The sequence below is a fragment of the Balaenoptera borealis genome, assembly GCF_965194805.1.
Source record: "Balaenoptera borealis genome assembly, chromosome: 6".
Lineage (NCBI taxonomy): Eukaryota > Metazoa > Chordata > Mammalia > Artiodactyla > Balaenopteridae > Balaenoptera > Balaenoptera borealis.
The window spans coordinates 14,161,471-14,449,828 of record NC_138863.1 but is presented as its reverse complement, the minus strand read 5'-3'; the positions used below and the strand labels follow the sequence as shown (position 1 = coordinate 14,449,828).

The 288,358-nt window shown below is 39.5% G+C and overlaps 2 protein-coding genes, 2 long non-coding RNA genes and 1 pseudogene across 7 annotated transcripts; 1 reads left to right on the top strand and 4 right to left on the bottom strand.

Moving 5' to 3' along the window:
• Positions 1 to 54,293: 54,293 nt before the first annotated feature.
• Positions 54,294 to 146,729, bottom strand: SCG2 (secretogranin II). Of its 2 annotated transcripts, XM_082395849.1 has the most exons (3): positions 140,186 to 146,729; positions 59,756 to 59,963; positions 54,294 to 56,581 (listed from the first exon to the last, which is right to left on the bottom strand). In XM_082395849.1, exon 3 carries the CDS (start codon positions 56,565 to 56,567, stop codon positions 54,717 to 54,719), a length of 1,851 nt encoding a protein of 616 aa, XP_082251975.1. In that variant the 5' UTR covers positions 56,568 to 56,581; positions 59,756 to 59,963; positions 140,186 to 146,729; the 3' UTR covers positions 54,294 to 54,716. The 2 variants fall into 2 exon arrangements, with proteins under 2 accessions (XP_082251975.1, XP_082251974.1); XM_082395848.1 differs by lacking the exon at positions 140,186 to 146,729 and having other exon boundaries at positions 59,756 to 62,477.
• On the top strand, positions 124,223 to 175,598 carry LOC309630536. Its single transcript, XR_014245738.1, has 3 exons — positions 124,223 to 139,143; positions 168,129 to 168,204; positions 168,754 to 175,598. It is a non-coding gene; the product is annotated as an uncharacterized lncRNA (long non-coding RNA).
• On the bottom strand, positions 153,867 to 168,760 carry LOC309630532 (proteasome subunit alpha type-2 pseudogene; annotated as a pseudogene). Its single transcript has one exon. The product of its transcript is annotated as a proteasome subunit alpha type-2 pseudogene (transcript).
• A 20,551-nt stretch (positions 175,599 to 196,149) lies between the features above and the next one.
• Positions 196,150 to 259,003, bottom strand: AP1S3 (adaptor related protein complex 1 subunit sigma 3). Of its 2 annotated transcripts, XR_014245737.1 has the most exons (6): positions 258,842 to 259,003; positions 219,913 to 220,091; positions 217,580 to 217,688; positions 209,379 to 209,516; positions 202,690 to 204,111; positions 196,150 to 197,962 (listed from the first exon to the last, which is right to left on the bottom strand). XR_014245737.1 is itself a non-coding variant. In XM_082395854.1 (5 exons), the coding sequence occupies exons 1-5, from the start codon at positions 258,842 to 258,844 to the stop codon at positions 204,076 to 204,078; spliced, it is 465 nt and encodes a 154-aa protein (XP_082251980.1). In that variant the 5' UTR covers positions 258,845 to 259,003; the 3' UTR covers positions 202,089 to 204,075. The 2 variants fall into 2 exon arrangements, 1 of the variants encoding a protein (XP_082251980.1); XM_082395854.1 differs by lacking the exon at positions 196,150 to 197,962 and having other exon boundaries at positions 202,089 to 204,111.
• LOC309630537 lies at positions 240,287 to 258,002 on the bottom strand. The gene is made up of 2 exons (XR_014245739.1): positions 257,599 to 258,002; positions 240,287 to 257,519 (listed from the first exon to the last, which is right to left on the bottom strand). It is a non-coding gene; the product is annotated as an uncharacterized lncRNA (long non-coding RNA).
• Positions 259,004 to 288,358: the final 29,355 nt, after the last annotated feature.

The window sequence follows — 288,358 nt, the reverse complement described above, 5'->3', positions numbered from 1 at the left end:
TTGAATTTTCATTCCAAATAGCTACATTGTATTTTGTGGTATGGATGTCCTATAATTCATTTAAACCCAGGATCAGAAATAAAGTCAGAAGCATGACTGAGATAACTATGATTCCCAACTTCCCTGGATACCCTACTCAAAATATAATTTGACACTTATTCATGTACACACAGGCAGGTGTATTGTGTCATAATATAATACTAGAGAAGGCTGCAGTGAACCTGGGAAACGGCAGAAATCCTAGAAGGATTAAAAAGTACACTGAGTGCTGGAAGTATTTTTCAAAACTTGCTGGAGCGTGAGTTCATTGTAAGCCACCTTAGCTGTCTTTGTCTGCCGTAACACCCACCACGGTTATTTTGCACATGATAGTGATCAAAAACTATTTGTTGACTGAAAATGAATAAAGGAGAGCAGAGCATACATGATCCTTGCCATGAGCTGGAGACTCTGAACTTAAGCCACTGCTATTTAAGTCCTCATACAACTGGGGTCAAAATATAACTCTTTGGAATAAAAGTAAAAGAGGGTGACTGGAGGTCCCAGAAATCTCTAGGAGATTCCAAAAGGAACTGTAAGATATAAAGAAAGCAAATCTTATCTCAATACTGTAAAAAAAAAAAAAAAGAAAGAAAGAAAGAAAGAAAATTCAAGAAAAGGTGAGAGCTGGCTTCACATGTATAAGCTGCAGTTAAGGATATTTATAAGGTCTTAGTACTTGAATATCACCAAGCTGCAAATTTTCAAGTGTTAATTGAGATTAGCTTCACTTTCTGTACAAAAAAATGTTATCTGGCTAGTGTATAAATGGCTTCTAGCATTGGTGGAAGGAATATATGGAACTGGCAGGGAAAGATTGCGATATCCACTTTATAGAGAAAAATAGGTAAGTACATCTGTGGCTCTGGAGAATGTCTGATGACCATAGCTGTCAGTGAAAGTGGCTGAAAACTCTTCAAGGTCCCTATGCTAGATAATGGAAAGAACCTAACCTTTGATCTGCATGATAAACCATCAAGCCAAACCAAGCCTTTCCGCATTTCTTCTCTGTAACAGCCTTTATTTCTTAACATCTAAAGTCTAACAGGAATCTCACTTTTCAAGCAATCAGTAGCAGGACTCCAGCTGGTTTTACATCATCTTTTTATTGTAAAATGTCTGCCAACCTTTCATTTTGTAAAATAGCTTCTATATATCCTTTCAGTAAATTGGAATATTCTTAAATGCACACACACTATGAATGGACTTTTTCACCACAAAAGGCCAATGGCAAAAACCCCCAAAGCCAGTCATTGCAGATCATAGCAAAGGTTCAAAATGCTGCTGAAGTTGCCAATCTGATCCCAGTACACTCATGCCTTCTGCTTGGTGAAAAGCAGATGCTCCTATGTCAAGTTCATCTGTTTAAAATATTTACTGTATGTAATCCTCACTTGGCTGGCGGGCCTTTCCCATAGAAACTGTCTTAGCAACCGAGATGGGCACCAGCAGGAAGATGAGCAAATATTTGAAAGGACAGAAGCACCTCTGCAAAACACCCCTAGTCTTGAGAGGAAAAACTTCTGTGGTGAAACACTGGGGAAACAAGTACTTGTTACATAAACAGGAGCCCACTGGGATCAAATGCTTTGCCAGCTTTTTGCCATCATCCTTGGTTTTCAGCAGAGAAAGCCAGAATAAAAATGCTCAACTCGATCTGTAAATACACACCAGCTGGAAAACAATTATTGAAGCTTGTAAGTTTTTCTGCTTAGCCTTGCCAGTTTCAGGCACAGTAACCTGCAACAAGCCAACTCAGTCCCATCCAGTTTCTGAAACAACCCATTCATTCCTTCAACAACTATTCATTGAGCACCAACCAATGTCAGGCATTTAGCTGTGGGCTGAAGATGCAGTAGCGAATGAGATAGGATCCCAATTTTCATGAAACTTGCGTGCCAGTAAGTAAAGATAGTAAATCAATCCATTCATTCATCCATGATCCATAATCCATTCATACATTTATTAGATATGAATAAATAAGTGAACAATCTCAGATACTAATAGGTGCTATGAAAAAAATCAAGCTAAATAATGTGAAAGGAGAGTAAGTGGGGGTAATTTGGGTAACTTGATTAGTGAAGGTCTATTCATGTGTGATCTAAGCAGAGGGAAGAGCTGGTGCAAAGGGACTAAGGTACAAAAATGAACAGAAGATGTAAATATACAGTTCCATAAAAAAGACACACAAATGAACATGTAAACCAGAAAAGATGCCCGATTTTGCTTATGGTAAAATAAATGCACAACACAATGCTGAGATACCATGTCTCTCCTCTCAGATTAGCAAAAAGCAAAAGCGTGAGAAACACCCTGTTGGCCAGGTTTGAGGTGACAAACAGTATTGTCATATGTTGCTGATATGTTGCTGAACTCTATATAAAATGGTACTAACCTAAGCTGGGCAGTCAGCAGTATTTTACAAAATCATGTGCATTTACCCTATGACCTAGCAATCCCAATGCTAGGAATCTACCTGAGGGCATACCTCCACAAAAGGCAACAACAAAAATAAGGTTATTCATTGAGGTATCATGTACAGTTACAAAAGATTGAAAACAATCCAAATATGCAGTAACTGGGGACCTGTTGAATTAAATATGGTACATCCACACGATGAAGTACTTTGCAGCTGCTGTTAAAAAAAAAAGAAAAAAGAGGAAGAACTTTAAGAATGGGTACAAAGTGGATTCCAATATATATTGTAAGGTTAAAAAGGCAAGATACAAAATAATGCCTATGCTACTTTTGGTTTTTTAAAATCTGTTTTATTGAGATATAATTGATATACAAAGAAGTGAACATATTTAATACATACAATTCGAAGAGTTTGGACATATGCAAACAACCTTAATACCAACACCACAATCAAACTCATTGACATATCCAACACCTCCCAAAGTTTCCGTGTGTCCATTTGTTTGTTTTGTTTTGCTTTGATAAGAACAGTTAACATGCCATCTACCCTCTTAAATTTTGAAATGCACAATACATATTGTCAACCTTAACCACTATGTTGTACAGCGGATCTCTAGAGTTTATTCATCTAGCAAACTAAAACTTCACACCCACTGAACGAAAACTCCCCGCTTCCCCCATCCCCACCCCCAGCTCCTGGCAATCACTATTGTATTCTCTGCTTCTGTGAGTTTGACTATTTTATTTTATTTTATTTTTTTGGCCACATCACACGGCTTGTGGGATCTTAGTTCCTCTACCAGGGATCGAACTCGGGTCCTCAGCAGTGAAAGCGCAGAGTCCAAACCACTGGACCACCAGGGAATTCCTGAGTTTGACTATTTAGATACCTCATATAAGTGGAATCATGCAGTATTCGTACTTCTGTGACTGACTTACTACACTTCGCATGATGTCCTCCGGGATCATCTGTGTTGTGTAAATGGCAGGGTTTCCTTCTTTCTTAAGACCTAATAATAGTCCATTGTTTATATATACCACATTTTTTTTTTTTTTTACCCATTCATCTGTTGATGGACGCTTTGTTTCCATGTTACTTTTGTGTATTATAAAACAAAAACAAAAACATTGATAAAACAAATGAACATGGTTACCTATGGGAGTGAGTGGGATAAGGGTGTGAGGGCTACGACTGAAAATGAGAATTCTATGGATATACCTTTTCAAATGCCTTTTGAATCACCTAAGTGCTTTACACATTCAAAAAATAAAAGTAAATCAAAAAGGATGAAGAGGGACTTCCCTGGTGGCGCAGTGGATAAGACTCCGTACTCCCAATGCAGGGGGTCCAGGTTTGATCCCTGGCCAGGGAACTAGAGCCCAGGTGCATGCCGCTACTAAGAGTTCACATGCCGCAACTAAGGAGCCCACCTGCCACAACTAAGACCTGGTGCCACCACATAAATAAATAAATATTTAAAGAAAAAAAAAAAAAGGATGAAGAAACCCACAAGCTACCAGCAGGCTGAATAGACCCACCTGTTTTGCCATGGGTGACCTATGCAATTACCTCAGGCTTGAGGACTTCACTGGCTTCCTAAGGTTCATTCTGAGGCTGTAAATAGAAAATATGTGCTTGGGGAAGGAAAACTGAGATTTTAAATTAGGTTAAGCTGATTGCATTCACCTTCATAAAAACTAATAGCCAGTTACTTTACAGTTAGCTGTTCAATTCAGTTACCTCACAAGGCATAGAGAGATATTAATCACAAGTTTTTCATTCTGGCTTTTTTTTCCCTAAAGTGATTTTGATCTCAGACCAAGTTCAATAATTTATTATACAGTTGCTAAGATTTCAGGAAATAAGGCCAACTTTCTCCTCATATCCATCATCTGACTCACACACCAAGCCCCTGAGGCAGCAACAGCAAACATATTGGTGTCAGCAATTATGGGCTGACTCATCCATGAATGTGCACAACTAACCCATTGAACATCTCTCCAGCAGGCATTTCATCCTCAGTAGGATCATGTGCACCACATTCACCCAGGGTAGGAGCCCAACCAACACACCGTGCGTTCCCACGCATTTCTGCTCTGAAGGCTGGCCAAAAACAGGGCATAACTCCACAGCACCGAGCTGCAGCAGCAACAGAGCTCAAACTCAAAACATCCCCTCTAAGCTGAACAGACCATTTCCAGGTTACTCTGCTGCCACGGTACTAACTCTGAAAGCACCCCAAGCCCTGGGAAAATGATTGCCTACTGTTGCAATAGTTCACATAACAGTTCACAAAATGCTGTAGGGATTACAAGTCTACCAATTTTTGTTTGACTGTACATTTAGCCATTTGGCTTGCTGAGTAGATATATAAAATCACTTAATCTCCCTAAATTTCAGTACCTTCATTTGTAAAACACCCAACTAACAGACTTTGGGTAAGAATTTGAGATACTTGGTGTACCAGGGATGCAAATAAGCATTCAGGCACCACTACTCAATGAGCTGAGAAAAGTAAGCTCTTATTTCCATAACTGATTGAAATCTTCTTCCTTAAGGATCCTCACGCCTAACCCACCATGAGTAAGGGAGGGTAAAGAAACAACTGCAACACAATAAAACACTAAACTCTGCTCTCTAAAAGATCTCAATTCTTTCCAGTTTAAGAGTCTCTTGAATAACACAGCATATTTCATGTAAACATTGTTGAATCTTCCCACCCTACTTCTCTTTTGCAAGATGGATTTCTAGGGAGACTGACATTTGCAGGGAAGATGGAGAAAATGCTTAGCTGTGGTATTCCCTGATCTCTCTCTATTGCATAGTGGTTGAGCTGGTCTTGCTCAGACTTGAGCTCTGGTGGAGGTACCAGTGATAGTGAAACCATGTAACTCAGATGGAACTTGAAACCACGTGCTGGGACTCGAACCTGGCCAAAACCCATATTGGGACTTGAACCCACGGTCTTTTAACTGAGATCACACACCTGGTCTCAGGACTTAATGAAGCTCAGGTTCTTGATGTCTCATCGAAGAAAGAATTCAGTGAGAGACAAAGTGATAGGTAAGAAGTGGATTTATTTAGAGAGAAAGACACTTCACAGACAGAGTGTGGGCCATCTCAGAAGGCGAGAGTGGCACCAGGGTATGGGGTTGTCAGTTTTTATAGGGGTGGGTCATTTCATAGGCTAATGAGTGGGAGGAGTATTCCAGCTATTTTGGGGAAGGGGTGGGGATTTCCAGAAATTGGGCCACTGCCCACTTTTTGACCTTTTATGGTCGGCCTTGGAACTGTCATGGCGCCTGTGGGTGTGTCACTTAGCGTGCTGATGTGTTACAGTGAGCATATACTGAGGCTCAAGATCTAGTGGAAATCGACTCATCTGCCATCTTGGACCTATTTGGTTCTAATCAGTTTATGTTATGTCCTAGGGCTATGTCATTCTTTTAAACGTTGTGCTTCCCCCTTCCCTCCTGTTTCATTAGGGTCCCTGGTTGGGGGCATCCTTTACTGCTGTCCACTGCGCATCTGAAACTGACACAATTGTGATCTATTTCTTTGACTCAGTCAAGACTTGCTTTGATTCCTGAGCCCTGCTTCAGTGTGCAGGTTTGCTATGACACCTGGTTGTGACTCCCATATTTTTCTGTCTCTGGCTACTCTAGAAAACTCTTAGCTCTTCTCCTTACCACCAGATAAGGGCTCCTGATTCCAAGCAGGATCCTGTGGGGCTCCTGGGCACAAAAGCCTTTCTGTGTCCCCCATTTCTTGATTACAGGAAATAGGCTTCATTCAACCTCTGTGACAGTCCCTGAGTTCCAAAGGGCAGGTTCAAACAGTTGCTAATTAGGGAAGGGAGGGGATGTGGGGGACAAAGGAGGAGGAGTCAAGAGACAACAGTGCAGCCTTGGGGCAGCGTCCTGGTTCCCCCTCAAAAGATACACATAACAATATCTTTGAGCTGTTTTGCACATACTGAAGCCCCCACCAGGTAGGAGAAGTTAACTGTATGCTGCCTGCAAACAGTAGACCCCAGACTGGCTGGAACCAGAAGGTTGATGAGGCTGACTCCCACTTACCTCACCACCAACCAGTCAGAAGAAGGTCCACGAGCTGATCGCATCCTCTCTGAACCATTACTATAAAACTTCTCACTACCCCCTCCGCATTGAGACACACAGTTTTGAGGGCATTAGCCTGCTGTGGCCCCTTTTGCCTGGCAAAGCAGTAAATTTATTCTTTTCTACTTCAAGCAAAACTCTGTCTCTGAGATTTATTTAGTGTCAGGGTACAGAGGCCGGATTCAGCTTCACTTCTAGGAACTTATGGGTCCCTTGCGTGCTCCGCTGGAGCTAAGTGCAGCTCAAGAAAGTTAGCTTGAGGGCTTCCCTGGTGGTCCAGTGGTTAAGACTCCTCACTTCCACTGCAGAGGGCATGGGTTTGATCCCTGGTTGGGGTACTAAGATTCCACATGCCACACAGCGCAGCCAGAAAAAAAAAAAGTAAGCTAGCTTGTCTGGCTAGCACTCTACTCCAATTTATGCCATCATTCCCTTGAACATATAGGGCCACTTGCATAGCAACTTCCTCCCAGGGTTTCAAAGAGAGAATGGGATCAGAGTCCTTGTTTCAAATGTATCTCAACCCATATAATACCCTTCTCACCCTTGTACTCCCTGGAACTTTGGTCCGGAGAGAGCTAGTAAAACACATGTCATCCTCCAACGATGCTCTCTTCACACGGGCTCTTTACTGCTTTTCTTTGTCTGGAAGGAACATTGCAATGTCATATCTTCCTTTTGGAAGTGGCATTCAACTTGCCCACTTCTCTGGGACCATAAAGGTAAAAGGAGATCAGGAAAAGAAATCAGTTTACTGATAAGGGAAGCTCCAAAATAGAGTTTCTTTGCTATATGTGTAAAATATTTAGCACTGTGTCTGGTACAGAACATGTACTCAGTAATGCCAGCTATTACTAATAATTCTCTATATTTGTTTACAGGAAAATACCACCAAGCTTTTTCAGAGTGGGCCAGATAATCAAAAATCTATATGCTCATAGGTCAGTTGAATATTTTATTGTTAATAAAGGTAAGCAGAAGGTCCATGTTTATCTTAGGAGTATTGGAAATGATTATTGATTCAAATGTACACAGTCTTTATCTCTATTTTCATATTGCTAGTAGCCCTATTACCCTGGTTTCATGATGCAAATGAAGAGAATTACAAGTGAAAATTTCCCTGTGGACAATATTTGCAATACATATTAATTCATTCATTTAACAAATATTTACCTATTACATGTCAAAGGATACATGAATAAAATATAGACTCTGTTCCTCCTGGACATAGTACAGAGAACTTTAACATACAAAGAGCTTTTATAAGTCAGTAAGGAAAGGTCAAACACAAAATTTGACTAAGGATATGAAAAGATAGTTCTCAAACACATGCCCACACACAGAAAAACACACACGAGACCTATCAATATTTTTAAATGTTGAATCTACTCAGAGTTAGTGAAATGCAAATTAAATTTCTAAGACACCATATACTGTATTATAATGAGATTGTTTCTGTATCAATTTTAGCTGATGCATGAAAACAGTAGATTCAAGGGAGACCACAAAGTTAAAAGTTCTAATTAAGTGATCAAGATCAGCCAACTCTTAAACCTTTTATCTGTAATAAGGAGGTGGAGGGGAAAGGTTAGAACACTGGAAATTGAGGGCGAATTTGGGAAGAATGTTTTTGAAGGCTGTTGGTTTGCTGAGTTCCACTCCTCAGAAGAGCAGGAGGAAGGGTGTCCCAGCCTCTGACCTTAGGTCTGGAGAGAAGAGCTTCAGTGGGATCCTCAGAGCCGAGTCACTTATTCAACATATTCATTGAGTTGTGCAAGTCACTGTCGTACTAAGAGGTGGAGGTACAGCAGTGAAAGAAGGCACAGGCGATGTCACCTTATAGAACCTACAGTGTCCTGTGAACAGAATCACAGTTCCGCTATTCAATTCAATTTTATATGTTGATCATTCATTCATAAGGATTAGACTGGAGGGACATACCAAGTGAATTCCAGAGAAATCTATGCAGATGAGGCACATATTAATTAACTTGCTAGAGCAACCAGATTCCAAAACTCCTGTAAAAAAAAAAGCTTCAAGTACTTGCTTTTTGTTTTGTTTTGCTACTTCTGTAAGTGATATGCATTCAACTGATCTTTTTCTTCATCTCAAGTCCTGTTTATCAGATTGCTTTTGCCATGAAAAAGAAAGCTCTTTACCGTTGGTGGATCATCTTTCATCATCTTAAAATATCAAAATAAAACTCTCAACAGAACATCAGCATTCAGCCTGGCTTCAAAGAATAATTTTTTTTTTTCCATCAAACTTTCTTTTGGAGGCTGATTTCCTCAGAAAAGCAATCTTCGAAACAATATTCAGCCTGTGCCCTACTGTCAGTATTTCCGTGGAATCTGACGGAAAGGCAGTGTGCTCAGAGCGGGATATGGCTCTGCTTCCATGGTTGTTTCCAGCTCACACCTCCACTTCAGGATGTGACAGGGGGATTGGAGGGCTAGGCTTAGCCTCAGAGAAGGGCAGCTTTGTGCATAGGGAAACTGAGCCATCATCCATTTATTTCATTTCTCTTTCATGCTAGCCCCCTACGGATGGTGTGCTTGTGTCTGTCTCCCCTTTCCAGTGGCTTGATATGGAGCAGCTGCCCAAATGAGGCCACCCAGCAACCAGTGATGGCTCTCCCCTCTTTTTTTTTTTTAATTGGAGTAAAATTGCTTTACAATGTTGTTAGTTTCTGCTGTACGATGAATTGAATCAGCCATATGTATACCTATATCCTCTCTCTCTTGGACCTCCCTCCGGCCCCCCCATCCCACCCATCTAGGTCACCACAGAGCACCGAGCTGAGCTCCTCGTGCTATACAGCAGGTTCCCACTAGCCATCTGCTTTACACATGGTAGTATATTTATGCCAAACCTAATCTCCCAATTCATCCCACCCTCCCCTTCCCACCCTGGGTCCACATGTCCGTTCTCTATGTCTACGTCTCTATTCCTGCCCTACGAATAGGTTCTTCTGTACCATTTTTCTAGATTCCACATATATGCGTTAATATACGATATTTGTTTTTCTCTTTCTGGCTTACTTCACTCTGTATGACAGACTCTAGGTCCATGGAGCTCAATAAACAAACAACCCAATTAAGAAATGGGCAGAAGACCTAAAGAAACATTTCACCAAAGAAGACATACAGATGGCCAAGAGGCACATGAAGAAATGCTCAACATCACTAATCAGAGAAATGCAAATCAAAACTACAATGAGGTATCACCCCACACCAGTCAGAATGGCCATCATCAAAAAGTCAACAAACAATAAATGCTGGAGAGGGTGTGGAGAAAAGGGAACCCTTTTGCACTGTTGGTGGGAATGTAAATTGATACCGCCACTATGGAGAACAGTATAGAGGTTCCTTAAAAGTCTTCCCTCTTTTTTACCTTTTGCATAAGACCCTCTTTTAAGATTATTCTTCACATCTAGCAACCTCTCAGGCTCTGTGGTAGACATATACAGCACATTTTGAGCGTTTTGGAAGCTGGATACCTCCATCGTCTCCCCATGCAGCTAACAGTTCACAATATATGTACTATCTTCTACCAGCAGTTTTGTCTCTGAAGAAGCTGTGGCTGGCTGCAGCACTTCATATGGAGCCATTAGCCCTCACTCTTAGTCCCATGGCTTTAAAATAAGAAGACTAAGTGAGAAAAATTGGGAATTATTCTGATACCCAGGGAACTATAATACAAAAATGACAATTAGCAGGAAAACAAGACTACATTCTTTCATTTCAGATGATTCTCATTTAATCACAGAACATATCTTTTCTTGTTTTAATTTTTTGGCCACACCACACGGCATGCAGGATCTTAGTTCTCCAACCATGGATCGAACCCGGGCCCCCTGCAGTGGAAGCACGGAGTCCTAACCACTGGACCGCCAGGGAATTCCTAGAATCTAACTTTTAATGGAGAGAAGGATTTCTGAGGTCGGGCAGAGAGTGTCAAAGAGGATTACCCTTGTTATTCCCCAGATTTTTCTGTGTTTGCCTGGTATCTTCCCAAGTAGTGACACCTAACTCCCTCCACCTCTGAAGTCTAGGACTAAGCTCCATTTTACAGTGTAACAGCTGGTTATAAATGCCAGGGGATGGTGAAGAAGAAAAGTTCTTCCAACCTAATTGATAAACTCTGGTGGTTTCCTATATATGGTGTTTAGACGATGCTTGCTTGCTGTTTTTAGTAACTTTTCATTGTGATGTAATTTCACATGTACAGAAAAGTTGCAAAAATGGCATAGAGCAGCAGTCCCCAACATTTGTGGCACCAGGGACAGGTTTCGTGAAAGACAATGTTTCCTCGGACCGCGGGGGCGGGGGGTGATGGTTCAGGCAGGAATGTGAGCGATGGGCAGCGGCAGATGAAGCTTCTCTTACTAGCCTGCCACTCACCTCCTGCTGTGCACCCCTGTTCCTAACAGGTTGGGGGACCCCTGACATAGAGAACACGTATACACCATACCCAAATTCATTAACCATTTATATTTTTGTGAATTTGGCCTGTTTGTTTGCTTACTTTCCTGGTTGCTTGTTTCTTTTTGAATAATGTGGCCTTTAACGTCACACATTCTCTAATATGGGAATTTTGGTTGTCTTCCTTAATGATCAGAATAGAGCTACAAGGGAGGCCTGGTTAACCAAGAATATGCACTTTTCAATTTGGAAGCTAGATCTTGTCACATTGTAAAGGAAGCATGATATTTGAAGAAATGGTGTGAGAATTTTGAAAGAAAGGAAAAAAACAGTCAGAGTTCTACTTCAAAAGAGTGAGGGAATGATCATTAAGAAAAGCTAAGATGACCAGGGACTACTGATAAAGAATTAAGTAGATAAGGAGCATTAAGCAAATCTCTCAATGGAGCTATCTTTTAATATATGACTCTTCTGAGAATTGTGGGAGGGGGAGGGATAAAATGAAAAGGAAAGGCAAACACTGCCTAAGGGAACAGTGTGTCTTTATTGTTAGGCATTAAACCACCGGAAAGATTGCATGGTGCCCTGCACCACGCACTGCTGTGTGATAGTTGAGAACATGTGCTCCTCCAGCCCAAATCCCATTACAGTCACAAAAGAAATATAAAAACATAGTCGTCGCAGCTCCAAAAAAGGCAGAAAAGTTGTCAGAAGATGGAACAGTTGGTAATGATCTGCAACATTTACACACCAACAAATACTAATGAGTGTGTACTGTGTGCCAAGCAGGCAGAAGTCCCTGCTCTTAAGAACCTGTTTTTTGGGGCTTCCCTGGTGGCACAGTGGTTAAGAATTCACCTGCCAATGCAGGGGACACGGGTTTGAGCCCTGGCCCGGGAAGATCCCACATGCCACGGAGCAACTAAGCCCGTGCGTCACAACTACTGAGCCTGTACTCTAGAGCTCGCGTGCTACAACTACTGAGCCCGCATGCCACAACTACTGAAGCCTGCGTGCCTAGAGCCCGTGCTCTGCAACAAGAGAAGCCACCGCAATGAGAAGCCGGCACACCGCAACAAAGAGTAGCCCCCGCTCGCGGCAACCAGAGAAAGCCCGCACACAGCAACAAAGACCCATCGCAGCCAAAAATAAAAATAAATAAATTTATTAAAAAAAAAAAAAAAAAAAGAACCTGCTTCTTGTGGGAGACAGCTCGCATTCTAAGGGAGTGGTTCACATTCGAAGGAACTCCATGCAGGCAAAAAAAGAGGTTCACCAGGAAAGGGAAGTTTTCCCAAAAGAATCACAGAATAACTAAGGTCTTAGGGACCCCATCTGCAGATACAGGTAAGACTCCTTAAGTCATAAGAGAATACTCTACACAGAGTTATGCCAAAATTTTTGAAAATATATACAAAAAGGATGATTTTCTCAGAAAGTTTATATATAAATATGCATATATTATATATGAATTAATATATATAAGTAAATATATATTTAACTCAATAAGAGGTATAGAAATCATGGATAGATGAATAGATGCTGGAGAAAATGGAAAGTTGGTCAAATGACAACTAAATTTTGTTAAAGGCATCAGACTCATAATTTCATAGCCAGATTTTCCCAAATCTTCATGGAAAACATAATACCCATATTGTATAAATTTCTATATTCTGATCCAGAATTTTAAAAATTGATAGACTATTTTCCAACTTATTCAACAAAACTACTGTAACCCTGATACAAAAACCACAAAAATAGAAAAAAAAAGGTTATGGAACAATGAATTACACTACATTCATTAACAAATTAAAGAAGATATCCATATAATCATTCTAAAAGATCTTACTAGATTCTACTCAGCATTTGACAAAATTCAACATGTTTCTATTTTTGAAATTGATATTAACAAATGAGGAATAAAAAGAAACTTATTTATTGTATAAACAATGCCTAAGAGAAATTGAGAGCAAACATTTTACCTGTTGGGAAAACATGTGAAGCATGTTCATCAAAATCAGGAAGATGATAAGGATGCCCACCATCACTATTGCTCTTTGACATTCTGTCGGCAGTGCTGGCCAATGGAAAAGATAAGAAAAAATATAAGGGTATTTATTCACTTTAGAAACAATGAATCAAAAGCTAATTATTTAGATGATATGACTGTCTACCTAGAAGACCCAAGAGAATTTAATGAGAAAAATAAATCCTATAAGAACTAATAAGAAAGTTTTAAAACTGGACAGAAGTGGGATGAATTGGGAGATTGGGATTGACATATATACACCAATAGGTATAAAATAGATAACTAATGAGAACCTGCTATATAGTACAGGGAACTCTACTCAATGCTCTGTGGTGGCCTAAATGGGAAGGAGATCCAAAAAAGAGGGGATATATGTATACATATAGCTAATTCACTTCACTGTACAGTAGAAACTAACACAACATTGTAAAACAACTATACCTCAATTAAAAAAGAAAGAACTGGACAGAATTTATTGCTTTTTATTATATTAGCAATAATCAGTTAGAAAATGTAATGGAACAAAAAGATTACAATAATAATAGTAACAAAAACTATGAAACACCCAGAAAATAATCCCAGTAAACTTGTGCATTACTTTTATGAAGAGCCTGAAAGATATCCTGAGGAGACACATTATGTTTATAAATAGGGTATAAAACTTGGTAAGCAGTTTCTCAAATTCATCTAGAAGAGAAAAATGTGCAAAAATGGACACGAAAATTTTGTCAAGGAGCAACAAATACATGTAGTCACTTGCTCTAACATATACCAAAGCAAATGATAAGGCTATGGTAATTTTTAAAATAGAGTTTTGACTCAAGTAAACTAATAGAAACAAACCCACATATGCATGGCTAATATACAAATAGCTATATTTCAAATCTCTAGGAAAAGAAAGTCTTCTATACTAAATGGTGTGGTAGCCATTAGCCATCTACTTGGAAATGTGTGTGTGTGTATACACACACACTCATATATACACACATGCAGATATAGATGAGATGTAGATATATAGAAAAAATGAGATTTCTTACATCACACTGTAAACAAAGAATTTCTAGATGAATCAAAGAACTAAAAGTAAAAAAAAAAAAGAATGAATACCATAAGAATACTAGAAGAATATATCAGAGAACACATTTAAAACTGTGGAGATAAGAAAGGCTACCAGAATAACTACCAAAAATGTCATATAAGAAAGGACTGAAAATTTTGATTATATAAAATTTTGAAAATTATTCACACACAGAAAAATGGTAAACAAATGTAACCAATTGATGACTGAAAGGAAAAACTGGCAACATTGAGGAGACACAATAATGATATCTAGGATATATATAGAGCTCCTAGTAAGAAGGTCAACAAGCTAATAGAAAATGGGCAAAACAGATGAATAAGTAATTCCCAGAAGATAAAATACAAAACCCAACTAACATGTGAAAAGACGCTTAACCTAGCAAGTAATCAGGTAAACACAAAGTAAAACAACAACAGATGCCATCAGACTGGCAAAAATAGAACAGGCTGATAATACCCAGCGTAGGCATGTATACAGGCAAATAGGCAATTGTAGATTCTGATAGAAAATATAAACTAAACATTGCTACTATAGTTTGGTGTTATATAACAAAATTAAAGTACACATTATCTTTCAACCTAAAAATTCCAATTTTAGGTATCTAACCTACAAAATTGCCCAAGACACATGCATACAGATATTTGTTTGAAGATGTCAATGTTAGTATTATTTGCAATAGAAAACTGGAAACAACCTAATAATCTATAATAGTCTAATGGTTATACAATGTGTGGTAGATCCATTCTATGGAATACTCTGCATCAGGCAAAAGAATGAGAAAGATATATAGAGAGAAAGACTGATTAAAGCATCTCCAATCATGACTATTATATGAGCTAACCAACATCCATTCTCTTCTTTTTCTTTACTGATTGAACTCCTATTTTACTTGAAATAGAAATGTACCCAGATAAAGTCTTCCTTGCAAGAGAGATAGCCAAAGCTGTATAAACAAAAGTTAAAGGGGACTGGCTCAGTCTTTTAACTTGTTTTTACATTCTTCCCATCTCTTTCTTCTTTATTCTTCTCTGCAATAGGGCTGCAATGGCTAGAGCTCCAGTAACTTTCTTAGATGATGTGGTGAACTTGAAGATAAAAGCCATATGCTAAAAAAATGTGTAACAGAAAATGGAAGGAGCTGGGGAATAATATGTATAAAATAATCTGATTTGTGTTTTTTTTTAATTATGTTTGTATGTAGTATATAATACTATATATATGCTTGTGTGCATCTATGTGTATGTGAGAGAAGCTATACAGAAAAATAATTTTAATGTTCTACCCCAACATAACTGGTACAACTGTTTTCCCATGGTGAGACGAGTCCAGTAATATGGGTTATGAGGAATTTCCTTTCTCTCTCTCTCTTTTTACTTTCAAATTGTTTTAATTTTTAAGAGCCTTTCACATGTTATTTTTGAAGTTTTAAAAATAACTAAAAATGTGTAGCCTTATATTTCAATTATAACTTTAATTCTGAATATTCATCTATATTTGATTTTTTCAAGAACTGTAACTTTGATAACTGATATTAAAGCCAAACGAAATCTTACAAATTTTTTGGTTCCACCTTTAAATTTTACAAATGAGCATCCAATGGTCTAGAAAGAAGAATAACACACCTCAAGAAATGCAGCTTCCTACAAGAGCAACCTACAAGAAGAACTAAATTAATAAAAATCTAATATGATCCAGGGGCCTTCTTATATTTTTTAACATTTATTCTTTATTTCAATCCTACAAAAGATACATGATATCTCTATTTTACAGATGAAGAAAGTAAAGTTTGGATAATATACATAATTCATTTCCCTGAGGACATACATCAGTTAAGGAAGGGGCCAGGATTTAAAATCTGACCTATCTGCTCCAGTTTCTTTCCATTTCATCATGTTGCTTCCTACACAGGCCCTTGTGCAGTGCTTTTAAACAACAGTGAATTCTGGCAGCTCCCAAGTTAATTATTCCCCCATTATTATCTGTTTGCTGAGTGTTTATACAACAGACACCAGAGAGCTTCATACCCAGGGATCCTGTCACTCTAGACTGTCCACGTGGGCTGAGTGATTTAAAGTTGATCCCCCGTTGCCAAAGGAAGAATGCCAGTTGTTCTATTAATTGAAATGACATGACATAAAATGTCAATGATGCATGGCCAAAGGCTCACAGAAAACAAGGAAACATTAATGAGATATAGGCCAGGGATTTCAAAATTTCAAGAAGCAATATCCTCCACTGAGTTTCTGCAAATCATTTGGCCATCAAGGGAAGTAACAACTCCAGGACCACAGACACACTGCTGATTTTCTCAGTAGATGTCAATCCAATGGCAATATGAAGGCTTAACAGGGCAAAGAAAAGTCCTAACAGCAGAGAAGCAACACGGGCTCTGAAAAAGGGATCTCATATAGCACAATGAGAAATTCAAGAAATTGTGAAATTTCTTGAATGCATTTTGTTTTGTTATAGATTTTTTTTCCATTTACATCTGTTTGTTTTAATATTTTTAAAAGCTTTCTTTTCCAAAATCTTCACCCAAAATTTATATCCTGGAAGATATGTCAGATTTTCCTTTTATTTTTGAGTTTCCACTACACTGTTGCACACCCAGTACTCTCTTGCTCCAGTTCAAGAAGTGGGGTTCTCACTGAGTATAAAATATAAGCTTCTGACCCCACAGCATTTTATGATATGGCTCCTTCTTACACTTATAGTCTTGGTTTCCCATCCTTTCTCCACACACTCTCCAAGAGCCAGCCTCAATGAGCCGTTTGATATTCCTGTAACATGCCATTGCTCTCATTGTTATGCACCTTTGCATATGCTGTTGTCCTGCCTGGCATGCCCTTGCACACATTCTTTATCTAGCTGTCTCCTGCTTACCTTCCAAGACAAGGCTCAGATGACACCTCTGCTCTTCCCAGTGTTCCCAGATGTGATGTAATATTCCACCAGTGTTGTCTTGGTCTAGTTTCGAAGTCATGGCTAAAAGCTCTTGACTTCTCTCCCTGGACAGTTTACCAAGGCCCCACCTCAACTGCTTCTCTCATTAGACTCTAACACCCCTGCACTGCAATACTCAGGGATACCCAACTGCCAGAAGCCCCCAGACACCTGACACCCAGAGACAGCCCCTCCTTTGGCTCTGCAGAATTATTCAAAATATCAGATCCCTAGGAAGCCCTTGTGAAACCTAGCTAACCCTACCCCACTTGCCCTAAAGAAGGCACCTCTTTCATTTGCAGTTTGCTGTTACCCTGTCCGCAGGTGCAGCCCTCTGTGTAGCAGCCTTCTCTTATTTAGAGCTGTAAGTAAAAAAAAAAAAAAAAAAGTTCTGCCTTTGAGCATCTTTTTGTTGTGTTCTGCCATCCACAGAACCTAAAATCATACCTAATATCATATAACTATGAAACACCAAATGGGTCAGGTGCTCTGTTTTCTGTGCTTCATGTGCTTGGAGATCAGACCTGTTGAATTTACAGGCCATCGGTTCCAGCTGTGACTCAACGAAGAAACTGATAATTATATTCAACACTTCCAGACTCTCTTTCTGAACAGTTTCCCTTTTTTGGTGCCCCTCTGAAATATTAGAAACAACTTTTATTTCTAGCAATACAGTACATCAAATCCCTTTTAAAATATCCCAAATGAGAGCTCTTTGAGGATAGAGGGCTGGAACAGAGACTTCTAAACATTACAGGAACCCTTCAAGGTTAGGAAAAACCCACCTACCTGCCAGTGAAATGTGTCTGTCCTGCCTAAGTTGCTAGTTAAGGAGGGAAGATTTCCTTGAGAATTTGTAACCACAAGTTGCCTTCACATTTCTTTGGTATTAAGATTTACACTCTCTGCTTGGCCTGAAAAACCCTAAGCCAAAAAAGCAATTTATGTTGGTAACCCCTCAGGACTTTAGATGCAACAAACACAATTTCTCTCTTTAAGGATATATCCCCATAGTCAGACTTGCATGATATCTGGCTCACTTACATTTCACAAGTGACAATGCCTATTGACCTTAAAATTGTAGAAATTAATTAAATCAATCCAAAATTTAAATTAAAAAAAAAAAAGGGGAAACATGATGTCACCATGTGTGAAAGTGATCAAGGAAAACAAGCAGCAGAATAACAACCTCCCCTCTCAAAGAATTTCACATTGGAATGATTACATATAGAAGAAAAAACTATGCTTCAAAGATCTAAAAAATTTAAAAAATGAACTACAAAACATGAGAAAGGGACATTATTATCCCAAAATGTCAAGCATAATTGAAAAATAAAAAATGTTTAAATTAAAAATATAATCATAATTAAAAACTCATTTAACAGTTGAAACAGCAGATGAGATATAGTTCAAGAGAGAATCAGTGAACTGGAAGATACATTTAAAGAACTTACCCATAATGAAGTCCAAAGAGTCAATAATAGAAAATACTCATGGTACTTTTTATGTTCAGGTATTGTACAAAACTCTCTAACTGTATTAACTCTTTCTCCTCTAAACAACCCTATAAGTTAGATATTGTTTTGTCCCCATTTTATAGATGGGGGAGTTAAGACAAAGAAAAATTAAATATCCTGTCCAAAGTCACACTACTAGTAAGTGGCAAAGCTGGAATTGGAACCTAGACATTAATACTCTGAAGTCTACAATTTTAACTACTGTATTAAAAGACATAAAGGGAAGAAGGAAAAATTTTAACATTTCTCTATCTATTTGGAGTTTCATACATGAAGAAAGAATAGGAGAGAAGTACATTTAAAGAAACAATGGCTGAGAATCATCCAGATTTGATGGAAAAAAATGAATTATCAGATTCAGAATAGACCAAGTTTCAAGGAGGATAAGTAAAAATAATTCCATACTGACATGACAAATATAATTCATACATATTGTTTTAGGATAATGATTCTATCAGAGATCAGAATATTTTATCTTTATGCATGAAGGAAGAAGTAGTAAATTCCAAATTCTTCTGGCTAACAAACAAAAACAGCTATTCAATGTATCTTCCAAAATTATAGGTACTAACATGTATATTGTTATCCATAACACTCAATTAACATAACACAATTGACAAGCTTGATCTAAGGAACATACATGCAGCTGCATAGCACAGGGAGATCAACTCGGTGCTTTGTAACCACCTAGAGGGGTGGGATAGGGAGGATGGGAGGGAGACGTAAGAGGGAGGAGATATGGGGTTATATGTATACATATAGCTAATTCACTTTGTTATACAGCAGAAACTAATGCAACATTGTAAAGCAATTATACTCCAATAAAGATGTTAAATAAATAAATAAATAAATAAATAAAAATAAAGAACATACATGGAACCTTGCAAAAACCACTAGAGAATAAAATTCTCAGCCACAAAATAAGTCCCAATAAACACCCAAGAAGTTCATTTTCAACACAAGGCAATAAAGTTTGAAATCTATTTTTTAAATGATAACTTTTTAAAAACGTTTAAATATTTAGAAATTTAATAACACATTTCTAAATAACATGACTCAAAGTTGCCCTAATAGAAATTTGAAAATACCACAAACTAAAGTATAAATGTCCCAAGGGTCTATGTCCCTTGCATTCATACCTCCTTTTTGGTGAGAAGTCGTTATAACTCTTTTACCCTTTGGTGTGACTCTCAGACAATAAGCTTGCTGCCCTGGGGAAATTTCCATGTAGAGTACATCAAGGTGGTGAAAGCCTAGACAATACAATGGGCTGGTCATGTGGGTTTAAATTTTGGTTCTGCCCCTTACTAGTTGTGTGTCTCAGTTGTCTCATTCATAAAATGGGAATTATCATAACCATTTAAAAGGTTGTTATGATAATTAAGTATATATATATATATATATTTATGCTGCTAGAATGCTGCCTGACATAAAGTAAGTACCATATAAGTCTTTGTTGCTCTTTTCGTTGCTAGTAGAATATCAGTGAACAGATGGATGTAGTATCTGGGGAACAGAGGGGCCTTTGCAAAAGTCCTAAAATTATGTTTGTGGGCAGCCCCTTCTCTGCCTATTTTTGAATCCATACCTATTATTTAGTTAGACCACAATTAGCAATCAGCACCTTTCTCTCCATCCCATGCTGCCACAGACTTTGTTTGGTCACGTAGGTAATGTTCCCCTTGAATTATTGTTCTTTTTTCCTTTCTGGAATTTTCACCTGCAGGCCCTCAGCAAGTCAGCCAGAGGAGACAGATTAAAACTGGAAAATGCCAGGATCATCACATTCTACAATCTTCAGCAATATATTGATGCTGCATAAGAGTCACCCATTAGAGTAAGGAATTATGTTCTATTCAAATAAAATTCAAAATCGAGTTTGATAATATCACCTTGATAATGCATATAGTATTTGTTTGTAATATACCTCCTTTGGGTAAGAGTAATAAACCTCCTGCTTAAGTGAGAGAGGGTTGGGATTGTTGCTTTTGCTTGCCATGCACGCAAGAAGAAGGAAAATCTGCAGGGTCCAGAGGAGCGGAATTGACTCCTTTATTCTCTTATTGTGGGTCATGAAGTGCTAGACCTCTCATTTTAAAGGTGATAGAGCTTCCTCTCCTCTCTCTGCAGGTTGCATCTTGGAGTGGCCATTTCCATCATCGATGTTTATTGATCACTCACTGCTTCCATGTGTGGGAGGAGGAGTGACTCACCTGATTGTTTAGAGAAAATCCAGGACAAAAGGGAGATTTTGTGTCTTTCCATCTGCCTTCTCTCTCTCTCTTTCTCCTCTCTCTCCCTCTCTCTTCCCTCCCTCCCTTCCCCCCCTCCCTCCCTCTCCTCTCCTCTTCACTTCTCTGCCCATAAACTGTTGAGTAAATCAGTCTGTCCCTGCTCCATTTGTCTGGCTGTTTTCAATTTCAGGTGGAAGGCAGAAAAGAGAATACTCCACCTTTTTTAATACAACCAGAAACCCTGCACTTTAGTGAATAAAAGAGACTCACTTGGCCATTTATAAACATTCCCACTGGGCTTTCAGTTCCTTTCAAGCATGTATTACACCTAGAACTGGGAAGGAAGGAACTGAGTTTAAGGACTCTACGCCTCCAATACATACACACTCACCTCTAATTTAGAATTAGGAATATTGAATAATTTATACAAACAATTTTGCCAATATATAATTATTTGACTTGTAATGTTGCAAAGATGAATTAATAAGCAGCCTGGCTGTAATAACCTAGAAAATTCTCCTTATGAACCCAAGCTATCATTAGAGTTTATCATTAGACTTATGTTCCAAGATTCCAGTCATTTCAGACCATTGACTAACACAAGTGAAAGAAAACTTTCCATAGATCAAGCAGGATTAGATATTGACATTTCTTAGGGAAACACGAAGAAATTGTACATGAAGGAAAAAAATATAAATGAAACAATGTGTTAATATTCAGACTGATTATAGGAAGCCTAAGTAACCAATGAAGGTAAAATGCAAACCATGGAGAATCTTTTAAATGAGACCTATGTTTCAGGTCCTCCTCAAAAATAATAGATTCAACTATGCAGTTGAATCAGGGCTTACGGGAATGTCCTCTAATGGGACAATTTTTTTTTTCAGAGTGATTGCAAAGAAGGCAATTTGGTGGTTTTTACTGAACAGCACAGAGTAATCTAAGGACATAAGAGCACACACCATCCATAAGAGATAGCCCTCTTACTGGAAGGTTGTTTCTGCATTGCACCCGTGGCTGGGGGCATTCCAGCCAGCCACTATGACTTTGATTAATTACTTTCCTTGTATTCCACTTTATTAGGTAATCACGCAGTGAGAATGAGGACTAATTTGATCAGAAAATAGCTGCTATTGAGTCAAAGGCTTAAAAATAGTATAGAAATCTGGTGAATCAGGGGAAAAACAAAACAATGGGCCATAATGAGGAACTCAACAGCTGCTTTCATAATATGGGGTCTCCTAAACCTTGTGTCCTTCACCTTGACTCTTGGGGTAAGAATTTAACCCAAATCCAATTATTTTCTATCTGTATGATCTGGACATCCCTCTATGAAAATGAAATGAAATTTAAAAAAACAAAAACAAAAAAACACATGTTTTTAACACTTCACAAAGTTCAAGCTGGTTAGGCTAGTTAGAGAAGGCAGTTTGGAGGGGCAACCATTACAAGTGGAAGGGCCAGAGCTTGTATGATGTCTTATACAGACCAAAAAAGCCGGAGGATACTAAGTTCTCTGGCTTGAAGAACAGTAAACAGTATGAACCCACACGGAAATTAATTCTCTAAATATGGGTGTCCCACCACCTCGGTCAGCCCCACTGACCTCTCCCTCTTCAATTTTCACCCACAGTGCAACTCTTGGTGGTTAGAACCACATAGTTGGCCTAGTATTTGGTTAATGTTGGAAACTGTTCACTAATTATTTTGTTTGTTTCTCCTATCACCCAAGCTAACTCAAAGGTTCTTCAGGGACCACAGAAGAGATCTTTCACGTTATTAGAATTTCCAGCAGTGCCTCGACAGTGCTGGGCACAAAAGAGGTGATCAGCACCAATATTCAGAGTGTTGCTCCCTTTTGCCCTCAGGATAAAAGTCAAACAGCTTAGCCTGCTCAAAAGGGGCCCTTCATCCTACACTGCCAGCTCTTCAGCTTCATTTCTCAACATTGCCAATACCTGCCTCACCAATACTATGCTCAAGCATACTGAATTTCTTGCAGAGTCTGAATATGCGTCATATTCTCTCCTAATTTAGGACTTTGTGCATGTTATTCCTTCTTAGAGCTACACTTTTCCTCCCCATCACCTGGATTACACCACTATCGACTTGACTTAGATATTTCTTATTATTACTTAAATATTCTTCAGGAGGCTTACCCTGAGACCCAAGACTGTGGTCCACATCACACCTGGGAACCTCTGTGATACCTTATACCCACCACTGTTGTACCACTTGCCACATTGCATTATAAAAGCCTTACAAATGCCCATTTACCTGGACTATCTGAAGGTGGGGGCTGTGCCTGGGTCACGGTTGTATCTCAGAAACAACAGTTCCTGCCATATACTCTGTATCCGTTTATATTGACTAAGTTAATCAATGAATGAATGATTGAATGGATGGCCTGGTCTTAGTGGGTGGTTCTGAATGATCCCTGCTAACAGAAATTCTCATGCTTAAAGGATTCTAAATATTTCATTTCTCACCTGAGATATTCTGCTTTACGAGGTAGGTTGTTTATTTTGACATGTTGTAGGTATCACCTGAAGATTGTCCTGGAAGCTAAAAAGTAATTCTTTATACTATTGCAGGATTCGGTGTTAAAAAAGTAATGTTGTGGGCTTCCCTGGTGGCGCAGTAGTTGAGAATCTGCCTGCCAATGCAGGGGACACGGGTTCGAGTCCAGGTCTGGGAAGATCCCACATGCCGCGAAGCAACTGGGCCCTTGAGCCACAATTACTGAGCCTGCGCGTCTGGAGCCCGTGCTCCGCAACAAGAGAGGCCGCGATAGTGAGAGGTCCACGCACCGCGATGAAGCGTTGCCCCCGGTCACCGCAAATAGAGAAAGCCCTCGCACAGAAACGAAGACCCAACACAGCCATAAATAAATTAATTAATTAAAAAAAAAAAGTTAAAAAAAAATTGTATCTAAAATTTTAAAAAAGTAATGTTGTGCCTTCTATAAAAACTGTTGTTTAAAAGGGCCTATCCATTTTCACATGGAAATCATCACAAAGCTTTTAGTGTGGTACCTTATACACCACATGTACTTAATAAATGCTGGCTGAATGAATGAAAGCACAAAATAAATCTTGCTCAGGAAAACACTTTGCTAGTAAAATTAGCATACACCCATGAAGTACTCACCCATAGGTCAAGAAAACTGAACAAATTGAGACAAACTTGTAAGTTTAGCTTGGAAGTTATCAACCAAACAGATACCCAGGGGCTTGATTTACATGACTTATTTGATTTAACAGCCAATTTAATGTAGTTTTTAAAATTATTTTTTGTGTTTGCATGTGTGTTTTATAGTAAATACATAATGCCTTAATTACAGTTTTCAATTTTTAAAAATTTTTTTCTCCTGGATGCTTTGGTGGTTAGGTAGACAGGTAAAGCATTAGGTCTATGGTCTTGCCTAGCCTGATGAATTTCTTGCCTCTTTATTTCCTTCATCACTTCAGAAGGTGGAGGGAACTATGAAATCCTGAATACCATTTCGTTCTCTCTTCTTGAGGCTATTCTGTAAACATCCCAGAATATTTGTTTTGTGAATAATATTTCCAGCCTTTCCTTGATTTTCTGAAATCCTCAAGAAAATTGGTTTAATCAAAGGTTATTGAATTTTGTTGACATTCTGAAAGCCTCCTGAGTCATGACTCAAGAATTCAAATTATGCCAAAGGGAAGGCAGTAATCCAAACAAACTCATCCTTAAGGGATTTGAATTAAATTTTCAAAGTTTGAGAGATGGATAAGGGAATGGAAAACACTTAACCCTAAACTACAAAGGTGAATATTGACATCAACATCAATAGGAGTTTTGCAAATAGGTTTCCTTTCTTATCCAGAAGGCATCAGTCTTTTGGGAGTCTTCAGGTCCAAGCTGTCTTTATTTCTCCATTACTTCATGCCACAGACTCGAATTGAAAATTTAAAAATCTGTTGAATTTAGGAGAAAGTGGCACATAGGTAACTGTGTCATGCACTACTAAAACTGAAGGAAGGAAATCATAAAGAAAAGTAAAAGTCCAAATTACAAGTTTAGCTTAAGCACTAAAAAATCTGTTTAATCCCTTGTGAAGCTCAAGAGAAATTTTCATACCTTGTCAGATGGAAGTTAAAAGTGATCTAAATCAAAGTTTTATAGAATTAATATACCCTTCAAACATCAATGTTTTAAGAAAGATTTTAGAAATTTGGATTCTCATCATGTAAATAATAACTGATAATAAATTATAATTATATAACTTTCATATTTATTAACTTTGCCCTGGTAATAAACCTGTTGAATAGTGAGGATATTTTTACTATTTCACAAATAAAGAGACTGAGAATTAGACAGGAAAGTGAAGTGAGTGGACCAGAGTTATATAAGTATTTTCCCCCTTTCCATTTCTAAGTCCAAAGAAATCTAATTTTCCTCTGGTTGGCAGTCTGGAGCAGAGCAAAACACATCACTATTTTTGCCAATGTCATTTTAATTCAGTTTGGTGATAAGTTAAAATCACTTTGGACTACAGAAGTAAGTTTCTATACAGAGAAAATAGATTGTTCCTCTTGCTCAGAGATGGGAGAGCAGTGAGGATGAAACAATAATTCCTCTACCTTGAGTTCTAATGAGCTAGTTCTCCCCTCAGGGTTCAAATATGAACCCAAAGAGCACCTCCTGCACATCCTAAGAAATCCTGGCCATGCTTCAATGCATTCTGGATTGATGTCATTTAATATTTATGTTGCTCATTCTTATGTGAGACTTTTATGCTCTTTGAAGTAAACATTTCCCAAATAGTTTTCTTTGTCTCACTTGATCAGCAATAAGCAGCAAGTGCTTCTAGTGTTTTAGTTGGAAGAGAAAAGGTATGTATTATTATTTTTAAATTATTCCGCTTAGGAAAATCTGATCCTTAGAAACACACGGAAAGCATAAATAAGTATTAGAGAGAAACTTCTCTCCCCTGTGCTCTGGTTTCCATGAGGAGGAATTTTTCTCAAGCACTTTAAGCCTCTGTCACAAAATTTTCTCTGGAAATAGATCCAGTTACTTGTTGGTGAGTAATATCTATAGGTCTTGGGTGGAGTTAATCTACCAAAAACCATAAGCATGGGGATCTGGGTCTCTTTCCCCTTCTTCTTCCATCCTAGATTGGTGTGAGGCAATGATTTCCTTACAGATCAAAATCTGCCCTTGGACAAGTAGTCCCAAAGTCTAAATTGGGTGAGCAAAGGAGATAAAAAGTTCATTTGGTTCTGTCACTAAGCTACATTCTTACCATTAAAATTACAAGTAATGAAGGTGACATGTTGTTTCTACATATGCTGGCTCTTTTGTTTGCTTTCTCAATGTGTTGAAAAAAAAAAATCGAGCAGGGAGGAAGGGTGATATCTAATGGTCTTTCCTCAAAAACCCTGCCAGGGAGAGTAAACCTTACTCAAGTATTCAAAATATAAGGAAACTGGATTTAGAATGCAAGCCTATTTTTGTAAACCAAATTTCAAAATGGCCCTCAAGGTTCCCACTCCTTGGAGTTCTCACTTTGTATAATTCCCTCCCCTTGAGTATGAGTGATGTAGTGAACAGTGTAAACTATTGCTGCTGTGATTAGGTTACTAATAAATGGGCGATAAGTTAATTAAAAGGGGGTTATCCTGGTGTGTCTAACTAATCACGTGTGCTCTCTAAAAGAAGATGAAGCTCCAAGAGATGTGCTATTACTGGCTTTGAAGAAAACAGATAGCTGTGTTGTAAATAGTCTATGGAGAGGCTACATATTTAGAAACTGAGGGAAATCTCAAGGAGCTGAGAACAACCCCCAGTCAACAGTGACCAAGAAAACTGGGACCTCAGTCCTACAACCACAAAGAATTTAATTCTAAAAACAATCTGAATGAGTGCAGAAGAGGACCTCAAGCTCCAGATGGGATGTTAGCTCTGCTGACACTTTGATTTCAGCTGGTGAGACCCTGAACAGAGAACCCAACTATGCCACGGAAAGTGTAACATAACAAACATGTCATTTTAATCTACTAAATTTGTGGTAATTTTTATGTAGCAATATAAAACTTACACAGCCATTGAATATATTTTTTTTTAATTTTTTTTTTTTTTAAAGCACCACAGACTAGGAGCATCAGATTTTCAGACATTTTTTATTTTTTATTTTTATTTTTTATTTATTTATTTATGGCTGTGTTGGGTCTTCGTTTCTGTGCGAGGGCTTTCTCTAGTTGCAGCAAGTGGGGGCCACTCTTCATCGCGGTGTGCGGGCCTCTCATTATCGCGGCCTCTCTTGTTGCGGAGCACAGGCTCCAGACGCGCAGGCTCAGTAACTGTGGCTCACGGGCCTAGTTGCTCCGCGGCATGTGGGATCTTCCCAGACCAGGTGTCGAACCCGTGTCCCCTGCATTGGTAGGCAGACTCCCAACCACTGTGCCACCAGGGAAGCCCAGCCATTGAATATTAACCACTCCATTCGGATAGTTGTGTCCAAAAAATTTCTAAGCCAGTTCCTTTGAGTGGAACAGCAGTTTCTAGAGGAGCATATTAATAACTTAAAAAAAGAGTTTGTAATGCAATATTTTGAAATGTTATTCACCAAGACTCTAAGGGAGGCATCTGAGAGTAAAGCAGGTAAAGCAGGGGACTGATCTACATGTCCCAGAGCTGTGTGTCACAAGTCTAGATCACAGACTTTGAAAGGGAAGGGAGTATGAATGCATTATCACAGAATGAATGGGCCCACCTCCATGGATGCGGGGTGCTGTGACATAGATAGAATGATCTCTCTACTCAACAACTCAAGCCACCAGTAAAAATAGCAAGGAACATGGGACACTTGGGAAGAGAATTTTGCACCAACTGATAAGAAAAGAAATGAACTGGCTTGTATGAATAAAAAAGAATAAATCAAGAGGATGGAAAACTCACCCAAGTTAACAGGATTTCAGCCAAGTTTACTCAAACCTCTAAGGAGCAAAAAAGACCCAAGTTATATTCAGAGTAGAGGAAGTTCTACAATACCATCTGTGTTCTGTACTCCTGAGTTCCACATTTGTGGAGTCAACCAACCACAGATCAAAAATAATTTTTAAAAATTCCAGAAATTTCCAAAAAGCAAAACTTGAATTGTCATGAACCAGCAACTATTTACATAACATTCACATTGTATTAGGTACTATAAGTAATCTAGAGATGATTTAAAGTATATGAGAGGATGTGCATAGGTTATATGCAAATACTACTCCATTTAATATAAGGGATTAGAGCATCTGTGGATTTTGGTATTTGTAGGGTAGTCTGAAACAATCCCACATGAATACCAAGGGATGACTATACTTCAAACACAAATACAATGACTCAAGGTTGAACCATCAAGACCTTGGATCATTAAGGGGAAAGGGAAACCTAAGAAAATTCAATGTGGCATTGCAAAGCACAGGAGAAAATATGGATTTGCCAAAGTAAAATGTTAGGATAAGTAGATCTCTACATGTAAAGGATAGTGTTAGATCCTTATCTAATATATCATTTTTAAAAATCCAGATGTGCTAAAAACCTAAATGTAAGCAACAACACTTTTACACTTTTAAGAAAAAATATAGAAATTTTAGGGAAAAATTAGGGAATTTTCATAAAAATTAGGAAATTTCATAAATAAGAAGCAAAATGTACAAACCATAAAGAAGAAAACACTAAAATTAAACTACCTTAAAAATTAAAAACCTATGCACAACATAAAACATTATAAAGAAAGTTAAAAGATGAATTAAAAGAACAAAGGTATTTTAAACATTTATAACCACCAATGATGAAAATCCATAATTTATTTTTAAAATAAAATAAAACAAACCATACAAGTCAATATGAAAAAGACAATAGTTCTATAGGAAACTGAACAAAAATATAAACAGGAATTTCTCAGAAGAGAAAATTAAGTGACCAGTAAACAATGTAAATATTTTCAAGTCACCCGTAACATTGGGGGAAAAAATCAGTAGGGTGTTGGTAGTGATGTGAGGAAAGCAGAATCATGAATTGTTGATAAGACTGTGAATTGTTCCAGCCATTTTGTAAAGCAAGCTCTAGAACTTGAAGCTGTGCATGCCTTTTGACCCAGCAGTTCATGTCTATGCTGCTGTCCAAGAGAAACTCACTCATGTGACAAAGAGACATATTCAGAGATGTGCATGTACTATTTGTGACACCAAAACAGTGAAAACAACCTTATTATCCACCAGGGGGGGAATGGAGACATTATATGCTCTGGTCTGAGCATATTATGAAATACTACCAAATGAATGAACTAAGTAGAATCAAGAAGGAAAATCATACTACATAATTATGATGGAAAAAGTTGAAAAACATATTCAGGTAGTGTATCATTTATAGAATATGTCATTTAATATAATGAATGCTAACTTTATATGTTAATTAACTACATGACTTTTAATGTATACAAGATATAACATATATCATTTATTAACATATATATGCATGTGGTAAATATATATAAACACACACATTGGTATGACAGGCATCAATTTGGTAAGCGAAGGTTACAATCAAAAATTAGACTATACATTTCACGAGGGCAGGGACTTATTTACAGGTATTCCCCATGCCTAGAAGAGTTCCTGACAAATCGTAGGTACTCAATAATTATCTTTGAATAAACAAATGAATGAATAAATTATTATATCTAGGGGAGAATGAAAAGAATTGAATGGGGGAGGCTTTTGGATATGTTTGTAACATTTCCTCTATAAAAGAGTTAAGGGGCTTCCCTGGTGGCGCAGTGGTTGAGAATCTGCCTGCCAATTCAGGGGACGCAGGTTCGAGCCCTGGTCTGGGAAGATCCCACATGCCGCGGAGCGGCTAGGCCCGTGACCCACAATTACTGAGCCTGCGCGTCTGGAGCCTGTGCTCCGCAGCAAGAGAGGCCGCGATAGTGGGAGGCCCGCGCACCGCGAAGAAGAGTGGCCCCCACTTGCCGCAACTAGAGAAAGCCCTCGCACAGAAACGAAGACGCAACACAGCCATAAGTAAATAAATAAATAAAATGTTAAAAAAAAATAAAATTAAAAAAAAAAAATAAAGCAAATAATTTTTAAAAAAAGAGTTAAGATTCACATATAACAAAATGATATCATCAGTTAAGTCTGGGTGATGAGTTTTCATTTTTTGAAATAATACATGATTTAATATTAAAATTTTAAAAACATGTTTGTAACACTTTTTTCTTATATTGGGTATAAAAGAATTACCACCTCCCTCCCACTACTATCAGAAAAAAAAATCTTTAGAGAACCCACATTTTGTTTCATAGAAGAAAACCGTCGGTGCACAAATCAAAGAACCGACCTGAATTTTAAATGCTGTAGAATAAAACTTGAACTAATAGTTGAGCTACTGTTCTACTTACAAGCAAAAGTAATAATCTCCTTTGTTGAAAAATTGCATTATCACCTTGTTTGATAAATTTTAAATGGATTTCTAGAAGCAATAATTAATTACAAGGGAGAGAGTAGGTATAATTCAAAGCAGAGTTAATTTAAATTGTCTACCCTTTGTGTAATTACATTTATTCTAATTTCATTTCTCTTGGAAGAAAACACAACAAAAATAACTGCAGGTTAGTCAACTGTATTAGAACTAGATAATCAGAAATCTAAGACATAGTTCCTGCCCTCCATGATCTCATAGTCCAGCAGGCAAGTCAGAGAAGTAACTCATTAATTGTGATACAGCATGATAACTGCTATCACAGAATTATTCAGAAGCGTACTGAGCACACAGAAGAGGGTCCTCCAAATCTGAGGGTATAAGGAAGGCTTCCTGGAAGAGATGACACATAAGCTAGATCGTGAAGGATAAGTGTTTGCCAAACAGGAAAATCATTGGGTTAAGGAGTCGTGTGTAGTGAGGAATTTTTTTTCATGCAATGGTACAGTATCTGTAAAGTCCGAATACAATAAGAAATCATAGCATATTTGGAGAGTTAGTAGGGAAATCAGCAGTAGTGTAAAGATGCGTTTTAGAGAGTGGCAGAAGAGAAGTCTGGAAACAGAGACAGGCATAAGACCATGAAGCACACTACAATGCAAAATAATTCTGGACTCTGTCTCATAGACTGTGAGGAACTATTAAAAACTTTTAAGCAGTGGAGTGACATATTCAGATTAGGTGTAATTCAGGCTAGAGACGATGGTGTGGAGCAGAGTCAAATTGGATGCAAAGAGAGCAGCAAAGAATCTGTTAAAGCAAGAGAGGATGAGGCTTCCTTAATCCATGACCGCGCCATGGGAGTGGAAAGAATATTCATTTAAGACTCATTTAGGACATAGAATCTATAATATTCGTGGGTATAACTTTCAAGAGGAGATTGTGGCAGTTTGATAAAATGGCAACAAATATTGCCTTCTCTACATATAGGTCCCTCTGCAATGTGGCTTTGCAGCTCCTTCCATCAGAAGGTGGAGCCTCTATTTCCACCCCTGGCCTCTGGGCTGGCTTCACGCTTTGGTCTTGGTCAGAGAAGGAGGCAGATGTGACACTGTGCCACTTCCCAACCTAGGACTTGTTGCTCTGGAAACTGTGCTAAACTCTGTTCCTTCCTGAAAATTCACTAAACTACAGTGAAGGAAGTGTATTTAAAGGCTTAAATACCCATGGCTTCAGGGGGGAAAAGACATCAGAAATGCCAAAATATTAGGATTAAATTAACTGTTTTCTATCAAAATACCTAATAATACTGGTATTAAACTGTAATAAATTATTTGCAAAGTCCTTCTGTTCATGAAGCCAACACATTGGCAGCAATTACCTGGAATTTAAAATGAGTTAGATTAATTTAAAAATGCAGTAACTTGATCTAAATGAAAAATCATGATATGTACCTAAATCTTCAGCTACACATATTAAGACATTGATTTGGGGCACAGTTCCCACAAAATAATTACTGATTTTTAAAATAGTTGCAGACCATGAATGGATCTAGATATTATCATACTGAGTGAAGTAAGTCACACAGAAAAGGACAAATATCATATGACATTGCTTATATGTGGAATCTAAAAAAAAATGATACAAATGAACTTATTTACAAAACAGAAATAGACTCTAAGACATAGAAAACAAACTTATGGTTACCAAAGGGGGGAAGGGAGGGAGGGATAAATTAGGAGTTTGGGATAAAAATATACACACTACTATATATGGCGTAGATAACGAATAAGGACATACTGTATAGCACAGGGAACTATATTCAATATCTTCTAATAACCTAAAATGGAAAAGAATCTAAAACCAAATTATATATATACACACATATATATATGTGTGCGTATAACTGAATCACTTTGCTGTATGCCTGAAACTAACACAACATTGTAAATCAACTATATTTCAATAAAAATTCAAAGAACAAAAAACAAAATAAAAAATAAAATAGTTGCTGATGTTATCTCAAAAGATTTGTGCCTCCTGGCTCTCTTATGGTCAGTTTTATTATGAGAGTTCCCATGGTAAATGAAAAACATGGGCAACATTTTAAGCAAATTAAAAGTTCATCATGGGCTTCCCTGGTGGCGCAGTGGTTGAGAATCTGCCTGCTAATGCAGGGGACACGGGTTCGAGCCCTGGTCTGGGAAGATCCCACATGCCGCGGAGCAACTAGGCCCGTGAACCACAACTACTGAGCCTGCGCGTCTGGAGCCTGTGCCCCGCAACGGGAGGGGCCGCGATAGTGAAAGGCCCGCGCACCGCGATGAAGAGTGGCCCCCGCTTGCCGCAACTAGAGAAAGCCCTCGCACGAACCGAAGACCCAACACAGCCAAAAATAAATAAATAAAGTAGCTATAAAAAAACACTTTCATGCATCCTTTCCATTCTGTATTCTTCATACGAAATGGGAAGAGGAGGAAATAGCATTAAATAGGAAACAAAATCACTTTGCAGCTAATGAAGTTTATACTCACTGTCTTCACTTCCTCATTTCCACTCTCCTTTCTCCCCTTAAAAAAAAAAAAAAAAGTTCATCACAACTTTCTTGAGAAATAGAAACTTAGCAGTTAATTTATTATTAAGCATGCACTCATCATTCATTAGCTCATTTCTGTTTTTAAGGCTTATTATAGAAATTTTTTAACTCATCAGAAAAAAGCAGTTGTTGACTTGCAACATAGGATAAATTATAAAACCGCCATAATATAAGAATGTTCCAATAACTTTCCAAGCACTCTATGGCAGAATAGATTAGTATCTCTTAGTATCTCTTCCTCACATATATTTCATGGTCACCTAACCTATAATTTTTGGAGTCTTTCCACTGACCCGAACCCGCACCAAATGGCAGTCTGGCAACCATCTGAATTGCACAGATCATAGCATCACTGGGTGGCACGACAAAGCTGGCAAGTGCAGCAGCTTCCAATACTTCTCCCACCACCATCTGATACTGGGAAGAGTTAGCCTCCCCTAATCTCTTGTGTTCGAATGTACTTTGTTTTATCAGGAAGCATCCTCCATTCTGTCTTTGAAAGAAAAGTGGTTGTTACACTGCATCTAGAAACGGTTGGGAAAGGAGAAACGAGTTACTTCCAATTGTCTTTCAGATTTAACCACGTGTTAAAGAACTCTGTTCTCTACACAGGAATCTCAAAACTATGTGACCGTGGCAGCAGTTGGAAGTACACAGTGGAGGGTCTACAAAACTCACCCCAGCATGTTTAAAGGTAAGTTCTAATTAGAATGCATCATTAAAAATGAAAAATTCAAGGAAATGTTTAACAGATAAGACACTAGGACAATAGGCTCAAACCTGTACTGCTCTGGGTAAACTGGGACATAGGGTCTTCTATTTTGTGCCCCTCACCCCCACCCTGATAGCTCATTCTCAGCTCTTGACCCAGTAGCAGAGACCAAGGACTCAGGGTCCAGTGGCAGGGAACAGAACTAGGCATAAATTACCATGAAAGCCACAGGGAGGAGACTCACTTGTGGCTTTCAGGCTGAGGCTTTCTGTCCCAGCAGCTACAATTTCCTTCCCTTTGAAGACTAGTGTGTTGGTTACAAAGGGTGTAAGCCCTCAACCCCAGGGTATTCCAGTTAATATTCCACTGCATATAAAATGTTTAAGGACTGAATATGGTCAAAGACACATATAAGGCACAATCATTGTCCTGGAGGCAGCTCTCAGTCTTGTGGAGGCAATATGTGTGCGACAGATGGGAAAAGTATGGGAAATATCCATCCTCCCTTATTTCCTTCTTCATGTCTCTTCGGGTTGGATAGCTCCATGTTCTTATCAACCTTCTCATCGCTGGAAGAATTCTTTGTCCCCAGTGATCACAGGAAGTTGCTCATCCCAATGAGGTAGAGAGACTGGGGACAGAGAACATATTTAACGTGCAGCATGTGTGATTGGATGAATCAATTCTGTGAACTTAATAGTAGAAGATGCTGTGCTTCCTGATTCTCAGTGACCTATTGAAGCTTTCATGAGTCACCTATTTGTTCTTTTACACTCAGTAGATATGATTCCCACAGAGTCAGGATATCATTCTAGGACCATGAATATATGCCTTCAGGACTTTTGCACTTTCACGTCCACAGCCTCCCTATCACTCTTAAGGAAAGAAGCCTGAATGATGCTATTCCTCAAAGAAACAGTAGCACCACTTCCTCGTTTCTTATTCCCATCCAAAACTACCAGCTGCACCTTTTGGAAGAAGAGACAGCTTCTATACTAAAAGTTCAGAGACATTAAGAAGGGCCTCCATCCCGCTCACCACATATTTGCTGTTAGGGGTAATCCATTATCAGGGATTTCAACCTCTCATTCTCCCATTAGAGAAAAGAGTAAATCCAGCGCAATCCTCCTGGAGAGGAATTGATACAACAGTATAAAATGACAATGGTGTCCTCAAAGGCAAGGCATTCACAGACCCATAAATATTTATGCGAAGTGGATAAGTTTATAACTTATCTGATGCCTGATTATTTTTTACAAATGAGGAAACTGGGACTGGAGCAACCTAAAAGTGGCTGACATACACAGATAATTTGATCGGGACATGGACTCAGATCTTCCAATTCCTCACCATTGTTCTTAGGGGAAGAAGATAAAGGTGTGTATAGAAGATACTAGGTACAAATAGAAGCCAGAAAGGGGACCCAGAAAGAGAAAGGGCAGAAAATAGGAAATCTCATGATGCCCAAGAAAATCCATGTATGTCTCTGTTTCCCCAGACTATTTATAGGGTCAGTATGATTCTGGGCTTGCTATTCAAACTACAGAACTCAGACCCGCCACATCAGCCCCATGGAGGAGCCTGTTAGAATGTAAAATCTCAGGCCCCACCCCAGACCTTCTGAACCAGAATCTGCATTTGTACAAGATATCCAGGTGATTTGTGTGTACATTAAATTATGATAGCACTGGACTAAGACACAGGAAGAGGTAAGGTCCACAGGCAGCAATTCAAATCCACCTTGCAGACTCTCCTCCTGCAGAAAACAGGACCAGCTTCTTGGCTAACACAACACCTTGTTATTTCAAGACCCCAATTCCCAGGATTTCTTATATTGACCCAGAATCCTCAAAGAGGATAAAGGGAGAGTCATGATGCATGAAGGCTGGGGAAGACACCAAAAAGTACCTGAGCAGTTTGGATACAAGTGACTAGGACTTTACAAGTGTGCCTATAACCTAGATCAGCTTTATTTTATTTTGTTTGATTTGATTTCATGTGTTTGTTTTGTTTTGTTTGTCCATATCAAGTTATTGTATTTACTTCATGAAGCAGACAAATTTGAAACTGTTTCACAGTCTATCCCCTAAATGTCTTATTCTTCTTGCTCTAAGGTAATTTACACATAGCTCTATTTTATAATTTTTTCCAAATAAGCACTTTCATAGGGCAGTTGCCATAACTGGATTGTGAGCCCCTCAAAGGCAAAATTGTATGTTTTATCTTTGTCATCCCAACAGTTAGTGCCCTACATTTAATAAACGAACAATAATGAATGATTTTTAAATGAATGAATTGAATGAAGCAGAAAGTAAAGTTCTCATTCTCCTGGTTTCAGCTCCAATACTCTGCTATTATTTCTCTTGCAGTTTGACCTCGTCACATGACTTCAGTTGTTGCATCCATTACAGAGAAGTCAGCCAGACTAATTGTTGCTGTGTCCTGGGATGCAGTCAGAGCACATGAGCTACAATATGTAACATGTCATCAATAAATCACTCTGACACCCTCAGGTGAGAGTTACCCTCCAACATGCTTTCACTGCAAGGACCCAGTTTTCTTTCTTACGCTCTGTTGTTGATTTACAATATATATACAAGGGAAGAAACACATTATCAGAGGAAAGGAACAAGAAGTAGCAATTTTTTCTCTTTCGCACAACACTCCCAACCAAAAAAAAAAGTTAAAACTATGTAAAATCTTAAAAATAACCATCCCCTGCAAGTACTTTGCACACACTCACAGCTAAGATGGTCTTCTCTGTAACTATTTGCTAGCACTACATTATGAATCTGACAGTAAAAATAACACTCATGATAGGGTCACAAAATTCAATTACTATTTCTTTATGATGAGAAAGAATAAAAATCTTTATTTTGCCATAACTAATTCAGTCATTCTCCTGAGCCCTCATTACTGGATTACCAGAAAAACAAATTAACCTAATATCCAATACAATAATTTGAACAGTCTCTTCAGGAAATAACCTTCCAATTGTTAAAAATACTAGGTCTGGGCTTCCCTGGTGGCGCAGTGGTTGAGAGTCTGCCTGCCAACGCAGGGGACACGGGTTCGAGCCCTGGTCTGGGAAGATCCCACATGCCGCGGAGCGACTAAGCCCGTGAGCCACAACTACTGAGCCTGCGCGTCTGGAGCCTGTGCTCCGCAACAGGAGAGGCTGCGATAGTGAGAGGCCCGCGCACCGCGATGAAGAGTGGCCCCCGCTCGCCGCAACTGGAGAAAGCCCTCGCACAGAAACGAAGACCCAACACAGCCAAAACTAAATATAAATAAATAAATAAATTTATAAAAAAAAAAAAATACTAGGTCTCTTAGATCATCTCCTATCTCATTAGATTTTCTCCTTAAAATGGTGTCTAGCTTATAGGGTCAGAGGAAGGCATATGTGTCCTAGGAGACCCTAAAACCCCAGGAAATAATTAGGATCCTCTGCAGTGTCATCATCTCCCTCTTGTTTTCAAGTGTTTCAGACACAGAGGTGCAGCTCCCAGATCTCACTGCAAGAAACAACTCTCTGCCTATTTGCAAGACATTAGCTGACAGCCTCCAGATGTTAACTCCTTCAGGGTGTCGGACTTAACTTTCAGGCTGGGGTCCTGCTTTTCTTGGGTGGCCTTGATCAATGTCTGAGTGAGGGACTGTCCTTGGAACGTACTTTCTGCCCACCATTCCCACAGTGGGAGTTTTCCAAGCATGTAATCTTGAAAGAGTATGGTACTGTTGAGCCCATCTGGACTTACTACATGACTGAGCCCAATTAAGGCTTCTATATAGACTTTTAAGATTCTGGCGGGTTGGTGTGGAGATCTACCCATCTTGCAGCTCCCGAGACAACTTTCCCTAGCTTATTAAAACTGCCACCTACCAACCTGGGGTGGTTTGCCTCTTTCTTTGGTCTTTCCTTGCCCTCTGTGTATAGGGGCCAGTTTCAGATTTCACCCGGGCAGCTCCCAAGGGCACAGACCAACACTCCCTTTTTCTTTCAGGGGTGTTACCCCTCAATAAACATTTTGTACCCTTACCTCCATCTAAGGGCCTGCTTCCTGGAGAACTTTACTGGCACCCTGGGACAATGGCCCTTCTCCAACCAAAGGCTGTTTGCCCTGCTGGTTTTCCAGGCTGATCTCACTCATAGTCTGATTTCTCTAAGTTTTGTCAGTGATTGGTAGTAGCCCCTGGTCAATTAAGTCTCACTTCAGTTTCCCCTGGACACATTCCTCTTTCTGCCATGTCTTTCATCAGCCTCAGGCCTAGGAGTCCAACAAGGCAATAGACATATGCAGGCATAAAATATTCAAAGCCCTAATAAATTCTCTCATAGCATCATATATAAATTCTTAGGGAACAACTCTGATTTGCCCAGCTTGGATCACATGCCCACCCCTAAGCCATCACTAAGAGGATGGAGTACCATGACTGAACAAACTCAGGATGCCGTGTGGTTCTGTGGTTGCAGGTGGGGAGGTACCACAGTTACCAGCCCCAACACATACATATGAAATGGGGAGAGGCAAGGTGTGGTGGTGTGACCAGAAGAAAGAAGGCGTGGGGTGCTGAGCATACAAAAACAAACAAACAAAAAATACACAGTTCCTTACTACATGTTCCCTGTTTCTAAGAAGCTCAATATTTTACCATCAAGTTACATAGAAATAGATAATTACAGTAGAATACAGTAGGTGCTGGTGAAGGAGTAGTTACTACAAAGAAAGAAAAGACTAAATCTGGGAAGACAGTGAAGGCGGGGTACACAGGGTGGGAAGTAAGACAAAGCCGTGTTGGAAAAGGCTTCACAAGGTCACATCTTAAAGAATGAACAGAAGGTTGGTAGAAAGACAAAATGGAGGACCATCCAGATGGAGGGAATGGAATATGCCAGGTCACTGAGGTATAGAACATCATGGTGGCACATCATTCCTCCCCGAAGTCCTTATTTGAGCACTTCCACAGAGGTAGTCTAATGGTCTAGACACAACACATCTCTAGCTCCAAGGCACCCTTAGTCCCAAGATACTTCCAATTCATGGCAAATAAGAATAAACTGCGCATTTAAGAAATCAGGCTGGTCTGTTGGCTTACCTATATTTTTATGGCTATTTTTCTTTAATTTTATAGTCACAGCTGCATTCACAGAAAAGGTTAGGATTTCAGCTGGGTAAAGGAGAGACAACAATTCCTTATGAGGAGAGAATAGGGAGCGTAAACTAAGTGATATTAGCAATTATTAAACTTGTTAAGACTTTAAAGAAGTAAAATAAATAAACAGTATACTTATGTATATTTGCATATGTGTACATGTAAGATTAACATATGTGGAGTTTATAGCATGAGTCTGTTCATTATGTGAAAAATGCCTTTTAAATACACATATATTACGTGCCTGTGCATAATATACATTCACATATCTTATCACATATATTATATGTGATATAAATCTATGTGATTATATCACATAGATTTACATATATTAAGAAGGCAGTTTTCACATAATGGGCAGACTCAAAAGTGAGCATTTTATATTATATTGAATGCTGTGCTCCAACCATTCCAATTATAATACAGTCACAGCGTATCTGTTGAACATACACATTTTTAAAATTAAACCTTTAGTTTAGCTCTGACTGGTAATGAATAGAAATATGGAACACAAAATTAGAAACTCTTCTCATTATGTTTTGTTGCATGTAACTTTCCTATAATAATATGAGTCTCATCAGGATCAGATCTTAAACTCAATGAATAGAAAGCACACATCGCGGCTTACTCCATCCAACACTCTGGAAAGGCCGCTAAACCACCGAAGAGGCTCAGGTTGGCACTGCAGTCTTCTTATTTTTATTTTCCTAGAGATGCAAGAAGCCTGAAGGTTAAAGCACAAAATGGCTTCCACCAGTCTCATGAATTTTGAAGCGGCTCCTGCGCTGTGCTGATTTCACATTGCAGAGCGGGTGCTGTAACCCTGACTCTCCTGCTACCATAGCAACCTGTTGGTTCAGAATGAATTGAATTGTGGGGTTATCAATAAGGGGAACGGGGAAGGGGCTTCTGCTTTATTTATTTTTTAAGTCAGCTTACTGTGCAATGCCTATGAATGGGAAGACCAAGAAGAAATAATTCTGTTGTTTCTTTTAAAATCTATGTGGCTTTTTAAACACACCGTGGTTATTAAGTATTCATGTTAAACCTCTAGGAGTTAGTTTATCATTGTGTCATGATTGGAATGTAGAGAACAAATAAAATCAGATTAAAGTCTTCGTTATCTCATTGAAAATTCATTAAAAAAAAAGATTTGGGCAGTGTGCAGAAAGGACGATATATGAAATTGGAACTTGATCTGTCAGTTTTCCCTGCCCATATTGGGGAACTTTAGCATGATTTGCAATTTTAAGCTTAAAATAAACCTGAAGTGTTCGTTCATACCACCCACAGACTTCTGAATATTCCAATTCCCGTGAAATGGCCCCAGTTAAATTGGAACTCATCACAGATGGAATCAGAACTTGTTGCTTAATCACAAATCACTTTCTCAAAATAGCCACAGCATGAGAAATAATCCTGTTTGTAAATGGAGTAAAAGTTCCTTCAGAGCATGGTCTATTTTTGCGGAAATACATTATATGTATCCTTTGTATCCCTCTCTCTACATAATGTCTAATACTAGGATTTACACATTGCAAATGGTTAATAATAGTTGTTGATTAATTGACTGGGAAATTCTACCTTATGTATTTAGCAATTACTTTGTTCTGGGCACTGCAAAGCCACTTCACACACATTGCTGATAAATCTTCACAATAACCTTGTAAGGTAAATATAATCCCTTCCTCATATCCAGCTAGATTAAGTGCCTGATCAAATAAATCACAGAGCCAGAATTTTACTCAGTTTTGTTTTGTTTTGTTTTGTTTCGTTTATTAGCTCCAAAGCCTCTTCTCCAAGTAAATGTTCCAATCTATCAGGTCAGAGGGACTTTCTGGAACTGAAGTCTGAATGCTCTTTGAGGTGTGATACAAGAATTGATATGCCAGCCAACATTAGAAAGGCTAAACTATTACGTGGTGGTCCAAACTCACCCTGTAAAACATGTGTGAAAACTTTATTGTTTAAAATAGCAAACTCGTGTTTCTAGACCTCAGGATTAGAAAACTCCCAGTTAAAAAGGGATACCAGTGTGGGGAGCTACAGTCGGGTTCAAACTCAAACTAAGGTAAATATTAAATTTGATACTCTCTGAAGTATAAGCCATGATACTATTCTGGGATTTCAGATGTTCTGAAAACACCAAGGCTAAAGAGCCCTTCAGATGACCATGTGAGATGCACAGTAGGCACTTTTTTCTTTTCTATTAAGTTGAGCTGAGGTTACAGAAGGTACATGCACAGACTCCAAAAAACACAAGACAGCAAAGAGGAAGGTATGCTAGATAACATCTTCTCATTTATTCAATACATGTAAACTGAGCAGCTCACATGAAAGAGGCATGGGTTGGGCATTGTCGAGGATATGGAGAGGGGATTCAGAGCAAGCCTCTGACTTCAGAGAGCTTATAATTTAACAGGTGAAACAGAGAGGTCAACATGACTAACCATCGCTATGTAGCAAGATCAAGAGAAAAAGAAATATTGCAACAAAGGTAAAAGAAAATCACCGTGAAAGCTAAGAAAAAGGAGCAGTCAGGGCACTCTTAATGGAGGTGGCAGCATGTACACTAAGTCTTGAAATATGAGTAAGATTTTGGAAGACTCCAGCAGGCTAAGGAAGCAAAAGCATCAAGATATAAATATGTGCTGGAGATGGGGCTTCCCTGGTGGCGCAGTGGTTGGGAGTCTGCCTGCCAATGCAGGGGACACGGGTTCGAGCCCTGGTCTGGGAAGATCCCGCATGCTGCGGAGCGACTGGGCCCGTGAGCCACAATTACTGAGCCTGCACGTCTGGAGCCTGTGCTCCGCAACGGGAGAGGCCGCAATGGTGAGGGGCCCGCGCACCGCGATGAGGAGTGGCCCCCGCTTGCCGCAACTGGAGAAAGCCCTCGCACAGAAACGAAGACCCAACGCAGCCAAAAATAAATAAATAAGTAAACTACATTCCTTAAAAAAAAAAAAAAAAAAAAAAAAATATGTGCTGGAGCAACAGGAAGTACCAATGTGGCTCTTACATCATTTTGTCTTATCATGGACCTTATAGCCCATCTTCACCAAGACCTTCCACCCTACCACCCACTGTTCCCCGATGACATTTAGAAGTCACAGCAATGATAATGATTTAATAAAAGGTCATCAAGAAAAAACAAGAATCTGATAAAATAACAAACCTCAAGACATAAACAATACATTTTTTTAACATCTTTATTGGAGTATAATTGCTTTACAATAGTGTGTCAGTTTCTGCTTTATAACAAAGTGAATCAGCTATACATATACATATATCCCCATATCTCTTCCCTCTTGCATCTCCCTCCCACCCTCCCTATCCCACCCCTCTAGGTGGTCACAAAGCACCGAGCTGATCTCCCTGTGCTATGTGGCTGCTTCCCACTAGCTATACGTTTCTCCAAAGAACATATACAGATTGCCAACAAACATATGAAAGGATGCTCAACATCACTAATCATTAGAGAAATGCAAATCAAAGCTACAATGAGGTATCACCTCACACCGGTCAGAATGGCTATCATCAAAAAATCTACAAACAATAAATGCTGGAGAGGGTATGGAGAAAAGGGAACCCTCTTGCACTGTTGGTGGGAATGTAAATTGATACAGTCACTATGGAGAACAGTATGGAGGTTCCTTAAAAAACTAAAAATAGTACTACCATACAACCCAGCAATCCCACTACTGGGCATATACCCTGAGAAAACCATAATTCAAAAAGAGTCGTGTACCACAATGTTCATTGCAGCTCTATTTACAATAGCCAGGACATGGAAGCAACCTAAGTGTCCATCGACAGAGGAATGGGTAAAGAAGATGTGGCACATATATACGATGGAATATTACTCAGCCATAAAAAGAAACAAAATTGAGTTATTTGCAGTGAGTGGATGGACTTAGAGTCTGTCATACAGAATGAAGTAAGTCAGAAAGAGAAAAACAAATACCATATGATAACACATATATATGGAATCTAAAAAAAAAAAAAAAAAATGGTTCTAAAGAACCTAGGGGCAGGACAGGAATAAAGACACAGACATAGAGACTGGACTTGAGGACACAGGGAGGGGGAAGGGTAAGGTGGGATGAAGTGAGAGAGTGGCATGGACATATATACACTACCAAAACAATACATTTTTACTTGAAAAAGTCTTGAGAATGGAAAGTGGGGTGGATGTAGCCATATGTAAATGATATGGAAGTTAACTATAAATACACATGTGGCTTTGGCCCTCCAGAAAAAGAAACTTGCTGATGATTGCTGTAATAAACCCTTTAGAAGGTAGATACTGTCTGAACACTTGCAGGCAAATTGTCATCTTTGTTTCAAGTCAAAAGGCTTAAATATGCCAGGAAAACTCCACTGGCTTTTCAGTCCCTGGTTCTTTTCACCCTTCAGAAGTTCCCTGATCAAAGCCCATGGGACTTCCTAGCCTTCCAACCATCAGGAAGAATAGTTGCAGCATAAATATTGTTAGCTGTAATAGCTACTTATTTGGGCTAGCATAACTTATATCAGCATGTGACCAATTTCCATAGCATTTATAATAGCAGTGATTTTTTTTTCTTGTATGGGGTAAAATAACTATAATTCTCACCTATATTGATAAAAATACCAAAATAACTATAATTTCATAATGGTAGAGAACTATGGCATTTTAGAGGAATGTCTAATCATGGCATCAGCCCTTCTGATAATGCATGAGTTAAACTGAAAAAAATATCTGGGTCCAGTTGTCACAAGCTGACAGCTCTTACCTATCCCCTTCCTGCGAATGCTAAGGTCCAGAGGTAATTGAGTTCCAATGCTGCTGCTACGTTTCCTTTAGGCAAAGGTGAAAGACTTGGTAAAGAAAGATATTGAAATCTGGATCAAAAAGTTTTATTTCATTAATTTTATTCTGTAAAAATTTAATTACTGGGCTTCCCTGGTGGCACAGTGGTTGAGAATCTGCCTGCCAATGCAGGGGACACGGGTTCGAGCCCTGGTCTGGGAAGATCCCACATGCCACGGAGCAACTCGGCCCGTGAGCCACGACTGCTGAGCCTGTGCGTCTGGAGCCTGTGCTCTGCAACAAGAGAGGCCGCGATAGTGAGAGGCCCGCGCACCGCGATGAGGAGTGGCCCTCGCTCGCCGCAACTAGAGAAAGCCCGCACACAGAAACGAAGACCCAACACAGCGAAAAATAAATAAACAAATAAATAATTTTTAAAAATGCCATCTCACTTTTAAAAAAAAAATTACTTTACTAATGTTATTACTTTTCATTAATTTCATTCTGAAAAATTTAAAATGAGTCTAATCAAATTTGTATTTATATAATAAAATTGATATTTCTTTATTTTTTCATCAAAGATTTACCTTGTTTCACTGTTCTAAATTTTTTTAAAGTTTCTTTTTTTTTTTATTCAAACAGAAAGTCACAAAAATTATAATCATCCTCATCAGTTCACTCAGTCCCATGTAATTAATTATTTTTCATCTTGATTTTTTCATCTTGATCTTTGTTAGCACTTTAAGGAATTCATCAGTTTTCCAATAGAGTTCTGAAAATGCTTATTCATTCAGTTCAGCAGTATAGTCAGGTACCAGAAACCTGTACTTGTCAGAGTCTTTTCCATGAATTCCTTGAAGATGAAACCCTTTTATAGGAACATTTTTGCAAAAGCATCAGAGTACACCCAGAAGTGGCTGTAAATGACAAAAGACTTAAAAATGACCACAGTTAAAGATTTCATGAGAGTTCATAATAATGCAATTGACAAGGAAATTTAGTTATTTCTGAGATATACATTTTAAAATAATAACTAGAATTATGACTTATAACATTATACCAGAACATATAAGATTTTTAGGAATTTCATGTAATGTCTGAAACAATTACATTAACATGTTTCCATACAAAAAACCCAAAGAAAGTTTAGTATTAGTTTTTTGTTTTTTGTTCTTTTTACTTTTTAAATTTTATTTTATTTATTTTTTTATACAGTGGGTTCTTATTAGTCATCAATTTTATACACATCAGTGTATACATGTCAATCCCAATCGCCCAATTCATCACACAACCATCCCCACCCCCCTGCAGCTTTCCCACCTTGGTGTCCATACGTTTGTTCTCTACATCTATGTCTCAAATTCTGCCCTGCAAACCGGTTCATCTGTACCATTTTTCTAGGTTCCACATACATGCGTCAATATATGTTATTTGTTTTTCTCTTTCTGACTTACTTCACTCTGTATGACAGTCTCTAGATCCATCCACGTCTCAACAAATGACCCAGTTTCATTCCTTTTTATGGCTGAGTAATATTCCATTGTATATATGTACCACTTCTTCCTTATCCATTCGTCTGTCGCTGGGCATTTAGGTTGCTTCCATGACCTGGCTATTGTAAAGAGTGCTGCAATTAACATTGGGGTGCATGTGTCTTTTAGAATTATGGTTTTCTCTGGGTATATGCCCAGTAGTGGGATTCCTGGATCATATGGTACTTCTATTTTTAGTTTTTTAAGGCACCTCCATACTGTTCTCCATAGTGGCTGTATCAATTCACATTCCCACCAACAGTGCAAGAGGGTTCCCTTTTCTCCACACCCTCTCCAGCATTTATTGTTTGTAGATTTTCTGATGATGCCCATTCTAACTGGTGTGAGGTGATACCTCATTGTAGTTTTGATTTGCATTTCTCTAATAATTAGTGATGTTAAGCACCTTTTCATGTGTTTCTTGGCCATCTGTATGTCTTCTTTGGAGAAATGTCTATTTAGGTCTTCTGCCCATTTTTGGATTGGGTTGTTTGTTTCTTTAATATTGAGCTGCATGAGCTGTTTATATATTATGGAGATGAACTCTTTCTCCGTTGATTCGATTGCAAATATTTTCTTCCATTCTAAGGGTTGTCTTCTTGTCTTGTTTATGGTTTCCTTTGCTGTGCAAAAGGTTTTAAGTTTCATTAGGTCCCATTTGTTTATTTTGTTTTTATTTCCATCACTCTAGGAGGTGGATCAAAAAATATCTTGCTGTGATTTATGTCAAAGAGTGTTCTTCCTATGTTTTCCTCTAAGTGTTTTATAGTGTCCAGTCTTACATTTAGGTCTTGAATCCATTTTGAGTTTATTTTTGTGTATGGTGTTAGGGAGTGTTCTAATTTCATTCTTTTACATGTAGCTGTCCAATTTTCCCAGCACCACTTATTGAAGAGACTGTCTTTTCTCCATTGTATATCCTTGCCTCCTTTGTCATAGATTAGTTGACCATAGGTGCATGGGTTTATCTCTGGGCTTTCTATCTTGTTCCATTGATTTATGTTTCTGTTTTTGTGCCAGTACCATATTGTCTTGATTACTGTAGCTTTGTAGTATAGTCTGAAGTCAGGGAGTCTGATTCCTCCAGCTCGGTTTTCTTCCCTCAAGACTGTCTTGGCTATTCGGGGTCTTTTGTGTCTCTATACAAATTTTAAGATTTTTTGTTCTAGTTCTGTAAAAAATGACATTGGTAATTTGATAGGGATTGCATTGAATCTGTAGATTGCTTTGGGTAGCATAGTCATTTTCACAATATTGATTCTTCCAATCCAAGAACATGGTATATCTCTCCATCTGTTGGTATCATCTTTAATTTCTTTCAGCAGTGTCTTATAGTTTTCTGCATACAGGTCTTTTGTCCCCATAGGTAGGTTTATTCCTAGGTATTTTATTCTTTTTGTTGCAATGGTAAATGGGAGTGTTTCCTTAATTTCTCTTTCAGATTTTTCATCGTCAGTGTATAGGAATGCAAAAGATTTCTGTGCACTAATTTTGTATCCTGCAACTTTACCAAATTCATTGATTAGCTCTAGTAGTTTTCTGGTGGCATTTTTAGGATTCTCTATGTATAGTATCATGTCATCTGCAAACAGTGACAGTTTTACTTCTTCTTTTCCAATTTGTATTCCTTTTATTTCTTTTTCTTCTCTGATTGCCGTGGCTAGGACTTCCAAATCTATGTTGAATAATAGCAGTGAGAGTGGACATCCTTGTCTTGTTCCTGATCTTAGAGGAAATGCTTTCAGTTTTTCACCATTAACAATGATGTTTGCTGTGGGTTTGTCCTATATGGCCTTTATTATGTTGAGGTAGTTTCCCTCTATGCCCACTTTCTGGAGAGTTTTTATCATAAATGGGTGTGGAATTTTGTCAAAAGCTTTTTCTGCATCTATTGAGATGATCAAATGGTTTTTATCCTTCAATTTGTTAAAATGGTGTATCACATTGATTGATTTGCTTATATTGAAGAATCCTTGCATCCCTGGAATAAATCCCACTTGATCATGGTGTATGATCCTTTTAATGTGTTGTTGGATTCTGTTTGCTAGTATTTTGTTGAGGATTTTTGCATCTATATTCATCAGTGATATTGGTCTGTAATTTTCTTTTTTTGTAGTATCTTTGTCTCGTTTTGGTATCAGGGTGATGGTGGCCTCATAGAATGAGTTTGGGAGTGTTCCTTCCTCCATAATTTTTTGGAAGGGTTTGAGAATGATGGTGTTAGCTCTTCTCTAAATGTTTGATAGAATTCACCTGTGAAGCCATCTGGTCCTGGACTTTTATTTTTTGGAAATTTTTCATCACAGTTTCAATTTCATTACTTGTGATTGCTCTGTTCATATTTTGTATTTCTTCCTGGTTCAGTCTTGGTAGGTTATACCTTTCTAAGAATTTGTCCATTTCTTCCAGGTTGTCCATTTTATTGACATAGAGTTGCTTGTAGTAGTCTCTTAGGATGCTTTGTATTTCTGCGGTGTCTGTTGTAACTTCTCCTTTTTCATTTCTAATTTTATTGATTTGAGTCCTCTCCCTCTTTTTCTTGATGAGTCTGGTTAATGGTTTATCAATTTTGTTTATCTTCTCAAAGAACCAGCTTTTAGTTTTATTGATCTTTGTTATTGTTTTCTTTGTTTCTATTTCATTTATTTCTGCTCTGATCTTTATGATTTCTTTCCTTCTGCTAACTTTGGGTTTTGTTTGTTTTTCTTTCTCTAGTTCCTTTAGGTGTAAGGTTAGATTTTTTATTTGAGATTTTTCTTGCTTCTTGAAGTAGGCTTGTAGAGCTATAAACTTCCCTCTTAGAACTGCTTTTGCTGCATCGCATAGGTTTTGGATCATCTGTTTTCATGGTCATTTGTCTCTAGGTATTTTTTGATTTCCTCTTTGATTTCTTCAGTGATCCCTTGGTTATTTAGTAACGTATTGTTTAGCCTCCATGTGTGTTTTACGTTTTGTTTCCCTGTAATTCATTTCTAATCTCATAGCATTGTGGTCAGAAAAGATGCTTGATAGGATTTCAATTTTCTTAAATTTACTGAGGCTTGATTTGTGACCCAAGACGTCATCTATCCTGGAGAATGCTCCGGGCACACTTGAATAGAAAGTATAGTCTGCTGGTTTTGGATGGAATGTCCTATAAATATCAATTAAATCTATCTGCTCTACTGTGTCATTTAAAGCTTCTGTTTCCTTATTTATTTTCATTTTGGATGATCTGTCCATTGTTGTAAGTGAGGTGTTAAAGTCCCCCACTATTATTGTGTTACTGTCAATTTCCTCTTTTATAGCTGTTTGCAGTTGCCTTATGTATTGAGGTGCTCCTCTGTTGGGTGCATATATATTTATAATTGTTATATCTTCTTCTTGGATTGATCCCTTGATCATTATGTAGTGTCCTTCCTTGTCTCTTGTAATATTCTTTATTTTAAAGTCTATTTTATCTGATATGAGTATTGCTACTCCAGCTTTCTTTTGTTTTCCATTTGCATGGAATATCTTTTTCCATCCCCTCACTTTCAGTCTGTATGTGTCCCTAGGTCTGAAGTGGGTCTCTTGTAGACAGCATATAGATGGGTCTTGTTTTTGTATCCATTCAGCAAGCCTGCGACTTTTGGTTGGAGCACTTAATCCATTCACGTTTAAGGTAATTATCGATATGTATGTTCCTGTGACCATTTTCTGAATTGTCCTGGGTTTGTTTTTGTAGGTCCTTTTCTTGTCTTGTGTTTCCCACTTAGAGAAGTTCCTTTAGCATTTGTTGTAGAGCTGGTTTGGTGGTGCTGAATTCTCTTAGCTTTTGCTTGTCTGTAAAGCTTTGGATTTCTCAATAGAATCTGAATGAGAACCTTGCTGGGTAGAGTAATCTTGGTTGTAGGTTCTTCCCTTTCATCACTTTAAGTATATCATGCCACTCCCTTCTGGCTTGTAGCGTTTCTGCTGAGAAATCAGCTGCTAACATTATGGGAGTTCCCTTGTATGTTATTTGTCATTTTTCCCTTGCTGCTTTCAATAATTATTCTTTTTCTTTAATTTTTGCTAATTTGATTACTATGTGTCTCGTCATGTTTCTCCTTGGGTTTATCCTGTATGGGACTTGCTGCACTTCCTGGACTTGGGTGGCTGTTTCTTTTCCCATGCTAGGGAAGTTTTCAACTATTATCTCTTCAAACATTTTCTCAGGTCCTTTCTCTCTCTCTTCCCTTTCTGGGACCCCTGTAATGTGAATGTTGTTGCATTTAATGTTGTCCCAGTGGTCTCTTAAGCTGTCTTCATTTCTTTTCATTCTTTTTTCTTTATTCTGTTCCACAGCAGTGAATTCCACCATTCTGTCTTCCAGGTCACTTATCCGTTCTTCTGCCTCAGTTATTCTACTATTGATTCCTTCTAGTGTAGTTTTCATTTCAGTTATTGTATTGTTCATCTCTGTTTGTTTGTTCTTTAATGCTTCTAGGTCTTTGTGAAACGTTTCTTGCATCTTCTTGATCTTTGCCTCCATCCTTTTTCTGAGGTCCTGGATCATCTTCACTATCATTATTCTGAATTCTTTTTCTGGAAGGATGCCTATCTCCACTTCATTTAGTTATGTTTCTGGGGTTTTATCTTGTTCCTTCATCTGGTACATAGCCCTCTGCCTTTTCATCTTGTCTATATTTCTGTGAATGTGGTTCTTGTTCCATGGGCTGCAGGATTGTAGTTCTTCTTGCTTCTGTTGTCTGCCCTCTAGTGGATGAGGCTATCTAAGAGGCTTGTGTAAATTTCCTAATGGGAGGGACTGGTGGTGGGTAGAGCTGACTCTTGCTCTGGTGGGCAGTGCTCAGTAAAACTTTAATCCACTTGACTGCTGATGGGTGGGGCTGGGTTCACTCCCTGTTGGTTGTTTGGCATGAGGCAACCCTACACTGGAGCCTACTTGGGCTCTTCGGTGGGGCTAATGACAGACTCTGGGAGGGCTCATGCCAAGAAGTACTTCCCAGAACTTCTGCTGCCAGTGTCCTTGTCCCCTCAGTGAGCCACAGCCACCCACCGCCTCTGCAGAAGACCCTCCAACTAACAGGTAGGTCTGTTTCAGTCTCCCCTGGGGTCACTGCTCCTTCCCCTGGGTCCCGATGTGCACACTACTTTGTGTGTGCCCTCCAAGAGTGGAGTCTCTGTTTTCTCCAGTCCTGTCAAAGTCCTGCAATCAAATCCCACTAGCCTTCAAAGTCTGATTCTCTAGGAATTCCTCTTCTCGTTGCCAGACCCCCAGGTTGGGAAGCCTGTCGTGGGGCTCAGAACCTTCACTCCAGTGGGTGGACTTCTGTGGTATAAGTGTTCTCCAGTCTGTGAGTCACCCACCCAGCAGTTATGGGATTTGATTTTACTGTGATTGCACCCCTCCTACCGTCTCATTGTGGCTTTTCCTTTGTCTTTGGATGTGGGGCATCTTTTTTTGTGAGTTCCAGTGTCTTCCTGTCAATGATTGTCCAGCAGCTAGTTGTGATTCTGGTGTTCTCACAAGAGGGAGTGAGAGCAAGTCCTTCTACTCTGCCATCTTGGTTCCTAGTCCCACTGTTCTCAATTCATTCATTTGGTCAGTATCTATTTTCTGTGCATTTTTTATATTCCAGTAACTGTTCTAGGAAGCTAGAGATACCACAATGAATAAAACAAATAATAACTACCCTCAGCAAGATTACATGCTAGTGGTGGAGGAGTAGACAATAAAGAAAATAAAAGTGAAAATTAAGAATGTTAGGTAAAAGTGCTAAGGATAAAAAATCAGGTAATGAATGGAGATAGGAAAAGTATGTAGGAATTGAAAGTTTAGAAAGAGTGGCATCAAGAAGTCAATATTTGTACAGAAAACTTGAAGGAAGTAAGAGAGAAAACCATGTAGATATTTGGGGAAATAGCACTTCTGAAGGAGGAAATAGCAAATGCAAAACTCTTCAGGCATATTCAAGGAACAGTGAGAAAGCCAGTGCAGGCAGAAAAGAGAGTAATGCAGAGAGTACTAGGAAACTCAGAGCCAGATCATACAGTTGTAGGAGAGAAGGTAAGAGTGGGTGGAGAATTGGACTTTACTAGAATTCTTGTTTAGCAAAGAAGTTACAATGAAACACAAGAGACAGAAGGGAGTTAATGTTTACAAAGGAATGACTATAATGATGAACCATGAAATTTAAACTTGACAACGTGGGTGGTGAAGAATAAAGGGGATAAGAGAGAGTGGAAAGACGGTAGGATCCATAGGTTACATTTTTGGTGGATGTTGGGGATTACTGGAATTAAGGTACTATAGGCAATACCATGGAAGTATAGAAGGTGGTTGTTAGAGTGAAATGTTTGGAATTCAGATTTAAGATAGGTTGCAGTTATTAGTAAGGAAAAGAGCAAGGGCATAACCATGCAAGTGAATAGCTGATGGAGGATGGAGCCTGGAAAATATTGGAAAGATCATCTTTATGAATATTGAAAATAACAAGTATGAACACAGTAGCAGTGCTAGAAAAAGTGACAGTGAGCAGGAACTAGATTTAATGAGTGAGGGTAAGTGACCTGGGGCAGTAGATGTCTGCAACAGTGGGGGGTGAAGGGTGGGTAGTAAGTGATGGCATGAGATTCAAAGTCAGATGTTTTTATGGAAGAGAGAAGATGTACTGTAGGCAGCAAAGAGGAGAAAGAGAGTTTCAGGGGAAACAGGAACCTCAGAGGAGAGGTACGTTTTCCTCAGAGAAAGAAGGTTAAAAAGAACATTCACAGAAGAGTTTGAGGATGCAGGGGCTTTTTCTGATGACTGACCTTGAGTATCAAAGACAAATGAAAAAAGATATAGGATATGGGACAGAGTAGGAATTGGGGTCCAAAGAAGTGATATACAAAGTTTGGAGGGGTGAGTATGGGAAATGAGGGATGACTTGGAAGTCTTTTTATAAAGGGCACCATCAGCTTAGTCCTAACTGTCCCCAAAATGGGTAGGGTCAAGAGGCTGGGAGTGTTGAGGGGAGGGAAGGGTTGGTAGGTGGTGGTCTTGCCGAAAGCATACAGAGTGCTAGGCCATCTGACTCCTGTCAAGGCATGGACTCCTACAAAGGGCTACAGTCGTAGTGCACACTTCCAGTGGTGGCCTGCAGGGGGCGTTTGTGAGGCGGGCTCAAACTACTTCCTGACTTCTGCTGAAGGAGGCTTCTGGCCAGGGAAAAGGGCAGTGCTGCCTTAATCCCAACTAGTTTGTCATCCACATCCTTGAATGATACTTAGAGCTTAATTTCTTATGCTAGTAAGCAATGTACTAAAACACTTATGAAAAAATACCTTTAGATCAGAAGTAAATAAATCTGATGACTCAATAGCTGGGTACATGGTGATGCTGCAAAAAGGCAAAGATGCTTGCTGACTAGTGTCTGAGAGAAGTCAGGTAAAGAATATATATCCCAAATTAATATATTTCCCCAACTGCCAATCCTGATGCCAGAAATGTCACTGTCAGAGAATCAGGGCATTTCAAGTGTAACTGAGACTTTGAGAAAAAGCAGCACCGTGTAGCAGAATGAGTGCAGGGTTTGCCAGCCCACTGATGTGTGTGTAAATCCCAGCCTGGGGCCTCATCAGCTGTGCTGTGTCAATTAACTTGCTCTCATTTTCTAACCTCCCGGTAGAACATTCACACATCACAGTGAAGGCAAGTTTCTGTTGGGTGGACGTGTGCCAAGGTCTCATTCTGCTTAGGGCAAGCATGGAGAGAGTCACGTGGCTGATTTAGGGTACTAGGAGCGGCTGGCTGCATGAAACAGAAAATCGAAGAGAAAATGTAATGGGCAGGTGGTGTATGTGAACATCTGCAAAGCATGGCTTATAAATATGTACTTAGACTTTAAGCTGCACAAATATCCTAGATCTCTCCATAATCTTGAATTCATAGTACTGCCCCATGAGGTATTTGAGTAAAAACCACTTATTAGAAACACTGTAGAGACAATTCCCCTCTAAGGTCTTAGATTATAGATTCCAGATTTCCATGAAAGTATATGATGATTGGACAGAAAAGAATCTGGACAAAATTACAAAGTAGGAAAACCTACATTCAGTGTTTTCCCCAAGGTGTGCAGGGCCTTCTCATTGTCTTTTAATCATTCCAGGATTGTCTCTCCTCTCCACCGCTGACACACGCACACACACACACAAACACAAGTGCCCTCCCTTGGAAATGACCCATACTGAGACTACATAAGCCTCCCACCACCCCACATCCAATGTCCCATCCCTCAGCTGAAACGGCCCTGTAGTGAGAGGCAGTGTAGTGAGAGGCAGTGTAGTGAAGTGGTTAAGAACACAGGCTTTGGCAATTTATAATACTGGGTGACTTGGGGGAAGTTATTTAAACTTTCTGAGTTTTGCTTTTTATGATGTAAAAGGGTGATAATAAGTGGCGCTTGACAGTGATACAGTACAGATTTAATGAGATAAAGTGTTTAGTATTGTGCCTGGGGCAAAATAAATATTCAGTAAATAGTAACTGTGATTTATTTCCTTGGTTTTTTATGACCACTGTTGCTTTGTTGCTCTGTATATTTTCTCGCTGCTGTTGTTGTTGATTCCCTGTTGATATATCGGGATGCTGATAGCATCTACCCCTGAAGTGACGCACATCATAACAATTATGTACTGCTTAGCCCACTCAGGATTCTCTCTAACACGTGGACAAGAGAGAGGGCAGCTGAGGTATTCCCACTGTACCTAAGCCATTCACTTACCTGACAGTCAGTTTGGGGATCCTTTGGCCCCTCTCAAACCATATAAAAGAGTAGCAGCCTTGTGTTCTAGGGACCAGGGTGACCTGAGAATAGGTAGATTGCTTCCAAGTCTGTAATTGTTTCTGACTGTCCTATACACATCTCTTCTTTTTCAGTGCTGGTTATGGAAGACTTAAATGTTTGCATTTATATAAATCAAGGGTAAAAGGTATAAATATGATACCAAAAGTCTTATTCCATAATCATAAATATGAGAAAAACTATAGGCAAGCATTAGGTAGTGGGATGCTAGAGGATGTTGCATTCTACAAATGTGTAGTATGGTCGTATGTTTAAATTCCTTATTTCTTACCTGGATAGACTGTGGAAGGTGATGATTTTCTCTTTTAGCTCCATACTGCTTGCTCCATAGTCACCGTCTCTGGTTTTCCAGAATGAATAACCCACAGTTGTCCAGAAATAACATTTATTAAACAACAACAAAACACACAATAGAAAAGGCCTTTTAAATAAAACTATATATTTATAATGCTTTATTTTTTTTTTGCTCCAATACTCCACAAAACACTACAGACAGTAACAAAATAATTCAATAAGTATTAAAAACTTTCAAGAGAATTATAGGACACTCTTTGTCATATGTGAGCATCAACAATGCCACAGTCATTAGATACACTATTAAACACTATCATAGATATCTTTCTTGAATAAGGGATATGATTAATATTTTTATTCAGAAGTCATAACATTTACATATATCCACACACAAGAGAACAGCTCAGAGTTAGTGAAGTAGACACCCCAGTGAAATGGAATCATCTGCCTGTACATCATTTAAAGGTGTAACAGTGTTAACAAGATAGAAGTCAACACACTAAAGAGAAATGTTGGTGTTTGCTTGGGGTGGGAGGGGTGAAAGTAGGGCAATTAATGAAAGCTGCTTACATATTTTCCATTGCTCTCTTAGCAATATGCTCCCTTCCCTTTTCTGCCTTTTCTTGGTTGAGGTATTCCAGCACTTTCATTAACAGATCTTCATCCAAGTACTGTCTGTTGGGGGTATCGTCACTCTTCGGGGACCCCACAGGGAGCCTTTTGCTTACCGAGGCCAGTTTGTCAGTCTCCTGAGAGCTGTGTTTATTCAAACGCTCTTTGAGGGCCTGTTCGATTTGGTTCTCTTCCTGTAGATCATCTTCAGATGAGCCTTGACTGGGAACTCGCTTCACTTGGTTTGAATTCATGATCTCAGGGTATTTAACTAGCATCTTGGCCAAGTACTCTCCTAATTCTTGATCCTTGTCATTCAGGTTTTCATATGCCATTTGTCTGTTTTCAACATCTGGCATCCAGACAGCTTTGGGAAGTTGGTTTGCTTTAGACCTTCCAGGACCATAGGGGAGTCTTGACAGAACCTTCTCTCGGTTATACTGATTGGGAAAATATGGAGGCTTTTGATTTGCTGCATTTTCCATCCCTAAAAGATTTAAAATGTCCTCAACACTCAGCCCATCTGGTAGAGCCTCTGCCACAGCACGACCAGGTGTTTTGGGGTAGCCATTCTTGGAGAGCATCTTATTTTGGAACAGATCTGGATGGTCTAAGTCAACCTCTGAGATGTCTTCAGGGTCAAAGGGAATTTCAAGCTCCTGCTCTGGTTCCACTGATACATTTGGCTTCTCTCCAGTTTTGAGCATGTCAATTAAGTCTTCAGGGGGTATTTGTAAATTCCTTGAGATTTCAATCAGCTGATAAATAGATTGAGAATCAAGTGGTTTCTCAAAAAGCCTGGTTGCTCTTTCCCCGTTTTGCCCATTCTGTGACCTCCCACTTCCCGCAGCATTCACTAACCTTTTCAGATAGGCAATTACTTTGGAGACATCATCTGAGAGTTGGTCTTTACTCTCTTTCTGGAAATCTTCATCCTGGAGGCCCAGCTGCCCTGAACGCTTCATTTCATCATTGGTTTGTTCATTTTTTTCTATATTCTCTTTGCTGTCTCTTACCTCTTCCTGGGTTTGACTCTCTATTTTTTCCTCTACTGGGTTCCAATCTTCTCCCCCAACCACGTCTTCATAGGCAATGTTATTAGCCTTGTAGATATCATCTTCATCATCTGTGTAAAGTTTTTGCTCCTCATCAACCCTCTCACGCTTCTGGTTGTTTGGTCCCGTCAGTTTCCCCAGCTCTTGGAAGACAGATTCCAATGTAGCAAGGCTTTGAGGAGTATATTGTTCCTCTACTATTTCATTTGTGCGTTTAAAGGGGTTGTCCCTGGAATTCTCTTCATATATAGGAGGGAATCTCATGTGCTTGAGCTTTCTCTCCGGCCACTGTTGAGTCTCATAATCATCAGGCATGTCCATTGGGAAGTTCTTTTCTGAATTCAAGGTATAGGGCTTGATTTCTTTTGGTGCAGACTGGGGCTCATTTTCAGCCTGTCTCAAAGCTTCAAGTATTATCTTCATCCATTCATCTTCACTCAGGGAATCCCTTGAACTTTCTGGCAAGTCACCATTTTCTTTTTGCTGAAGGGGAACAGAGACACCTTGGTAGGGATTGTAGTCTAGGCTGCTTTCTTCTTTGTGAGCTTGTTGTCGGAGCTTTTCTATGTACTCCAAAGCCCTGATCATTTCAGGACTGGGAAACCTTTGGACGTTTTCCAATTTGATATCTGGTTCCTTCTGACGCAGCTGGTTTCTCTGAAATGAAGCTGCTTCGGCCTCAGAGAGGAGGAAAATTAAAGGGATGAGAGAGAGGGCTGCTCCAAGCCAGTGAGTCTTAGCTTCTGCCATGTTTGAAAGATTTCCTTAAAGCACAGAAAACATGAGTTAACACAAATGAAACAGACTAATAGACGCTATAGCAAAAGAGGTTATTGACCATTGAGGGGGAAAAGAAACCGTAGTAGAGATTATTCCACATTAATTTAGGATGACTCTTTTTAAAATCTATAAATATTTCCTACACAATCCTCACAGGCTAACCACAGGAATCTTTAGCAAAATTGTTACCCAGTTGCATCAAATTTGTATGGCATTCTCTTGGTCAAAATAATAGCAAAAACACTGATAGGAAGTTTCTCAAATTTTATTTTTAATTTATAAAACATGTTGTTTGTTTTGTAGTATGCATTGTTTCTGTTAAATAAATACTTTCCAAGATGAGTTTTAGTTATCTTGTACAGCATTCCTTCTGAAATCACTGGCAAAAAAATTAGCTGGCTTAATTTAAAACAGGCATGTACACACACACACACACACACACACACACAGAGTTATCTCCTTATCGAAAACCATGTGATTTAGTTCCTGAATTGTCCACCTAATTTGTTGTAGAAACACAGCAGCAGTGACATTACTATATATGATGAAGTGATATACCATGTTAATGTTAATCATACTGAATTATCTTGTAGATGAGTCCCATTCACATACATTTTCAGAAATAACTTGTTCTCACTCTGCCACTAAATCATACTATTAATTTTGGAAGGTCTATACCTTAATGACCTCCAGAATATGGGTCTTCTCAAGTCCCAGCTATAGGTAAACCTAATGAAGTTTTTCTTTAAATATCCCCAAAGCAGTATTTCTTTACCCATTGAATTCCAAAATATTTAATTTAGAAGTCTGGCATTTTATAATCACTCATCTTGATTGAAATGTAATAACACACAGGGTACCGTCAGGATACACAAGCACAATAGCTAGAGTTATAAAAAATAATAAATCCATGATATCCAGTGAAGTTTATTTCAATGTAAATGTACTAAAATATAAACTGTTTTAAAATATCTGCGCTCCATATTTCTTCTAATAATTTTATTGTGACTGTCTTGTAAAATGCAATCATGGTTATATTTTTCCTCAGCCCTCAAGAGTGTATAGTAAATAATAACAGATGCTACAGAAAGAACATAAGCTTTCTTAACCAGTCTATTTCTGAACTTGTGAGTGTTCAGATTCAGCTTGACTTATGTCTGTGTCTATTTGGGTGTGGACCTATGAAATCTTAAATGACTCATACTGTTAGAAAATCTTAAAATAACCACTATGTAACTCCCAATTTAGATAAATACAGACAATGTGTTGAATTCTTCCTACTTAAAATTTTTCATTCATTTTTTTTTTCTCCAAGGCCTGATAGTCTCACATATGAATTAGCAAAAGGATTAGTTTTTACATGTTTTACATTTGGCATTGATAACATTTAAACCTAATTTAATACTTGCAATTTTTGTTACAAATAAAGTAAAGTAAAGGAATTATATAAGTTTGTTCATGATATCTTACCTGAATTATGGTTTTGTGATATATAAGCTAAGTTATGTAGGTACAATTATCTATTAGCTTAGACATCAATTGTAGAAAATATCATTGTTCACTAGATTATATTGGTATTTAAGTAATGTCCTCGGTTTTTAGAACCTAAAAAAAAGTTGTACTTACAGAAATTTCTTTAGCACAGATTTATTTATTAAAATGATTATTAAAATTAGTTAGTAAAATATACATTTATTTAAAAGATCCCCATTAACTTGACTACTTAATTTACTGAAAGGAAAATCTTTAAAAGCATGTCAGAGGAAATTTCTAAAATATTTGCTATGAATCAATGTTTACTAAAGGAAATTATATTCATAAATTCTTAGGTTTAAGTAAAAGCACATTATGCATTTTCTTTATACTATTTCAGGATTAATTTAGATTTGGAAATCAATTTTCAACATTGGTATTTAGACTAGTAGTTTTAAGAATCTTAGTAAACTTATTTTCTTTGAGACCATTATCCTGAAATATTTTTAACAGATGGGTTATGTGCTGGTCTTTAAAATCATTATCTTGTAGGTGGGCTTCGCTGTGGAGTTGGGGCAAAATATCCAATGCAGTTATTTAAACCACAGCCTAACAAGAGCTACTGTTTGGTCATATATTCAGATTCAGTTTGGATGACACAGTTATTGCCTTTGAGTAAGACTCAAGGGATTTCTTTCCCAGGTAGCAGCTCATCTAAGTAGTGAAGGTGGTTTCAACAGCTCTAATATTCTATATAGAGTTTGAACTAAAGCCTTGTAAGTTAAAATGTCTTTTCTATTGAAATTAGACTAGAGCATTAACAAATGCAGCTAGATATATCAAATTTGAGCAATTCAACTAGTTAGGATACAGAAAAAAGAAACACTTGTCCCATTCAAAATATTTAGCAAAATATTGTACAATCTCTTTCAACCAAAGCATCATAATAATAGTTTGTACAGTTATGAATGTTTTCCTCATGCATTCCAAATTATGATCTCTCTGTAATCCATGGTCATATCCAACCTATAACCCAAGATAATATTTCACCGTGAATAAATAAGGAAGCTCATTCTAATCTTACCTTCCTAGGACTAAAATTAGGAAATAATAATGTAAGCCTTTTCAGAGTATACCAATTGAGAAAATAATTGTATAGAGTTAGTTAACTTTGAGCTCTTGCAAGGTAAATGTCAAAGGGGGAAAAAAACCTAATTCCAAAATTGGTTGCTTCTATCACTAACGTGTTTAACAGCCTTTGAATCATTGGAAACCTACTGTTAAGAATATTAAGCATATAAATTATATCCTTGGCCTTGTATCTGGTTCTTAGGGGAAGAAACAATAAATTAAGGAAAGAAACAAAATATCAGTCTTGGTTAACTTTACATTAATAATGTGTATTGACACAAATATCCTGAACTTTTTCATGCTTCTTATATATGATTATCTAAATAGCACTATGGTTAGTAAACACCTAACAGCAAGTGGTATAAATCACAGATTCAATCATATATATGTACACGTATATAGTGTCCTTACATTGGCCGATGAGCAGCAGGTTACTGTTCAGCTATTCTATAGATACAAGCTTGCCAAATGGTCTTTTTCTTCTTAGCTAGGAATTAAGGAGAGAACACGCAATTTAGAACTTTCAAGTAAATCAAAGGGAAAAGCAGTCTTACCTCTTTTTTATGTGGCAGAGAACGTCCACAGCACGTTCCTCCTGGTCCGCTGCGTGAGCTGCTCGGACCGTTTCAGCACCCGGACAGCTCCTGGGCTTATAGAGAGCCGCCGCGCCTGACTCCGCACTGCCACACTGACGTCACCGGCTCAGCCACGGACCCGAGCAGAGGCGAGCTTCTTCAGAGAGAAAATAAGCACTTTATGTATCTTTAAAAAAAAAAAAGGTTGCATGCTTACGCCACCTGTCTTTTTGTGGCAAAAACTGCAGTTTCCTTTTTTTTCTTTTATCAAAATCTTTGAGGCTTGAAATAAAATGCTTTGCACAATTTCCCTTAGAAAGAAAAATCCATCAGATAGACATGGCTAATTGCAATATAATCTCGTCTGTGTTCTAATAGCTTGTGATAGGGTTTCCTATTGCTGTTGCTGTTGTAATCGTCATTATAAGAAAGTTTTACAGACAAGGACTTTTTTTTCCTTCAGTGGTCACAAAGAAATTACCATTCCTCAGTATGCTCCAAGAGGAACAGAAGACACATTATGAATATGAAATCATATTTTATATCATAACCACAAGCAGCATTGTTTTTAAAATCATATTTATTTGATTAAAAAGGTTTTCTCTTTTTTATGTGAGTTACCTTTAAGGCTCTAATGAGTTGGAATTTTGCTTTAGAGCTTCAATATAATTTTGAAGTGGGTATTTCTAAGGTCTCAGGTCTCGTAATTGATAATTTTATATGAATCTGTTGGCATCTTTTACAACATTTGATCTCAAAAAGGGAAGTTCAGAAGTTGAAAATACTTCCAATAAGAAAAAGAACATATTCACTGTTTGAGGAAAGTGTGACACATATGTAATTGTAACTCATCTGTAACTAAAAGGAAGTTATACTATGAATATTTTCCTTCTCCAGTTGAATCAGATGAATTGAATACCTTCCATAAATGTGACCAGTTTAGGGAATAATATAATACTTCCAACTCCAACCTCTCAGACTTGTAGTTCATAATCATTCCTGTGCTTTACCAGGTAACCTGATTATATATTTTAATAATTTATGTAAGTCTAAATTTTTAACTTCATTTCATTAAAGATATGATTCTCCTAAAAACAGTATATTTTGAAATATACTTTAAGTATACAAAAGAATCTTGCTGTATAAGAGACCCCTTTTGTCTCTGTTAAATGAATAATCAGCCACTGATTTATCCATTCAGTAAGTTGTAATGCCTACTAAGTGCCAGATACAAAGATGATGACATATATATTTGTATGTATATATATATACATATATATATGCTCTTTTTTTCTTTTGAGGATCCTTTGGCCTGGTGGGGATGAGCGACAAACAGATTATTTTGATTTGATATAAATTGGAAAGTACTAAGAAAGATGTCAGCCAGAACAGACAGCAGGGAGCATGATTCAATCTAGAAATTCGGTGGGGGTCCTGGGAAAAGAAGCCTGAGCTGAGATTTCTCATTACCAGATTTTACTTAATGATTTCTAACGATGCTAGGTAAACCACAATACTGTTGAACTACTCAAGGAAATAGAGATAGTTTAAAACCTTAGGAAAAAAAAAAATCTTGGGAAAAGTAGCCCTTCATTCTCTCTCTTTGATCTCCTGGTAAAGCTATTTGATTCCTAATGAGTGGTAGACCATCACTTGTGGATTGACATGGAACTCATACAGGCTTAGACTGGAGTCCTGTGGCCAATTTGTCTAATCTATTTATGTCTCATAATGGGATTTTAGAGCAAGGTTAAGCGCTAGGTTGAAGAGACCTGAGTTAACAAATCTCATTTCTCAAGCACCACCTCAATGAAATCAGCTCATTTGCAGACATTTTGGTAGCTTTACATACATGATAACATTTTTTTAAATCTTGACAAAGATAAGCCACTCTGAGTTTCACCTGATTTGCTTTCCAGTAGTTCTGTGTGGCCAGTTGAACTAACCAGTATCAACACAGCCTCAGAAAATTCCACAAGTTTACTCTTAGAGGGTAGAGTTGGTTCAGTAGAGGTCTCAACAACCCTCAAGGAAGTCACTCTTTTTTTTTTTTTTTTAAAGATGAATAGGTTCTGGGATGTAATGCACAGCATAATGACCATAATTAACAATATTGTATATTTGAAAGTGGCTAAGAGAGCAGATTTTTTTTTTGAATTTTATTTTATATTTTTTTTATACAGCAGGTTCTTATTAGTCCTCCATTTTATACACATCAGTGTATACATGTCAATCCCAATCGCCCAGTTCATCACACCCCCACCACCCAGCTTTCTCCCCTTGGTGTCCATACGTTTGTTCTCTACACCTGTGTCTCAATTTCTGCCCTGCAAACCGGTTCATCTGCACCATTTTTCTAGGTTCCACATATATGCGTTAATATACGATATTTGTTTTCTCTTTCTGACATACTTCACTCTGTATCATGGCCTCTAGATCCATCCACGTCTCTACAAATGACCCAGTTTCATTCTTTTTTATGGCTGAGTAATATTCCATTGTATATATGTACCACATCTTCTTTATCCATTCGTCTCTCGATGTGCATTTAGGTTGCTTCCATGACCTGGCTATTGTAAATAGTGCTACAATGAACATTGGGTGCATGTGTCTTTTTGAATTATGGTTTTCTCTGGGTATATGCCAAGTAGTGGGATTGTTGGATCATATGGTAATTCTATTTTTAGCTTTTTAAGGAACCTCCATAGTGGCTGTATCAATTTACATTGCCACCAACAGTACAAGAAGGTTCCCTTTTCTCCACACCCTCTCCAACATTTGTTGTTTGTAGATTTTCTGATGATGCCCATTCTACCTGGTGTGAGGTGATACTTCATTGCAGTTTTGATTTGCATTTCTCTAATAATTAGTGATTTTGAGCAGCTTTTCATGTGCTTCTTGGTCATCTTCTTTGGAGAAATGTCTATTTAGGTCTTCTGCCCATTTTTGGATTGGGTTTTTTTTTTTAATATTGAGCTGCATGAGCTGTTTATATATTTTGGAGATTAATCTTTTATCCATTGATTCATTGGCAAATATTTTCTCCCATTCTGGGGGTTGTCTTTTCATCTTATTTATGATTTCCTTTGCTGTGCAAAAGCTTTTAAGTTTCATTAGCTCCCATTTGTTTATTTTTGTTCTTATTTCTATTACTCTAAGAGGTGGATCAAAAAAGATCTTGCTGTGATTTATATCAAAGAGTGTTCTTCCTATGTTTTCCTCTAAGAGTTTTATAGTGTCCGGTCTTACATTTAGGTCTCGAATACATTTTGCATTTATTTTTGTGTATGGTTTTAGGGAGTGTTCTAATTTCATTCTTTTACATGTAGCTGTCCAGTTTTCCCAGCACCACTTATTGAAGAGACTGTCTTTTCTCCATTGTATATCCTTGCCTCCTTTGTTGTAGATTAGTTGACCATAGGTGCATGGGTTTCTCTCTGGGCTTTCTATATTGTTCCATTGATCTATATTTCTGTTTTTGTGCCAGTACCATATTGTCTTGATTACTGTAGCTTTGTAGTATAGTCTGAAGACAGGGAGTATGATTCCTCCAGCTCCACTTTTTTCCCTCAAGACTGCTTTGGCTATTCAGGGTCCTTTGTGTCTCCATACAAATTTTAAGATTTTTTGTTCTAGTTCTGTAAAAAATGCCATTAGTAATTTGATAAGGATTGCATTGAATCTGTAGATTGCTTTGGGTAGTATAGTCATTTTCACAATATTGATTCTTCCAATCCAAGAACATGGTATATCTCTCCATCTGTTGGTATCATCTTTAAGTTCTTTCATCTGTGTCTTATAGTTTTCTGCATACAGGTCTTTTGTCTCCCTAGGTAGGTCTATTCCTAGGTATTTTATTCTTTTTGTTGCAATGGTAAATGGGAGTGTTTCCTTAATTTCTCTTTCAGATTATTCATCATTAGTATTTATGAATGCAAGAGATTTCTGTGCATTAGTTTTGTATCCTGCAACTTTACCAGATTCATTGATTAGCTCTAGTAGTTTTCTGGTGGCATCTTTAGGATTATCTATGTAGAGTATCATGTCATCTGCCAGCAGTGACAGTTTTACTTCTTCTTTTCCAATTTGTATTCCTTTTATTTCTTTTTCTTCTCTGATTGCCGTGGCTAGGACTTCCAAAACTATGTTGAATAATAGTGGTGAGAGTGGACGTCCTTGTCTGGTTCCTGATCTTAGAGGAAATGCTTTCAGTTTTTCACCATTGAGAATGATGTTTGCTGTAGGTTTGTCATATATGGCCTTTATTATGTTGAGGTTGGTTCCCTCTATGCCCACTCTCTGGAGAGTTTTTATGATAAATGGGTGTGAATTTTGTCAAAAGCTTTTTCTGCAACTACTGAGATGATCACATGGTTTTCATTCTTCAATTCATTAATATGGTGTATCATATTGATTGATTTCAGTATATTGAAGAATCCTTGCATCCCTGGGATAAATCCCACTTGATCATGATGTATGATCCTTTCAATGTGTTGTTAGATTCTGTTTGCTAGTATTTTGTTGAGAATTTTTGCATCTATATTCATCAGTGATATTGGTCTGTAATATTCCTTTTATTGTAGTATCTTTGTCTCATTTTGGTATCAGGGTGATGGTGGCCTCATAGAATGAGTTTGGTTGTGTTCCTTACTCTGCAATTTTTTGGACAAGTTTGAGAAGGATGGGTGTTAGCTCTTCTCTAAATGTTTGATAGAATTCACCTGTGAAGCCATCTGGTCCTGGACTTTTGTTTGTGGGAAGATTTTTAATCACAGTTTCAATTTCATTACTTGTGATTGTTCTGTTCATATCTTCTATTTCTTCTTGGTTCAGTCTTGGAAGGTTATACCTTTCTAAGAATTTGTCCATTTCTTCCAGGTTGTCCATTTTATTTGCATAGAGTTGCTTGTAGTAGTCTCTTAGGATGCTTTGTATTTCTGAGGTGTCTGTGGTAACTTCTTCTTTTTCATTTCTAATTTTATTGATTTGAGTCCTCTCCCTCTTTTTCTTGATGAGTCTGGCTAATGGTTTATCAATTTTGTTTATCTTCTCAAAGTACCAGCTTTTAGTTTTATTGATCTTTGCTATTGTTTTCTTTGTTTCCATTTCATTTATTTCTGCTCTGATCTTTATGATTTCTTTCCTTCTGCTAACTTTGGGTTTTGTTTCTTCTTCTTTCTCTAGTTGCTTTAGATGTAAGGTTAGATGGTTTATTTGAGATTTTTCTTGTTTCTTGAGGTAAGCTTGTATAGCTATAAACTTCCCTCATAGAACTGCTTTTGCTGCATCGCATAGGTTTTGGATCATCATGTTTTCATTGTCATTTTTCTCTATGTATTTTTTGATTTCCTCTTTGATTTCTTCAGTGATCTCTTGGTTATTTAGCAACGTATTGTTTAACCTCCATGTGTTTGTGTTGTTTACGTTTTTTTCCGTGTAATTCATTTCTAATCACATAGCATTGTGGTCAGAAAAGATGCTTGATAGGATTTCAATTTTTTAAAATTTACTAAGGCTTGATTTGTGACCCAAGATATGACCTATCCTGGAGAATGTTCCATGTTCACTTGAGAAGAAAGTGTAATATGCTGTTTTTGGTTGGAAAGTCCTATAAATATCCATTAAATCTATCTGGTCTACTGTGTCATTTAAAGCTTCTCTTTCCTTATTTATTTTCATTTTGGATGATCTGTCCATTGGTGTAATTGAGGTGTTAAAGTCCCCCACTATTATTGTGTTACTGTCAATTTCCTCTTTTATAGCTGTTTGCAGTTGCCTTATGTATTGAGGTGCTCCTATGTTGGGTGCTTATATATTTATAATTGTTATATCTTCTTCTTGGATTGACCCCTTGATCATTATGTAGTGTCCTTCCTTGTCTCTTGTAACATTCTTTATTTTAAAGTCTATTTTATCTGATATGAGCATTGATACTCCAGCTTTCTTTTGATTTCCATTTGCATGGAATATCTTTTTCCATCCCCTCACTTTCAGTCTGTATGTATCCCTAGGTCTGAAGTGGGTCTCTTGTAGACAGCGTATATATGGGTCTTGTTTTTGTACCCATTCAGCAAGCCTGTGTCTTTTGGTTGGAGCATTTAATCCAGTCACGTTTAAGGTAATTATCGATATGTATGTTCCTATGACCATTTTCTGAATTGTTTTGGGTTTGTTTTTGTAGGTCCTTTTCTTGTCTTGTGTTTCCCACTTAGAGAAGTTCCTTTAGCATTTGTTGTAGAGCTGGTTTGGTGGTGCTGAATTCTCTTAGCTTTTGCTTGTCTGTAAAGCTTTTGATTTCTCCATCGAATCTGAATGAGATCCTTGCCAGGTAGAGTAATCTTGGTTGTAGTAATCTTGGTTCTTCCCTTTCATCACTTTAAGTATATCATGCCACCCTTTCTGGCTTGTAGAGTTTCTGCTGAGAAATCAGCTGTTAACCTTATGGGAGTTCCCTTGTATGTTATTTGTCGTTTTTCTCTTGCTGCTTTCAAAAATTTTTCTTTATCTTTAATTTTTGCCAATTTGATTATTATATGTCTCGGCGTGTTTCTCCTTAGGTTTTTCCTGTATGGGACTCTCTGCACTTCCTGGACTTGGGTGGCTATTTCCTTTCCCATGCTAGGGAAGTTTTCAACTATAATGTCTTCAAATATTTTCTCTGGTCCTTTCTCTCTCTCTTCTCCTTCTGGGACCCTTATAATGCGAATGTTGTTGCGTTTAATGTTGTCCCAGAGGTCTCTTAGGCTGTGTTCATTTCTTTTCATTCTTTTTTCTTTATTCTGAATTGAATAAAGCAGTGAATTCCACCATTCTGTCTACCAGGTCACTTTTCCGTTCTTCTGCCTCAGTTATTCTGCTATTGATTCCTTCTAGTGTAGTTTTCACTTCAGTTATTGTATTGTTCATCTCTGTTTGTTTGTTCTTAAATTCTTCTAGGTCTTTGTTAAACGTTTCTTGCATCCTCTCGATCTTTGCCTCCATTCTTTTTCTGAGGTCCTGGATCATCTTCACTATCATTATTCTGAATTCTTTTTCTGGAAGGATGCCTATCTCCACTTCATTTAGTTGTTTTTGTTGGGTTCTATCTTGTTCCTTCACCTGGTACATAGCTCTCTGCTTTTTCATCTTGTCTATCTTTCTGTGAATGTGGTTTTTGTTCCACAGGCTGCAGGATTGTAGTTTTTCTTGCTTCTGTTGTCTGCCCTCTGGTGGATGAGGCTATCTAAGAGGCTTGTGTAAGTTTCCTAATGGGAGGGACTGGTGGTGGGTAGAGTTGGCTCTAGTGGGCAGAGCTCAGTAAAACTTTAATCCACTTGACTGCTGATGGGTGGGGCTGGGTTCCCTCCCTGTTGGTTGTTTGGCCTGAGGCAACCCAACACTGGAGCCTACCTGGGCTCTTTGGTGGGGCTAATGGCAGACTCTGGGAGGGCTCATGTCAAGGAGTATTTCCCAGAACTTCTGCTGCCAGTGTCCTTGTCCTCATGGTGAGACACAGCTAACCCCTGCCTCTGCAGGAGACCCTCCAACACTAGCAGGCAGGTCTGGTTCAGTCTCCTAGGGGGTCACTGCTCCTTCCCCTGGGTCCCAATGTGCACACTACTTTGTGTGTGCCCTCCAAGAGTGGAGTCTATGTTTCCCCCAGTCCTGTCAGAGTCCTGCATTGAAATCCTGCTAGCCTTCAAAGTCTGATTCTCTAGGAATTCCTCCTCCCTTTGCCGGACCCCCAGGTTCGGAAGCCTGATGTGCAGCTCAGAACCTTCACTCCAATGGGTGGACTTCTGTGGTATAAGTGTTCTCCAGTCTGTGAGTCACCCACCCAGCAGTTATGGGATTTGATTTTATTGTGATTGTGCCCCTTTTACCATCTCATTGTGGCTTCTCCTTTGTCTTTGGATGTGGGGTATCTTTTTTGGTGAGTTCCAGTGTCTTCCTGTCGATGATTGTTCAGCAGTTAGTTGTGATTCTGGTGTTCTCGCAAGAGAGAGTGAGAGCACCTCCTCCTACTCTTCCATCTTTGTTCTGTAAGGATGTCACTCTTGATCAGGCTAGTGCATATATGTGGAACTAAGCTTTTTGGCAAGGACCAGAAGCTATAGTTCTTCCAAGGCCCCATAGTCAACCTCTTTCCTGAGAATGTCTTTAATCATCCAAAATCCATATAAAACCTCATTCAAAATCTCCAAGTAGAAGTGAGATATCAGGAGGCAGCCACTGGGATGGACTGGCTCCATCAGCTAAAGGAGTTGGAGAGCTATGAGCCATATGTGAGTAACTGAATTCTTGCCTACTATAGACTATGATAAACACCTATAATTTACTGAGTTCTGTTATGTTCCAGGCACTGTACTTGGAGTTTCAGCAACCTAATTTAACCCTCATGTCAACTCTAATAGATAGTTATTTTTGTCTCCATTCTGCAGTTGAAGAAACTGAAACTCAGAAATAACTAAATTGGCTACTGTTTCCTCACTCATAATTGATAGATGTAAGATTTGAACCTAGTTCTTTCCAAAGGTGTTTCCATAATAAAGACTATGATTTAGGCACTCTGCTAGGTGATAGGAATACAGAAATGACCATGGCATGGATCCAATAATTAAAGATCCAAGTCTAGAATATAGTCACTTTGACAAAATTCCTCAGGGGTTGTCCCAATTGTTTCTCCTGGTCACTGCTCAGACTCCTATCTGGGGCAGCAAAAATGGAAAACAAGAGTCTACATCAGATCACTTCCTTGATGCTATGGGGCATATTATAATGTGTTCCAAATAAGAAAGTAGTTCTTGAATTTGGAAAATTCTATTCAGTGGCCTGTGTTTTACAGATTTTTCAGTGAATTATATTTAGTATATCTCTAGAAGTCATTAATTTTTTGCCAGTACTTATTTGTTCTAAAGGGAACTATTTTCTTTAATAGAAATCTATTTGGAGAAGAAGTTAAGGTGCAATATGCATAGAGAAAGCAAACTTCATGTTGATGTGAAATCTTTTAGAGCATGTATATTAAAGATAACATAAATCTTTTTATCACTAAGCTTGAGGTAAGACCTTTTTAAACGTTCTTCACAAAATTTTAATTTTCTGGTAGGTCTAAACTGGCAATTATCTTTGCCTCCAAGAAGCAAAGCTCTATATCTTGGACATTTTCAAAGTAATTATGTCCTGTGTTATGATAATGGTTTTTACTAAATTAGCTTGCATACTCACCGTGGTGCTGTTGAGATCAAGCTAATCATTCACAACTTAAATCTAAATAATTAGAATGGACTAATTTCATTTTATGATCAGATTTTCTTAAATCTTAATCATTTTGTCCTTTGTTATTCAATTTCATATTTCATTTAGACCAGATTCTGATGTTTCTATCATTTGTACATGCAATCTTCTGCCTTAGTAATCCTTCAGTTTGAAAATATCTCTCTTCCACTCCATTACACTTCTCATTTTGTTTCAATTTATATGAAAGCAATTAAGATCCAGAAGGCCAATACATCTGCCTTCTCCTCTTTCTCTCCCCTCTTCTGACTCTAACTTCCTCCCTCAACCTTCTCTCCCTTGGAAGACAAGACTTTCATGGAGGATCCGGTCTACAGCATATGTGACCTAAGGTCCTCCAGCACTTGCCAGGGGATGGGGGTGGTCTGCTCTGGGATACTTTTCATTGCTCATTCCTCACCTGTTTTCCTCTCTTCCCTTATTTTTATTTTTCTTCTTTATACTCCTTGTTGACTCTTTACCACCCTGATGCGTTGTTTCCAAAATTTACTTAAACTCGTTTCTTTTAGAGTACAATTTTTTTATTAATAGATATTCTTTCCTAACATAGATGACTTTTTTAAAAACTCACTATCAAAGAAGAGTAAAATGTTTTTCCACTTCCCTTGCAAAAGCAGAGCCTGTCAGAGAACATATAAATCAGAAACTGGTATACTTAATACTGTAACTACCTTGTTTTCCAGACAAAATCATTAGTTTCTAAGAGGCCTTGGACAATGGCTGACCAAAAATATATTGTGTTGAATTGAGTTAACATTTTATTATTTCTACTGTCAAAGCTTCACACACTCCATTTTGGAATTTTTTAATCCTTTCAAAGTGTCCTTATGCGAATGAACTGCCTTTATTTGTTTGAGCTTCAAGCACTGCTAGCAAATTATGTTTAAAATTCTTTTAAGAAAAATTTTCTTTCATTATAGGACCACTCTATGTTTTTCTGCTCTTTCCCTTATTTTGTAAAACATTTTCTAGTACTTGAATTAAAATTTTAAATTACACATAAAGAAAAGTAAGCTACTTATAATTCTAGTATTTGTTTATTCTTTGTAATTTTTTTGCTCTTCTTATCAAGATACCACATTACTGGTGACCCTTTATGGACTAGATAACATTTAAGGCCCTTCTAACCCTTGGACCCTGTGCCTCTTTTCTTTGTGAAATGAGGATCAGCTGTGAAATTATTTTTGCATTTGTCTGCTAGGTACTAAAATATGATCTTTCTCATAAACCCTCAGTGAGAACCACTTAAACCAAATAAATTTAGGCTTTCTTCTCCATTGCCTTTGGATTCTGGAACCATCTGGTGCTTGGAGGAAGAAAAAGTAACATTCTCTTAATCTAATACCATGCATGTTTGAGCATCTGATCCTTCAGTGGGCTTTGGGAGAGCGAAGTTTGTGCACTAGAAGTTAATTACTTTGCCTAAAACAACATTGAATGTCTCAATCTTTCAAGTTCTTCTGGCATAATTGTTTTATGAATAAACACTTTCAGGATTTACATGCAAATGTTTTAATAGGGATATTTTCTGTTTGGAAACAACCCAACTACATACTCTTACCCCTCCTTTTAATAAGAAGTCCAGTAAGATGTAGGAGAGTCTTTAAGATCAAAGTTTAGCATTATTACAGTCAAGTTTAGCATTTTGTGTCCGGGGCTCCCACTGCCTTACCAGATGACTTTCACAGTTCACTTAGCCTTTGTATAGATTTTAGAGTGTTGTTTTGATAAACTGAATATATCAGTTCTAGAGATAGGGCACTTGCATATATAATATAAGGTAGAGAGCTGAAAACAGTCTCCTAAAACCTAAAGCCTTCTCCCCCAAATCCAGCCATTGTGTCTGTATTCCACATCACAGTCAATTTTTTTCTTGGATTTTTTGCTCCAGAATTTAGTGCACAAGTCAAATCATCTAACTACTTTGACACTGAAGCTGTTTGAACTATAAGTGGAGTGATGTAAAGTACATGTTAGAGCAGAGATCCTCAAAGTGTGGTCCCAGATCAGAATATCAGCATCACCTGGGAACCTCTTAGCAAAATATTCTCTCATGGACCACATATCTCTCCTGGTTAGTACTTATTACAGTTGTAATGCAACATTCGTTTGGGAAATTCTTAGATTACTCTTTTCCCAGTTGACAATAATCTCTTTGAGGACATGAAGCCAAGGATCCTTTCTTCTCTTACCCTATACCCAAAAGCCATCCAAACCAACCTTAAAAATAATAACATCTACAAATAAACATATCAAGCCAACCAAATTCTCTCCGATCTCTTATCTCCTTCTCAATGGCATCACATGATTAATTATCATCTCTGCCCCTTGGTTTCAACCATGGAATCATTATCTCCTCAGCTCATTCCTGCACTTTCTCCCTCTCCACTCCTTTGCCCCTCTCCTTTCCCCAACCATTGATAAGTCTTCCCAGTTGCTCCTTTCTTATTCATCCATCCATTTTCACATCCTCTTATATCTGGTTTTTCTAAGAATCTCTCCCCAGCAGGAGATTAGGTTTATCACTAATCTCCTTCCACACATGTCCTTTTCCTCCAGGAAATTAGGTGTTTGCATCTTAAGGAAAATAATTTCTATTTCTAATCTGAGCCAGCACTCAAGAAATACTGTTGACTGAATGACTGGAGTGTTTGATTTAAAACAAAATCAACCAGCCAATTTATATTAATTGCCTACTAAGTACAAACCATGGGGCTTAATCCTTAAAAACACAGTAGCAAATTATCTTTCAACATTTTTCTATTATGAGTCTTCCCTGCTTAACTGATACCAAATAAGTTAACTTTCCATAGTCCAAGGTTTTTCACTGATTTTTTTTCTTAATGCTCTCCCAAACCTCTCCAGTCTCACATCCTTAGGTTTTCTGTTTCAGTTGTGTAAACCTTTCTACCAGAAGATATATTTAATCTCTTCAGACCCATTTTCATTCACATCACTCTCCTTGCTCGGAAAACAGTCTATCCCTCTTCCCTACTATTTTGACTCTTTAAAAAAAAATGTTTGCAGTTACTTCATTTATTAGAGCATAGATTTTTAACTTGAGGTCCACTGAATCTCATGAAAGGGAATACAAATGTTTATATGTATATTATAGTATGTTTTTTAATCAGGCAGCTCCAGAGCCGTATACAGACGCTCAAGTGAATATGCGACATTAATTTTTTTTTTATTGTAGCTCTTAGTACTCTTCACAAAATATTTCTGATTCTTCCTTCTTCTGAGCATATGATAGAATTAAACTTCTTGAACTCTAATGATGGGGTGGCACCCTATGAAAGTTCTAGCCTGTGAGCCAGAACGGACATATTACAGAGTTCACTTTCCTTCACCACAGCAACAGGCAAAGTTTGAGATGGTGGTTGCTCACATAGCCTGGTCCCTGAGTGACAGCCAGCAATGTTCAGAGTTGCCTTCCAGACCTTTCATGGCCATGCAGTGTGAGCAAGAAATAAAGTTGTTTTATTGGTTTGGGGAGTGTTGTTTGTTACCATCTATAACTTAGCCTGTCCTGACTGATACAAATATTGAAATCAACTGGTTTGGGACATTATTGTAACTTGAATGTCTATAACCTTGCAGTCATAGACTTACTCAGAGAAGAATGATGAGATGAATTTGCAATGAGGATCTTGTCCTGCTTTTTCCTGGACTCCTGTTCTCAAAGGAGCCAATCAGATGCATCTATGTTTCCCAACGTATGGAAAGCATATCCACAGCACTATTGGAAGTGATTTTATGCCAGGTGTAGGCATAGCATCAAGTAATACTGAATGTCATAGTCTGAAATGTATTCCTTGCACAAATTTCTTGGTTATATAAAGAAGAAAATTTCAGTTGAGGGCTAGTCTGTTTTTATCACTTTTCTAATACTTGGAAATTTTCCCTTTTTGGTCTTAGGCTCAGAGTTCTCTGTAGGTTGTAGGGTCTAACAAGACATTTATTAACTTTATATTTTTATTGACTTTATGGTTTGGGTTGCCTCCTATTTATGTAGGTGATAAATTTTTCAAATTGAAGCAGTGATACCTCCTTATATTTAAGCTTAACAAAAGAAGAAATTATAGAACAAAATTTTCTATATTTTTTCTTAAATATAGAAAATATATATTAAGAAAATAATAGTACTGATAATGCTTAGAGATAAAAATAATTCTTTGACTGACAATTTTTTTGGAAATTTTGTGTTACACTATAGTTTAACCTTCAGTGAGGTTTAGTCCTCATTTTTGGGTCCAGAACTTTTGGTGATATCATCATATTGCCCTCCTCCTCTTCCCATCTCTGAGAATGCTATACTCAGTGACCAAAAAATTTGTTTTTAATTTAAAAAATATTTCAGTTCCACAGTAAAACTTGACTCAGAACAGATTCAACAGGCAGCAGTTACATATGGCAGAAGATAGACTGCTGGGCTTCTGTCTGACTGTGTGGCTTCAGGCAAATCACTCAACCTCTCTGGGCCCCGGCTTCTTCATTTGTCAAATGAGGGTACTATGACCTAGGCTGAGGGCCTCAGACAGTTGTTGCAAGAACCCAGTTACATAATAGTTGTAGAAATGCTCTGGAAAGTTTGAGGCATTCTGCAGTCAGGCTACCTAATTAGTATTCACCTCCCAATCCCTGGGAATTCACTGAAACCGAGCTTCCGATCCCTGAATTTTAAGACGGTAACCAAGCAAAGAAATCATTTCCTTTATACCAATGTGATTAGAATTGATTTTTGGACGCTGCTTCAAGGCAAGTCATTTGCTACCTCGCCTCAATTAGAACGAAGAGAAGAAACGCAAGCGTTTTCGTAAATGCTGGCGGCAAGTTCCGCTCTCCAGCCGGCGGAGGTGGAGTTTCTTCTGGGAGGCTACTGCTGGCACAGGCAGCCTTGACTTCAGCCCGGCGTGGCGTCAGACGGATGAATCGAAAGTCAAAACACACACGGCTATAGGGAGTAAGACGTGAGTCATGCTTTGCTGGGGTTGAGAGGCAGATCTGAATGAAAGCGAACACTTCTTTTCAGGCCCCGGCCGCCGCCGCCTCAGCCCCAGGTCAAGTTCACGGTTTAATCATCAGCATCTCCGCACAGCCCAGCAGGAAGGGGCACAGTGGAAGCAATTTTCACATTATGCCTTCATAGAGGCGCGGCCGTTCATTACATTCATCCCCGGGCTCTGTCCTAATGAGACTCAGGAACGAGGCTGAAAGGTCATGACACTTTGGTGCCTTTTCCTGATGGGAGAACTACAGGATGCTGATGAGGCAGCTGCGTTTCAGAGGAACCAGGGACGGCGCTCCACCCGCAAACCCCGAAATGACTGCCGTCCCGAAGGCTCCCGGCCATCTTGGTGGCCGAGGCAATTAGAGTGTTCTGAGTGAACGAGAGGCTTCAGAGTCCCTTTTGGGCTTTTATTTCCTGACCTCAACTCTGAAATCTCTAAATTGCCTGTGTTTGTCTCGCTAGTATCCATCAACCGAAGTAGGACTGGGGGGGTCTTTTGACAGCAGCAATCAAAAGGCAAGTAGATAAAATCCTGCTTTTCTCCCACCACGGTGAATTCCTTCCTTCTGAACTATGCTTCATTACTCTTCATCTTAGCCAAAAGTCAAGAATCATTCATCTGTTAAAAGGAAGGAGAGGCAGTTAATGGGCAAGTTCTGGCGCCAGACTGCCTCGGTTTGAAGCCTGCCTCTGCCGCTTACCGGCTGTAGAGGCCTGATCAGGCTATTCTCTTGTGCCTCTGCTTCCTCCTTCATAAAACAGAAATCATGATATTAGGCACCTCAGAGGGTTTTATGCAAATTCAACCAGAACAATAAGCATTTAGTAAACATAGTACTATTAGTAGTAGTAGTTACTAGTATTATTAGCAAACATTTACTGTATATTTTCTTGCTGCCAAGCATTGCATTAGGTATCGAGTATAGAACATGAATAAGATTCAGGGGCTGCCCACATGGAGTCTAGTGGGGAAAATGGCTTTTGGGGAAACATCTATACATAGCTAAATGTAATGGGCTGGGGAAAATGTACACACAAGGAGCAGTGGGTGGAGAGAGACCACAGTTATTTCTGCATAGGAGGGCTGGAGAAGATTTCGGATAGCAGGGAAATATGAACTTGTCTAAGATGGTTTGAAGCTGCCAGGAGAATAGAAGCATTTGCTTCGCCTCAGCCTCCCAAGCAGTCTGGATCTTTACACAGAGCTTTCTTCAATTGTCTAAAGAGCAGGCTGGTCCCATACTCTGCACGTGACCCACAGGGTATGTGGCCATTCTGGAGCCTCGTCTCTGGGTCCAGGGTCTCTTTCCCCACACCTGTGCTTCTCCAGAAGACAATGCATGTTCCAGGGATTACCTGTGTCTCCCAAACCCAAAGACAATAAACCCAGTACAAGAATGAGTCTATTTTAAGAATAAGAAAGGCATTGCCAGAAGCCAAGATTTCCTCTATTTATCAGAATATCCTCCTCTTTGGGCCTTGGAATTGTGGTCTCATAGTTTTTATCAAGTAGCCACAATAGAACACTGAGATAACCACTTTTCAGGTATTCTCGGATGAGAAAAGGTAAAGTACATACCACACACCAATATGGATGGCTCAGAATTTGATGGATACAGTTATTGGTTGCAAATGACATCTACTCTGGAATTCATAGAATACAGCACAAGTCTTGTTTTGTTTTTCTTCACAAATCCGATCAAATCCAATCCAATAAGTATTTATTGAATTCCTACTATATGCCAAATACTAGGGATACTGCTATAACTGTGATAAAGGGGGCAGAAAGCCATAGAAACATACACAAAAAGATAAAGCAGGAAAATGAAGGGTATGGTGTAGTGAGAATAGCTAATGTTTATTAAGTTTACTATGTGGCACACACTTGGCAATTACTGTATCTTTACAACTAACCTATAAGGTAGGGAATATTATATGTTGAACTCTCTGAAATTGTCATTTTTTCGATAAAAAATTGTTGAATATAGACAATACTATGCGATTCAAACTGATGTCGTCACTATTTTCTTGATGACGACAATGAGGCTCAGAGAGTGTCATGAAGAGACACAAGTGACCTGTGTTCAGCCTACCTGGGTTATATATCTGACTTTACCACTTAATGTTTCCTATCCTTACAAGGACGCTGGGAGGATTAAGTGGAAAACTGTAATAAATGCAAAGTGTCTGGCATATTGTGAGATCTTAATGCTTTTTTCTTCTATTACAACCAGCCCCTGCTTAAGGGAGAAAAAGATAAGAAATAGACTGACCCCATTTCCTAGGCAATCAGGGGACTGGGGTTGGATACTGGGCTTCCTGGTACCATGGGCTGAACACCAGGTCTGACCCTGCTTGCGCCAGGTCCCAGAATCTGGAAATATAGAAGCACGTCAAGGTAGCATTTCAGCACAAGGCTAGATTGGAGCCAAGAAAAATCATCCTACATCAACCATGAACACCAGGGAACTGGACGAGAGGAAGGGTTTGAGTTAGAAGTTAAAGGAGCAGACTCTGAAAGAGGGGATTCAGTGGTGAGTAGAACCTGGAGAAATCAGTGAGTTCAAGGTCAGGAAACTGGAAAGGTAGGCCTTTTGTTGAGTTTCTGGAGACTTGGGATGAGCCTGCCAGGTCTGATTAAAGTGAATGCTGAGAAGTTGACAAAAACTACTGGAATGGAGCATGAAAAGAACATAGAGAGTAAAAGAGTTAACGTGTCAAGAGCAACCCATTGGTGGTGTCACTGATGGTGATTTCCCAGAAGCCATGGAAATGGAAAAGCTCTCTAAGGATTCTCAGAAAACTTCCTCTACGACTATCTTCTGTTTGCTGCCCTGGGGCTAGCTGTAGATGAGAGCTGGCACCTGGCAATTATGCCAGACAGTGATGAGAATTCTCAACCCCCTATCAGAACTGAGATTACAGTTTTTACCCTCACAGTCTCACTATTTTATCCCACCCCAAAATGTGATTATTTAAGCGAAATAAATTTGCTTGAGAATTTGGTGACCATCTTTTAAATTAAAGCGGAATTCCCACTGAACAAATTTAAATCTAATTGGGGATTGCTGGAACCCAGTTTTGTATAACTGGATCTTACATAGCCTACATAGCGAATGTGTTCTCCCTCATCCTCCCACTTCACCCCGTGAATCTCTGATAGAAGCAATTCCCTCCTTCAAGAGCCACCATTACTCAGGGGTGCCAAATCCAGCAAGATGGATCAGATTTTCATCATGCTGTGCTTGTCCTCATTTCTCTTGTGATTACTTGTCACCATCAACACAAACCAAGGCCACAGAGCATATTTTTTTTAAGTTAAAAAGAAATGAAGTAGTACTTGTTTGGGCGCCCTATACCTTCCTTGGCCTGACACAGGCCTGTCCCTCCATGGCTACATTGCAAACCTCAGACCCTAGCTTCCCATGAGCACCAATCACTTTGAAACTTGAGTTTCTTGAACCCCTGCTCCCTGATTAAACTAATCTGTGATAATGACAGAAAGTGTCATTTGAGTAACCTTCCACTCATGCATTCATTCAGTCATTTGCTCATTCATCAAATGTTTATTGAACTGATTGAATTATTCAGGAAGGAATGAGCTGTGTTCCCTGCCCTCTTATAGCTCACAGCCTAGTGGGTGGGAGAGAGGGTGGGTGCATGAAGGTGGATGACAAAGGCACATGCATAAATCATGGTTAGAAAAAACAGAATAAAAATACATTCTCAAGAGAGTCACAAGGAAAGGGCCAAGAAGGAGTAGGAGTTATTAATTCTCCCAAAATTCAAGAAAGCCTTCACGTATATGTTGGCATTTGAACAGGGCTTTGAAGAAAGAAAGAAATATGAGCAAGATCCAGAGTGGGGAGAAAACAGGTCTGTAGGAAAAGATAAATTTGGTTTGTCACCACGAAAACTAACATTTATTAAATGTTTTCCTGTTCCAACCACAGGAAGTTTTAAAAAATAAGTTATAATACTTCATCCTTATAATAATCTCGTGAGATAGGTATCCTTATTCTCACTTTACAGAGAAGAAACATAAAGGTGAATAAATCCAGCAAGGTTCCCAAGCTCAGGAACTTACTAAGGGGAGGAGCTGCCTGCCTCCTAACCACGCCCCTAAACTGCCTGGCCTGCTGTGCAAGTCTAGCATCTTGATAGACACCCCCCACCCCTTGGAATGCCGGGTGAAAGGGCTTGGGCTTCATTATTGTCACAATTTCTTTTTTTTTTTTTAATAAAGTGAATGGTGTGGGGGTTTTTAATTAATTAATTAATTTTATTTTGGGCTGCACTGGGTCTTTGTTGCTGCACCCGGGCTTTTCTCTAGTTGAGGTGAGCGGGGACTACTCTTTGCTGCGGTGCATGGGCTTCTCATTGCGGTGGCTTCTCTTGTTGCAGAGCACCCTCTCTAGGCACGCCAGCTTCAGTAGTTGTGGCACGTGGGCTCAGGAGTTGTGGCTCACGGGCTCTAGAGCGCAGGCTCAGTAGTTCTGGCACACGGGCTTAGTTGCTCTGCAACATGTGGGATCTTCCCAGACTAGGACTCAAACCCGTGTCCCCTGCGTTGGCAGGCGGATTCTTAACCACTTCGCCACCAGGGAAGCCCTATTGTCACACTTTCTAAGGAGAGAAAGGAAATAAATGACAACACAGGAACACAACTTGGGCAGCTGTGTAGAGAGTTAATTTACATTATAATGAGAATGTTTACTGCCTCCAGCTTTTAACTAAGAGAAGTTCAGACTCTGGGGTAGCCTAAGAGCTGAGAGACCTCCAGATGGAGCCAGGGCGGGGGCAAAGTCAGCAGAAAGAGACTCTCCACACATCCAGCGAAGGTAGCTCTCCACCGTAGAGGAACCCATCCCACACTTCTCATTCTATAAGGAGAGAGAAAATCTCTGTTGCTTTGCCCAAAGTCACAGAGGTGGAATGTGGCAGAACAGAGATCCAAACATGGGTCTTCTCTCTCCAAGTCCTGTGTTCTTTCCATTGTCTGACTCGCATTTAAGCTTCCCAATATTTTAACTAGGAAGAGCCCTCTAGTGGGAGCTGAGCTTCCAACATCTGCCAGGTGCCTCCAGCCCAAGGGACACCACCAGCCCAGGTGACACTGCTGTTCCAGCACAGGTGAGACTGTGAACTGCCCCTCTTGCCCCCCTGGGCTACTTCAGGGTGCACTCCTCCACTGCCTGGGTGCCTCCCACTCTCACCCACTCATGTGTTTTCTTCAAAGTTTAGAGCAAAGCAAATAATCTAGAAGTACCCAGAGAAGAGTTAAAACAAATCAGGTTGGGATGGCAGGTGAACCAGATACAGAAGATCAAGTTCCTTCTGTATTTTAGGCACAGGACTCTTAAGAATGAGAAATGAATCTCAAGACCATTGTGGGACTTACCCTTCTGCAATTTTACGATTGGACACATGGAGCTATTGGCCTTACATCTAACTGGTCCAAATTAGGTTTCACATCTAATTGCGTTAAAGTCTTGCTGATTTATTATTTGTGCATTTTTAATGGGAAAAAGCCAGTCTGATTTCAGCTCTGTGCTCCTCTGCATACCAATCTCTCATTCATTAGCTGGGGTGTCTTAGGAGGAGAGAGCGCTTCCTGACAGAGGGGTCGCTTTTCATCAAGTCATTCAACATGTTGCAAATTTGACTAAAGTTACCCCACTAGAATGCCCCTCTGTTTGCTGGGATGGCAGCTACATGAACTAAGACAGGAAGACCAGAGCTGTGCAGAGGGGGCCGGGGCACTGGCTCAGGCTGTGCTGTAAAGCAGGGGGGAGCAGGCTGCACAACAGGAGGTGAGCAGCGAGCAGGCAAAGCTTCATCTGTATTTACAGCCGCTCCCCATTGCTGGCATTACCGCCTGAGCCCCACCTCCTGTCAGCATTACGGCGAGTTGTATAATTATTTCATTATGTATTACAATGTAATAGAAATAAAGTGCACAATCAATGTAATGTGCTTGAATCATCCCGAAATCATTCCTCCCTTCCATGGAAAAATTGTCTTCTATGAAACCAGTCCCTGGTGCCGAAAAGGTTGGGGGCCGCTGCTGTAAATGTGGCCAGGAATAGCAAACGCAGGCATGGTTGGTCAGCTGTTTGTCTAAGGAATTTCCTTCTGCTGGATGAGGTAGGGGTAAGTCAGTGATATTCCACATCAGGAATGTGCCAGAGCTGATGGTGATCCTAGTATCTAGAGGGAGAGCAACAGGATCAACTTACACAGAGGAGGGCTCTGCTCATATCCAGGTCAAGTATGAGAGACCAACCAAGCAGGTGGGGTATGAATTCTTGACCATCGCCTACTGAAAATCCTTCAGTGGCTAGCCACTGCTCTCAAATTAACATCCTAATTCTTAACACTGCTCACCAGTTCCTGTGGAGCCCGCCCCTGCTTGTCTCCCAAGCTTGACCTCTTTCCACTCCAGTCTTACCTTTCTGTTCCTCAATCATTCAGGGCTTTCTGCCACCCCAGGACCTTTGCACATGCCATTTCCTAAATATGGAGCATATCTCCTAAGCCCTCCTAATTAACTTCCATTCAGTGTGTAGCCTTCCCTTTACTCATCATTTCCTATCAGAAGCCATCCCTGACACCCCAGGTTAAAAGAGGTTCTTGTTTCACAGACTCTCAAAGAATCCAGTTTCCTATTGTACTGACTATATTTTCTTATTTTCTGTATTATTGATGCTCTGACATTTTTGGTCCTGGAGAGACTGCCGCTTTCAGGGATAGCTAGCTCCTAGAGACAGTAAATGACTCCCCATGGAAGCGTGCCTTTGATATAGAAACCAACCAATCCAGAACCTACACCCTACTGTCTCCCTCATCAAACTTTCACATACCAAATCAGTATTCCCCCTGCATTGGGGTAATTTAATAATCACCCTATAACCAGGTACTGGGCAATTTGGGACCTCCCATCCAAAGCCCACCAAAATTATTCAAATTGTTCAACCCTAAACTTGCTCAGAATATCTACCTTGCCTCTCCCCATTCCTTCCAATCAAAACCCCAGTAAAGTCTCTGGGCCATGCTCTGTCCTTTCCCCTTCTCTGCCTCCTGACTGACCCTAATCCTTCCCCATGTGGCCCTTCCTGGCATGTGGTGTCTCTGTTTTTAGGGATCTGTGAGTATAAACTTCTTATACTTATGAAAAGATTTTTTCTGTTGTTTTTTTTTTATATTTATATGAGATGATGGATGTTAATGAAACTTACTGTGATAATAATTTTGTGGTAGATGTAAGTCAAATCGTTATGCTGTATGCCTTACACCTATACACTGTTATATGTCAGAAATATCTCAATAAAACTGGGGGAGAAAAAAACCTTCCTTCAAGACAATCTTTTCCAAGTCTGCTGTCTTACCATACCTGATGAAAACATATCCTGGGTATACTTGAACACACTTACTGTCATAGGACTTTTCTTGGTCACTCCTGGGATTCCTCCACTAGATTGTAAGCTTCCTAAGAGAATGTTCCACATCTGTCTGCGCTTCCTTTTGTTTCCCAGTGCCTAGCTTTTGAGAGATGCTCTAAAAAAAAGAACCAACATCCCAGTCCCAGGAAAAGAACTTGCAAAACTACACAGGAAGAATGAGGCAGAAAGCTACGCAGAGCTCCTCCAAGACAGAGAGGCTTCCAGGTGAGTGGCAGTAGGACCAGCCCCAAAGCCCATCAACTGGTGAGATAAGCCTAATTCCAGTTAAGTTTGGCTCACCGGTCTGTAGGTTAAAGGCATCAATGACTTGTTGAGAGGGTCTGGGGGCTTGGAGAGGCATAGTCAAACTGACGGTTGAATCAACATTTTAGTATGCTCTACCCTGGGTGAGCCTCCATAGCCACTAACCTCACCTGAGGATTTCTACCACTGGGGCAACATGAGGATGGTAAAATTATGCATGAATGAGGGGGCAGGACATGGGGGCTCCACTTTGCCAAGGAGAAAGTCATAAGTAGTCAGGAACTTCCTTTATGTGTGTATGTACGTGTGTTTATTTTGTATTATTTATTTAATTTTTATTGCAATATAATTGAGATATAACATTGTATAAGTTTAAGGTATACAAAGTGTTGATTTCATACATTTATCTATCGCAACATGATTACCACCATAACATTAACAAACACCTCTGTCACATCACGTAATTATCATTTCTTTTCTGTGGTGAGAACATTTAAGATCGAGTCTCTTAGCAACTTTCAAGTATGTAATACAGCACTGTTGATTATAAAAGGAGTTTACTTTTAATATTTGTCTGAAAGAAGGCATCTGTGTTCTCAGCAAGCCCTTAGGACATTGCAGAGTGTTTTTGGAAATATGGCCGTTCCACTGATGCCCAAGGGCATTTAGGAACACAGTCTGAGTGATGGTTGACATAGCTGTAACTGTAAAATAACAGCGCTGATAGCCAACTCCCAGGGCTTAATCACAGGATGCAAGAGTGTCACTGTTGCTTCTTGCTTTCTCTTTAAAATGCGTCACAGAGGCTAAACATATATCCTGTGCATTTCTTTGGAAGCCCCTGCTCTGCTCTCTGACACAGCATGTCCAATTAGAAGCCCAACATCCAGCACCTCTGACCCCATCTGTGGGACGCAGGCTCCCAAGCTCCGGATTCTATTTCCAGCCTCAGAGATGATGAGCCCAGGGAGGTGACGCATCCAAACACATCGCTTGTTTTCTCTAATTGACAGCCTGAGAGCATAACATCCAATGATCCTCTCTCCAAACCCAATTAAGGAGCTTGCCTCTCCTGGAAGGCAAGTTTTTTGTTTTTGTTTTTTTTTAATTCCCTTTTATCCCCGTTCTCCATTCCCAAACTCCCGCCACCTTCCCATAGGCAAGCATACTAACATGTTTAATGTTTATCTTTTTTGTTTGTATTCTTACAAAATGGGCTTTATTGTTTTATATGCATGTATTTTTAATTTATGTGCATTGTATTGTGTCAGATGCCTCCTTGCATTTCTTGCACTTTTTTTTTCGCTCATCACTGTAGCTCTATGGTTTAGTTGCTACGTGCGCAGCTAATCCACGCAGTATAAACGCCCGCACCTTACCTGGCCACTGGCTCAGTGATGGGCCCTCTGATTGCTTCCAACTCTCCATCATTGCAAACAATGCTGCAGAAGACATCCCTGTGCATAGCCCTTTACATCTGTGCATAGTCTTATTTTTCTGATGGCCAGATTGCTCTCCAGAGGCTAAGAACTCCTCTATCTTCACATTCCCATCCTAGCCAAGCCTTTGGCATCTTCCAGCTTCCCACTTTTTGCCAAACTAATATGTGTAAAATGTTATCTCATTCATTTAATTTGCATTTATCTGATTACTAATGAATTTGAACAATCTTCCATATGTTTGATGGCCTTTTGGATTTCCTCTTCTGGTTAAATTTTCTATTTATATCTTTTACCTATTTTTCTTTTGCGGTTGCTGTCTTGTAGAGTATGGATATTAATCCCTTGTCAGTGTTAAACATTGCAACTATCTTATCCCCTTCTGCCATCTATAAACTTTGTCTATAGTGTTCTTTGCTGAACATAAATCCTTAATTTGTATGTCATTGAATTTAACATTTTTTATCCTAAGGTAGTCATTCAAGGTTTTATTTTAAAAGATTTCCTTTACCCCTGTGTCACAAAGTTTTTTGTTTTTTTTTTTTTTTTTACTATTTTTATTTATTTATTTATTTTTGGCTGTGTTGGGTCTTCGTTTCTGTGCGAGGGCTTTCTCTAGTTGCGGCGAGTGGGGGCCACTCTTCATCGCGGTGCGCGGGCCTCTCATTATCGCGGCCTCTCTAGTTGCGGAGCACAGGCTCCAGACGCACAGGCTCAGCAGTCGTGGCTCACGGGCCTAGTTGCTCTGCGGCATGTGGGATCTTCCCAGTACCAGGGCTCGAACCCACGTCTCCTGCATTGGCAGGCAGACTCTCAACCACTGCGCCACCAGGGAAGCCCCCTTTTTTTTACTCTTAAGTTTATAGTTTTCCCACTTATGTTTAGGTCTTTAATCCCTTTAAGGTTCACCTTTAGTTGTGGTATTAGTAAAAATCCAGTTTTATTTTTCTCCATATAATGAACCACTTTTCCCAATCTCACCTACTAAACCATCTGTCAATTCCCCTTTGTTTTATGGTGCCACATTTATTGTAGTATATGAAGTTCTATATATTCATGGGACTCTTTCTCAGCTTTTCATTTTATTTCACTGCTCTATATATCTATTCTTAAATATATGCCATACATTTTAATTGTAACAGCACTGTAGGATATTCTGATTTCTGGAAAGGCTAGTATGCACTCAATGTTTTAAAGGTTAACTTAGGTATTCTTGGATCTTCCTTCTCCAAAATAAATTTTAGAGGTTTATCAAGTTCTTTTTAATGTCCAAATGGAAAGTTGAATGGTATTCATTAAATTTAAAGATTAATTTTGTGAGAATTTAAATCATTACATCCAAGTAAATGTCTCTTCATTTATTTATATAATTTTCAGTGTACTTAGTTTAAAAGTTTATGTCTTTTTGCAAAAGTTAATTCCTAAATACTTTATGGGTTTTGTTGCTATTATAAACGGTATTTAAATTTTCATTATATTATATTTGGTAGTAGTATAGAAGAAAACTGATTGCTATTTGGAGTTTAATTTTATATCCTTAAACTTACTGAATCCCTTTGTTAGTTCAAAAAGTTTGTTGATGTGATTGCATTATTTTAGATTAGTGTATATCACCTGCAAATAACAACAGTTTTATTTCTTTTCCTAAGACCTTATATCACTTTCACATGGGGCAGGACTTCCAGTGCTCTGAAAACACAAGAGCTGGTATAAGGATCTTTGTCTTTTTTCTGGTGTTATATGTAATGCATTATAGTTTCTCTATTATATATAATATTTGCCATAGGCTTTTTCCAAAGTTGATCAAGTTCAGGAAATTTCATTCTCTTCTACTCTTTTTTTCAATGCCATAATGCTTGGCTCACTTATTTTTAAATCTTTCATTTCTCATATTATTGCATTATTATTATTGGAGTGCATAATCTGCTAGATATCGCTCGTATAGAGTTTTCTCAAAGACACCATGGTAGCTACTTCAGTCATGCTTCTCCAGTCATGGTATTCGGGAGGAAAGGTCAGGTTTTAACCAAAAAATGACTTCCAACTAAGGACCCGTTGATGGTTGATTGTGTTCAATGCCAAGTTGAAATTGAGGGAAATTCAAGAGGTGGGTATAAAGCCATCTCCTTTCAGTTGAAGAGCTTATAAACTTTCTATGGTGTCACGACTGGAGCACTTGACAGATTTTAGTTCACAACACAGTTGAGATATTTGGAGGTTTAGAATGCCATTTGGATTTCAATGGAAAAGTCCACCAACAATAACACAATGGGAAGAAGAAAGGCTGCATATACTTGAATGGGGCCTTAAGAGTATGGAAAGATTCTAACAGGGAAAGGGAAAGAATAGAGGCTGAAGAATTCAGCCAATGATGAGTGTTTGGTATAAGGAAAGCATCTGACTAGAGCAGAAAATAGTTGACAAATATGAAATAAGGTTGAATAGCCTTGGTGAGGCCAGAAAGTGAAGTCTTGAAAGTCAGCAGAGCAACTTAGTATTAAAATGGTGAAAACTAAAGGTGTTCGACTGGAAATTAACATAATAGAAGGAGTGTTTTAAAAATTATAATTTCCTAATTCTATTAGAAATATATATATGCACCCTTTTTAGCACAGATCCACTCAATAGGTATTAGTGAAGTCAGGCACTGATAGAGTAGAAGATCTATAGCCTAAGATTCAGCTAAAGTGTTCTGTTTAGACCATAGACCAGACCCTCCCAAGAGCTATTTAGGTTTATTCCTTCTATTCACTTGCTTGCTTGTTTGCTTGCTTGTTGGTTGTTTTGTTTCAAGTTTTAATTTAGCATGTCCATGTACAATAAATCTCTTAGCTCTTACTCAAGGATTTTTGATTTAGCCATACTTTACACACCATAGAACTTTCCATTCTTGCTGACCAGACAATAGGCTTACTCATTAACTACACTTTTGACTAAACCCTGGCTAAATTTTTCTAAACAGAGCAGCTGATTTATTTGACTGGTAGATTAGATGGCTGGAGTTATGGGTAGAATTGTGTCCCCCAAAATTCATATGTTGAAGTCCTAACTTCCCATACCTCAGAATGAGAACTTATTTGGAAATAGGGTTATTGCAGATGTAATTAGTTAAGATGAGGTCATACTGGAACAGAGTCCACCCATAATCCATTATGACGAGTGTGCTTTAAAAGGGGGCAATTTGGAGAAAGACATGCACAGGAAAAAGCCTACGTGAACATGAGGGCAGAGATAAGGGTGATGCATTTATAAGCCAAGGAACACCAAAGACTGTCATGAAACCACAGGAAACTAGGAGGGGTGCATGGAAGAAACTTCTCCTTCACAGTTCTCAGAAGGAACCAACTTTGCTGACACCCTGATCTTGGACTTCTAGCCTTCAGAACTGTGAGACAAATTTCTGTTGTTTATGCCACTCAGTTTGCAGTACTTTGTTACAGCAGCCCCAGCAAACTAATACAGTTGGTTCACAATTTTGCACTACCTTGGCTCTGTCGGAAGGGCAAGAGTGAATCAGAGCAGTAAAGCAGCAACACAAGGAAGGAGTGACAGTCTGGCTCCTTTGCTGGTCCTTGTAGAATTAGCTCAGGTTGGGAGATTCATGTTAGAATTTTAGCTGAGAAGTTCAAAATGTCTGCATATGACAATGTTTCATGGAGGACATGTTTCTTCTCAACTCCTGGAGATAATAGAAGCTTGTTCAGGAGAGAAACGAGGTATCTCCCAAGAAGTAGGGTGCATACAAGTGTCCTATTGTCTGTTCAGCCAGCCTTAATACTCCATAGCTGAAGGACAAGACACAGGGCTGGAAGAGGATGCTGGTGAAAACGTTGGCCACCCAGGAATCAAACATCCTTAGCATGTGAGAGAATTCCCAAATAGATGGAAGGCAGGCTTGGAAAGGAGCCACACTAGTAAAACAAGGGGGATGAGACATTTTCAACTTTTCCCAGCGCATCTGGGTTTGGGGCATTTGACTGAATTTAGCCAAGCAGCACTAAGCACTTTGAATCTTGGTGACAGTTTCAGTGAAGCAGGAACAGTTAAAGGTTTTCAAGGATGTGGAGTGGAGGTCAGTAGCATGGTGACAGTATCTTATTTGGGAAGAGACAGTGGTAGCTACCCACACTAACTAGTATGGTGAGGTGACTTTGCCTTGACCTTATCTCCCACAATCCCCTGGTTTTGCCAGTTTGCCAAGCTTATCGCTATAATTCCCATTGTTTAAAGCAGCTGCCTTCCATTAATTGCTGCTTAAGTGAACCAGCACTGGTATGTGTTGCTGGAAACCAAGAACACTGACTGGTGTAGTCACTTATCTATTCTGTCCATGTGGGCCCCCAACACTGGTAACCTTGAGTTTCTTCAGACTCTGGGCCCTCAGACAGCTGTATCCCTCTGCTGTGCTTTCTCAGCACCTTGTGCATGCCTCTACTGCCCCACCCATGACCCTCCATCTGCTTTTCTGCCTGTCCTGCATGACTGTGAGCTCTTTAAGAAACAAGAAATAGGTAATATTTGGCTTTGGAGCTTCAGACTCAATCTCAGTAGCACATGATAAATGTTTTTTTTTTTTTTTTTTGATCATGCGTATTCATGGAGTTGTCTCCTATCTCCCCTAAACCTCTTCCTCACTTTGGAGGACTTGAGAATAGTATGGTTCCCAAAGCAAACGGAGAAACAGCATATGAAATACAGCAAGGGATCTTCAGGATTTCTCTAAGTGCTCAGATGCCACACTCTTGACCTGGCTTGAGCTCCGGTCCTGTCCACCCTTAGCCTGGTTCTCCTGCCTGCAGGTGGATGCTCTCTTTGTTACTTTTATTTTTGTATCAGCACCACCATTCCCGTCAGTCTTCCAGCAAGTAATCGAAAGTTGAATGAAGTCTGTTCTAACTTTTGTTTTGCTAATTAACTAGATTCTCCTAAGGCAGTAGTAGGCCTGCTAAGACTCTGGCTAATACCTCCTCAAGCATTCTAAACCATGAGATAACACAAAGGGCCCTTCCCCCAACTCTTTTTCACCCTCTTGGACTTCCATTTCTCCAATTTCTCTTTGGTTCCTGGAAACTCCATCTCCAGCAGGCAATATTACTTAATTAACGATATTTGCCTACAAGCTTTAAGTAAGCTTTTCTAATTGCAACAGTTTCACATCAGTTTTGTTCATGTTGATAAGTTATTTAAACGCCATGAATAATTCAAATTCAGGTTTTGAATTGTTCATCAGAATAATGATAGCAGCAGTCCAACACTCTAACAATTTCACTTGCAGTGACTTTGAAAAAGGCCCTGAAACCATTTCCTTCAAGAACCTGAGGCTCTGCTCTCCAAGCAAAACAAGAAATAGCTAAAACAGAAGCTTCTCTTCTCCTCAGACAGCCTTTCCCCAATAGTGACTATGTGTATGTTGACTTTAGACAGAGTAATACAGTGCAGATTGATATCACTCAATGGGTACTTTTCACAACTACAAATATCTTTGCATTCTCCCTCATTTTGATTTGCAGTCTCTCTATAAGTGACATGCCCTAAAAGACAATGGAAATGCCCCTTTCTGCTTAAGGACTGTCAAGTAGGCAGAATTTAGCAAGTGTTCCATCTGAGCACAATTAAGGATTGCTAACTATACAGAATATTCCTTGCTTCACCTATACCACTTGGCAGATGACTCACTTCCCAGTCTATTACTCCAGGTTTCTGTCTTCAAAACAAGCCCCAGCTTGCATGCCCAAGTGGCACCTGATAGTCCACCTGGATGTCCCATCATCTCAACACACCCACAGTTTAACTGATTTCCCATAGCTCAGGTTTTTTCCCAAAACTGTGTCTTGGTTAATGCTGGAGAGGCAACAAGGTACAGTGGTTAAAAGCACATCAGTTGTAATTCCCAGCTGTAAATTCCACCTTGCCACTTACAGCTATGTAACCTGAACAGTCTTCTTAGCTTCTCTGTGCTTCAGATACTCTCATCTGTAAGATGAACATGATTATATTTCATAGGGTTATTATGAGGATTAAATGAGTTAGCATTTCTAGGGACTTCCCTGGTGGCGCAGTGGTTAAGAGTCCGCTTGCCAATGCAGGGGACTTGGGTTCGAACCCTGGTCCAGGAAGATCCCACATGCCATGGATTAACTAAGTCCCTGAGCCACAACTACTGAGCCCGCACACCACAACTACTGAAGCCCGTGCTCCCTAGAGCCTGTGCACCAGAACTGCTAAGCCCGCGTACTGCAACTACTGAAGCCCACAAGCCTAGAGCCCATGCTCCGCAACAAGAGAAGCCACCGCAATGAGAAGCCCGTGCACCGCAACAAGGAGTAGCCCCAACTTGCCACAACTAGAGAAAGACCCCACGCAGCAAGGAAGACCCAATGCAGCCAAAAATAAAATAAAAGTTTTTTTAAAAATAAGAAATTTTTTTTAAAAAATATGAGTTAGCATTTCTAAAGCACTTAGACCAGATCCTGGCACATAATAGGCATTCTAAAAGTGTTAGTTAAATAAAATGCTGTCCCCCTTCCCCCAAATGGCTCTGATAACTATCTTCTCTCCACCTTTCTTTGCCTGTTTCATGTCCTACCTCCCCCATGAATCTCTTCTTTATCGCATAAGCACACAGTGGTCCCTCTCTTTCTCAGCTGCAAATAGCACATGAAATTGATAGAGTTCTGCTCCTTCATTGGTACATATCTACTATATTCATTATGTCTTCTACTCATTTGTCCTTCCTCCTGGGGTAGGCACCCTTGGGTGTTGATGGACTTTGTTTCTATTTTATTAATCATCAAAGATCAGGGCATTCATAATTCCCAGCCGGTCCAGTGTTAAGTATGTAGTAGGCATTAGATAACTAGTGATTAATCTGTTTCAGTAGTTGAGTGAAAGAAAAGAGAAAAAAGAAAAAGATTATGACAGAACAATGTAAGAAGCACTGAGCCTGAGAGAATAGGTCATGTTCCCTAGCCCTCTGCACTCTCAGATCATAGCCTTCCTCACAATTTAATTACTTGTTTAATGATTATATCCTCTTCTAGAACGTAACCTCCGGAAAGGTGAAGATCATGTCTAAAATTACTTGGGAATCAATATTATAGGGAATGCATTTCCACTGTACCTATGATTCTTAACTGTAAGTATGTGGCTATCACTCTGATAATGCCTCCAGTCATGGGCAATTATGATATATATGTGATGACACAGAATAGCCTGAGTGTGAGAAGATTTAGTAATTGATTATTAATCACCAAAAGTCACTTCAGTTAGATTTGTGCAAAGAAAAGAGAACTATTTACACAGGATTAATAAATTACCCACTGCCTATTGTTCAACTCCAAAGACTTTTAATAACTTAGACCTGAAATTCAGCATTAAGGAATTGACTGTTCTACCTTAACTTCATGAGTTTGTTTCTTTTCTAACACATAGGAGAAATCTATAAATTCAGTTCGGTGTTGAAACAAGAATGAAAGAAAAAAAAATAAAATCATCATAATTTACCATGTCACCAAGCACTATTTGTCTCTGCAATTTACCCTGACAGGCATCTCATAGTTTGAATGGGGTAGAATAAGCTACCTTAAGAGTGATTGACATTTGATTTGTTTCCATTAATTTGTGAAACTAGAGAAATAACAAATTTAACAACCCCAAATTACTCTGGTGACATTTTATCTGTTTTAAGCATTTTAGCAGATTGGCAGTGAATAGAATATCCTATTTCAGTACACTCAATTTAAAACACCTCATTTGCCCTGTAAAGAAAGATAACCATTAGTGAAAAGTTTATTTTTCAGAAGTCAAAAAGCAGCTGAAACACATCATGGTCTGTCAGAGAGCATGCTTTAATGCCCCAGATTTTCCTTGTGTGCTACTAAAAAGATAATCTCTAGAATGGCTACCAAGGTACATGAAAGACACTAAACTATGAAACAGAAGGTTAGAGACCATTCAGGAAGGAATCATGACTCTTACAAGTGCCCTTCTTATAATGCATATCAATGAGGCAACATATTTCAGCCAGAGATTTCTCTAAACACGAGCTCACTAATGTTCCTAATAAAGTATGATTTTCAGAAAAGTTAAAAACCTGATTCTCATATAAACACAAAATGAACACATGTCAAATTTTCCATTCACTCATTAATAAATGAGTGAGCCAGTAAGATATTGACTCATTAACACGGGAAGTAGAGGGACCTTCAAGATGGCGGAGGAGTAAGACATGGAGATCCCGTCTCCCCACAAATACATTAAAAATACATCTACATATGGAATAACTCCTACAGAACACTTACTGAACACTGGCAGAAGATCTCAGACTTCCCAAAACGCAAGAAACTCCCCACGTACGTGGGTAGGGCAAAAGAAAAAACAGAGACAAAAGAATAGGGACAGGATCTGCACCAATGGGAGGGAGCTGTGAAGGAGGAAAGGTTTCCACACACTAGGAGCCCCTTCGCAGGCGGAGACAGTGGGTGGGCTGGGGGTAAGCTTCGGAGCCATGGAGGAGAGCGCAGCCACAGGGGTGCGGAGGGCAAAGTGGAGAGATTCCCGCACGGAGGATCAGTGCCGACCAGCACTCACGAGCCCGAGAGGCCTGTCTGCTCACCCGCTGGGGCGGGCGGGGGCTGGGAGCTGAGGCTTGGGCTTCGGAGGTCGGATCCCAGGGAGAGGACTGGGGTTGGTGGCGTGAACACAGCCTGAAGGGGCTACTGTGCCACAGCTAGCCGGGAGGGAGTTTGGGAAAATGTCTGGAACTGCCTAAGAGGCAAGAGACCATTGTTTCGGGGTGTGCAAGGAGAGGGGATTTGGAGCACCGCCTAAACGAGCTCCAGAGATGGGCATGAACCGCAGCTATCAGCATGGACCCCAGAGACGGGCATGGGACGCTAAGGCTGCTGCTCCAGCCACCAAGAAGCCTGTGAGCAAGCACAGGTCACTATCCACACTCCCCTGGGAGCCTGTACAGCCCGCCACTGCCAAAGTCCTGTGATCCAGGGACAACTTCCCTGGGAGAACACACGGTGCGCCTCAGACTGGTGCAACATCACCCCAGCCTCTGCTGCTGCAGGCTCGCCCAGCATTCCGTACGCCTCCCTCCTCCTGGCCTGAGTGAGCCAGAGCCCCCCAATCAGCTGCTCCTTTAACCTCATCGTGTCTGGGCTAAGAACAGACGCCCTCAGGCGACCTACACGCAGAGACGGGGCCAAATCCAAAGCTGAACCCCGGGAACTGTGCAAACAAAGAAGAGAAAGGGAAATCTCTCCCAGCAGCCTCAGGAGCAGCAGATTACATCTCCACAGTCAACTTCATGTACCCTGCATCTATGGAATACCTGAATAAACAAAGAATCATCCCAAAATTCAGTCAGTGGACTTTGGGAGCAACTGTAGACTTGGAGTTTGCTTTCTGCAACTGATTTGTTTCTGGTTTTAAGTTTATCTTAATTTAGTATTTAGAGCTTATTATCATTGGTAGATTTGTTTATTGATTAGGTTGCTCTCTTCCCTTTTTTTAAAAACATATATATATATTTTTTTTTTTTTTTCCTTTTTCTCCCTTTGTGAGTGTGTAGGTGTATGTCTGATTTGGTCTGTATAGCTTTGCTTTTACCATTTGCCCTAGGGATCTGTCTGTCGGTATTTTAATTATTTATTTATTTTGCATAGATTTAGCGCTTGTTATCATTGGAGGATTTGTTTTTTGGTTTGGTTGCTCTCTTCTTTCTTTCTCTCTTTTTTTTATTACTTTTTTATTTTTAATAATATTTTTTATTTTTAGTTTAATAATTTTTATTTTTATATATTTATTTATTTTATTTCTTTCTTTTTTTTTTTTTTCCTCCCTTTTCTTCTGAGCTGTGTGGATGATAGGGTCTTCATGCTTGGCCGGGTACCTGGCCTGAGCCTCTGAGTTGGGAGATCCGAGTTCAGGACATTGGTCCCCCAGAGACCTCCCGGCCCCATGTAATATCAAATGACAAAAGCTCTCCCAGAGATCTCCATCTCAACGTTAAGACCCAGCTCTACTCAACGACCAGCAAGCTACAGTGCTGAACAACCTATGCCAAACAACTAGCAAGACAGGAACACAAACCCACCCATCAGCAGAGAGGCTGCCTAAAACCATAAGTTCACACACTCCCCAAAACACACCACTGGATGTGGTCCTGCCCATCAGAAAGACAAGATCCAGCCTTATTCACCAGAACACAGGCACCAGTCCCCTCCATCAGGAAGCCTACACAACTCACTGAACCAACATTACCCACTGGCGGCAGACACCAAAAACAATGGAAACTACGAACCTGCAGCCTGAAAAAGGAGACCACAAATACAGTAAGTTAAGGAAAATGAGAAGACAGAGAAATAAGCAGCAGATGAAGCAGCAAGGTAAAACCCACCAGACCAAACAAATTAAGAAGAAATAGGCAGTCTACCTGAAAAAGAATTCAGAGTAATGATAGTAAAGATGACCCGAAATCTTAGAAATAGAATGAGGAAAATACAAGAAATGTTTAACAAGGGCCTAGAAGAACTAAAGAGCAAACAAACAATGATGAACAACACAATAAATGAAATAAAAAATACTCTAGAAGGAATCAATAGCAGAATTACTGAGGCAGAAGAACAGATACGTAACCTGGAAGATAAAATACTGGAAATAACTACCACAGAGCAGAACGAAGAAAAAAGAATGAAAAGAACTGAGGACAGTCTCAGAGACTTTTGGGACAACATTAAACTCACCAACATTCGAATTATAGGGGTCCCAGAAGAAGAAGAGAAAGAAAAAAGGGACTTAGAAGATATTTTAAGAGATTATAGTTGAAAACTTACATAATATGGTTAAGAAAATAGGCAACCAAGTGCAGGTAGTACAGAGAGTCCATACAGGATAAATCCAAGGAGAAACACAGCAAGACACATATTAATCAAACTATCAAAAATTAAACACAAACAAAAAATATTAAAAGCAGCAAGGGAAAAGCAACAAATAACATACAAGGGAATCCCCATAAGGTTAACGCTGATCTTTCAGCAGAAACTCTGCAAGCCAGAACGGGGTGGCAGGACATATTTAAAGTGATGAAAGGGAAAAACCTAAAACCAAATTTACTCTACACAGCAAGGATCTCATTCAGATTTGACAGAGAAGTCAAAAACTTTACAGACAAGCAAAAGCTAAAAGAATTCAGCACCACCAAACCAGCTTTACAACAAATGCTCAAAGAACTTCTCTAGGCAGGAAACACAAGAGAAGGAAAAGACCTACAAAAACAAACCCAAAACAATTAAGAAAATGGGAATAGGAACATACATATCGATAATTACCTTAAATGTAAATGGATTAAATGCTCCAACCAAAAGACATAGACTGGCTGAATGGATACAAAAAAAAAAGACCTGTATATATGCCGTCTACAAGAGACACACTTCAGACCTAGGGACACATACAGACTGAAAGTGAGGGAATGGAAAAAGATATTCCATGCAAATGGAAATCAAAAGAACGCTGGAGTAGCAATTCTCATATCAGACAAAATAGACTTTAAAAAAAAGACTATTACAAGAGACAAAGAAAGACACTACATAATGATAAAGGGATCAATCCAAGAAGATATAACAATTGTAAATATTTATGCACCCAACATAGGAGCACCTCAATACATAAGGCAAATGCTAACAGCCATAAAAGGGGAAATCGACAGTAACACAATCATATTAGGGGACTTTAACACCCCACTTTCACCAATGGACAGATCATCCAAAATGAAAATAAATAAGGAAACACAAGCTTTAAATTATACATTAAACAAGATGGACTTAATTGATATTTATAGGACATTCTATCCAAAAACAACAGAATACACTTTCTTCTCAAGTGCTCATGGAATATTCTCCAGGATAGATCATAGCTTGGGTCACAAATCAAGCCTGGGAAATTTTAAAAAATTGAAATCATATAAAGTATCTTTTCCGACCACAAGGCTATGAGACTACATATCAACTACAGGAAAAAAATCTGTAAGAAATACAAATACATGGAGGCTAAACAATACACTACTAATAATCAAGAGATCACTGAAGAAATCAAAGAGGAAATTTTAAAAAATGCCTAAAAACAAATGACAATGAAAACACAATGACCCAAAACCTATGGAATGTAGCAAAAGAAGTTCTAAGAGGCAAGTTTATCACAATACAATCCTACCTCAAGAAACAAGAAACATCTCAAATAAACAACCCAACCTTACACTTAAAGCAATTAGAGAAAGAACAAAAAAACCCCAAAGTTAGCAGAAGGAAAGAAATCATAAAGATCAGATCAGAAATAAATAAAAAACAAATGAAGGAAATGATATCAAAGATCAATAAAACTAAAAGCTGATTCTTTGAGAAGATAAACAAAATTTATAAAACATTAACCAGACTAATCAAGAAAAAAAGGGAGAAGACTCAAATCAACAGAATTAGAAATGAAAAAGGAGTAAAAACTGACATTGCAGAAATACAAAGGCTCATGAGAGATTACTACAAGCAACTCTATGCCAATAAAATGGACAACCTGGAAGAAATGGACAAATTCTTAGAAAAGCACAACCTTCCGAGACTGAACCAGGAAGAAATAAAAAATATAAACAGACCAATCAGAAGCACTGCAATTGAAACTGTGATTAAAAATCTTCCAACAAACAAAAGCCCAGGACCAGATTGCTTCACAGACGTATTCTATCAAACATTTAGAGAAGAGCTAACACCCATCCTTCTCAAACTGTTCCAAAATACAGCAGAGGGAGGAATACTCCCAAACTCATTCTACGAGGCCACCATCACCCTAATGCCAAAACCAGACAAACATGTCACAAAAAAAGAAAACTAGTAGCCAATATCACTGATGAACATAGATGCAAAAATCCTCAACAAAATATTAGCAAACAGAATCCAACAGCACATCAAAAGGATCATACACCATGATGATGTGGGGTTTATCCAGGAATGGAAGGATTCTTCAATATATGTAAATCAATCAGTGTGATAAACCATATTAATAAATGAAGGAGAAAAACCCTATGATCATCTCAGTAGATGCCGAAAAATCTTTTGATAAAATTCAACACCCATTTATGATAAAACCCTTCAGAAAGTAGGCATAGAGAGAACTTACCTCAGCAATAAAGGCCATATATGACAAACCCACAGCCAACATCATTCTCAATGGTGAAAAACAGAAACCATTTCCTCAAAAATCAGGAACAGGACAAGGATGCCCACTCTCACCACTATTATTCAACATAGTTTTGGAAGTTTTAGCCACAGCAATCAGAGAAGAAAAAGAAATAAAAGGAATACAAATGAGAAAAAAAGAAGTAAAACTATCACTGTTTGTAGATGACATGATACTATACATAGAGAATCCTAAAGATGCTACCAGAAAACTACTAGAGCTAATCAATGAATTTGGTAAAGTAGTAGGATACAAAATTAATGCACAGAAATCTCTTGCATTCCTAAATACTAATGATGAAAACTCTGAAAGAGAAATTAAGGAAACACTCCCATTTGCCATTTCAGCAAAAAGAATAGAATACCTAGGAATAAAGCTACCTAAGGAGACAGAAGACCTGTATGCAGAAAACAATAAGACACTAATGAAAGAAATTAAAGAGGATACAAACAGATGGAGAGATATACCGTGTTCTTGGATTGGAAGAATCAACATTGTGAAAATGACTATACCCCCAAAGCAATCTTCAGATTCAAAGCAATCCCTATCAAACTACCAATGGCATTTTTCACAGAACTACAACAAAAAATTTCACAATTTGTATGGAAACAAAATAACCCCAGATAGCCAACGCAATCTTGAGAAATAAAAATGGAGATGAGGAATCAGGCTCCCTGACTTCAGACTATACTACAAAGCTAAAGTAATCAAGACAGCATGGTACTGGCAGAAAAACAGAAATATAGATCAGTGGAAGAGGATAGAAAGCCCAGAGATAAACCGATGCACATATGGTCACTTTATCTTTGATAAAGGAAGCAAGATATACAATGAAGAAAAGACAGCCTCTTCAATAAGTGGTGCTGGGAAAACTGGAAAACTACATGTAAAAGAATGAAATTAGAACACTCCCTAACACCATACACAAAAATAAACTCAAAATGGATTAAAGACCTAAATGTAAGGCCAGAGAGTATAAAACTCATAGAGGAAAACTTAGGCAGAACACTTTATGACGTAAATCGCAGCAAGATCCTTTTTGACCCACCTCCTAGAGAAATGGTAATAAAAACAAAAATAAACAAATGGGACCTAATGAAACTTAAAACCTTTTGCACAACAAAGGAAACCATAAACAAGAGGAAAAGACAACCCTCACAATGGGAGAAAATATTTGCAAAGGAAGCCACTAACAACAGATTAATCTCCAAAATATACAAGGTGCTCATGCAGCTCAGTTTCAAAAAAACAAACAACCCAATCCAAAAATGGGCAGAAGACCTAAATAGACATTTCTCCAAAGAAGATATACAGACTGCCAACAAATACATGAAAGAATGCTCAACATCACTAATCATTAGAGAAATGCAAATCAAAACTACAATGAGGTATCACTTCACACTGATCAGAATGGCCATCATCAAACAATGTACAAACAATAAATGCTGGAGAGGGTGTGGAGAAAAGGGAACCCTCTTGCACTGTTAGTGGGAATGTAAGTTGTTACAGCAACTATGGAGAACAGTATGGAGGTTCCTTAAAAAACTAAAAATAAAACTACCATATGAACCAGCAATCCCACTACTGGGCATATACCCTGAGAAAACCATAATTCAAAAAGAGTCATGTACCACAATGTTCATTGCAGCTCTATTTACAATAACCAGGACATAGAAGCAACCTGAGTGCCCATCGACAGATGAATATGTATAGAAGATATGACACTTATATACAATGGAATATTACTCAGCCATAAAAAGAAACAAAGTTGAGTTATTTGTAGTGAGGTGGATGGAGCTAGAGACTGTCATACAGAGTGAAGTAAGTCAAAAGAGGAAAACAAATACTGTATGCTAACACATATACATGGAATCTAAAAAAAAAAAAAACAAAAAAAAAAACTGGTTCAGAAGAACCTAGGGGCAGAACAGGAATAAAGATGCTGACATAGAGAATGGATTTGAGGGCACACAGAGGGGGAAGGGTAAGCTGGGGCAAAGTGAGAGTAGCATTGACATATACACACTACCAAATGTAAAATAGATAGCTCGTGGGAAGCAGCCACATAGTACAGGGAGATCAGCTCAGTGCTTTGTGACCACCTAGAGGGGTGGGATAGGGAGGATGGGAGGGAGAGGCAAGAGGGAGGGGATATGGGGATATATGTATATGTATAGCTGATTCACTTTGTTATAAAGCAGAAACTAACACACCATTGTAAAGTAATTATACTCCAATAAGGATGTTAAATAAATAAATAAATAGGGAAGTAGAGTCAGACACTCCATAGAAAGCTAAAATAAATTCGCCAATAGTGTCAAAACTCTAAATGTCCTACTCGGCAATAAATGGTAACCCAATGTTTGATCTACTTTATGGGTAGGAATTACTTGCTTTGCCCCCAACACTAATCTTCAATGCCGTCAGTTAATATCTATTTTTACAAGGCTGTGAAAATCCCTAATTAATAGGAAATAGGAAGTTTAACAAAGATATACCCCCCTGGATAATTATTTAGTCCCCAGGAGAGGTAGGCCTGCTAGAAATATGCAATATTGCACTGAAAAAAACAGTAATACTATCTTAGTTAGCTTCACAGCCATAACAAAATGCCATAGACTGAGTAGTTTAGACTACAGAAATTTATTCCTTAGAGTTCTAGAGGCTAGAAGTCCAAGGTCAAGGTGCCAGCAAAGGTCGGTTTCATTCTGAAGCCTCTTCTCTTAACTTGACTTGCAGGCAGCCATCACTGAGCCCTTTCTTTGCACTCAGTGAGAGAAAGAGGGAGCAAGCTCCGAGTACCTTTTCTTATAAGGGCATTAATCCCATCATGCGGGCCCCACCTTCATGACCTCCTCTAATCCTAATTACCTCACCAAGGCCCTATCTCCAAATACCATCACATTGGGAGTTAAGGCTTCAACATACAAACTGGGGGTGGGGGGTGAACATTCTGTTCATAACAAATGCCTTTTGTCTATTTCCAAGTTTTCACATAATTTTCTTAACTCTCTGAACGCTTCAGCATGATAAGTGGAAAATATGATCTGTTCTGCTTCAAAAGCAAGGAAATTAAGATACTGGAGACAGTTTTGAGGAAGGATGCTCTGAACAAATATGGGAGAATTAAGTACTATGTGAGAGATTCAAGGTCAGAGATGGTGAGTTTGTGAGGAGGAGAAAACAGAAGATTTCTCACTTCCTGGCCAGCTGACCTGTCCTGGAATTTCCAATGACTCAGGCAATCAATAGAGCATCAATAACAAATACGAGAACCACCATCTGTTGCATGCCTACTGTGTGTCAGTCAATTCATGGACATTGTCTTGACTGCACACAGTCATCCCACAGTGATATTATTCCCATTAGGCAGGAAGATTACTTGGTCATGAAGGGTTGGTGACTTGCTCAAGGGCCCGGCTAGCAAAAGACAAAGTTGAGCGTGAGTTTAGTTCTGTCTGGCTCCACTGAAGGTGATTCACTTAGCCACACAGCCCCCACCTCTAGGCTTCATCTCTGAGTGTTGTATTCATGGGGAAGCACCACACATCCATTTATTCCCTTACTGAGCCCCTCATATGTGGAGAAATAGTGACATCCGAGACATACCAGGTCCCTGGCACCATTAACTTGAGGTGGGAAAGACCAGGAGAGAAACAGAACCTTCTGCAGGGGAGATCAAGAACTCTGCTTTGGAAATGTTAAGTCTGACATGCCCGTAAGACATCCAGGCAGAGATGTCAGTAGGCAGTAGAGCAGAAGAAGGCTGGAGATGTAAATTTGTGAGTCATCAGCATAAAGTATTTATTTAATGTGATAAGCAAATTCATGCCTCCAGAATAACACTCTTTTGCAAGAATAATCATCAGAATAACAACCAAGCCTGATATTCAGGGGTATGGTCATGCAAATTGTTGACATATTTAAATAATTCTATACCAGTTGGTTAATTGTGGCTGCCTCAAGTCTCGCAAAGGCTCTTTATCTCCCCCCAATTCCCCGATACCCCTGGGCTTGCCCACCATCCAGTTACTAAAGGTATGACATCTCCAGGAAGTGACAATTCAGATTTGTCTCTATTCATGCCCTACCACTTAGAACATTTCAAATATCACCCTTAATTCATAGCTAATATTTCTTGAGATCTTAACATATGCCAGGGACTATGTTAAGCCCTTTATTTGATTGCCGCATGCGTTTCTCAAAACCACCCTTTGTAGTAAATATTAATATCATCCCCATTACACAGTTGAGGAGAGTGAGGCTCAGAGAGGTCGGTAACTTGTCCTAGGCCACATGGTGAGAGATGGAGCCCAGACCTGAGCCTAACAGTCTAACCTTGGAGCCTCTACACCATTCTACTTCCCCAGCCCTGGAGAGGCTCTGTCCTTGGCTGGGTGGCACAACAGACCTGACCAGGGCACAGGGATCTATTCAGCCTATAACCCTATCTTTCCATCCTGCTAGCACAGTGAGTAGACAAAGTTATTTCCTGGCATTGTTCTCAAAGCTGCTGAATGTTTATTCACTTCCTCCAAACTCTCTCCTATAAAGTGTGACAAGAATGGGAAATTGTTGAATCTACTCTTTCATGGCAGTCTAGATTATTTGTGCTATTCATACGCATTCACTACATAGGCACTTTGTGTCACCTGTCACACTTGGTAGCACTTAACCAATATGATTGAGCATCCCTGTTCATACTTCAAGAATAATGTTCAAAGACACAAACAGCATGGTCTTGTGGATGATTTTCCTTTATTTCAAGTCTTAATAATTCAACAATGATGAGGATGATGAGGATGGAAACAAAATTTTAAAGTAGAAAATTAACAGATACACTACTATTTACAAACTAGATCAACAACAAGGTCCTACTGTAGAGCACAGGGAACTATATTCAACATCTTGTAATAACCTATAATGGAAAAGAATCTGAGAAAGATTATATATGTTTATATGTAGGTATACATATGTTATATGTATATATATATATGTATATATATATAAAACTGAATCACTTTGCTGTACACCAGAACTAACACAACATTGTAAATCAACTATACTTCATTTTTTTAAAAAAGTATTCTCCTTAGAAGATGTTACCTGCTTTTTGTTGTCTGTTTGTGTTTGCCCAAAATTCATATTTGGAAACCTAGTTCTCAATGTGATGATATTTGGAGGTGGGACCTTTGGGAGATAATTAGGACATGAGGGTGAAGCCCCCATGAATGGGATTAATGACCTTCTAAAAGAGACCCAGAGAGCTCCCTTGCCCCTTCTGCAATGATGAAGACACAGCAAGAAGACAACCATCTATGAACCAAGAAGTGGGCCCTCCTCACCAGACACCGAATTTGCCAGCAACTTGATATTAAGACTTGCAGCCTCCAAAACTGTGGAAAATAAATTTCTGTTGTTTATAAGCCGCCAAGTCTATGGTAGTCAGTTATAACATCCTGCATAAGACACTAACTCACACACCCGCCTTCCTGCCCATATTAGAGTTCTGACACATGTTACATCATGGATGAACTTTAAAAATATTATGCTATGTGAAATCAGGCAGACACAAATGGACAAATATTATACGACTCCACTTACATGAAATATCTGGACTAGATAAATTCAAGGAGACAAAAAGTGGAATAGAGATTACCAGAGACGGGGAGGAGGGGAGAATGGGGAGTTATTGCTTAATAGATACAGAGTTTCTATTGAGGATAATGAAAAAGTTCTAGAAATAGTGATAATGATTGCACAACAATGTGAATATCCTTAATGCTGCTGAACTGTACACTTAAAATGGTTAAAACTGTAAATTTTATATTATGTATATTTTGTCACACTAATTTTTTTAATCCAACAAACTACTCATACTTGAGCAACTGACAAAACTTGGCCACTTTAAGAAAAAAAATAGCAAAAACAAGATAAAGATTTTTTTTTCACATGTACAAAAGCTGACATAATTTTTCATCAGCAAATCCTCACTATAAGAAATATTAAAGAAAGTCCTTCAGGCAGAAGAAAAATGATGCCAGATGGAAATGTATAAATATGAATCTACACAAAAGAATGAAGAGTTCAGATATGGTAACTACATGGGTAAATATATAAGATATATTTTATTATTGTCTCCTTAAAAGATAATTGACTATAAAAACAAAAATAATAACAATGTAGTGTGGAGTTTATAATACATGTGAAAGTAACATTTAATATAATAGCACAGAGGTTAGGAGGGGAAAAGAATTATACTATTTTGAGATCCTAATACTGTATGTAAAGTGGTATAATATCACTTGAAGGTAAACTTTAATAGCTTAAAATATATACTATAAATGCTAATGAAACCTGGATCATAAGTTCAGGCTCAGAATTTTGGGAGAAAATAAGGATTTCACTAAATAGAGGAAAATTGGTTAGCACATCCTGAGAAGGTACCAGTATAAATACAGAGCCTTAGTCCTATTTTACTTAACAAACATGTATTAAACACCAACTGCATGAAGGGCATTGTTCCAAGTACTAAAAAGGACAAAAAGACAGTCCTTGTTTTAGCTGAGTTACGGAAACTGTTTGCACTGACTGAAAACACACACACACACAAGGCAGCATAAAATATGTGCTATAATATAGAGGGAAGAAAATGCTATTGAATAGGGTCAATACACCTAGAGGGGCCAGGTAGAAAACTTAAACCAGGGAAGCAGGTGAGCTTGGTGAAATACATTCACAAGTAGTGGGATTGTTGCAACCTGCAGAGCACATATCTTTCTCAAAGCAGATTGTGCTATTCAACTTTAGCCGATGGTTACTATGAAGCAGCAAACTCTGACTTGACATGATCCCGCCCCATCTACATTTCCTACACCATCTCCCACTATTGTTGCCTCCATTTCACACTGCTCCAGTGTGGAAGATTTTCTTTCTTTCTCCAATTATACTATCAAAGGTCTTGCTGTTCCCTCTTCCAAGAACGCTGTTCATCCTGACCTCTGACATCGATATGACTCACTCCCTCACTGCCTTCTTATCTCTGCTTAATGATGCCTGCTCTAATAACCCTATATAACATAGAACCCCTCACTCTTATCCAGTAATGTGCTGGTAAATGTTTAACTATTAGTTCTCTGGGAAAAAAAAGTCCTGATTTCTAGCATTTGTTCATTTCCATGCTATAAATACCCCCATCATGGCCAATTTCAGTCTACCAACATGACATCACCGAGTGCTGACTTCGGAAGACATGCACACAATGGGCTCTTGAGAGCCCACGTGAGTGGCTCCAGCACATTTCTGTACTTGGCACTCCCTTCCCCTTTAACCTGCTTTATTTTACCCTCTAGCACTTATCTGACATATTAAATATTTGCTTGTTTATTTATTTCTGGTCTGTTTGCTCACATACAGACCAGAATGCAAGCTCTATGAGGACAGGAATTTTGTTTTCTTCACTCACATATCTTCAGAGCCTAAAATTACTCATAGTATAAAGTAGGCTTTTAATACATATTTATTAAATGAATAAATGTGAGGACAACCATGGTTCTTAGAGGTGAGAACTAAAATATTCTTTTTGTTTTTGTTTGTTTTACTTTTTATTTGTTTGTTTTTATTGAAGTATAGTTGATTTACAATGTTGTGTTAGTTTCAGGTGTATAGTACAGTGATTCAGCTATATATATATAATATATATAGATGTACACATATATATATATTCTTTTTCAGATTCTTTTCCCTTATAGGTTATTACAGTATTTTGAGTATAGTTCCCTGTGCTATATGGTAGATCCTTGTTGGTTATCTATTTTATATATAGTAGCGTGTATTTGTTAATCCCATCCTCCTAATTTATCCCTCCCACCCCTTCCCCTTTGGTAACAATAAGTTTGTTTTCTATGTCTGTGGGTCTATCTCTGTTTTGTAAATAAGTTCATTTGCATCTTTTTTTTTTTTTCAGATTCCACATATAAGTGGTATCATATGATATTTACCTTTCTCTGTCTGGCTCACTTCACTTAGTATGATAATCTCTAGGTCCATCCATGTTGCTGCAAATGGCGTTATTTCATTCTTTCTATGGTTGAGTAATACTCCATTGTACATATATACCACATCTTCTTTATCCAATAATGGAATATTCTGTGTGAAAAAATGCCATAAATTTTTATATAAAAGGTAAAATAGTTGGCCAACAAAGATTGTCCTCTAAGCCGTAGGTTTCCAAACATGGGTGGACACATCAAGGATTGTGCATGAGACAATCAATTAGGAACTAGAGGAAAACAGTAGAACCTCTATTTATATGTTTTTATTTTAAAAATAGGAAATACATTAAGCTTTACTAATATTTAATATGAGAGTCAACTGTGAAATTCCATTTTGGTCAGACCAAATGTTGGTTGCTATTAGCAAATATGTTTTTTTCAAAAATAAAACATATATTATCTATCCTTCAAATTAAAGGTGCCAGTAAGTAGGAAAATGGCTGCTTAAAACCAGCAAAAACAACAACAAAAAACCAACAAAATTTGCACCATGGGGGCTGTGGGAAGAGAAAGTTGAAAAACAGATGTTTGGAAATAATCATCAAAGAAATCCGTTATCTCCAACAAATATCCCAGCTGTATATTCTTTCTCAAACCCATAGCTCAGTATGGAGGATGCTGTTTAGTGCCTTCTGGTTCCACATCCAAACTTACTTGCAGATTACTGATTATGTGGAACATATTAATTAAGTCCAAGTTCAGTGCTTTTTAAAGTTTGGTATGTGGATGACCTACAACAGAATATCCTAGGGGTAATTGTTAAAGATGTTAGCTATTATTATCACAGTGGTAATTACTTGCTCAAGGGGTCTTCCCATGGTCAAAGGCTGTTTTCTTGTTCAGCAATTCCTGTCTAACCCCTAGAATAATGTTAGACAAAGATTAAGAATTTAATAAGTATTTGTGTAGTGAATGAGATCAAGGATAAAGAGTACAAGTATCATCAGTTACAAACAGACAGATAGAAGGGTATTCTTAATGAATTACATATGCACCAGTTTTATGCATTCTCCATGGCATTTTGAATGGCTGGGCAGATGATATTCATATAAGGATTCCAGGATAGGGATGACAAGTTAATTATATTCCATTGAATTGTACATAGGTTATAGACATGACTTGCTGTTTGTTATAGTCAAGATTCAATGCAAAAGACAGAAATTACTATAGGTAATAAGGAAGATTAAATGCTTAAAAAATCAGTTTAAAGGCTGGAGAAGTTTGGTTCCAAGTTCCCATCATTGTAAATGTGATGCAGAGGTCAGATATTGCTACAGCCATCTCAACTGCTGCTAATTTCAAAGCCACTTGCATCCACAAAGCTAGTGACCAAGGTGAGATGTAGAATCCAGCCATTGCTAATATTTATTTCTATTAGAGCCTAATTGTCCATCTATACTCTACTGCAAGATGATAAACCCCATCTTTCTGCCTTTTAGAGCTCACAAAATTTTATCAAATAACTGAATCTATTCAGTGTTCAGGACCCTAGCTGCAAAAGAGTCAAGGTAATGTCACATTTTTAGCTTTCTTTTTTTTTTTAACATCTGTTAGACTATAATTGCTTTACAATGTTGTGTTAGTTTCTGCTGTATAACAAAGTGAATCAGCTATACATATACATATATCCCCATATCCTCTCCCTGTAGCATATCCCAACCACCCTCCCTCTAGGTGGTCACAAAGCACTGAGCTGATCTCCCTGTGCTATGCGGCTGCTTCCTACTAGCTATCTATTTTACATTTGGCAGTGTATATATGTCAATGGCACTCTCTCACTTCATCCCAGCTTACCCTTCCCCCTCCTCGTGTACTCAAGTCCACTCTCTATGTCTGCATCTTTAATCCTGTCCTCTCCCTAGGTTCTTCAGAACCTTTTTTTTTTCTTTTTTTAGATTCCATATATATGTGTTAGCATACAGTATTTGTTTTTCTCTTTTGTCTTACTTCACTCTGTATGACAGTCTCTAGGTCCATCCACCTCACTAAAAATAATTCAATTTCGTTTCCTTTTCTGGCTAAATAATATTCTATTGTATAAATGTGCCACATCTCCTTTATCCAATCATCTGTCCATGGACACTTAGGTTGCTTCCATGTCCTGCCTATTGTAAATAGAGCTGCAATGAACACTGTGGTACATGACTCCTTTAAGTTATGGTTTTCTCAGGGTATATGCCCGGTAGTGGGATTGCTGGGTCATATGGTAGTTCTATTTTTAGTTTTTTAAGGAATCTCCATACAGCTCTCCATAGTGGCTGTATCAATTTACATTCCCACCAACAGTGCAACAGGGTTCCCTTTTCTCCACACCCACTCCAGCATTTATTGTTTGTAGATTTTTTGATGATGGCCATTCTGACCGGTGTGAGGTGATACCTCATTGTAGTTTTGATTTGCATTTCTCTAATGATTAGTGATGTTGAGCATCCTTTCATGTGTTTGTTGGCAATCTTCTGCCCATTTTTGGATTGGTTGTTTGTTTTTTGATATTGAGCTGCATGAACTGTTTGTATATTTTGGAGATTAATCCTTTGTCAGTTGCATCATTTGCAAATATTTTCTCCCATTCTGAGGGTTGTCTTTTTGTCTTGTTTATGGTTTCCTTTGCTGTGCAAAGCTTTTGGTTTCATTAGGTCTTATTTGTTTATTTTTGTTTTTATTACCATTTCTCTAGGAGGTGGGTCAAAAATGATCTTGCTGTAACTTATGGCATAGAGTGTTCTGCCTATGTTTTCCTCTAAGAGTTTTATAGTGTCTGGTCTTACATTTAGGTGTTTAATCCACTTTGAGTTTATTTTTGTGTATGGTGTTAGGGAGTGTTCTAATTTCATTCTTTTACATGGCGCTGTCCAGTTTTCCCAGCACCACTTATTGAAGAGGCTGTCTCTTCTCCATTGTATATCTTGCCTCCTTTATCAAAGATAAGGTGACCAAATGTGCCTGGGTTTATCTCTGGGCTTTCTATCCTGTTCCATTGATCTATATTTCTGTTTTTGTGCCAGTACAATACTGTCTTGATTACTGTAGCTTTGTAGTATATTCTGAAGTCAGGGAGCCTGATTCCTCCAGCTCTGTTTTTCTTTCTCAAGATTGCTTTGGCTATTTGGGGTCTTTTGTGTTTCCATACAAATTGTGAAATTTTTTGTTCTAGTTCTGTGAAAAATGCCATTGGTAGTTTGACAGCGGTTGCATTGAATCTGTAGATTGCTTTGGGTAGTGTAGTCATTTTCACAATGTTGATTCTTCCAGTCCAAGAACATGGTCTCTCCCTCCATCTGTTTGTATCATTTTTAATTTCTGCATACAGGTCTTTTGTCTCCTTAGGTAGGTTTATTCCTAGGTATTTTATTTTTATTGTTGCAGTGGTAAATGGGAGCGCCTCCTTAATTTCTCTTTCAGATTTTTCATCATTAGTGTATATAAATGCAAGAGATTTCTGTGTATTAATTTTGTATCCTGCTACTTTACCAAATTCGTTGATTACCTTTAGTAGTTTTCTGGTAGCATCTTTAGGATTCTCTATGTATAGTATCATGTCATCTGCAAACAGTGACAGTTTTACTTCTTCTTTTCCGATTTGGATTCCTTTTATTTCTTTTTCTTCTCTGCTTCCTGTAGCTAAAACTTCCACAACTATGTTGAATAATAGTGGTGAAAGTGGGCAACCTTGTCTTTATCCTGATCTTAGTGGAAATGGTTTCAGTTTTTCACCACTGAAAACGATGTTGGCTGTGGCTGTGTCGTATATGGCCTTTATCATGGTGAAGTAAGTTCCCTCTATGCCTACTTTCTGAAGGGTTTTAACATAAATGGGTGTTGAAATTTGTCCAGAGCTTTTTCTGCATCTATTGAGATTATTGTATGGTTTTTATCCTTCAGTTTGTTAATATGGTGTATCACATTGATTGATTTGCATATATTGAAGAATCCTTGCATTCCTGGGTTAGACCCCACTTGATCATGGTGTATGAACCTTTTATAGTGCTGTTGGATTCTGTTTGCTAGTATTTTTTTCAGGATTTTTGGATCTATGTTCATCAGTGACACTGGCATGTAGTGTTCTTTTTTTGTGGCATCTTTGTCTGGTTTTGGTATTAGGGTGATGGTGGCCTCATAGAATGAGTTTGGGAGTGTTCCTCCCTCTGCTATATTTTGGAAGAGTTTGAGAAGTATAGGTGTTAGCTCTTCTCTAAATGTTTGATAGAATTCCCCTTTGAAGCCATCTGGTCCTGGGCTTTTGTTTGTTGGAAGATTTTTAATCACAGTTTCAATTTCAGTGCTTGTGATTGGTTAGTTTATATTTTCTATTTCTTCCTGGTTCAGTCTCGGAAGGTTGTGCTTTTCTAAGAATTTGTCCATTTCTTCCTGGTTGTCTATTTTATTGGCATATAGTTGCTTGTAATAATCTCTCATGAGCCTTTTTTATTTCTGCAGTGTCAGTTGTTTCTTCTTTTTCATTTCGAATTCTGTTGATTTGAGTCTTCTCCCTTTTTTTCTTGATGAGTCTGGCTAATGGTTTATCAATTTTGTTTATCTTCTCAAAGAACCAGCTTTTAGTTTTACTGATCTTTGCTATTGTTTCCTTCATTTGTTTTTCATTTATTTCTGATCTGATCTTTATGATTTCTTTCCTTCTGCTAATTTTGGGGTTTTTTGTTCTTTCTTTAATTGCTTCAGGTGTAAGGTTGGGTTGTTTATTTGAGATGTTTCTTGTTTCTTGAGGTAGGATTGTATTGCAATTAACTTCCCTCTTAGAACTGCTTTTACTACATCCCATAGGTTTTGGGTCGTCGTGTTTTCATTGTTATTTGTTTCTAGGTATTTTTTTCTTTCCACTTTGATTTCTTCAGTGATCTCTTGGTTATTTAGTAGTGTATTGTTTAGCCTCCTTGTGTTTGTATTTTTTACAGTTTTTTTTTTCCTGTACTTGATATCTAGTCTCATAGTGTTGTAGTCAGAAAAGGTACTTGATACGATGTCAATTTTCTTAAATTTACGAAGGCTTGATTTGTGACCCAAGCTATTATATATCCTAGAGAATGTTCCATGAGCACTTGAGAAGAAAGTGTATTCTGCTGTTTTGGGATGGAATGTCCTAAAAATATCAATTCAGTCCATCTTGTTTAATGTATCATTTAAAGCTTGTTTTTCCTTATTTATTTTTATTTTGGATGATCTGTCCATTGGTGAAAGTGGGGTGTTAAAGTCCCCTACTATGATTGTGTTACTGTCAATTTCCCCTTTTATGGCTGTTAGCATTTGCCTTATGTATTGAGGTGCTCCTATGTTGGGTGCATAAATATTTACAGTTGTTATATCTTCTTCTTGGATTGATCCCTTGATCATTATGTAGTGTCCTTCTTGGTCTCTTGTAATAGTCTTTATTTTAAAGTCTATTTTATCTGATATGAGAATTGCTACTCCAGCTTTCTTTTGATTTCCATTTGCATGGAATATCTTTTTCCATCCCCTCACTTTCAGTCTGTTTGTGTCCCTAGATCTGAAGTGCGTCTCTTGTAGACAGCATATATATGGGTCTTGTTTTTGTATCCATTCAGCCAGTCTGTGTCTTTTGGTGGGAGCATTTAATCCATTTACATTTAAGGTAATTATTGATATGTATGTTCCTATTCCCATTTTCTTAAATGTTTTGGGTTTGTTATTGTAGGTGTTCTCCTTCTCTTGTGTTTCTTGCCTAGAGAAGTTCCTTTAACATTTGTTGTAAAGCTGGTTTGGTGGTGCTGAACTCTCTCAGCTTTTGCTTGTCTGTAAAGGTTTTAATTTCTCCATCACATCTGAATGAGATCCTTGTTGGGTAGAGTAATCTTGGTTGTAGGTTTTTCTCCTTCATCACTTTAAATATGTCCTGCCACTCCCTTCTGGCTTGCAGAGTTTCTGCTGAATTATCAGCTGTTAACCTTATGGGGATTCCCTTGTATGTTATTTGTTGTTTTTCCCTTGCAGCTTTTAATATTTTTGCTTTGTATTTAATTTTTGATAGTTTGATTGATATGTGTTGTGGCATGTTTCTCCTTGGATTTATTCTGTATGGGACTCTCTGTGCTTCCTGGACTTGACTATTTCCTTTCCCATATTAGAGAAGTTTTCAACTATAATCTCTTCAAATATTTTCTCAGTCCCTTTCTTTTTCTTTTCTTCTGGGACCCCTATAATTTGAATGTTGGTGTGTTTAATGTTGTCCCAGAGGTCTCTGAGACTGTCCTCAATTCTTTTCATTCTTTTTTCTTTATTCTGCTCTGCAGTAGTTATTTCCATTATTTTTTCTTCCAGGTCTCTTATCTGTTTTTCTGTCTCTGTTATTCTGCTATTGATTCCTTCTAGAAAAATTTTAATTTCATTTATTGTGTTGTTCATCATTGTTTGCTCTTAATTCTTCTACGTCCTTGTTAAACATTTCTTGAATTTCCTCCATTCTATTTCCAAGATTTTGGGTCATCTTTACTATCATTACTCTGAATTCTTTTTCAGGTAGACTGCCTATTTCCTCTTCATTTGTTTGATCTGGTGGGCTTTTACTTTGCTCCTTCATCTGCTGTGTAGTTTTCTGTCTTCTCATTTTGCTTAACCTACTGTGTTTGGGGTCTCCTTTTCACAGGTTGCAGGTTTTTAGTTTCTATTATTTTTGGTGTCTGCCCCCAGTGGGTAACGTTGGTTCAGTGGGTTGTGTAGGCTTCCTGGTGGAGAGGACTGGTGCCTGTGTTCTGGTGGATGAGACTGGATCTTTTCTCTCTGGTGGGCAGAACCATGTCCAGTGCTGTGTTTTTGGGGTCTGTGAACTTATTATAATTTTAGGCAGCCTCTCTGCTAATGGGTGGGGTTGTGTTTCTGTCTTGCTAGTTGTTTGGCATGGGGTGTCCAGCACTGGAGCTTCCTAGTTGTTGAGTGGAGCTGGGTCTTAGCGTTGAGTTGGAGATCTCTGGGAGACCTCTCACTGATTGATATTACTTGGGGCTGGGAGGTGTCTGGTGGTCCGGTGTCCTGAACTCGGCTCTCCCACCTCAAAGGCTCAGGCCTGACACCCTGCTGGAGCATCAAAACCCTGTCAGCCACACAGCTCAGAAGAAAGGGGAGAAAAAAAGAAAGAACGAAAAAAATAATAAATAAAGTTAAATAAATAACGTTATTAAAATAAAAAATTATTAAAATAAAAAAATTAAAAAGTAATAAAAAAAAGAAGAGAGCAACCAAACCAATAAACAAATCTACCAATGATATCAAGCGCTAAAAACTAGACTAAGATAAACATAAAAATCAGAAACTAGTCTGTCGCATAGAGCAAATCCCAAGTGTACAGTTGCTCCCAAAGTCCACCACCTCAATTTTGGGATGATTCGTTGTCTATTCAGGTATTCCTCAGATGCCAGGTACATCAGGTTGAGTGTAGTGATTTAATCCACTGCTCCTGAGGCTGCACAGAGAAATTTCCCTTTCTCTTCTTTGTTCACACGGCTCCTGGGGTTCAGCTTTGGGTTTGGCCCTGCCTCTGCATGTAAGTAGCCCTCTGGAGTCTGTTCTTCACCCAGACAGGAGGGGGCTCAAGGAGCGGCTGATTAGGGGACTCTGGCCCACTCAGGCCGGGGGGAGGGAGGGGTACAGAATGCAGGGCAAGCCTGCGGTGGCAGAGGCTGGCATGACTTTGCACCAGCCTGAGGTGCGCCGTGAGTTCTCCTGGGGAAGTTGTCCCTGGATCATGGGACCTTGACAGTGGCAGGCTGCACCGTCTCCCGGGAGTGGAGGTGTGGATTATGACCTGTGCTTGCACACAGGATTCTTAGTTGCTGCAGCAGCAGCCTTAGCGTTTCATGCCCATCTCTGGTGTCCATGGTGATAGCTCTGGCTCGTGCCCATCTCTGAAGCTCGTTTAGGCGGTGTTCTGAATCTCCTCTCCTCACACATCCTAAAACAATTGTGTCTTGATTCTTAGGCAGTTCCAGACCTTTTCCCAGACTCCCTCCCTGTTAGCTCTGATGCACTAGCCCCCTTCAGGCTGTGTTCACGCAGCCAACCACAGTCCTCTCCCTGGGATCTGACCTCCGAAGCCCAAGCCTCAGCTCCCAGCCCCCACCTGCCCCGGTGGGTGAGCAGACAAGCCCCTCAGGCTGGTGAGTGCTGGTCGGCACTGATCCTCTGTGCAGGAATCTCTCCACTTTGCCCTCTGCACCCCTGTTCTTGCGCTCTCCTCCATGGCTCCGAAGCTTACCCCCTCACCCACCCCACGTTTCCACCAGTGAAGGGGCTTCCTAGTGTGCAGAAACTTTTCCTCCTTCACAGCTCCCTCCCAGAGGTGCAGGTCCCGTCCCTATTCTTTTGTCTCTGTTTTTCCTTTTTTCTTTTGCCCTACTTAGGCACATGGGGAGTTTCTTGCCTTTGGGGAAGTCTGAGGTCTTCTGCCAGCTTTCAGTAGGTGTTCTGTAGGAGTTGTTCCTCATGTAGATGTATTTTTGATGTATTTGTGGGGAGGAAAGTGATGTCCACGTCTTACTCCTCTGCCATATTGAAGTGTAATCCTAGCTTTCTAACTTCTCTAAATAGAAGGAGGGTAAAATGAAGACAGAGAAAGTCTATCTGAGTAACCAGAAAAGCTAAAACTAGTCAAATTAGCAAAGAGAATAATTGACTCAACATATGAAGTCATTTATTAGCAATAAAACATTTTATCTATTTCCATTTTATTTGACAGTTTCTCAGTTTATAAACTGATAGCTCTTTTAAATATAAGTATGGATTGTAGAAGTCTAATACAAAAACCCAATTAAAAACATATTTGCTTATTTCTGTGAACTTTATTTAAAAGGGTGCACATCAGTATGCTGCACAAAAAGAAGTTGATCTTATTAGATACTTTTTAATACTATTGTACCTGTTGAATCTTGTTTACCTTACCTATAATATAGTAATGAAGCAACACTATTGAAAATAGTTTTAGGGGCTTCCCTGGTGGTGCAATGATTAAGAATCTGCCTGCCAATGCAGGGAACATGTGTTCAAGCCCTGGTCTGGGAAGATCCCACATGCCATGGAGTAACTAAGCCCGTGTGCCACAACTACTGAACCTGCACTCTAGAGCCCACAGGCCACAACTACTGAGCCCATGTGCCACAACTACTGAAGCCCGTGCGCCTAGAGCCTGTGCTCCGCAGCAAGAGAAGCCACCGCAATGAGAAGCCCGCGCACCGCAACAAAGAGTAGCCCCGGCTCACCACAACTACAGAAAGCTGGCGCACAGCAACCAAGACCCAATGCAGCCACAAACAAATAAATAAAAATAAATTTAAAAAAAAAAGAAAATAGTTTTAGGCTGTTTTTCTGGGTTGTCAGAGCTTTGTTCCCTTTCAAAGGCTAAAACAAAGTGGGATTTGACATCCACGGGGGAAATGACGCAGGTAAAGATACAGATAAGTGAACCTAACTATAAATGTCAAATGGCTTCAGGGATCTTGGAATGAATTGAAATGTCTCAAAACATGTTGAAAAGGTGCATATGGTAATGAAAACATCTACTTATTCCATGGTCACGTGAGGCAGAATTAGCCAAAAAAAATTTCTTTAGTACTTATTAAAATATTCTTGTCAAATCTTTTTTGAGCAATGACTCTATTACTTTTGAGCCAAGTCAGGTCACCAAGACTGGCCCAGGTGAAAATGACCACTGGCCTCAAGTGAATTTTTTTCATCATGTCTTAGTCATGAACTAGCAAGCAGACCTTGCAAAAGATGGGCCTAAGCTTCCAGAAATGTAGTAGTGTGAGTTGACTGGGCTCTTGAATCCATCATTGTTCGTCATAGAAACCCAAAGTTCGGTGTCTCAATAGCCCAGGTGGTCTGAAGGAAGAGTCAGAGTTGCATTGAACTTTGGGGTCACTGCTTTGTATTCTATTTCAGGCCAAATAGTGTCATGTTGGGGAGAAGATGTGTCAGTATTCATAGGCCTAGTTTATTACCTTATATATCTGTAATTTAAAAAAATGATATGGCATCTATAATATATTTTGCAAATGTGGTTTGTAAAACCTCCTTTAAATAGGTGCTATTATTATCCCTTTTTACAGATGAGGAAACTGAGGCACAGAAAAATGAAATAATCTGTCCATGATCTCACTACTAATAAGTGGCCAAACAGGATTCACGCCCAGGAGGTCTGTCTCCAGAGTCAATTATGCCAGTCCAAAATTGCCACAGCAAGCTGCTTCCATAAAAGAATGTCTTATAATGCCACATTGTATACTTTCAAGTTTAATTTCTTGCTGTACCTTCAGGACTTCTTAAGTTTTTGGTGCAGTCGGCCTGAACATGGAAACAGTGTTCTTTATTCTCCTTATCTCAAGTCAAAGCCGATGGTTCAAATTACTCTCTGGATAGGGTAGAATCCATCCAGCTGTAGGCAAATAAGTCTGACTATTTACAAATGGACAGGTTTCTATTGATACATTCAGGCCACTATATGTTTACTTTTAAAACATTTGTTTAAAACTATTAAGTTCAGGGAGTCCGCCAAAGTTGCTTACAAAAACATCAAACCCAAGCCTAATAGGTTTACAGAGAGGGAATATATTGACTCACATAAGAGAACAGTCCTGTGGTTTCAAGTGTGGCTTAATTCAGGACTCAGAGCATGTTAGTAGGATCCATCTGTTAGCTTTACAGTCCCAAGGCTCTCCTGATAATACAAACCAATTGCCAGGACTGAATCCCATTAGCCCTGATTGGCCTTCCTGGAGTCATGTGACCTGCTTGAACCAAACAGGATGCTGGGTTTGAGAGCATGCTGTCTGCTGTATGAAGTAACAGGGACCTCAGGCTCTAAGGTCTTGATAATCACTTCCCCTGCTCCACCCCAGATTTCCTAACTTAATAAGACAACCTGGAATTAAGAGGATTTCAGTTTGCATTAAAGGAGGGATGTATCTTAAAAAAAAAAAAAAATACTGGGCACTCACTATCCTTCACATTTCCAATGTGAAATAGGCCATATCCCTAGAAATAGGAGCTTTATCAAGTCAGTATGTGCACTGAGTTTTCAGGTGATTTTCTCAAAAGACTTCAATTTCAACTGCCTTATCAGACACACAGAAAAATGCATTTCATTACTAAAACATGTTTGCCAATTTTACTGTTTTCTTTACAGTAGTTTTTTTTAAAGAAATGACACCTGATATGAAGAGATGAGGCTCCCATCTAATGTTGAAAGCTAGCCTTTGCATTAAGCTTTGGTAGCGTCAGAGCACCCACACTACTAGATTGTTAGCTCCTTGAAGAATGGCACTGTCTAGTCCACAGTTGAATATTCAGGACCTACTACAGTGCCTTGAACATAGAAAATGTTCTTTCAGTGCTTAATAAATGAATGAATGATAATAATCAGCACTTAGTACATACTGAGTGCCAGAAACTATTCTAAGAGTTTTATATTTATTAATGCAGTCAGTATTTGCAAAAAGCTTATGAGGCAGATACAGCTATTATTTCCATTTGTCAGATCAGGAAGCTCCCGCACTTAGTAGGTAATGGGATGATGCTTTAATCTGGCACAAAAATCCGTGTTCTTAACCACCTTAATGTACTGCCTGTGCACCATGACACTGACACTTGTGTCCATGGAGTAATGACCATATGTATAATCTTAGGAATGGAAGATACATGGGGGGGGGGGGGGTAATGAGTCTCTTCCTTGTGAAACCCAAGTTTCCAAACAGCTCTGGGATTAATTTGCTTAATCCCTCTGGGTCTCGTTTCCCTTTTCACCAAATACCCCAACATATCCCATATCTCTGACAAGATCTCTTCCACTTCTAATATTCCACATGTTCTATATTTTAAGATGTGCCAGAAAATAGCTTATCCCTTACTGGGAAGCAGAGGTCTCAGACTCAAGTGTCTCTGGGTTCTCACAGATACAGGAGTTTTGACAAATGTGGTCAAATGTCACTGGCCTTTCCTGCCTAAGGACATTCAAATGTAAAATATTTACTTTTCAGTGGTGGCCAAACAAAATTGTTGAGAGGGCTGCACTAGGGGCCAGCAGTTTTCAGCTTTCACACTGAGCCTGGAGGCTTGTTCTAAGAAAACCTCACAGAGAAAGCCCAAATGGTCTCAGAGGACTTCCCTAAAATAAAATGAGAAGACTACTGAAGATAAATCAAGTGAGGTTGTTCCAAGTTACTTGTGGTAGAAATCGAGGGTGCTCAGAGTTGACCTTTTTTATTTAATTTTACTTTTGTTTTCCAAACAAATTATACCTTAACTATCTCTTCTTATATATCTTTCGTCGGTTATTTTACCTTTTATATGAGTTGTGTATTTAATTTAAAATGTTGGTTTCTTTGTTTTAAGAAATGCAGAGGATTTGAAGTTAAAAGGATAAAAGTTCCATTTTCATCACTTTGGAATCTATTCAATATTAATAGAGTCAGAGTTTCTCCTTGACAATGATAACATCTGTCATTTTCTTAGGTCTTGTTCTTTCTTTGTGAGAGCTCCACAGGCAACCCCCAAAGGAAAATTTCCTGAATATAAAACAATGGGAGCTCACCGGGGTGGGGGTGGGGGGGACAGAACACTTTCTGCGTTGAAACTGAACAGCCCTGCATGTGTCCAGAGGAAATCAATAAATGCCAATAAAAAAGAAAAGCAAGCCAATAATTAACCAGAGAAATGCACCAAAAGTTGTAGTTCTGTGGAAACAGGCTTATCAAACATCTTCAATTAAGAAGTTTAATTTAAAAAGTGTACATTAAAAAAAAAAGGTGGAGGGGTACCCAGACCTTCAGTCAGCTCCATTTTAGGAGTGTTTTGGTTTATTTTTTCATTTTTATATCCCAACTCATCTAAAAACATGTAATGTATAATGCTTTTAATCTGTTCAGTAAAACATCAATTGACTAGACTGTAACTAATTAGAACTTTTCATTAAGCAAATTTTGTTTTGTTTCTCAAATACTATCTTTAAAGAAAAGTAATGGGACTTCCCTGATGGCACAGTGGTTAAGAATCTGCCTGCCAGTGCAGGGGACACGGGTTCGAGCTCTGGTCCGGGAAGATCCCACATGCCGCAAAGCAATTAAGCCCATGCACCACAACTACTGAGCCTGCGCTCTAGAGCCGGCGAGCCACAACTACTGAAGCCTGTGTGCCAAGGGCCCGTGCTCCACAACAAGAGAAGCCACCGCAGTGAGAAGACCGCACACCACAAAGAAGAGTAGCCACTGCTCGCCACAACTAGAGAAAGCCCGCGTGCAGCAATGAAGACCCAACGCAGCCAAAAATAAATAAAATAAATAAATTTATAAAAAAAAAAGAAAGAAAGAAAAGAAAAGTAACAATGATATTACAGATTTCTTTACAATAGATTGCAGGGACTATCTAGCAGTTAGCACATATTCATTTCAATTTTCTATACCTTCTACATTTATAGGATTGTTCCATAAAAAAAGATTACTTTGAAATAAAGCTCTGAATCATCAAAGAAAGATTTACTTTGAATCATTATGCTACATTAAAACTAAAGCAGAGGCGTGGGCTCATACTTTTATCCACATGTACTTGAGAAAGATTTTAGTAGCAAATTAAAGTTGAGTAAACAGGATACTACATGCTCTGGGTATTCTAGTTAACAAAAGTTTAAAAAAAAACACTGTATTTTGGAACCAGGGAATCACCGCTTCCAGGACCATGTTGATGAGAGTTTTGAATCCAACATATTTTCTTCTGCAAAAACTCCTCAAATCAGAGAAAAGAAAAATAAGGTCAGTCCTGCTGGAGGGAGGATTCATTACTCTTAGCCATGCTTTCTGAATCACCTTTATGAGAAAAAAAAAAAAAAAACCCCACAGTTAGAGGTGGGCAGGGGATACAAGACAGCAAAGAAGAGAGAAAGGCCAGTTTGCTGAGAGTGTAAAGCGCAGATAAAACCAGTTCCCTCAAAATGAATAGCGAGCAGGTGCCAGACACAGCCCGGTTCAACATGTTACCTGCATCAACTGCGCTCCACGGAGAAACAGCCTCAGCTGAATGTTGAACATCACCCAGAGAGATCTGTGCTCTGCCTAGCACTCAGGTAGTATTTCCACACCTGTTTAGATTTCTTGACTGAGGTTCTTCTACCCAACTCTGGCTTTTGTCATAAAGCCATAGTGGGAAAAGTCTCAGCTTTGTGATTAGGCAGCTCGGGAATGACTTTGGAACATTCACTTCACCTCCTTAAGCTCGATTTCCATACTAGGGTGTGAGAATCACATTAAAAAGAATAATCTTGCTCAGAACAAGGCACATGTTGGGCATTCATCATTTATGTTCATTACCTTTTCTAAATTCTAAATAGGGAATCTCTGGTATTGAAAGCCAATGTATAATCTCCCCTTCAACTTTTTCACAGGGGAATTTCCTTACATTGTGTTCCTTAGGACCAGACATTAAGATGGAGAAATGTATGCAGAAGGTTTATTGAGAAGCGTTCTCAGAAGATAGACCTGTAAGAACATGGGGAAGGCAGGTTTGGGCAGAGGGGGAAGCATGTCTGTAACCCGACTGCACCTCAGCCTATGGGGAGTACATGTGTCCATGTGTCATACGGTAAGTTTGACCCATTTGGGAACAGCTTCTCAAAGATCGTGGGTGGTCTTGTTTCTTGGGGAACTTAAAAGAGTTAGGCAATTTATATTGCCAGGTGACTATAATGGACAATACTATACTGTACACATGAAAGTTGCTATGTGATTAAATCTTTAATATTCTCACCATAACAGCAACAACAACAAAATGGTAATTATGTACAGTAAAGGATATATTAACTACCCTTACTGTGGTAAACCTTTCTCTACATATACATGTATTAAATCATCACATTGTACACCTTAAACTTTTACAATGTTCTACGTAAATTACATCTCAATAAACATGGACGGGGAAATTATAGCTCTTGAGGTTCACTTTGAGATCATAACTGAAACTCTCATTCCCTCCTCCACCTCTCACTCTAGATTGCCCTCATCCTCAGCCAACACCTGTGTCAAGTGGCTCATGGTGGGTGGCGGGGGGGGGAGTGATCCAAACCCTCATATGTAAGGAATGAAGCGGCACAGTTTTCACTACAGGATTTCTGCTTTGCTTCCCAATGGAAACAACATTATTTTAATACTTTCCTGCCCTTCTCTGTCACCTGCCCACTTTCCCTTGCCCACTGTGAGGAGTAAATAATAGAACCGGAGTCTGGGGAGAACCTGACATTCACTGGACCATGGTAACCAGTGGGTTATCTGTGACTGCTGCATTGAACATCACTCAGTGCTGAGACATCTCTTATCTCTTTGACTCTCCCACCATCTTGGACTTGTCCACAGTCCGAGAAAGGTAAGTGTTAGCATGTCTAGTCTTATATCCATTTCAATTATGATCAGCTTTGTTGCGCTATGGGAAAAGACAGCACCAAAATTTCAGTGGCTCAATGAAAGTTGATTGCTCACTCACCCAAGTCTGCTGTGGGTCTGGGACACTCTCCAAGGGCACTGTTTTCCAAGCGGTGGCTCTGAATTCCAGGCTGCTTCAGTCTTGTGGCATCTCCACCCTGCACAAACTTCACGGTTTATCACAACAGGGGCAGACAGTGCTAGAGAGCTGCCAGGCGTCAAGGTGGTCAGTGAAGACAATGAGTCAAACTGAAAGTATCAAGCCTTTATTCACTTGCTGTGATACTATAAGCAAGAGGACTAACAGGAAAGGGGGAAAGGGCATCAGCTTCCATGCCTATGATGGTCCATTTTTCCCCAGGGCACAGCACCAGGTTAAGGACAAATGACATGCATCACAGATTGGAGGGAAGGAGAAGATCCCAGAACAAAAGTCTCCTGCTATTTTTTGGACCCAGGGTCTGGGAGGAGGAAGAGAAGGAAGGGCTAGAAGAGGAAAAGTATTGAGTCAGAGTGGCTAAGATGTCCTGAAGCCCCGACTCTTTTTGGAGGCCTCCAAATGGAGGTGCCTAGGCTTGGAATGCAGATCTGCATAAAGAGCAGACCAGCTGGGGGTTGAGAACCTTAGTTCCTTCAGACAGTGCCGTGAACCAAGTCTGATGTGAGGAGGGCAGCTACCCCGCATCCACCAGGCCTGCTGGGTAAAGCCTTTGCAGTTGTCTATATTTGTCCACCCTGCCCAGGGAAGTGCATTGTGACTAAGGAATAGCAGTTCAGATTTCTGAAAAGAAACTGAAACTACTTAATAGCAAACTATCATCTGTGTCCACTCATTGTGTCCCCATTATGCCTCCTGCACAGGAAGAACAGAAGTGTTGACACAGAACTCATCCAAACAGCCTCCAGATGTATAATCTTTTTACAAATTTTCTGGAGAAATAATCCATCTTCCAGTCTAATTAGACATGAAGCAAGAAATCATGAAACACAGATACAGAGGGTATTGAGTTGATGAGAAGGCCACTTTGCTTAAAAAAATATCTGCATAAATCAATCGAATGGAAACGATCTTACACTTGTTACACTACATTGGGATCAACAGCATCTTCTGAGGTTCTTATTTTCTCTCTCTACCCTTCTCTAAATTCTTTTGCTTTTAATTCTTCATTTCCCCCCCTTTTTACAGCAGAAAATAGCCATATTTCTAAGGTTTAGGGGAGAAACAAAACATTTCCCATGTCAGAAGAAAGTGCTGCAGGTGGGGAACAAAATGTTTACTGCAGTAACTCAGTTGTGTTGTTCAGCAACTTATGTTCCTTTTGCAGAAAATCTTAGCTTTGCATGACACAAAATATTAGGGGTGTAACTATGTTAAAAAAAAGAACTACATGTAGAAAATCCCTAGAGACTATTTTAGCAACATATTAACCAGCTTTGTCTTTGGATGATGAGATTTCAAGTGATTTCCTATGCTAATTGTGCCAGGTTCCTTAGAATGATTTACACTTTATTCTGTTGGGACCCATCTGGTAAGATGTCTGAGAAATGAGTTTCTCTTCAAGCTTTCCCTTTGACCTTGAATTCTCTCTACCTCTCTTTTTTTCTTTCAGCTTTATTGAGGTATAATGGACAAATAAAATTGTAATATATTTAAAGTGCACAATATAATGATTTGATATACATATAACTTGTGAAAGGATTCCCACTTTTGAGCTAATTAACACATCTGTCACTACACATATATACTCTTTTTTATTTAATTTATTTAAAGTAATAAAAAGCAGTTTACCCATTTCTCCCACCTCTGGCAACCACCAATCTATTCTCTGTATCTATGAACTTAGTTTCATTTTTTGTTAGATTCCACATATTGGAGAGATCATGCGGTATTTGTCTTACTCTGTCTGCCTTAATTCACTTAGCATAGTGCCCCCGAGATCTGGCCATGTGCTGCACACAAATGGCAAGATTTCATTCTTTTTTGTGGCTGGGTAATATTCCATTATTATCCATTACTATTTCTTTATCTATTTGTCCATTGATGGACACTTAGGTTGTTTCCATATCTTAGCTATTTTCAATAATGCAGCAATGAACATGCACATGCAGATATCTTATCAAGTTAGTGTTTTCATTTTCTTCAGACAAATACCCAGAAGTGGAATTGCTGGATCATACGGTACTTCTGTTTTTTATTTTTTGAGGACTCTCAATACTGTCTTTCATACTGGCTGAACCCATTTACATTCCCACCTAGAGTGCACAGGTGTTCCCTTTTCTTCATGTCCTTGCCAACACTTGTCATTCTCAGAGGGAATTGCTCCATACATAGCTGTACATTTGGTACATCCACAGGAGGAAGAAAATTCACGAGCCTCCTATGTCACATCTTGGTCTGAGGTCAACCAAATTCTCTCTTAATAGCTGAGGAGTCCTCATTTTTCAAACCAAAATAAATGTGTTTATTATAGTCGGGCCAGAATTTCAGTTATTGGTGGAAAGAAGAGTTTCTCCAACTATTTAGCCCTCCTTGTTACTAAAATTGCAACTACAATATTTTTGTTATGAACTGAATGTGTCCCCCAAAAACTGCATATGTTAAAGCACTAACTTCCATGTGACTCTCTTTGGAGATAGGGTCTTTAGGAGGTAATCCATTTTAAATGAGGTCATAAATGCAGGGCCCTAATTTGATAGGACTAATATCCTTATCAGAAGAAACCCAAGAGAACTGCCCCCCCTTCTTCGCCTCACAGACACACTAAAGAAAGACCATGCAAGAGCACATCAAGAAGGTGGCTATCTGCAAGCCGCGAATAGAGCTCTAGAGCCAGATCAGGCCATATCTGGATCTTGGACTTCTCAGACTCCAGAATTGTGAGAAAATTAATTTCTGATATTTGAGCCACCCAGTCTATGGTATTTTGTTATTGCAGCCTGAGCAGACTAAAACAAATTGTTTTTACTTTTTTTTTTTTTTGTCTTTTTAAATTTTTCTTCAAGGAGTATGCATTTCTTCTGTGGAGGTTATTAGTTCTGTTCATTGAATACTTCTGGCTGTCTGCTTTCTGAGCCATAGAGCATTGCACTCTTTTATCTCCTTTGACATTAAGCACAGCCATGAGAGTTTATCTGGCCAACAAAAAGAGCCTGACCATGATATACTTCTTCATTCTCTTCCCCTAGCTGGGGTGATCCTGGAACCTGGAAGCACATGATGTTGATATAGTGTTTCTATCATCCAGGGTCTTTAAGTGACTATGATTAGCAGAAACTTTCTATACAATGGTCATTGATTGAGAAATAAATCTATGATTTCTGGTTATTTGTTTCTGCTGCATAGCATAGCCTATCCTGACTGATATAGCTTCTAAATGACAAAAAAAAAAAAAAAATTAAACCTCTTATAATGTAAATAATATCTACTTTTGCATGGAATTAGACTTTACTTAGAACAAATTAAGCCATGTCAGTTGTCATCTACCTTGTGGGGTCAATGAACACTAACCTATCTCCCCAGCCCAAATAATTGATATATTGCTCTGTTGTCAATTATTAGTAATTTCATTCTTTTGAAGCCAGATATTTCTATCTCTTTATATCCCCTTGCTAAATGATCATACCCATAAGAATGATAACTCATTAAGAAAATTTTTATCAGGAGTAGCTTAACATGAATACAATCTGGGATTATTTATTGTAGATAACTAAATTCTTCAAGGACAGGAGACAGGTGAGGACATTAGGTAAGTTGCATAGTGGGCAGTTTTGGACAGTAAGGGCATGAATCTTCTGGAAATAAAAAGTGAAAGGTGATTTAAAAAGACAGCTAGGGGCTTCCCTGGTGGCGCAGTGGTTGAGAATCTGCCTGCTAATGCAGGGGACACGGGTTCGAGCCCTGGTCTGGGAAGATCCCACATGCCACGGAGCAGCTGGGCCCGTGAGCCACAATTACTGAGCCTGCGCGTCTGGAGCCTGTGCCCCACAACGGGAGGGGCCGCGATAGTGAGAGGCCCGTGCACTGCGATGAAGAGTGGCCCCCGCTTGCCGCAACTAGAGAAAGCCCTCGCACAGAAACGAAGACCCAACACAGTCAAAAATAAATAAATAAAGTAGCTATAAAAACATTTTCATGCATCCTTTCCATTCTGTATTCTTCATACGAAATGGGAAGAGGAGGAAATAGCATTAAATAGGAAACAAAATCACTTTGCAGCTAATGAAGTTTATACTCACTGTCTTCACTTCCTCATTTCCACTCTCCTTTCTCCCCTTTAAAAAAAAAAAAAAAAAAAAAAAAAGACAGCTAGAATGTCTTCACAATATTACTCAGAGAAGACTCCAAGACACTCCAAGAGTGTAGTGAGTGCTTTTATCTGTGGGAAATTATTTTCTTATAAATCAGAAAAGGCTGGAGGAAGAAATGGAGTGTGAAATGCACCAATTAAAAGAAGAAAGCTGGACAGCAGTGGGAAAATGGAAGTGCTTCTATATGTCACAAGGTATAGTTACAGGGCCCTCGTCAGAAACACAACTTCCCTCTGAATTCAGCATTCCTTGCTATACATGCAGTATGAATAAAATATCGGGCACTATTTCCAGAAGAATAATCTGTTATAAAAATGGTAGCAGTGAAAGAACTGGGGACAGCAGGAGCAGTCAGGCAATTATACTATGAATGCCGTAACACATATTTTTCCATTAAAAGTAAATGCCCCACACAAATGCACTGCTTCACGGTAACTATTCTGTTTTGTAGCTTCTGTGAATCAAACTTGGGCTATTAAGTGTGTAAGAGTGAACAATAGTGTGTCTTGCTAATTACCATCTTGTCCAATTGGCTTGGAGTCTGAGTGGAAAAATACAGTTTGTAGCTCCCTATTAAAAGCTCATCTCCCCACAAATGTTTTCTAAAATATACCATTTTCTTCTTTATTTCTAAAACATATGAAAGGTGACAAGATACTCTTGCCTCTCCCACTTCTGCTGACAGGATTCTATACTAATTCTTTTGTAGGGATACTCACAGTTACTAAAATAAAGAACCAAATGGATCTTCAAATATGACAATGTTAGGAAAATCCCAAAGTATTTGAATAAGTTCAGTTCTTCTCCTCTCTCCAGTTTCTCCATCTTTCTCACTCCACTACTCCTAAGGCATTATTTCTTTGACTTCTTTGTGACTTCCAGGCTAAGAGCCCTTACATTCTCTCAGCCCTCTCCTCTCATCATTTCCTTCCCTCTCCATCTTAGACTGCAGGGTCCATCACCTCAAGCAGGATCTAGCCAATATCCTCAATTTCTTTTGTGCCACTACCTTTCCAGTGTGCTCATCTAGTGTATCAGATTCAAATAGCAAAACTCCTATTCAGAACGACATAAGCAATAAGGTAATTATCTCACATAACAAGAAGGCCACTAGTTCAATTATGTTAACAAGGACCCAGTTCTATCTTTGAACCCTGAATCCTTATATGTCACCTTGCCTTCAGGCCACTTCACCAAGCAGCACCTGCAGGCAAGACAGCATTCCAAGGTAGAAAAGTGACCATCTCTTCCTTCTCTCTCTTTTTAGAAGTAAGAAAACATTTTCTTGTCTGTGGAATCCACCTCATTGCTTAGAATTCATCACATGCTCATGCCTTTGCCCAAATCAGTCATTGATAAGGACCACCATGGTTGGTTGAGACTAATCAGGACCAGCCTCCCTTGAAGAATATGTCTAAAGTGAGGAGAGTGGTCACCTAAACAAAAACAGGGCTCTGTTAGGAAAGAGGAAGGGAGAATAGTGAGTATGATATAAGCAGTTAATCATGTTTGATTTTTAGTGCAGTCTCACCATTCGCCTCCCCTACAGCCTGACCACTAGACTCTGCTGACAGAATCATGCAGCACGTATGAGGAATGCTCATTCATGGCATTTTGACAATTTGGGCACTAATACCTCCTGACAGTTCATTCAGTCATGTCTTCCCAGAGGGGACAGTCTAATCTTCCATGTCATTCCATACCCTAACACTCACACCTCCCTCTCACTCTCTGAAAATTACAGGGAAAATTGGTACCATCAGACAAGAGCTCCATGAATTTTCTAAACAGATTCTGCAAACGTATTTACATCTGTCCCAAGCTGTTCTTCCTTCCTGTGACGATGGAAAAGTTGTTCCTGATCCTAAATACCGTAAACCCTTTTACCTCTATTACCGATCCTGTCCTTTCTCTCTTTATCCTTCTGCCAGTACGCCCCCTCGCTACCCTATTTTCAATCTCTCCTTCACTCCCAACTTAATCCTAATAATACGTGATTCCATCAGCATGCTCACCTCTAGCCATTTTTTTAAAAAGAAAAATTCCCCCTTTACCCTGCATCCCTACCGGCTTCCATGCTATCTGTGTTCTCTCCGTCACAGGCAAACTTCCTGAAAGAGTAGTCTCCACTTCCTGTCTCTTCTTCCTTGTCTCCAATCGCACCCCAAACCATTAAACCTGGCGTCTACTCTCATCATGCCTCTAAAGCAGCCTCACCGTGCTTACTAACAACCCCCTCATCACTTAACCCAAGTCACTCTGCAGGCCATTTCCCACTTGACCTCTTGGCAGCATTGGCCACACTATTGTTCACTCCACTGTCGCTTCCTTTCTGCTTCACAGGTGGTTCCTACATCCTCTGTCCATCCCTGTGGTACTGGGGGATCTCAGGCTTCTTGCAGAGCTCTCTTGTTATATTATAGATAAACTTCCTGGGAGATACCACTTATTCTAATGCTCTCAGTGATCATCTGGGTGGTATGTAGCTGAGTGTATTATGGAATAGACTATTTGGGCTTAATTCTAGATTTTACCACTAACCATTATTTATGTAACTTAGGCAAGTTACTTAACCTCTGTAAGCCTCAATTTCCATATTCGTTTGAAAGGGATAATAGTATTTACCTTGTAGAGCTGTTATGAAAAAAGAGATAATGAATATAAAGCACTTAACAATGCCTGTATGTAGTAAGCCCTCCAATGGTAATTTTTATTATTAATTTAATTATGCTGATGACTTTCAAACTGCTTGTTTGATCCAAATGTCTTCTAAAATTCAGGACCATTTGTTCAATCGCATATTCAGTAACTTGACGGTGTCTCATGGGCCACTCTAACTCAAGATATCAGAAACTAAAACAATCGTAATTTTCTTTAATAGATTTTTATTGGACTATAATTGCTTCACAACACTGTGTTAGTTTCTGTTGTACACCAAAGTGAATCAGCCATATGCATACATATGTCCCCATATCCCCTCCCTCTTGAGCCTCCCTCCCATCCTCCCTATCCCATCCCTCTAGGTCATTGCAAAGCACCGAGTTGATCTCCCTGTGCTATGCTTCTGCTTCCCACTAGCTAACTAGTTTACATTTGGTAGTGTATATATGTCGATGCTACTCTCATTTCGCCGCAGCTTCCCCCTTCCACCCCGTCTCCTCAAGTCCATTTTCTATGTCTATCTCTTTATTCCTGCGCTGCAACTAGGTTCATCGGTACCTTTTTTTTTTTTTTTTTTTTAGATTCCATATATATGCATTAACATACGGTATTTGTTTTTCTCTTTCTGACTTACTTCACTCTGTATGACAACTCTAGGTCCATCCACCTCACTACAAATAACTCAATTTTATTTCTTTTTATGGCTGAGTAATATTCCATTGTATATATGTGCCACATCTTCTTTATCCATTCATCTGTCAATCGACACTTAGGTTGGTTCCATGCCCAGGCTACTGCAAATAGTGCTGCAATGAACATTGGAGTACATGTCTCTTTTTGAATTATGGTTTTCTCAGGGTATATGCCCAGTAGTGGGATTGCAATCATAAGTTTTTTTATTTAAAAAATAAAAAATATATAAATAAAATAAAAATAATTTTCAAAAAACCTAAAAAAAAATCATGTGGTTTAAAATAATCATCTTCCTTCCCATTGCCAAATATGTACCTCTTCATGTTCCTTGAGATTGGCAACCTCATCCTTGGGATTGTCCAAGTCAGAGGTGTGAGATGCATCCCTGAGTCCTCCTACTCTTTGACCTATTCCAAATCCTCTGCAGTCCACCTCCTGAGTCCCTCTTCACCTTTCCCATCATCACTGCCACCACCCTGGCTCAAACCATTATCTCTCACTTGGGTGACTGCTGCAGAGCCTTGTAAAAATCCATTCTTCACTTTGAAGTCAGAATGTTCATCTTATAACATCACTCTGATGTGAGTGTCTCACATCGCCTTCCTCCTTAGCCCTTCCCTGCTCTGCCCTCACCTTCCAGTCTTTATGAGTTTTTTTTGTTTCTCAAGTGTACTGTGTTTGTTATGGCCTCCTCAACTCACATGACACTCTTTGTCTTCCTCAGCCCCTATCTTATGCCTACTCTTACTTCACTTCTCCACTTAAGTCCCATTTCCTCTGGGTGTCCTCCCTCACCCCTACCCCCTGACTATACACACCCTGAGTCAGATGGTCTTGCCATTTGCCACAAAATTACCAAGTATTCTTCCTTTTCAAGGCATGGATCATTTAACTTCCTTACTAGGAAACATCAGTGAGAGCAAAGTCCTTGTTCACCATGACATTCCCGGCATCTACCACTGGGTTGGGCAATTCAGATAACTTGTTCAATGAGTGAGTGTATTTTCCTTCACCTTTTCTTTAATTTTCATCCTGCCTCCTTTTCATTCCTCAAACTCAGAATACTCAGTTCTTTTATGTTATTCCTACCCACATACTTCCTAGAAATGTTTCTTTCATCAAATTCTCTATCCTTTTAGTTCCCAAACCAGTCTAACAGTAGAATCATCACAGAGCTGTTCACAAACAATCTTTCCTGGTCCTGCTCATAGACCTACCCAATCAGAACCTTCAGGATGTTAGAGTTTTAAAATATCCCAGGTGATTTTGATGACTACCCGGTACTGAGAACCCCTTCTGTATATAATTTCAGTAAGGCCTGGCTTACAGATGAGTGTTTCTGGACATAGAATTGCTCAGTCAGACTAACTAATCCAAAGCGAGATACTAATGAATTAGTGTGATACCTTTCCCAGGGGATCTAAAACAACGTAGTGCTTTATTCTAATTAAAGCCACTGTTTCCAAAAGCCCCTCAAAATCTAAATTTAATAGAGATGTTTTGGGGCAGGTTGGTGGGTATTATTACACTCAACAATATTTATCTGAACAACTCTTGTGTCTTCATTTCTGGGCCAGTCAGTCAGAAATAGAAATATACAAGGTGTGGAGTTTACATTGTAGGGGGAGGACAGTGACATGTACATGGGCAGGCATGCTATATGGTGAAAAGACCAGAAGAAGTATGAAACCGCCTTGGAACATAGAAGTGCTATTTGGGCTGAGCCTTGAAAGGTAGGTAGTACTTAATATGTGGATTTGGGATAAAGAGTATTCAAGGCAATAATAAGGACATGAACAAAGGTCAGGGCAGTAGAAGAGCATGTTCAGGAAATAGGGAACTTCTAGATCCAATTGGAACATGGAGGAAGGAGTGAGAGTGAGGTGGAATGGAGTCTATGACAGATGGGAAATGAGACGAGATAGTTAGATTGGAGTTAGATTAGGGTGGGCCTTGAATGCTGAACCAAGGACTTAATTCTGTAAATGCAATGGGGAAACATTAAAATTTGGTGTTTTGAGAGGTAGGGGTAAATACGGGGCTATTGTAATCAGATATTTTTTTACTCAGCAAAACATGTTGAGTGCCAACTATGTACAGCATTATTCTAGGTGTTGGGCCAGTGGTGATGAACAAGACAAAATGCCTGTTACATTACAGAGTATATCAGGAACTCTAGCTTGGAGGAGGTAAACACTAGGATTACTGAGCAGATCATTGCAATGGTTTACCTGCTAGACAGTCAAGATCTGAACTAGGGATGAGAAAACAGATAAGAAAATGAAATAATGGATTGGTGTTTTAAGAATTCTTAGAGAAGTTTGCAATCAGTCAAAACCAGACCATTCAGTGTTTCCCTAAAGAGGACATTGGAATTGATTACTATAGACCTTAACTGTTGACGCTCCGAGCCAGAGACTATTATTCCAGTGGTAACAGATATAATTACCGAAGTTATGAGTCAAACATAACTTTTGTTTTCTCTGAACAAAGACAAAAATTAATAACACTTCAGCTTTCTTTTTGGAAGTTATGGAACTTATCCCTCTTTTAGGCTGCTCTAATGGATGTGCACTAAGACACCTAAGAATAAAAATGCTCACTATAGCCTAGTTTTTTACACTAGGTAGGTGATTTTTTGCAATTAACAATGAAAGAATGTCTTTCATTACCATATACTCTAATCCTTAGAGTGAAAGTTCACACATGCTCACACACAAAATATGGAGTATGGGTCATTTTTAAAGATCTAACTTTAGGTAGAGATGCTGATTACTTCAAACTGAATCATCTCAGTAGATCTGATCACAACTCTGCTACTAGTGTCTATTTAATCTCAGTAGAAAATTCGTAATGAAGCTGAATAACTTGACCTGAGCATACTTTAAATTTCCACTTTATTATTTATTTATTTATTTATTTATTTATTTTTTACTGGCCGCGCCGTGTGGCTTGAGGGACCTTAGTTCCCCAACCAGGGATCAAACCCACGCCCCCTGCAGTGGACATGAGGAGCTCTACCCACAGGACCACCAGGGAATTCCCTTAAATTTCCACTTTAAAATATTTAAGCCAACTCATCAAAAAGACAAGAGATAACAAATGCTGGCAAATATGTGGAGAAAAGGGAATCCTTGTGCACCATTGGTGGGATTGTAAATTGGTGCATACTATGGAAAATCGTATGGAGGATCCTCAAAAAATTAAAAACAGAACTATCGTATGATCCAGCAATTCCATTTCCAGGAACATAGCCAAAGGAAACAAAAACACTATGTTGAAGAGATATCCACACCTCCATGTTCATAGCAGCATTATTTACAATAGCCAACACATGGAAATAAACTAAGAGTCCATGGATGAATAAATAGGTAAAGAAGTTGTGGTATTTATACAATGGAATATTATTCAACCATTAAAAAAGGACGCCCTGCCATTTGCCACTTGGGACAACATGGTTGGATCTTGAGGACATTATGCTAAATGAAACAAGTCAGACAGAGAAAGACAAATACTGTATGATCTTAGTTACACATGAACTCTAAAAAAGAAATAAGCAAACTCATAGAAAAAGAGAGCAGATTTGTGCTTACTGGAGGCAGGGGTGGGGTGGGGAAATTAAATGAAGGTGGTCAAAAGGTACAAACTTCCAATTATAGCATAAATAATTGCTAGGGGTGTAATGTACAATGTGATAACTATAGTTAACATCATTGGATGGTATATTTGAAAGTTGTTAAGAGGCTCAATCCTAAGAGTTCTCATCACAAGGAAAAAAATCTTTTTTTCTGTTTTTTGGCACCTAAATGAGATGATGGATGTTCACTAAACATATTGTGATCATCATTTCATAATAAATGTTAGTCAAATCACTATACTGTACATCTTAAGCTTATACAGTGCTGTATGTCAATTATATCTCAATAAAACCAGAAAACTTAGATTGAGAAAAATAAAATAAAACGTTTGGGCCAAAATATAAAAGGCATAAGTGTATACAATTTGCTATATATGAATGATAAAGGTGAGAGCTGTCTCAGAAACCCTACGTATGCTGATTTAATAACCAAATATATCAATATTCTGTAATAACTTAAAAGGGAAAAGAATTTGAAAAAGAATAGATACATGTATATGTATAACTGAATCACTTTGCTATACACCTGAAACACAACATTGTTAATCAACTATACTCCAATATAAAATAAAAATTTAAATATAAACAAATAACCAAATACAAATCCATCATATAATCAACCCTTGCTGAGTGGTTAGTAGGTACACAGCCCTGGGCTAGACTCTCATTCAGCAATGTCTCTGCAATGGGCAGAGAAGCCAATGACTCCATGAAGTCTCCACTTCAGCTCAGCATTCATCTGTTGAGTGTCTCCTCTGCTCAAGTGCAAAAGCACACCTTCCTTTCCAACCATTTTAATAACAAAATCCATTCTGGCATTGACTAAAAGTTCTAGTCACTCTCTAGAAGAAGATTAGCATGACTCAACATTATTCCAAACATTTATCTAATTAACCTTTTTCCCAAGCAAGCAAGTTGAGAATATGGGGCATATTTGTTTGAACACAGGATTATCCAACATGTTCCAACAGCTCTTTGCAAAGCACTATAGCTTAATAAGATGATCTTACAAGACAAATTTCCTAATAGTTTCAGAACAGTGTGAGCAAATCTCAGAGAACAATCTGTATTTTTCAGATAAATATGGCCATTTTAAGCTGAATGAACATCTGAGTTAGGTACCACAATGCTATGAGATTAGAAATGAATTACAAGGAAAAAAACATAAAAAACACAAACACATGGAGGCTAAACAATACATTACTAAATAACCAGGAGATCACTGAAGAAATCAAAGAGGAAATCAAAAAATACCTAGAGACAAATGACAATGAAAACACGATGATCAAAAACCTATGGGATGCAGCAAAAGCAGTTCTAAGAGGGAAGTTTATAGCTATATAAGCCTACCTCAAGAAACAAGAAAAATCTCAAATAAACAATCTAACCTTACACCTAAAGGAACTAGACAAAGAAGAACAAACAAAACCCAAAGTTAGCAGAAGGAAAGAAATCATAAAGATCAGAGCAGAAATAAATGTAATAGAAACAAAGAAAACAATAGCAAAGATCAATAAAACTAAAAGCTGGTACTTTGAGAAGATAAACAAAATTGATAAACCATTAGCCAGACTCATCAAGAAAAAGAGGGAGAAGACTCAAATCAATAAAATTAGAAATGAAAAAGGAGAAGTTAAAACAGACACCACAGAAATACAAACCATCTTAAGAGACTACTACAAGCAACTCTATGCCAGTAAAATGGACAATCTGGAAGAAATGGACAAATTCTTAGAAAGGTATAAGCTTCCAAGACTGAACCAGGAAGAAATAGAAAATATGAACAGACCAATCACAAGTAATGAAATTGAAACTGTGATTAAAAATCTTCCCACAAACAAAAGTCCAGACCAGATGGCTTCACAGGTGAATTCTATCAAACATTTAGAGATGAGCTAACACCCATCCTTCTCAAACTCTTCCAAAAAATTGCAGAGGAAGGAAGACTCCCAAACTCATTCTATGAGGTCACTATCACCCTGATACCAAAACCAGACAAAGATACTACAAAAAAAGAAAATTACAGACCAATATCACTGATGAATATAGATGCAAAAATCCTCAACAAAATACTAGCAAACAGAATCCAACAACACATTAAAAGGATCATACACCATGATCAAGTGGGATTTATCCCAGGGACACAAAGATTCTTCAATATACGCAAATCAATCAATGTGATACACCATATTAACAAATTGAAGAAGAAAAACCATATGATCATCTCAATAGACGCAGAAAAAGCTTTTGACAAAATTCAACACCCATTTATGATAAAAACTTTCCAGAAAGTGGGCGGAGAGGGAACCTGCCTCAATATAATAAAGGCCATATACGACAAACCCACAGCAAACATCATTCACAATGATGAAAAACTGAAAGCATTTACACTACAATCAGGAAAAGGCAAGGATGTCCACTCTCAACACTCTTATTCAACATAGTTTTGGAAGTCCTAGACACAGCAATCAGAGAAGAAAAAGAAATAAAAGGAATACAAATTGCAAAAGAAGAAGTAAAACTGTCACTATTTGGCAATGACATGATACTATATATAGAAAATCCTAAAGATGCCACCAGAAAACTACTAGAACTAATCAGTGCATTTCATAAGGTTGCAGGATACAAAATTAATGCACAGAAATCCCTGGCATTCCTATACACCAACAATGAAAAATCAGAAAGAGAAATTAAGGAAACATTCCGATTTACCATTGCAACAAAACGAATAAAATACCCAGGAATAAACCTGCCTAAAGAGGTGAAAGACTTGTACTCAGAAAACTATAAAACACTGATGAAAGCAATCAAAGATGACATAAAGAGATGGAGAAATATACCATGTTCTTGGATTGGAAGAATCAATATTGTGAAAATGTCTATACTACCTACAGCAACCTACAGATTCAATGCAATCCCTATCAAACTACCAATGGCATTCTTCACAGAATTAGAACAGAAAATCTTACAATTCATATGGAAACACAAAAGACCCCAAAGAGTCAAAGCAATCTTGAGAAAGAAAAACAGAGTTTGAAGAATCAGGCTCCCTGACTTCAAAGTATGGCACAAAGCTACAGTAACCAAGACAGTATAGTACTGGCACAAAAACAGAAATATAGATCAGTGATACAGGATAGAATGCCCAGAGATAAACTCATGCACATATGGGCACGTAATTTATGACAAAGGAGGCAAGGATATACAATGGAGAAAAGACAGCCTGTTCAATAAGTGGTTCTGGGAAAACTGGACAGCTACATGTAAAAGAATGAAATTAGAACACTCCCTAACACCATACACAAAAATAAACTCAAAATGGATTAGAGACCTAAATGTAAGACCAGACACTATAAAACTCTTAGAGGAAAACAGAGGCAGAACACTCTATGATATACATCACAGCAAGATCCTTTTTGACCCACCTCTTAGAGAAATGGAAATAAAAACAAAAATAAACAAATGGGACCTAACGAAACTTAAAAGCTTTTGCACAGCAAAGGAAACCATAAACAAGACAAAAAGACAACCTTCAGAATGGGAGAAAATATTTGCAAATGAAGCAACTGACAAAGAATTAATCTCCAGTATTTACAAGCAGCTCATGCAGCTCAATATCAAAAAACAAACAACCCAATCCAAAAATGGGCAGAAGACCTAAATAGACATTTCTCCAAAGAAGACATATAGATTGCCAACAAACACATGAAAGGATGCTCAACATCACTAATCATTAGAGAAATGCAAATCAAAACTACAATGAGGTATCACCTCACACCAGTCAGAATGGCTACCCTCAAAAAATCTACAAACAATAAATGTTGGAGAAGGTGTGGAGAAAAGGGAACCCTCTTGCACTGTTGGTGAGAATGTAAATTGATACAGCCACTATGGAGAACAGTATGAAGGTTCCCTAAAAAAATTAAAAATAGAACTACCATATGACCCAGCAATCCCACTACTGGGCATATACCCTGAGAAAACCATAATTCAAAAGGAGTCATGTACCACAATGTTCATTGCAGATCTATTTACAATAGGCAGGACATGGAAGCAACCTAAGCGTCCATCGACAGATGAATGGATAAAGAAGATGTGGCACATATATACAATGGAATATTACTCAGCCATAAAAAGAAATGAAACTGAGTTATTTGTAGTGAGGTGGATGCACCTAGAGTCTGTCATACAGAGTGAAGTAAGTCAGAAAGAGAAAAATAAATAATGTATGCTAACACATATATATGGAATCAAAAAAAAAAAAGAATGTTTCTGAAGAACCTAGGGGCAGGACAGGATTAAAGACACAGACATAGAGAATGGACTTGAGGACACAGAGTGGGGGAAGCGTAAGCTGGGACGAAGTGAGAGAGTGGCATGGACTTATATGTAGTACCAAATGTAAAATAGATAGCTAATGGGAAGCAGCCACATAGCACAGGGAGATCAGTTTGGTGCTTTATGACCATCTAGAAGGGTGGGATAGGGAGGGTGGGAGGGAGACAGAAGAGGGAGGAGATATGGGGATATATGTATATGTATAGCTGATTCACTTTGTTATAAAGCAGAAACTAACACACCATTGTAAAGCATTTATACTCCAATAAAGATGTTAAAAAAAAGAATGAAATTAGGACACTACCTAACACCATACACAAAAATAAACTCCAAATGGATTGCAGACTTAAATGTAAGACCAGACACTATAAAACTTTGAGGAAAACATAGGAAAAGCACTCTTTGACATAAACCACAGCAAGATCTTTTTTGACCCACCTCCTAGAGTAACAGAAATAAAACAAAAATAAACAAATGGGACTTAATTAAACTTAAAGTCTTTTGCACAGCAAAGGAAACCATAAACAAGACAAAAAGACAGCCCTCAGAATCAGAGAAAATATTTGCAAATGAAACAACAGACAATGGATTAATCTCCAAAATATACAAACAGCTCATGGAGTTCAATATCAAAAAAAGAATCCAGTTAAAATATGGGTGGTAGACCTAAATAGACATTTCACCAAGGAAAACATACAGATGGCCAAGAGACACATGAAAAGATGCTCAACATCACTAATTATTAGAGAAATGTAAATCAAAACTACAGTGAGGTATCACCTCACTGGTTAGAATGGCCATTATCAAAAAAGCTAGAAACAATAAATGCTGGAAAGGGTGTGGTGAAAAGGGAACCCTGCTACGCTATTGGTGGGAATGTTAATTTATACAAGCACTATGGAAAACAGTATGGCGTTTCCTTAAAAAACTAAAAATAGAACTACCATATGACCCAGCAATCCCACTACCGGGCATATACCCTGAGAAAACCATAATTCAAAAAGAGTCATGTACCACAATGTTCAGTGCAGCTCTATTTACAATAGCCAGGACATGGAGCCTGCCTAAATGTCCATCGACTGATGAATGCATAAAGAAGATGTGACACATATATACAATGGAATATTACTCAGCCATAAAAAGAAACAAAATTGAGTTATTTGTAGTGAGGTGGATGGACATAGAGTCTGTCATACAGAGTGAAGTAAGTCAGAAAGAGAAAAACAAACACCGTGTGCTAATGCATATATATGGAATCTAAAAAAAAAAAAAAATGGTACTGATGAACCTAGTTGCAGGGCAGGAATAAAGAGGTAGACATAGAGAATGGACTTGATGACATGGAGTGGGAGGGCAAAGCTGGGGAGAAGTGAGAGTAGCATCGACATATATACACTACCGAATGTAAAATAGTTGGCTGGTGGGAAGCAGCAGCATAGCACAGGGAGATCGGCTCGGTGCTTTGCAATGACCTAGAGGGGTAGGATAGGGAGGATGGGAGGGAGACTCAAGAGGGAGGGGATATGGGGACATGTGTATGCATATGGCTGATTTGCTTTGTTGTGCAACAGAAACTAACATGGCATTGTAAAGCAATTATACTCCAATAAAGAACTATTTTTTAAAAATGACCCAGATTATAGATTAAAATACAGATTCCTGGAGTCCACCAGGGAATCTACATATTTTAAAAGTGCCCCAGCTTTTAAAAATTAATGGAAAGTCAATTTGGAAACACTGACTTAGGAAGTAAAAATGTCACAAATCAACTTTTGGTAAACTAATCTGTAACTATTTAATGACTTTTCAGCAAAAAATAATCGAAGTATGTAATCTTTACTTTTAAGCAATCTTGCCACAGTGCTGAAACGGTCATATTTGAAATAGGAAAGATTTAAATAATCCATAAGATATTTTTGTCTTTGAATCACCAGTTCAACATTTTTTTCAGTCGCTTGTCCTACCTGAGTTGTTTTGAGTTATACACACACCACTTCCATCTCAATTTCAAATGACATAAAATTGAGAGACAGAAGTAAACTGGACTGTAGACTCCATAATGATATATAAGGGTTAACGCTCTTCAATACGAACTAATTAGGCTAATTGCCTTCTCAGAAATCTAGATTTGAATATACTATAAACAGTGACAGTTTATTCCCACATGACTAATGCTACGGTTGGAGTTTAATCAGCAGTTCCATTATGCTCTCAAATTCAACCTTCAAGTTCAGGCAATCTTTCTGGGCAAAAGCATTAGCAAAGTTGCAGATTGTAATCATGTCCTGCCCAAGAGTTTCTCAACTTTCAGTGACAACATGACCTAGTGCCAATAGTACTGGGAGAATTGAAGACCTAGGTCAGTGATTTCCACTGTGCCCTTCTTTTTCTCCAGAATGGGAATCACCCAGGACCACCAGGGACAGCTTTGAAATATGCATTTCCACAAACTACACAAGGTAATTCTGATGTGAGAACACTGCTCAAGATTCTATTTTCAACTTTGTCACTAAATGTATTGGCCAGCATAGATAAAGTACATAATCTCTCATGTCTTGATTTGCCAATCTATATATCAGAATAATGACATTTGAACCTTTCTGCTAGGAATACTGGAAAGATAACATTAGTGAATTACATTTAGAAATTGAAACTGAGGATTATGTTTAAAAGAGTAGCATAACCGGTTTAGCATTAGAAGAATCTGGATCCAAAACTCAGTCTACTGCTTACTCACTGAACTTGCATCTAAATTTCATATCTGCAAAAAGGAGATAATAATGCCAACCTCATAGAATTATATGAGATTAAAGAAGATATTATATGCAAAGTGCTAGTCTTATGATTGTCACATTGTGGATACTAAAAAAAAAGTAGATGTTACTAAGGAGGAGAAGAGCTACAAATCTTGTGGGTTTTTATCAAGTAAGAGTGAGAAATAAAATTATGGTGTCATAGCCACTAATATTTTGGGAATGTTTGTTACCCACTGCATATAACTAGCCCCTCCTGATTGATACAAAAGTCAATTGATGGTAGAGTGTTTTGCTTTTAAACAAAGGAACTACTAGGTAGGTACAGCTTTCTTTATGAACTTTGGTCAGTCTGGATATAAAACTCTTTAAGCAATGAACCATCTGCAAGGAAGTTACACGCTGATCCTCTGCTTATAAATATCACTTGCAGAGGCAAACATGAAGAGCTCCTGGCAGGAATATATCTCTTGCCAGATGCTAAGCTTCATATTTAACCAGACGCCCTGTTGTTTTTATTTTCCAGCTGCAATTCGTTTCTCACACTCATGAGGATGAGATCTTGAGACACCACAGAAACAAGCCTCTCTCAGTGGAGAGTTTGCCTCTACCCCGGGATCCCAGACTCTCTAGAAAGCATTCTATTTGCCCAGATCCATCAATGCTTCTATTGTGTGAGACACCAGCAGCCCAGTCTCCACTTGTTTACCGCCCTGGCAGCTCTCAACCATTCCTCCTTGAGACGGGGAGGACCTCTTGAGTCTTGTCAACGTTTGTCACGGATGAGGAGTTTGCATGGGAAGACGCTGCCTGACGTGTGTCAGGAGAGAAAAGTAATGATAAGAAACCACCAGGAGTGTAGCATAAAGCCTATTATTGTTACAGATGAACACCAGTTAGGAAAACGGAGCAGAGGGGTTGAAAGAACACAGAATTTGGAGTCAAAAAACAGGGGTTTGAAACCCAGCTCCTCCAGTCCTACCAGTAATATACCTAACATTTGTTGAGCACTCTCTAAGCACATTACATGCATCATCTCACTTAACCTTCACAATTACACATGAGATGGATTCTACTGTATCATTACCCTGGTTTTCTAGACTGGGGAACTGAGGAAAAATGAGGTGTACTGCAGACAAAAGTGTTGCTTTCAGTTCATCAAACAATTCCTTTTTTTAAACTCCTATAATGGTCAATTCTTCTGTACATCTGCCAACTATATTCAGGGAGACAGGATTCTGAAATGTCTGTGTAATTAATCTCTGGTACAATCAAGGGACAGTGGGTCGGTTAGGAAATATCTCCTGCCAAGCAGAGCAGTGACATTTACTAAAGGTGAGATGTAAGACAGCAGTGTGTGAGTATTAGATAGAATTCGGCAGAACTGGACAGAAATAAGGCTACATCATTTACAGGCTAAAGTGAGTTGGTCAGTTTCTTCACACTGGGTTGAATGAGCATTTCCTCAGATATTTTCCTCCAAAAATGTTCCATGTAAATTAAAAATAATTTAAATAGCTCTAGACATCTTACCCTACCCATTTGAAACCTTCAACAGCTCAGTACCCAAAGGAAAATGTCCATAACCCTAAACAAGGAACCACAGGTCTTCACAATCTTCCCCAAACATACCCTTCAGCCACCCTTTATCTTCCCCCCAAGCACATACACTGACCCTAGGTCACAGGACCTCATACCTCTGTTACCAGAACATGCCTTTCCCTCCATGTCTTTGTTCATGCTGATCCCTCTACCAATTATACCTTTTTCCTAACCATTGTCTGTCAAAACATCCATGCGTATTAGTGTGCTAGGACTGATGTAACAAAGTGTCACAAACTGGGTGGCTGAAAGACCAGAAATTTATTGTCTCACGATTCTGGAAGCTAGAAGTCTAAGATCAAAGTGTTGGCAGGGTTTGTTCCTCCTGATGACTGTGAGGGAGAATCTGGTCCATGCCTCTCCCCAGCTTCTGGTGGTGTTCTGGTCATTTCTGGCACGCCTTGCCTTGTAGATGAATCATCCCGATCCCTGCCTTCATGTTCCCATTACATTCTCCGGGTGTGTCAGTGTCCAAATCTCCCCTTTTTATCACGACACCAATCAAAGTGGTTTTGAGACCCACCCCACTCTAGTTTGACTTCATCTTAACTTATTACATCTGCAACCACCCTATTTCCAAATAAGTTTACATTTTGAGGTACCAAGGCTAAGGGCTTTAACATAGGAATTTGGGGGAATACAATTCAACCCATAACACAATGGCTCAATTCTTACATCAAAAACTACCACTTCATTTAAAAATGCTCCCCCCTCAAAAAAAAAAATCCCCAAATTCCAAGGCAAGTTGTAAGTTCCTCTCCTCTGAATTTACAAGGTTGATTCACATTGAATGACTTTCAAATGTCTTATGGTACATCATAGACTTCTGTGTTTCCTAGTTGTTCACCATGTATGTTTTTCTCCTGAAGGTAAGATTGATGTCTTGTTGATCTTCATTTTCTCTTCATGAATAATGCCTTATCCGTGTTTGCAGTATAGAATTTTAATCTCCTCTTCATTCTCGTGTAGTCACTTTTTCATTCCTCTTTTTCTACCAAGAAGCCACACTCCAGAGGGTGTTCATTCCCTGGCAACATACATCACCACAGAGCTGAGCTGGTGACATACATGAAGTAACCACATTCCTTAACATTTTAACTGATGTTTTAGAAGCTTTACCATAGAAGCACAGACATTTCTCATAAATAAAGCCACTTGGTCCAGAACACCAGGCTAGTGTCTTACACGGGTAATTATACACATGTTTAAATTCTTGCTCTACTAGCAGAATGCCACTAGACTTACCATAAAGAATTGACGTATTTAACCTGCTAAACCTGCAGCTGAAGACAAGAGCCTCTTCAGATTCCAAGGAGCCTGTGTTGTGTGGCTTTTTCTAGTTAACACTAGTAGCATCTCAGACAACTAGGGGGTTTATAGGTAAGGATTGCAGAGGATGCCAGAGACTACTACTTCTAATGTTATTTCCTTTCCCTGAAAAAAATACACATTTAATCACAGCATCTACATAAATATTAATAAGTTTATGTTCATGCACGTGATGTAATACCTTAAAAGCAGCATTTAAATGCCTGCACCTAAAGCTAGTATTTAAAAGACAAGAAAGACTGATCTATTTGAGATTCCTTACCTTTTACTCTTTATTTCTTGCATATCTGTTGTTATTTAGCTTATCTAAAGTTAAAACAGGCTGGTTTTACTCTCTCCGCTTTACCCATTCCTTTCACAGATTTCCAAGAGCCAGCATGGAGAGGATGGGATGTCTTCCTGCTACCCCATCTGTCCCTGGCTTCACTCTTTGTACAATCAGGAGAATCTTAAATATAAGTCAGTGATTCTTATCCCTGACTGCATATTAGAATCACCTTGGGAGATGTAAGTGATTCTGATCTCTCAACCCCAAATTTTCTGATTTAATTAGTTGTGAAAAGGGTCCATGCACAAGCATTGCTTTGATATTTTTGAAGAGCTTCCCAGTGATTCTAACATTCAGCTAGTTTAAGAACCGCTGAATTAACTTTAGCCTGTATCTCAAAACCATTGTTTCTGAATGTGTGATTCACAGACTTCCTGCATCAGAGTCGTCTGGGAAGATTATTAAAAAGGTAAATTTCCAGGTCTTATCCCAAACCTGCTGAGTCAGAATCCGTGAGACTGAGGCCCAGAAATCTGCTTTCAACAAGTTTTAAATGATTCGGAAAACTCGAAAATGACTGTTCTAAGACAGTAGTTTCCCAATTTCTTTTGCAGGGGCTTGTTTTTGGTCAATTTTTGTCACTCAAAGGCAAGACCTAGGACATGCCATGATACACACTGTTGGTTGGCTGACCCAGTAGCCAATTTTAGCCTGGTTCTCCCACTTGCTTTCCAATGTAGATGCCAGAAAAGCTGAATATTCACTTTTGTAGGATCTCTCTCAGCTACTACAAATATGATGTCACTATGACCCAGTTTGGCAAATAACTCACAAGGGGAGACCTGCTAGTGTGACTGGGAAACTCTTGCTTCTTTATAAGAAGGACTTGTGCAAGCTACATCCTCCTGGCTTCACCTCTTCCCTGTTCTTTCTGCACCTTTGAAACTGGATGCTATGCCATCTTGTGACCACGGAGGAGCAAGAGAAAAGACAAAAGACCAGCACACTATGGCTGAAGAAGTAAAACAATGGAACGACGCTGGCTGGTTGATATCATTAAGAAGTCCACAAATGATTTCAGCATTCCTAACTGATAAAGGACTTTCCTCCATAATCCATTCCACAGAAGAACCACATTCAAAGAAGTATGACACATTAGAAGTCTCAATTTTTATTCCTTTTCAAGCATTTAATATTGTCCAAGAATTAGTCTACAAAGCCTAATATATAAACCCTTGTACCCCAGTCTCCACTTCTACTTCCACCCTGTCTAATCTTGGAGGTCTTTCATTCTACTGCCCCCCACCTCAAAAACAGAACTATCTTACCCAAGTCATCTTGCTTCACCTTGAGGTCCCTTGAGTCTTTCATCCCTCCTCACAATGCTCTGTCCTCTCTCGGGGGACAGAGTACATTCACCGGTTATTTCCTTACTCACCTAAGAGAATGGGAGGAGCAAGAAGAATTCAAGAAGGGTACAGAGAGTGCAGAAGCTGTGGACACTTCATTTTAATGATTTCTAACCCCTCACACAAAGAAACCTAAAATGTAAAAACGGCACAGGCTTAGAAGTTTTAAAACTGAAGACACACACCAGTCAGAATGGCAATCATCAAAAACTCTACAAACAATAAAAACCCAGCTCCACTCAATGACTAGCAAGCTACAGTGCTGTACACCCTATGCCAAACAACTACCAAGACAGGAACACAACCCCACCCATTAGCAGAGAGGCTGCCTAAAATAATAATAAGGTCGCAGACACCCCAAAACACACCACTGGACATGATCCTGTGCACCAGAAAGACAAGATCCAGCCTCATCCACCAGAACACAGGCATCAGTCCCCTCCACCAGGAAGCTACACAACCCACTGAACCAACCTTACCAACTGGGAGCAGACACCAAAAACATTGGGAACTACAAACCTGCAGCTTGCAAAAAGCAGACCTCAAACACAGTAAGTTAAGCAAAATGAGAAGACAGACAAATACACAGCAAATGAAGGAGCAAGGTAAAAATCCACCAGACCAAACAAATGAAGAGGAAATAGGCAGTATACCTGAAAAAGAATTCAGAGTAATGATAGTAAAGATGATCCAAAATCTTGGAAATAGAATGGAGAAAATACAAGAAACGTTTAACAAGGACCTAGAAGAACTAAAGAACAAATAGAGATGAACAACACAATAAATGAAATTTAAAATTCTCTAGAAGGAATCAATAGCAGAATCACTGAGGCAGAAGCACAGATAAGTGACCTGGAAGATAAAATAGTAGAAATAACTACCACAGAGCACAATAAAGAAAAAAGAATGAAAAGAATTGAGGACAATCTCAGAAACCTCTGGGACAACATTAAACGCACCAACATTTGAATCATAGGGGTCCCAGAAGAAGAGGAGAAAAAAAAACGGGCTGAGAAGATATTTGAAGAGATTATAGTTGAAAACTTATGTAATATGGGTAAGGAAATAGTCAATCAAGTCCATGAAGCACAGAAAGTCCCATAGAGGATAAATCCAAGGAGAAACATACCAAGACATATATTAATCAAACTATCAAAAATTAAATATGAAGAAAAAATATTAAAAGCAGCAAGTGAAAAACAACAAATAACATACAAGCAAATCCCCATAAAGTTAACAGGTGATCTTTAAGCAGAAATTCTGCAAGACAGAAGAGAGTGGCACGACATATTTAAAGTGATAAAAGGAAAAAAACTAAAACCAAGATTACTCTACCCAGCAAGGATCTCATTCAGATTAGACCAAGAAATTAAAAGCTTTACAGACAAGCAAAAGCTGAAAGAATTCAGTACCACCAAACCAGCTTTACAACAAATGCTAAAGGACCTTCTCTAGGCAGGAAACACAAGAGAAGGAAAAGAATTACAATAACAAACCCAAAACAATTCAGAAAATGGTAATTGGAACATACATATCGATAATTACCTTAAGTGTGAATGGATTAAATGCTCCAACCAAAAGACATAGACTGGCTGAATGGATACAAAAACAAGACCTGTATATATGCTGTCTACAAGAGACCCACTTCAGACCTAGGGACACTACAGACTGAAAGTGAGGGGATGGAAAAAGATATTCCATGCAAATGGAAGTCAAAGGAAAGCTGTAGTAGCAATCCTCATATCAGACAAAATAGACTTTAAAATAAAGACTATTACAAGAGACAAAGAAGGACACTACATAATGATCAAAGGATCAATCAGAGAAGAAGATATAACAATTGTAAATATTTATGCACCCAACATAGGAGCACCTCAATACATAAGGCAAATGCTAACAGCCATAAAAGGGGAAACTGACAGTAACACAATCATAGTAGGGGACTTTAACACCCCACTTTCATGAATGGGCAGATCATCCAAAATGAAAATAAATAAGAAAAAACAACCTTTAAATGATACATTAAACAAGATGGACTTAATTGATATTTATAGGACATTCCATCCAAAAGCAACAGAATGCACTTTCTTCTCAAGTGCTCATGGAACATTCTCCAGGATAGATCATATCTTGGGTCACAAATCAAGCCTTCATAAATTTAAGAAAATTGAAATCATATCAAGTATCTTTTCTGAGCACAATGCTGTGAGACTAGATATCAATTACAGGAAAAAAATCTGTAAAAAATACAAACACATGGAGGCTAAAAAATACACTACTAAATAACCAAGAGATCACTGAAGAAATCAAAGAGGAAATCAAAAAATTCCTAGAAACAAATAACAATGAAAACACGACAACCCAAGAGCTATGGGATGCAGCAAAAGCAGTTCTAAGAGGGAAGTTTATAGCAATAAAATCCTACCTCAAGAAACAAGAAACATCTCAATTAAACAACCTAACTTTACACTTAAAGCAATTAGAGAAAGAAGAACAAAAAACCCCAAAGTTGGCAGAAGGAAAGAAATCATAAAGATAGGATCAGAAATAAATGAAAAAGAAATGAAGGAAACGATAGCAAAAAACAGGAAAACAAAAGCTGGTTCTTTGAGAAGTTAAACAAAATTGATAAACCATTAGCCAGACTCATCAAGAAAAAAAGGGAGAAGACTCAAATCAATAGAATTAGAAATGAAAAAGGAGAAGTAACAACTGACACTGCAGAAATACAAAGGACCATGAGAGATTACTACAAGAAACTATATGTCAATAAAATGGACAACCTGGAAGAAATGGACAAATACTTAGAAAAGCACAACCTTCTGAGACTGAACCAGGAAGAAATAGAATATATAAACAGACCAATCACAAACACTGAAATTGAAACTGTGATTAAAACTCTTCCAACAAACAAAAATCCAGGACCAGATGGCTTCAAAGGAGAATTCTATCAAACATTTAGAGAAGAGCTAACACCTATACTTCTCAAACTCTTCCAAAATACAGCTGATGGAGGAACACTCCAAAACTCATTCTATGAGGCCACCATCACCCTGATACCAAAACCAGACAAAGATGTCACAAAAAAAGAAAACTACAGACCAATATCACTGATGAACATAGATGCAAATATCCTCAACAAAATACTAGCAAACAGAATCCAACAGTCCATTCAAAGGATCATACACCGTGATGAAGTGGGGTTTATCCCAGGAATGCAAGGATCCTTCAATATACACAAATGAATCAACGTGATAAATCATATTAACGAACTGAAAGACAAAAACCATATGATCATCTCAATAGATGTAGAAAAAAGCTTTCGACAAAATTCAACACCCATTTATAATAAAAACCCTCCAGAAAGTAGGCATAGATGGAACTTACCTCAACATAGTAAAGGTCATATATGACAAACCCACAGCAAACATCGTTCTCAATGGTGAAAAACTGAAACCATTTTCACTAAGATCAGGAACAAGACAAGGTTGCCCACTCTCACCACTATTATTCAACATAGTGTTGGGAGTTGTAGTCACAGCAAACAGAGAAGAAAAAGAAATAAAAGGAATACAAATCGGAAAAGAAGAAGTAAAGCTGTCACTGTTTGCAGATGACATGATGCTATACATAGAGAATCCTAAAGATGCTACTAGAAAACTACTAGAGCTAATCAATGAATTTGGTAAAGTAGCAGGATACAAAACTAATGCACAGAAATCTCTTGCATTCCTATACACTAATGATGAAAAATCTGAAAGCGAAATTAAGGAAACACTCTCATTTACCATTGCAACAAAAAGAACAAAATACCTAGGAATAAACTTACCTAAGGAGACAAAAGACCTGTATGCAGAAAATTATAAGGCACTGATGAAAGAAATTAAAGATGATACAAATTGATGGAGAGATATACCATGTTCTTGGATTGGAAGAATCAACATTGTGAAAATGACTATACTACCCAAAGCAATCTACAGATTCAGTGCAATCCCTATCAAACTACCACTGGCATTTTTCACAGAACAAGAACAAAAAATTTCACAATTTGTATGGAAACACAAAAGACCCTGAATAGCCAAAGCAATCTTGAGAAAGAAAAACGGAGCTGGAGGAATCAGTCTCCCTGACTTCAGACTATACTACAAAGCTACAGTAATCAAGACAGTATGGTACTGGCACACAAAAAAAAATATAAATCAATGGAACAGGATAGAGAGCCCAGAGATAAACCCACGCACATTTGGTCAACTTATTTTTTGGTAAAGGAAGCAATAATATACAATGGAGAAAAGACAGCCTCTTCAATAAGTGGTGCTGGGAAAACTGGACAGCTACATGTCAAAGAATGAAATTAGAATACTCCCTAACACCATACACAAAAATAAACTCAAAATGGATTAAAGACCTAAATGTAAGGCCAGACAGTATAAAACTCTTAGAGGAAAACGTAGGCAGAACCCTCTATGACATAAATCACAGCAAGATCCTTTTTGACCCACTTACTAGAGAAATGGAAATAAAAACAAAAATAAACAAATGGGACCCAATGAAACTTAAAATATTTTGCACAGCAAAGGAAACCATAAACAAGATGAAAAGACAATCCTCAGAATGGCAGAAAATATTTGCAAACAAAGCAACTGACAAAGGATTAATCTCCAAAATTTACAAGCAGCTCATGCAGCTTAACATCAAAAAAACAAACAACCCAATCCAAAAATGGGCAGAAGACCTAAATAGACATTTCTCCAAAGAAGATAGACTGATTTCCAAGAAACACATGAAAGGATGCTCAACATCACTAATCATTAGAGAAATGCAAATCAAAACTACAATGAGGTATCACCTCACACAAGTCGGAATGGCCATCATCAAAAAATCTACAAACAATAAATGCTGGAGAGGGTGTGGAGAAAAGGGAAACCTCTTGCACTGTTGGTGGGAATGTAAATTGATACAACCACTATGGAGAACAGTATGAAGGCTCCTTAAAAAACTAAAAATAGAACTACCATACCACCCAGCAATCCCACTACTGGGCATATACCCTGAGAAAACCATAATTCAAAAGGACTCATGAACCACAATGTTCATTGCAGCTCTATTTACAATAGCCAGGACATGGAAGCAACCTAAGTGTCCATCAACAGATGAATGGATAAAGAAGATGTGGCACATATATAAAATGGAATATTACTCAGCCATGAAAAGAAATGAAATTGAGTTATTTGTAGTGAGGTGGATGGACCTAGAGACTGTCATACAGAGTGAAGTTAAGTCAGAAAGAGAAAATCAAATTCCGTATGCTAACACATATATATGGAATGTAAAAAAAAAAATTGGTTCTGAAGAACCTAGGGGCAGGACAGGAATAGAGACACAGACGTAGAGAATGGACTTGAGGACATGGGGAGGGGGAAGGGTAAACTGGGACAAAGTGAGAGAATGGCATGGACATATATACACTACCAAATGTAAAATAGATAGCTAGTGGGAAGCAGCTGCATAGCACAAGGAGATCTGCTCGGTGCTTTGTGTCCACCTAGAGTGGTGGAATAGGGAGGGTGGGAGGAAGACACAAGAGGGAGGAGATATGGGGATATATGTATATGTATAGCTGATTTACTTGGTTATACAGCAGAAACTAACACACCATTTTAAAGCAATTATACTCCAATAAAGATGTTAAAAATAAATAAATAAATAAAAATTTTAAAAAGGGTACTAAATGCAGAGTATAATTTCCATAGGTAAAATATGTCATTAGTACCAGTTATTAGTTCATCTATTTTAGTAAAATGATTCTCCTTAGAAACTGATTTTCCTTCGTTAAACATGCTGAACCCAAATAAAATTGAGGGCTTGTAATTACCAGGAGAAGGAAAGATCAACTGCATTGATACTGTTCCATAGGCTGTCCTTTTCATTTCTTCCTTGTGAATCATATGAACTTTAGTGAGATCTCACACCCATGTTTTTCATTAAGGAACAGGTAATGCATTTAGCTTTCTTTTTATGACTCAGTCTAGAGAACACTATGATCTGGCCCCTGGGGTTTCGAAATAAACAAACTACTTTCTCATCAATATTGAGATAACCTCAGAGAAGCTGAGAGATAGGTTTTACTCAGCATAGGAAAAAACCAGTACATTTTACAAATACATTATATATATATATATACACATACATATACAGCACGGTGATAGAAGTTGTCTGCCAAGATGTGTGACACAACACCCACCTGGGCTTGCAGGTCAGGAGGGTAATTTTCTCTGACACAGCAGCTTCCAGGGTCAACTCTGAGAGGGAGGCTAAGGACTGATTTATCACCTGCATTGGGAGTACTGATTCCCACTGCTCTCCTGATTCAGGCAGTAAATCACCTATACGTTTTGTACCCACATTATCATCTGAGGCACAATTTGATTCTAACTACAAGGTGAGCAATACTCGGGACTCGGTGGGGCTGAGGGGCCGGGATCTGTCTCCTTCACTGGTGGGGCAACATATGTATAGACCCCCATCCCCATAACCATCTATATACCTTCCCTTTATTCCACAGTCTTGCTTTTCCTAAAATATTCTCAACATAGCCTTCCCTGTTGAGTTAACACATTACTCTTTTTTTAAATAGCTTTATTGAGGTACAATTGATATACAAAAAACTGTATATATTTAATGTATACAACCTGATGAGTTTAGACATATGCATATACGTGTGAGACCATCACTACGATTAAGGTAATAAACATATCCCTCACCTTCAAAAGACTCCTCCTGCCCCTGTGTGGTTTTTTCTTTGTTGTTATTGTGTGTGTGTGTGTGTGTGTGGTAAATACACTTAACATGAGATCTACTCTCTTAACAAAAGTTTTAAGTGCACAATACAGTGTTGTTAACTTTAGACAACATATTATTATAAAAATATTGTTGAAAAGTAGCTATATTTGCAGAGTGTGCTCAAGGAGAAAGACTGTTTATCCTGCTCTTCCCCTAGCAGTGCTTCTTCTTGTCATTAACAGATTTTAAATGGTCACTAAATCATGTCATCACTGTCCTAAAGAAAGAGAAACTATAGGATGTATTCTTTAAAATGACTTTGTATGGACTCTTGGAACAAACTGAGATCTAAGCTATATGGACCCAAAGTCTTATCCTTTCCCAGAGGCTATTTCTTACCTCTAAATGACATTCATTCAGATGAAGAAGGCAGGGTTTTTTGTTCATTACAAACAAGTACAAATACTGTTAGAAAATATGTCCCAATCTATTCTTAGCACCTTTTGAAGTCTCTCAATTTCATAAAATCTAGCACACATTGTTTCTACTCTTTCCTTGTCATTCAACCAAATTTTCTCTAAGGTCTCCTTCTCTCCAACACAGGAAATGGAGATTGACTCAGTCTGCACACACATACCAAACTAATGTCTTTATCATCCTGACTACAATACAAGAACGAATTCAAGTCATCTACGTCTCAGACTCCTGCCTCTGTGTTTTGAATCCAGCCACCTTGTCCTCTTAGGAATGGCTTTATTATCCCATCTCAACAACTAGCCCTTCTTACTGGTAGAGGAGCATTAAGATGTGACGGGGGAGGAAATTATTGTTTTGGTGCAGAAGCTAAATCCAGGAAAGAGAGGGATAATTGTCAGGTAACTTGAGGTAGGTAACAATTGAAAGGGAGTGGATTTTTGACTCAGTTGTAAAACTTGACCTCAAATATGGGAAAATTTCACATCAGTTCCAAGCACAAAGTTAGTTTACTTGGATTGTGTTAGAGGCAGAAAAGGGGATGTGAAAGTTAGAGAAAGTTTAAAGGAGGACAAGTATGTAAGAAAGGAAAATGAGGAGAAAGAGCCTGAACCATTCAGTTAATGTTTAATGATAACTCATGGTGCTGCCCATGAGTCACTTAATATATTGTTGAAAGAAAATGAAGATGCATTTAGATACCTCCCTACCTAGTTAAAAAGAACATAAGGTACTTTGGAGTTCATCATGAGACATCTTGCGTGGATATGATGAACAAAGATGAGTTATGACTCAGTGACTAACTAGAGGAAATGAGTCATAAGATGGAGTATGTAGCTGTTTGAGCTTCTGCACCAAAATCAGCCAATATGACATTCAGTTTGTAAACTTACTGAACACTATTACTATTGCTAATATATTCATTTATCAACATAACATGCATTTCTTGATCCTGTAACTTGAGATCCAACTTTATAATGAAGTTTTCTCTCAAGAGCCAAGAGATTTTTATTTTCTTTTGTTTTTTTTTTCCAAGTAAACATCTGCATTGATCATGGAATTTATTCAAATTACAGGAAACTCATAAATACAATGAAATAATCTATGCTCTCTTCCTGTGGGGCATAAAAATTCATATGTATTAAAAAGAAGCCAATCATGGCAGCTATGTCACAGCCGCATCATAAAATATACAACCTCAGGGTCTAGAAAATGATTCATAATTTATCCAATGAAATACAAAATACCAAATTTTTCATGTTAAAGGAAAAGATGGTCTTAAATTTCTGTTGCATTTGGTTCTCTTATATTCATCCAAACACTTGGATTCATATTCATAATGAATAAACATCTCTTTTTAAAGCAAAGTGAGACCCTGAAGATAGAACATATTTTCTTTCTTCCAGCTTTATTGAAGTATAATTGACAAATAGGATTGTACATAAAGTGTACAACTTGAGGAATTGATAAATATGTATTATGTATCGATAGCCATAATCAAGTTAACACAAACACCCCCACACAAATCTATGCTGTGTGTGTGTGTGTGTGTGTGTGTGTGTGTGTGTGTGTGTGTATGGTGAGAATGTTTAAGATCTACTCTCTTAGCATATTTCAAGTATACAGTACAATATTATTAACAATAGTAACCATGCTGTACATTAGATCTCCAGAACTTATTCATAACTGGAAGTCTGTACCCTTTAACCAACATCTCCCCACTTCCCCTCCCTCACCTCTGACAACCACCGTTCTACTCTGCTTTATGAGCTTGACCTTTTTTTAAGATTCCATATATGAATGTGATCATATAGTATTTGTCTTTCTCTGTCTGGTTTATTTCACTTATAATGTCCTCCAGGTTTATACATTTTGTCACAAATGGCAGATTTGTTTTTTTTCTGGCTAAATAATATTTCATTGTATATATTATACCACATTTTCTTTATCCATTCATCTGTCAAGACAATGAGGTTATTTCCATATCTTGGTTATGTATAATGCTGCAACGAACACAGAAGTGCATGTTTTCTTCAGATATAAACTCAGAAGTGAGTTTGCTGGATCTTATGGTTGTTATATTTTTTATCTTTTGAGGAACTTCTGTACTGTTTTCCATTATTGTTGCACCAGTTTACATTCCCACCAACAGTGCACAAGGGTTCCCTTTTCTCCACGTCCTCGACAACACTTGCTTATTTCTTGGTTTTTTGACAACAGCCATCCTAACAGGTGTGAGGTGATATTTCATTGTGGTTTTGATTTGTATTTCCCTAACGATTAGTGATGTTGAGCACATTGTTATGTATGTGTTGGCCATTTTTATGTCTTCTTTTGAGAAATGTCTATTCAGGTTATTTGCCAATTTGGATTACTTGGGGTTTTTGTTTGTTTGTTTGTTTTGCTATTGAGTTTGAGCGCCTTATACATTTTAGATATTAACCCCTTAACAGATGTATGGTTTGCAAATATTCTCTCCTATTCTATAGGTTGTCTTTAAATTTTGTTGATTGTTTCCTTTGCTGTGCAGAAGCTTTTAAGTTTGATATAGTCTCACTTTATTTTTGCTTTTGCTGCCTATGTCAAGGATATTTATCCCTATGTTTTCTTCTGGGATTTTTATGGTTTCAGTCTTACATTTAAGTCTTTAATTCATTATGAGTTAATTTTTGTGAGTGGTATAAGACAGGGGTCCAGTTTCATTCTTCAGCATATGGCTGTCCAGTTTTCCTAACACCATTTATTGCAGAGACTGTCCTTTTCCCATTGTGTGTTCTTGGAGCTCTTGTCAAAGATTAGTTGACCATGTATGGGGTTTTATTTCCAGGCTCTCTATTCTGTTCCATTGACCTATGTGTCTGTTTTTAATCCTGGTACCATACTGTTTTAATTACTATAGCTTTGTAATATAGTTTGAAATCAGGAAGTGTGATGCCTCCAGCTTTGTTCCTCTTTCTCAAGATTGCTTTGGCTATCCAGGGTCTTTGTGGTTCCATATGAGTTTTAGAACTATTTTTTCTATTTCTATGAAAAATGCCATTGGGATTTTGATAGGGATTTCATGAAATCTCTAGATTGCTTTGTATAGTATGATATTTTAACAATATTAATTCTTCCAACCATGAATGCAGGAAATCTTTCCACTTATTTTTGTCTTTTCCAATTTCTTTTATCCATGTTATACTTTCCAGTGTAAGGTTTTTCACTTCCTTTGTTAAATTTATTCCTAAGTATTTCATTCTTTTTGATGATATTAATGAGGTTGTTTTCTTAATTTCTCTTTCAGATAACTCATTGTTAGTATATAGAAACACAACTGGTTTTATATATTTACTTTGTATCCTGCAACTTTACTGAATTTGTTTATTAGTCCTAACAGTTTTTTGGTGGAATCTTTGGGGTTTTCTATATATAAGATCATGTCATCTGCAAACAGAGACAATTTCACTTCTTCCTTTCCTATTTGGATGCTTTTTATTTCTTTGTCTTGCCTAATTGCTCTAGCTAGGACTTACAGCACTGTGTGAGTAAATGTGGTGAGAGTGGGCACCTTTGTCTTGTTCCTGATCTTAGAGGAAATGTTTTCAACTTTTCACTGTTGAGTGAGTTTTTCATATGTGGACTTTATTATGTTGAGGTACATTCCTTCTATACCTAATTTGTTGAATTTCTATCATGAAAGGATGTTGAATTTTGTTAAATGCTTTTTCTGCATCTATTGAAATGATCATATGATTTTTGCCTTTTATACTGTTAATGTGGTATATTATCAAATTTATTGATCTGCTTATATAGAATCATCCCTGTATCCCAAGCACAAATCCCACTTGATTATGGTGTTTAATCCTTTCAACATGCTATTGAATCTGTTTTCTAATATTTTGTTAAAGTGTTTTGAATTTATGTTCATCAAAGATATTGCCTGTAATTTTCTTTGCTTGTAATGTCCTTATCTGGCTTTGGTATGATGTTAATGCCAGCCTCATAAAATGAGTTAGGAAGTTTTCCTTCCCCTTCAATTTTGCGAAGTTCAAGAAGGATTGGTGTTACTTCTTCTTTAAATTTTTAGTAAAATTCACCCAGGAAGCCATCTGATCCTGGGCTTTTCTTTGTTTGGAGACCTTTAATTACCAATTCGATCTTACTAGTAATTGGTCTTTTCAGATTTTCTATTTCTTCATGGTTCACTCTTGGTAGGTTGTATGTTTCTAGGAATTTTTCCATTTCTTCTAGGTTATCCAATTTGTTGGTTTGTAATTGTTCCTAGCAGTCTCTTATGATCCTTTGTATTTCTGTGATAGCAGTTGTAATATCTCCTCTTTCACTTCTAATTTTATTTATTTGAGTCATCTCTCCTTTTTCCTTAGTTTAGCTACATGTTTGTCAACTTTGTTTATTTTTTTAAAAAACAGCACTTAGTTTTGCTGATCTTTTCTGCTGTTTTTCTAGTCTGTATTTCATTTTCTGCTCTGATCTTTATTATTTCCTTCCTTCTGCTAATTTTGGGCTTAGTGTATTCTTCTTTTTCTAGTTTCTCAAGATGTAAATGTAGGTTGTTTATCTGAGATCTTTATTTTCTCTTAATGTAAGCATTTTTCACTATAAATTTCCCTCTTATAACTTCTTTTGCTGTGTTTCATAAGTTTTGGTATGTTGTGTTTCCATTTTTCTTTTTTTAAGATACTTTTTGATTTTCCCTTTGATTTCTTCTTTGAATCTTTGCTCAGAAGGGTGCTATTTAATTCCACATATCTGTGAATTTTCCAGTTTTCCTCCTGATTTCTAGTTTTATGCAACTGTGATCAGAAAACATACTTGATATTTCCATCTTCTTAAATTCGTTAAGTCTTGTTTTGTGACCTAAAATATGGTCTATCCTGGAGAATGTTCTCTGTGTGTTCAAGAAGAATGTATATTAATGTTACTGTTGAATGGAATGTTCTGTAATGTCTGCTAGGTCCATTTGGTCTAAGTGTAGTTCAAGACCAGTGTTTCCGTACTGAGTTTCTGTCTAGATGATCTATCCATTGTTGACAGTAGGGTATTTAAGTCCCCTGCTATTATTGCATCACTGTCTATTTTTATCTTCAGATTTGTTAGCATTTGCTTAATATATTTGGGTACTCTAATGTTTAGTGCATACGTATTTACAATTTTTGTATCCTGTTGTGGAATTGATGCCTCTGTCATTATGTAATAACCTGTTTTGTCTTTTGTTACAACTTTTTGTTTAAAGGCTATTTTTCCAATATAAGTATAGTTACCCCTACTCTCTTTTAGTTTCCATTTATGTGGAATATATTTTTCCATCCCTTCACTTTCACCCAATGTCTGTTCTTAAAGTGAAGTGAGTCTTGTAGGCAACATATAGTTGGGTCTTTTTTAAATCCATTCAGCCATTCTCTGTGTTTTGACTGGATAAATAATTTATTTACATTTAAAGTAATTATTGATACATAAGGACTTACTATAGTCATCTTGTTATTATCCTTGTCTTGTTATTTGTCTTCTTGGCTTCAATATGCAACATCATATATTGAATATATATAATTTATTTAAAATATTTGATCAATCTTCATTACCTAAAGGTGTTGGCAGGATGTACAAATTACTTTTGATAGGTAGAAAATCAAATAGCTGCTCAAGATTTTTATTTTCCTTTCCTGATCTCCATGGCTTGACATCTCCTGAGAAATGTAACCTCATCTGGTGTAGGAAAAAAAAAATGATAATGACCCAAAGATTCACTAATTTAAATCAGGAATTGGCAAATTGGCATTTTCTGTAAGCGATCAGATAGTAAATATCTTAAGTTTAGTGGGTTTTACAGCCTCTGTCACAGCCTCTGTCACAACTTCTCTGCTGTTGTAACACAAAAGCAGCCATAGACTGTATTTAAAAGAATGGACCTTGCTGTGTTCCAATAAAACTTTATCTACAAAAACATGTGGTAAGTCAAATATGGCCCATAGACATAGTTTTTCTGACCCCTTATCTAAATTATCACAGGTGATTTTACATGTCCTACTCTTCATTAATCAGGCAGTAATGAGAAAATGAAAAATATAAAACAGTAAAATTTAGTCATGAAAATAATCCATAGGACTTTAGTTCTCAGAGAATAACATGACAAACATCTTTTCCTCCATATTTAACTGATAGTAATGTCTTGAACTAGTAGATGGGTTCAAAGTATACTTTGGCAAGAGAAGCAACAGCAAATAGGACTCACTAATGTGAAAGAGGAATCAGTGATGACTCCAAACTTTTCAGCATAAGTAAATGGTGATGCCATTTATTAAAATAAGAAAGACTAGGTAGGAATATACTTGTGGCTGGGGTTAGAATTAAAATTCTAGATTGGAATGTTGATTTTGAAATGTCTATGAAACATCAAAGTAGAACTGCCAGGTAGGCTGTTGAATGTACTCAGAGAAGAGGTTTTTGACTAAAATAAATTTGGGAGTCATCAACTCATTGATGGCATTTAAAGACATAGAAATGGATGAAATTAGGCAGAGGATGTAAAAAGAGAAAGCAAGACAAGGAAAGATCTTGATGTACTTTCTGAATCATCCAAGAAAGAACTAATCACGTTCAGCATAGTTAACCAGTGCTAAGAGGATTTTATTGTACTCTCAATCTTGGTGAATCTATAATATGTGAGTGGCAATAAACCCACTATTTTATTCCCCAAATCATTTTTTTTTCAAATTTATTGAATCACATAACCTTTTTCCAAGAACTGTCTTGGTGTACATGTTCATCTAAACAAAATTTGAGAAATGCTTATAATTGTGATTAGTGTAATATATTTAATATAGCTTTTTTTTTTTTTTTTTTTTAGTCACGCGGTGCAGTATGCAGGAGCTTAGTTCCCAGACCAGGGATTGAACCCATGCCCCCTGCAGTGTAAGTGCAGAGCCCTAACCACTGGAGCACCAGGGAATTTCCATAGTATAACATTTTTTAATAAATTCATTTTCTTATACACATCACCTATTTTTTTCTAGTCAAAGGGATAATACTAGCCTTCCCAGCATGAAGAAAAGCTGCTGATTTCAAATAATCTCTGCAATTCAGACTTGCACTGCATTTTTATTTCTATCTATATAGCATACTCAATGCACTCCCTCTTTTGGTGTTACCTGCCCAGAGATATAGGTAAATTCCCTGCAGTTTAATAATGTGAAGAGGACAAAAAAGAGTGGATACTTTCTGTCATCTGCTCAAACATTCTACCCTTCACATGTACAAGACCACTCCCTATTTTTAGGAAGGCAATAGGAAAAGGAAAAGTGAATAATAGGTGAGAGAAGAACAAAAATGCTCAAGACAATGAATTTTTTGCAAACAGCCATTCCATTTTCTGGAGAATGGGGAAAGAGGTGGTGTAGTTCTACTTTCAGTATGGTTGAGTGGCTCCTATCAGACCAACCCTCCAGGAAATAACAACTACAAACTCTGGACAAGGTATAAAACAATTAACTGAAGGTACTGAAGGGTGAACAGAAGCAGGCAGAAAATGGAGTGGAGTCAATACTTGTAAAAAGAGAATGGCACTGGGTAAAATTTTAGTTTTATAACTTTCTGATGGATGGGAGTCTTAAGGATAAAAGAACTGAATTGAAATTTGAGCTGCCACCTATTGCAGGAGAGACAAAAATTTTCAATTTCAGTTCAGCCAAGTTACCAGCCTGATTCTTTTTTAAAAAAATCAATATTCTTCAAAGGAACATAATAGAATCAAGAGTTTCTATAACGCATTCTTCACAATGACCAGGATACAATACAAAATTTCTCAACATATAAATAAATAGAAAAACATGGCCCATTCTCAAGAGAAAAGACAATATAATATAGACCAGTCCTGAGATGACTCTGATGTTGACATTAGCAGACTAGGATTTTAAAGCAGCTACTATAATTATGCGCAAGGATGTAAAGGAAAATACTCTCATAGTGTGTGAAAATTAGGACATCTCAGCAGAAAAATAAAAACTATAAAGGGATCAAATATAATTTCTTCACCTAGAACATGTTATATCTGAAATTAAAGTGTTACCAGATGGGTTTAGCATCAGAGTGGAGATGATAGAGGAAAGATCAGCCAACTTGAAGCTAGATCAGTGGATGTGATCCCATCTAAAGACGAGTAGAGGAACTTCCCTGGTGGTCCAGTGGTAAGAAATCTGCCTTCCAATGCAGGGGACACAGGTTCAATCCCTGGTCGGGGAACTAAGATCCCACATGCTGTGGGGCAACTACTGAGCTCACACACCTCAATGAAAGAGCCTGCTTTCCACAAACTATAGAGCCCACTCACACTGTAGCCTGCGTGCCACAACAAAGAGACCGTGTGCCACAACTAAGACCCGACGCAGCCAAAATAATTAATTAAATAAGTAAATAAAATAAATATATATTTTTAAAAAATAAAGACAAGTAGAAAAGAAGATTGAAAACATGAAAGGAACAGAGCCTCAGGGACTTGTGGGACAATATCAAAAGTCCTACTATATGTGTAATTGGAGTCCCAGAATGAGTGAAGAGAAAGTATGGGGTAGAAAAAATTTTTGAAAAAGTTTTCAATTTCAATAGTTGAATTGTTTTCAAATTTGGTCAAAGTAATAAATTTACAGTGAACACCAAGCAGAATTAATGCAAAAAGAACTATTCCTAGACCCATCATAGTCAATCTGGTGAAAACCAAAGAGAAAATCTTAACAGTAGACAAAGAAAAATAACACATTGCACACAAAGGAAAAAGAATCACTGACTTCTCATCAGAAACAATGATTTTTAAAGTGCTGAAATGATTTTTTTAAATAGTGAATGCAAAATTTTATCTCCAGCAAAATTATCCCTCAAAAATCAAGATCAAATAAGGACATTTTCAAATAAGAGAAAACTAAGATTTCATGGCCTGCAGACCTGCACTGCCAAAAATGCTAAAGTTCTTCAGGCTGAAGGGAATGGAAACCTAAATCTTCAGGAAGAAATAAAGAGTATGAAAATTGAAAAATATATGAAAATATGTAAGAGATTATTTTTCTCTTAAATTTAAAAATACATATGACTATTTAAAGAATCACATTGATCCAAATATTTGAAGATAGACAGAATTTTTCACTTTTCATCTAAATGTTATCAAGTTTAGATCTTACAAGGTCATCAAATGTGTCCTGGCATGAAACTGACATTTGAATATAATGTAGTTATTATTTTCTGAAATTAAATATATGTTTTCTATCAACAATTACTTGTCACATTCATTCTATTTACATTTTTTTCTCCCCTTTGTAGAGAAATGTGTCTAGAGTTAACAAGCTTAGCAAGCTTCTAGCCTAATAGGATTATTCTCAGAACATCTCTTTTGAAAGGGAGACATTTCCTAATAGACTTTCTTTTAAAGAGATTTCTGAGTTGTGAATCAATGAAGCAATAAATAATGAACACACTCCTGTGTAGTTAGAACTCCTAGGTCCCAGAACATGTACTTTGTTTATTGACTCTGTTGACATTAAAGTTAAAATAAAGATCGAAACATGTTCAGATAAGGGTAAAATTCTTAGAGGAAAACAATAAAATTTATACCCCCTGGAAAAGAATTATAATGTAAAATTCCTCCAAAAAAAAGTGTAATTTAAAAATTAAGTTAAAAATGCATTCAAATGCTGGTGGACAGAAGAAGGAAATTATATACTATTTAAAATCTTGAGCAAAACTATCCAAAATAAAGTCATCAAAATCATATTATATTCAGAATCTTTTCCTAGTTTCTAGAGGTAAACAAAAAAAAATTATTTTCCCAGTTCCTGCATTTGCCTGCTGGACATTTGCTCTGGGTGCTCTAACAATGCCTCAGTATCTATATATCAGCAGTTAAAGTCACCTTCTGTCTTGAAACGTTTTCTCTCCTAACTTCTCACTCCCTAGTTTCACCATTGTCGTTGCCTCTGAAGTCCCAAACTTAAAAATGAGCTTTGGTTTCCTCTTACCTCTCATAAAAGGATTGACCATGTCCTGACTATTTTTTAATTGCAAAGTTTCTCTAAACTAAATTTTTCTTTCCATTGCCCCTGCCTCCAATCTAATTCAGGCTACAGAACATGTCACTTTGGGCCAAGAAACCTGGATTTGGGGTTAAAGAATACAGAGGGAAAAAAGATATCGTCCAGGCCTTAAATTAACTGGTATGTATTGAGCATTTAAATTAATTCATCTAATCTTACTACAACTCTATGAGGGAAACATTATTATTACCCTAACTTTAGAGAAGAGAAGACTAATATAGAGAGAAATTAAGTAACTTGTCCAGGTAATGCATATATGTACAGTAGGCCTAGACTGAAGTCAAGTCAAAACATAAGTCTTAACCAATACAAGTGTTGCCTTCCAGGGTCAGGTACTCAGGTCATAAGGTAACCTGACGGCATCACCATGCTTTTACTCCAGGACAAGTCCTCTCCAATCAATTAAGTTCAATGTGCCAAAACACGGTAGTCATAGAAATTTGTTCCATGGATCAATACCTGTTTTTTTCTGTTATCCTCTCCTTCACCTTCAGCTTTAGAGGAAAGATAAAGATGGAATCTATCTAGCTAATTGGCAATATTTTCTTGTGTAAGGGGACCAATCTATCCTATATCCCAGTGGGTTCAGCTTCTGCTGGGTTGGCCCTAATTATTTATCGCTTCCCTGCTCTCAGTCGCTAAGGTCCCTCCTATCCAGAGGAAGAAGCATAAGATGCAAACAAATTTTTTTAACTTTTTATGTTATATTGGAGTATAGTTGATTAACAACGTTGTGATAGTTTCAGGTGTACAGCAAAGTGATTCAGTTATACATATACATGTATCTATTCTTTTTCAAATTCTTTTTCCATTTAGGTTGTTACATAATATTGAGCAGAGTACAGTATAGGTCCTTGTTGGTTATCCATTTTAAACAAGATGCAAAAATTTTAAAGCAGCTGGAGTTTAAAAGTGTCCCTGCCAGACCTGGAAGAAGATAAAAGAACCGTTGCTACTGAAAACGCCAGTACCACCAATAGAAAGCTATTCTTCCATGATCCTGAAGATACAGAAAGAGAAGAGCTGGAGAGGGAGAGGAGAATTTATGGGGCTGCCAAGGCTGCCTCCATAACTGGAAATTTTTCCATTGCCTTTTGGGATGAACTTTCTTAGTATGAAATCCATCTTCAATTGTGCATGAGGCCTGTGGTGGAGGAACTCTCTTCCCCTCTAAATCTGATTATCCTATTAGCACAGATTAGGAAGAGGGTCCCAGAGACTGGGCTAGGATAGCCTGGAGGTCAAGGAGGATTTGCTCCATATGGGAGCCCAGAAGCAGAACATTTCGTCCAGCCATCTATGCATCATCTCCGCAACCAGTGTCTGCAAGCAGCTTTCAGCCAGAGCCACGGCTTAAGGGGCCATACTCCTGGGTGAAATTGGCAGGATCTGAGCTTTTAGCCTGTCAAAATCCATACTGGCTGGCCAAGAACAGAGATTCCTTTTAAAATTGAACATGTCAGCCAAATTAATCCTATTAAACTCTAAATGACCCTCCATTGAGGAAAGCGCATTAAGAAGATTGTTGCTATATTACAATTCCTTCTCTACCGCAGAAATCTTCTTAGGAAAAGAGAATTTTTTGAAATGTCGTAGAATGTCAGAGGTAGAGGTAATCTTGAAAGACTATAGACTGCCTTAGTAATCATCCCACCCAACCATTTTATTTTACAAATGCTTGGCATAAGGAGAAAGAAAAATTCATCAAAGTATGTGAATCACCTAAGGTATTTGCCTTAATTGAAACATAAAATACATATAATATATCTATAATTTGGTTTATGAAATAAAATAATAAATTCTGATGACTTTTAGTCCCTTAAAATAAATCTCAGTATAATCTAATCCAAAGCCTCTTCTAAGGATAACTTGAAATACCACTCCTGTGTTGATGCAAATGTCTCCTCTGGCCAGACTGATCTTCTCTCCACCATTAGAATAAGCCTTACAAAGCATTTCTTTCTGAGCTCTAACCCACTCTTGATCTATTTTCACAGGTTGAGTGCACTGTCTTCTCCCCTGTATCACTATACATATCTTGACTTCCTTCTTCCCTGTGGACTTAATTCTAGGTTGAACTTTTAACATGGTAGAAAGTTCTCAAACTACAGGTTTTGGGCTTCCAGTGTCAATCAGACTTCAGGAAAAACAAGCAAAGTCCAGCATGAGATACACTATTGCCAACTATCACTAATAGTAACATTACGGCTAATATGTAGAGAGTGCTTAGAAAGTGTGAGACAACTTAGTAAGTGAATTACCTCATTATCACGGCACCTGAGTTTATCTGGAGGTTGGTGATATTAAACTCTCCATATTTCCCACAAAGAAAGAGGCTCAGGGACTTCCCTGGTGGCACAGTGGTTAAGAATCTGCCTGCCAATGCAGGGGACATGGGTTCGAGCCCTGGTCCGGGAAGATCCCACATGCCGCGGAGCAACTCAGTGCATGTGGCACAACTACTGAGCCTGTGCTCTAGAGCCCGTGAGCCACAACTACTGAGCCCACATGCCACAACTACTGACGCCCACACACCTAGAGCCTGTGCTCCGCAATAAGAGAAGTCACCACAATGAGAAGCCTGGGCGCCGCAACGAAGAGTAGCCCCTACTTGTCGCAACTACAGAAAGCCTACGTGCAGCAACAAAGACCCAATGCAGTCAAAAATTAATAATTAATTAATAGTTAATTTTTAAAAAAGAAAGAGGCTCAGAATTAGGAAATTCTCCCAAGGTCACATAATTAGAAATAGTAGAACCAGAATTTTAATCCTAGCAGTCTGATATCAGAGTCCTCTCTCTTAACCACTATGCAAACCTGCCTATAAGCCTATGATGGACCATAGTGAGAGACAAAGCTGGAAAATAATTTGTGATTAGATTTATTGGGAGGCTTCAAATTTTGTGCTACAGGGCTGAATATAAGAGGGGCACCTAGCCCAGCCTGGGGGGAGTTCCGGGAAAATTTCATAAATGAGTTTCCTTCAGAGCTGAGTGTTGAACAAAAAGTAGGAGTCATACACTATGGCAGAGGTGTTCTCTAATCAGTGGGAAGACCATTGAGGAAAGAATGGAGGTATAAAAGGGTGTGGGGAACTTTTTTTTAACAACTTATTATGATTTGTGTGTCATTTAAAAAATATCAGTCCATTAAACTATGTAGAAATAAGTATGCAAAAAGTTGACAAGACAAAGTATAATTTAGATATGTTTAAGTAGATAGATTATCTGAAATTCTGGATTTTTCAGTCACTTTATTATTATGCTAGGGCAGCTAAGTAATCCTTAACTTCAGCTGGAGTAAGACTTGTAAACCTGGCTTCACTGAAGATTCCAACTTCTATGTAATCTTCTGTCCTTTGCCCTTCCAAACTTTCCTTTAGCATTAATTTGGCTATATGAGTGGCATCTTCAAGTTCCAGATCTTGGTTATGTCTTTTCTCAAGGAAAGGTTTCCCATTCACATAGTTCTTTCCCATTGATGTGACTTTCCAGGCAAAGTAAGGTCCAGATGGATCTGACTGAAATAAATATGGCCATCCCTCATTCCAACCACAAGTAATGAAAAAAAAAAAACCTCCAAGTGGAGACACTGACTGGGTGTATTCTTGCATCACAGAAGTTAAGCTCTGTACTAGCAGAGTTGTGAGAATGCGTTCTTGGTAAACAAGATAGATTGCTGAACTAGTTTTCCAGCTCTGCGCACCCGCGCTCTGAGATCTGGACTTATGCCACCGTACACCAAACCTCTACGCTCGGTCATCACTTCCACTTGGTGCACGTTTCACTCATCTTACACAATGGATTTCTGTTTCTTCTCAGTTGCTGATACCACACCATTTGCAGCTATAATTCCCACTGAAGGGGCTCCTCCAGCTACAGCAGACAAAGCATATTCAATCTGGACAAGTTTTAGATACAGGCTGAATTCGGTCAGTGAAAAGCTATAAATGTGTCCCACCATCTTTACCTGGAGATCCCTTTTTTGTCGTTTATAGTAGCTTTATTCATAATTGCCAAAAACTAGAAACAACTCACATGCCCACTCATCAGTGAGGAAAGCAGAGTGAGTTCACTGATTGTTGAGTAGGCAGTTGGTGGGTATCAAAGGATAACATTAAAAACTCCCAAACCAGATAGTGAAGATTAAATAATAAAACAGAGGAACGGAGGCCTTTCAAAAAGATAACAGTGCAAAAGTAACTACTAGAAAAGTAAAACCTTCCTAAATATCAAAAGGAAAAAAAAATTAAAGAAAAAAAAAACACATCACATAAAGAAACACAGAAAACAGTATAGTACCTAGAAAATAATTTGAAAAAGTTAAAACCAAACACAAAAACCCTATCAATAAATGTGAATGGACTTAACTCACCTATTAAAAGAAATAAATCTCAATTATATTCACAGAGCAAGACCTAACTTTATGCTGTATTCAAGGGACACATGTAAAACAAAGCGATTCAGAGGTTTAAATGAAATGGGAAAAAATATACTAGGAAAATGGAAATAATAAGAAAGCAAGTCTTCAGATTCTGATGTCTCAAATAAATAGAATTCAAGCCAAAATTCATTAAAAATAACCAAGGTCCATATAAATACTGTCTTAAAATTCACAAAAAAGATCAAACATCTCTGAGCATCAAAGCACTAAATAAGGTAGAAGCTAGTTTTATTAAGCAAAACCGTAGGAGATGCAAAGAGAAATAGAAACATACTAATAATAGGAGATTTCCACTCTCAGTACAAGATAAATCAATAGACAATAAATAAATATATAGAAGACCTAAATAATATATTTAATAAGGTAGCTCTTACAGACGTATACTGAACTTTAACCCTGATAATAGAAAACACATTTTCTTCTCAGGAACACATAGTCTATTTACAAAAGTGATCAAATATTAGGTCACAAGGAAAACAATAGTAAGTTGCATAAGATAGAAAAATAACTCTCTGATGACAATGCAATAAAATCAGTAATTATTAATAAAGTATTTTTTAAAAAGCTGAAAGACCCTTCCTCCTGGAACTTTGAAAGCTGCTATTTAACTGGCACAGGCCAGAGGACACTAAGGAGATATGACAACTAAATGTAATGTGATCCCCTGGATTGGATCTTGGAACAGAAAGAACATTAATGGAAAACTGAAAAATCCAAATACAGTCCGGAGCATAGTTCACAGTATAGTGTACCAATATTGGTTCTCAGTTTTGACAGATGTACCATGATAACCTAAGATATTAACAACAGGGGAAATTGGTTGAAGACTATATGGGAATTCTGTATTATCTTTGTAACAGTTCTGTAAATATGAAATCATTCCAAAATAAAAAGTTTGTTTTAAAATTTTTCAATTGAAAAACACTGCTATCAAATAGCTATTAAGTACAAAGAGCTTTATAACCGAAATAACAGAACTTCTAAAAATTATTATATTATTTTTGACTCAGATATTTATTACTCTCTAAGACATGACCAAATGGGCCTACTTATCATTCATAAAACCTCCAAAAATCTACTAAACTTTCTAATGTCTGTACACTGAAATCAGTATTACAAGCCATATTATTAAAGAATTATGATAGCAAAACTGAGTGCTTGAGAGATTTTGATATAGAACCTAATATATAGGTAAGAGAAGCCAAAAGAAGACTCACCGTTCCTCATTAATCTTTATAATTGGTTGAAACACTACAATTCAGAATCTGTGGGATAAATTTAAATCTGTTAATAGAGGAAAATTCGAAGTCTTAAATACTTTATCAATATAAAAAAATTGTTTTAAAAGCTGAACTCCCAACTCATAAAAGCCAAAAAGAAAAAAAACCCACCACCACTACAACAATAAATAAACCATGGGCTTCCCTGGTGGTGCAGTGGTTAAGAATCCGTCTGCCAATGCAGGGGATACGGGTTCTAGCCCTGCTCTGGGAAGATCTCACATGCCACGGAGTGACTAAGCCCATGCACCACAACTACTGAGCCCGTGAGCCACAACTACTGAAGCCTGCACATCTAGAGCCTGTGCTCCGCAACAAGAGAAGCCACCGCAATGAGAAGCCTGTGCATCGCAACAAAGAGTAGCCCTTGCTCGCCGCAACTAGAGAAAACCTATGCACAGCAACAAAGATCCAACACAGCCAAAAATAAATAAAATAAAATAAATAATTTTTTTAAAAAGCTTTAAAAAAATAAATAAATAAACCAAAATATAAAATAAGGAAAGAAATAATAACTATAAAAACAGATATTAATGAGGGAGATGACAGAAAAGCAGCATATCTAATTAGTAAGACAAAATATTATTTTTTAAACATTAACAAAATGAATAAAACACTAACTTAATTGTAGGAGAAAGCACACTTATACAAAATTAACGCATTGGGGGAAATAATCATTGAAATAGAATACTTTTAAAATAAGATTAATTTGCAGACCTCTATACAAATACATTTGAAAAATTAGATGAAATGGATAATTATGTAGGAAAATACAGTTTTCCAAAACTGACTCATTAGATAGAGAGTTCAAAGAGATATATTGCTGTAGAAGAAATATAGAAAGTTTATAAATTGCTTGTATAAATTAAAATAAATAAAAAGAACAAAAAAAACTTTTAAAAAACTAAAAAGGTGAATTCTAGACTCCCCACCTATTCTGAAGTTCTTCACTTTGATTCATTTTATTTTTTTCCTGGTACTATCTTCTGCCATTTCCCTCCATATTTTTCAGCTTGAACACTGGTTCAGAAAGAATTTTCTCATGTAAATTTCTCTTTTTTGGCTTCAGTGCATATTAGGAGATCTCCCAGTAACTTTATCAATAATGTAATTTCAGTTTATTGTTCTTACATCTAATCCCAAATGTCAAATATAACTTTCATATGCCCTTCTGAAAATCTTATTGCTGCTTAAAATACTAATTTGTTAAAGGCTAGGAAAAATTCAAATTCCAAACAAGAGATTTGGCTTTACATTTGAAATAGGTCTCTTCACAACTGGACTTGATCAATGTCTTACAAACTGTCTTTGAATTCAAACCTGTCATGTTTCTTTCTGAACTCCTCTTAGAGGTACAATCTGATCTCTCCCCTCAGAAGCATTTCTCCTTCTCATAAACCATCACTTGAGTGAGTAAACAAGTTTCTTTTTGTCATTTCCTCACTTTGCCATCATTGTGATATTGGGTGTTTTTCTCTGAATTCCATCAGCCCTAGTGGAAATCACTGGCATGAACGATCAAAGCCATTTATGTGATTCACAATGAATTAAAGTAATTCTTATTTTAATGGGAATAATAAAGTACTGAATGACCTTTGTTATCAAATGATAAAAAATATTGCTATTGATTATTCTTTGATTATTTGATTATTCTTTGATTATTCTTTCTTTTGAGTTTGATTATTTTTTTGTTGAGCCAGACTCTTGAGAAATAATGTTAATTGGACCAGTGCTATTTTTTCATTTATATGTTTCATGCTGTCAGCAGAACTTCAAATTTTAAAGAAAATCAAGCTTTTCTTCTAGAGGAGTTATAATGAATGTACAGATAACTCTGTATAAGATTCAGTTGAGACTGTGTCTTTTTAGTTGCAAAGAGGAAAATACAATTATTTATCATTTTTTCTTAAATATTCTCAATAGAATAAAAATTTTAAGATGCTAGAAAGTGTCCTGGTTTTATCTTTCACTTCCCTCTGCTCTCTCTCTTCAATTTCCTTCTTTCTGTGACTTCTCTTTTCTTTTAGAGCTCAAGACAAATTTTGTTTTTCATCATTATCTTGGGTTAAATTCAGTTGGGAAAGAAATGAGAAGCATAGGAGTTGATAAGCACAAAAATTCAATTCAAATAAAACTGGCTTTTGCATTTTTCAGTCTTCAAAGAAGAGTCACAGTTAGGTTTGGGAGGGACATTCATTCTGCTGCAGTATTGATACCCACTTCTTATTCAGTAAGTATATCCTGCGTGCCAACCACTGGGAAGGGGTGTTGCTGGACTCTGGGGATAAAATGGTGAGAAAAACAAGACAGAAACCTGACCTCACAAAGTATAGAACCAAGTCAGAAGATTAATTAAATAATCATGTAAATTAATGTAAGTTTGGAGCATGCAAGAAAGGAAAGGTAGGTGGCCTGATGAGCACATATTACAGGGAGATCTGGAGCATTCCATCAGGGTCAGATGAGGCTTCCCTAAGGGAATGGCATTGTGGTTGAGAGTTGAAGATGGGTGGTAACTAGGCATGGGGTAGAGGATGAGCAGAGTAGTCGGGTAGGGGAACGGACTGTACGAACCTTCTGTTTTCTGCAGAAGGTTGGTGTAATAGGAGCCATAAGATGTGCTTCATAATATAACGTCACAGTAATGCATCAGTCATTTTGAGGGAAAAAATAGAAAAATGGGTCACAGTACTTAGCACAGAATAAGTACTAAATAAACTTGGGCTTCTATTATTATCATTTTCCATTTCAACATGCCAACTCCCACCTCTCTCCACAGCTGCAGCTCTCCCAGCCAGCTTCCAAACAGCTTCTGAGGATGACAGAACTGTACTCTCAGCCCCCAGGCGAGAACCCCTTGCGATGCATATTCTATATTCTGTGACATAGCAGAAGTCTTCCTTGAATACATAAAGTTAATGTATGGTTCATTTAGCAAATACGTGTTAAGCAAGTATGTGATTAACAATAAAGACAGCTAACATTTGCTGAGGATGTACTCTTGTGCCAGGGATATCTTATGAGTAGTGAGCTCTTCAGAACAATTTTATGAAGCAGGAACTTTCGTGGCCATCATTTAGCAATGGAGGACAGAGAGGTTAAACAATTTCTCCAGGGCCACATACTGAGAAAGTGGCAAGGCTGGACTTGGAATGCAAGAAATCTGTCTCCAGGATGTGAGAGCTCCACACTGCCTCTTTGAAGACAGACAAGGCATTTGCTCACCTAGAGCTTACAACCTACTTGGAAAGAGGCAGGGAGGTGGTGGAAATTCAATAAACAAGTAAATGAATAAGCTGGATAATTGCCATTTGTGATTAGTCTTACAAAGCAATTAAACTGAGTGATATGATGAATAGGGATTAAGGGTGGGCAGGGGAACACTAATTTAGAAAGAGTATTCAGAGATGACTTCTTGAGGAAGGGGCCTTAGAACTGATACTTAAAAGATGGAAAAGAGACAGCTCTGTGAGAAGGGGAAAGATTCTCAGCAGAGGAAATAGCAGGTGCAAAGATCTTGAGGTAGGGCAAGATTGGTGCATGGGAGGACTAAAGGAAACCAGAGCAAGAAGATGAAAGAGGAGGGAGATAGACCAGATCATGTAAGACCCTGCTGCCATGATGGGAGGTTTGAATGTCACCTGAAAAACAATGGGAAGCCAGTGGACATTTTAAAACAAGAACCAGGGTAAAGAGATCTGGTTAATATTTTTAGAGTTTCACAGTGGAGAATAGATTATAGGAGTCAAGAATGAAAGAAGAGGGCTTCCCTGGTGGTGCAGTCTTTAAGAATCTGCCTGCCAATGCAGGGGACATGGGTTTGAGCCCTGGTCCGGGAATATCCCACATGCCGCGGAGCAACTAAGCCCGTGCACCACAACTACTAAGCCTGAGCTCTAGAGCCCGCAAGCCACAACTACTGAGCCCACGTGCCACAACTACTGAAGCCTGCGTGCCTAGAGCCCGTGCTCTGCAACAAGAGAAGACACCGCAATGAAAAGCTCGCGCACCGCAATGAAGAGTAGCCCCCGCTCACGGCAAGTAGAGAAGCCTGCGCGCAGCAACGAAGACCCAATGCAGCCAAAAATAAATAATAAATAAATTAAATAAATTAAAAAAAAAAAGAATGAAAGAAGAGAGACCAGTTCAGAGCTACTGTTGTCAACCCAGTGAGAAGTGGCGATGGTTTACATTAGAGTATTGACATTGGACATGGAGAGATGGAAATAAAGATATAAATTTAAAGTCTTACTCATGAATTGGATGTAGAGAATGAGGCCAGGAAAACCAAAGATGACTCTTAGACATTTTGGCTTAAATAACTACAAATGGTGGTCCCTCCTAAGGGAGACAAGGAAAGAGCAATTTGGGGGCAAAAGTCATGAGTTCCACTTTGAATATGAAGACTTAAATACCAATCAGATCTTCAAGTAAAGGTGTAAAGCACAAAGTTGTATATGCAGTTGGATCCTAGGGCTAGAGAAAGAAATGTAAGAGTCATCGACATGTATGGTCTACAAAGCCATAGAGATCCCCCAAGAGGGTAAAGAAGAGAAGAAGGCTTAGATCATAGTTCCTCGGTATCACTGGCTAGTTCACCATCCCTTTCTGGGTCTCAGATTCCCTACCAGTTCAATGGAAGCAAAGCAATAATGATACATCCTGTCTCAGGCTGGAGGAATTCCTTTTATTCATTCTTGATCATTCCTCTACATTGCTGGCGAGTAAGGAGATATTTTTATTCTTTTCCCTAACAGGTTCTCAAATAGGTTGAAAGATTGATGAGGGCTTTGGAGCAAAACAAAGAATTATTCTTAGAACACAGTTCAATTTTCCTTCCACTGAATGTGGCCTGCAGATAAAGCTCCAGAAAAGTCCTTATTCATTTTGCTTTCAGAATGTTTATGATAATGGAGCCAGGGATGTTATTAACTTCTTTATGTAAATCTGATGAACCTGAGTGACATTCCATGGCTCTAAGGAGTAAATAAGCACAAACCTCTGTATTCCAACCACATAATCATACCTGAAAACTCAGTTTCAGCACCAAGATTTACAAGGACCCAGATGCTTTTGTCAGTCAATCAACAAGTATTTACTGTGTGCCCTTAGGGTGCCTGGTAGTGGATGAGACTGTATTTGTGAGCAAGCAAGTGGGTTCTCTGCTTTGAAAACAGAAATTTAATCTCTTTTTCATCCAAGCATTTCCCTTCAGCTTTTCCAATATGCCCTTTTTTGTGAATGACTAACAGAATAGCTCCTGCAAAGGCAGCCTGCAAATCCCAGGCAGAGGCCCCGAGAGGAAAGATGACTCATCTGCACCTGACATCAAAGCCTCTGTTCCTTTCAGAGGAGTAGGAAGAGAATGGTAATGGCCTGGGTAAAATGACCCAGATGCCCTCATGAGTCTGTGTGGGTCATGACGGCTTACTCCTCCCCCGCCTGATGATGATTTCAACCCAAAGAAAGTTTAAGCTGTGAAAACTCCAACTTCATTGTCAAGTTGACTGGAAAACTAAAAACAGGAGTTTTTCTTCCTGTCAAGTAATAGCCAATCTTTGTTGTGAGTTTTCTTCTCTTTGGAAAATGCTGAAGGAATGCAGTCCCTTTCATGGTGTGTTTTGTATTGATTTGTGTCTTAGTTCAGGCTACTGTATCAAATACCACCAACTGGATGGCTTAAACAACAGACGTTTATTTCTGGGAGATCCAAGATCAAAGTGCCAGCAGATTCGGTGTCTGACCAAGACCACCTTTCTGGTTTGCAGATGGCTGCCTTCTTGCTATATCCTCATGTGATGGAAAGAGAGAGAGAGAGAGAGAGCGAGAGCTCTGGTCTCTTCCTTGTTTTTTAAGGACACTAATCGCACCTGGGGGTTCACCATCATGACTTCATCTAAGCCTAATGAACTTCCAAAGGCCCCACCTCCAAACACCATCACACTGGGGGTTAGGGCATCAACGTATGAATTTGGGAGGGACACAAACATGCAGTAAATAATAATTTACTTACAACATATTAAAAGTGATCATTTCCAGTTTGTCTTTTACTTCCTGATTTCCAAGGACTTTACCAGGTTATGCACAGAGCCATTCCACTATTTAATCATACTTATTCAAACAGAGGTTCAAGTGCACCAAGTAACCCCTGGGTCACAGTTCAACAAAGCTCTGACAATAGTCAAAAAAGTCAAACAAATGTGCCCCTGGAAACTTTCTGGCCATGTCACAGTTCAGCCCCCTTTGATATTGGTCCTGGGGCCTCCCACCCAGGCTGTCTCATTGTTTAGTCTCCTGGGTCATCTGATCTATTCTAAATCCTTCTCTTTTTTCCAGGGAAACTAGATATCTAATTAACAGATCAAGCCTAGACTGATGATTGCTAATGGGTTACTTGGTCTTCCTCTGAAATCTCCATTCAAGTAACCATCCACTCCAACACCCACAGATCACTTGATTCTCTGAATTTCTATTTCATAAAGGTCCTTGCCACGCCTTTCAGCATTTTTTGATATACTATTAAGATTTCATTGTACCTTATAGTTTGTTTTGTGGCTCCTGAGAGAGGTAAACTTACTTTATCGTCATCCTAATTTTTCTTTTGTTCTTTTACTCAGAGCACCCATCACAATGCTTTACACTAAAAGTTCACCCAATAAGAGTTTTTGAGGTTAAATATAATTTACATGATGGTGACTTCTGGAACTATAGTCTAATGGCATAAATCTAATAGTAGCATTTCAGATATTATAGTAAGTGGGTAAGAAAGATAATTCGGGGTAAGAAGGACTTTTGGGACCTCTTAACATATCCACCTATACACTATTGATGTGGGAAACTAATTAATTTGATGCTAGTCCTGCCCCAGCTTAGGCCTCAGTGTAACGTCATCACCCAAATTCACACAGGACTGATTAGTAACAGAAAACCAGTTGTTAACATCATGAGAGAAGGACCTAGCCTATGCATGACAACACTAGCAGAGGGCACTTCCTAGAGTACAAGTTTGCTAAGGAAAGCAAATTACAACAAAAAGTAGATGCCTGATGAATATCGGATAAGAGTTAAACAGAGATATTCTCAACAAGCTTTGGAAAGCTGACGAATTGCCCTGTCGTTCTCTAGACGGATAAAATTTTGGTCTCTTGAAATTGGAACCCCAATCTTTGGAAATGCCTAGAGTCACCAAGACCAATTCTTGTTCTCTGACTCCTTTTTCTAAAGTTTATGTAAATCTGTATCTTCTGAATTCTATATCTTCATTTTATTTCGAAACTCTCTTCCTTTCCCCCTGTCTTTAGGGGGGTCATTGCTGTGCTGATTGTTACTATTATCACTCGCATTGAGACTCTCACTAATAGACCCCTGAGGAACATCTGCCTGGTAGCCTCTAACCCTTTGTATTCAGCATTCAATCTGGAATGTCCCAAGTTTGGGTGTGTGTCTAGAATGTGAATCAGTTACAGGAGTTCATCCTAAAGAGATCTAAACTCTCGGCATCTACTGGGGAAAAAAGGGAGAATCATAAATAATTACTAGAGTACATATATAACTGATTCACTTTGCTGTACAGTAGAAACTAACAACATTGTAAAGCAACTACACTCTAATAAAAATTTTTAAAAATCATAATAATAAATAAAACCATGTATCATAAGGTAATATCATTAAAAATACTGCAGTTTTTCAATTCACATTCAAGAAAACAATAGTATTCTTGCTATATTCATGTATCATCCACATAAGTATCTTCATCATAAAAAATTATTATTAGAGATCAGAAAAAGACAGGTGGTTCATGGTTATTATACGGGAGACCTTTAGGGAAAGAGCAGGCCCAGAATGAAGCATGTGATAAGTGCAGGAGGAATAATGGCACTTAAATTTTAACTCTATAAAATCAATGTGTGATGGTGTAATAATAATCTCAAGGTTTAATCATGTGAGTAATGTCACAGCTTGTGATAAAGCTGAGATTTGAACTAAGTTCTTGTCTGGCTCAGATGCTTCTCTATATTTCCCACCATGTGCTGGGCCCGTGGGTTGCTGCCTCTCACCTCCAGGAACCAGTCACTGTATTTCTATTGACTTTCTACTTGTTTTCGGTAGGCATTTCATCTCTGCCAACATCGATGTTAAAGTGGAACAAAAATGAGCTATATCTGCATGAAATATATCCTACATTTTCTTGAATATTACCTCATTTTATATATTTACTTCTTCATCCCATTCCTGAAATACATCAAGTCGAATAAATTTCCCAATATGGTAAGTATAAACTGATGTTCCAACAGCCTTGAATGAACCTTCATTTTCTGTCCAACAATAGTTCCTACTGTTATTTCTCTCGTTCTTCCATTAGTGGAAGGTCTGAATGTCAGTAACTCTGCAGGGCCACTGCTTCCCCAACCCCCAAGTCCTGAAACTCACCAGAGGCCCAGGCCCAGCTCTGGAATATTCCTCCTCCAAGATTCTAGGTTCCAATAACTCCAGCCTCTTTCCTCCTTTCCATAAGACTGTGAACGACCTCTGTGACACATGATGATTACCTTTTAGCCTTTTCAACATTCCATCCTGTCCAACAAATTCTTTACATTAAGTTCTTTCTGCTAAAATGATGGATATCTATTTTCATGACCGAACCCTAACTGATACAGTTATTGATACCAGAAATTGAAGTTCTTTCCCACTCACTGACTCACATTTGCTTTAGTAAGGTACCTAAAGTAACTGGTATTTCCTGTTCACCTAAGTCCAATGGGCACAATGTCATTGATGTTATAGACTAGTGTATTATTTTTTGGAATATCAAGATGATCAACATCTCTGCATACTACCTTGTGGCAGACAGTAAGGGAGTGAACACAGCCCTGAGCCTATACTAAGAAGATATACTTTTGGCCCTGTCAGGTAAAAGCAAACTACGTCTAGTAGTCCTTGCAAATTGGCATAGGGACAAAAGCAGTCGTGAGGTCAATCACTGCATACCAAGCACCAGGGGCTTTCTGATTTGCTTCAGTAAAGATACTACATCTGGAACAGAGGCTACAATTGGAGTTACCATCTGATTAAGTTTCTAATAATCCACAGGCATTCTCTCACATCTCTCTTCCTTCTGCATAAGCCAAATAGGCAAGAAAAATGTGGATATATTAGATTTTACCACCCCTGCATTTTACAAGTCTTTGAGGTCATTTTGTGAAAGGCTTACGGAAAGACTTAGAGTATATACCTGTGATTCTGTGTGTGTGTGTGTGTGTGTGTGTGTTTAAATCAATCAGTAATGATATTTTCTCAGCACTACTATGTATCAGACACTGAGCAAAGGATGAAAAGATGATGAAACAAGAGGGCTGGCTTCAAGGAGTGTTTTTTTTCTGGAAGAGGCAGTGCAGTAGAAGTACATGTACACAGATAAACTGTAATACAATCATTAAGAGGGTATGATGATGTACAAAATTAAGTGATGTGGGACTACTTTACATAAGAAGAAAGCTACCATTTATAGAAAAGATCCTTGAGAAGGCTGTAAATACATTATTTTGGAACTGGCTTGAAGCCAGTATTAGTAGTATAATCCAGGTCTTCCTGTTAGAGTAGGATAGTGAGAAGGATTCATTTTCTTTTTTTAAATTAAAAATTTTTTAATTTTCTAAACTCTCTCTAATAAACTTACACTTGTTTTATAATTTGAATAAATCTTGTTTAAAAATCCTCTCAGGGAATTCCCTGGTGGTCCAGTGGTTAGGACTCCACACTTCCATTGCAGGGGGCATGGGTTTTGATACCAGGTCAGGGAGTTAAGATCCCACAAACCACGCAGCATGGCCAAAAATAAAATAAAATAAAATAAAATAAGATTTAAAAAATAAATAAATAAGATCCTCTCAAAAGAAAGCCCTATCCTATTTAATAACTACACAATAATCCTCCTTCATATATAGTCCCCAAAGCCAGATATAAGTAATGGTGGTAATAATGATGCCTGTGACGATGATAATCCAGTTTCACTACTTACTTACCAGCTGTGTGATCTCGTACCCTCTGATTGTTCCCTCAAATGTTAAATGGAAATGATAAGAATATCTACTTAATAAGATTGTTGTAAGAATTAAATGCACAAAGAAATACAAAGCCCCTAGAAAAGTGTGTCCCACATAGTAAGAACTCAGTAAATAGTAGCAATAATAACAACAACAACAAAATAATTGCAGCTAGCATCTATTGATCACTCACTGTATACCAGGCACTGTGCTAACCATCTCAGTGGATACTGTCATTTGCTCTCCCAGCCAGATGTAACTAATGAAGATGAGATGTTAATTTCAACTGCCTTAGTTACCCACATTCACAGTCTTGCATTAGAAAATTGTGCACAGGTATGAATAATTCATTACTCCATTAGCTACTCATGTCTATAATTCTTTTCAGTCTTTCTGCTTAGAAAACAATAGGACAGATCACATCATCACACCATGACCTTGGACTTTTTCCCAAAACTGAACAAAAGCTTTGGACTCTTCCAGGGCAACACAGACTTGCTTTTACGACTTGCCCTTTGAAATTGGGACTGACTTCAGCATGGACCTTGGTTAGCAATCTCACTGTCAAGTGATCTAATTACTGTCATGGTTGTATTTCCACTCGTTTAATGAGGCTTCAGTGGCCCAAGAAGGAGGAGGAGGAGGGGGAGAAGGAGAAGGAGAAGGGGGAAAGGGGGGAAAGGGAGAAAAGAGAGAAAAGAGAGGAAGGAAGGAAGGAAAGAAGGGAGGGAGGGAGGGAGGAAAGAAAAAAAGAAGGAAGGAGGGAAGAAGGAAGGGAGAAAGGAAGAATGAAAGAAAGAGAAAGGAGAGAGAGAGAAGGAAGGGAGAAAGGAAGAAAGGGAGGGAGAAAAATGACAAAAACAAACAAACGAAATCAGCTTTGAATATGTTCTGTACTGCAAGTCACAGGTGTAGGTATTTTTTAACCTTAAATGAGGATATCTTTAATAAAATGCTTCTTGCTCCCAGTTTATCCAGATAAAACCAGATTAAAAGGGACAGGCTCGAATGGGAGCTAGATGGAAACCCTGAGATAAACTTTTGGCAATCTCTTTTATAAATTGCCTGGGGCTTTTGAAGCTATATTCATTCTTCTGAATTCAAGTGCACATCATAAATACAGTAACTAAGGGGAGCCTGATGTAACTGATATGCAGGCTGCTGAGTGTTTTTGAGGGGTATAATTCACACATCAACACCAGTTATTCTTATTTTTCTGCGTCATTCCTTCTTCAGGGACAATTTTAAATCATCTGTGGGTAGACAGTTCAGCCAACTAAAAGTAACTTTTTCAATTTTTATAACATAGATCCTTACAATAAAACAAATGAACATAAGGGCAACTTATTCTCCTTTTTTGGGGTATTTTTCTCTCTATTTGCATCCTCCTTAGCACAATAGACAAACTCATTCATCCTGGAAAAGACTGTGGGCTGAGTATATACTCATACCTTCAGAAAATATTTAGCATCCATTTCCATATACAAAGCCTTGGTGCTAAACTCTAGGGATAAAAGGACAACCAACACAGAGCCCCTGGTCTCCAGGAACTCATTGTCTAGAGATGAATACAGATAAATAGACAAGCAGCATAAAGTGCTAAGCCAGGGAAGTACTAGAGAGTAAAGAAGTACCAAGCCTGAGTATATGAGTACATTACTACTGAGTAGGGGGAATAGAGGAGGCCTCCTGAGGGTAACATACAGGCTGAGGTAGAAGGAATTTAATATCAGTCCTTTATTCAACAAATATTTATTGAGCCGCTTATCTGCACAACCTTGGGGATACGTAATGAATAAGACAGAACCCCTGCCCTCAGGTGGTTTATTGAGAGAGATTGACAATAAATAAGTAGATAATAAACATATACTATCACTTTAGGTACTGATAACTGCTAAAAGAAACTAAAGCGAGGTAAGGAAATAGAAAGAACTTCTGAAGAAATATAAATAAGGTAATAATATAAATAAATAAATTTATTTTATTAAAAAATAATAATAAAAAAATAAAGAAATAGAAAATGATGGAACAGTCAGGAACAACCACTTCGAGTAGGAGACATTCAAATATAAATGAGTAAAGTGAGGAAGTCAGACAGTTGGCTTTTTTTTTTAACATTCCTTTTTTTTAATTGAAGTACAGATGATGTACAATATTATATAAGTTACAGGTAAACAATATAATGATTCACAATTTTTAAAAGTTATACTCCATTTATAGTTATTATAAAATATTGGCTATATTCCCTGTGTTGTACAATAACAGATAATTGGCTCTTTATTGCCAAATGGTGCCTATAACAAACAAGCATGGAACCTCTGTGGAATATAGCACTGAGCTTGTGTTTCCCACATGTCCAGGGGGCTTAGCTAGGTGTCTGCTGATCTTGGCTGGGCTCCATCACAAATCAGGGGTGAAAGCCAATATGGCCACAGTAAACCAAAGGGGAGAGCAACCTGAAGGTAGAGATGTTGGCTTGAGCCAGGTTCATGCAGATGATGATAAAGAATTTGAACTTGATATATGTGTGATGGGAAGCTTTTGGAGGCTTTTGAGAAAAGAAGTGTCATGATGTGATTATTATTTCAAAAAGATCACTCTTATTGTTACAGGATGAACTGTAGTAAAGCAAGAATGGAAATGGCCAGCTAAAGGACCTTTATGATATCCAGGCAATAAATTTTGGTGGCTTGACAGACTCAGATATAGAGAACAAACTAGTGGTTACCAGTGGGGAGGGGTGGGAAGGGCTATATAGGGGTGGGGGCGGGGGAGGTACAAAATATTGGGTGTAAGATGGGCTCAAGGATGTATTGTACAACCCAGGGAATATAGCCAATATTTTGTAATAATTTGTAAATGGAAAGTAACCTTTAAAAATTGTATAAAATTTTTCTAAAAATTTGGTGGCTTGAACTAGGGTAGTAAAGGCAGAGGTGACAAAAATAGTCTGAATTTTTAAAAGCTTTTGAAGAGACATCTGACAGGTCTCAGAGGTGAGCTGGAGGTAAGGGAGAGGGATAAGCAAAGCCTAGAAGGAGATTCTGCAGGCTGGACTCACCAGTCAGCCCCACAGCAACATAGATTGGGTTCCCTTCTTAGCCCCTCTGACAGTTGTCCAGAGAGGTGACATTGCCCCTCTCCTCCACTCTGACAGGAGGCATCAGCAGCTCAGACATAAAGCAGAGTGTCCCTCACCCCTGATTGCCAGTGGGAACACTGAATCCACACCCAGCAGGCTCAGGGTCAGCAGTCTTGGGATTAAACCCTGTCTCTACAGTCTCTGCAAAACTGCTTCACCTCTTGAGTCTTAACTTCCTCTTTACAGTGGAAGTAATGACTGACAGCAGCAAGTGCTGGCAAAGATGTGGAGCAACAGGAACTCTCATTCATTGCTGGTGGGAATGCAAAATGGTACAGACAGTTTGGAAGACAATCTGGCAGTTTCTTAAAGAACTAACATACTCTTACCATACAATCTAGCAATCACACTCCTTGGTGTTTACCCAAAGGAGTTGAAAACATAAGTCCACACAAAAACCTGCACACGGATGTTTATAGCAGCTTTATTCATAATTGCCAAAACTCGGAAGCAACCAAAATGTCCTTCAGTCAATAAATGGATAAATAAATTCCAGACAATGGAATATTATTCAGCATTAAAAAGAAATGAGCTATCAAGCCATGAAGTCATGGAGGAAACTTAAATACAAATTGCTAAGTGAAAGAAGCCAATCTGAAAAAGCTACATACTCTATGAGTCCAAGTACATGACATTCTGGAAAAGACAAAACTACAGAGAAAGTAAAAAGACCAGTGGTTGCCAGGATTGGGGTAGAAGCAGCACACAGAGGACCTTCACGGCAATGAAAATATTCTGCATGGTATTATAATGATGGATGTATGTCTTTATAAATTTGTCCAGGCCCATAGAATGTATAATACCAAGAGTGAAGCCTTAAGTAAATCATGGACTTTGAGTAATTATGATGTGTTAATGTAGGTTCATCCTTGGTGAAACAAAGAAAAATGTACCATTCTGGTGAGTGATGTTAATAATGGGGGAGGCCATGCATGTGTTGGGGTAGGGAGTATATGGAAAACATCTATAACTCCTTTGATATTTTATTGTAAACCTAAAAATGCCTAAAAAATAAGAAAATTCAATGGGGGTAATAATGTCCACTCTGTAGGGTTCTTGAGCACTAAGTGGGAAGACCGTGTGGACAAGCACCTACCATGGTGTGGCCCTCTCCCCATAGGAGCATCAACTTTACATAAAGCCAAGGCAGCGTCCCCCAGGAAGCATTAGTTCTCTGGGTTGTTAATAAGTACTTTCTGGAAAAAATGTTTCTATCACGCAAATACAATTAGGAAACACCAAATTCAAAGGTCTCTTTGCAGTAGGAGTTTCCCAAGCCTTCAATGGGCTCAGATGTACTGTGACTCTCCACGAGGGAGGAGAGACTGCAAAATTTCTGAATGTTTCTAAAGCATTTTTCATCACAGGACCTTATTTTGAGTATCTCCTGCAAAGACTTGGATGTTTCACACCTAGGGGAGGAGCGGGGTAAAAGCAGAGTAGTCCAAGGACCCCCTAGTAAATACTCAGGAGAAGAAACCATTAACCCACTCACCTTCTCTGCAGGGAAGTGGGTATGATGAGGTCCAGTCTCAGCCTTCAAGCTGCTGGGAAGGGTGGTTCGGAGGAGTGGACTCCGAGGCCAATTCCAAGAGGTCAAATACCAGGGAAGGTTCTGGAGCCACACGGAACTGGGACGAGAGTGCAAGCAAGGAACCTGAGGTCAGAGGTCAGAGGTCAGAGTTGGAAAACCCCACCTCTATGGGCCCCAAAGCTGGGGGCAACAAAAGAAAAGAGGGAATACGGAGCCAGGGATGAGCACAGGTCGACAGAGAGGGAGCCACGTTCAGTCTTGGCTCAAGGCAAACCTTGTGACTATGGAATTGTGACCCTGTGTCCCTCCCCTGATCTCTGGCTTGGCATGTTCTATTTGGGCTGGGGCAGGGCCTCTTAGAGGCAAGGACTGCTTCAATGATTGGGATGTTTGCATGGATTTGCCAACGGGACAGAAATGGGTCACTTTGCACCAAGGTCGGGTACCTCTGCTGGAGCAGCAAACATGGAGAGACCCCTTGGAGAAGGTTGGGGACAGGGAGGGACTCCAAGCAAGAGTCTGCAGAGAAGAGCCAGGGACGGGCCGCATGGTGAATGGCTTGTTTCTCAGTGTTGCACGGGCTTAGCTTGAACCCACAGCGATTTCTCTCACTCTAGGTCACAAGTCCACAGAGGACCCTGTGCAGGATCCTGTGTATCTCCAAGGACATCCAGAACTTGGAAGCACCTGAAAGACACAACCACATTCCTCTCTTGCCCTCCTCCTTCTGGTCGAACTTCCATTCTTCCGTTTTGAGCACATTCTTGGCCAATCTAGGAATAGGCAAGAGTCCATTTTTAAAAACACTGAGAGGCAGGAATTTGACCTTTCACTCAGCTGTTTCTTTGGCAAAGTTCCTCAACACATTTCTCATCTGCCCACTCACCAGCATCCCGGACCAATTTACTTTCTGACTGCAGTGTGGCTGCCTCAGAAGAATGTCTGTCACTGCAACAGCTCAGTTCCACTCATTCAAGCACCCATAACTGGCTTTAGCTGACATTTATTGAGGACTTTCTGATTGTTAGGCATTGAGCCAAGCTCTTACAAGCTTTACTTCATTTAATTCCCACAACAACCTTAAACAAAAAGGGGATTTTTTTCCCCCTCAGTTTCACTGATGAAAAAATTGAGAAGTTAGGCAAAACACAAGGTCCCACAGAGAATAAGTGGCAGAGCTGAGATTCAAACCCAGCTCCAGCTTCAATATTAAATATGTTAACTATGACATCGAATAAGGAATTCTAGTCTAAACATGGCATTGAATAAGGAATTCTGGTCTAACTTCAGCACTAAACAAGAAATCTGGAGATGTGGGTTCCAGCTCCAACTCCACAATTCACTATCCAATAGGAAAGTCACTTGCTGAAAATAAATTTATTTTAAACTTATTCGAAAGCTTTTCAATTATAATAAAGACATGGGGTATGGGAAAGTGTTAAGGGTGAGAGAGCTAGATTGCAACTTAACTGGAGTGATCAACAAAGAACTCTCTGAGGAGGTGACATGTAGGTAGTAAGTTCCAAACAGGCAAAAGTGCAGAAGAAAGCAAGAGCTTATCACATGTTGGAGGTGCAGTTACATGGGGTGTACTGTGATCACTGAGGTAGAGAGACTGGGACAAGACCTCGTTCCACGCCAAGGAGTTTGGACATTATCTTACTGGCACCAGGGGACCATGGCAGGGTTTAGAGTAACAAAGGGAAAAGTATCTTAGCTGTGCTTTGCTCAGTCCCAAAGAAATCACTGGCGCAGGACCTGAGTTAGAAAATTCCTCTCAAATTCTTCATTGGAAAGACTGAAACAATCAACGACTCTTTCCCTGAAAAAGGGCAAACAGGGGGGTCTGGGCAAGATGGCAGAAGAGTAAGACGTGGAGATCACCTTCCTCCCCACAGATACATCAGAAATACATCTACACGTGGAACTGCTCCTACAGAACACCCACTGAACGCTGGCAGAAGACGTCACACCTCCCAAAAGGCAAGAAACTCCCCAAGTACCTGGGGAGGGCAAAAGAAAAAAGAAATAACAGAGACAAAAGAATAGGGACGGGACCCGCACCAGTGGGAGGGAGCCGTGAAGGAGGAAAGGTTTCCACACACTAGGAAGCCCCTTCGCGGGCGGAGACTGAGGGTGGCGGAGGGGGGAAGCTTCGGAGCCACGGAGGAGAGTGCAGCCACAGGGGCGCGGAGGGCAAAGCGGAGAGATTCCCACACAGAGGATCGGCGCCGAGCAGCACTCACCAGCCCGAGAGGCTTGTCTGCTCAGCCGCCGGGGCGGGCGGGGCTGGGAGCTGAGGCTCGGGCTGCGGTCGGATCGCAGGGAGAGGACTGGGGTTGGCGGCGTGAACACAGCCTGAAGGGGCTAGTGCGCCACGGCTAGCCGGGAGGGAGTCCGGGAAAAAGTCTGCAGCTGCCGAAGAGGCAAGAGACTTTTTCTTCCCTCTTTGTTTCCTGGTGCGCGAGGAAAGGGGATTCAGAGCGCCGCCTAAACGAGCTCCAGAGACGGGCGCGAGCCACGGCCATCAGCGCGGACCCCAGAGACGGGCATGAGACGCTAAGGCTGCTGCTGCCGCCACCAAGAAGCCTGTGTGCGAGCACAAGTCACTCTCCACACCGCCCCTCCCGGGAGCCGGTGCAGCCCGCCACTGCCAGGGGCCCGTGACCCAGGAACAACTCCCCCAGGAGAACGCACGGTGTGCCTCGGGCTGCTGCAACGTCACGACGCCTCTGACGCCGCAGCAGGATCGCCCCGCCTCCTCTGTACTGCTCCCTCCCCCCGGCCTGAGTGAGCCAGAGCCCCCGAAGCAGCGGCTCCTTTAACCCCGTCCTGTCTGAGCGAAGAACAGACGCCCTCAGGTGACCTACACGCAGAGGCGGGTCCAAATCCAAAGCTGAACCCCAGGAGCTGTGCAAACAAAGAAGAGAAAGGGAAATCTCCCCCAGCAGCCTCAGGAGCAGCGGATTAAAGCTCCACAAACAACTTGATGTACCTGCATCTGTTGAATAGCTGAATAGACAACGAATCATCCCAAATTGAGGAGGTGGACTTTGGGAGCCGGATATACTATTTTTTCCCCTTTTCCTCTTTTTCTGAGTGTGTATGTGTATGCTTCTGTGTGAGATTTTGTCTGTATAGCTTTGCTTTCACCATTTGTCCTAGGGTTCGGTCCGTCCGTTTTTTTATTTTACTTAAAAAAATTTTTTTTTCTCAATAAACTTTTTCTTAATAATTTTATTCTTATTTTTTATTTGCAAAAATTAAAAAAAATTTTTTTCTTATTTTTTATTTTAAAAAATTAAAAATATATTTTTTCTTAATAAATTTTTTCTTAATAATATTTTTCTTATTTTTTATTTTAATAGCATTATTTTATTTTATCTTACTTTATTTTATTTTATTTTATTTTATCCTCTTTCTTTCTTTCTTTCTATTTTTTCTCCCTTTTATTCTGAGCTGTGTGGAGGAAAGGCTCTTGGTGCTCCAGCCAGGCATCAGGGCTGTGCCTTTGAGGTGGCAGAGCCAACTTCAGGACACTGGTCCACAAGAGACCTCCCAGCTCCACGTAATACCAAATGGCGAAAATCTCTCAGAGATCTCCATCTCAACACCAAGACCCAGCTTCACTCAACGACCAGCAAGCTACAGTGCTGGACACCCTATGCCAAACAACTAGCAAGACAGGAACACAGCCCATCCATTAGCAGAGAGGCTGCCTAAAATCATAATAAGGCCACAGACACCCCAAAACACACCACCAGACGTGGACGTGCCCACCAGAAAGACAAGATCCAGCCTTATCCACCAGAACACAGGCACTAGTCCCCTCCACCAGGAAGCCTACACAACCCACTGAACCAAGCTTAGCCACTGGGGACAGATACCAAAAAACAACAGGAACTACGAACCTGCAGCCTGTGAAAAGGAGACCACAAACACAGTAAGATAAGCAAAATGAGAAGACAGAAAAACACACAGCAGATGAAGGAACAAGGTAAAAACACACCAGACCTAACAAATGAAGAGGAAATAGGCAGTTTACCTGAAAAAGAATTCAGAATAATGATAATAAAGATGATCCAAAATCTTGGAAATAGAATAGACAAATGCAAGAAACATTTAACAAGGACCTAGAAGAACTAAAGAGGAACCAAGCAACGATGAAAAACACAATAAATGAAATACAAAATACTCTAGACGGGATCAATAGCAGAATAACTGAGGCAGAAGAACGGATAAGTGACCTGGAAGATAAAATGGTGGAAATAACTACTGCAGAACAGAATAAAGAAAAAAGAATGAAAAGAACTGAGGACAGTCCCAGAGACCTCTGGGACAACATTAAACGCACCAACATTCGAATTATAGGGGTCCCAGAAGAAGAAGAGGAAACGAAAGGGACTGAGAAAATATTTGAAGAGATTATAGTTGAAAACTTCCCTAATATGGGAAAGGAAATAGTTAATCAAGTCCTGGAAGCACAGAGAGTCATACAGGATAAATCCAAGGAGAAACACGCCAAGACACATATTAATCAAACTATCAAAAATTACATATAAAGAAAACATATTAAAAGCAGCAAGGGAAAAACAACAAATAACACACAAGGGAATCCCCATAAGGTTAACAGCTGATCTTTCAGCAGAAACTCTGCAAGCCAGAAGGGAGTGGCAGAACATATTTAAAGTGATGAAGGAGAAAAACCTACAACCAAGATTACTCTACCCAGCAAGGATCTCATTCAGATGTGATGGAGAAATTAAAACCTTTACAGACAAGCAAAAGCTGAGAGAGTTCAGCACCACCAAACCAGCTTTACAACAAATGTTAAAGGAACTTCTCTAGGCAAGAAACACAAGAGAAGGAGAACACCTACAATAACAAACCCAAAACATTTAAGAAAATGGGAATAGGAACATACATATCAATAATTACCTTAAATGTAAATGGATTAAATGCTCCCACCAAAAGACACAGGCTGGCTGAATGGATACAAAAACAAGACCCATATATATGCTGTCTACAAGAGACCCACTTCAGACCTAGGGACACATACAGACTGAAAGTGAGGGGTTGGAAAAAGATATTCCATGCAAATGGAAATCAAAAGAAAGCTGGAGTAGCAATTCTCCTATCAGACAAAATAGACTTTAAAATAAAGACCATTACAAGAGACAAAGAAGGACACTATAGGGCTTCCCTGGTGGCGCAGTGGTTGAGAGTCTGCCTGCCAATGCAGGGGACGCGGGTTCGGGCCCTGGTCTGGGAAGATCCCACGTGACACGGAGCAACTGGGCCCGTGAGCCACAGTTGCTGAGCCTGCGCGTCTGGAGCCTGTGCTCCGCAACAAGAGAGGCCACGATAATGAGAGGCCTGCGCACGGCGATGAAGAGTGGCCCCCGCTTGCCACAACTAGAGAGAGCCCTCGCACGGAAACGAGGACCCAACACAGCCATAAATAAATAAATAAATAAACTCAAAAGTTAAAAAAAAAAAAAAAATGAAGGACACTATATAATGATCAAGGGATCGATTCAAGAAGAAGATATAATAATTGTAAATATTTATGCACCCAACATAGCACCTCAATACATAAGGCAAATACTAACAGCCATAAAAGGGGAAATCGACAGTAACACAGTCATAGTTGGGGACTTTAACATCCCACTTTCACCAATGGACAGATCATCCAAAATGAAAATAAATAAGGAAACACAAGCTTTAAATGATACATTAAACAAGATGGACTTAATTGATATTTATAGGACATTCCACCCAAAAACAACAGAATACACATTTTTCTCAAGTGCGCATGGAACATTCTCCAGGATAGATCATATCTTGGGTCACAAATCAAGCCTTGGCAAATTTAAGAAATTTGAAATCGTATCAAGTATATTTTCCGACCACAATGCTATGAGACTAGATATCAATTACAGGAAAAGATCTGTAAAAAATACAAACACATGGAGGCTACACAATACACTACTTAATAACAAAGTGATCACTGAATAAATCAAAGGGGAAATCAAAAAATACCTAGAAACAAATGACAATGGAGACACGATGACCCAAAACCTATGGGATGCAGCAACAGCAGTTCTAAGAGGGAAGTTTATAGCAATACAAGCCTACCTCAAAAAACAGGAAACATCTCGAATAAACAACCTAAACTTGCACCTAAAACAATTAGAGAAAGAAGAACAAAAAAACCCCAAAATTAGCAGAAGGAAAGAAATCATAAAGATCAGATCAGAAATAAATGAAGAAGAAATGAAGGAAACAGTAGCAAAGATTGACAAAACTAAAATCTGGTTCTTTGAGAAGATAAACAAAACTGATAAACCATTAGCCAGAGTCATCAAGAAAAAAAGGGAGAAGACTCAAATCAATAGAATTATAAATGAAAAAGGAGAAGTAACAACTGACACTGCAGAAATACAAACGATCATGAGAGATTACTACAAGCAACTCTATGCCAATAAAATGGACAACCTGGAAGAAATGGACAGATTCTTAGAAATGCACAACCTTCCGAGACTGAACCAGGAAGAAATAGAAAATATGAACAGACCAATCACAAGCATTGAAATTGAAACTGTGATTAAAAATCTTCCAACAAACAAAAGCCCAGGACCAGATGCCTTCACAGGTGAATTCTATCAAACATTTAGAGACGAGCTAACACCTGTCTTTCTCAAACTCTTCCAAAATATTGCAGAGAGAGGAACACTCCCCAACTCATTCTACGAGGCCACGATCACCCTGATACCAAAACCAGACAAAGATGTCACAAAGAAAGAAAACTACAGGCCAATATCTCTGATGAACATAGATGCAAAAATCCTCAACAAAATACTAGCAAACAGAATCCAACAGCACATTAAAAGGATCATACACCATGATCAAGTGGGATTTATCCCAGGAATGCAAGGATTCTTCAATATATGCAAATCAATCCACATGATACACCATATTAACAAATTGAAGGAGAAAAACCATATGATCATCTCAATAGATGCAGAGAAAGCTTTCGACAAAATTCAACACCGATATATGATAAAAGCCCTGCAGAAAGTAGGAATAGAGGGAACTTTCCTCAACATAATGAAGGCTATATATGACAAATCCACAGCCAACATCATCCTCAATGGTGAAACACTGAAACCATTTCCACTAAGATCAGGAACAAGACAAGGTTGCTCACTCTCACCACTATTATTCAACAGAGTTTTGGAAGTCCTAGCCACGGCAATCAGAGAAGAAAAAGAAATAAAAGGAATCCAAATTGGAAAAGAAGAAGTAAAGCTGTCACTGTTTGCAGATGGCATGATACTATACATAGAGAATCCTAAAGATGCTACCAGAAAACTACTAGAGCTAATCAATGAATTTGGTAAAGTAGCAGGATACAAAATTAATGCACAGAAATCTCTTGCATTCCTATACACTAATGATGAAAAATCTGAAAGTGAAATTAAGAAAACACACCCATTTACCATTGTAACAAAAAGAATAAAATATCTAGGAATAAACCTACCTAAGGAGACAAAAGACCTGTATACAGAAAATTATAAGACACTGATGAAAGAAATTAAAGATGATACAAATTGATGGAGAGATATACCATGTTCTTGGATTGGAAGAATCAACATTGTGAAAATGACTCTATTACCCAAAGCAATCTACAGATTCAATGCAATCCCTATCAAACTACCACTGGCATTTTTCACAGAACAAGAACAAAAAATTTCACAATTTGTATGGAAACACAAAAGACCCCGAATAGCCAAAGCAATCTTGAGAACGAAAAATGTAGCTGGGGGAATCAGGCTCCCTGACTTCAGACTATACTACAAAGCTACAGTAATCAAGACAGTATGGTACTGGCACAAAAACAGAAACATAGATCAATGGAACAGGATAGAAAGCCCAGAGATAAACCCACACACATATGGTCACCTTATGTTTGATAAAGGAGGCAAGCATATACAGTGGAGAAAAGACAGCCTTTTCAATAAGTGGTGCTGGGAAAACTGGACAGGTACATGTAAAAGTATGAAATTAGAACACTCCCTAACACTGTACACAAAAATAAACTCAAAATGGATTAAAGACCTAAATGTAAGGCCAAACACTATCAAACTCTTAGAGGAAAACATAGGCAGAACACTCTATGACATAAATCACAGCAAGATCCTTTTTGACCCAGCTCCTAGAGAAATGGAAATAAAAACAAAAATAAACAAATGGGACCTAATGAAACTTAATAGTTTTGCACAGCAAAGGAAACCATAAACAAGACCAAAAGACAACCCTCAGAATGGGAGAAAATATTTGCAAATGAAGCAACTGACAAAGGATTAATCTCCAAGATTTACAAGCAGCTCATGCAGCTCAATAACAAAAAAACAAACAACCCAATCCAAAAATGGGCAGAAGACCTAAATAGACATTTCTCCAAAGAAGATATACAGATGGCCAACAAACACATGAAAGAATGCTCAACATCATTAATCATTAGAGAAATGCAAATCAAAACTACAATGAGATATCATCTCACACCGGTTAGAATGGCCATCATCAAAAAATCTAGAAACAATAAATGCTGGAGAGGGTGTGGAGAAAAGGGAACCCTCTTGCACTGTTGGTGGGAATGTAAATTGATACAGCCACTATGGAGAACAGTATGGAGGTTCCTTAAAAAACTACAAATAGAACTACCATATGATCCAGCAATCCCACTACTGGGCATATACCCTGAGAAAACCATAATTCAAAAAGAGTCATATACTAAAATGTTCATTGCAGCTCTATTTACAATAGCCAGGACATGGAAGCAGCCTAAATGTCCATCATCAGATGAATGGATAAAGAAGATGTGGCACATATATACAATGGAATATTACTCAGCCATAAAAAGAAACGAAATGGAGTTATTTGTAGTGAGGTGGATGGAGTTAGAGTCTGTCATACAGAGTGAAGTAAGTCAGAAAGAGAAAAACAAATACAGTATGCTAACACATATATATGGAATCTACGGGATAAAAAAAAAAAAAGGTCATGAAGAACCTAGTGGCAGGACGGGAATAAAGACACAGACCTACTAGAGAATGGACTTGAGGATATGGGGAAGGGAAGGGTAAGATGTGACAAAGTGAGAGAGTGGCATGGACATATATACTCTACCAAACGTAAAATAGATAGCTAGTGGGAAGCAACCCCATAGCGCAGGGAGATCAGCTCTGTGCTTTGTGACCGCCTAGGGGGTGGGATGGGGAGGGTGGGAGGGAGGGAGATGCGGGAGGGAGGAGATATGGGAACGTGTGTATATGTGTAGCTGATTCACTTTGTTATAAAGCAGAAACTAACACACCATTGTGAAGCAATTATACTCCAATAAAGATGTTTTTAAAAAAAAGGGCAAACATTGTGAACTATATGTGATGTTTTTCAACAGAACAAAGATGTGACCATGATTATATTCCTGGTCAAGCCTCTGAAGACAGACTTTTACAGAAATAACCACAAAAGCCACAAGAAATGAGATATATGTAACAAGCCTTACAGTATCTGGTTTCAGAAAGACATAAATCAATTAAAGAGCGTAAGAATCCCACGCACCCACAGCATACTCTGTGGAAATATGGAGGAAGGTGTCCTGAGAGATGCTGGGAAAAGGAGAAGCTTCTTTAAGAGAAAATGAAGAATAGAGTGTCCTGAGCTTGAACACCTCTCCAAGTAAACTGTGCAACCCTGGTCACCTCCTTGCTACAAGGGTCCTAAAAGCCAGAGCACAGGTTTCAGGAGCTGTCAGGTCTATTCCTTAAGTTCAAGGCAGAACATCCTCAAATTTTTAAATGTGCAGTTTATCCAACATCTGCATTGAGCACTTAGGAGTGAGAAGACGTGGGTGAGCCATGGCAATCCAGAAAGCGTTCCTAAGACAGACAAAATTCACAACCACAGACCCGTGGCCCTCACTAGCCATCACTTTATTGGTGGTCAAACATCCTCACATGAATTATTTAATAGCTACATAACTATCCCTCTATCCTAGGACTAATAGATCTAAATCTATCCATTTAGATTGGTCCTAATCTTTTGAACTATTGCAAAACTATTGCAAAGATCATCCTTGTTCAAGTAGATGCTCCATATTTTGGATTATTCCCTAAGTAAGATCTGGAATAGGCAAATTTATTGTGGAAAGGGCCAGAGAGCAAAAATTTTAGGCTTGTGGGGCATGCAGTCTTCCTCCTCCTCCTCCTTTTTTTTCTCTTTCCTCTTTTAATAATTCTTTAAAACTGCACATCCATCCTTACCTGGCTGGTCATACAAAAAGAGTCCTTGGGTTGGATTTGGCCCATGGACCAGTTTGCCAACCCCTGCATTACATTCTCAAAATTCCTGGGTCAAAAGATATGACCATTAAAATGTTATTTACGTGCAATAACATTACTTCTTCAGCAATGTATGCTGTTCACCTGTGGCATCCAATATTGGGTGTTATTTTTAGTTTTCATTCTTTTTTTGCTAAATATCACTTGAATTTTCATTAAAGAAATTTTGCCAGAAATTCTTATCATTTCAATTTTACTAAAACTTTTAAGAGTTTGGAAATGGAGCCCATGGCCCCAGAAAAATAAAATGCCTCCTTATGCCTTTCTTTTAACTGTACCGTGGAGAGGAAGCCTAACCATATCATAGAAGGTAGCCGTGTCACGTCAGACCCTCAGCACACTGAGGATATTACGCTCCAAGATTAGCCTGTGGCCTTTCCAAGCTATGTAAAAATTAGCTTTTCATTTGGGAATTACCCTGAATATGTCAAAGGAAGAGACTATTTTAAACCTAGAGTTTGCCTATGATTAAAGCTCGTCTTGTGTCAAATTTGTCCTCTTGGCCTCAGGGGTGATATTAGTCTCATGCTCGCTTTGTCCAGTGAAACAAGAAATTCGTCCTGGCCCCCATCACAGCTGCAGGCAAGAGTCCAGGAAGGACCCCACGGGGAGAGGGGGAGGAGGAAGACCACCACGTTTGCCTTAAAGGAATACTCTTCTTTGAATTCAATATGTAAGAACTGGTATTCAAGTGCAATTTCTGTCATCTCTAGTTTCTGTAAACTCACAGGATGCTCTATTTTTTCTTCCATGAAGCTATTTTAGGCAAAACAAACCACCTCCCCAACATCAGAGTTGGGATAGCTCTTCTGCCACTTATCAGATTGACCTCAGATGGCCTGGATCGGCAGCAGCTTGAAGCAGGATCTCAGTTCCCCGACCAGAGACTGAAGCCAGGCCACAGCAGTGAGAGCCCTGAATCCTAACCACTAGACCATGAGGGCCAGTGGCTAGCGACAAGGCCCTGGCTTGTCTGCTTTGTAGAAATGAATTTCAACAAAGAGACGGAAAGTAGTGAAGCAAGTAAGGTGTTTAATGGGAGGAAAAAGAGTATAGTACTTGTGGATAGACACACGGGTGGGTTCAGAGAGAGAGTCACACCTCCATAGTAGTTTGAATCACTTATATGGGGCATTTCTTCTGGGTTTCCTCTGGCCAATTATCTTGCTTTACCTGGCTCTGAGTCTGCATTTGGTTTATCTCAGGGTCCTCCCCGTGGGCGTGTGCATCTCTTAGCCAAGATGGATTCCAGCCCAGAGAGAGGCCTGTGGGAAGGTTGACATCACCTATTATGAGGGTGGTTCCTCCTCCCTTTTTGGCCCCCGAGGAACCTTTCTGCACAAGTGTAGTCAGGAAGTTCTCCTTGACCTCAAGAATGAGAAATATGTGGTCTGTTTATCTCTTATCTGGGCAGGACTCAGCTCCTCCTTTCCCCCACCATTGTCTTTATCTTGGAGTATCTGTCTACAGGGGACAGACTTCACTGCTCAGCCTGGGGCCTATCTATCTCCTGCCTCAAGATGATCCAGAAGAGAAACCAACACCAGCATTGACTAAGCACTTTCGAAGTTCCAGACCCTGTCCTGAGCACAGACAGGAAATTGAGGCCAGCGGAATATACCTGCCAAAGTCACACAACTGGTGTGTGACTGAATCCTGAAGTTCCAGGTCCAAAACCCACCTTACTAATCAATTCAGAGATTCTAGGTACTAATTTCAAGAGTTTATAAAATGGAATACGTAAGGAGATTCCCCTGGTCTTAGAAGCTGAGAAAGACCCACCTCTCCCCTTGCTCCCGTGCAGGTCTGCCTTTCCTGACCCTCAGAGGGACCAGTCCCAGCAAGGCTGATGGACAACCTTCCCCGGGCAGAGTTAGAGCCCCAAGTCTGCAAAGTTGTCAGTTCTACATACTTAACTTTTGTTTACCTCATCTTTTTCCCTTGGGAACGTGGAGATGCCTCCAATGTCGGAAGAAATAGAGCTAAGAGTCTTTCCCCAGCCACTTCAACTCTGGCTCTAACTATGTAATCCCAGGAAAGAGGAAAGACCCAAACTCCTCACAGGACCCACTACACTCTGCCCCCAAAACACCTTCCCTGGCTTTCCCCTTACTGGTCTCCATAATTATTTGTTTTCAATACCATACTCCTAAGCGATAGCATCTGACTAGGGATGTTGTCGGGGGTCTGCAAGACCAACCTCAGGCTCGATAATTCACTAGGACTCACAAGTCTCAGAAGCTATGAGGCACAGTTACAGTTTATGGCAGTAAAAGGATAGAAAATAGAATCAGCGAAGGGAAAAGAGATGTGGGGCAAAGTCCAAGAGAAACCAGGCACAAGCTTCCATGTGTCCCCTCTTGGTGGTGTTGAAACAGGAGGGAAAGGGGCAGGGCACAACTTTTAAAAGAATGACATAGCCCAAGGACATGACATAAACTGATTAGAACCAAACAGGTCCAAGATGGCAGACTTCCACTAGATCTTGAACCTCAGTATATGCTCATTGTAACACATCAAGAAGCTAAATGACACACCCACACGCTCCATGACAGTTCCAAGGCTGGCCATAAAGGTCAAAAAGTGGGCAGTGGCCCAATTCCTGGAAATCCTCACCCCTTCCTCAAAATAGCTGGAATAATCCTCCCACTCATTAGCCTATGAAATGACCCACCCCTATAAAAACTGACAACCCCATACCCTGGTGCCACTCTCGCCTTCTGAGATGGCCCACACTCTGACTGCGGAGTGTGTTTCTCTCTAACTAAATTCACTTCTTACCTATCACTTTGTCTCTCACTGAATTCTTTTTTTTCAATATATAGTGTAATATTTTATTGAGGTATAACTGATATATAACATTATATTAGTTTTAGGTACAACATATTGATTCAATATTTGTATGTATTGCACAATGATTATCACGATAACTCTAGTTAATCTCTCTCTCACTGAATTCTTTCTGTGATGAGACATCAAGAACCTGAGCTTCATTAAGTCCTATTACCAGGTGTGTCATCTCAGTTAGAGAACCATGGGTTCAAGACCCAATCTCAGTTGCACGGTTTCAGTGTCACATGGGAATACGCTTAATTCTCCCAGCAGCCATGTGCACAAAACATGCTAAGTGCTGCCAACTGGCGATGCTCACTGGGCCTTGGTATCCAGGAGTTCTACTGGGGATCAGTCCTGAAGGAGGGCAGAGCCCATGTGACTGATCTCAGGTACTCAGACTTCAGCCCCAACCCAGAGTTAAAAAAAAAAAAACAGGTGTTCACCATCAATCACATTGTCAGGATAAACTGTCACACTGCGGTAGCATGGCCCAGCCCTCAGGCATAAAAAACACTCTTATCAGGCAGAACACTCCAAGGGCTCAGAGGTTATCTCCCTAGAGCCAGCCAGCTGGAGGCAGGTTTTTATTTAGAATGTGCAGGGTCTGAGCAACCCAGACCTGCTGAATTAACCCTTTCCTGTACTAGTTGTGATCTGAGAAAAAGATATATATATATATTTATAGATATATAAATAAGGTTACTTTTCTAAGTCCTCTCTCTAAGGTCAACTTTGTAAGGCTAGCTTTTACTGGGTAGTTTATGGCAGTTTCCCAACATTTTTTACATCATAGCACTCATAAAAAATAATCCAACTTGGCTCTCAGACCTCCTTGACAATATTTGCTCATTCTAAATCCTTATGCTACTATTTTTCATCTATTAACAGGAGCATGAGATGAGAGAATCAATAAATGGAGAACCTTTACATTTACCAACACAAAATAACTTATTCTCTTTTATGCTGCCTGTCCTTCCTTACCTGCTCATCTGTTCTAAATTTTTAAAAGAAACGGCCTTTCTTGTCCCTTATAAGTAATATCTTAGCTAGGTCTAGTGTGAATTGTAATTTATTGGTGGTTACCATTCCCATGGCAAATACCACCTTCCGCTATAGTAAGCTTCTTTGAAAGGTGTTTTTCCATTTCTGTTTACCAATGTGCCTTCATACCTTTGTTTTCACATCACTTGCGTTTGTATAGATCTCACATGGTACCTAAAAAGCAAGTCAACTCATTTTTGGAGCAGAGGGCAAAGGAATACTGAAGAGACAGAGAGGAATTAGCACATCACTACTTTCTACTCCATGAGTTAGAAAAAAATAATCAGAAAGGGAGGTTCCATTCTAACAAAAAGCCAACCCCTGTAATAATCACGTAGAAGAGTCATACATTGTCCATGTGACACAGTTAAAAACACAAAGAGTGTACACCTTTGGGTAGAAGTGAACCATATATATATATATTTTAGGAGGCTGTTCTTCTTTGTACAACCTCATCAACAAAACCCTCGGGTTCTCTCACCTTGCTGGTAAGAGCTGGTGATGGGTTTGCCACCCAGATGAATGGCTTCAACATAAAAGCTCAGTGTCACTCACATAAAAGATATTGAATTAAGGCTGACCTGGAAATGTGATAGTTTAACTTCCGGTCCCAACTCACTTGTGTTCTTTTCTTGTTTCTTCTTTCTCAAGAAAATAAATATATCTTTATGGTACCACCACTAAGCGCTCAGTTTTAAACTTAAGTCACTTTACTATCACAGGAACAACTGCAGCCAATTAGTTGCCATATTGAATTTAGTTTTTTGTCATCCAGTTTCATTTAGCAAACATTTATTGATATTTTACTGAGTGTCAGGCACTGGTAAGATTTCTGGGGACCCAGCTGCAGACAGAAGTGCAGCAGTGTCACCTGAAGTTTTGGGAGCCTGTCGTGCTTCAGAAATACAAGATTTTAATGCTATTTCTTATTTATTTGTTTGTTTGTTTGTTTATTTAGGCTGCACAGGGTCTTAGTTGAGGCACGTGGGATCTTCGTTGTGGCATGTGGGCTCATAGTTGCAGCAAGCACGCGGGATCTAGTTCCCTGTTGGACCACCAGGGAAGTCCCTAATTTCTGAACTCAAGACAATACAAGAGATAGTATATCTTGATCAAAAATAAGCTATTCTGGTGATATTCTAGAAATGAGCAGACTGCTTGCTGGTCTAATGAATTTCTTTTTTTGTTTTTTAATGAATTCCTTAAGGTTCTTCAAAAACATTCCAATCTGGGAGTGTTAAGGAAAATATACCTTTTTAATTTTTTTTTTTTTTTTGGCCACACCATGCGGGTTGTGGGATCTTAGTTCCCCGACCAGGGTTTGAACCCAGGCCCATGGCAGTGAAAGCGCCGAGTCCTAACCACTGGACCACCAGGGAATTGCCAAAAAAACATACCTTTTTAAACGGGGGAGTTTCAGATTCTGGTTTGATATCTATAGGTTTCCTCCATTATCCGAAAGCAGGGTGTCCTATGAAACATTTCGTAAGCCAAAATGGTATAAAAGCAGATAAAGCACAGATGCTTATAGACACAGTTCAAAGCTATGGTGGCTTGAGGCTGAGATGCTGACTGTAGCTCCTGGGGAAGGAGCTTGGCAGTGCCAGTCTCCTGTTCAGGGTGCCCACTGCCTTTATAATGGCTCCCCGCAAAACACACACTGAACCCTATTTCGTTTTCTGCTTTTTTGTAAAATCAAAAATCCTCTTCAGATTTCTTTTGGTTATAGAAAACAGGTACTAATGCAGGTCTTTTGTAAAAGCCAAGGGGCGTAAAGCGAACTTTCGAAAAGTAAGGAATAACTATATGAGAAATTGTGTCAGTGAATATAAGACTTTAACAGGCCCTTTAGGAGATTCAGAAAAGCAATCTTTCTCTGGCTGTCTGTCTCTCACTCACACACACACACACACATAAACACACACATACACACACACACACACACACACACACATGGCTCTCAAAGATTGTTCATGTCAGCAAGAGATAGGGCACATATATAAATATTTATAATATAATACTAAAAATAAGTACCCTGGGAGGTACAAATGTAAAACAAAGGGGTCTTAGAGGAGGAAGGAAGGCTGGAATAAGAAAGGAGTCATGAAAGTGACACTTGAGCTGGGTATTAAAGAATCTGGACATAGGGAGGGGGTAAATAACATTTCAGGTAAAGGGAAAAAGTAGAACAAGCAACAGCCAAGAAGAAGAGTAATACATCGACCTGTGAAAGGATAGGATATGTGACTTGGAATTCAGATCATGGAAGGTCTCAAAAGCCAGACTAAGAAGCTGCATCAGCAACCACAGAAGCAAGGTAAAAATTTAGGGTGACAAGTGTGTAAATCGGTGAGGTGGGCAGGTATAGCAGTGGGGACTGTAGAAGTCAGCAGTGCACACCCTCTAGCTTCAGTTGATTACTGCATGCAGATGTGCAGGCCCTAAGTGGCCAGTCCTTACAGTTTTTCAAGAGAAGGGGGAAAAAATCCAAGTTTTATATAAAATCACAAAATTGATTCCATTTTTCATACAGTGAGGGCCAAACAAAATTTGTATGCAGACTCAGGGTAGCTTGTGGTACCCAATTTGTACCTCTACAAAACTGACTTCTTGTGTGGATAGTAACATTATCTTTCTACTTCTCAGCAGCCTCATTTTTTTTTTTTTTTAATAAATTTATTTAGTTTTTTTTTTTTTTTAATTTTCATTTTTGGCTGTGTTGGGTCTTTGTTGCTGTGCATGGGCTTTCTCTGATCCCATTGATGGTAGCCCACGATTGTTTCATGTGTCAGGGTAGGTTCACCGCCCTAACCAACAAATCCAGGAGTTCAGGGACTTAACACCATAGAAGTTTACTTCTGTCACACATGTGTACTTCTGTCCAGTGTGACTATTCCTGCTTGGTTGGCTTTCCTGACAGCCGTTTTTAGGTTCCTTCCATCTCATGGCTCTCTGCCTTCTCTGGATCCTAGAGTATTTTCCTTTGGCTATAAACCGGGAAAGACAGAGAATGGAGGGTCACACATGGGAGTGTTTTAAGAGTCAGACCTGCAGTTGGGCATATGTTACTTGGACCCACATGCCACTGGTTATGATTCCATTATGGATAAACCAAACTTCAAGAAGGGTGGGAAGTGAAGTCTAGCTGTAAACCCAGGAGGAAACAGGAAATGGTCTGGTAAACGAACATCTGGTCTCTATCATATTTTCCAAGCAGTGCTTTGGTTTCATCCAGCACTGGCTCCTTGACTCAGAACTACATGTGAAGGTCTTACTTCATAGTTAGGTATAAACAAGGTTGAAATGACAAGCTTTAGCTGAATGCAAGAAATGTCACATAATTCAATGACTTTTCTAGATCATTAGTCCCTTTTATTCACATTAGCCAAAAAATGTATTGCTCTTCTGTTCTCTCCTTTCACCTAAAACACGTAAGATATTCCACCTCCAAAATTCACCAATGCAACCTTGGTGATTCACTCTATCTGTAATCCAAGAGCAGCTCTTCTTTCTACTCCTATAATGGCACCCTTCATCTAAAGTGCACTCAATATACTTCACTTGTATCATTTAAAAGGGTGAAAAACATGCTTGAATGTCATTAGGCTTTTATTTCATACCAGGAAACAAGCTCATCAAATACTTTCATGAGGGGCTTCCCTGGTGGCGCAGTGGTTGAGAATCTGCCTGCCAATGCAGGGGACACGGGTTCGAGCCCTGGTCTGGGAAGATCCCACATGCCGCGGAGCAGCTGGGCCCGTGAGCCACAACTACTGAGCCTGCACGTCTGGAGCCTGTGCTCCGCAACAAGAGAAGCCGAGACAGTGAGAGGCCCGTGCACCGCGATGAAGAGTGGCCCCCGCTTGCCGCAACTGGAGAAAGCCCTCACACAGAAACGAAGACCCAACACAGCCAAAAATAAATATAAAAAGAAATAAAAATGCAATAAAATTTAAAAAAATACTTTCATGAGGTAACACCTTTGATCAAGGCAAGATTTAATTAAGCAAATGATTAGCACTGGGACCTGATCAAAACATAAATGTCAATGTAATGATTATTCTTTCCTCTTCTGTATAATGAGTGGTTCAGACTAGCTCACTTCCGTGATCCCATCTGATTCTGCCATTCCATCCATTCCAAAGAGCAAGTGCATGAACCTTGTCAGTGGTACATGCAGGACAAGCGTGAAGGCTCCCAACCCCTAGTCCATTTTGATGCTCTAAACATCATTATGACACTTAGTCTTATGTCTCAGAACATCCCTACCAGAGGGAAAACCCACTTGCTTGCTCTGAGACTGATGGGTGAAAATCATATGCAGAAGTTTTAGAAATGATAAGCAATTATTTCCCATCGATTCAAAAGTTCACAAGAGTTGAACTTATATTTGAATAGCATTTGGATGGCTGCCTCAGAAAAATTCCTAAATTCAGTAATTATGCTCATACGATTTTGAATACAGAAAGCACAGAGAACTGATAGGGCGTAAATAAAATATACACATATGGGGCTTCCCTGGTGGCGCAGTGGTTGAGAATCTGCCTGCCAATGCAGAGGACACGGGTTCGAGCCCTGGTCTGGGAAGATCCCACATGCCACGGAGCAGCTGGGCCCGTGAGCCACAATTACTGAGCCTGCGCGTCTGGAGCCTGTGCTCCGCAACAAGAGAGGCCGCGATAGTGAGAGGCCCCCGCTCGCCGCAACTAGAGAAAGTCCTCGCACAGAAACGAAGACCCAACACAGCCATAAATAAATAAATGAATAAATTAAAAAAAAAATACACACATGTAACACTTCCAGATGAGGTAGTCTGATTTTTACTTTATGATTTATCATTCTTGAGCTTCTTTGTGTGTAGGTAAAAAATTTAAATTTTCTTCCAACTTAATTTGCTCTCTGCTCTTACATTTTTAATGAAGTGTTCAACTAATAGCGGAAGTATGTATACATCATTTTCTTTACAACTATTACTATCATCATATAAGATTAGACATTTTAAGTAGAACATAATTGATTTTATCCATTTTTCTTATTATGTGCCTTGGTTTATTCACTCATCCATCCATCGTTTCAGTTTTAGCTTTTAATATTATAATTAGCCAAACTCTGACCCAATAAAAGAGCATTAAAATTTGGCTTCAAGAAATAAAAATACTTATTTCTAAAAACAGGAAAATATAATCAATCCTTTAAATACAGATTCTCCAAGATTATTTAATCCTACATAAGTGAAAGTTATGTTTATAATTTAAGACATTTTTAGAAGTTTATTTTATTAAAGGGAAATTAATATTTTAATACTTCCAACACTGACTGCATTCATCTTCAAAATTATATTTTTATAATTTTAAAATTTATTTTTGTACCATTCTTAAATACATAAAAACTTAAATTATTTTTGAAACAATTTTCGACCATAAACCCCTTACAAGTCCGTTAGTTTTTGTTCTTCACATTTATACAGTCTCAAATTTTACAGATATTTTTCTACCATAGAGGAAAAATTTTATTAAAACTGGAGGCTTCACAAATTCAACAGATTTCTCTCCCTCCAAAAAACAGTATAAAAGAGAGTTTAAAGTCACTATTAAAGCCGTATGAGGATTATCTCACATTTGGAACCAAGTGTTCTCGTAATTTTTCCTCTTCTTCAGTCTAAATGTCTTATTTACTTCAAAATATTATCAAGTAAACTATGCTGGCATCTTTCTACTAAACATCCACTTTACACAAGATTAACATTTTAAACATGCACAAGTATAAAATACGAAGCAAAGTTCTCTTATAAATTATAGCAATATCAGGTGTAGCTCATAAAGCTAGTTATAAGATCATGCTAACAACAGCAAAAGCCCACATTAACTCACACAATTGCATAAATGCTCTCTTTACCACCCTCCATGGAAACACTCACTATTTTGCAAAGGAATGAGTAAAAATTACCACTTTGGAATAATACTATTAGTTAAACAAAGGACATGTCAACGACATGAAAACAACTCTATCTAATCTAGAAGACGGTTAAGTCTACCCTTGTTAGGAACTATGCTGTTAAGCCCTGAAGGGAAATGCTTAGAACGTTCAATAAGGATTAAAAAAAAAATTTAATGACCCTCCCTTCACAAATTATTGAAAGAGTCATTGGCTTGCTTACTCACATTCCAGAGCATCTACTGAACTTAATTTAAAATTGCAGGGACCATGTGAAAAAAATATATTAACACTTACCAATAAAGTTTATTGATTAAAACTTAGAAAAGTAAAGTTAAAGACAGTTCTGAGTGATATTTCATGGGTATTATAACACAAATCCTAAAGAAGAATTACTAGCTGTAGAAGAACAACATTTGTTGTATGTTTGATGAAAAAGCTTTATACTGTTTTAGAAGACTTGACATGGGAAAAAGTTTGAATTAACAATTCACTTGGGCTTCCCTGGTCATGCAGTGGTTAAGAATCCGCCTGCCAATGCAGGGGACACAGGTTCGAGCCCTGGTCTGGGAAGATCCCACATGCCGCAGAGCAACTAAGCCCCTCTGCCACAATTAATGAGCCTGCGCTCTAGAGCCCTCAAAACACAACTACTGAGCCTGTGAGCCACAGCTACTTAAGCCCGCACGCCTAGAGCCCGTGCTCCGCAACAAGAGAAGCCACCGCAATGAGAAGCCCACGCACCACAACAAAGAGTAGCCCCCACTCTCCACAACCAGAGAAAGCCTGAGCGCGGCAACGAAGACCCAATGCAGCCAAAAATAAATAATTTTTTTTAAAAATTCACTTGATTTATCATAAGAAATGTCAACTTTACATTTGTTAATGAAAGAAAAGTAGTAGATTTAAAGGGTGATTGAGTCATTAACTACGTGTAAAGAGATCAGATTATCAAAATGTAGGTGAATGGTGAGAAAAAAGCCAATAGGAGCAAAACAATAAATTCTCTTCTCTCATTTGCTGTCACCTGCTTATGAAGTTCCACCTTGATAGGTAATTGCCTAGAAAATGAAGAGGTTATATTAGAAGGACTTCACCAAGAATTATGGGTAGCAATTTCAAGCATAAAATCTGATTTTAAAAAAATTATATTCATAAAAACACGCTTAAGCTCCTCAATAAAAAACTTAAAAAAAATTTTATTTGGAAGTTTTTATACAAGTTTAATATTTCTTATCTTTCCTTTCCCTTGGTGGTTTTATTACAATTATATGATATAAAGAAAACATAATGACAATTATATGATATAAAGAAAACATAATGATTATTTTCACCAAAGTCCATGTAAGATGTCCCCCAAATCCCTCAAATTTACCCCAGAGTGCCATATCATTATGTTCACGCTCTACGTGTGCTGTTGACACGAAGTCTGAGGAGGCCCCGCTATAACTAGACAGTGTCTAATATGGAATTCCCCAGAATATGTGGAGTACATTTGAATGAGATTCAATCAATACATTCATCCAAAAATGGTGGAGAGCTTCAAAAGAACCAGAAAAACTTACATCAATTTACATAAAGTTTATCTTTACACAATGTTTTTTAAAATAAAGAGTTCTGCCATATTAAAAAAAAAAAAGCTAAAGCACAAAATCAAAGATCTAAAGTAAACAAAGTGATAAAAATGACAAACTTCAATCTGATGCCCTAATTGTAAATACATGATTAATTTGAGGAAATATTAGATATTAAAAGCCCCATAATTACTTCATATACTAACCTGAAGTATTTCCTTTTAATAATGGTTATATTTTGGAGTTGGCCAATTTTTCCTCATGTTCTTCCACTCTTGTCTTGCCATCTTTCCCTAAATACGTCCGGCATGATGAATCAAAGAGGACATTTTCCCCTCATGTTGGATTCTCCAACAGCAAGCACACTCTTCTCTTAGGAAGAATACTAGAAGGTCTCTAACCACTGCAACATGATGACATTTGACCTCAAAACTAACATTGAAAATGTACAGGTAAGACATCAAAAGCACGGCACCAGACGGAACAGTACAAGCTATTTCCCTAGAATGTCTGATCACTTCTACCACCTGGTTATATAGAACTTTCCAGGAAGCATGAATGCGACATAGTCATAATAATAACAGTCAGCAGCAAATATTTTCTTTGGGAGATGAGGAAAGAAAAAGGAGGAAAGGCACCTACTATACAGGCTGCAATAATATTAAATGCTCCAAGTAAGCCTTCAAATATATTAGATATACATGAAAACATACTGGAAACAAAAATCTCTCAAGCAACTAAGGGTGCTTGTAACATAAAAGATTATTAAAATAATAGTATTAATAAGTATTATTGCTACTGTTATTAATCTTTATTATACTATTTTTATAGTAAGGGAAGTTATAGACACTTTTTCAGATGTCTCAAAACCTTAATAAATACATAGAGTCTGTACAAAACACAACCTTATTGGAATGCCCCTTATATTCAATTAAAAGGTAAAATTAAAACCTCAGCCTAGATAGCAGCTTCCAAGGCATCAAAAACACTTAAGGCCTATACTATCTTTGGTTGTTGCCCTTAATTCCAGCTCTGAAAAATTAATGAATTCAGGACATTAAAATCAGATACACTGTATCTGGACTGAAATTACAGTATTAAGTGTATTAAAAATGTCTAACGTCATGTATGAACTCTGAACTATTAACATAATTTTGAATCATTATACAATTTAAAAAGCTAAACATTTAGAAAAAGTATTATCGATACAAGATATACTTTACATTCAAAATCATGGATAATGACAATATAGTTTACACCCTGTCAGTAGAGGACCAAATGCAACAAAATAAATGTATTTAAATTAGCTCAAAAATATGACATGGAGTTAAAACACTGCAAACAAACATTCAGCCTATTGAGCCATGAAGCAGTTGTTTTAACATCCAAGTAGTCATATACAGTATAATACAGACACGAATAATGATAAATACATTATGTTAAACAACTTTAATTTTTGCTAATTAAAAAAAATCCCTTTTAAGTTATTTTTGGCATGATGCCAGAGGCTCTGTCAAATAACTGGATGCAAGGCACTACTTATTTACAGGTTCACAACATGTAGCACTTGGAGTCTTCAAGTAGATGCATGGTTAAAACGTAGGCTTGTTCATGTATTCTTCCATTGTCTGAAAGAGAACCATAGATTAGAGCAATTTTCCCTTAAACCACATCCTTTAGCGGACTGTGAAAATTCTTCATTCTCTTACTCATTTATTTTGCCATTAGAGGAAATAAGTTTTTGTTTTTGTTTTTGTTTTGGCTGCACCACGCAGCTTGTGGGATCTTAGTTCCCCGACCAGGGATCGAACCCAGGCCCGCAGCAGTAAAAGTCCAGAGTCCTAACCACTGGACCACCAGGGAATTCCCAAAAAGAAGTTTTTGAAGTGTACATGGTCATAAATCTTTGCATTCTAATCAAGAAAGGTGGTTCAAAGTTTGAGTATAATTTGTATACACATCCATATGGCTGGAATTAAATAACTTTCAACAGAGAAATGGCTAAGCTTGACCATAAAAGGAATGTCTGATAAGAGAAATGCTAAAGCAACAGCTGCGAAGCTATCACTGTTGACTTCAGAAAAATGTGCCTGCTAAAATAACCATGAGGACTACCTCCAGACACAGGCATTAGAGAAATTTGAATTGTATTTGTATAACGTATGCATCATTACATACATACATAACATACGTATCATTACACATACAGAACATCTTATTGCCAAGACATAAGGGATAAACAGACCATAATTCTTTTTTTTTTTTTTTTTTTGAATTTTTTTAAACATCTTTATTGGAGTATAATTGCTTTACAATGGTGTGTTCGTTTCTGCTGTATAACAAAGTGAATCAGCTATATGTATACATATATCCCCATATCCCCTCCCTCTTGTGTCTCCCTCCCACCCTACTTATCCCACCCCTCTAGGTGGTCACAGAGCACCAAGCTGATCTCCCTGTGCTATGCGGCTGCTTCCCACTAGCTATCTATTTTACATCTGGTAGTGAACACATGTCCATGCCACTCTCTCACTTCATCCCAGCTTACCCTTCCCCCTCCCCGTGTCCTCAAATCCATTCTCTAGTAGCAGACCATAATTCTTAAGAATTTCTTTCACGTATTTTGAAAAGGCTTTCCTCCAAAGTACATAAATTATGTTTCTTCATCCTCCTCATCACTTACCAAGTTTGTTAACATGCCACAAGGCCCTAATTTTTTCCCAGTACTTTAAAAACAATGTTTAAATGGATTCACAGCCACAGGCAGAGTTCAAAGTTACAGTCATGCTGCAAGCCCTTTATTATGCATGATGGATGGACTTCCTCTTCCACTCTCTCCTGTTATAAACATATGTTTGTGTAACAAATATATTTGTGTAACAAGGGCCCTGGGTTGAATCAATCAGGGAGCTCAAGGGGCCAGCCCTTGGTAACACCCCTACCTCTTCCATGGAAGTCACAGCACAGCCAGCAATGCTTAACCTGTTCTTAAGCTTGAACCCCAGGAGATGTGATTCACGTGCACCTGCCAGGGAAGACATTGACCAGCCTTGCCCAAAGAGACCAAGACCATGGCTAAGCAAGACTGCTCAGAAGATACTAGGGTTAGAAATCAGGTTTTCTAACTGTGTTCACCAGCTCTACGTAGAACTCCAGTCCTCCTCTGCTGAAAATACCTGTGGTCCATTATCCACACTTTTCTTATAAAGCTCTTAAACCTCCTGGATGAGCAATGGCCAAGAGAAGCCCATACCTTAAGACCTCTGCCCTGTCTCTCCTCTTACAGATACTGCCCATGTCTGTCAACTTGACAGGGGTATCACATTGGCCAGGGGCCCATGACTGTTTCTTGGTAACTAGAGTTTATCCCATTTAGAAGAGTATACAAAATTACAAATATAAAATTGGGTATAAAGTTTACTTAGAATGAGAAAAAAATGAAAGTAGATTACAATTTTGTTTTAAATTACAAATATCACAAAATCCAGAACAATAGCAGAATGGGTTTTATTCATTAAGTGCCTGACACACTTCTATAATATCTTATATGTTCATTATGTGGCCACAAATTCTTTGCAGCTGAGCTATCTTACCTTTGCAAATTTGACCATATGAGCCTGCAGCCTTAGAAGGGGTCTGGGCCAGGAAAGGCCCTGGAGTTGTCACTTCACTGGCTTCACAGTTCATTGGCCTCTAGCTATTGGCACTGCTTCACACCACCGGATAAGTCAATCTGCCTGAGACTACGCTGGCTGCCCTTTCTGAGCTGTGCTGTTACTTAGAGTTACATGAGCCAATGACATATGAGGTTCGTACTTTCTTGGGCTTGCCCCTTTAAAAGCTGGAACAGACTTTTAAGGCTGGCACAAACTTAAAGAGCTCTGCCCTAGCCTTTCACAAGAGGACTAGGGTATCTTGGGACCCCAGTTATCCATCCAGCACAGCAGTGTTTCTTGTGCATTCAGCACTATGCACGCTACGAGTTTTTATTGCATTATGGTTTAACCTGGTTAAACCATAATGCAATAGCTGTTTAACATGGTTTGTGCTTTTAAGGGTGACAGTGTTGGGGTGCACCTAGCCAGTTCTCATGAATCCACACATACACATATGAGGAATCCCATTGCTTGACCTAATGAGGTACCATTTGACCCTCCCTTCTTAACTTGCTTTCTTATTCTGTGGTCGGAACATCTTCTGTTTGTCGCCCCCACTGGTGATCCCAAGAATTGCAACCTCTGTATTTAAGGATCACTACCTTCTCCTTTCAGAGTTTCTTTTTCCCTCTAATCATTTTTGCACCATTGTCCACAGGTACCTTCAAAATAAGGTACCTCTTAAGGTCATTCCCAACCAATTAAACTGTTCCTTTCTTTCCATATTATCAACATCTAGCCCCGGTACACTCAGAATAAGCTCTGAGCATTTAGGGCTTTAAGACTACGTATCTTCTTACTAAAAATGTAGAGACAGTCTTTTTATTCTAAAAAACTTTTATTGGGTAGGGGTCAGGGAAAAGACCAGGGCCTACTCTGAGATTTTCAGTTGTGCTAAAAGTAAAAGCAATATTACAAAGGCCTCCCTTAAACTTAAGCAACTAAGTTTGTATTCAATACAAATACGTGCTCAGGTCCAAAGGACAGGGCAAAAAGAAAGCAATAATTTTTTTCTCTTTATGCAATTATATTACTTGTGCCTATTCATATGCTCAACTGCTCTGACCAGATATACAAAGCAAACCATATATACAAAGTCAATTTTCCAGCCAGCTCGCCAGATGTTCATCGACTTAGCTGAAGTACCAGATCCCAAGAGAACACCGGTAACACTGTTTCTATTTGGCAGGTGCTGTGAATTCAGTGAAAGATTTAGAGGGCAGTCATGATACTGCCTGCCCACTATGGGGAAACGGCAGCTAAATGGAGGGTCCCCTGAGACTCACCTATCAAGACCTTCCACTCAGTCACCAGGGACACCAGGGACACCAGGGAACGACCAATTAATGTTTAATTGTGAAAGGCCTCTCTCTTGAAATAGCAGTCAATACCTGCTTCCCAGATTTAAATGGAACTAGAAGCACCAGATAACCCACAAGCCCTTTAAATTCTACTTCCTACAGAGGGGAAATTCAAAATAACCCAGGTATATCTTGGCCCTAATTCAAGGAGCTTTAATTACTGAAGTGCCAAAGACCCTGTTAAATGTCTGTTTCTCCTATAACGTGGTTCCACAGTAAGGACCCTGAGGATAGAATTATAAATAACCCCCTGGCATATTTTAAGAAAGGTTATGTAGAATTTCCAAACCACTCGATTTCTCAAGTACCTTGTAAAATTCCCTTCCTGTGTCATTTGGAGAGAGCCAAGTGAACATCAGAAAGTTTAAGTGCATTTTTTTGAGGTGATAACACGTCTAGAAATAAATGCATCAGCTTCCTAATAGGCAAGCACAGAGGCTCAGGGGTACCCTGTATCTTTCTCGGTATCCATTCACCTGAGGACTGGTTCCCTAGATGGGCAGCAGCAAGTAATCAGCTCAAAGATGTGCCAAAACTGTTGCTTGGAAGTCGTGTCTAATGTTTTATTAACTGAAGCAGGCTCTTATTTCCAAACAGCAGCAAGAATGGCTTTAATGCCAATTTTAAAAGACACTTGATAATGCTCTGGAATCTTCTGACCAGCTATCATGAAAATAGAAAGATAGATTCAGTGATGCTGTGAGAAGAAGAACCTAGAGGTGGCAGAGCTGGGATGGAACCCAGGTCCCCAAAGGCATGCTGGGAGGGCAAAGTTCAGTGGGGTGAAGCGCTCTTTCTCACAGTGCCCACGGGAGGACTGAAGGGGTTAATGTAGGTACGTTCCGTTATTAGGGATGATGCAAATCTGGACTGTATCTACAAGAAAAGCCCCAGTATATTTTATATAAGTATCACAGAGTCAGGAACATGACCAAACGGCTGCTGCAGGGCCCATTTATCCCTTGACAAGCAAGCCACAGAATTCCCAATTTATTTATGCAAATAGGAGCACACATACAGCCTCCCAGGAAGGTAGGAAATTTTCATTAATATGATGATCGCCATCTTCAATAATAAAGCTCTAGTATCCCTGGCAAGTAAAATCATGATGTATTGCTAGTCTCCTTTCCCAGGGCAGCACAGATATTTTAATGAAAGGCTTTTTATACCTCCCATAAAATTATTCTTGAAAAGAATAGCACCAAGTATGTAATCCCTTTTCGATAGTGTGGTGTCCTCACTGAAAAGCTCAGACATGAAGAGCAAAGACTCTGGAGCCCAATTACCTGGGTTCAAATCTCTAACCCATGCTTACTAGCTGTGTGAGGTTGAACAGTCATTAAACCGCTCTGTGTCTTAGTTTACTCATCTTTAAAATGAGGGTAACGATATACCTACCTCTTAGAGTTGCTGTGATAAATAAGTTAATACACGTAACTTACTTAGAAACTGTACCCTGGGACTTCGCCGGTAGTCCAGTGGTAAAGAATCCGCCTTCCAATGCAGGGGACTCTGGTTCGATCCCTGGTCAAGGAACTAAGATCCCACATACCACGGGGCAACTAAGCCTGTGCGCCACAACTACTGAGCCTGCACGCCTCAACTAGAGCCCGCGTGCTGCAAACTACAGAGCCTATGCACTCTGGAGCCCACGTGCCACAACAAAAGATCCCACATGCTGCAACTAAGACACAATGCAGCCAAAAATTTTAAAAATAAAATAAAAATTAAAAATAAAGAATTTACCTTAAAAAAAAAAACTGTACCCAGCACAGAGTAAACACCCAGTAAGTGTCAGCCAATCTATCACCACTACCACCATCACCATCACAGCACCACCATCATCTTTTCCCAGGGCATGAGAAACTGTGTACTGACCTCCTGTAACATATCAGAATCCTCAATGGCTTTAACAGCAGATTTCTTGGATGTTTCCTGAATTTCTCCACCGATTATAAACTCGTCCAGGATAAAATAAGCCTTTTCAAAATTAAAGATAATATCTAGCTCGCAGACCTGGTAAGACAAAAACGAATATTTTGATAAACTTGCAGTAGTATCAGGGGAAACATGGGCCAGTGATTCAAGCTTTTCAACAGTGACACCCACGTGGCACACCAAAGATAAAAATATCAGATGGTATTTTAAAGCCAGAAAAGTAGAACTACGGAAATCCGGGCCCTGAATAAAAGTAAAACCACATTCTATTAAAGCAGAGCATGTCCTTAGATAATATTGTTTAATGTCACAACAGGAAATTTGAGACTCAGTCCAGGAGTCAAGCTGCCCAACTCATCTCTCCATCCGCACAGATAAAAGCTGAGCCGCCCTGCGTTTCAGGCACGAGGGCTTCGTTGCTCCTGCCCTCTGGTCTGTACATTTGGCTCCTAGCTTTAGAACTCTCAGAAGCTCATTCTTCAGAGGCAAATTAGCTCAACTGTGTTAATTTTTCTCAAAATTATGTCCCAGGCCGGTGCTTCTCAAACTACAGAGTATATCCCAATCACCCAGAAAGCTCATTGAAACACACACTACTGGGCCCTACCCTGGAGTTTCCGATTCAGTAGGTCTGGGTAAAGCCCGACAGTTTGAACTTCTAATGGGTTCCCAGGTGATGCTAATGGTGCTGGTGTGGTGACCACACGTCGAGAACCACTACCACTGTCACAGACCAAAGCAGAGTCTGATAGATTTGGTTAAATGTAGCAAGTAGCAAGACCACTCCCCATAATCCAAATAAGGCTCAATTCCAATGCTTCAACCAGACAGCCACTCAGGCACCATCCTTGCTGTTTCCCTTCTCACGTATCCCTCAACTCTCGCTTTCCACACCTTACGGAAGGTCTGCTCACTGAAAGTTTTCAGTCCTCTCCCACCTTCATGGCTCAACAGCAACTGATACACTTCACCCATCCCTTGTTTGAAAATCTCCTCTTGCTTACTCCCTGATGTTGGCAATACCACTCAGTGCCCGTTTTCCTCCTCATCATTTCTGATGATCATCTCTGATGATCCTTCTCAGGCTCCTTGGATGATTTATCTCCCCCCGGAAACTTGCATTCATTTAAGAAGTATTTACAGAATGCTTGTGACACATCAATCGGCAAAACAAACATCTCTGCAGCAGGATGCTTACATTCTAGGGACCCACCTTCTTCTTAAAGACTGGTGCTTCCCAAGAGAGCCTCTTCTCTTTGCAACATGTACATTCTCCTAGATAACCTCATTGACTCTCTATATCTGGGTCTTCCATGCAGGTGGCTTAACAAAGTGAGATCTTTGTCTGGGCCTGATCTCCCTCTGCAGCGTTAATCCAATATTTTCACCCACTAACCAGACATTTCTGCCTGGATATTCCTCAGTCCACATCCCCGTATTCCAAACTGAATCAAGCATATTCTTTTCCCTTTAGTCCCTATTTTGCTTAGTAGCTGCAAGCTCTATCTAGTGGCTCAATCTAATTCATTCTACAGTTCAGCTTAAGTTCCCCTCCCTCTCATTCCTCTCTCCCCCTTGATCTCATCCCTCTCAATTTGATCACCAATTTCTATTGATTCCATCTTGTAAATGAACCTCTAACCTCTTGTCCATTTTCGCCATTGCTCAGGCCTGCAATGTCTCTCGCTTGGGGTGCTGCCGTGACTTTCTAGGTGGTGTCTACCCACGTGAGTCCAATGACCACTAGCACTTTGCTAAAATGCTGATCTGGGTCCTTTCCTGGGTGAGGTCTTCTGTTCAGGACAGTTTTGATTCCTCAGCATGGCATATAGGAATCTTTACAGCCCAGCTCTCTGGCTTCCTGTGCCGGTACCCACACCATGCTAAAGCTACACATTCCACAAACTCACCCCGTTCTTTCATGCCTTTGCCCTTTGCACATTCCAGAAATTCCTGGAATGTTCCCCAAATGTCTTTTCCTTTATTCTGCTGGCAAAATCAAACTCATTTTTCAAGGCCAAATTCAAAAGGTATGAGCACAATGATTCCCCCAAATCCTCTTTTCTCCCATAGAGATTCTGCATCACTTCCTTTGTGTTCTCTTACATCTTGTGTGCCCAAGTATACGTTTACTTATCAATCACTTTCCCTTGTATTGTGAGCTCAGGTACAGAAATTGTCTCAGTCATCCATATACCTCTGGAGCCTGGCACATAGTAGGATGCAATAAATGTTCGCAGGATAAATGAATGAGTCGGCCACCACACAGGCCTTATTTTTATGATGCTGGGGACTAATGGCTTCCCAGATCAACAGTCCTCTGATCCTGCTGAATTCTATGACTTTACATAAAATGGATGCCAATATTTTAACAAATTGCATCATATATTTAGGATTTAGGTCAATAAACTTGCAGACTCTCCAAGGAAAATGGTTTATATTGACAGATTCAACTGAATCTAGAAGCATAAGAACAAATAAGTACAAAACCACTATAATAAATGGCCAGCTCAGAAAAACTAATGTAATGAATCTGCAAAGGTTATCGTCTCTTCATTCGTTAGAAAACAGCATCAAATCAACAAGTGTGTGTGTGTGTGTGTGTGTGTGTGTGTGTGTATACACACACGCACAGCTAATTTCCCCTTCCCTACAGGGTCTGTCTCTTTCTCTCTCTCTCCACACATACACATACACACACATATATGTGTAAAACCAGTTGAAAATAAGAGTCTATTCACTGGGACATGATACTATAATCCAGGACTTCCCCAGAACTTTAGGGTTCCCTCTTGAGAACAACCATCAGAAAAAGGATGGCATCATAGGAGGAAATATTCTCAGCTTATAAACCCCTTTATTTCTAGAACACTCACTCCAGGAATTTGAATGAGACTAGAATTGAGCTTCCCAGGCAAAAATGTAGAGATCAGAGTACAGGTTAAAAGTACAACAATGGATTGGGAATAGTATTTGCAACATATATAACAGAAAGGAAAGCATAGTATCCATGATATAGAAAGAATTCTCATGAATCCCTAAGATAAACACCACAACATAAAATATCAAATAAAGGCTGTCAAGAAGCAATTAATAGACAAGGCAAGAAATGGAAAAGGCCAATGCACATCTAATAATATATACAGTCTCACTAGTAATCAGAAAAATGCAAATTGAATTAATGACTATCTGACTATTAAGAAGAGATAATATCCATTGCTGGTTAAATGTATGGATAAATAGGTACTCGCACTCACTGTTGGTGGGATTTGTAAATTTTATAGACATTTTGAAGGCTCAAATTGTAGTGTCCATCAGTTTCAAATGTATAAATCCTTTGACCCAATAATTCCACAAGGAATTTATTCCTATGCTATACCCAAACCAGTGCATAATAATATATATTAACAACAAGGATGATGGCAGCATCATTTATAATAAAAATTGGAAAAAACTCAAAAATCCAGCCATGATAGAATTGCTTAAATAAAGTATGGTCTACCCCTACTTGTGTATCATATTATATACCATGGGAATTCTATGAATAAAGTTGGAAAGAATGAAGTAGATTTCCATGAATAGACATGGAAATAGCTCTAAGATAGACTGGTAAGGGGAACAAAAGAAAGTTGCAGAATAATATGCATAATACAATACCATTTTTTATTTAAAAAACTGTATATGTCTAGAAGGATATGTAACAATATGCATTATTTTGCAATTTTAAACAATATAGATAAACAGAAAGAAAGCACAGTAGATTAGACATTCATGCACATTAAAGAAGGTACAAGAAGTAAGCAGTTACCAGAGATCAGAAGAGGTGGGAAGTCAGGATTTATAGTAGCAAGAGCTGGGGAATCCCAGAGTTCAAGGCAGGTGTAGACCAGGAATCCAGGACAGACAGGAACCTCATGAGAAGAAACGAGCAACCAGAATCCTGCAAAGTGAACTTGACAGATACTAATGCAAGTTCTCTGGGAACTTCTCATACCTCACTCTCCACTCTCCTAGCAGCAACCCATCCCCAAGGCTGCAGGGCTCGCCAATGGCCACGGGGCAATTAATTTACTGCACCTAGTTTCAAGGGGTAGGGATAAGGTTAGGTAATATGCAAAGTCAGATACACACACACACACACACACACACACACACACACACACACACACCTTGATTATACAGTTACTATCTCCAGATTATAAGGGAAATGGCTACACAAGTTCTACTGGCCTTATAGAGAATGTTACAAATAAGCAAGTCATTCATATACAGCAACTTCAAAATACTACTCTATTTGCTATTCTTTGAGTCTAACCCCAAGGGGTTATTGTACCTGAGAGTAAGAAGAGAAAACACCTCAGAACCTGAGACATAATGTAGATTTCTTCAGCTACTGTCTAATTCCTCAAATACTACTCCTAATTCTACCTTCAGGGTGCTGCCCCAGTATATCAGAAATGTACCCTTGATGCTCAGATGACTGCACTCCATCTAATTCTGCAAAAGCACATGGCTTCTGTGTTAATAAACACATGAGCCTCTTTCCTTATTTTTTCTCATTTTCTCATATCTCTATATTCTGGAAGAAAGCTTATAAAAGGAAAAAGCAGTGGTAATTTAATGTTATCTTTGATCTCCTAGTCTTGTGCTTTACTACAATTTTACTATAATTTGGCTTGAGGAACTTCTGTTATAGCATAATACATGATGTAGTGAGATTATTTCTGGCATTTAAATAACTAAATCTTTTTGGATAGAATCTAAGAGGGACCTTCCTTTACTGAATTCTGTTCTAAAGTAAGTACAAAAAGTTCAAGTTATGTACAGTTTATGTACATAAAAGGATGTATAAAATAATAATGCAAAGTACAGTTACATAGCGATTAGCAGTTTATAAGCATTGTTAATTACACTATGTCTTTGATTCTCATAATAGCCCCCATGAGATGAGCAGAGTAAATATTTCTATTCAACTTTTTGAATGTCGTTTTTCTTATCTGTGAAATAGAGATCTATGATGAGTCACATCATGGGTTTGGTGAGAAAGCCAGCTGACACCAGGATCCAGCAGGACACAGAGCACCCCTCCCCCGACAACAAGAAAACTCCCTGAATCAAGACAGAACCTCTCCAGCGCAGCAACCTCTGCACCGTCTGGGGGCATCAGTAAAACCTCCCATAACAGCCTGTAATGGGAAAATATGGCAGGTGTCTAAGTCCTCAAACTGACCCTTATCTACTGTGAGACTCTGAGGCATTGCCTCTTAGCCTCTATAAACTGGGCTTCATGCTACTTACTGAAGACCGAAAGATTAACTAGTTAATCCTTGTAAATCTCCTGGGAATTGAAAAGTGCTAAAAAAAATAAATAAATAAATAAATTAGTAGCCAGAGATATTGATTTATCTGTCATAGGAAGGTAATATTTTCTAGTCTTATGAGAAACTCAGTACAGAGTTCTTTTCTGGGATAATATAAGGGTAAAATTCAAGGAAACCTTCAGGATTAACACAAGAGGAAAAGAAAACCAAAGAGAAATATATCATTCCTGAGACAATGTCATAAGAATCAGTATTGCTGGGCTTACTCATCACAGCGAATTAATAAGAATTGAACATGTACTGGGCACAGAGGCTTGAACTGCTTTTAGCTGCTCTTAGCTTAATGAAAGATTCATTGAATTTTTTTAGTGAATTAAATTTTGGTCCATGACAAAGACAGAGCTTCTAAAGGTATGCCAAAATAGGATGAAAAATTAATAATATTAGAGAAATAGGAATGCATCCTGATTCTACTGACACTTTAACTGGGCTTAGAATTAGTGAAGTTGATTCAAATTCTCTCGAGAAAGCAACGTGTTCTGAAATATCTGATATTTGGTCAGATAAGATTGAGATAAAATTCAATCCCAATTCACATGATCACAGTTGGATAAATCTAAGAAAACACAACAGGTCAAACCAGAGTGTGGAAACGAGGGGGAAAAGGCAGGCTATGGGAATCTCTGGGCCTCAGGAGAACTGTTTCAGGGTTTTGCTAAAGGCCAAGTCTGCGGTTTATTTCAAAAGAAAGTACTGCAATGTCAGAATTCCTCTGAATAATTGAAAGCATAAAATTAAATAATCTCAGGTTTGAAAACTTGCCACAATATATTTTCAAATCTCTCTTTTAAAAAATGAAAGTAAACTTGGTGAACCAGGAGACAGCAAAAGAAAAATGGTCTGTCTTATTATTTCTATACACTGACCAACAAACTGAAATCTCTGAAGCAATATTTAGGTCTTATAACATAACTTACAAGACAAAAAAAAAAAAGAAGAAGAAGAATCAAAGAGAGGGAGAGCGGGAGGGAAAATTATTTCAGAAACCTTTCAGGTACTCATCCTTGTGAAAACTGTTGCAACAAATCTGATAAAACCTTAAGCAATACTTCAACTGCTGTTCATTCCATTATATAGAATACAGTACAGAAAACTCTTCTGAAAACAAATTCTCCTAACAGCACTTAATAAAAATCTTCAGTGAGCCAGGAAATAGGGAAGAGAGTATTACTGAGAAGAAAACATTTTCCTAATCCACTGATTCATTTCTTGAGACTGTGAACTAGATAAAATGTTTCTGGAACATTCTTTAAAATCTGGCCCAGAGCTGGTTCCAAGTGTTGAAAAGTCGAACAGATAAGTCCCAGGTCATGATCTCGAGATACTGGCAATTTGGTGGTCAGGCAAATCCTGCACAAGTTGAGGATGATACAAGGCGGCTCCGTGTGGCTGGAGCCCTGGATATGTCAGGGGTAAAAAGACAGAGAAGTGAGAAGGCTGGAGCAGTGGTCTGGGACCAATGTTTACAATGAGTAAATGCCAAGCTAAGAAATTTGAATTGTATTCACTAAAGATGGAGGAGAGTGACTGAATGTCACCAGAGATCTTTGCATTGGAAGAAAAATGGTAACAAACAGGCCAGGAAAGGCAGGCAGAGATGAGCCCAGAGGCAGAAAGGGGGAGAGGTGAGGCTTAAAGGAAAAGCAAAACTGTAATCCCAAGTGAAACTATACTAGTGAGAGTGAAACGAGATGAATTTTCATCCAATTTGAATAGACAGAGGCAGACTTAAGTAAAGGGTGGAGAAATATGTAAGGAACACTGTCCTTCTGCATTGAAAGATCCTAGGACATAATAATTTCAAGCACAAGACTGAACAGGTTTTCAGGAGCTGATTTTTTCTTGTCACGTGAAGACTAAGGTGACTGAGAAGCCCAGTGAAGACCGTCATCAGCAAAGTGAAGAAGAGTCATCTGGTGATGGATTTCCAGGAGAGAGAGTCTAGTAGACACACAGGAGAGAAGAAAGAAAGAGCAGGAGGGCATTTAGAGGGCAGGGGGAGGGAGGGAGCTGGGGAAGAAACCAAGTTGGGGCCTTCAGAAACACAGGATGAGAATTAGCAGAACTCAGTGTCAGGGCAAAATAAAGAGGAGCAGATTTAAAGAAAGGATTGCACTGAGCAAGGGTCCAGTGCTGCAGAGAGGTTAAGGCAGGTGAAGATTAAAGCAGCATCACTGGTGTTGACCATTATGATTTCCTTGCAGGAGTAAAGGTGAAGCCAAGCCATAAGCTGCCGCAGAGTAAATGTGTTCTGGGGATCAGGGCACCTCGTAGAGTGTATTCCTTGGCAGTAAATGCATGGAGACTGAATAGCAATGTGAAGGAAAAGGATTTTGGTTTTGTTTGTCTGGTGTTTTGTTCTTTTTTTTCTTATGTATAAATAATATTAAAGAACACTTGGAGCTTAGTAAAAGAAACCAGAGAGAGGATAAAAAGTCACAATAGAAAAGAGAAGACAGTCAATGGGGAGTAAAGGACAAAATATCAAGGAATCCTTCACAATTAAATTCTAGTTTATTGAAACAAGGTGTCTAGTGTGGCTGTGGTCTGGACATACACACACCACCTGCCTCTGGAAAGCTCTGGATCTTCCATTTACTAAGAATTACAGGAAAGGGGGAAAGCCTTGCATTCTGATCCTCGGTGCAAATGCAGTTCATATTTTAGACTTGAGAGAGAGAAGGAATGTGATGACAGACAGAACTGAAGTCAGAGCTGGGGTGGAGACTGACTCAGTCTAGAGACCAGGACACCACTTACATTTCCAAAGTATTTGTCCAGCATCTCCACATAACGATGCACAATCTCTAGTGTCAAGAGCTCATTGTCCTGATTTTCTACTGCACAGCAAAAATATAAACTAGCATACCTTGAAAAGAAAAGAAGATAACGTAAAATATAATGGCATATTACACAACCTGAAGATGGTTTTTTCCATGAATATGCAGTTACCACTTCTTCTCCGGGGATTCTCCTGTCCACATCCAAGAGGGAAATCATTATTCATCATATCCAATATCCTCCCAAAATGTAAAATAGAATATATAAAAAATATGGTGGGGATTGGATTACTTCTGTTAATTATGTGAAAGGTCCTCAAAACTTTACCTTGAGGAGCTGTGATCAGGGGACAGAGTCCTTTGACCCATGGCAATCAGGGTGCCCGTTCATGCCCCGGCCTGGATTGTGAATTGTCCTTTCTAAACTCCAGAGCCCTGACCAAGGGGCCCAGGGGCCCACATGCCCACCCTCTTACTTCATACTGTACTGCAGTGTGTCTCCCATCCTCAGCTTATCAAGTCCTCCCCTCCCATGTGTGTTTCTTCTGCCTAAAATGCTCCTCCTCCCCCCATACATGTGGCTCACTCCTACTTCTCCTGTAGCTCTGAGCTCGGATGTCCTTTCCCCCAGGAAATCTCCGTCCTCTCCGACTGCACTGGACGCCCCTGCTATGCATTCCTGTGCCTCCCTCACAGAGCATCCAGAGCTCTTTCTTTTTCTTTATAAATTTATTTTATTTATTTATTTATTTTTGGCAGCGTTGGGTCTTCGTTGCTGCCCGCGGGCTTTCTCTAGTTGTGGTGAGCGGGGGATACTCTCCGTTGCGGTGCACGGGCTTCTCACTGCAGTGGCTTCTCTTGTTGCGGAGCACGGGCTCCAGGCATGTGGGCTTCAGTAGTTGTGGCGCGCGGGCTCAGTAGTTGTGGCTCGTGGGCTCTAGAGCGCAGGCTCAGTAGTTGTGGTGCATGGGCTCAGTTGCTCTGCGGCATGTGGGATCTTCCTGGACCAGGGATCGAACCCATGACCCCTGCATTGGCAGGCGGATTCTTAACCACGGCGCCACCAGGGAAGCCCGCATCCAGAGCTCTTCATTCCGTATTTCATGGCCTGTCTCTCCCCCACTAAATCAGTGGCTTCCCAAAGGCAGGTACTGAGTCTGAGCTGTCCACCGTTGTTTACTCAGTAGTTATAGATATCTGTTGCGAGAACTGCTGAAGCCTATTCTTCATGTAATGGTTTAAATCACAACTGAACCCCAAGTTGTAGAAACCAGGCAGAGAGTAGGGACAAGCCTTTTGTCGGCAAGTATTTCTGGGACTCTGTCTTTCTATCCCTGGGATGCTTATCACTATAAGGGGCCTTTGCTGACATCTCCCACGATGCTAGTACGAAAAGTTTTGACCCTGGGCCCAGCAAGAGAAGCTTGCTCCAGGCACTTCCTGGTAATTTACTCCATTGAATACAGCCTTTGATGTTACCTCTGTCTTTCCCCTTCGTTTTATAAACACACCTTGTGAGAGCAAACACATCCCTTTCTAATGTGTGTTTTCCCTCTGAAAGTTGCAGTATGATGTTGGATGCAGGGTCAGATCGGTTGTGTTCTGGTCCTGGTTTAGGCATCAGTTATCTGGGTCTTTATGAGCAAAATGGCTTTACCTCTCAGGGCCTCAGTTTCCTCACCTAGAAATTGAGGTCCCTTTCTAGTATGGTCTTGCCATGGCAAGCAGGTACAGTAAAGAGAGGATATACAGTCTTTAAAGTCAGAAAAATCTGGATTTGAATCCTGACTCCGCTGATTACCACTTAATTACTGTGACTGGGAACTAATTACTTAAACTCTCTGCGGCTTCAGTTTCCTCATCTGCAACGTGAATAATAAAGAGCTGCCCATCTCTCTATCATGTTAACCTTTTTTCTATAGCATTTGTTACTAACTGAAACTGTTTTGTTTGCTTAACAGATGAATAAGTTCCAAGAGAGCAGGAATGTTCTGTGTCTTGTTTGCTACTGTATGCACAGTCATTAGAACAGTGCTGGAAATATAATAGATGCTCATAATTTCTTGAATGCATGTGTGCATTATCAACACATAAATTAAGTATCTAGAATAAGTATCTAGAATCCATCCTGGCACATGGAAAGCCTTTCAATAAATGAGAGTTCTCTTCTATTTAGTCTACTGGTACAAACATTTGGGCTCCAGCCTTCAAAGATTTCAGCAAATGATAGAATTGGTGTTGCAATCTAAAATGCTCAGGACTAAACAAACCAAATAGTAATAAGAAATTCAGTTCTCATAACGTTACTCACACCTTTTATAAACAAGTTTTAGCTCCTTCCAATCAACAAAACTGCTTGTCCTCTGACCACGAGAGAGAATAATCTGAACGATTTCCCGGGTGATCTTTTTCCTTTCCTTGTCAGGGAGAGTAGTGTACCATTTCTGCAGCCGTAATTTCCCTTGTCGACTGAAGAGCAATATGAAATGAATCTAGAACAAATAAAGGAGAGAAAAAAAAACAGAATTTGGTCAGCCAAATCATTCTACCATAGATATTAAAATACAGCAGCAGGGTTTACAAAGGATTATTCTGAACAGAGGAAAAAAATAATTACCAGCATGAAAACTATCCCATCTGACAATTACATTTAACCGAAAAAGAACAAAGAAATGTATACACCACAAACATAGCTTATTTATACTATAGGAGAGAGATAAGTTTTCTTTTATGAGTCACAGACTCATAGTGAGAAAAAATATATCAAGGCAGAATAGAACTCTTTTGAGAAAATATTAAATTCTTCCTTCACAAGCCAAAAAATAGTTAAAAACGGTAGAAGGGTTTACTTTAAAAATTATACTCTTGTTTCATATCACAAGTATAGAAACCAAATGATAATATAGACATAAAGAAGAGAAGTAAGGGAAGGAAATAAGGATGAAGCAAGGGGGAAAAGTGAGAAAACTAGAAGGGGACCATATTCTAATTTTTTAATAAAAATTATATATATATTTAAGGTGTACAGCATGATGATTTGGTATACATATACATGGTGAAGTGATTACTATAGTCAAGCTAATTAACATATTATCTCCTCACACAGTTCTCAGTTTTTGTGTATGATGACAGCACCTGAAATATACTCTCTTAGCAAATTTCCTGTATTCAATCTAGTATCATAAACTATAGTCAGCATGCTGTACACCAGATCTCTAGATTTATTCATCTTACATAACTGCAACTTTGTTCCCATTGACCAGCGTCTCTCCATTTCTCCCACCTCCCCATCCCTTGTAACCACTGTTCTACTCTCTGCTTCTGTGGGTTTGATGTTTTTAGATTCCACATATAAGTAAGATCATGTAGTATCTGTCTTTCTGTGCCTGTCTTATTTCATTTAGCATGACGTCTTCTAGGTTCATCCACGTTGTTACAAATTACAGGATTTCCTTCTTTTTAAGGCTGAATAATATTCCATTGTATGTATATGTACATATGTATACACATACACACAGCATACTTTCTTCATCCATTCATCTGTCAATGAACACTTAGGTTGGTTACACGTCTTAGCTATTGTGAATAACACTGCAATGAACATGGGAGTGCAGATATCTCTTTGAGAAACTGATTTCATTTCCTTTGGAAATATACCCAGAAGTAAGATTTCCCTTGGAAATATACCCAAAAGTACTATCATATGGTATTGCTATTTTTTAATTGTTTGAGGGACCTCCATACTATTTTCCATAATGGCTATCCCAATTTACATTCCCACAAACAGTGTGCAAGGGTTCCCTTTTCTTCACACCTTCACCAACACTTCTTATCTCCTATCTTTTTGATAATAACCATTCTAACAGGTATAAGATGATGTCTCATTGTGGTTTTGATTGGCATTTCCCTGATGATTAGTGATATTGAGCATATTTTCATATACCTGTTGGCCATCGGTATGTCTTCTTTGGAGATATGTCTATTCAGGTCTTTTGCCCATTTTTTAAAAATTGGATAATTTGTTTTCTTGCTATTGACTTGTTTGAATCCTTTATACATTTTGGGTATTAACCCCTTAACAGACGTATGGTTGCAAAAATTTTCTTCTATTCCATAAGTTGTCTCTTTACTTTGTTGTCTCCTTTGCTGTGCAGAGGCTTTTTAGTTTGATGCAATCCCATTTGTCTATTTTTGCTTTTGTTGCTTGTGCTTCTAGAGTCGTATCCAAAATATCATTGCCCAGATCAACGTCAATGTCAATATCAATGTCAAGAAGCATTTTCCATAGGTTTTCTTCTAATAGTTTTACAGTTTCAGGCCTTACATTTAAGTCTTTAATCATTCTAAGTTGATTTTTGTATGTGAAGTGAGATAATGGTCCAATTTCATTCTTCTGTGTGTGGATGTTAGTTTTCCCAACACCATTTATTAAAGAGACTGTCCTTGTCCCATTGGGCGTTCTTGGCACCTTTCTCAAAGTTCAAACTAAGTCTCAAATGTAAGCTCTTTACTCCACTTTGTAGGTTACTTGGCTGAGAGTTTTAGAATCAACCATCTCAAGATACAGTTTGGCATCACAATAAATGTTTACAATATAAATAGTATGTTGACCACATTAGGAAGAAACCTGATTTTATTTTCAATTAAGTTTCAAAGTATGTATTTGAAATTCCTATTTCAATGAATTTTGAAAGCTTTACATGAATAGAAGACGCTGTAGAAATTTACCGTGGAGCCTGGGAGGTACGGAAGATTTGTTTTTCAGAAATTGTCAGATGGTCCGATCTTTATTTTATGAGATTAAGTTTTCTCAGTCCACGGTATGAGAAGATCAAGTTTAGAATCATAATTTATTCTGTTGCGTGTTTGTTTTGTTTTTAAAAAAATAACTTTCATTATTGAGGTTAATTGTGTCATGGAGGGAACAATATATACTAGGAGCCAAAATAATTAAAATTTTAAAACTTTCTACACATAAAATATTCAACTCTTTTTATTAAAGAAATTTGGCTCTGAATGTCACAGCACAAATCTTACAAACTCAGTCGGTGGATAATATCCAAAGACCAACAGAAAACAAGTTCTCTCCTCACAGCATCCCCTCCCCCAACCTACAGAATTTGAGGTCTTTTTTTTTTTTTAAACATCTTTATTGAAGTATAATTGCCTTACAATGGTGTGTTAGCTTCTGCTTTATAACAAAGTGAATCAGTTATACATATACAATATGTTCCCATATCTCTTCCCTCTTGCATCTCCCTCCCTCCCACCCTCCCTATCCCACCCCTCTAGGTGGTCACAAAACACCGAGCTGATATCCCTGTGCTGTGCGGCTGCTTCCCACTAGCTATCTATTTTACATTTGGTAGTGTATATATGTCCATGACACTCTCTCACCCTGTCACATCTCACCCCACCCCCTCCCCATATCCTCAAGTCCATTCTCTAGTAGGTCTGTGTCTTTATTCCCGTCTTGCCACTAGTTTCTTCATGGCCTTTTTTTTTTTTCCCTTAGATTCCGTATATATGTGTTAGCATACAGCATTTGTTTTTCTCTTTCTGACTTACTTCACTCTGTATGACAGACTCTAACTCCATCCACCTCATTACAAATACCTCCATTTCATTTCTTTTTATGGCTGAGTAATATTCCATTGTATATATGTGCCACATCTTCTTTATCCATTCATCTGTCGATGGACATTTAGGTTGCTTCCATGTCCTGGCTATTGTAAATAGAGCTGCAATGAACATTTTGGACATGACTCTTTTTGACCTATGGTTTTCTCAGGGTATATGCCCAGTAGTGGGATTGCTGGGTCGTATGGTAGTTCTATTTGTAGTTTTTTAAGGAACCTCCATACTGTTCTCCATAGTGGCTGTATCAATTTACATTCCCACCAACAGTGCAAGAGTGTTCCTTTTCCTCCACACCCTCTCCAGCATTTATTGTTTCTAGATTTTTTGATGATGGCCATTCTGACCGGTGTGAGATGATATCTCATTGTAGTTTTGATTTGCATTTCTCTAATGATTAATGATGTTGAGCATTCTTTCATGTGTCTGTTGAGGTCTTCTTAATAAACTCTATTCTTTCTTAGAAAGGAAACATCTGTTAATAAGGACTTGAAAACCAAGACATGGCCAGTGAAAAGAAAGCAAGTTAAAAAGCCCTGCTCGGGCTTCCCTGGTGGCGCAGTGGTTGAGAGTCTGCCTGCCAATGCAGGGGACACGGGTTCGAGCCCTGGTCTGGGAAGATCCCACATGCCGCGGAGCAACTGGGCCCGTGAGCCACAATTACTGAGCCTGCGCGTCTGGAGCCTGTGCTCCGCAACAAGAGAGGCCGCGATAGTGAGAGGCCCGCGCACCGCGATAAAGAGTGGCCCCCACTCGCCGCAACTAGAGAAAGCCCTCGCACAGAAACGAAGACCCAACACAGCCATAAATAAATAAATAAATAAATAAATAAATAAATAAATAAATGATGTTCATGAAATATTAAAAAAAAAAAAAGCCCTGCTCAACTAGCAGCTTTAAGAAAAATCACCCTCCGTCTGGAATTTTAAGCATCTGCTTAGAACAGAGCATTTTCTTAAATACACGTTTCACTATCAGCACAGGTATAGATAATTCAATAATGAAACACAGCTGCCGCTTTCTAAGAATCACATTGAGAAAGGTATTTTTTGCTTCCAAGAAGAGTTCATCATAAAAGTGACATTCTAAAAGTACACAATTGAATGGGAATAGAATAATAAAACCTCAGGATCTTGAGAACAAGGTTCAGCTTTGGATTATCACCGGTGGCTAAGACTCTTCAATCCTATTTCTAGTGACTGGTCAGACCTTTGCTAGAGAAATGAAATCCACACATTTTCTTGGTGTTTACTTTGCATTTCCTGTCAGAAAATTTTCTTCTTCACATCTAACCTAAATCTTTTCTGTTACAATTTAAACTGATTTTCCCTGATTTTATCCACAGAGCATATTAAAAGACAATATATCACTACCCTTGAAATAATAACGAACTCTTCAAATACTTGAAGATAGACTTTAAAGTGTACCTGGAGTCCTTTCCTTCCGGAAGAAACTACCCTGGTTTCATGTCTTCTTCTTATTGGTTCTATTATCAGATTTCAAAACCATCATTGTTACAATTCCTCCAGGATTACTTCATAGATAAATGTCGCTTTTAATTTAAGGAGCTCAGATCAAGGAGCTCCAGTGAGTGGCTGGAACTATTGCTGAGTTTAATTATGGATTACTTTCTATTTCGTCTATTGCAACTTTCTCTCAAGATCAAGTGCCTGCCTTCTTAAACCACTCAACAAGGTAGACAATAAACAAATAACTCTTTTTCATTCTAACAATGAATTCAAAGAGAAAGGATGATCAGGAACGTAATACACACATCCATAAAGCGATTTAAAATATAAAAATGTGTTTCAAATTCAAAAGAAGTAACAAATAGGTTCAAGTTTATCCAATAATTGCATTGCATAAGACAGTGTTGACAGATTTCATCCTCTCAAGTTCTGCTCTGAGGGAGAAGTAGTGTCGCTCACTCTCCAGAGTTAACAGGGTAGCATGAGAAAACTGGTGGAATGAATTGTAGTGATTCACAGGAGTTCATCACCTCGAGCAATTAATTGTATCCAATTTATCAGTTTAGTCATTCAAGGCATATTTGGATAATATGTTTCAAGAGGTTAATCAAATACCATTTTTAATTAGCATTAGCTTGAGAGTATGAGAAAAAGGCAATTGGGAGGGTTTGGGTTTTTTTCCAATATTTACAAAGAGCCAACTTCAACTCAAGTTGATGTCATAAACAAACTTCAACTGACTTCAGAACACCCAGGTATTTTGTTTCAATAATAGTGCTGGCAAGAAAGGAATAATGGAGAGGCTGATCGGTAATCCTCTTCTGGGAAACACCAACTCCAGAAACAACCATAACATCCAAGGAAGTGTGATGAGCAAGGCTGACTTCTTACATTTGGCCCAAATGCTCTGGCCTTAGGTAAGGCATCTGATTTCACTGAGATCTCCCCTCCCTCATTCAAGGTTAACCTGAGACAATCGCAGAGGAAATAATCACATAGGCAGCTGAATTAATTGTATTTTAGAGACCTTAGGGCACAGATCATTTATTCACTCAACGCATATTTACTGAGGGCCTACTCTGTGCACTATGAACCTACAACGTAAAACTTGGTTCTTTACCTTGAAGTGCTTTTAATCATGATAAAGAATACAAAAAAAAAAAAAAAACCCAAAGTAAACATATTGAATTAAACCACAGGGCTTTATCTCCTCTACCTCCCAAAATGTCACTAAAATGACAATAGTAGAAGTTTCTTAAATGCATTAACCCTCAAAGACTAGGAGAATGACAGGGGATGTGATAGCAGCCAAGAGATTTCAACAGATCTTTGGAAGATGGAAGGAGACAGAAGAGTGATAACTAACTTAGCAAAATAAGGAAAATCGTAGCTTAAGAGGCAGATTACAAAGACAAACCAGCCAACTCTCCCAGAGAAAGCCTGAGGGCAGCACTTGTGGGTACCATGGCTCCACAAAGTTCTAAAAACAGGGACACCGGCTAAAGGTCTACCTACAGAGTGGTTGGCATGGACCACCCGTGGCATTTCCAGGGGATTACAGCTAAGTGAGGACCCTCACGCATGTGTACACACATAGCACACATGCACATACAAGCACTCCTCAGTGAGTTCCCAGCTGCTTTATTCAAGGGCACAGAAATTTAGTGGAGCTCATGCAGTTGAAGCACCTCTTAGCTCGGCTTCCTCTGGCCCCCAGTCAGTAATGGATAGCAAGCAGCTGCCAATGACGATCCAAACAAGGCACGGTTTTTACTCAACCTGAGAAGCTCAAATTTGTGCAATGCCGTATTTCTTCTCTACTGAAGGCTCTCAGAGACCTTACACAAGCAATCTATGCCCGTAAGAAGAAATATTTAGAGACACCTGCAACCCTCCTGGATCTTAAACGTAATTCAGAGCCTGCAAAGCTATATATGTATCTTCACTAAGAGAGAAACATGTCCCTGCACCTCTACCACCAACTCTGTTGTATAAAAAACCCATCTCCTAATCAGGAAATGGAATGATTCCTCCCTGGAGACACTAAATGGCAGAGAAAAGACCTCTAGGTACTAACAATGGAGCTTTTCAGGCCACCTGACTATGTCCTCAGAACTGCCTATTAGCATCTTAGCACCCACTTTTAAATATGAGCAGAGGCCAAGGATTACCAGACATTTGAGAATAGTCTCTAATGTCAAAGAAAGAGACTGAGAAAAACAAATAGAAAAAAAGTAAGCACTGGATACAGTAAGAAAGCATGGAACAGGACAAACTGTTACACACACACACGCACGAACATGAATATGTTCAGAGAGTTCAAAGAAGATGGAGTTCCTATATCAATAAAACAAAAAGCATTCTACTGGGGAAAAAAGAAAAAAAAACTCTTGCAAATTAAAAAGTATGGTAACCAAAATAAAGTCAGAGGACTCTCCAACAGATCAGAACAAACAGAAAAAGATGGAAAATTAGAGGAAAAAATAAAACTATTAAGGGGTCAACCCAGAAGGTGCAAAATCCAGAGAGCTACAACAGAGATAATGGAGAGGAAGAAAATCTCAAAGAAAGAATTCAAAAAATGTCCTAGGTCTAACAAGATGAGACTTTAGATTAGAAGGGTCATCACGTGCCCAGCACAATGAATTTTAAAAGTACATTGCATGAAACTTCAGAACAGTTATGATAAGGAGAGCAGCCTAAGAGATTCCAGGAGGACAAAAAGTTCACACTCAATGGATCAGCAATCAAAAGAGCATCAGGGGACTACCCTGGTGGTGCAGTGGTTAAGACTCCACTCTCCCAATGCAGGGGCCTGGGTTCAATCCCTGGTCAAGGAACTAGATCCCATATGCATGCTGCAACTAAGAGTTTGCATGCCACAACTAAGGAGCCCACATGCCGCAACGAAGGAGCCCATGTGCCACAACTAAGGAGTCCACCTGCCGCAACTAAGACCCAGCACAACCAAATAAATGAAGAAATAAACATTTAAAAAAACAAAACAAAACAAAAGAGCATTGGACTCCTCACCTACATTTGTTGGAAGACTACACGCCTACATCCAACCAAATTATCAATCGAGTGAAAGAGGGGAAGTGACCTTTGAATTTTCACACTTGCAAAGACTAAAAATAGAGAAAAATAAAGAAATTTGCACTCAGTATATCTTTCTTAGGAAGCCACTGCAAGACATCTCTGAGCAAAGAGTAGAGAAGAGTTATATATGGTTACCTAGGGCACAGGGAACGCAAAGCAAAATGATGCTGAAAGGAAAGGCCAGAATGACAGCCACATATCAGACCAAGAAAGCCAGCATTCCAGACGGAAGTGGTGGAGGCTGGAGGAGGGGGAGGGGAAGGGAGAAATAGAATTTATTGATCATTTCATTTCTTTTTACAGTTGGAAAAAATATTGATAGCCATCTGAAAGATCTGCTAGTGCATTGGTGGGAAAAAACAGGGATAGATACATAGAAAACCAGGCCAGTGGAAAAAATATAAACTCCAGAAAAAGAAATGATACAAGCAAGAAATCATCATCCTTAAAACTACTTTGGGAGAAAGAGAAGTGAGGAAATATGCGTGTGAGAAGGACGTAAATGCCCAATTACCATGACAGGAAGGCAGGAGACAATGTAAAGAATTAGGAGTAGAAAACTGCCAGCATAAGCATATTATTTAGAAATATAGACGTAACTACCCAAAGAAAGACTGCAATTATTGAAAGTAATTACCTCGAGGAGAAGAACGTGGTAAACGAAAAGAGTTGCTGTGTTTCATTATAAATTATATGTCCGTTTGATTTTTTTTAACTATGTACCTATATTACTTAGATTTTAAATTTTTTTAAGGAATTAAAAATAAATAAATAAGGGATGGTGGAATGCCTGTATTTGACAGTGACATTAAAAGCATATTCTGAGGGACTTCCCTGGTGGCGCAGTGGTTAAGAATCCGCCTGCCAGTGCAGGGGACACGGGTTCAATCCCTGGTCCGGGAAGATCCCACATGCCACGGAGCAACTAATCCTGTGTGCCACAACTACTGAAGTCCGCATGCCTAAAGCCCATGCTCCGCAACAAAAGAAGCCACCACGATGAGAAGCCTGCGCACCGCAACAAAGAGTAGCCCCAGCTCGCCGCCAACTAGAGAAAGCCTGCGGGCAGCAAGGAAGACCCAATGCAACCAAAAATAAATAAATAGAAATAAAAAATAAATTTAGTTTTAAAAAAACGTATTCTGAGATATTTTCTCTTCTCCCTCCTAATATTAAACTCTGAAATTTAGAGGGAAAAATCCTTAAATACATTAACTATTCTAAACTATCAGTTATGAGCTCTCATTGGATTTTATCTGAGGCAGTTTTATATCTCAACCTGTACCAGTTCATGAATAAGAGTGCCATTAGTTTACTAGCTTCCAGGTGGAATAATACATTTTATGCCCTGATTTTACTTCAAGCACATAACATTTGACCAGAATTTTACTGTTCCTAATATAATTTTTGAAAAGAGAGGATGGATTAAAAAGTTTTTGCAGATTCTGTACCTATCCTTCATGTACTAACAATTCACTATACATCCCCCTTAGCTTTCACCTGTGCAGCAAAGACATTCACCTCTGAAGCTTCTTTTCATACCATGGGTTTCTCAATTCCCTTATCATTTTGCATGTTTCTTCCTGGATCATGTCTAACTCGACTCTTTGCTCATAACAGGGACTTAGTAAATATTGGTGGAAGTGTTGAATTTTGAGAAACGGCAACTAGCCCTTTATTAATATTCTGAGTAGAGAACTGGGTTTTCTATAAGGGTTAGAGAACACTGTGGTTTGGGGTTTTACTGGGGTCATATGCTTGTAACTGGGATTACTTTTCTCCAGATGCAATAAACTCAACTCTCACTTGCTGTATTTGCCAGATCTTCTGGCAGCTTATCCTGTCCGGCTTAACAGTTCTCTGGCCAGAAGAGCTTAAGAGCATTTAAAAACCAAGAGCTGGGCTTCCCTGGTGACGCAGTGGTTGAGAATCTGCCTGCCCATGCAGGGGACACGCGTTCGAGCCCTGGTCTGGGAGGATCCCACATGCCGTGGAGCAACTGGGCCCGTGAGCCACAATTACTGAGCCTGCGCGTCTGGAGCCTGTGCTCCGCAACAAGAGAGGCCGCGATAGCGAGAGGCCCGGGCACCGCGATGAAGAGTGGCCCCCGCTTGCTGCAACTAGAGAAAGCCCTCGCACAGAAACGAAGACCCAACACAGCCAAAAAAAAAAAAAAAAACACCAAGAGCTCCCACTGCCCTATTCTCTCTGCTAGATCAGTTGTAAAAAATGTTACCCACAACTGGTCTGGGCACTCATTCCTTCGGGGTCCCACAGTTGATACTTGCACGTAGGAATGATCCCTTTAACAATTAGCCTGATTTCCTTCCTCTAAGCCTGCTCGGAAAGCGACAAGACCAACCCTCCAAGGCTGCTGCCTCTCACGCATCTCCCTTTGGTCAGAACCCCTATCAGAGGGGTTTCCAGAAAGTAGAAAGAAGGGATATCCACTGCTTCTTCACCAGCCTCATGTATTCACCTTCTCATTGGGCTCCAGTTCCCTCTTCCACAAGCCAAGTTTCCTTCTCTCCAAAAAGGTCATTTGCTTAAGCTTCCAGTGATCTACCTTTATTATAGATGTTACCAGCATGCCCCAGGTGGAAATAAGAAGATGATGTCAGGGCTTCCCTGGTGGCGCAGTGGTTGAGAGTCTGCCTGCCAATGCAGGGGACACGGGTTCGAGCCCTGGTCTGGGAAGATCCCACATGCCGCGGAGCAGCTGGGCCCGTGAGCCACAACTACTGAGCCTGCGCGTCTGGAGCCTGTGATCCGCAACAAGAGAGGCCGCGATAGTGAGAGGCCCGCGCACCGCGATGAAGAGTGGCCCCCGCTTGCCACAACTAGAGAAAGCCCTTGCACAGAAACGAAGACCCAACACAGCCATAAAAATAAATTAATTAATTAATTAATTTAAAAAAAAAAAAGAAAAACCGCAATTTGAAAAAAAAAAAAAGAAGATGATGTCAGACCACAAAGTTTCCCAGAAGTCACTTACTCGTGTCCTTAGGACAAAGGTTCATGGACAACTGGCTAGACCTCTAACTTAGTGACCCTTTGAAACAAACTAGTTGCATGCTGGAAATTTTTTTTTTCTTGGCCATACCACACGGCTTACAGGATCTTAGTTCCCCAACCAGGGATTGAAACCAGGCCCCTGGCAGTGAAAGCACTAAATCCTAACCACTGGACCACCAGGGAGTTCCCTGGAAATTAAAATTTTAGTTTTTTCAAACTCGCTATATGCCACCCAACCCAAATGGTGTACCTCCACCGCTGTTTCAGATTTGATCCAGGACATGCTGTGCGTTTACCACCAGGCCAACCCAAATTGGATTCAGCACATGAAGGGCATTTATCACTAGGCCAGGCCTTGGCCAGGGCTGGGGGGCAGTAGAGCCGGTTGGTTGTTAAGTGGGAAGACTCTGGTGATAGGCAGCTTGAGAGTTTGCATTTGAATCCTGGTTCTGTCATTTGTGAGCTAAGTGGACTTGGACAAGTTACCTGACCTCTCTGGTCCTCAGTCTCCTCATCTGTAAGATAGGGATGACAACAGTAATGACATCAGTAATGTTAGAAGGATACGATGATGTCACACGTCTACCTTTTAGTGCGGAGCCTAGCACAAAGTAAGCTCTCAATAAATACTTGCTATGGCTAACGAATCATCCAGGAGTCAGCCCAGCCCATTTACAATCCCATTTATCTTTATTGAGGCAAGCAAAAAATTCCCTGCTTCCACCTTTGGAATCACTCCATGTCTACCCCGTCACTTTTCCACTCATTGGTCCCCACATTCTGATGGAAAGTGTCTGTGACAGCCATTTCATAGGTACCCAGAAAGGCATTCTGCTGTTTCTTTGGATAATAAACCATCCAATTTCTAGCTGATTTGCTACCTTGCCTTCTCAGTCACTCTGTCTCATCAACCACCTTCTCAATGCTTAAATAAGGAATTTGGTCCAGAGATAGCCCAAACGTGCAGGTAGTCCTTTAGGGTTCCTTTCTTTCTTTGGACTGCTGACCAGTGGTATTCTGATCATGTATTTTTTAATTCTCTCCAAGTTCCCTGTAAGGTGTTTACTTGGGGGTTCCTCATTTTCTCACTTGTGTGTCTGTGTATGGCTCTAGTTTCTTCTTCTATAATTGAGTAACAGGTGTTCAGGTTTTTCACCTTCCCTCCTGACTCTTTGTTTGAACTGCATCACACTTCTGTGGTGGGTCACGCTCACACCTTCCCCACCAGTTTCTCTTTCACGGGGCAACAGGGCTCAGTGGGAATTCCGGGGCAGGTGTGGCACTGAATCCACTGTCAGCTCCCCTCTCTGGGCCTCATCTCCTCCTCTAAGAAACAGGAGAGCAGGGTCACGTATTCAAATACCTTTCACAGGCTGGGCAGAGGCAGGCAACATTTTCAATGAGAGTAAGGGTTCCGTATTCAAAAGGGGTGGAAGACACAAAGTCAAACTGTAAATCACAAGTTCCATCTGAAGGGACAGCCTCAACTCAGCCATAGGAAGGTATTGCCAAGAAAAACATTCGGCCAGTATTGCCAGGCCTTCAGATATTTTTTCTTTTTTCCAGAAGAAGCCTGAAACCTGGATGATTACGTGAAATACTGGGATTGTTTTAATATTGGCAATTAATAGGAATAATGATAACAAAACCCTGTGCAAGCCAAACAAAGCACATTGTGAGTGGCTGTGGTCTGTGAGCTGCATTTGGGCTGCAGGCCTCATTTGAAACTGCTGAATTAAATGACAGCTGAAGCGCCTTATTTCACAAATGCCTTTCTACAGCTTTATTGCGCTCAACAGATTTCCCCTTTTTTTGTGGTTTCTGAATCTACCTGTTTGAGGAAGTGGCCCTCAGACCCCAGAATCTGGCTTCCACCTCTCAGCCTACTATTACTGTTGAAACTATTCTCAGATCAGTGTCTCCTGTTAACTCTTATTCATCAAAATTTTTAACTGTTTTTTTTCCCTCAAGATTTCCAGCTCAGGTTTCTGCTTCCACAGTACAGGAAGAGAAAATGTATATAGAGAAGTAAAATCTACACAATCTCAGGATCTCATTTTTGGCTTAATATGTCAACTTTCTTCCTGAGATAAAATGTTGAAAAGCTGCCACTTTGGCCAGTGTGTTTCAAATCCTTTCCCAGGCCTTGCACACCATCTGGTGGCAGAACTATCTATTTATAACAAGTGAAATGCTCAGTGAAGAAGGAAAATTAGGTGAATTGGGTGAAGAAGAAAGAGTTAGGAAGAGTAAAGTAAGAGGGGCAGCAAGAGAAAAAAAAAAAAAAGGAAATGAGATGGAAACAAAAGTCATGAGTAAGCCACAAATTAAAAAGTTAACTGCTGAGAATTAGCTCGAGGCCATTTATGTAAAGCTTTAAAGATGCATCTAAAATTGTCTGTTATCCATCTGCTTGTATTACACAGTAATGTTTATTGGAAGAAAGGAAGGAAGGTAAGAAAGAAGGATGGAGAGATGGATAGTTATACAAAAAGGACAGGATAAGCAGCCTGTTAGGAGTTGAATTGCATCACCCAAAGATTCATATGTTGACATGCTTCCTAACTCCAGCACCTCAGAATGTGACCTTGGTCACTGCAGATGTAATAAGTTAAGATGAGCTCATACTACAGTAGGGTGGGCCCCTAATTCAATATGATGGGTGTCATTATAAAAAAGGGAAATTTGGACAAGACATGCACACAGAAAGAACACCATGTGAAGATAAAGGCAGATCGAGGTGATGCAGCAGAAGTCAAGGAACACCAAAGATTGGCAGCAAGGCACCAGAAGCTGGAAGAGAGGCATGGAACAGACTGTCTCTCAGAATCCTCAGAGGGAACCAGCCCCGCTGAAACCTTGATTTTGGACTTCCAGCCTCCACAACTATGAAACTATACATTTCTATTGTTTAAGCCGCTCAGTGTGTGGTACTTTGTTACCACAGCCCTGATATACAGCTTGTCTCTGGCTTTTCATTTTGTCTTTTTTTTTTTTTTTTTTTTAAATCTCAATATCACCACCATTGTTTTCTGTCATTACGATTCAATATCATAAAACTAAATCATCGGGACTTCCCTGGTGGCGCAGTGGTTAAGAATCTGCCTGCCAATGCCGGGGACACAGGTTCAAGCCCTGGTGGGGGAAGATCCCACATGCTGTGGAGTAACTAAGCCCACGAGCCGCAACTACTGAAGCCCGCGCGCCTAGAGCCCGTGCTCTGCAACAAGAGAAGTGACCGCAATGAGAAGTCCACACACCACAACGAAGAGTAGCCCCAGCTCGCCGCAACTAGAGAAAGCCTGTGTGCGGCAATGAACACCCAACGCAGCCAAAAATAAATAAATTTATTTAAAAAAAAAAATACAATCATCTCAACAGATGCAGAAAAGGCTTTTTAAAAAAATCATCTACATTCCAGAGATAAAGTCAGCAGATTCCATTCAACTTAGCAAATATTTATTCAGTGTCTACCCTAGTGAGGTATTTAAAATGAAATAACCACTCATTCCTGGACTCACAAAATGCTAATAACATTAGAAAGTACAGCAGAGCTGATTTGGTGCAAACCTCATCTCAAGACAGAGAGCTGGTGACTGGACCCTCAGATGGGTAATTAGCAAGTGGCAGAGTTAAGACGATCTCCTGGCTCCCAGTCCAAGGCTCTTTGCACTTGGCACCTTAAACCACTTTTTTCCGGCAAAGCTAATTAACTACTATTTTTTTTCCCATTTATGCAAATAATTACAATAGGCAAGTCTTATGCTAATCCCAGAGACCTATTTACAATGACTGGCATGTGTTGAACATGTGCCAACACCATGCTAAGCACATTACATGCAGTACCTCATTTAACCCTCATTAAAACTGTAAGATGTAGATACTATTATTACCCTCATTTGACTGGTAAGGAAACTGGGTCCCAGCAAAGTTAAGTACCTTGCTCTGAGTTAATCAGCAAGAAGGTTCCAGAGGTGGGCTTTGATTCTGGGGCCCACTTTTTAAATTGCTCTGCAACATCACCTCATGGGGAGACAGCACAGATACAGACACAGGCACCAATGAGGTTGGATTCACCCACTTCTAAAGTCAATATGATATTGACCATCTTTATTACTAGAAGGTAGTCCCTGAAGCTTTCCCTGCCCTATCCAATACCAAGAGCTTCTGTAACAATTTTTAAAATGAGCAGGAAGGGCCAAACGATCTGTACTTATAGAAATCAAAATAAGAGAAATAAATATTCAACTGAAGATAATAATGACGTTAGCACTGAATCACTCTGAGTCACTACTATTAAACATATCGCAGCAGTGACATCAAGATGGGTAGAGAAAGTATTAAGCGAAGTTTATTGGACTGGAAACTTTTTGCTAGCAGAGAAAGATCATCTAAAGCCATCTATGCAGTTTAGCTAGATCCAACATGGGCCCGTATCATTTCTCATATAAATGGGAGCAATGAGGAACTTGAACTTGGGAAAAATTTGCATGGATAACTTTACTCAGGGTCTGTAACATTATTTAGAGGGAAGGCCATTACTTCCTTTGAGGTGATAACTAAAACAGGGCCTGTATTGGTAGGGAAGTCCCTGTACCTAACAGAAATGGGGTAGGAGGTGGGGAGGAGCATGGCAAGAAAAGAGAGGAAGAAGGTACAGCTGCTGCCTGCTGGGCTTGCTTTCTTATTGCAAATGCATAGAATTTTACTTTTCTTCCTTTCTTTCCTTCTTTCACATATTCATTCAGCAAGTATTTAGTGAATATCTACTATGTGCCAGGTACTGTGTCAAGAGATGAGGATACCACCAAGAGCAGAACAGAAAAGTTCCTACCCTCATGGGGCACACCTTCTAACAGAGGGAGATGGACAACTAAACAGGATGAATTCTATCCGAGCCCGATGCGTTAAAGCACAAGTAGCACAAAGAGCTATGGGAAAATAAAATAACCTTGTCTAACGGTCAGGGAACCCTTGGGGAAGTGACATTCAAGATAGGATCTGAAAGATGAAGAGGATCAGCCAAAGGGAAACAGGGAAAGGAAAGGGTCGAGCTAAGTAAGAATGACCAGGCAGAGGGAACAGTGGACAGGAAAGCCACAGGAAGGAAAGGCTACGGCATCTTCTGCAAACTGAGGACAGCACATGTGGCTGGTTGACTGGAGAGGAAGAGTGGGGAGAAATGGCACAGGAGAGATGGCAGAGGCAAACAGAAGGAGGGTCTTGTAAGCCAGGGTAAGGAGCTTGGACTTTAGTCTAAGGGAAAAGGGAATAAAGAAGCCCAAGAATGGAGTAACACGTGCAGTAGATGACAATAGTGGCCTCCATCACTGTAGCAGTGAGGATGGAGAGAAGTTGAAGGAGTCGAAGCTATTTAAGTAGTAGAACCAATGGGACTTGGTTAGCTGTGGGTGTGAGAGGGAGAGGAGGGTCAAGGATAATTCCGAAGAGTGGTAGCAAATTTTCTGAGCCAGGGAACCCAGGAAGAGTAGGAGATAAAACCACCAAAGAGGAGGCGGCAGTCATGGCGGTGGCAACAGGCTTGGAGACTCAACAAGGTCATTCTTCAAGATCCTCTGGAATGTAGAGACTGTTCTCCAGCAGAGGCTTAGAATAGAGTTAAGTGAGAAGAACCTTTCTAAATCACTGGCTCTAATCCCATGCTTTTAAATAAAGAAACTGAGGCACAGAGATGGGAAATGACTCACCAAGACCACAAAGGAAGTGAGTAAGATCAGATGTAGTATCCAGCCCATGTCCACCAACCTACAGTGCTTCTCATGAAGCAAGAGTCAAACTCTTTACCCCTTCCCATCACCTCCCTAGAGCCAATCTGTACAACCTGGAGAGAAAGACAGCATTAGTTATATCCTGTGTTGCTTATCTATTTCTTTTTAAATTTTGGATTCACTAAAGAACATTTCAAAATGTCTCAGAAAAAAAGAAATAATACTATGTCGATTGGGAGTGTCTCAGTATTTTGCAATAATGAACCACTTTCCAATAATAAACCATGTAATCAGCAATGCTTCTATGCAGGGTCCCAATTAATGTTATTTTAACATGTAAAAAAAATTCATAGTGATTTTTGCTAGATTGTTATAGCCATTTCAAAGGTTTTCAAAATAAGGACAAATAAAAGTATTTTCTTATAAAACACAATGTAAAAATTACTAACAGTCTTTTGCCTTTTTGATTCCCAGTAATGAATCCCATTTTTAAAAAATAATTTCCAAAATCATAAATTACATTCTTAAGCAGTATGTGAACTATGTTAAAGAATAGTAGCTCTTACACAGTTTTGACCAAAAAACCACACAAATCCCAAATGCAGCAAAGACAAACTGTTTTCCTCTATTGAACCTCAGTGTCAAGTAAATTAAGAGTTTCATCAATGGTTTCAAAAAGGAGCATTCTTTTAAGTGTTTAGTCCTCTCTACCATCCACAGTTCTCAAAAGGAATATCTTTCTGCAATATAGATAATCCAGAAATATTTTTGAACAATTAAGCATTTTTTATAGATGAAACTGCAATAAATAAGCATCTACATCCTTGGCTATATAAACTAGTATATGCTAGAACCAAAGTAAGATGGTTTTCCAGTTATGGCAATCTACTTAACTGTGTTAAAGTCTGAACATTTCCATCAATCAAAATTTCTGTATTGGTTGATAGTTCAGACCAACGTTTTTCTATGACTACTTGAACCCTGTTTAGGGTAACTTTAAACTGCAATGATGTTATCAAATGCAAATAAACACACATCAGCAGTCAAGTTTTTTCTTCGTGTAAATCACTGGTACTCAGTGAAGACAATCCACCCCAACTCCAAGATCTATCCTCAAACAGGTCATAAATTCACTTATCAGTCTTCCTCTTTTAGAAAGCTAAAGCTTTATTCAAAGTTGAATGCAACCAGTTAAATTTTTAAATTTATATCCAAAGTGATCAAGAGGCACCAAAATGGCATGCAAAAATTAGAGACTGTTAGTAACGTTTATAATGCCCCAATTTCATGGTGCAAGTTTAGCGTCACTAAATGTTACTGCTCAGCATTCCATATGTAAGTGCTTTCACTTCATGCAACAATTAATTGGTTTTACCCTAATAGCATGGCACCTAGCGTGAGGGTAAGAGTGACAAGCCAGACTCAAAGAAAATTGTTCTTAAGAAGTCCCAGGATGGCAGGTCACTGATTATCTGGTTTGAAAATTAGGTATCCAAAGAATACTTAATAATGAGTACAATTTCCCTGACCTTTGAAAGGTGGAATGGACAGCACAAATGTGGATTGTAAGGATGTCTATTCAAACTTAAGTAGAATGTTGATTTTGACCCAACCTACCCTGCATCTCCCCTTTTCCATAGGCTGAATAATGGCCCTTTAACAAAAAACAATGTGTGATGAGAGTCAGGCAAAGCTAGACGTGGAGAACCTCCCAATTGACGCCTAGGTTCATGCCCCTAAATTTAGGTCCCACCCATGACTCTAGCATGACACAGCAGCCAGTAGCTGAGCACACATCCCAAACCCAAATTAGTGGCTGCAAATCTACGCTGCCAACACGGAGGTGGAACCACTAATTATCTCCACAAGGCACTCTCAAGTGAGCATGCGTGCTTTGCCAGTGCCATAATCACCTTTTTTCCAGTTTTCCAGGTCCCTGATTCCAAACTAGGGGAGGTTGGAAAAGACAAGACTCTTCTGGATCAAATGAAAGGAAGGGGAGTTTCTAAAGTAAGGATATTAATGGTAAAATTTACAAATTGCGTTTGTATGTATGTCCATCTTGAATACTGAATCTTAGGTGAAGTCTTAATTTTGCAGCAGTGTTGTAGGGAATGGGCACTTTGTTTCTAGTTAGTTGCAAACCACCTTAAACTAACAGCTAAAATTATACAGGCATTAAGCTCATATGTGTACAAGTCAAGTAAAACGAACCTGTGAGAAAACATTCCTGGAGAAACAAGTGAAGTAAGAATCTGCCTCTGAATGGCCAGCAAAGAAAAGGCCAACGTTGTGAACAGAAGCCTTTAAATCCATCAGTGGGCATAGGAAGTAGGAAATAGTGACCATTACAGCTTTAACATATGTTGATGTACAATTTTCCAAAATACTTCTGAAGATTGTGCCTTTATATTTACAATATATGGTGCTACACTTCTGGTGTCAAGACAAAATTATTTAGTCTCAGAGTTTATTCCGCTTGGTAAGTGATCCATCGGATACTTTAGATGTGTATTTAATACCATTCCAAATTACTTTAACAAATATATGCTTAATGCCTCGTTGTCATTCAGAGCTACATCTGACTTCTTATACTTCTAAAAAAAAGTATTTTGGTTTCTCACAGGCTGTTCCTTGACCTACTTTGCTTTGAAGTCTCAGAGAGGGTTTTCTTTCCCCCTTTTGCTTTACTTGTTTTACCCAAGTAGTATACATAATTGAGTTACAATTTTTTTCAGAACTTTTGCAAACGATGGTGAATCTGAGGTTAAATTTGAATACTTTCCGTGCCTTCACTAGTTTAAGTATACCAGAAACCTCCATTTCTAACACTGATCAAGTACAGAATCAAATGTTACAGGAGAGCTGGTGGTACTAAGTAAAGGTTTTAACAAATGAGAGACAGAGAAAGAATGTCAAACTTTTAACTTCTAGAAAAACAAAAATAAAGACAAACTTGAGTACAAACACTAGAAAAACTGCATAGCTCTCTAGCAGGTATGCTTGCCAAGTTAAAAAGAAACCAGACAGGTTCCAACTGAGTGGATGCTTTCACTTTTGAAAGTGCCAAACCCAAATAACCCCTCCTGGTAATCAGGCCAGTAAATGCAAAATGCATGTCTTGTGAAATTCATGGTCATATTTCAGTTTTTGGTATAAGGGAAGAATTATTTTTATATCATTTTAGCTGTATATATTTTCATATCATTTAGCTATTGTTTTTATATAATTTTATGTCCTTTAGCTGTATTTCATATCATTTTAGCCGCATATCATTTTAGATTCCCCTTTTTTCTCTTCTTATTTTTGGAAGTTAACTTTATACTTTCACTATTCAGAATATATGTAAATACTTATATAGAGATATATAATATATATATGCTGAGATATTGTTCATGTTTACTTTTTATAGTATTTGAAGAAAAAAGTAATAGTATAAACAACATTGCAGTGGTTCTCCCAAGGCATCATTTCAGGTGGTTTTTATTTTCTTCTTCACATTTCCGGGGTTTTTCCCAAGTTTTCTATAATAATTATGTATTAGTCACAATTTTTAAAAAATTTAAGTTACAATTCCTAGGGAAATATAGAATATAGTAGCTAATCCAACACAGGAAGGGAAGAACTGGGCTTTCTGGAATGCTGGATAGCTAGAGGCAGAGCTATTACTCAGGGACACCAGAGCAAGGACTCTGCCACACACCCCAGCCCATGCCCCAACACACTCCAGCCAAGAAAATATGGCTTTGCTGATGTTTGGCTTACATCAAGAAAGAGACTAATACTTGTAAGAATTTCCTTAATCAGAAGTGAAAAGGGGCTTCCCTGGTGGCGCAGTGGTTGAGAATCTGCCTACCAGTGCAGGGGACACGGGTTCGAGCCCTGGTCTGGGAAGATCCCACATGCCGCGGAGCAACTGGGCCCGTGAGCCACAACTACTGAGCCTGCGCGTCTGGAGCCCATGCTCCGCAACAAGAGAGGCCGCGATAGTGAGAGGCCCGCGCACCGCGATGAAGAGTGGCCCCCACTTGCCACAAGTAGAGAAAGCCCTCGCACAGAAACGAAGACCCAACACAGCCAAAAATAAATAAATAAATAAATAAAATTAAAAAAAAAAAAAAAAGAAGTGAAAAAATCGGTAACATAAATTCTTCCCAATGGCAAGATAAGGCCTGAGAACACAAGAAGGTGACATAGGTAGAAAGGGCTTCAAGGATTTGGAGAAGCCCATCTTGTCACCCTGTCTTCACCAGCAGCTGCTAACCAACATCATCCCTGAGGGCCCCCGGAAGCCAGGCTGAGGAGCTCTGCTTCTGCTTCTCCCTGTGTAGCCCCATCCCTTTGGATGAGTTTTAAATTCTAGGCTAATTAATGGGGATTTAATGCTACATGGAAGGGGGATTTTTTTTTTTTTTTTTGGTCATTCCATAGGCCGCTGGAAGCATTACAGAAGGAAGGACTCTTTCCAATCACTTTTCATTTGAAAGTTGTATGATGTATAAGTTCTAATTTTAAATGACATCTTTTCATTAATGCAGACCTAAATAGGCCCCTACATTTTGATTCTTTGATGGCAAATCAACTAGAATGCACTAGCATCATGAACTAGGAAACAATGTAGCTAAATTTCCTTGGAAATATTCAACATTTTCTTTTCAATAAATTTTGACAGGCTGGTGAAGTTTTAGGAGAGCTCATGAGGAAGATCATAACAATTACTTCCACCATTGCCCCCTTACCATCTGTTCTTAATTCAGCAGCCAGATCGATTGTAGGCCAGAGCAGGTCATTCCCCTCCTCAAACCCTTCTCTCCAAGCAAGAGCCAAGTCCTTACCATGACCTACACGAGGCCTTACTCCACATGCCCCGCTCTACCTCTGAGGTCATCATCTACTCCTGCCCTCTGCTCAGTGCTCCCTTCCCCCAAATATCTGCTTGCCTCACTCCCTCACCTCCATCAAGTCTATTAAAAAATCTGCTTCTCAGTAAGGCCTACCCTGAACACTCCGTATAAAACGCGCCACTCTCACTACCCTACCTCAACACTCCTACCACTGAACCCCGCTCCATTACTTTTCACAGTATTTTTGACCTACTATTTTACTTATTATGTTGTTGCTACTCCACACCCTACAATGTAAGCTCCAGAGCCAATGATTTTGCCTTTTGTTCACTGTTGTTTCCCACTCTTCCAGAACAGTGCCCAGCACATAATAGGTCCTCAAGAAATACCTTCTGAATGAATGGATGAAGTTCTATGGCAGATCAACTCTTGTGTGAAGATGATAGACAACGATTTACTTAATAGTAGTTCCATAATACAAAAAAGAAAATACAATGTGTAAAATGTAATCACTTAATTAACTTACAATAGAACTGTGAGAATTCAGAAGATTAATGTTTAGAATATTGATGGGTTTCGAATTATGTCTAAATCCATTGCTGCCTCACATTTTAATGGCAGATTTTGCCTGTGGGAGAGGAGATAAATTAATTTTTTCTGGAAATTGTTGATGTACTATCAGCATACAAGTATATTTGGTGTCAATCTCTGATGGATAATTCTAGGACAACATACTAAAAGCAACATGAAAACACTATGAATTTTCCTTCCTGTAAATGTCATTGTAAAAAAAAGATGCAATGACCCATCATAGCAAAGTCAAAAAAAATCTCCCTTAGCCCATTTATTGGTAAGACTAACAATCATAAAGTAACTGCCATGGGGACTGAACATTTACTTGAACTCAAAACGAAGAAATGAGCATTTAACTTTTCTAACTGGCTATCAAATATCTGTTTTTCCAATACATTCAACATTATCCCCTCCTAGAAAATGAGACAGAGACAATAAACAATCAGAAAACAAATAATGGCCAAAAGAAAAGTCTTGACAACACAAAAGTAGACTAGGCTGTGCATCTGAGATGCACCTAGATTATGAGAATTCCCACTGTACAAAAGCAGAAAACAAGCCTCTACCTAAGGACACTTGAAACTGTAGGTAAGTATGAATTGAAATTTAAGAGTTTTCTTAAAGACATTATTAGGGGTAGCCATTTTACTTTTTTGTTTTTCTGGAAAAACTTAAGTTTTAATTTCCAAGCCACTAAATTCAGAATGGGGATCCAAGCCTTTGTCATCATCCATCCCCTTCTCTTCTCCTTATGATTTTTCTAGGTGTCCTTCAAGTCACAGAACAGCAGCAATGTCCAACAGCTGCAGAACGCTAGAATGAGTGAATAACTGATTCCATCAGCACTAGAATCAAGGGCTTCATAACAGTTTTCCCAATAATGTTTCTATCAATAAGACTGAGAACGATGTAATAGAACACCTTCTAAAATCAAGAGGCCTTTACATCTTTGACCATGGCCCTTCTCAAGTCAGGGCTATTGACTGAGTCCACTAGGCTTCCTATGGTTCATTCAAAATCAATCTTGGAGTTTTTTTGGTTTAGAAATTAGAAAAGAGCTATATGGATCAAGAGCAGAGAGCAAAATCTGTGTGAGCGATTTTTCTATGACTTTCAAAGCCTGTCGTTTAGAATTGATACCTAGAGATGGAGTACAGCATCTCTATGCAGTATATTCATGGGCCTTCATCTCCTACCTGAGCCCAAGAGCAAAAGAACAAATAGATTAAAATCTTGGGGAGAAGAATAAATAGTACAACAAATAACAGTAATTTATCACCATTATACATTATTCAGAATATCATTTGCTACCAGTTTCCATTTCTTAAGTTGGGGCAACTGAGAAACAGAGAGGCTAAGTAACTTGTCCAAAGTCACACAGCTATAGTTGATAGAGCTGGGCTTGGAAGCCAGGCAGGTTGGCAGCAGATCCCCAACTCTGAATAATTTTTACCAACTATAGCCCTGTTTGGAGGACACAGCCTGGCTAAGCCCACTCTGACACAGCCCCTGCATGCCTCTTGTAAGCCATTTTCCAAAATATGGACACTATGAGTGCCAATGTGTGGGACAGCAAAGACAGACAAATCAGCCTCGGAATCGGAGGTAACCCCACTGAATGAAATTTAGAATCATGCATTACTCAGACCGTCACAGAAAAAAACCAATGAGTCTGAAAGAGGCATTCTTTATGTGGCTATAAGCTTGTATCCCACTACCAGTTCAAGATCCTGGCATACACAATGAATCAATATATTTTTATAAATCCTTAAAATATTTTGCAAAAGGCAAAATGGAAGTGCACAGAATTTTATGAACACTGCATGTATTATCTTGTTAGGCATAAGGTTTGAAAAGGTGCCACAATACTTATAGCCTTGCTTGGGTACTTCTTTGTTTTGTCACATGCCAGTGGCTTTAGACTATGGAAGTGGCCTGGGCTTTGTTCCCCCTCTGCCTCCCAGGCTCTAACCCGCTGTGGCTCTCATTGCCAGGAAGACTGCGCTGGGCAAGTCAGAGAAAAATCACAGGGAAGAGACCACGGTGGACAGAGCTGGCATCATTGAGTATCCCACCCTCTGTTCTTTGTTTCGTCCGTAAACAGTGGTAAGCAGCTGTTCTCTGCCTTTCCTTTTCTGTTCTGCTCTGTTTAGTTCACAGCCTAGGAGCAGAGACCATGCCCATCAGTACTGAGCTTAACAAAGAGGCAAAAATGACAAAGGGCTGGCCTTTCTGCTTCTCAGACATCACCTAATTCTGAAACTGAATATGCTTGGAAGCTAACATTTAAACCATCCCTGGCCGCCCTCTAGGCCACAATAATCAGGGGCACGTGGCCAAGACAGGTTTTCCAATGACACTACCAAATAGCACAAATAAAATTCTCACTGATCATGTAAACAGCCACCATTTGCAAAATATGTAGTCTCATGTTTCAAATATAGTTGTACTTCAGTCAAAACGAGGCTTGTACATTAAACAAAAAAATACTAAGACTGTATAGGAGATTTCAGGCTGACCATAATAACAAAGACCCAATCTTTATTTTAAATGAAAGTGATTTCGTTTTTGATTTGGACTTTTGGACTTTTAATTCATTCTACCAATAGGATATATAAAGTTAGGAAAACAATACCATTGATTCTGAAAGTAAATATCAACGTTCTATAAACCACATTGGAAAACCTTTGAGAATCTTTTGCTATAAAACTAGGACATTCATTGGTTCTCCTTGGTTGGTAAACTTCAGTTGTGGTCTCCAGTGTAGGTCATATTTTCTTTGAGAGGAAGAGTCTGAAGGAACTCATTCTGGAAGAAACCATCCGGGGTTGATTTTGGATGTAATTCAAGGAAAGCAGAGACTGGTTTAAATTCTAGACAGACCCAAGTAATGATTCTTCAGGGTCTGACTCAACTCTCAGATAACAATCACTTTCCCTCCTAAGTTTATGAACTAACTTCAAATTCTTAAGGACTGTGGTAGAAACAAGCCTAAAATGAATATTGCACAGATTTGTGAAACCAACCTAACATGTGAACCTTGTAAGAAAAACAAAGGCAATGGGTCCTAGTTGACTAAAATCTAAAATTTTTTAAATTCCACAGCAAATAATCCAAGCGCATAAACCATTCTTATTTATACATTATTCTGCATTCCATAGAACACAATACTACTAGAATGAACTTTGTCATCAGCTAGGTTAATTGGTTAAATTAGGAATGTAAGTAATATATTCAATGATAAATCTCCATGACAGATAGTAGATGATTATTTTTTCCATCCCCATGCGTTTGAAAAACCTACTTCAGCTGGTCACTTGTCAAAAGCGAATCAACAGATCAGATGGCCCTTTGTGCACAAAGCCAGGGTTCCAGGCATGAACACGCAGCACTGCTAAAAGAAGCAGGAAATGTAAGTAGTCACAAGCTATCACCATCAAGATAACCACCAGTAAGGAACAGATAGTGAGTGTTCATTTGAGGGCACGGATAGATGCACCGTAATACCTACATTCATGACTGAGCTGTAAGGCTAGTAAATGGCAGAGAGGGATTCCAACACAGATCTGACTGTAAAGCCTGAGGTCTTCCCGTTATCCACACATCAGTCCTTCCCACAATCAAAGGCAGTCTTCATATGTGCACAGTGTAGATGGGACTGCTTTACACTACATGAGTCTTTTGAGTCTGTGTTAAATAAATGCATAACACTAAGCTCAACAATACTGCAGACTGATCACAAATGACTACGTGCAATCCCCATAACTTGGCAATTAAAATAAAATAGTCCATAGGCAGCGTGATTAGCCCTCTGCAGAAGACATGTTCCAATCAACACAACCACGGTGTGGTCAGAGGACGACACGGCTGGAATGACAATCAGAAAGTGGCTCCAGGGTCTACTCTACAGGAGCCTGTCTGAAGAAAGCTGTGTTAACAGCAGTGGTCTGCTTAGAGTCCTTGAAAAAGAAGACAGTTTGGAAGAATTTGTGAACGCACCTCCAGGGGCAAAGGTGCCCCCATCTGGCCTCTGTGATTATCTGCTGTTGACTTCTTTACCTCAAGTGGAGAGAGATGCAACAGCTATGAGTTATATGACACTAGAGACATTGTCACCGGCCCACAAACTCTCACTACTCCGGTCCTAAGTCCCCCCAAAATCTTCTGGTCATCATCTAACTTCTCAGGGGGCCTTTCCTCCAGGAAGATGTGAATCTGCTGACCAACTAAAATGAATGCAGTGTTCCACATGACAATTATAGTTATCAGTAAAAATGGCCCACTGCATGGCAGGCACAATGCTGGGTATGTTTATATGCATTATATTGTTTAATCCACATATCGAGGCGATGTACCAACATTAAAGACAATAATAATAATAATAATAAATTAAGTTTCTGACACTTAAAAGACTTTCCCGGAGTCATCAAGCTATAGATGGCAGGGCTAAGTATTGAATTCAGGTAGCATTCTATAGCTTTACAAGAAATGTCCAAGGTCTAAGGATAATCTGGAAGAGAAAGGTAGACTTGTTGGTAGACTTCCTAAAAGTATATTTTGGATTTATGAGCATTGCTCTAAGGACAAAGTGCAGAAATTTTAGCAGATTTCCGAAAGGATTCTTATCCCAGAAAACTTTTTAAGCATCATCAGCTGCTTTGAAGAGGACATTATTTAATAGTCACAGATTTAAGCTTCAGTCATGGAGAAATAGTTTAAATATATTTTAATTGCCAACAAAGTAATTTCAGGGCAGTTACATGATAGTGAGTCTGGGTTTCCGCTCAAATCTCATTATATAACCCCTTTCTGGGCTCCCTCTATTCTTATAACGTGATGAGACTAAGGCTGGGCAGTAAATAAATGCGTGCCGGCTAGAGAGCACCCGTTCTCTACCTGGCGGTCTCCGGCTCCCTACACAGCAGTAGCTCAGGGAACACCAGACCACACCCAGCACTGGCCTGGCCCATCTTGGGTTCATGACAATCAGCCATGTGCAGGCTGAAGATGGACTTGACATCTTCAAGTCTGAAAACTTGTTTCTTTTTTCATTGGACCTGCCAAAGAGTATGACTTTCTTAAGGGGAGGATGCGACAGATATTTTGGGGTCACTTGTGTGGGAAATAACCATTCTTTACGTCATCCAGCAGAGAAACAGGCAATGAAAGAAAAGCACACTCTATTTTTCTCAATTCTTTCCCTTGCCTAACATTTTAAATACTTATTTAAAATTCAGAAATCTAACCTAATTTTAGCAATGTATAACTACAATATAAACTGTAAAGTCATTGGCACCCATAAATAAATATGGCAGTTGGCAGTAAAACTGATGTTTAATTATAAATCTTTCAAGCATGTTACCAAAAAAATACCACTCCAAGATGCTCTGGTCTATTATATCTCAATAAAACTGGGAAGAAAAAAGAAGCTTTGGAAAGAAAAGTTCGATTCTGTTTGTGATTATTTCACAGTTAATTAAAAAAGAATTTGCGCCTTTTTTTTTTTTTTGGTCACTTTTTCAAGGTCCAAAATTTTTAGCTTCCATATCTAAGACTCTAGTACAGAATATAATTCTAAATTGGAAGAATATTATGGAAGCATTCATGTTGTAAATATTTGCTAAAAATATAATGATTATTGCAGTTAGTTATCTTAAATATTCTGTTCTTGAGCTCTTACTGATAAAACACAATTGTCTTCACTGGTTATAAAAAGGAGCTCAGAAAAATGAGATTTAAAAGCTGACTTTGTTTAAAAGTCTTGACATAATTCTTGTTAGAAAGATTTAGTGGGGTCTTTAAAATATCAACGTTTTGATCCCAAAACTGACTTATGTGCAGCAGAGATGGCACTAACGCAAATTTTATTGGCATCATGTTTGCTAAGCAGTTGCTCCAAAAATTACTTTCTATCATGATTTAAAAGGCATTTTTGATACTGATTTTACTAATAAATATGGGTCAACATCAGTTAATCACACAAGCCCATTATTACAAAGCAAGTCACTTTAAAAAGGTTTTTTCTCAGACCAAAAGTTATTTGTCTTACAATTGACATAGGATAAGTCTTTTTCCAAATGCTTTACACAGGAGCAAGAGTTGAAGTTTTCACATTGGTCCATTATGTTTTAAAATATTTTATTCTTCAATAAGTTTAATGGTTTGAATTTAAACAAGCAATGACATATAGCTGCTCAATAAATAAATATATTTGGCCTGAATTTCCTTAAAATAATGACCATGGGTGTTAACTAGACTTATTGCAGTGATCATTTCACAATATATACATATACTGAATCGTTATGTTATATTAGTTACACCTGAAACTAATATAATGTTATATGTCAGTTATATCTCAAAAAAAAAAATTTTTATAGCAATTTGGCATTGCCCCAACACCCAAGCTCATGATCAGGAGGTTCATCTCAATAAAGAGGAAATAAAAAAGAAAAAATTATGAAAGATAGATTCAAGTATTTCTGAGATATGGGTGTAGTTGTTCAACTTACCTACTATAAAAGAAAATGAACATAAAACTTTAAATTTCACTTTAAAATCTTTCTGAACAGAAAACAAAAAAGCCAGACCTTCCTGAACTGTCCTCCCAACAAATGACGGGAGAAAATCTCCTCTGGCATTCAACATCCTCCACCAAATGACTCCACTTTTTCTCGGGAACTAGGTTTCTGGGTGTGTATGTTTCCCAAACTGATTCCCAGATGCAGCCACGCCAATCTGCTTGCAGGCCCTGAAACGCGCCTTGTTAGAACCCATCTCACACCCCAGCTCCTCCTTCCTCTCCCATGCCCGAAATATACTCCTCACCCAACCAAGTCTATAACATCCTTTCAGAATCTCTCATAAAATTTACACTTTTCCCCATGTACCCTATCCCATCCCAGCTACATCTCTATTTTCGACATTCTTGAAAGAAACGTGCAAGTTGTTCTATTTATGTTTTCCCTCCCTGTGGGATAAGAAGCCTAATTATTTCTGTCTCCTTTATATCTCTTAATAATCTCCAATTCCGGCTACAGACCACACAGTGGGTATTCAGTAAATGTGTACCTACAGCAAAATAATAATGCTGTGCTTCTTTTACACTTGACTTGATTGAAGCCAAAAGTGCACTTAATCCTGTGCCTAAACACACACACAGATAGATGTGTGAGCAATGCAATGATTCGATGTAAAGTTACGTGAGCTCTGTAGGTATGGCCTTCATGGTACATGACAACCCCACCTGCAAGCTGCACTTAAGAGGAGCACAGCTCCTGATCAACAGCAGCACAAGAACGTATGAACCAACAGTTCAGCAGCAGGCTTGCCCTGCTTCTGAATCTGACACATGCAGAAAATAATGTATATTGGGTTTGGAGAGGCATATGACTTTCTTGTAGCTGATTACAAACTGTGAGAGCCAGAAAGGATTTTTAAGATTCTCTCTCACCTCAAGTGACAGCTGAGGACTGGCCCCGGGAAGTTAGGTAACGTGGTAAAATAAAGGTCATGGTTATTGGCATAGCTGGGTACAGGACCCGAATCCCCTTATCTTCCCGTCTAGCAATCCTTCCAAGCATCATGCTCTTCTGTCTTTCTAGTGATGTTTGTCTTAGGCTGCTATTAAGCTTTCCTTTTCAAAACATTCATTAGAGTGATGGAGGAAGGTAACAGCAATTGTTTCTGAGAGATACACAAGGAAACTAGCCCACTCAGAGACAAAACACACACACACATCCCTGAACACACCTGCAACTTCAGTAACATTGTTTCTTGGCTGCTAAGAAGGCAACCCATCTCCAAAACTATGCAGCTGCGTGAAGTGAGGCTCCTCCTGACTCTGGACAAGCCTAGAGCCCGTGCTCCGCAACAAGAGAAGCCACCGCAATGAGAAGCCCGGCACCGCGACAAAGAGTAGCCCCCGCTCGCCGCAACTAGAGAAAGCCCGTGTGCAGCAATGAAGACCCAACACAGCCAAAAATATAAATAAATAAATAAATAAATAAATAAAATAAAACTGATTAAGAAAAAAAGGTGCATCTTTAAAAAAAAAAAAAAGAAAGAAAGAAACTAGTTTGTCATGGTAGACCTTCAGCAGGCCCTCCTCCAGGACTTACATTTTCTTAACACCACCTTTCCGTGTTGTCTACTTATTAACCCCTTCCCACTCACATACATACCAGACACACACACCCTTTTCTGAAAAGCTGAAGGCAGGGTCACCTGCTCTTCCGGGCTCAGCCCCACGCCTGTCTCTCCCATGAGCCCCTCCCATGTCCTCCTGCACGGAATTCCTGCAGCAATTATGTAATCTGAACGACATACTTCACAGCTTAATTATCTACTCCCATACTCATCTAGGTTTCCTATGCATGTGAGAAATTTCTTCCCAACAACACAAGTTTCTTGTAATCAAGAAACAGATCTCATACTTGTGGGGTTTTCTTTTCTAATAACCTCCTTGGTTAAGAACACAAGGATTAACAAATGAAGAAGAAAAAAAAAACCCTGAAAAGTGATTCATGTACTATTTCTCCATTTACCATTTCATCCGGACAAGGTAATCAACTTAGGGTATATCAACAATACCTGTTGGTGGTTTAATTTTGTCTTGTAGTCAATATGTCCCTAATTAGGTTTTCTCCTGGAGTCTTTTGAGAGGCAGACTGGCCTTTGGTTCTATTTCAAATCATTCAAGGAGGAAAAGGTCCTAGATATAGGGAGCAGAAATTCCAAGCAATTTTCAATTCGCCTTTGAAGTCGAATGAAACCTTAATAACTTGGGACCCCATTCATATTTCATAGTGATGCTTATTTGATCTTTCTTAATGTGAATTTTTTTGTGGCCGGGAACAACTTGCTATGATTACTATGCTAAACTCAGTGCCCTGCATCGTAATGATCACTTAAACGTTTATTAAGAACCTTCCTTTTTCTTCCTATTGCAGCCTATACTCCACACTCATTAAAAATCTGTCCCCAGGGCCTTTATATCTCGACAACCATGCCAACGGTTGTGCACAAAATTTAAGAGGTGGGAGATTGCACATCCATCACACTCTTTGAAAATTCAGGTTCAATCTGACAGACAGACCTGCCTTGTTATATAGTCAAGCCTCCTCTTTTCCCCTTATTTTTTTTACAAAGATTGTCAACGTAGACTAGATTTTCTGCATTCTTAAAGTATCCAAATCGTGAGGCCAAACAGACTTAGAAAGGTAGGACTCATACACAGGACACTTTGAATTGAGGACCTGACTTCTTACAAAGAAACTGGAGGCAAGCAGTTGTTACAGAAATAAAAGGAAAACGTTCTGTACACACTCTGAGTTTAGAATCACATTTTTTTAAGTGTGGTATTACAGTAACCCTTATCTTCTCCCACCTCCCAAATATCTGCAGTCTGTGATATTTTGTTTCTTTGTTTCATCCGTTCAAATAAATTTCTCATTAAAAAAAAAAAAAACTTAAGAACTATTTTTAAGTTTTTCATTAGCTTTTTCCTATTTCCCTTAAAAATGTCCTGGCTAACATTTATGGAATGTATGCCAGGTGCCAGCCCCCGAGCTAAGGGTTGAACTGGATTGGCTCATTCAATCTTCAGGGAAATTTAGGAAGCGGGCCTGGTTACGAGAGCAAAGAACAGAGCCTCCCAGATCACGCAGCCTGCACCCAGGAGCCCAGGGCCGTCTGCCTCACCACCACGTCACATCTGTATCCCACACCTGCCTTTGGAAATGAGCACAGGCAGGCTTCCTGAAACGCTGTAGGCATGTCACCTCCACAGGCAACGTGTGGCTCAACATTTACACAACAGAGATGTCTCCTCCAGCAGCACTTCTGCCTCCCGAGGAAGTTCGGACACTTCTCTTAAAAGAAACAGTCATCTTTTTCAGGCCTCTTGTAGCCTCACCTGCATAATGAAAAGTTGCTGCCCTGATTTTTTTTTTTTTCAGGGAAGCCGAGAGAAGCTGTAGGTGGGCAGCAGACACTGAAACTGGGGGCTGAACTATTCAGTCACAATCTGAATCTGGTACCGGGCTTGACTGGTCCTTCCTGACTCTTTCAAGGACAGGACTTCTCAATCTTGCTAGAATGTTCCACTGTCTACTGAACACAGTGAGGCCAACCCTAGTTCATCTGACAAGCATCTCTGTGCTTTCATGGTTCTGTCCTGTGAAGTGACTAGCAATATTATTTTACCTTTTTACCAAAAGTTTTCAGAGTCGCTGAAGTGAGAAAGATGGATCACATTTTTTTTCCCCTCAGCTAGTCTCGATTCTCATTCAAAAGCAAGGTACAGGGCTTCCCTGGTGGCACAGTGGTTGAGAGACCGCCTGCCAATGCAGGGGACATGGGTTCGTGCCCTGGTCTGGGAAGATCCCACATGCCGCAGAGCAGCTGGGCCCGTGTGCCACAACTACTGAGCCCGCGTGCTACAACTACTGAAGCCCGCACGCCTAGAGCCCGTGCTCCGTAACAAGAGAAGCCACCGCAATGAGAAGCCCGCGCACCGCAACAAAGAGTAGCCCCCGCTCGCCACAACTAGAGAAAGCCTGCGAACAGCAACAAAGACCCAGTGCAGCCAAAAATAAATAAAATAAATAAATTTATATATAAAAAAAAAGCAAGGTACAAACAGGAGTCCTGGAAGCCTGACCAAGAGCCCAAGTTAAAGAGAATAGAAGAGAGAAAGTGTCCATGTGTGTACATGTATGTATGTGCACATGTGTGTGTACATGCATGTGTGTGTCTGTGTGTATGTGTGTGTACGTATTTTAAGGAAACTTCTGCTTCCATCCCAAATTCCAGACACATCCAGGCTTAAGAAGTTACAAAACATGGGGAAAAACAAAGCAGAGTTTTGCTGGAGAAGTAATATAAATGGGAACATTTTTAAGTCATTTTTCATATAATTTAAAAGGTGCTACGTTCAAATACAAAAAAAACTGAGATGTCTAATAGAACACACAATAAAAAGTGACTCTTTTTACAACACCAGATGCTTAGAGCCCTTCCCAGAAACCATCACTGTCTCTAGCATACCCTTCTACAAGTTTTCTGTTTATTTGCAGGTATATCTGTGTCATCATTTTACACAAATTTGTCTAAGCTGACAAATTATACCACACCTGACGACCAGGGCAGACCCAGGAAGAGCTGGGGAAGCCATGGCATCCCGTGCCCCGGGCTCCGCTGGGACGTGGACAAAGGCAATGAGAGTAGCAGAAGCACTAACCCGAGGATCTAACCTGCAGCAAACGCGGGGAGACGGATACGGCTGAGAACTCCCCATCCAGTCAGAACTGGCTCAGGAAATGGCCAAGCACAGTCCGAGCCAGCTGGACGAACGGCCCCACGACCTCAGGACAAGAAGGGAAGGGGTGGCAGGGCCTGACGTAGCCACCAGGATTAGCACTGCTCGGGTCCCCATGCCACCTGCCTGGGAATCATCTACAACTTCCATGAAGTAAAAATGAGATGATGACGAACCAGTGCTTTAGAGTATAATCCTCTTCTGTATGCTTGATACAAAATACATTTAAGAAAGTTTAGAGAACTTCCCGCCAAGAACGTGGGCTCCAGGAGAGCAGGAGAGCTTCTGGCTTGTTCAATACAACCTCTGGGGCCTAGATCCAGGGCTGGCTTTTGTGGACACCAGAGCCCTGGGTTCACAAAGGGAGCACCCTTGATTTAATGCTCTGCTGCCATTGTCTTGAAATTCCCAATAAATTCTGAACGACGGATCCTACATTTTCATTTTGCACTGGGCACCACAAATTATATAGCCAGTCCTGCCTGGAACACTGCTTGTCATAGGGCAGATGTCCAATTTATTTGTCAAATGTACACATGAGTGAATTAATGGAAGTTGCCTGAAAACATGGGTCTACAGAACAAACTCAGCCTCCAGGCCGATTCTGGCCCTCCACCTCTTTTGGTAAATAAAGTTTAATTAAAACACAGTCACAAGGCTTCCCTGGTGGTGCAGTGGTTGAGAATCTGCCTACCAATGCAGGGGGACACGGGTTCGAGCCCTGGTCTGGGAAGATCCCACATGCCGCGGAGCAACTGGGCCCGTGAGCCACAACTACTGAGCCTGCGCGTCTGGAGCCTGTGCTCCGCAACAAGAGAGGCCACGACAGTGAGAGGCCCGCGCACCACGATGAAGAGTGGCCCCCGCTTGCCGCAACTAGAGAAAGCCCACGCACAGAAACGAAGACCCAACACAGCCAAAAATAAATAAATTAAAAAAAAAAAAAAAAAAAAGCTCAGCCCAGTGCTAAATGGCCTCCGTTTATTTTTAAATAAATAAATAATAAATAAATAAAATACAGTCACAGCCATTTGCATCTTGTCCGTGGCTCCTTTCACTCTACAACAGAGGGGTTGAGTAATAGTGACAGAGACTGTAAGGCCCAGAAAGCCTAAAATATTTACAATCCGGCCCTTTACAGAAAAATGTTTCTGACACCTGCCTTAGAACACTGTCTCAAATTTCTCTTCCCAAATAATCAGAACTGCAGAAAAGGCAGGTAGCCTTGTGAGACCTGGAGGGTCAGCCTTACGCAACTAGCCATAAACAAACTATTTCTTAGGTTTTTATCTTTAAAGTTTATGTGAATTTTGCCTCTTGGACCCAAATGCATTGATGTTTTAATGCAAAAACAAAAAAAAAATTTTTTTTTAACCTATAATGAGCTGGATGAGTTGCTTTAACCCCTGGAGGTCTCCCCTTGACAAGGGTGAGTATACAAAGGGCAGAAGCACCACAGTTTGCAGACTGTGGCCTTAGTTCCTCCTCCTTAATAGACCCAGTGTAGAAGGAAGTCTCCAGTAGCATCTAAGTGGCCACTGAACCTTGCCACACACCCATCATTTCTTACCGGCCCAGAAGCCCTGCTAGAGAAGATCCAACAAGGACATTAAAAATGGAATCCTGCATGCCTATGTTCTTGACTGAATGTAATATAGGTCTATGCCCCATCGCACTGAGGGACTAACAAGTGGTTATATTATTTTTCCCCAGGCAGTTTTCAGAAACTATTTAGAGAGAGCTATTTCAGAACCCAGCTCTACCTGTTGGGAAGTGTTCAGACTTGGGACTTTGTGGGAGATTTTTTGAAGGAAGGACAGCTTCCTCAAAATGGTCAGTGGCATTTCATTTCTAACTGAAACAGTGTGCAGTACCCCCTTTCCACTGTAAAAATTCTTAATTTATCCCACGTTAGCAGTCATGCAAGAAGTACATTTTCTCTTGTTAGTCAGAGTGCTGGCAAGACAGTTTAGTACACCCCTGAGAAGATTTTAGGGGTGCTTGCCTCTGATCTCTGCATACATTCTTTTACATCACAGGATCTGGAAAGGGAGCTTCTCCTGGGTAAAGGGCTAGAAAACAAAGAATTGCATCAGAGAAAAACAAGATTCGTGAGAAAGGGAGACTATTAGAGAGGCAAGGGGACTTTCCCTGGTGGCGCAGTGGATAAGACTCCACGCTCCCGATGCAGGCGGCCCAGGTTCGATCCCTGGCCAGGGAACTAGATCCCACATGCATGCCACAACTAAGAGTTCACATGCCACAACCAAGGAGCCCACGTGCTGCAACTAAGGAGCCATGAGCTACAACTAAGAGGCCCATGAGCTGCAACTAAGGAGCCCACATGCCGCAACTAAGACCCGGTGCAAACAAATAAATAAATAAATATTAAATAAATAAATAATTTAAATAAAATGGTGTAGCTGCTGTGGAAAACATTAAAAAAAAAGAGAGAGAGAGGCAAAGACAGGCCCCAGGAAAGAAGGAACACCAGTGAAATCTCAGCTCACTCGGAGAATCTCTGTACAGTAACAAGAAAATAAAATTGAAAGAATGATTCATAGAGATGTCAAGGAATGCTAATCTTTGGGGACTCATACAGGAACTTTCTTTATTTGTGTTAGGGGAAGGGGTGACTTTATCCATTATGTCTTCATCCGTAATAAAATAATTCATGGGACCCAAAAGGACAGACATTGGAAACAGTGGGGCAAATACACAATCTGCTGACCATTTCCTGCCAGCTGTTGTCAATAAAATACCACACAAAAATCATAACCTGCTGACAGTATGTGTCACAGAAACCAGTAATGGGAACTCAGAAGTAACAACCCTGGGGAGGGGTAAACACAAGTCTCACTGGTGCTGTTGGGAGGCCCGTGGGAAGGGCCTGTTGCGGGTGAACCCTCTTGGGAGAACCGAACACCGCAGAGGGTCTCTTCCCAACCCCTCAACCCCACATTAAGTGCTGGCCAGCAGCCCAGACCACGTCTCAGTGGAGGACGGCGCTCGCTACCGCTGCCATAATAGGCTTCCTCACTCTCAAGCTGGAATTTAAACCACCAAAATAACAATACATACTAATCACAATTTACTTAAGCCTCAGACAATAAAATTGATATATTGGGTGTTGGAGACGAGGTCACATGCAGGATCTCCAGGTTCAGAGTTAGATATCTCCACCCTCACCCTCTTGGCTTCTCACCGTTCCTATTTCTCTGTAATACAGTGAGATTATGATGAACGTGGGAAACTTGGAATTACCCTATTTAGGAAAAGGAAGCACTCATGCTGTTTCTAACGTAAATTCAGACAAAGAAATAACTTCAGAGTTCAGCTTGGGAAGGTGAATTTACTGTATTGTATTGCAAATTTAAATAGAGAAAAATTTTAGATACTTACTGATTCACTTAAAAATTATAATCAACCTATTACACATTATCAGAAACAACTCTTTAATGAACAGTAACAATATTTTCCAAAGCAAAAAAAAAATTAGTCAGAAGAGTGGCACTGTTTTACTTTTTGGCAAATTTCCTTAATGTCTGGCTCAATAGGAGACAGCTGGACTCTGCTACCGCTTTTGCATTCACTCTGTTGCACTCTCCCAGGTCACGTTAGCCTTGAGAAAACTTCATGTACAGTCATGTAGGGATGAACGTGTAAAGGGCAAAGAATATCTCTGTGCTATTATGAAAATCGTTTTGGCCTTGTGGACCTCTAAAGTCTTGGGGACGCCTAAGTGTACCCAGACCACACTTTGAGAACCACTGCCTTATGAGTTGGGAACAGTTATTATCTCCATTTTACAAATGAGCAAACTGGCATAGAGAGGTCAAGTCATGGGCCAAGGACACATTGCTGGGACAGGTCAGAGCAGGTAAAATACAAAGAGCATGATACCCTCATTTGGTTGTTTGTTGCAAGAACTGACTGAGATCATGAAGGTAAAGAGTTGAGCATCCGCCTATCACAGGCACTCAACGACATCAATATTTCCCATTGGGCTAGATCTAGTAGAAAAGCTAGGGAAACTGCACATTTCTGATCAACTCGTCATTTGACACCAGCAAGAAAAAATAAAATTCCACTGCAGGTGTTGTCCAGAGCATGGACCCTACACAAGCTCTCGGGATGGAAGATTTTTGCTACTCAGAAACTCCAGGGCCTTACTCCACCCTCCATTAGGCAAAAAATGTGGCGGGCTGTACACATGTCACCTTCTTCCTTGGGAAACCTGAGCAAGCCAGGAGAGATGCTCCATTAGGCAAAAAATGTGGCGGGCTGTACACATGTCACCTTCTTCCTTGGGAAACCTGAGCAAGCCAGGAGAGCTGCTCCATTATTTACAGCCTCCTTTTTGCATCATGCTATATTTACAAGGAACCCTCAACAAACAATGGCACCTCCAGTCTGTGCAGCCAAACCTCTCCTTGGAAAGCATCTGTGGTCTTCCCGTCCAGGGGCTCGGCACTCCACATCTCTCCTTGTCCATCAACTATCATAACCCACAGGGCCCTCCTCCTCCTGCCTGTGGTGGGTACTCAAGCCCAGAGTGCAGGTCACTTCTGTTCCTCCTCTGAATGGGAAGTGAGCTCAGCTGGGGAAGTGGAACTCGTGCAGTTCAGGCCACCGAACTCTCAAAACACTACCCTAAACAGAAGACAAGAAAAAGAGGTGCCTGAAGCTATTGCTTCCATCCAAGTGCAGGCAACCAGGATCTCTCACCTGGAGCACTGCAAACTGGTCTCCCTGTCTCCACTTCCACACCTCCTCACACACGTACCCCAGGCTACTCTCCACCAACAGCCAAAGCGATCTTTAAAAAGTATAGAAGGGATAAAGTCAGTTTTCATGTTTAAACCGCTCCCAAGGCTCCCCCACTCAGTGGAAATAAAATCCAAACTCCTTCACTTCGTTTCTTAGGACCTGCCTCATCTGGCCCCTGCCTACCTTTCTCCCTACAAGCAAGGGTCCCTTCTCTCTGGCCTTTGCTCTCTCTGCTCCCACTGCCTGCAGAGCCCCCCTAGGACTTCCAACAGCTCAGAGGTCACCTCCTCAAGGAGGCCTTCACTGCCTGCCCGCTCTGCAGCTGCCGCCTCTCCATCCCTCCATCCGGTTGTACTTGAGACTTTAGAGCACTTACTCTAGGAAGTTATCTTCATTTTACTGGTATATTACTCATCTCCCTCCTTCCACATCGTCCTCCTAGAAGGTAAGCCGCCTATAGCAAGGGCTCCACCTGGTCCCCGCGACATCTCCAACCGCCTGGCACCGCGCCTGGCACAGACTAAGCGCTCAGCAAACGGTGGAATGAATGAAGCGGCAGTGCCCGCGAGTCCCAAGCTAGCGTCCCTAGCGCCCCAGGCGCATCCGCACCGTCCGGGCGCCGGGACTACAGGCGCGGGCGGGCCGGCGGGGCTGGGGGGCCGGCGGGGCGGGACGAGGCTGCTCGCCCACCCGGCCGCGCGCCCGGCTCGGCGCAGCAGGTGCCTCCCGGGAGCGCGCACACACACGTCCGCCCTGGTCCGCGCCGCCGCCCCGCTCTCCAGCACTAACCATGGTGGCCGGGCCGCCGCCGCCGTCCCCGCGGGCGAGAGACGAGCGCGGTGGACTCGAGGGCGAGAGGCGAGCGCAGGAGCCGGCGCAGCTGACAGGTGAGGTGCCCGCCTCAGACCATGGCTGCTTCCCACAATGCCCTCGAAGCGAAAGTTTGCAGACTCCTCCCCGCGCCTCTGCCCTCCCTCCCCTCCTGCTCCTACCAGCTCCCTCCCTGCCCCTCTCCCCCCTCCTCCCCCCTCCTCCCCTCTCCTCCCCCCCTCCTCCCCCTCCCCCCTCCTCCCTCCTCCCCCCTCCTCCCTCCTCCCCCCTCCTCCCTCCTCCCTCCTCCTCCCCCCTCCTCCTCCCTCCTCCTCCTCCCCCCTCCTCCTCCCCCCTCCTCCTCCCTCCTCCTCCTCCCCCCTCCTCCTCCCTCCTCCTCCTCCCGCCCCGCCCAGCCCCGCCCCGCCCCGCCCCGCCGCAGCTGGCCCCGCCCCGCGCCGCGCGGGCTGCCCTAGGTGCGAATACACCTGCGCGCGCGCCTCTGCCTCCAGCCTCTTAGGCCCAGGCGCCCGGAACCAGAGCCCGGGGGCTCCGCGCTGAGCAGCCCCGCGCGGGGAGCGCCGAGGGGGCTGCTTTCCTGACTCTGCGAGCGAGTGTGCCATTCATTCATCCCACAAACGTTGATCAGACCTGGCTAAGAGATCTCCCGAGACACTTGCGGGAAGTGTCACTGGTTGTCTTGTCCTAAACCGCATAAGGGGGGGAGCGTTTGGCAGATCTGGAACTCTGCTGGCAAGAAGCGATTTCTTGCCTCGGATTTCTTTCTTTTCATATATATATACATAATCACACATATTCATGCATTATATATATATATATATCTGCAATCCAAGGGCATAGGTCATTTTAAACTGGCCCGGTTTTAATAGGTCTCTCCTAAGACTGTGGCGTGGAGCCTCTAATCTCTCTCCTTCTCCCCTTGGTTTTTCTTAAGTCTGGAGTTTCCACCTGGGCCGTTAGGAGTCTCCAAACCCCCAAGTTGTAAGCAGAGTTATGAGTGCATTTTTATGTTCGTTTGGGAGAGTCGGTTTTATCAAATACCTAAAGAGATTTGTGACCCTAAAAGAGATCTGTGCCTGAGTGGTTTCTGGAAGCCAAAATTGGTGAAAATCCTCAGATCTGCCTTCTGCGGTGTGGTCCAGCCCAGGTGACCTGGAAATAAGGGAAGCTCCATCCATCTGTGCGTTGATGCCACATTAATCAGTGCTTTCTCTGTGCAGAGTCCTACAGAAGGAGGGTGGAAGATCCAGCTGGGAGCAAACAAGAAGCGCTTTCTTCTGAAGCTTATAATCTCTTGTGGCTCAACAAATAATAAACAAATAAATAGATCATTACAAAGTAATGAGTGCTAAGTATGTGAGAAGATTACCAAGAAGATGAGTACAGGTTGCTGGGACAGGCACAAGGGAAGCTACATTTATTTAGCTGGGGTGTCAGGGAGAGCCTCCCCCTGAGGAGGTGACATGAGATGTGGAGGTGAGATACCAGTGCACTGAAGGAAAAAAAAAAACAAGAGTTGTCCTTCTCAAAAGACCCCAAAGAGAACCTCTGTGTCTGGAGTTAAGTGAGAGAAGGTCAGAGGGTGGGCAAGAGGGAATGGGTCTTCCCTACCTTAAGGCAACCCATGCACTAAAAGCCACCAAGACAACCCCAGTCTCCAACCTGGAAATTCTCAACTTGAAGAGGACTATTTAAGCAATAATTAAACCCCTGGCTATGGGATGATCTGCAATTTACTGTAAATTTAGGAGAGCTGCTTTCTAAACTAATTCTACCCCCAGGGTACATTTTCTTCCTTTCTTGGGCATTTTGGCTTCGGTCTGAACTTTGTGCCTCCTCCTTTCTATCTGACTTCAGGGCAGGGCCCAGCCCTGTCCCACCCTCCTTGCCCATTCTGTGAAGCTTCTGCTTTAAGGATTTTGTTGCTAGTGGAAAGAGATGGGAATGCTAAAGGTGAGGCTTAAAGCTATAGAAGTCTCAATGCTCTTGTCATGACAGTTAAGTAAAAGATAAAAGCAGAAGAAAGTTCCCTTACTGTATGGCCCAGGTTAGGAAAAGCTTGGGTCAAGAATAGGAGCATCCTTTGCCTTCCCTCACGACCTTGCTGAGATGGGCAGAGGACACTCTCCTGAGCTTCTGCCCCCTAATGTTCTTCCCTCCAAATTCCCACATCACAGCCAAAATCACCCTCAGGGCAGGACACTTCACATAGGTGGTCTTACCTGGCCTTCAAACAACCTGTAAAAGAGGGGGTGCTGTGCCCACTGTACAGATGAGAGCCTGAGTCTCAGAGGCGGTGAGACCAAGGCAAGCATAGACGGCTAATGAGGCCGAGCTGAGCCTACAATCAAGGCACCAAGGTGAAACAGGAGGAAAGGAGGCAGGGCACAACCTCTGAAAGAATGACACAGCCCGAGGACATGACATAAACTGATTAGAACCAAATGGGTCCAAGATGGCAGACAAGTCGACTTCCACTAGACCTTGAGCCTCAGTATATGCTCACTGTAACACATCAGCAAGCTAAATGACACACCCACAGGCTCCATGACAGTTCCAAGACCGACCATAAGGATCAAAGAGTGCGGGGTGGCCCAATTCCTGGAAATCCCCGCCCCTTCCCGAAATAGCTGGAATACTCCTCCCACTCATTAGCCTATGAAATTACCCACCCCTATAAATACTGACAACTCCATACCCTGGTGCCTTTCTCACCTTGTGAGATGGCCCACACTGTCTGTGGAGTGTGTTTCTCTCTAAATAAATCCGCTTCTTACCTATCACTTTGTCTCTCACTGAATTCTTTCTGCAATGAGACATCAAGAACCTGAGCTTCATTAAGTCCTGAAACCAGGTGTGTGATCTCAGTTGGAAGACTGTGGGTTTTGGTCGGGTTCAAGCCCCAATCAGAGTTTTGGCTGGGTTCAAGTCCCAATCTCAGGTGCACGGTTTCAAAGGCTCGAGTTGATTCTCGCTGAAGCCTCACACCTGGCAGAGCCACTCAGGACACTCAGTGGGGGATAAGCCATGTTTATTCAGAATACCCATGGATCTTAGTGGAATTACTTGCATTTTTGAGTCTTGACTTCCCTATCCCATCTTTGCTCCCTTTTGAACTCCACAGCAGGCCCACCAATAATGAGGCCAACCCCGGGGAGGACCCAGAGGCCCTGTATATCACGGTGCTCCACCAGGAAGATGGTCCAATCCTGAAGGTGCCTTTGATTCCAAATCTACTGCCATAAGCAGAAGCCAGGGAGCACGGTGGGTGATGTGGTTCAGATCAGGCCATCTCTGAGCAGATTGGTGTGATTCTGTGCACAAAGCCCTGGTATTAGGTCAACTCGATTTATGAGTTTCACTTCTCAGATCACTCTATAACTACATAGTAACAGAAAGTACAGAGAATTTAGTAAAAGCCACCGTGGAGTCCATAGAGGGGAAGTGGGGTGGGTGAGGTTACAAATCAGGGACATGGGAATAAAGCAAAATGATGACAGTCTATAAACCAGAATATCTAGAAACTGATATTCTAGAAATTGAGGAAAGTAAAGCTACAAGTTTAATAAAATAAGAGAAGCGGACTTCCCTGGTGGCACAGTGGTTAAGAATCTGCCTGACAATGCAGGAGACACGGGTTTGAGCCCTGGTCCAGGAAGAGCCCACGTGCTGCAGAGCAACTTAGTCCGTGCGCCACAACTACTGAGCCTGCGCTCTAGAGCCTGTGAGCCACAACTACTGAGCCCGTGAGCCACAACTACTGAAACCTGTGCGCCTAGAGCCCGGGCTCCACACAACAAGAGAAGCCACCGCAATGAGAAGCCCGCGCACCGCAACGAAGAGTAGCCCCCGCTTGCCACGACTAGAGAAAGCCCGCGTGCAGCAATGAAGACCCAACGCAGCCAAAAATAAATTTATAAAAAAAAAAAAAAGAAGCAAAGGAGAAGCCAAGTTCAAAGCCAGCCTGTGCAATTCCTGCATGGCAGCACACGTTTGATTGAAGCCTGGCCCTGCTGTTCTTCAGTGCCTTCCCATTAGTGTCTTAAGCAATCAACATCTCCAGTAATCCCCTCTGCAGTGTTCAGGAATTCACCTCGTCATGGGGAAACTTGTGGTTTGAGGACTTATGTTTTTAGAAAACTTCTTTTCAAAACTGGACATTTTTTATTCCAAATTAAAGAACCCTATCCAATATGTTTCTAAAGAATATTTTTAGAAAATTTTCTGTTAAAAATATTATAGGTTCACTGTAGATTTGGAAAACACAGGAAAGTGTTGTTTTAAAGCCCCACTCTTAATCTTACCATGAAGAAATAACCACTGTTACATTTGGTATATTTCCTTTCAGACAGATTTCAGACAGAGGCGAGGAGGGAAATTTAGTTTTTAAAACAAAAATTGGAATCCTACCATATGTACTGTTTTATAGCCTACTGATTTTTTTGTTTGTTTGGGGCTTTTTTTTTTTGGTAACTGAACAAATATTAATTGAGCATCTGCTTTGTGCCAAGAACTGTGTTGGCTACTGGGCATAGAACAATGAGAAAAAAAAAAAAGGCATGGTCCCTCTCAAGATGAGTATGCACTGCTATAGGGAAGACACTTTTTTCTGTAACTAACATACATAAATGTGTGATTATCACAAAGGAGAAAGTGCTGTGCAAACATGTAAAAAAGTTCCTAGCAGACATTTGTTGTTTGCCTCTCCAGGATCCAGTCTCCCTGCCTCCTGAAGTCCCAGTTTAGGTTTGGGGACCCAACACACACATAACGCTTAGCCTTAGGGGTAGCACATGGCCTGACAGTGTCCTAGTGGATCAAAGCATTGCTTTCCCATGGTGACGATGATTGGTTCTAAAATAGGCATATGCTTGGAGTCAAGTAACCTAAGCCAACAAGACTAAATTCTGGGACACTTATTGGGATCTCCTTGGAGAAGTATATCCACTCTTCCTCCTAGGTTTGTAGGTGAAGAAGGAAGCCGGAGCCACTGCAGCCATCTTAGCATGAAAGGTGAGCTTCTCTTTGGAACCAGCACCAAAGAAATGCGGCCAAGAGACACTTTTTGAGTCCTGGATCAAGCCAGAAACTAATCCTGGATTTTGCAGTTACCTGAACTAATTTGGTTGTCACAGTTTGGGTGATTAAGATGATTTGAGGCATAAATGAGTCAGGTAAGGTTTCTCTGAGAAAGGGAGGTATAAGGTGAGATCTGAGGAATGAGTAGGAGTTAAGCAGGCCTGGAGCAGGAGGGAGGTGAGGAGACCAGTTGAAGGCAAGAAACAGCATGCTCGTGCTCAGGAGACTGGAGCAGGTGAAGCTGCAGAACACGGGTCCAAAAAAGCTTGAGTGCAGGGACGGGGCAAATCACGCAGGGCCCTGGAGGTTGGATTAAGCATTCAGAATATGAGATCAAGAAGTGGGAAACCATTTAAGGCTTACAAGTAAAGAAGTGTCAAATTTGTATTTTAAAGATGTTTATTAACAATTTGCTGTGGTGCGGAGAACAGAACTGGTGGCAGACAGGAGAGGATACAGGGCATCTGGGTGGTCTTTGCAATATTTCAAGTGAAAGATGATACAGTGACTTTGACCACGATGCTTGTAATGGATTTTTTAAAAATATATTTATTTATTTATTTATTTGGCTGCATCGTGTTTTAGTTGCGGGATCTTTCGTTGCGGCACGCGGACTCCTCTCTAGTTGTGGTGCACAGGCTCTAGAGTGCACAGGCTTACTTGCCCCGTGGCATGTGGGATCTTACTTCCCCTGACCAGGATCGAACCTGTGTCCCCTGCATTGGAAGGCGGATTCTTAACCACTGGTTCACCAGGGAAGTCCCTGGAATTTTTTTACTTAATGTTATTTTGTGAGAATCTCTCAATATCAATTTCTAGTTAAAAAAAACAAAAACAAAAACACAGTGACTTCCCTGGTCGCGCAGTGGTTAAGAATCCGCCTGCCAAGGCAGGGGACACGGGTTCGAGACCTGGTCTGGGAAGATCCCACATGCTGCGGAGCAACTAAGCCCATGCACCACAACTACTGAGCCTGCTCTCTAGAGATGGGCGAATCAATAAGAAACCTGTTTGGACTTCCCTGGTGGCGCACTGCTTAAAGATCCGCCTGCCTATACAGGGGACACGGGTTTGATCCCTGGTCTGTGTGCCACAACTACTGAGCCCATGTGCCACAACTACTGAAGCCCGTGCGCCTAGAGCCCGTGCTCCACAACAAGAGAAGCCACTGCTCGCCACAACTAGAGAAAGCCTGCGGACAGCAACGAAGACCCAACGCAGCCAAAAAAACCAACAACAACAACAACACAATACTTAAAGGACATATAAATAGCCTATCCTTGGGCTATGCATATTCTATTTCCTTATAACTGACACATAATGAAATTCCAGGAATCTAAGTCCTTATGACTAAATACTGAGATTGTTTCCACTTGTTATTTTATGAATATTATTCAATACAATGGAAATCTTGTACATAAAATTTTTCTCCAAGCTTCTGGTTACATCAGGATAAATTCATAAAATTCAAATTACTAGTTGAAAGAATAAACCTTTTGAAGCATCTCTCTCTATATATATCCAGCTTACACTGGTCTATATTCCCACCGGTAATAAACAACCCACATAACTCTTGAATTAAGAATAAATTTCAGTATAAACAGAGTTCCAGCTGAATTCAGTTGGAGAAAACTCACAACTCTGCTGGCCTGTCTCAGTTTAAATTCCTGCCCACACATTTAAATATCCTTTAGGGCCAACTGGCAGTCTCACCACATCCCCCAGCCAACTTGCTCCCCTCTGCTGAAGGACTGCTGAGGACCTTCTCTCCTCATACTTCAGCACCTCCTCCCCTTTCCTCCCAATAGCTTTTTATTCCACTGAGAAAATAGAAGCAATCAAAAGACACAGTGCTATATTTAAAATAGATAACCAACAAGGACTTACTGTATAACACAGGGAACTCTGCTCAATACTCTATAATAAGCTAAATGGGAAAAGAATTTGAAAAAGAAGAGATATATGTATATCTATAACTGAATCAGTTTGCTGTACACCTGCAATTAACACAAAATTGTTAATCAACTATATTCCCATATAAAATAAAAAATTAAAAAAAAAAAGATAACTTCCCCAGCCTTAAAACACCAGTGTTCCAGCCTTCCCGAATTCTCTCATGTCTCCCCTTGCTCGTCCCTCCATTACTACCACGGATGGCCTGTCTGGACCTGTCTGCTTGGGTACGAAGTACCCCCCGCCCCTCACAGAGGCAAGGAGCCTGTTCTGGAATTGCCACACTTTTTTTCATCATCACTTCCTCCCATTCTACAAGCCCATCCCCATACAACATTTAAACATGCAGTAATATCCTCCATCCTTTAAAAACAAGACAAAACTTCCTTTGGCCTCGTGTTCCCTTCTAGCTGCTACCCTATATCTCCTCTCTCCTTTATAATAATGTTAGGGGAACCACTGACTGAAACCGCCCACCCGGGCCAGGCACCACAGTAACCATTTGCATGAGTTATCTTGCGACAGGAGGTTCTGGTAAGGAACGCAGAGGTAACAAGCCACCATCAACCAGAAGAATTCGGGAAAGGTCAAAAGGACAGAGGAGACCCCTGTCCAAATGTCCTACCAACTTCCCAGAATCCTTCTCGCTGGAATCCATCTTGGCTGAGCGATGCACGTGCCACCAGGAAGGACCCTGAGTCAAAGTGATTGGCCAGAGACAACCCGGAAACTAACCCCATCACCATAAAACCTGAGACTGTGAGCCACACGGCAGAGCAGGTCTCCTGGGTTCCCTCACCTTCCTGCTCTCCGCCCTGGTGCCCCTTCCCAATAAAGTCTGTTGCTTTGGCAGCACGTGTGTCTCCTCGGACAATTCGTTTCAGAGTGTTAAACAAGAGCCCGCTCTCGGGCCTGGAGGGGTCCCCCTTCCTGCAACAATAAAGACTCAGTTAGCTGTTACTCCCTGTCTTTGCCTCCTCTGATCCCACATTCTTTTGAACCCACTGCCATTAGGCTTTTGCCTCCACCACACTGCTTTTATCCAGATCGCCAATGAGCTCACGTTGCCCAGGCTCGTGGGCAGCACTCAATCTTCATCTCAGTCCACCCATCAGCCAGGTTTGACCAAACTGCATGCAACCTCCTCCAGGAAACACTGTCTCCTTGGCCTCCAGGACACCACTCTCTAGGCTCTCCTTCTGCTTCACTGGCCCCGTCCTTTTGCCTTTGCTAAATCCCCCTCATCTTCCAATCCTCTAAGCGTTGGCCTACCCAGGCTCAGTGTTTGGACCTCTCTCATCTTCACACTCACTCCCTAGTTTAGCTGAGATGTGGCATGAGTGAAGATAGTGTTTCAAAGCCACTAGTGTGTATCTGAACCAATTTTTTTTTTTTTTTTTTTTGGCTGCGTTGGGTCTTCCTTCCTGCACTCAGGCTTTCTCTAGTTGCGGCAAGCAGGGGCTGTTCTTCATTGCGGTTCGCGGGTTTCTCATTGTGGTGGCTTCTCTTGTTTTGGAACCTGGGCTCCAGGCACATGGGCTTCAGTAGTTGCAGCACGCGGGCTTAGTAGTTGTAGCTCGCGGGCTCTAGAGCATAGGTTCAGTAGTTGTGGTGCACGGACTTAGTTGCTCCGTGGTATGTGGGCTCTTCCCAGACCAGGGATCAAACCCGTGTCCCCTGCATTGGCGGGCGGATTCTTAACTACTGTGCCACCAGGGAAGTGCCCTGGACCAATTTTTGAAGGGCCCTAATGTCAGTCAAATAATTCCTGTTTTACTTTTAGACAATGAAGATCTATTGAAGTTTTTATAGTGGGGTTGAGCATGTCAGGAGGGGCTTCAAGTGGAAAAGGTTAGCATGTGGCTGAAACAAAGCTGTGCTTGAAAGAGATTAACTTGAGAAAGTATTTGGCTGCAGGGCATAAGGACATGATGCCTGGAGGGACTGTTCAAACAACTAGATGCCCAATCAAGTGGGACTTGAAGTGTACTTTTTGAGATTTGAGAAGAAACTAGTAACCTGGCCAAGAAATTCAGTGTGTGTATGTGACTTAATTCACTGACATGCATGTAGGCACATGCACACATGTGCATACACACACACACACACATCCCCAATAAAGGCAAAATTTCCACAAGAATTCAGTCCCTTTGTGTTATGGCTTTTAATGATTATTGAAACCAATCACCAGGGAAGGCAGTCCACAAACTCTCAAGCTGTTTCCATTTCTATATAAGCTTGTTTCCAACATGATTTTCATACAGTAGGGATTTATGGAAAGAGGGTTGCAAGCCCTAGAGCCAGAGTTGTGGTGGAGTTGGGAAATATCCTTGAGGAAGGTGGGAAAGCCAGATGCTGCAGGTTTACTGTTGAAACCAAGCGGGGCCCTGTGGGGCTCCCAGGCACGGAAGCCCTTTTGTTCCCCCTTCCTTGTAGGCAAGACTCCAGCCTCCATGACCTTCCCTGAGTTCCAGAGTTGAACATTTGTTAATCAAGGGAGGAGTAGCCGAGAAACCACCTGAGGCAAGATTAAAGGGACCAGAGAAGTTCATCAAGATTAGGAAGACCAACCACCTGAGACGAGATGAAGGGAGTGCAAGCCCTTCTCACGCCCTCATCTGGCTGGAGACCCCACCTTTGAACCATTGTTATAAAAGCCCTCATCAAATCCTCCCGGGTTGCTACGCAGTTTTTCTAGGCAGAAGCCCAGTGTGTCCCCCTTTGCCCGGCAAAGTAATAAAGCTGTCCTTTTCTACTTCACCCAAAACTCTGTCTCTGAGACTTGATTCGGCCCCGGTGTTACCAAAAGAGAGGCCAAGTTTTTGGTAACACTGTCACCCCTACAAGTTCTCAGTGGCGGGTACTTTGAGACTCCTCCCTCTTAGGGGAAAGTCCTAGACTGCCAGGCCCCATTGGTGCCTCGCTAAGTTAAGTATGCCCATTATCTCTAGAGACCACAAATTGGCTTTAAAAACATAGCTACAGGGGCTTCCCTGGTGGCGCAGTGGTTGGGAATCTGCCTGCCAATGCAGCGGACGCAGGTTCGAGCCCTGGTCTGGGAGGATCCCACGTGCCGCGGAGCGACTGGGCCCGTGAGCCACAATTACTGAGCCTGCGCGTCTGGAGCCTGTGCTCCGCAACGGGGGAGGCCGCGGTGGTGAGAGGCCCGCGCACCGCGATGAAGAGTGGCCCCTGTTCGCTGCAGCTGGAGAAAGCCCTCACACAGAAACGAAGACCCAACACAGCCATAAATGAATAAATAAATAAATAAATAAAATTTAAAAAAAAAAAAAAAAAAACATAGCTACATGCGTATCACCAAGAGTGGGCTGGTCTAACATCTCTTCCCGACATACTGAAGGATTCGTGCAGACATTGCAAATCCCTGAGAATGTGAAATTATTAAAGCATGAGACAAATATCCCTGCAGTTACCTGCATTTCTGCCTTAGAGGTTTAATGGTATCTAACCAGAGGTATGTACTGATTAATACTATTCAAATGTTAATTTATCACACTGTAAATGCCAGATTGTCTTTAGAAAAGAAAAAAGGTACAAAGTGTGCCTTTGTGTGTGTGTGGGGTGGGGGAGTGATTATGCAAAACCCTTCCTGATTGAATTCTTAACAGTAATCTTTGGAATCTGCAGATAAATGAGATTTACTGATGTCATCAAACAAGATTTGTCAGGAAATGTACAAGGTCATTCTTTTTTCCTAATCATAATGGTAATCTGGTTAAAGGCTAACTAAAATAAAAATAAATGGAATGGGAGGAGTAGTCCCTGGGTTTCTCATTTTGTTAATCTGGTCAAATACAAGATACCTCAACAAAGCAGGCAGATGGTTATCACTGCCACACCAAAGGAGAAAAGAAAATGGAATGCAGATACACCTTGATATTGACTGGCAGCTACAATTACCATTAACAATGCAGAATATGTCAGTGTAGTGGGTGCCATGGAAACTGGAGAGCCTTAGAAACAATTTATTGTGTGAGAGCTGGCCTTCGATTTGATCCTCCAGTCATGTTCAGAGACTTGCCTTCCCCATTCTGGGTCTTGGTTTCAAAGGATTGACATCAGTCCTGACTGCTGCATTGCGCTTTTGTCTGACTTCTGCCACCATTTTCTCACTGCTTATATCCACCCAACTTTGAATTCTGAATGCTCAATCACCATGGTCCAAGAAGTTCTTGTGGCCACTCACAATACCCAGTGGTGACGCTGATGAGTTGCCCAAGACATAGATGTGATGTTTGGGGCCAGATTTATAGCTGGGTAGGAGGGGGCTTCAGTTTGTTCTGAAGCTTAATGCCACATTGGTATCATACATTGGCAGTCTCCTGTGAAATATACTGAACTCCATGGTTGATATTTAAATTTCACATCAACCAGAGAATCCTTTGCCTTGGTGTTCCTGATAAGCAACAACTTTTGGTTTTGTAGCATTTAGTTGAACTCCCCATGTAATCCTGTGGTCATGTGTAGGCTAAGCATGTGTACAGAGTCACTAGATAAATGTATAAGTTGGGCAAGAGACTGAACGTCAAAGCCAGTGATTTCCAGGGCGGGGAGTGGGGAGGGCGATGGAGAACAATTAGAATCACCTGGTCCTCAAGTGAGTTGGGACAGGGAAAGAGTGGAGAGCTAACATCTCCCCAAGGTAATGTGCTGGGATTGTCTTATGGGAGGAGAGGAGTTTCTGCAATCAGATGCCCTGAGTGCAAGTCTGGTCTCTCTTCTTACCCGCCATATGAATTTGGGCACTATGTTTAACCTCACTGTGCCTCAATTTCCTTATCTCATTCTTATGCCTCCTAAAGATGTTAGCAGTATTAAAAAGTCCACACTCAATAATTATAGCTGTTACTACCACTAGTAGTAAATTTGATAAGTATTAACTTTATTTAAAAGCTGCCTTGTATACTCACTGACCAAAACACCTTTTCCAAAGCATGATGTGCCTTCTTAAAAGCATGTTTCAAAGCCATGGAGAGAGCTAAGTGGGATGCATGGTAGCTCCGTGGGTCCAGCCAGCTTGTCCTCAGCAGTGCAAGCCACACGTGACTTTCACATGAAACTCAAGTAATAAGCAGAATAATAATCTGCACACACAAGCAGGACTTGGGCGATCACATGGTCTCAAGGATCTTTAGGGTAAGTGATGTGAATGCCTAGGGGAGATGGTCACCTAAGAAAATGTCAGCTCACTGCCTCCTACATTCAGGAATTTGTGAGAGAGTATTTTTCCTCCCTCTGTTGAGAGAGATCAGGTTCTCTGCCTTCTAATTTCCATCCTTATAATATTATGCCATCATAAATACCTGATTACATGTCGGCTTTTTTCTTTTTCTTTTTTTTTAATAATAATAGCGAACATTTATTAACTGCTTACTGCGATTCCAGTAGAGGGTTTTAAATGTATTGCCTTATTTAATACAATTATCCATTGATATAGGTTGTATGTACTATTTGCATTTTTTTAAATTGAAGTATAGTTGATTTACAATGTTGTGTTAGTTTCTGGTGTATAGAAAAGTGATTCGGTTGTATATATATCTACATAGATATATTCTTTTTCATATTCTTTTCCATTATGGTTTGTTACAGGATAATGAATATAGTTCCCTGTGCTCTACAGTAGGACCTTTTTGTTTATCTATTTTATATATAGTAGTGTGTATCTGTTAATTCCAAACTCCTAATTTATCTCTCCCCCCCTTTCCTCTTTGGTAACTGTAAGTTTGTTTTCTATGTCTGTGAGTCTATTTCTGTTTTATAAATAAGTTCATTTGTATCATATTTTAGATTCCACATATAAGTGATATCGTGTGATATTTGTCTTTGTCTGACTTACTTCACTTAGTATGATAATCTCTAGGTCCATCCATGTTGCTGCAAATGGCGTTATTTCATTCTTTTTTATGGCTGAGTAGTATTCCATTGTATATATGTACCACATCTTCTTCATCCATTCATCTGTCAATGGACATTTAGGTTGCTTCCATGGGGCTGGAGCACAATGGAGAGCAGAGCAGTTGAAGATCTTGGTCTCAGGTGAAGCAAGCCTCGAGGGCTCTGATAGAGCTAGAATTTTATTTGTAAAAAAATCTCTTTCTTTTAGCTTTCTAAACAAAATGGCACCCTAATCTCATGAGTTCCCATGATTAATAAATTCATGAACAGAATGCTCATTCCCCACTCCTCTCTCCTCTCTCTGAATCCTTCTTTAAATGGTGTCACCTATCTCAACCCTTGGCTATGGGGGTATTTGCTTACCTGAACTCCCGTAGACAGCACAGGAAATCATTTTTCTTGGAATGTGGTGATTGGGAGTGATCCACATTTTTCACTGCTCCCAATTAGTAATCATTGAGCATTTGCCTAGATAGTTCTCTTGCATTAAACCTACACTTCCAGGCAAAAGGGGAGTGTGAATATTAGCTCAGAGTTTGACTTCTGGTAAAAGTTCCCAGAGCAATAAATAACTTTTCTGTTCCTGCTGGATTTAAAGACTAGATTCTAACAGTCTTATGAGAGTTAGGTGTTAGTACAGCTTTCAAGGAAAACCAGAAGAGTGAGCTAATTTCAAGCCAAGACATGGCAGTAGAGACCCCCTGTGTTCATTTTGAGTAATAGCTGCTAGCATGAACCTGTTTTTCTCCTGACTTAAGAAAATTAGAGGAGGGAGGGATAAATCAGGGACTTGGGATGAACACACGCACACTACTCTGTATAAGGTAGATGACCGACGGGGACCTACTGTATAGCACAGGGAACTATACCCAATATTCCGTGATAAACTATATGAGAAAAGAATCTAAAAAAGAATGAATATATGTATATGTATAACTAAATCACTTTGCTATACACCTGAAACTAACACAACATAAATTAAATTAAATTAAATTAAAAAAAAAAGTGAATGGATTCCAATTACATGCCTTACAGACAGTAAGAATGTAATCAATGTTTGCTAAATTGAAATGAATTGATTTGAATACTTGGATAATAAAAAAAACACACACACACAAAAAAAACAAAGAGATTTCTCCCTAAATTGTATTAATAAAAATAAGTGACATTTCACATAAAAAAAGAGAAAATTAGAGGAGTTAAGTGGAAAAATGTCCTTTATGCACCAGGGCCATTCTTAGGAACTTTATTTTTTCTATAATTAGTTGCCACCTTTCCAAATAAACAAGTCAGCTCAGATTCAGTGGTACTAAGAAGTAGGGCCAGTAATGAACTGTCTTTCAGCCATACTGAGCCTTAAGTGTTACCATCTGTGAAAATATAAGTTTGGTCCATGTACTGTGCAGCGGCCGTTTCAACTCTAAACTCCCACACATATATATTGTATGTGATGAGGACTGGAGATGTGGATTCTAGTCTTGCCTTTGCCTTGGGATGTTCAAGTCACTGAGCCTCACCAGGTCTCAGGGTCACAGAGGAGCTGGGGGATTGCATCAATGCTCTCCTAGGCACTTCTCAGCTACTTTAAACTTGTAACCTTCAAAAGTTCCATGCAACTTCCCAGGCTTAAAAGAGTCACCATTGCAACTTGTCCAAATCTATGGCATTCCCCAAGCTTGGCTCTCAGACTGGGCAGCTCCCATTACACTGTGGTCTCTGTCCCCAAATGAGAGGACATGATTACAAAAGGCCAGTCAGGAACCAGAGAAGAAAGACTCAGACGTGAAACCCTGGGATGCAACTTGGGCTTTTCAAATACCCCCTCATCAAGCAGGGCTGGGAACTGGGTCTGGGATCTGCCCGACACTGTCTTCGCCTTCATGACAATACCCAGCCTCCACCTGCTGGGCATGAGGGCCCTCTAAGTGCCTAGCAGGCCTCTGAGATGCATTATTATTCTTTGAATTTCTAATCTTCTGGCCCACTCTGGTGCATCAAAAAAGTTCAAATTTATATCTATAGAATGGAATTACTCAGCAATAAGATAAGTAAACGAAAGGTTCACTCAGCAGCATAGCTGAATCTCCAAGTCATTATGCTGAGTAAAGGAAGACATACAGAAAACAGTACATATGGTACAATTCCATTCATATAAAATTCCAGAAAATGAAAGCTAATGTATAGTGATGACAGAAAGCAGATCAGTGTTTGGAGACAGAGACGCAAGGGGGATGGATAACAAAGGGGCATGAGGAAAATTTGAGGGTGAGGGCAAGATCCATTACCTCGCTTGTGGTGATAGTTTCATGGGTGTATACACATGTCAAAACTCACCAAAGTGTACACTTCAAAGATGGGCAATTTATTGTATGCCAGTCGTACATCAATTAAGTTGTAAAAAAATACATATGCATTTATTATATAATTTAAAAGCGACTGAAAAATATAATAAAAAAACAAAAAAAGTTCACGTTTACTGAGCATTGAATATGCGGCAGGCAGGGTGCAAAACACCTTGTATGTATTAACTAATTTAATCTTCACTACAAGACTGTCTGCAGGTAATTACTCTCCCCACCTTATAGACAAAGAAATCTTAAGCCAGAGGTTAAATAACTGGTCTGAGACCACACAGCTCCTAAGGGAACTTGCAGTCCAGGCATTCGACTCCACAGCCCATGGTCATGGCCACCCCCCCCACCAACCGAACCCTAACAGCTTTGCAGAGTGGGTGCTCAATGAATACATGTTGAATCAATTTTTTAATTTATAACTCCAAATGCTCTATATTTATTTATTTAAATATTTATTTATTTGGTTGCGCTGGGGGCAGGCGGGCTCATTAGTTGAATGAATCAATGCTGAATGAACGTTTGAGTGAATCAAAATGGAACTCACTTCAAGAGTCAAGATCCCGGGTTTCCCTGGTGGCGCAGTGGTTGAGAATCTGCCTGCCAATTCAGGGGACACGGGTTCGAGCCCTGGTCTGGGAAGATCCCACACGCCGCGGATCAACTGGGCCCGTGAGCCACAACTACTGAGCCTGCGCGTCTGGAGCCTGTGCTCCGCAACAAGAGAGGCCGCGATAGTGAGAGGCCTGCGCACCGCGATGAAGAGTGGCCCCCGCTTGCCACAACTAGAGAAAGCCCTCGCACAGAAACCAGGACCCAATACAGCCATAAATAAATAAATTAAAAAAAAAAAAAAAAAGATTCAAGATCCCACTGAGGAGTGTTCCTGGACTCCAGATTCTCCTAGCCCCTTCCCTTCCTTTCTGGCCCCTAAGGGACTCTTGGCCAGCAGGTCTATTCCGGGCCCATGGAGGCTGTTTCCCCTCCATGAGTACAGAGCACTCTTGGTTACCCTTGGAGAGGTGGCCTCACTCAATATCGCTCAATCCTGCTGAATCAGATTTTATGGGTTTTTTTCTTTGATTGGTAATAAGCACCCCTGGGGCTGGGTCAGGGAACACTTGCGTGCACTGCCCAGTATTGACATTTTGTTCTTTTTAGGCCATGAACCAGGAACTCAGGATGCAATCAGACCACACACCTCAACTCTCCACCCCAAAGTAGGTTTTGCCTCAAGGGGCATATCCCACGCACCGCTCTCCTCTTCTCCATCGACTTCCCCAAAACATGTTCAATCTCCACCTCATCGCCATCATTTCTAATGAAAGGGAGGGAGAGGAAAGAAACTAATATCTATTATGGATACTAAGCTAGCTACTTTAAACACCTTGTGCTTTACATACGCAATATTATTGTACTCATTCTACAGGTAATGAAAGCAATGAGTGGCCCGGATGTTTGCATAACTTGCCAGTGTTAACATATCCAATGAGCAGCAGCCCTGGAATTCAATCCCAGATAAACCTGGGAGCAAAGTCCACGCACTTTCTACCCCACGCTGTCTTGAAAGTGTTTATTGGCACTTCCTGTAGGCTTCCTCTAGGAAGTCAGAATCAACGCTTGGGCAGAAAAACCAGAATTTGAGGAGCATTTCTTCACCTATAAAATAGGAATAAAAATAGTTCCTACCACAGAGGGTTTTTAAAAGGATTAAATCAAATAACCCAGATGAAGAATTTAGCACCGCATTTAGAAAAGAATAAGCACCACCACTCCTCCTCCTCCTCCACCTCCTCTGGACCGCAGGGAACCCACACTCGGCCTCACACAGGAGAAACAGTAATGCCAGGCCATTTGGAAGATGAAGCAGCAGCATGGTGGTAAAAAATAAAAGGGGGGCGGGGGGGAGTAAAGATGTAACTTTACATCCAGACGGGCTTGGCCTCAAATGAACACAATTTAAAATCATATGCTGGCAGCAAATATGTTTTGAATAGAGAAATTAGCTAAGCTCTAATTCAGATTTATAAATGAACTGCCGAAAATCCAACAGAGAAAATGTACAAATGCAAAGAGAAAGCAACAAATAACAAGAACACAGCATACTGAAGATGTTATGTGCTGTAGAAATTGGGCCTGACCCCCATGCTAAAATGTAAGCATTGGATTCAAGAACAAAATGCAATACAATACATATTCTGTGCCTTTTTAAATTTTTTTAAAATTTATTTATTTATTCATTTTGGCTGCGCTGGGTCTTCGTTTCTGTGTGAGGGCTTTCTCCAGTTGTGGCGAGCGGGGGCCACTCTTCATTGCGGTGCGCAGGCCTCTCACTATCGCGGCCTCTCTTATTGCAGAGCACAGGCTCCAGACGCGTAGGCTCAGTAGTTGTGGCTCACGGGCCCAGTTGCTCCGCGGCATGTGGGATCTTCCCAGACCAGGGCTTGAACCCGTGTCCCCTGCATTGGCAGGCAGATTCTCAACCACTGCGCCACCAGGGAAGACCTCTGTGCCTTTTTTTTCAGCATGCAAGAGGCCATTCTTTGAAGGTGGACATTTTCAATTTTATTTTTATAAAAATACGGTAAATGGAAAGAAACAGGCTTATTAAAATTTAAGATTACAGTTAGGGACTTCCCTGGTGGTGCAGTAGTTAAGAATCCACCTGCCAATGCAGGGGACACGGGCTCTATCCCCGGTCCATGTGCCACAACTACCGAGCCCATGCACCACATCTACTGAGCCTGCTCTCTAGAATCCGTGAGCCACAACTGCTGAAGCCTGCACGCCTAGAGCCCATGCTCCGCAACAACAGAAGCCATCACAATGAGAAACCCGCGCATCGCAACGAAGAGTAGCCCCAGCTCGCCGCAACTAGAGAAAGCCCATGCGCAGCAACGAAGACCCAACGGAGCCAAAAATAAATAAATAAATAAATAATAAATAAATAAATAAATTTATAAGATTACAGTTAGAGGGAACCAATGTGGGAAAAGCTGTAAATTAAAGCTAAAGAGGTGAAACTACATGGACCTATGCATGTTTTAAAAATCTTTAGTATGCAGTAGCTTCTGCATAACTTCCTACTCACAGTTTTCTCTCTTTTCCCCAGGGAAACACTTTAATTAAGTTGTATATCTAGATCTGTATCGGTATCTCTATCCCCTAGGGATTCTTCACCAACCAATCTAACTAGTCCTTCACTAACCATCTTCACGTCCTACTCAGTGCTCCCCTCTCAACACAACTAAGGAGTCATCTCCAATTAATTGAAGCTTCCCAGGAAGATGGACTTTTCCTTCTTATTAAACTCTGTGTATTGCCCAAAAGACCCTGGAATTTTAATTAAGGTCCAGATAGATTATAAATAGTCCCTGGACACCAAAATGTCAGCTAACCCTTTCTGTTTTATTCCATCATCGTGCAATATTAAATCCAGCACTCAGAGATTCATGTGTTTTATTTATTGCTATATACCTAGTGTTTTGCTTCAACCGGTGCCAGAAACTAAATATGTGAAGAGGATATTTGACTGAATGAATAAATAAATAAATACATGAATCAATATTTACCCTCTTTGAAACATTGGTTCTTCAATGCTCTACTTTTTAATTTGACTTTGTTGAAATCACCAGTTGGCTGTAAGTAATAACCCAATATTCTTTCATTTCACCAGAGATATCTAGAAGAATATATTGGACATTTTTGTTGTCGTTGAATTAACTCTGAGCCCTGTGATGTCAGGAAAAAAAAAGGCAACTAGGTTTCAAGACTTAAAGCACACACACTTCTTTTCATGTTCCTTTGAATATTTGCTTTCTAGACACTAAGCGCAAACACTGAGGCAAATTCTGTAATGGTATTTTATTTTCTGAGCTGTAAATGCCCCTCTGGATCCTGCTGTGACTTGGTTTTGAGACTTAGGCAATAGGTGGAAATAAATCCAGCACTCTGCATTTAATTAGAAGCTTTCACTGCATTCATTAGAATGCGGATAAATAGTTTTATTAGGGAGATTAAAGAGCAATTGAAATGATTATAGGAGTACAGAAACAACTTTGCTACTAGGGAGATTTTTCCTAAATGTGCAATTGCATTTTCAACACAATTAGGTACTTAATTGTGTACTATCCTTAATTAATACATTTTAACACATAAGCCATTAGATTGAAAAGCAAAAGGTACCCTTGTCTACTGCCTTCTGGAAATCTGAAATCTGAAAACTATTTGGAGGTTCCTCCCTACCCTTTACCCAGTAAGTTTTGAATGGTTCAAATTCACATAAGTATAACCTGCTTAATATTTGTAAACAATGCTTAAAGTTTTTCTAAAGAATTTGTTAGGAATAAAATAGATAAACAACAACAAGGACCTACTATATGGCACAGGAAGCCATATTCAATATCTTGTAATAACCTATAATGGAAAAGAATCTGAAAAAGAATATGTAAATATATATGTATATATATATATATATACATATACATATATATAGATAGATAAAACCAAATCACTTTGCTGTACACCAGAAACTAACACAACATTGTAAATCAACTATATTTTAATAAAAAGTCATCTGTTTTGAAAAATAAACTTCATATAATATTCAAAAATAAATAAATAAAAACAAAACGAATTTCTAAGGAGCCATGTGAAAGAAATATATATCCCATTCCCAGACACCAGCTACAAATTTAACTTTGTTGTATAATTAGGACTTTGACATTTGTTACCATAATTAAATATGAAGGTTTGAGAAAACACTATATTAAAATGTACATTTCTTAATTTTCATTTTTCTGCTTTTACAAGTTGTGGTTGAAATGTGGCAGAAAAAAATCTTCAAGTAATTCATTATAACTATATCACTGATGTCCAGGTTTTATGAAGACTAACAGGGTTTTTTTTGGTGTGGGGAGAGGGAAACACAAAATTGTTTAAAAACCCTCAGCACTCAACCAATAAAATAATTCATTCAAGAAGCAGGATATAAAAAAAAAAAAAATGGTTCTGAAGAACCTAGGGGCAGGACAGGAATAAAGACGCAGATGTAGAGAATGGACTTGAGGACACGGGGAGGGGAAGGGTAAGCTGGGATAAAGGGAGAGAGTGGCATGGACATATATACACTCCCAAATGTAAAATAGCTAGTGGGAAGCAGCCACATAGCACAGGGACATCAGCTTGGTGCTTTGTGTCCACCTAGTGGGGTGGGATAGGGAGGGTGGGATGGAGACGCAAGAGGGAGGGGATATGGGGATATATGTATACATATAGCTGATTCATTTTGTTATACAGCAGAAACTAACACAACATTGTGAAGCAATTTTACTCCAATAAAGATATTTAAAAAAGAAAGAAGCAGGATATAATTTCAAAAGACAAAAACAAATCAATAACCTTCATATACACAATTACCAGTTAGAGGATATAATAGCTGAGAAACCTGCATTTACCCTAACAACAAAAATGAAAGAAAAAAAAAAACCACTTGGGAATAAATTTAACACAAAATGTGCAAAACCTTAGAGGAGACCAAAATTTTCCTGAAAGACACAAAGTAGATTTGAACAAAAGGAACACATTCTCTTTTGCACAAGATGACTCAACATTATAAGATGTCAGTTCTCCCTAACTTGATTCATAAATAACTTATCCCAATAAAAGTACCAAGGCATTGTTTACAGAGCTAGACAAGTAGAAATGAAGTTTATATGGAAAAATAAACATTCAAGAACAATCAGGAAACATTTTAAAAGAGCTACAAAATAGACTAGCCCTACTAGACACTAACACATACTACGAAGCCTTTAGAACTAAAGCAGTACAGCACTTTGTGACAGGAGCAAATAGACCAGTGGAATGGCTTATAAAGTCGAGAGACAGACCCAAGTCTATTTGGAACTTTATGACAAAGCTTATCTCGAACCGCTGACACAAAGATGGATTTTTTAATAAATGGTACTGGTACACTGATTTATCATTTGGAAAAAAATAAAGTCAGGTCTATATGTCACGCCACATGAGAGTAAACTCCACAGGAATCAGGAATCTAACTGTAAAAAAGAAAGAAAGGGAGGAAGAGATAGAGAGAGAGAAAGAGGGAGGAGGGAGGGAGGAAGGAAGGGTAAGAGAGAGAGCAAGAGATAAAGGAAGAATGAAAGAGAAAGGAAATCACACAGGACTAAAGAAAACATATAAATTCCTCTTTAACCTGTGTATGTGGAAGAGTTTTTCTAACAAGAGACAAAAATCAATAAAAGATTGATAACTTTGGCTACATAAAATTTTTTTTAAAATTTTATGGCAGGAAAAAAACACCATAAGTCAAAAGACACATGAAAAACTGTGGAGGGACTTCCCTGGGGGTCCAGTAACTGGGTTAAGACTCCACACTTCCACTGCAGGGGTCACAGGTTCGATCCCTAGTTGGGGAACTAAGATCCAGCATGCCACATGCAGGATCAAACAAGACAAAAAAAGAAAAACTGGGGAAACATTTCTTGCCACATAGCCACAGAAAAAGGGCTAACTTCCCTAACATAGAAAGAACTTCTCAGAATTGAGAACAAAATGATCAAAATACCTGACTGAAAAATCTCTCTCTCTCTGTCTCTCTCTCTCTCTCTCTCTCTCACACACACACACACACACACACACACACACACACACACACACACTCACACATACACACACACACACACACACACATGCACAAGTTGTTTTTGTTTGCTTTTTGTTTTTTATTGAGGTATAATTGGCATCCCACAATGTTTTAAATGACCATTAAATATATGTAAAGATGTTCAACTTGAGAAATGCAAATTAAAACTGGAGATTCCTCAACTTTTTGGTTAAGGATCGATCATTAAACAGTATGACAAAAAACTCTGTTGGCAGGCTGTGGGGAACAGGCTCTCTCATCCATTGCCGTGGGAATGCAAACCGGTTCAACCCTTATGCAGGGTAACTTGGCACATCTAACAAAACTATATATGTGTTTACCTTTTGATCCAGAAATTCCAGTTCTAAGAACACACATGAAGATACACCTCCAACAATACAAAAATACAGTGCACAAAATAAATCTCTGTGACATTATTGGTAATTGCAAAATATTGGAAACCACATGTAATCTGTGCATAGGAGGCATCTAAATAAACTATGGTACAGCTATACTTTGCAGCAGCACAAATGAATGAGAAGAACTTCCGTGAACTGATGTGGGTGGTTCCCAGGATATATTGTTAAATGAAGAAAGCAAAGTACAAGAGTATGTATATATAGTACGCTACCTTCATACAACAAAAAAGAGCAAACAAAACACACGTGCATCGGGGCTTCCCTGGTGGCGCAGTGGTTGAGAATCTGCCTGCCAATGCAGGGGACACGGGTTCGAGCCCTGGTCTGGGAAGATCCCACGTGCCGCGGAGCTACTAGGCCCGTGAGCCACAATTACTGAGCCTGCGCGTCTGGAGCCTGTGCTCCGCAACAAGAGAGGCCGTGATAATGAGAGGCCCGCGCACCGTGATGAAGAGTGGCCCCCACTTGCCACAACTAGAGAAAGCCCTTGCACAGAAACGAAGACCCAACACAGCCATTAAATAAATAAATAAATAAAATTTAAAAAAAGAAAAAAAAAAAAAAAACACACGTGCATCTGCCTCTTGTGCAAAAGGAGCCTAAACCAGGCACTGTCCGATTATTTACCCAGGGACTGTGGGTGGGATGGGAGTGGAGAAGCTAGGAAGGGGCTAGGGGAATGTCACTTCTCTACGTATAGCTCTGGGCACAGTTCTAACATTTGGATCCAGGTTAATGTTTCACATCTGTATTAGTCAGGGTTTCCTAGAGAAACAGAACCAATAGGATGTGTATATATAGATGGCCCCCAACCTATGATGGTTCGACTTAAGATTTTTCAACCTTACCATGTTGTGAAAATGATACGCATTCAGTAGGAACCATACTTCGAATTTTGAATTTCACTCTTTTCCAGGGCTAGCGATACTCAGTTCCATATTCTCTTGTGATGCTGGACAGTGGCAGTGAGATGCAACTCCCAGTCAGGCGATCATGAGAGGAACAACTCATACATTTAAAAACATTCTGAATCCAACAACCATTCTGTTTTTCATTGTCAGTAGAGTATTCAATAAATTACAGGAGATATTCAACACTTTATTATAAAATAGGCTTTGTGTTAGATGATTTTGCCCAACTGTAGGCTAATGTAAGTGATCTGAGCACGTTTAAGGTAGGCTAGGCTAAGCTACGATGTTTGGTAGGTTAGGTGTATCAAATGCATTTTTGACTTAAGATATTCTTAACTTAAGATGGGTTTATTGGGTTGTAACACCATTAAGAGTTGAGGCAGATCTATATATAGAGAGACATTTATTTTAATAAATTGGCACATGCAATTATGGAGGCTGACAAGTTCAAAACCTGCAGGGTACAGTTTTTGGACCATATCCCCTCTGGTTAAAGATAAAGAACTGTTAAATACTGGATCAGAATTTAGGAAACAAATTCTTCCTCTTCTCTCTCCTCCCCCCAACTCGTCCTCCTCCTTTCCCTTCTTCTTTGGAGATATAGATTAGGAATTCTAAAACTATTTCCTGTATGTTCTAGGATCCAACAAGTAAGTAAATATATTATGGGTCATGGGAGACAGGTTTCTCACTGTTGTAGAAGGGAGTCATAAATGCAGAAAGAGTGGGTGGTAGAATGAACCCTGTAGTGTTGGCTTGAAGTTGGAATTATCATTAAGAATGCATGATAGGGAATTCCCTGGCGGACCAGTGATTAGCACTCCATCCTTCTACTGCAGGGAGCACAGGTTCGATCCCTGATTGGGGACCTAAGATCCCACATGCTGTGTGGCACGGCCAAAAAAAAAAAGAAAAGAAAAGAAAAAGAATGCACAATAGAGGTATAGAATAGATATAGGTATGTGTAGGTATATATGTATATGTATATATGTGTGTGTGTGTGTTTGTGTGTAGACATATATCTATTTCCTAAACTCTCTCCTTTGAAAAGGCCTAAAATCGGTAATATCCCAGAAACAATGAGCTCACCTAAAACCCAGATCTTGCTTCTATATACCATGAAATAAAACAAACTTTGAAGAAATGACAGGTACCAGGGCTGACAAGGGAAAGCATAAGAAAAGCCTGGAATGTCTTGTTGTGCCAGAAAGTAAGCAAAGAATGATAGTGACATGTTAAGAGGACACAAGAGCCAGTTTACAAGGACTCCCATGGGAAAAGTCTAAACTAATTCAAGCAATAAAATAATAATAAAAAAGGATTATAACCTATTGGATAAAATAAGAATTCACTAGTCTACATGGATTGATTGATTTATAAACAAACAAACAAACAAGAAAACAGATGAAGGGAAAGGCAAAGCTTTTTTTTTAAATTTTATTTATTTTTTATACAGCAGGTTCTTATTAGTCATCCATTTTATACACATCAGTGTATACATGTCAATCCCAATCTCCCAATTCATCCCACCACCACCCCCACCACCCACTGCCACTTTCCCCCCTTGTTGTCCATACGTTTGTTCTCTACATCTGTGTCTATTTCTGCCTTGCAAACAGGTTCATCTGTACCATTTTTCTAGATTCCACATATATGCGTTAATATACATTTGTTATTCTCTTTCTGACTTACTTCACTCCGTATGACAGCCTCTAGGTCCATCCACATCTCTACAAATGACCCAATTTCATTCCTTCTTATGGCTGAGTAATACTCCATTGTATAGATGTACCACATCTTCTTCATCCATTAGTCTGTCGATGGGCATTTAGGTTGCTTCCATGACCTGGCTATTGTAAATAGTGCTGCAATGAACACTGGGGTGCATGTGTCTTTTTGAATTATGGTTTTCTCTGGGTAGATGCCCAGTAGTGGGATTGCTGGGTCAAGGCAAAGCTTTTCTTACTAGAAAGCAACTAATAAATGTAGAATAAATGCTGGAATTAAAAAAATCATCAAGCAGTCTTGGTGAGTACCAAGAAAATCATCAAGCAAGAATCACCAATGGATGCTGAAACTAGTGGGTGAAAATTTGAAGAGTAATAGGGTGTTCATAGAGTCTCAAAGTATTCATTACATGTGTTACTGAACCAGGTTGGTTTGCCCAAAGCGCCCCAAGCCAAACACTGAGATGCCAAGGGTTGTAGCAGAGAAGGGGTTTCTTCACAAGGCAGCCAAGTGAGGAGATGGGAGAACAATTCTCAAATCGGCATCCCTGAGGGTGAGGGGCTTGGGATATTTATGGGTAGAGTATAGGGTGGTCAGAGGTGCAGGGGAAGGTGATTTGAGGCAGGAAAAAGGTGAGGTAATTGCTGCTCTGCACAGACATATCTGAGTTACGTGCTCTTCATGGGATGCATGTTCAGAAAATGGTGGCATTAGCTTGATCTGAGGCTGGAGATTTTGACCCTCTGACGTCAAAAGGTCAGACTGGACAGCTGCCCAGGCCCAGTTTGAGGGTTGGTGGTCCCAACCAGTCTTAGCCAGCTCCAACTGTTACGACAGCAACCCATAGGTCAGAGGTATTATCCAAGGGGAGGGGGGGGGAGTTAGGGAGTCTTGCGATATATTACCAAGACTGTGTGAAGCTTGGAGGGTATACAACTTGCAAAAATAATTAAAGAGAGCTTAGTCAGTGAAGGCAGTTTACAGGACATTATTTATTAAGAGAATTATAGTTTAAGGGATCTAACCGATGACTGCCTTCAGTTTCACATGTAGTAAAATATTAACATTTGGAGAATTTGGGAGGGTGCATGGGAATTCTTGCAACTTTTTGTAAGTCTGAAGTTGTGTCAAAATAAAAAGTTAAGAAAAAAGCAGTTGACAGCATTCCCAATTATTGATCATTGAGGACCAAGATAAATTCAACAGTCTTATGCATGTCCCAGATGATTGGAGTTTTTTAAAATAATGTTTAAACGCTGACAAATACACCAAGACCATTTGTCTTTTAAAAAAATTTTTTATTGAAATATAGTTGATTTGCAATGTTGTGTTAGTTTCAGGAGTACGGCAAAGTGAATCTTTTTTAGACTCTTTTCCATTATAGGTTATTACAAGATATTGAACTTGGAACTAGGAGCTACTGTATAGTTCCCTGTGTTATACAGCAGGCCGTTGTTGGCCATTTGTTTTGAAGGACTTATTTCTGTAATATATTTTCTATTTTTTAAAAAGATGATTATTGTAAAGACAAAAGGCCATTGAAATCTTTTTTACCTGGGGTGAAAGTCACTGTGAAATCATTGAAAACTAGAATTTAGTTGCTCTTTTCTCTAGTAATCAATTAGCAATACTGTGTCAAAGTAAAGAAAGCTGGGTGTTTTGTGGGGGTGGCGGTGGTCAGTGGGAAGGAAGGAAGGAAGCTTTCATATCTTGAGAGAGGTGGTGGTTATGCTTTAGCTTTTAATTCATGAACTTAAAATGGAAGCTTTAAACATTTTAGATTAAAATTACATTATGAGTAAAATGATGTCATAATAGTTTTAAGTCTTGGAGCTAAACTGGAAACCTAATTAAAATCAACATACATATCACTCATAATTATGACTATTAAACAATGTGAATTAATTTCAAAATCAAAATAGAAATTAAAAATGGAAAAATGCATCAAACATACTCTGTAGAAATAATAATTCAAAATCTTCTTTTCAAAATTTAATTCTAATGAAAATTGATCCTGTTTTAACTGGGTCTCTTGTAGAGTCTGATAGAAACTTTAACCTTGACTAATTTGGGGGAATATAACAAAGAAACAGAAGGAATTTGAGTATGACAACGTTTATATTTTATGAGAACTTGCAAGAGTGTTGGTATTAATCTAAAATTTGCCTCCCTGAGTAATATAAAGCCTGTCTGTTTATAGACAGAGAGGTGTTTATTTTAATTTACTAAGGCTTAATAAGCTGAATTTTGAATCTGCATAACATATCCTGAGCACACGTCCTATGTGCCAGGAACCATTCTAAACACTTCTACATGGATTAATTGATGTGGCCATAACAACCTCCCAATGATGAAGGCACCACCACAACCTTCTCTTTAGAGATAAGGAAACTAAGGCGCAGAGAGGTTAATTAACTTACCCAAGATCACACAGCCAGTAAGTGATAGCTGGGATTCAAGCCCAGGCATGAAGTCATCAGGGGATGCACTCCTACCCATTATCCCACACTGCCTCCCCTTCCCAAACAAAGTTAGTTGCTTGTAAAAGAAAGGGCTATCACCATTAACAACAAAAACTAAATTTTTTGAATTTATCAACTGTATTTATCATCAGTCCCAAAGAGGTTATTCTGTACATTCTTTGAAATAAACTATGTGAATTTCCTACTCCTGGGACTTGAAATATGAAACACTGTGATCCGCTTAACCCTTGGGCATGGTGCCCCAGAGTTCACTGAGATTGACCAATGTTTCCTGACATGTATAAAGTGTTTAAATTACAACTTGCCGAACTTGAACTAATGAAGAGAAGACACTAGGCAACTTTTTAGATAAATGAAAGGCCAGCGAAGGGAGAACAATAACCATTTATTTTCACCAAAAGCAAAAAAACAAAAAAACTTCCGTTTCAGCAAGAATGCTGAAGAATGCTGGGCTGGGCTGTTAAGAACGTCCTCACATTCTTTGTAAATCACACAGACAGGTGGTTTTGCAGAGTCCATATGGGAACGTGTATGGATTAGAGAGTCCCTGGGTATTTGTTTCAATCTAGATTAAAACGTGAAATGAGGGGCTTCCCTGGTGGCGCAGCGGTTGGGAATCCGCCTGCCAATGCAGAGGACACGGGTTCGTACCCCAGTCCGGGAGGATCCCACATGCTGCGGAGCAACTGGGCCCGTGAGCCACGACTACTGAGCCTGCGCGTCTGGAGCCTGCGCTCCACAACAAGAGAGGCTGCGATAGTGAGAGGCCCGGGCACCGCGATGAAGAGTGGCCCCCGCTTGCCGCAACTAGAGAAAGCCCTCGCACAGAAACGAAGACCCAACACAGCCAAAAATAAATAAATAAATTTATAAAAACAAACAAACAAACAAAAAACTTGAAATGAGAAGCAATAGTTCTTAGAAATGGAAGACTCCAGGGACAAAACTCTTTGTTCAATATCTCCTGACTCGACTCCAAATCTCTATTTTGGTTGAGTGTTCCCTTCACTAACTCATTCTCATGACAGAGATTTCCTGAGCACCTGCCATGTGCCAGGCACAGTCCCAGGTGCTGTGACCAGGGCTGCGTTATGACTTCTGTGGGCCCCAGGCCACTCTTGCCATCATGGCCCCCTGTCCCCATAAAAATATCTTAAATAGTATATTTTATGACTACGTTGGTATAAAGTCAAATATAATCCAGGCTAGACTCGTTATTATATATTCATTCTTCTTATCTTCATTTTTTCTTCTGATTTGAGAAGGAATTAAAATAAAAATGCTTTTGTGAGCCTGTAGGCATGATGCTTCCTAAACCTACTGGACAAGCAGGCTGTTTGTGACAAAGAGCTTATATTTTCATTGAGCTTATAGTCTAAGGCGAGAGAGAAATATTAGTCACATTATTCACATTAGTAAATGAACGAAGAGGACAGCTTCAGATGATGGTAATTCCTAAGAAGATGAGGGTAACGTGACTCAGGTCAGGACTAGGGTGCAGCATGTGAGGCTCCCGGGGCATAACATTTAAGGAGTCAAAGCCACACAAGCTATTAATCCTGAGCTTGTAGGACCCTGAGGGTGAGGGTGATTCTGCACCATTTAATGGAACCAGAAAGTGAATGAAGGTGAACAAGCTTCCATTTAATTTCACTTATAATTAAAAGTAAGAAACCAAGATTTAAAAGCCCTGAGGCAGTCTGGAGCGGTTGTAGTTTTGCATGCACCCTGCATACCAGATCGCGTGCCACCGTCTATCAATGATAAAGGTATCAGTGGACACTTCACCCTTTTAAAATGGTATATATAAAATTATTAACTACAATGGACAAGAAAACAAATAAAATGGTATAACTGCAATGACTATTCCATGCTGGGATAATAAAATGTCTGCAGACCCCCTTCTCAAATGGACAAGCTAGGCATCTAACAAAGTATCCTGGACTAGTTCCCCACACCCACACCTCCCGA

Excerpts from the sequence above, each read along its gene's own strand:
- SCG2 (XM_082395849.1), bottom strand. The coding sequence starts at position 56,567 with ATGGCAGAAGCTAAGACTCACTGGCTTGGAGCAGCCCTCTCTCTCATC.
- AP1S3 (XM_082395854.1), bottom strand. Across the intron at positions 209,517-217,579 it reads TGGACAAATACTTTGGAAAT|GTCTGCGAGCTAGATATTAT; the intron begins GTAAGTGGTGTC and ends TTGTCTTACCAG. Across the intron at positions 204,112-209,378 it reads ATTCTGATATGTTACAGGAG|ACAATGGAAGAATACATGAA; the intron begins GTCAGTACACAG and ends GTTCTCTTTCAG.